This window comes from Cervus elaphus, chromosome 23 (assembly GCF_910594005.1).
Source record: "Cervus elaphus chromosome 23, mCerEla1.1, whole genome shotgun sequence".
Taxonomy (NCBI): Eukaryota; Metazoa; Chordata; class Mammalia; order Artiodactyla; family Cervidae; genus Cervus; species Cervus elaphus.
Window position 1 is genome coordinate 20,077,859 of NC_057837.1, and position 288,358 is coordinate 20,366,216.

Consider the following 288,358-nt stretch of genomic DNA (forward strand, 5'->3'; position numbering starts at 1 on the left):
AATCAACCATACTTCAATAAAAATTAATCTCAGTAGATGGATATTTTTTTTAGTACATGATTTTAAAAAGCATTTTGAGAGTGACATTAGCCAGATGGCTGACTAGGAGAACACCCACTTTTAACACCACATAGCAACAGTAATTTGGCAGCTACCCATGGACAATAGTGCCTTTGTGGGGTCCAGGAAGGAACTTGTGAACCTTAGTGGAGCTCAAGACCAAGAAAGGCCCTTTTGTTGTGTGTACTCAGGTGGCAAGCCTGCCAACTGTGGTCCTTGCTACAGACCTGGACTTGTTCTGCAAACAGTACATCCACCAAGGGCCTGGGAGGAGTCACACCTATCTGCTCTGGGTAGCAGGCCCTCCAATCTTGGTCTGGCTATGGACACTGTGTCAGCCTGTTATTTGGCTCCAGTCCCTTTCACCTGAAGAGCAAGTCTGATCCTGCCAGCCCAGGAATCTGCTGGGAGTCATGCCTGCCTATATCTGCAGCAGCAGCCATATGATCTGGCTCCTGTCACATGCAACTACAGTACCAGAGCAATCCCATCATCTCAATACCCAACCAGAGAAGGTCTTCACTAGCCAAACCACACCCACTTCTGTGAGAACTTAGCACACCACAGATGTGGCTTCATAAATCAGTCAGGAAAAGGATGGTTCTTTTAGTAGATGGAACTGGAAAAAAAAAAGACTCATAATATGGAGAAAAACAATATGGGATCCCTATAGCATGTCACATACCAAAATGACTTCTCATGGAGTAAAGTTCAAAACATGAAAAACAAAAGTATAAAATTAATAGAAATCAATGTAAAAGATACTTTCATATCTTTTCTAAGGCCCCTAAACCTAAATCATAATAGAATAATTAATGTATTTCACTGTATCAAAAACAAAGATTTCTGATCAACTGGACAATACAGATGTAGTTAATGGCATAGGTGGCTGAAAATATTGGCAATATTTAAAATTAGTAAGACAAATATCTAGACTATGTAAGGAATCTCTGGCACATCAACACAAATAGATAATATATCAAACCCCTCCTTAGAATGGAATGTCTATATTACAAAAAAGGTACATGGATAAATATATATATGAAAGGAAATTGTTTAAAGATGATGACAATTAGAAAAATACAGTTTGGAATAAAGAAATGCCACTTTATGCTCAACTGATTCAGACAGATTAGGAAGCCTGGTAACATCAAGCGTTAGTGAGTGGTTGACTGATGGGCACCTTCATGTACTGCCACTGAAAGTGCAAACTAGTACCGTTGCTTTGGGACAGTTGAGTAGAACGTCAGGAAAATAAATTATACCCTAGCCCAGCAACCTCACTCTTGTGGGTATTCACCCTGCAGACATGGAAAAGGCATGTGGTTACAAATAATTGGATACTATTGTGCAAGGGAACTGGATGATTAGAGCATTAGAATGAGACGCATCGGTGAGAAGCCTCAGACATACTTCCAACTTCAGAATAGTGCTTGAAAAACTATGGCTGTTGAAAAGAAAAAAGCAAGAGATTTACAGTAGCACATTACGCAAACTTAAACTACTTCCATAAAAAAAGACATGACTTTTTTTCAAACTTCAAATTTATCTAAAGACACATTAAATCCATTACAGTGAATGCCTGTAGCTGAGTAGCAAAGAAGGGGGAAAAGGATAGGGACAAATGTAATAATGTAGAAATAAGAGAGGGAACTTGAATAAACTAGTGATGATAACACCACAGTGGTGGTAGTATGATTAGTTCAACTCTATCTCCCTTTGTTTTACCCACAAAAAAGAAAAAACAAGGTCAGAAGTATACACATTCACAACTCATTCAAGGAAAAGTCACTCAGTATTGAATTTTTATCTTTCTATTTGAGTACAGAACAACACTGACCATTTAAGGTTACTGTTTTATGTAAAATTTTAATATTAAAATTAACAAAATCTAGTGATAGGTAGAAAATTCAGTGATATCTCTGAATTCACATCAGTTTATTATGCTGCTATTTAAACTTTTTTAAATTAAAATTTAAGAAAATAAGTTGCTAAAATTAAGTGAGCCAGAAAAGAAATTTTGTAATACTCTTACCTGAATGTGACTCTGCTCTATATTTCCTTTGGAAAACAAATTTATAAATTCTTCTACAAGTTTAGAGTCTTTGTTCCTCGAGAATATTTTAATGCTTGTTAGATTTTCATTTGTTTCTAAACAAATTAGCAAATTACCTTGAAAAATTATAATTAGAAAACAACGTAAATCTTTTTCATGGGTAAAATATGCACAACATAAAAGTCAATAATTTTAACTATTTTTAAGTGTACAGTCTGTTTTCTATGAGTCTGTTTTGTAAATAATTTAATTTGTATCATTTTTTTAAAATTTTAATTTGTATCATTTTTTAATATTCCAAATATATCTGATATCATGTGGTATTTATCTTTGTCTGTTTGACTTACTTCACTCCATATAGATAATCTCTCACTTTAGAGAAATCAGTTGATAGACTTGTCGGGGTTCTTTTGTAACTAACTCTTTGTTTGTCTCATGCTGTCTTTAGTATCCTCTCCTTAACTTTTGCCATTTTAATTATAATGTCTTAGTGTGGACCCATTTGGGTTCATCTTGTTTGAGACCCTCTGTGCTTCCTATAAATGGATATCTGATCTGTTTCCATCTTTAGGTTTGGGAAGTTTTTAGGCAGAGTTTCTTCAAACACATTTTTAATCCCCTTTTCCCTTTCTTCTGGGGTTCTATTGGTCTGAACAAACTTATCGTTATCAAAGGGGAAAGTTTGGGATGGGCTTGTGGGGAGTGATAAATTAAGAGTTTGGGATTAGATACAAACTACTATATATAAAATAGATAAATAACAATGCTCTACTGTATAGCACAGGGAACTATATTCAGTATCTTAAACTAAAATGGAAAAGAGTATGGACAAGCATATATACACACACACCTACATATAACTGAATCACTTTGCTATACACCAGAAACTAACCATTGTAAATCAACAATGATTAAATATTTTAAATCAAATTTTAAAGTGTTATACATAGATATGTATACTATACAAACTTATGTATTCATAAATTCTACATGTAATTTACCTTTCTATACACATAGTCAGTTAACATTTGCTTCCCTCTCTAGATTTTGAGTTGATGAAATGACAATTAGTTTACCCTTGTAAACCTAACAACACTGTGCCTGGACATAATAAATACTAAAGTTTTAATTGAAGGAATAAGTAAACGGAAAACAACATAGCCTGTTTTTCTGTCCGAATTCTTAAATACAGAATTTACTGTTCATACAAATACTCTTTGGGTGATTACTGAAAAAGTGATTTTACATACATACATGTTGCAAAAATAGTATGATTTCCTAACATACCCATTACCCTGGGGTTTATTCTAGATTTTCCATCTTGCTTATCTATAACTTCTTTCTCCAACAGAGAAACTTGGCTTTCACTCTCCATCAATGTTAATAACTATTTCTGACACTGATAGACTTCTTAGAATTAAGACAGTGAGGCCACTGTAACTGGATATACTTAAGAAGAGGCCAAATGATCATCTTTCAAATATTAAGTTGTGAAAGTAATTCTACATGGAGAACAATTATATGTTGTTTATGATTTGTTACAAGTCATGCTCTAAAATCTAGGGTTATTTAAAGGGATATATTCTACAAAATGAAGGCGGATGAAGTAGGATAAAATGTTATCCTCCCCCTACATCTCACATTCAGGTTTCACATTTATCAAATTAGTGATATTTGATATCAACAAATTAGTGTTGATGGAGTGTGTATGTGTCAATACACATAAATGTTTATATAAAGACTTAATATTTATACATATAAATATATATCTGTGTATAAAATATGTAAATCTGTGTATCACTGAGAAAGACAAGAATATGACAATGAAAATACTTTGCCTCTATCTTGGGTCCACAATGACTATATACTGAGATCCTATAGGTTAAAGATTAAATTCTTAAATGCAAAAATTTAAATACCTATTCACATTTTTTCACTAAATCAGTAGCCTATCAATATAAGCATGTTTTGAAATGGTATTCTAATTCTAGATTTTGGAAGAAAATCTAAATATATGAGTATTATTTCATTTAGTTTTATTTCATTTCTGTTTTGAAATGAAATTGAAAGATAAGGAACCAAAATTTTATTAATAATATTTAGAAATATTAGAAGCTGATAAAAATATTCAAAAAACAAATAAAAGAAACCTTCACATAAAAAGAGACACTTGATTAGATAATAAACAGTCCTGAAAATTCATCCATCTCAGGGCCAAAAGAGAGAGCATGGCAACAATAAAGATATTGGACTACTAACTCAATCAATACTTACAAGGTTTTTTCTTCTTATTCTTTTCAATGTTCCTTTAAAAATTAATACCAATTAAACTTGATATTAATAACGTTCCTACACAGAATGAATTCTTTGAATTTACAAATAATATCTTTTTTAGTTCAGTTAAAAAGCTAACAGTATGATTTGTAGCCTTACTAGGTTTAATAAATATTATATAAAGACTTTGCCTGATATCTTCAATGAATTTTCAGTTTAATATAAAAAAACTACAAGATTTTTTTCTAAATTCATTTCCTCTATCTTGAAGTGTAACAAAGGTATGGAGGTGACTTTTTTCTACATAGTATCATAAAGAAAAGATTTGCAAATAGTTGACACAAATAATTAAGACGTTATCAAAGCATGCGGAGGAAAGATTTCATTTAATTGCTTTTATACCACACCAGAAGGCATTACAGGGACATGAATGAATTGAAGCAAGGTAGAATTTCGACAGACAGCTCCTTTCTTAACATCAGCAACAGTGGCTATGATCTTAAAGAGTTTCAAATGTGTTCCAGATGGTAAAGAAGAGTTCTGAAAATAAACCAGGTTACTATATTTTTCATTTAATTGAACCTCTAATATATACATAAGCATTTCTTTCAGTTTTGTATATTTCTCATCACTAGAGTAAATTTTACACTAATTGCATAGCATTTTTCAAAATATTATCTGGAGCTTTTGGTTTTCAAAATCAATTATCTTTGTCTCAATGCTAGAAAGTTTATTCTAGCTGAACATTGACAAAAACTTCCTTCTTAAGCAAAATTTAGTTTGGTTCCTCTAAGACTTCTTTTCAACTAGGCTTCATGCTTGGCCCTGTCCTTGGTCTGCCTTCGGCAAGAAGACTGTTAGGCTTGTTTAGCAGGAACCCCCCACACTTGATGCTGCCTCTTAGTAATGTCACATCTGCTCACTCACTCACTCACTCTGCTCATTGGCTATAAATCCCAGCTGTTTCTGCTATATTTGGAGTTGAGTTCAGCCTTCCTCCGCTATCACAATAGTTTCAAATAGTTTTCATTACCATTTTAAATAAATGTCAGAATAATTCTTTTAAACAACATTGTAAAGCTGGGTATTATGGACTACGACCTTGTAATGGGATATATGTGCTCAGTCACTCATTTGTGTCTGACTCTCTGTGGGCCTGTGGATCGTAGCCCACCAGGCTACTCTGTCCATGGAATTTTCCAGGCAAGTATACTGGAGTGCATTGCCATTTCGTTCTCCTAAATGGGATATATACTAGAGATTAAAATCATGGACTTTATATACAGTACAGTTTTATGGGTTCCCCTCTCTTTGCTTCTAATGTGCTCTACGATCTTGAACAATTTAAATGAGCTTCTGTCCTTGATCCTTGATGAATACATGCTCTGAACTGATAGACTTAACCTATGAGACCATATGAACACAAGAGTCATTCATACATAGTTCTACCACTCTGACCCATGCCCAAACTGAAAGGTCTTGGAATTTTGTCCTCCTAAGATATGAATTATGCTTGTGCTTTGCAGAACTGAACATGTTGACTGCGGGCACATAGCCCGTAGCTTTCCATCTGCTACTCAGTCACCTGACTGGCTGTCAGGAAAGTGATAGGAGGGTAGGAAAGATATGGGAGAGAGAACAGTCACAATGCTTTTTCTCTTCCCAGTCTGCGGGTTCAGAGAGAGCAGTCTATTTCTCAGTGAAACTCTTGGTTGTGGGTTTCTGCCATTCAGTTAAGCAATGATAGACTTCAAAGTGTTGGGCAGTTGCATGCACCAGGATTTCACTCAAGAAGCTATCAATACCCTTATTCACTGGCCCAGTGATTCAGCCATTTTTGTTGAAAATACAAATCCTATAAATTACAGTTACCACCATACCCTCTTCCTTTTTCTTTTTCAATGATCCTTCAGATGTTGGGAGTTTGATCTCTGGTTCCTCTGCCTTTTCTAAATCCAGCTTGAACATCTGGAAGTTCACAGTTCATGTACTGTTGAAGCCTGTCTTGGAGAATTTTGAGCATTACTTTACTAGCGTGTGAGATGAGTGCAATTGTGAGGTAGTTTGAGCATTCTTTGGCATTGCCTTTCTTTGGGACTGGAATGAAAATGACCTTTCCAGTCCTGTGGCCACTGCTGAGTTTTCCAAATTTACTGGCATACTGAGTGCAGCACTTTCACAGCATCACCTTTTAGGATTTGAAATAGCTCTACTGGAATTCCATCACCTCCACTAGATTTGTTCATAGTGATGCTTCCTAAGGCCCTCTTGACTTCATATTCCAGGATGTCTGGCTCTAGGTGAGTGATCATACCATCGTGGTTATCTGGGTTGTGAAGATCTTTTTTGTATAGTTCTTCTGTGTATTCTTGCTACCTCTTCTTAATATCTTCTGCTTCTGTTAGGTCCATACCATTTCTGTCCTTTATTTTGCCCATCTTTGCATGAAACGTTCCCTTGGTATCTCTAATTTTGTTAAAGAGATCTCTAGTCTTTCCCATTCTATTGTTTTCCTCTATTTCTTTGCACTGATCACTGAGGAAGGCTTTCTTACCTCTCCTTGCTATTCTTTGGAACTCTGCATTCAAATGGGTATATCTTTTCTTTTCTCCTTTGCCTTTTGCTTCTATCCTTTTCATAGCTGTTTATAAGACCTCCTCAGACAACCATTTGCCTTTCTTTTTATTGGGGACAGTCTTGATCCCTGCCTCCTGTACAATGTCACAAACCTCCGTGCATAGTTCTTCAGGCACTCTGTCGATCAGATCTAATCCCTTGAATCTATTTGTCACTTCCACTGTATAGTCGTAAGGGATTTGATTTAGGTCATACCTGAATGATCTAGTGGTTTTCCCTACTTTCTTTAATTTAAGTCTGAATTTGGCAATAAGGAGTTCATGATCTGAGTCACAGTCAGCTCTCGGTCTTGTTTTTGCTGACTGTATAGAGCTTCTCCATCTTTCGCTGCAAAGAATATAATCAATCTGATTTTGGTATTGACCATCTGGTGATGTCCATGTGTGGAGCCTTTTCTTGTGTTGTTAGAAGATCAAATTGCCAACATCTGTTGGATCATCATAAAAGCAAGAGAGTTCCAGAAAAACATCTATTTCTGCTTTATTGACTATGCCAAAGCCTTTGACTGTGTGGATCACAATAAACTGTGGAAAATTCTGAAGGAGATGGGAATACCAGACCACCTGACCTGCCTCCTGAGAAATCTGTATGGAGGTCAAGAAGCAACAGTTAGAATTGGACATGGAACAACAGACTGGTTCCAATAGGAAAAGAAGTACATCAAGGCTGTATATTGTCACCCTGCTTATTTAACTTATATGCAGAGTACATCATGAGAAATGCTGGGCTGGATGAAGCATAGGCTGGAATCAAGATTGCTGGGAGAAATATCAATAACCTCAGACAGGCAGATGACACCACCCTTATGGCAGAAAGTGAAGAAGAACTAAAGAGTCTCTTGATGAAAGTGAAAGAGGAGAGTGAAAAAGTTGTCTTAAAACTCAACATTCAGAAAACTAAGATCATGGCATCTGGTCCCATAACTTCATGGGCAATAGATGGGGAAACAGTGGCTGACTTTTTTTTTTCCCCCTCCAAAATCACTGCAGATGGTGACTGCAGCCATGAAATTAAAAGATGCTTACTCCTTGGAAGGAAAGTTATGACCAACCTAGACAGCATATTAAAAATCAGAGACATCACTTTTGCAACAAAGGTCTGTCTAGTCAAGTCTATGGTTTTTCCAGTGATCATGTATGGATGTGAGTGTGGGACTATAAAGAAAGCTGAGCACTGAAGAATTGATGCTTTTGAGCTGTGGTGTTGGAGAAGACTCTTGAGAGTCCCTTGGACTGAAAGGAGATCCAACCAGTCCATCCTAAAGGAAATCAGTCCTGAATATTCATTGGAAAGACTGATGTTGAAGCTGAAACTCCAATACTTTGGCCACCAGATGCAAAGAGTTGATTCATTGGGAAAGACCCTGATGCTGGGAAAGATTGAAGGAGGGAGGAGAAGGGGATGACAGAGGATGAGATGGTTGGATGGCATCACTGACTCAACAGACATGAGTTTGAGTAAACTCCGGGAGTTGGTGATGGACAGAGAGGCCTGGCATGTTGCAGTCCATGGGGTCGCAAAGAGTCAGATACAACTGAGTGAATGAACCGATTGAACTGAATGCCCATACCCTATTTTAAAAGTCTATTTTATTTGCCACTGTGGTGTTCATTGACCTACAGAAGAACAAAATATATTGAGAACTGTTTTCTAAATCAGAAAACAAAATCACATGATTTCCTTGCCTTGGGAATCTAATTGTGTAATCAACTAGTGTCTAGGAACCTTCAAGTGAATATACTCTTTCTGTACCTGAAATCATTGCCCTGTGCAAAAAGTTAGCCACCAATATACAGAGGGGGAAATATATTCCTCAAACCATGCCCCCCAAAAGTAAAGTAATCTCATGTTCTTCTTGAAAAGAAAAATAAAGATTTTTGCCTTTCATTAAATACTAAGTTATCAAGTGGTTACATTTAGATTACTATGTGCTCTTGTTGATCTCTAATCTCCTGGACCAGCTAGCTCTATGATACATTTTGGAACTAAATGTTTAGGACATTAACAATTTGACTTAGAGATTGTGACAAACAGAAAATGAAATGCTGGAGATACTCTTACCAACTGAATAAGCTTCAACAGCATGTTTTTTTAAACAGCATTTTTATGAACAAAAAATTACTCTTCTACTACCTTATGGGCAGAGCATGTTTACAAAGTTGATATTCTAATATACATAGGAAAACAGGCCTCACATCAACCTTTGGTTTAGGCAGTCCAGATCTGTCTTTAGAAGCATCATTCTTAGACTGACCATAGCAAAAAATGTATTCAAAAGACCAGAGAAATAGTCTCTTGAGTCTCTTTCAGCTTACTTACAGCATTAATATAATCTTTAGTAAGTTTTTAAGTTTTGAGTGAATCACAATAAAAATCAAAGGAATTATTGGATTTCTGGAGGTTGCTAGATATTCATTCTCATAAGGGCACCCTGACTACTCGTTATCTGACTCTAAGAAGGGATGCTGCTGCTGCTGCTGCTAAGTCACTTCAGTCGTGTCCGACTCTGCGCGACCCCATGGACGGCAGCCCACCAGGCTCCCCCATCCCTGGGATTCTCCAGGCAAGAACACTGGAGTGGGTTGCCATTTCCTTCTCCAATGCATGAAAGTGAAAAGTGAAAGTGAAGTCGCTCAGTCATGTCCGACTCTTAGCAATGCCATGGACTGCAGCCTACCAGGCTCCTCCATCCATGGGATTTTCCAGGCAAGAGTACTGGAGTGGGTTGCCATTGCCTTCTCAGCTAAGAAGGGATGAGACTTGCCTTAATTTTGAAGGCAACCAAAGCCTTCCAACAGCTGTAGATCCTTTGCTTTTGCTCACTAATCCTGGCCTAATTTGAGCTAATCAGAGTCTGTAGTTGAAACTGACATTGCTGCCCAATGTTAAGGGTCATCCTGCCATTCTAAGAAGCATCACATCTTATCCAACAGCTCTGCTGAAATACTATTCCTGCTCCTACTTCTCCCAGGAGATATGTTTAGTTGTACCTGTCATTAATCAGCAAAAAGATTTCTTATATGTCACCTTATGGAGAGCTCACTGCCTTTCCAAGTCCTGATTGGTTGTTGGATCATTCGTGAGTTGAGCTGTCCAATATAGAAGCCACAAACCACATATGGCTATTTAGATTTAAACTAATTAAAAGTAAATAAAATTAAAAGTCTAGATTCTCAGATATACTAACCACAGTTCAAGAGCTCAACAGCTGCATATGGCTCATAGCTCACATACTGGAGAGCACAGACACAGAACACTTTCATTATCACAGGAAATTCTGTTGGGGAGTGCTGTGGAGGTCAAGTCATAATCACCATGAACAATGGCCATGAACAACAAGGTTTGGGAGAAGGAAAATTTACATGGATCCGATACAGACTGAATCTATTCATTGGGCACCCCTTTGCCGTAGCTACAAGATCCAGATTAAAAACAAAACAGCTACAACCATTCGTGTATGGACTGAGGTATTCTTTGATTTCCCTTTTATCATCAAATAATAAGCATCACAGTTCTCAGCTCTGGCTACACAGTATAATCACCTATGAAGAATCTGGTTTAATTAGTCTGTGCCTGAGGCAGAGAATTAGTAGCTTTTAAAAGCACCTTAGGTGAATCCTATTTTGTAGACAAGCTTGAAAAGCACTGATTTAGCACATATATCAGATCATCTAATCAAATGATCACATAATTAATGAATAAATTATATTCACTGTTATCTGGATAGTCCACAGAAGCAAACTGAGAGGCTAGACTGGGGCCAGCAATCACCACTCATGGGGCAGGATGCTATCCTGAACTTATGTTGGAAAAATAATTTTGCATTGCTCACACCCCAATTTTTGGCAGCTTGCAACAATTCTCCTATTCATTTCTGCATGTATTCTCTCCAAAACCTTCACAAAAGTTATTAATACACATAATTTCTATGTTACCTCTTGGATCTTTCTCAGTTTCAGAGAATAATCAGTAATTAGTGAAGAATTACTCCATTTATCTTCTCTTGATTGACATTCTATGCTCAGTTCATGATTTCTTCTTGCCATATAAGTTGTACATTTTCTACTACAGTATAAAATATAAATAATATCTTTATAGTGAGGAGTTATAGAAGATAGCCACTATTTCATTAATTTTATTCTACTTTATATTGTTTTTGTAGAAATCCAATTTTCCTTATTAAATACTGATACAAAACAGAACTCCAAAATACTTAAGTCAATACTACTCATTGTTCAAATTCTTGCTGGAGAAATACAGTAACATTTAAGGTACAAAAGAATTATATAGAAGTTTAAATACCTATGTCAGTAATAATCCAGATTGGATTTAAGGCTACTTCATCCAATAATATTTATGCTTTCCAGGGTACAGTAAAAAAGTGGTTAAACATACTATCTTAATTATTATTTGAGTTGCTAATAACATTGATTATTACTTGTAATATTATATGTAATATGTATAATATTACAATTATGGTAAGATTGCTATTAACAATGTTATTAACTTTTGTTGGCAAGAAGCACGTTTTTAAAATTCTATCACTTGTATTTTGTGCCATTACAAACTCCACAGAATATACTACAACACATATCAATTAGGCTATTACCATGAAAGTCAAAGTTGCTCAGTCATGTCTGACTCTTTGTGACCCCATGGACTATACAGTCCATGGAATTCTCCAGGCCAGGACACTGGAGTGGGTAGCCTTTCCCCTCTCTAGGGGATCTTCCCAATCCAGGAATCAAACCCTGGTCTCCTGCATTGCAGGTGGATTCTTTACAAGCTGAGGCACAAGGCATTTACTTTTACTTCCTCTTTTTTGAAGTTTGTTGTGCAGTGTTCAAACATGACTATTTCAAATTAGGGGAATGTTTTCATCATTTGATATGTAAAGGATAACTGTAACTTTTCCAAAATTAGAAAAAAGAAAATTCACTAAAACTCACCTGCTGCCGATCAAGGTCCTCCATGATCTGGGCCTACCCTGTTAATTCAGGGTCTTTCTCAGTATTGTTCAATAAACACCATTCACTCAAGGCAATGTTATTTTCATAAGGCTTCCACTCCTGCAATTTCATTGCTGTCTCCATGAGTTTGCTCATGTTATTTATTTTGCCCAGAGTTAATTTATTTTCAAAAGTATGGGTGGGGTGGAGATTTTCAGGCAGTAGTATATGGCACTTTAAAGGAAAATTGTTGTGTGATTAAAAAAATAGTTCTATTTAATTTCATTGTATTTGATATAATTTTTATTTATATGTGACATCATTAAAAATAGAATACTGTATGTGAAATTAACAATGGAAATGGAAAAGGAGTACATAAATCTACCTATGTTTCTATAGAAATGGTTCTCCAATTTTACCCTGCATCAGAACACCCAGAGAACTTGTTAAACAAATTAAGGGACTTGAACCTCACAGCTTTTATTTCAGTAGGTCTAGAGTGAGGTCCAAGGATTTGCATTTCTAAATAAGTTCCTAGTTAATGCCCAGGTTGCTAGTCCAGGGACCACACTGAGAAGCGTTTATACAGGAATCAAAAAGTTTAAATTCACTAGAATATTGTTTTTTGGAATACATAAAATGTATATACTTAATATACCTATGGTTCTTCAAAAAATCAGTCAGTTTTAAATAAGAAGTCAATGTCTGAGCTGCAAAAGAAAGGAACCAAAATAAATCAGCATCAGGAAAGAAATAGTGACAATTCCTTTTAGGTGAAAGATTTAACTCTCAGCTGATGGAGGCAAGACAGGGTTATGAAATATCTATTATGTCCAATGATGTTTGTTGCAAAACTGTTATAAACAGTGTTTGAAAACAACCAAAGTCCCCATTTAACAGAGGCCCACTTAAGTAACACACCATTACGTTTACCTTTATAGATAGGCTTTCTAGTTGTAGCAACCACAGTGGGCAGAGTCTCTTCATGTTCAATTTTCTTTTTTTGTAAGGCTGATTTTTTTTGATGCCCTAAAAAAATGAGGATGGTGTTATAACCTAGAAATAACCTCATTTAAACTTTGAAAAAATTAAAATAAATCTTACTAATTTACTTCTAAAGTACAGCTTCTGTATATTTTTTTCAATATTTTAGATAAAGCAGCTTTACTAACACAAATATTGCCTAATTTTTCCTTGGTGGGTATTTGACCACCTCCCAATGCAGGAGACATTAAGAGATGAAAGTTCAACCCCTGGGTCAGAAAGATCTCTTGAAGAAGGGCACGGCAACCCACTCCAGCATTCTTGCCTGGAGAATCCCGAGGACAGAGGAGGCTGGTGGGCTACATTCCATAGGGTCGCATAGAGTCAGGCACAACTGAAGCAACTTAGCATGCAAGCATAAACAATTGTGCTCATTTTGCATGCTAGTAAGGTTACATTCAAAATCCTTCAAGCTAGGCTTCAGCAGTATGTGAACTGGGAACTTCCAGATGTACAAGCCAGGTTTAGAAGAGGCAGAGGAATCAGAGATCAAATTGACAACATTCATTGGATCATAGAGAAAGCAAAGGAATTATAGAAAAACATCCACTTCTGCTTCCTTGACTGTGCCAAAGACCTTGACTATGTGGATCGCAACAAACTGTGGAAAATTCTTAAAGAGATGGGAATACCAGACCACCTTACCTGTCTCCTGAGAAACCTATATGTGGGTAAAGAAGCAACAGTTAGAACCTTACATGGAACAATGAGTTGGTTCCAAATTGGGAAAGGAGTAATGTCAAGGCTGTATATTGTCACTCTGCTTATTTAACTTATATGCAGAGTACATCATGTGAAATGCTGGGATAGATGACTCATAAGCTAGAATCGAGACTGCCAGTAGAAATATCAACAACCTCAGATATGCATATGATAATCACTTCAATGGCTAAAAGTGGAGAGGAACTAAATAGTTTCTTGATGAAGGTGAAAGAGGAGAGTAAAAAAAAAAAAAAAAAAAACTGGCTCAAAATACAACATTCAAAAGACTAAGGTCATGGCATCCAGTCCTATCATTTCCACTTTTTCAAGGGGAAAAAGTGGAAGCAGTGACAAATTTTATTTTCTTGGGCTCCAAAATCACTGCAGACAGTGACTGCAGCCACGAAATTAAAACATGCTTGTTCCTTGGAAGGAAAGCTATGACAAATCTAGACAGCATATTAAAAAGCAGAGAGATATGACTTTGTTGACAAAGTTAAAGCTATGGTTTTTCTAGTAGTCATATAAAGTTAAAGCTATGGTTTTTCTAGTAGTCATGTATGTATGTGAGAGTTGGACCATAAAGAAGGTTGAGTGCCAAAGAAATGATGCTTTTGAACTGTGGTATTGGAGAAGACTCTTGAGAGTTCCTTGGACTGCAAGGAGATCAAACCAGTCAATCCTAAAGGAAATAAACCCTGAATATTCTTGGAAGGACTGATGGTGAAGCTCCAATACTTTGGCTACCTGATGTGATGAGTTGACTCATTGGCAAAGATCCTGATGCTGGGAAAGATTGAAGGCAAAAGAAGAGGGCAGCAGAGGATGAGATAGTTAGATAGCATCACCAACTTAATGATATGAATTTGAGCAAACTCTGGGAGATAGCAAAGGACAGGGAAGCCTAGTGTGCTGCAATCCACGGGGTTGCAGTGTCAGACATGACTTAGCGACTGAATAACAACAATAACAACAAACATAAACAGTAAGAGTGTGAATCAAGAAAAAAATAATAAAAAACTGTAAAAATGTTAAAGAAGTTTTTTCTAATAGTAGGTCAGTAAAAAAATTTAAGCAATTAAATAAATAAATTCTCAAGTAAAGTTTTTCTCTATGAAACAGCATATCTTCATTTTCTAAAAAAGACGTTTGTATTCCTACAGTGAAAAATCTAGTGCTAGAACAGAAGGAAAGTTAAAGCGAAAGTTGCCCAGTAGCGTCCAACTCTTTGTGACCCCATGAAGTGTACAGTCCATGGACTTCTCCAGACCAGAATACTGGAGTGAGTACTTTCCCTTCTCCAGGGGATCTTCCCAACCCAGGGAACAAACCCAGGTTTCCTGCATTGCAGGCAGATTCTTTACCAGCTGAACCACAAGGGAAGCCCAAGAATACTAGAATGGCTAGCCTATCCCTTCTCCAGGGGATTTCCTAACCCAGGATTCAAGCCAGGGTCTCCTGCATTGCAGGCAGATTCTTTACCAACTGAGCTATGAGGAAGCCCACAATGGAAGGAGAGATACTTAAAAAACACTATTTCAAAGATACATATTTTGAGCACTGTTTAAAAACAAAACTATGTAATAATGAAAATAGTTTCAAAATGGTCACTTGGAGAAAAATAAAAAGCAGAATGTGGGACATTTAGATGCTACTCTCAAAGTTAGTAGAAAAAAAATTGCATTAATGTGCTTAGTTTCTACAATATATATCTTAAATGATTATAAATACCACTGAAGTAATGGATAAGAAATAGGGTCTGTAAATTAGATCTTAGACATGAATGGATTAGACAGTTGGAAGATGGTAATGGAGGAAGAAAAATGAACATATTATTTATTGTCCTTCACACTTACCCTCACTTTGACTCCTTCTATTGCCCCTGCTTAGTGAAACAAAGTGAAGTTGCTCAGTCATGTCTGACTCTTGGTGACCGCATGGACTGTAGCCTACCAGGCTTCTCCGTCCATGGGATTTTCCAGGCAAGAGGTACTGGAGTGGGGTGCCATTTCCTTCTCCAGGGGATCTTTCCTGAGACCCAGGGATCAAAGCCGAGTCTCCCACATTGCAGGCAGATGCTCTACCATCTGAGCCACCAGGGAAGCCACTGACCCTGCTTGGGACTGATAAAAAGAGGAATATTTAAACATAAGGAAGAGGGTCATGAGATGCATCTATCTCAGTCATCTGCAGGATCTATAATAGTGAGCAAGAGGGGACTGTTGAAAAAAATAATGGAGTTCCAATTTAGTAGTGGTGGGCAAGGGAGCCATGCCAGAGACACCACTTACCCGCTAAGAATGCATATATGTCAGACGACCTTACTTTAGCATTTATTTTCACTTATTTTTGTTAAACTGGTTATATGACTAAGGCTAGTACAATCTGGTAATTTCCATATAATCAAACCTTTATTCATTAAAAACATCACATTGTACAATAAAAATATTATGAATTACCTGAATGTTCTTTATTCAGTGAAGGAAACTTGATGGCTTTATAAACACCTGGCCCAGTCTTAGATGCCCCATGAAGTACTTTTGGACGTTCAGTCATGTAAGATGAAAAGTCCTCAAAAGATGCATCTAGAAATATTTAGAAAATATGTTAGCTGTGAGATGGATTGTATTCATAACCATTTTTATTTTTAATACTCACACAGTAAGTTGTCAACAGAAATAAAGAAGTTTATATAATGAAAATTAATTTTTTGAGAACATTAACTCAATTAGAATAATAAAGATATATATTTAGAAGATTAGTTTGGAGATCAGAGCTAAATGAAAGAAGCAAGTCACAAAAAGCCTCAATTATAATAGAGACAGGAATTAGATAAGTTGATGCTTAGGGCTGGGGGAATATGAGGATTAGACCACACAAGTAGTGGAATTATATTTTCAAAGTTCTGAAAGCAAGAATTCACAATCATGAATTTTATACCTACAAAAACTATCATTCAAATATAAAGATGAAACAAACTATTCCCAGATTAAAACAAACAAACAAATCAACCCAAGAGATTTTGTTTTTATACTATCAGCCATGTCTTAACAGAAATACTAAAAGGAATCAGTTCAATTCAGTTCAGTCACTCGGTCGTGTCCAACAATTTGGGACCCCATGGACTGTAGCAGGTCAGGCCTCCCTGTCCATCACCAACTCCCGGAGTTTACTCAAACTCATGTCTGTTGAGTCAGTGATGCCATCCAACCATCTCATCCTCTGTTGTCCCCTTCTCCTCCTGCCTTCAAACTTTCCCAGCATCAGGGTCTTTTCCAATGAGTCACTTCTTCCCACCAGGAGGCTGAAGTATTGGAGTTTCAGCTTCAACATCAGTCCTTCCAATGAATATATAGGACTGATTTCCTTTAGGACAGACTGGTTGGATCTCCTTTCAGTCCAAGGGACTCTCAAGAGTCTTCTCCAGCATGACAGTTCAAAAGCATCAATTCTTCTGCACTCAGCTTTCTTTATAGTCCAACTCTCACATCCATAATGGAAAAACCATAGCTTTGACTAGACAGACCTTTGTTGGTAAAGTAATGTATCCAATTTTTGATACACTGTCTAGGTTTGTCATAACTTTTCATCCAAGGAGCAAGTGTCTTTTAATTTCATGGCTGCAGTCACCATCTGCAGTGATTTTGGAGCCCCCCCAAAATAAAGTCTGTCACTGTTTCCATTGTTTCCCCATTTATTTGCCATGAAGTGATGGGACCAGATGCCATGATCTTAGTTTTCTGAATGTTGCGCTTTAAGACAACTTCTTCACTCTCCTCATTCATTAAGAGGCTCTAGTTCGTCTTAGCTTTCTGCTATAAGGGTGGTGTCATCTGTGTATCTGAGGTTATTGATATTTCACCCAGCAATCTTGATTCCAGCCTGTGCTTAATCCAGCCCAGCGTTTCTCATGATGTACTCTGCATATAAGTTAAATAAGCAGGGTGACAATATACAGCCTTGATGTACTCCTTTTCCTATTCGGAACCAGTCTGTTGTTCCATGTCCAGTTCTAACTGTTGCTTCCTGACCTGCATACAGGTTTTTCAAGAAGCAGGTTAGGTAGTCTGGTATTCTCATCTCTTTCAGAATTTCCCACAGTTTCTTGTGATCCACACAGTCAAAGGCCATTGCATAGCCAATAAAGAGAAGTAGATATTTTTTTTTTTTAATATATATTTATTTATTTATTTGACTGCATGAGGTCTTAGTTACAGAGACTTAGTTACAGCACATGGGATCTTGTTCCCTGACCAGGGTATGAACCCGGGCCCCCTGCATTGGAAGCAGAGAGTCTTAGCCACTGAACCACCAGGGAAGTCCCCGAGAAGTAGATATTTTTCTGGAACTCTCTTGCTTTTTCGATGATCCAACAGATGTTGGCAATTTGATCTCTGGCTCCTCTGCCAGCTTGAACATCTGGAAGTTCACGGTTCATGTACTGTTGAAGCCTGTCTTGGAGAATTTTGAGCATTACTTTACTAGCGTGTGGGATGAGTGCAATTGTGCGGTAGTCTGAGCACTATTTTCACTGCCTTTCTTTGTGACTGGAATGAAAACTGAACTTTTCCAGTTCTGTGGCCACTGCTGTGTTTTCCAAATTTACTGGCATACTGAGTGCAGCACTTTCATAGCATCATCTTTTAGGATTTGAATAGCTCAACTGGAATTCCACCACCTCTACTAGTTTTGTTTGGAGTGATTCTTTCTAAGGCCCTCGTGACTTCACATTCCAGGATGTCTCGCTCTAGGTGAGTGATAGTGGTCATCTGGGTTATGAAGATCTTTTTTGTATAGTTCTTCTGTGTATTCTTGCTACCTCTTCTTAATATCTTCTGTTTCTGTTAGGTCCATACCATTTCTGTCCTTTATTGAGCCCATCTTTGCATGAAACGTTCCCTTGGTATCTCTAATTTTGTTGAAGAGATCTCTAGTCTTCCCCATTCTATTGTTTTCCTCTATTTCTTTGCACTGATCACTGAGGAAGGCTTTCTTATCTCTCCTTGCTATTCTTCAGAACTCTGCCTTCAAATGGGTATGTTTTTCCTTTTCTCCTTTGCCTCTTGCTTCTCTTCTTTGCTCAGCTGCTTGTAAGTCCTCCTCAGGCAACCACTTTGCCTTTTTTCTTTTTTTTTTTTTTTTACCGTGGGGATGGTCTTGATCCCTGCCTCCTGTACAATGTCACGAACCTCTGTGCGTAGTTCTTCAGGCACTCTGTCGATCAGATCTAGTCCCTTGAATCTATTTCTCACTTTCACTGTATAGTCATAAGGGATTTGATTTAGGTCATACCTGAATGGGCTAGTGGTTTTCCCTAGTTTCTTTAAGTCTGAATTTGGCAATAAGAAGTTCATGATCTGAGCCACAGTCAGCTCCCAGTCTTTTTTTGCTGACTGTATAGAGCTTCTCAATCTTTGGCTGCAAAGAATATAATCAATCTGATTTTGGTATTGACCATCTGGTGATGTCCATGTGTAGAATCTTTTTTTGTGTTGGTGGGAGAGGACGTTTGCTCTGACCAGTGGGTTCTCTTGGCAAAACTCTATTAGCCTTTGCCCTGCTACATCTGTACTCCAAGGCCAAATCTGCCTGTTACTCCAGGTATTTCCTACAAAAGTAGGAAGTCCCTTATAATGAAAAGGATATCTTTTTTGGGTGTTAGTTCTAGAACGTCTTTAGGTCATCACAGAACCATTCAGCTTCTTCAGCATTACTGGTCGGGGCATAGAAGCTGGTTGGATTACTATGATATTGAATGGTCGCCTTGGAAACAAACAGAGATCATTCTGCAGTTTTTGAGATACATCCAAGTACTGCATTTCAGACTCTTTTGTGGACTATGATGGCTACTCCATTTCTTCTAAGGGATTCTTTCCCACAGCAGTAGATATAATGGTCATCTGAATTAAATTCACCCATTCCAGTCCATTTTAGCTCACCGATTCCTAAAATGTCGACATTTACTCTTGCCATCTCCTGTTTGACCACTTCCAATTTGCCTTGATTCATGGACCTAACATTCCAGGTTCCTAGGCAATATTGCTCTTTACAGCATTGAACTTTACTTCTATCACCAGTCACATCCACAACTGCATGTTGTTTTCGCTTTGGCTCTATCTCTTCATTCTTTCTGGAGTTATTTCTCCACTGATCTCCAGTAGCATATTGGGCACCTACCGACCTGGGGAGTTCATCTTTCAGTGTCCTATCTTTTTGCCTTTCATACTGTTCATGGGGTTCTCAAGGCAAGAATACTTAAATGGTTTGCCATTCCCTTCTCCAGTGGACCACGTTTTGTCAGACCTCTCCACCATGACCCGTCCGTCTTGGGTAGCCCTACACGGCATGGCTCATAGTTTCATTGAGTTAGACAAGGCTGTGGTCCATGTGATCAGATTGGTTAGTTTTCTGTGATTGTGGTTTTCAGTCTGTCTGCCCTCTGATGGAGAATGATAAGAGGCTTATGAAAACTTCCTCATGGGAGAGACTGACTGAGGGGGACACTAAAGGGAATACATCAGGCTGAGACAAAATGACAACAGAAGGTAACTCGAATCCACATGAAGAAATAAAAAAGTACCTTAAAGGTAATTATATAGGTAAATATAAATGACAATATACATTTCTACCTCTTTTTCAATTAACTGATTAAAAAGACTACGTCATAAAACTGTATTGCTGGACATATAAAATAAAACTTAATTTTATTTCTATATAAGAGCACAGAGTAATCCAAAAACTTAATTAAGGGAACAATTTTATTTGTGAAAGCATCAAAATAATAAAATAGCAATAAATTCAGTGAAGGGGAATAGCTTATAGTAAATGTTAAAAAACATTGCTGAAGGAAATTAAAGAACTCTAAATAAATAAACTCAGTGTCGATAGATTAACTAAATAGTATTCCATTGTGTGTTTATGTGTATATATATATATATGAACATTGTAAAACTGAAAAAGGGGTACGTCAAGGCTGTATATTGTCACCCTGCTTGTTTAACTTACATGCAGAGTACATCATGTGACATGCTGGGCTAGATGACTCATAAGCTAGAACCAAGACTGCCAGTAGAAATATCAACAACCTCAGATATGCATATGATAATCACTTCAATTGCTAAAAGTGAAAAGAAACTAAATAGCCTCTTGATGAAGGTGAAAGAGGAGAGTAAAAAAAACTGAGCAAGGCAATACTCTAAATCCTTCAAGCTAGGCTTCAACAGTACATGAATTGAGAACTTCCAGATATACAAGCTGGATTAGAAAAGGCAGAGGAACCAGTGATCAAATTACCAACATCTGCTGGATCATAGAAAAAGCAAGAGAATTCCAGAAAAACATCTACTTCTGCTTCCTTGACTATGCTAAAGCCTTTGACTGTGTGGATCAGAACAAACTGTGAAAAATTCTTCAAGAGGTGGGAATACCAGACCACCTTACCTGCCTCCTGAGAAACCCGTATGCAGGTCAAGAAGCAACAGAACAGGACATAGAACAACAGACTGGTTCAAAATTGGGAAAAGAGTATGTCAAGACTGTAGGTTGCCATCCTGTTTATTTAACTTATATGCAGAGTACATCATGTGACATGCATGGCTGGATGAATCACAAGCTGGAATCAAGATTGGCGGGAGAAACATCAATAACCTCAGATATGCAGATGACACCACCCAAATGGCAGAAAGCAAAGAGGAACTAAAAAGCCTCTTGATGGGGGTGAAAGCCAGTGAAAAAGCTAACTTAAAACTCAACATTCAAAAAACGAAGATCATAGCATCTGGTCCTATGACTTCATGGCAAATAGATGGGGAAACAATGGATACAGTGACAGACTTTCTTTTCTTGGGCTCCAAAATCATTGCAGATGGTGACTGCAGGTATGAAATTAAAAGTCACTTGCTCCTTGGAAGAAAACCTATGACAAACCTAGACAGTATATTAAAAAGCAGACACATCACTTAGGCTACAATGGTCCATATAGTCAAACTATGGGTTTTCCAGCAGTCATGTACAGATGTGAGAGATGAACCATAAAAAGGCTGAGAGCTGAAGAATTGATGCTTTTGAACTGTGGTGCTGGAGAAGACTCCTGAGAGTTCCTTGGATTGCAAGGAGATCAACCCAGTCAATCTTAAAGGAAATCAACCCTGAACATTCATTGGAAGGACTAACGCTGAAGCTGAAGCGCCAATACTTTGGCTACCTGATATGAAGAGTTGACTCATTGGAAAAGACCCTGATGCTGGGAAAGATTGAGGGCAGGAGAAGAAGGGGACAATAGAGGATGACATGGTTGGATGGCATCACTGAGTCAATGGATATGAGTCTGAGCAAACTTAGGGAGATAGTGAAGGACTGAGAAGCCTGGTAGGGTGCAGTTCATAGCATCGCAAAGAGTCAGACTTAGTGACTGATCAACATATATACAATATATATATATTATACAATACAATATATAATATATATATACAATATATACAATTTAATTCTTTATTGGGTAAATTACAGATCTCCACGTCTTTGGGGTTGGTTTCTGGAAGATTATTGTGATGTTTTGGTAGTATCATGTTGCCTTGATTCTTTGTGTTCCTTGGGCTTTAGATGCTTCACATCCAAAGCAGCAGTCCCCTCCTTCAGACTTACTACTGCCTTCAGGGGAGAAGTGCTTTCCATCAGCCCTGTTAGAGACCTGGAGGTTTTCTCAGACCTTGAGTGAATACATCTGCTCACATTTCTTGCTCCCGCTTGTGGCAGAATTCTTAAGCTTGTATATCATCTCTGGATTCTGCAATGCACCAGGTCCAAGGCTGATAACCTCCCTTTTGTTTCTCTAAAGTGGTGCTACATCTCAAGTTTCTGGTTTCTCTCTGGTCCACAGACACTGGCCTGCTTTCAGAAAGTGCTCCATAGCTGTCCAACAAAGAATGCTCTGGCTGCCACACTCAGGAGCATCCACAGGGAGTTGGCTGTAGAATGAGGGCATGTGGATGAGGCATGCCTGACCCTGGGGGAGCTACAGGCCAGCTGGGGGTATCTGCAAGTGAGGCTCTCCCAGAAAGTTCATAGGTGGGCTTTCTGATGGAGTTCACAGCATAGTCAGAAGGAACCCAATTCCTTTAATGTTCTCCAAAAATCTTATCTGCTTCTCCTGACCTCATATTGTCCTGTAATTTAGTGCTCTGAATGCTACAGGAGAGAAGAAATGAGTCTTTTTGGCTGCACCCCAAACAGCTGCAGAAGCCTGATGCTCATTCACTTGCTCTTCCTCTGACCTACCTCTCACCTCCTCACAGGATGGCTTTTGCTTGGCCCTACCTGTTCCATCTTAGGGAAGGTCAGCAAAGTCAAACTGTCCCTCTTATTCACTCTAATGTGTCCAAACTCATCTTTTGTTCCAATGGAGTGCTGGAACTTTTCCTTGAGAAATCCAGACTTCCATTAAGCCTCTCCTGTCAGTGATGACTGCCCCAGTCAGGGTTATCCTGGACCATGGCCAAGAGGAGCTGGAATCAGTTTATAAGCTACTGAAGGTCCACAATCAGGATGGAGGTCTGTCTTCCTATTACCTGATGCACAGGCATATGGAACTCCTCCAAGTCCCTTGGTGGATGATGATGGACCCCAGACTCCCACAATATCACTTTTGTTCATGGATACATGACAAATTTTTATTGTTGATAAGAGGCAGATTAGGAGCAGTATCCTGTGCCATCATGATGCTGATGTCACCTGTCATACATCTGCAGTACAGTCAGTTCTGCCTTCCCTCCTGGGTTTATTTGTTGTATTATTTTTGGCCATGCAAATTGGCATGCAGGATCTTAGTTCCTGATCATGGATTGAACTGACACCCCCTCAGTGGAAGCATGGAGTCTTAACCACAGGACTACCAGTGAAGTTCCTGGTTTGTTTCTGAATGCATATTTTACAGAGAAAATTATAATTAAAATATAATCAAATGATGGAAAAGATGACCTAAATGTATGGTTCATTGCTATATGCCTGTTTTTTCCCCCACATTTTATAGGGGAGTGTCTACTATGGTGTTGCTCAGTCATGTCTGACTCTTTGTGATCCCAAGGACTGGAGCCTGCCAGGCTCCTCTGTACATGGAATTCTCCAAGCAAGAATACTAGAGTGGGTAGCTTTTCCCTTCTCCAGGGGATCTTCCTGACTTAGAGACCTGCATTACAGGAGAATTCTTTACCGTCTGAACCACCAGGAAACTTTGGAATTTCCTGTCTGTGCTACTACTGTATTGTGTGTGTGTGTTTTATGGGAAGTCACAGCACAGGAGCTGCCTCTGAAAGAGATTATAGATCCTAAGACAGTGGTCTTTGGCACTGATATCAAATTTTAATGAGAATTTGTGGAATTCTTGGAAGAGCACATGTATTTTGCATGGGAGGGGAGTAGGAATCATGGGTATTTGCAACCAGAAGCAGCACTGGTGGACTGGATTCAATAACAGGCTCAACATGTTCTTGACTACCTGTATTCATGTGCTCCCACACAACTCTGATCTTGGTAATATGACTTCAATGAATGCAAGAAAAGCAGACAAATGCAGGCAGAGACTTGAAAATTGCTTGTGCATTGATTGAGATTTGCCCCCATGCTGTGCTAAGGATCCGAGGTTACAATGTGAAGACCCCTAAGCCAACCAGATGAAAGATGAGAGACATGTAGGGAGGTTACCTCCAGTAACACTTGAGAAGCTTATTTTCTATTAGGTTCCAAACCACTCTTATATTCTGCTTTGTGGTACTGGATCTGGAATCCTACAAACAACATTTATGCTTTGCCAGGCAGCACCGAGTTAGGCTGTGCAGACAGGGTCTGCTAGAGGGAGACTTCTGGAAAATAACCAAGGAATCTGTTTCTCCCACCTGGTTACCAAGGGGCTTCCCAAGAGCTCATGTCCCTTTTCAGCTCTGGTGAACATCATGCCAGCAATGTATCTTTCCCCAGGAGCAGAAATTCTTTCCATGGCACAAATTGTTGGTATTTGTTGGGGTCCTTTAATGGACCAGAACCTGGTGGTACCGAGTCGATGATAAGAAAGTAAAAGAGAGAAAGAGGCTGATATTCCCTGGTTTACGCAGAGGACCAATAAAGCCCTTGACACAGGACTTGCATCGTTCATGAAGGCACCAGGCGCCCCCTCGAGGGGGTGAAGGCACAAAGTGCCTTCTCGAGAGGGTTTTAGAAGCCCGGGCAGGAAAGTGAGCATGACGGGTCTCCACGCTCCAGACAATCAGCCAGAAAAAAAGAGGGAGAGAGACAGAGAGAGAAACAAAAAAGACACGGGGACCTAAGCTCTGATGAGGCAAAGGTGCTTTAATGATTTTTCTATGAGTATACATAGGCTGTGGTACAAGAAACTTCTTCCGGGAATGATAGAGATCAGAAAACCAAACGTACAGCAACCGTTACCAAGGGAACAAGGGGTAACGTTAGTCACAAGGTCAGGAGACAATCCATATCTCAAGAAAGGGGAGCAAGACTAAGCAGTTTTGTCCTAAAGAGAATGTTTACTAAAGGAGACCCAAGCCTGCCTCACAAAATGACCTCAGTCCCTGGGAGCAGTGTGCTGTTCCTCTTGAAGAGGGACAAAGGACTCATGAGAGACAGCACGTAGGAATCCTCCCATCAAACATTCCCTGACAGGTATTCTTTCCAACGTTAGAAGAACAAGTTTTATTAAACTTTCACCACCCGAGACACTAGCAGTGCTTTGTCTTCAGAAGTACATAGGAGACTTCCTGAAAAATCAGAGACACCAGCACCAGCCAAGTAACATCCTATACTGAAGTCTCTTTCAGCCCTAATAGTGGAAACTTCTGAAACTGCTTTCTCCATGTTATTTTAGAATTCTTCTTACATTTTCAGTTATGTAGCTAATAATTTTATACTTAGATTTATTATTTTTGCTCTCTTTTCAAACAACTAGCATAATCTCTGTCTTCTGATGAAACCAAACCATATACCTCTATTGTCTGAAATAACAGAAAGCCAGTTGCTAGACATGCAGTGAAGCCACTGGCCACAAGCTGACCAAAGACATATAAATTATCCCAGCTCAAACCAGTCTACACTGCTAACTCCAAATCATGAACTATATAAATAGTTATGCTTTAGGCTAAATAGTTTTCTTTGTAGTTATCCAGTAAAATAACACTAACAAATGTGGGAAAAATTAAAATTAGATTGAGATATGAGAGATAAGATTTAGTAACTTTGGGCATAAATGGAAAAAAGCAAATAAAAACCCACTAATCTATATGGCTGAAGGTTATGCAGAGAAAAGTATATTTTTCCTCAATTGCTGGTAAAAATGTTAACACCCTTTAGGTAAACAATCTGAAAGTATTTTTCAATATTAAAAGCTTATAAATACTTTAACAATATCAATCCTAAGATACTACCCCAAAGAGATAAAAATATTCATATACAAGAATAGATATTCATGGACACATTTAGTAGGGTGAAAAGTGTAAAAAGTCAATGAACTTCAATAGAAGAATGATTAAATAAAGAATTCTATATTATGAAATATACTGCTGGTAAAAAGGAGAAACTAAAGTTATTTCATTTTCAGGCTTGTAAGGGTTTATCTAAGATATTTCTGAAGAAAAAGTAAGATATAAAAAGAATAAAAAAATACCACAAGAACTATTCTAGGTAGTTATAAAGTATTTTAATATCTTTATATATAAATTTTTACCTTCATCATCAAAGGGTGATAAAGTAATTACTTTTGTTTTATATTTACTTGGTGCAACGTGCCTGGCATAGACATTTTCTTGCTGTAAAAATGTATTTTTGCCTTTAAGAAAATCTATAATAAAATTTAAAAAGAAAAATTATATGAAGTCTGAACATTCATACACTACTCTCCAAACCCCACGTATTAGTCTTTATGCATTTGTAATGTTTCCTTCCCATAGTTTAGCCACTTGCCAATGACTATTAGTCTAGCTTCTATAAATATTTCATCATTTTCTCTTCCTTGTCTTTATTCTGTGTTTCTTGGTAGCATCCTGCTTTTTCTTTTCCAACTTCACTGAGGTATACTTAGTATATAAAAACACTGCCCAGATGTAATGTGTACACTTTGATGAATTTTAAAATAGCCATTCAACCTGCGATGCCATCATCACAGTCAGGGTAATAAACATGTCTATCACCTATAAGAGACTTCTCCTTTCTCCTTGCTTTTTATGTGTATGTCATAAAAACACTTAGCACAAAGCACTCCTGTCTTAACAATTTTTACATGCACAATACTTCATTGTTAACTGTAGACGTAATGTTTTACAGAAGATCTCTAGAATTTACTCAACTAATATAAATGTGACTTTATATCCATTGAGCAACTACCCACTTCTCTCTACCCCTACCCCTGGAAACAACCATTTTATTCTCTGGTTCTGTGAGTTTGACTACTGATAAAATGCTAGATTAAAAATGTCTTTTAAAAAGTATTGCTGAGATGGCATAAAAACATTCTCTAGAGACTAAAAAGGAATTAAAGCATTTAACTTGAGAATTTCTGCTAAAAAGGGGTATATATATTTGTATGCATGTACATTTTTAATAAATTTGACTGACCTACAGTAATGTGGGTAGTGGGGAGGAAGACAGGTGGGAAGTTTCACAATAAAGAATCATCAAAAAATAAAGAGGGCACAATAAAATATTTTAGAATATATTTGTACAGATCATCATTATATATTCTTTATGACTGTGTATAAAAAAAGCTGAGAAAGGAGGGATTGGGATTGTAAAATCACACAAAGTGAACCATTAGAATGTTGTGTGTTTTCTGTTAATTTTCTTATTTTCTGGATGTTTAAAATATTTTACAGAATAAAATTTTAAAAACATACTACAAAACTAATCTAAATAATTAGACATCTATTATATACTGTTATATCTTTTACCTTGATTGCCAAGTTGTGAAAAACTGATCACGTTCATTGGGAATTTACTTCCTGTGATGTGCCCAGTAAAAAACTCTTCTTGATGTTGTGTGGACATATCTTTGTTTTTAAATACATTCACTCCTAATGTAAAATTTAAAAAGAAAAATTTCACAAAGACACTATAACTATTTCACTATAACTATTTGCACACTACTCCCCATCCTTCACATATTAGTCTTCATTTTGGCAACTGTAAAAAGTCTTCTTTCCACATATAAGTGGCCACTTTTCTATCATTCCAATTTCTATAAACAATTTCTTCATTTTCTCTTCCTTTTTGCTGTTCTGTTTTCTTAGGTAGCATCTCACTTAATTTCAAAATTTAATCCAATCACCTTTTATATTCATTTCTATATTTGCATATTCATTTCTATATTTGATCTGTATTCTCCTTTCAGTACTTTTTCCCTTAACAATTTATATTGCTCAAATTTTATTCAGGGCATTTAATTATAAACTCCTCATTAATAAGTATAAAATAATTAACTAAATTAATTTCATTCTTAAGGTGCATGACATTTCAAATCGGATGGAAATGAGAGCAAATTCTTGGTGTGCCTAAGGTTGTTATTCAAAATTGAGAAGGATTAATAAGCAACACTGAAGCCAAAGTAATTGAAAGAACCTACATAAAAATACTCTGAAAATTAAAGACATGGAAAAATGTCTTATCATAATATACCAAATTTATCACAGCAAAACAGAAAACAAATTTAACTGCTTAGTTCCTACAATTTCAGTTTTACACTTCTGGCTTTTTCTCAGTTAAAAATTGTCAGTAAATAATTTTTATTTGGTTATTTTTAATAATTTTTTTTCAGGAATAGAAATGAGATTGTAACAAAATAAGGCATTCAAAAGGAAGGTTTCATAAATCTCGCTTTAAATGTTAAATTTCAGTGAAAACACATATTTTGGTGCTTTAATCTGAGGATTCAGCTACTTTCAAATTCTGGCTTTCAGCATCACTTTTGCAAAAAGTTCATTCTTTCACCAAAGAGAAATGTATCTAACCCTGTTACTCCAGGACTAAAGCTGTGTCTGTGAATTGTAAACTCAGCTAGAGAACCTCACTTTAGTAGAGAGAAATCTACACACAAGACTAATCATGTAGAGAAAATTGAATAAAATAGCTGCTACATTCCTATTCTTATACCACTTATCAACTAGCCTTTTTGCTTTTTCAATTTCAAAGCAACACTCTTCTAAGCCAGCAAGAAAGTGAGTAGATTAGCAGTTTGAAATACTTAAACCAAGCATATTCTAAGGTCATTAGAGCATTGGATTATATGAATTACTTTCCAAATGTATGAGCTTACAACTAAACAAAATCTAGGTAAATTTCCATTGATAGAAAATACAAGACTTTAATGTTAATTATAAGATGAAATTCATGAAGATTACTCCCCATTAATATTAACATACAGTTATTGCTATCATTAGTTAAATCACAGAGAAGACATAAACCATAAATATTAGACTTGACAAATTCTTGTTCTTACCAGGGTGACTTTTATGATATGTCTTGATTTTACTAGTTTCTTTTTCACTTTCAACAGTATCTGTCATATATTCCTTATCAGTTGCCATAGATATAAAACAAATTTCAAAACACTTTCAAAGGTAACCATTAACACACATGTATGTGTGCCTGTGTATGTAGTACTAAGCTACTTAGTACTTGTTATTATGGAAGACAATATAATATCTGCACTGCACAGTCATAAAACATTAGAATTTGAAGGGTTATTAGCAATCATATAAGCCTCATGATATAGAAGCTTAGAGATGTTTTGAGATTTGATTGAGAACACACACCAAGAAAATACAAAATTGAGCACAAGCTGAGGCCCCATAATTCCTTAACCAGTGCTTTTTCTACATGATGCCATGTCTCACACAAACCTTAATCATCTTGGGGAGTTCACATTAATGATATAACTGCCAAGTTTACACTAAGAGGACACTCATCCTTTAAGAATATACCTGTGAGTGGAACATACCATTTTTCCCCTGCCCACTGGTCAAGTTACAAACCATGGTCACAGAAAGTTACTACCAGGCAGAAATCCTTTGACTCTCTTAAGAGGGCTTTATGCCATTTTTAAGGTTATGTAAGTCAGTAGACATTAATGATGCAGAAGAACAACAAGATACTCTGTGGTCTACGAAAAACTGCCTATAGGTCGTCTTACAATGTATACCTTTCCGCTGGGGAGGGGGAAATGGGTAAATCTGCTGTAGTACCAGCACCAGGACTGCATCCCACTCCCTTTGAGTTTTTATGTGATCTGTAGATTTGGCAGGATTTAGTAACTACAAACTAGGTCAGAGGAGAGGAAACTGCATGAAAGTTATTAAACAAAAATTCATATTGAAAAAGTGGTAAGTAGAACTGGTGACTTGGGTCAAATAATGTGTCCAATGTTTTGTGAATGGAAGGTGGTTCCAAAGAACACATACCAAAAGTTGGAAACCTATCCTGAACCTGACGCCATAAGGGGGATCTTGCTATTAATACTTTGTTGTAATGGCTGAGAGCAGGAGAAAGTATTAAAGATCCTGTAGAGGAGACACAACTGAGGCTTTCTGGTTTTCTGCCTCCCTTAATATCACATCAAAGATCAAGGAGCAGTGTGTCAAACACCATTACACCAAGACAAGGGGAAACAAGTGTAAACTATGAACTATGTAACAAGACTACAGATCTCTACTTCACCTGAGATACTGAAAATACACTTGGTATTTTAATTATATACAGGGAATTAGTAAGCAATGAAATAATTATCCAGTAAGTCTTTTAATCTCATTCATAAACTAGACTTTCTGCTTTTCCAAATACAAAGCAACTAGCCTGAAAAAAAAAAAAAAAAAGAGTAGCACTTGAAATGCTTTCATTAAGTATATTCCAAGCTCACTATACCACTAAAATTTTGAGGATCACTTTTTAAAAGAAGGAGTTCTGAAAGTTAAAATATGTAACTAATTTTCCATTGATAATAACTGTTGGAGTTTCAGTAGTTCTAACTTTAGAAGGGAATTTATGAAGATACTGTATCCTGTAATAACAGCATATAGGTACTAATCAGATTCAAATTCAAACTCTGGAGAAGATAAATAAGCCAGAATAGACTTGGCAATATTCTTACTCTTACCAGGATGACTCTTGAATTGTGTCTTGATACCACTCTTTAGCATACTTCTTCCAACAGCATCTGGGAAGTGCTCTGTAACAGTGTCTATAGAAATAAACAGTTTCAAAACACTTTCATAAGGTAAATATCAACATGTAGTTGTGTAAGTTTGTGTGTAATAATCCTTTAATTAGCATTTTATTGTAGAAGAAGAATTATAGTGAAATGTCTTACTTACAGAATCAAAACACCTTAGAACTGGGAAAGCCACTGGCAACCATATAAGCCTCATTATATTGTACCTTAGAAATGTTTATTAGTTTGATGAAGACCACATAGCCAAGTAGTGATAAAAGTGATCCATAGACTTATGCCTCATAATTCTTTAATTAGGACTTTTTCCATAAAACAGTCTTTTTGCAAATTTAATTCATCCTAGAGAGTTTTTATCTTAATTAATATAACTTTTCTTGTGTATATTAAAACTACATTCATATGGTAAGGATTATACCTGGTGGCTCAGGGGTTAAAGCGTCTGCCTCCCTTGTGGGAGACCCGGGTTAGATCCCTGAGTTGGGAAGATCTCCTGGAGAAGGAAATGGTAACCCACTCCAGTATTCTTTCCTGGAGAATCCCATGGACGGAGGAGCCTGGTAGGCTACAGTCCACGGGGTCGCAAAGAGTCAGACACGACTGAGCAACTTCACTTTCACTTTCACACCTTTTGAGGCCAGACATGACATTTTTTTCCTGGGCCAAGTTGCCTCGAAAAAACAATGGACATCACAGTCACAGAATGTTACTGTGAGGCAGAAATTCTTTGACTTTGTCTAGGAATATTTTAATTCCTTTTTTAAAGGTTATATAAGTCATGGACATAAATTTGAGCAAACTGTGGGAGACAGTGAGGGAAAGGAGAGCAGGGCATGCTGCAGTCCACGGGTAGCAAAGAGTTGGACACAACTTAGCGACCAAATAACAACAGCTATAAATCAAAAGACAACAGTGATGGAAAAGTTAACAAGAATCTGTCGACTGGCACTTTATCCCAGATCTTTTACTTGGGGAAGAGGAAATGGGTAATTTGCATGAATATGAGCATTGGTACTGTACTCTTTCCATTTGAATCTTTGTGTGATTTTCATTTTTTGATGGATTCAGAAGCAATGATATAGGCTCAATGTCAGAAAAAAATTTTTTTTAAATAATTTTATATTGCAAAATAAATAACTAGAATTGGTGACTTTGGGTGACCTATTAGGTAAAGATTTTGATGGGCAAAATTTGGTTCTAATATAGCATATAAGTGAAGCTGGAAACTGTCATATCCAGAATTTATAAACCAGAAGTCCTGCTATGGAGAAATGACTGAGCCCATGAATATTTCAAGTGTGTGCTATCACTGAGGCAGCACAAATTTATCACCACTGCAATCTAAACAGAGGTGAAGACCATGGGACATCATAATTAAAACCAAAGACACATTAGATTGAGTATTTGTGAAAGTCATATGTGCTATGGCAACACATAACACATAAAACATTAGCAGACTCTAGCTGCTGATGTTTTTCCAACAGAAAAAATATTAGAAGAACTGATTCATTTGATTTGAAAAAGCAAAGGCTTCTTAGGTAAGCAGGGAGGCAATGGGAATAGCCTTTGAGGACAGATTGGGTTAAACACTGGAAGCATAAATGATATGTGGTAAAGAAGCCTCATTTATTCAGAGCCACAATTTTCCTTCTTCACAACATCTTCCCATTGCTTTTAAGTATTTAAAGGAAAATCCTATCCTGCTTGGAGTTTACTAAACTATTTTTTTTAAAGTTTAACATACAATATGCCCATTTTAAACATGTAATCAATGGTTATTAATATATTTATAGAATGTATAACAATCGCCATAGTCAATTTTAGAATCAACTTCAGAGTCATACTAATTAAAGTGTAGGAAAATGCAGAAGCATGACTGATATATAGTTTTATTCCCTTATCCCCATTTTTGTGCTACTGAATTACATGTTACATGTATAAAATTAAAGACATTGTTAGAATTGTTCTTACAATTATTTCTTTATGAACCTATACAATTTTTAAAGAATCTGAGAGACAAAATTAGAGCAAGTTTAGTATGTATATGTAGTGTTTGTTATATTAGTTACCATTTAGTGTTATTTACCTAATTTTCAGCCATCTTTTCAAATATTTTTACTGCACTCTCTCTCTTCTAGTATTTCCCATTACCTTAAGTTCACTGTTTCTTTCTTCAGACTAATTCAATCTCTTCCCTTAGGCAGTATTTTCATTTCATTTGTTGTATATTTCAACCACATTTGGTTCTTCTACATTTTTATTTTTAGATGATAATATCTAGTTGATGAATTATTTTCATCATATCTTTGTTTTCTTCTTAAAACAAAGTTTTCTTTAATTTTTCTATTTATAATAACTATTAGGTCATCACTGTCTGCTAAATCCAACATCCAAGACTCTCACAAGCATATTTTGTTTCCTGCTTTTTCCTGTGCATGGATCACAATTTACTATTTCCTTGCATGTCTTAATTTTTTTTTGTTAATAACGACATTTTAGGGACTTCCAGGGTGGCACTAGTGGTAAAGAATCTGCCTGCCAGTGCAGGAAACATAAGAGACGTGGGTTCGATCCCTGGGTCAGGAAGATCCCCTGGAGAAGGGCATGGCAACCCACTCCAGTCTTCTTGCCTGGAGAGTCCCATGGACAGAGGAACCTGGCGGGCTACAGTCCATGCAGTCGCAAAGAGTTGGACATGACTGAAGTGATTTAGCATGGATATTTTAGATAATATATCACAGTATTTCTGGATTCTGATTTGTTTCCCCATATAAGGCTTGTTGTTTAGTGTGTTCACTTGCTTGTTTGCTTGTTTGTTTACAGTGATTTCTCAGAAGTGTCTTACTAACATCTCTTTTCTCCTGAGGTGTGACGCCTTACCCATTGCTCCTCAGAGGGCACGTCCTCAGGCATGCACACAGCAGCTTCTTTGTGTCTGTAGTAACAGGGCTCTGAGTGTCTGTTTTCCTTTTATCTCTATTTAGGCATCTTCTTTCAATATCACAGAAAACACCATAAAGAAATGTGTGTAATGCTGTTACTACAGGTCTAATAAAGAGGGAACTGATAACCACTGAGATGTTATATTCTTCTTATCACATTCCTTAGCTAGCCTTTCTGCACTTGCAAATTCAAGAGAAATGTCTACCTAAGCTGAAAACAGAAAGTGAACAGAATATAATTGGGGATATTTTTACCAAGCATATGCTAAGTTTATTAAGGACTGGTTTTTATGGATTACATCCTAAATGAATGAGTTCTACCATTAATAATATGCAGATAGTTTTACATTGATATTTAATATAAAACTAATTTAAGGAAAAAATTCTTGAAAATTTCAGCCCATGTAATAATAAAACATAGATACTGATGTTATTCATGACTCTTATTTAAATATCGCTAGAGAAGACAGGTAAACCTAAAAACTTAGATTTGTAAAGTTCCTATTCTTACCAGGGAGATTCGTTGATTGTGTCTTGAATTGTCCCTTTATTACACCTCTTCCAGTTTTACTTCTCAAGCCTTGTATATTAGTCCCTGTAGAAAAGAACAAATTTCAAAACACTTTACAAGGTAACTATTTCCATACAAACATGTGTGTGTGTTTGCATGTGTGTGTTTGTGCACATGTGTGTGTGTATGATTGACCTAATTAGTATTTGCTGTTATGAAAGATGAGTTATATTGAAATGTCTGGTTTGGAGAATCACAAAACCTTAAATTAGAACAGAGGAAGCAATTATTAATATGTAAGTTACATTATATTGAAGTTTAGATATATTTAGGATATGACCCAAATCAAACATTCAGGGGATGACAAATGGATGTACCACTTTGTACCTAACCAATATCTTTTCTATATTCCTTTTACCAGTATCTTTTCTTTAACCAGTGTTTAATTCCTTAACCAGTGATTTTTCCATATAATGCTCTCTCTTACACAAGCTGAAATCATTCCAGAGAATTTATGACAGTAATATAATTTCCAAGTTCATATCAAAAGTACAGTTACTCTGTAAGGATGTTCCCAATGAGGAACAACTTCACATTTTCTTCCCCATCAAGACAAGATATAAACAAGAGTCTTCTTAGTCATAGAAACTTACATGAATCAGAAATTCTTTGACTTGCCCAGGAAAATTTTAATTCCTTTTTAGGCTACATAACTGTAAATCATGTGGGTATCACTGACTTAAAGAAAAAGTGCCTTGGGGATTCCTTGGGCATATATATTTCATGTCTTGCAAGGAGGAAATGGCAATATTTGTACCAGAACCAGGACTCTGATAGGATCCATTTTCATTTGACTTTTTATGTGGTCTAAAGTTTTTGCTATAATTGATAGCAAATATAACTAAGATTAAATGACATAAAAAATACATGAAAGTTAAAGATATTCACACTGAGAAAGGGATAATGAGGACTGGGGACCTAAAGGGCATGCACGCAGTTGCATTTTTATGCTAGTGGTTTTAACAGAGCTCTGTTTGCATGCCTGTTTTCCTGGATCAAAAGTTTAGCACGTGAAAGTTGGTTCCAGTTGAGCATGTAAATGTAGTTGGAAACCTGTCATGATCCTGACACTACTGAGTAGAAGACCACTTTGAAAAAAGGGCTGAGCCCAGGCATAAATGCAAAAGGTGGCACGATGATTTTGGCAGCCCAAGTGTACTACATTACATTCTTGACAGAGAAGCTACCACCTGGAACATCAATAACAAAATGAACAAAAATGAATCAGACTGGCCAGGCAAGTCTTCAATAAATAATACTTGGAGTAATAAAATTTATAGCCACACAAAATTAGGGATTAGCATATATATTTTAGCCACTTTTGTCTTCCTCCAATTAGTTAATAAGGAGAATGGAATCATTTGACTCAAGAAAGCAGAGGATCCTCAGATAAGCAGGGAGGCAATCAGAACAGCATTTGGTCCCATTGTTGTTCAGTCATTAAGTCGTGTCTGATTCTTTGTGACCCCATGGACTGCAGCATGTCAGGCCTCCCTGTCCCTCACTGTCTCCCAGAGTTTGCCCAAGTTCATGTCCATTGAGTTGGTGATGCTATCCAACCATCTCATCCTCTGCTGCCCTCTTATTTTGCCTTCAATCTTTTCCAGCATCAGGATCTTTTTCAATGAGTTGGTTCTTCACATCAGGTGGCCAGAGAATTGGAGCTTCAGCATCAGTCCTTCCAGTGAGTATTCAGGGTTGATTTCCTTCAGGATTTGACATGGTATATTAACGCATATATATGGAATCTAGAAAAATGGTACCGATGAACCTATTTCCAGGGCAGGCATAGGGATGCAGACATAGAGAACAGACTTGTGGACACAGTGGGGGAAGGAGAGGGTGGGGCAAATTGACAGAGCAGCACTGTATGCTGCTATAACACTACTATGTGGAAAATAGATAGCTAGTGGAAAACTGCTGTCTAAAGAGGGAGCTCAGATTGGTACTCTATGACAACCTAGAGGGGTGGGATGGGGATGAAGGCTCAACAGGGAGGGAATATATGTATACTTATGGCTGATTCACAGTGCTATACAGGAGAAACCAACAAAACATTGCAAAGCAATTATCCCCCAATTAAAAAAAAGAATAGCAGTTGAGGGAAGATTGAGTTTAAGCACTATGAATTAAAAGGTTTGCACTAGAAAAATCTTCGAAATATCCCAAAGAAAAAGAAATTTAAGAAGGCAAAATTTTTGTCTGAGGAGGCTGTCTTACAAATAGCTGAGAAGAGAAGAGAAGCAAAAAGCAAAGGAGAAAGGGAGAGATATACCCAACTGAATGCAGAGTTCCAAAGAAGAGCAAGGAGAGATAAGAAAGTCTTACATGAACAATGCAAAGAAACAGAGGAAAACAACAGAATGGGAAAGACTAGAGATCTCTTCAAGAAAATTAGAGATGCCCAGGGAACATTTCATTCAAAGATGGGCACAATAAAGGACAGAAATGGTAAGGACCTAAGAAATAGAAGAGATTAAGAAGAGGTGGCAAGAATACACAGATACTCTACAAAAAAGGTCTGAATGACCCAGATAACCATGATGGTGTGGTCACTCAGCTACAGCCAGACACCCTAGAGTGTGAAGTCAAGTGGGCCTTAGGAAGCATTACTACAAAGAAAGCTATATGAAGTGATGGAATTTTAGCTGAGCTATTGAAAATCTTAAAATGATGTCGTTAAAGTGCTGTACTCAATATGCAAGCAAATTTGGAAAACTCAGCAGTGGCCACAGGACTGGAAAAGGTCAGTTTTCATTCCAATTCCAAGGAAGGGCAATGCCAAAGAATGTTCAAACTACCATACAACTGCACTCATTTTACATGCTGGCAAGATAATGCTCAAAATCCTTCAAGCTAGGCTTCAATAGTACGTGAACCAAGAAATTCCAGATGTACAAGCTGGATTTAAAAAGGGCAGAGGAACCAGAGATCAAATTGCCATCCTTGATCATAGAAAAACCAAGACAATTCCAGAAAACCATTTATTTCTGTTTCCTTGACTATGCGGATCAGAACAAACTGTGGAAAATTCTTAAAGAGGTGGGAATACCAGACCATCTTATCTGTCTCTTGAGAAACCTGTATGCAGGTCAAGAAGCAACAGTTAGAACCGGACATGGAACAACAGACTGGTTCAAAGTTGGGAAAGGGGTGTGTAAAGGCTGTATATTGTCACCCTGTTAATTTAACTTATATGCAGAGTACATCATTCAAAATGTCAGGCTGGAAGAATCACAAGCTGGAATCAAGACTGCTGTGAGAAATATCAACAACCTGAGATATGCAGATGATAGCACCCTTATGGAAGAAAGTGAAGAAGAACTAAAAAGTCTCTTGATGAAAGTGAAAGAGGAGAAAAGCTGGCTTAAAACTCAACATTCAAAAACTAAGATCATGACATCTGGTCCTATCATTTCATGGCAAATAGATGGGGAAACAGTGGAAACAGTGACAGATTTTATTTTCCTGGGCTTCAAAAGCATTGCAGATAGTGACTGCAGCCATGAAATTAAAAGATACTTGCTCCTTGCAAGAAAAGCTATGACAAACCTAGACAGTGTATTAAAAAGCTGAGGTATCATTTTTCTGTCAAAGGTCCATATAGTCAAAGCTGTGGTTTTTCCAGTAGTCATGCATGGATGTGAGAGTTGGACCATAAAGAAGGCTGAGCACTGAAGAATTGATGCTTTCAAACTGTGGTGCTGGAGAAGACTCTTGAGAGTCCCTTGGACAGTAAGGAGATCAAACCAGTCAATACTAAAAGAAGCCTGTCCTGAATATTCACTGGAAGAACTGATGCTGAAGCCAATACTTTGGTCACCTGATGCAAAGAGAAGACTCACTGGAAAAGACCCTGATGCTGGGAAAGACTGAAGGCAGGAGGAGAAGGGGCCAACAAAGGATGAGATGGTTTAATTCCATCACTGACTCAATGTGCAAACTCAGTGAGTTTGAGCAAACTTCAGGAGATGGTGAAGTTTAGGGAAGCCTGGCATGCTACAGCTCATGTGGTTGCAAAGAGTCAGACATGACTTAGTGACTGAACAACAACAGCATATATAACTTTTCCATATTTTTTATACTGTTCTATACAACTGTCTATTAAGTCAATTAATAGAAGGACAGAAAATACGCTTTCATATTGTCTTTTGAAGCACAGAATTCTTTTTTTTAAACTTTAACCCATTTCCCTTCTTTTTTTTTTGACATGAATTATTCATGTAGTAGCTATAAAGTACATTGGAAACATGTATTTTGTTTCACAAAAAAGGAGAAAAAACTGAAAAAAATATGGTTATTTATGGAAAGCTGCACAGGAAGAGAAAGATGATGGAAGAAAAGAGGATGCCACCCAAGAGTCTTGCTCTTCAGACTACAGTCTAGGTTACTAAGTAAATACAGTTTATACTTTGTCCATCAGGGCCACTCTAATTACTTGAGTGTTTAGAACTTCAGAGCACTATTTTTGTTTCAAGTTTGTTTTCTGTTTCCCAAGTGAGACAACTTATTGTTTCTTACTATTAAAGTAACATATGGTTAACTTTTAAAATGCCACACATTAGTGAAATCATATGGTATTTGTCTTTCTCTGTTTGGTTTATTTCACTGTATCACTGAATTTTTTATGGATCACTTTTGAATTGAATAAATTCTAAAATTAACAAAATGTAGCTAATTCCCCACTGACAGTAACTGCTAGAATTCTAGTAATTATAGGAGGGAATTGATGACAGTTTTTAATCCTGTAATAATAGCATATAGGCGCTGTAGTCACTAAAGATGCAAAGTTAAATAAACTTCAGAGAAGCTATTAATGAAAAAAACAGGAAACAGAGTCAAAATATTGTTCTTACCAAGATAGTTCTCGGGTTGTGTCTTGAATTCACTCTTCAAAAAACGTCTTCCAATAATATCTGGGAATAGCTCTGTATCAGACACTACATAAATAAACAGTTTCAAGATACATTTGTAAGCTAAACATTAACATGTGTATGTTTATTTGTGTGCGTGGAATATGTGTGTATTCTTATTAGATATTTTTATTATAGGAGAAGAATTATAAATGAAATGCCTGGACTGCACACGTAATAACTTAAGAATTAGAAGTCTTATAAACCTCATTATATTGAGGCTCAGAAATGTTTAATGATTTCACCAAGGCCATATATCTAGTAACAACAAACAAAATTGATCCATAGACTGATGCCTCATAGTTTCTTAACTAGGAACTTTTCCATAAAATACAAAGTCTTTCACAAATTGAAGTCACCCTAGAGACTTCATTTTTCACTTTTACTTAATAAATATAACCTTCTTGTGTATATTAGAAAACATTCATATGGCAGGGATGTACCTGGTGAGATGGGATATAACAATTTTTCATTTTCACATTTGGCAGTACATTCAACTTCTTTCCTCTTAGTTTCTGACTTTCAAATTTCATTTAGAGCATTTAGTTATAAATTTATCATTAATAAATAAGTATGAAATAACTAACAATTTTGTTATTAAATAGCAGGACATTTTTAAATGAATGGATATAAAAGAAAGCACTTTTTGCTTTGTCTAGGTTTATCATTCAAAACTGACAAGGACCTCTATTAATAAGCAACACTGAAGCAAAAATTAATTGAAAGAACATAATCAAAAATACTCTGAAGTAAAACATAAAACACATTTAACTGCTTGGTTCAAACAATTTCACTTTTACACCACCAGCTTTTCCCCACTTAAAATTTATTGTAGTAAATAAGTTTTATTTGATACATTTTTAACATTACTTTTTTTAGAAATAAAAATGAGAATGTAATAAAATAAAGGAATCAAAAGCAAATAAATTTCAGAAAACTTGCTTAAATATTAAACTTCAGTGAAAACACAATTCTATGCTTTTATCTGAAGGTTCAGTTACTTTGCAAGTCTAGTTTTCAGCATTAGTTCTGTAGAAAGTTCATGACCATAGGAGTTCCTGCACCAAAGAGAAATGATCTAACTCTGTTATTCCAGGACTAAAGCAGTGTTAGTGAACTGTAAACTCTGCTAGAGAACTCTACTTAGTAGAGATACGAATTTACATGCCACCTTAATTATGTAGAGGAAATTGGTAACCAATGAAATAACTGTTATATTCCTTATCTCATCAACTGGCTTTTTTTTTGCTTTTTCCATTTTAAGCTAGCAATGAAAGTGGATAGAAGAGCAGTTGGAAACACTGAAACCAAGCATTTTCTAAAGTCATTAGGGCACAGGATTATATGTATTACTTTAAAACACTTAAAAGTTAATAACATGCAGCTAATTTTCCACTGATAGTAAATACTAGAGTTTAATTATTAGAGGGAATTCATCTTTTTCCCTGTTAATAACAAAATATAGTTACTGTTGTCATTAATGGTTCATAGTTAATTAAATCCCAGAAAAGACATAAACCGTAAGTATTACTTGAAAAACTCTTGTTCTTATCAGTGTGATTCTTTGTGTCTTTGACCAATTACTTTTTCTCTTCTAACTGTATCTGTCATGCATTCTATATCAGTCTCTATAGATATAAAACAAATTTCAAAACACTTTCGAAGGTAACCATTAACACACATGTATGTCTATTATTGTATCTATGTGTAGTACCAAGTTAATTAGTATTTGTTATCACAGAAGAGAAAGCATACATCTGCACTGCACGGTCATAAAACATTAGAATTTGAAGGGTTATTAGCAATCATATAAGCCTCATGATATAGAAGCTTAGAGATGTTTTGAGATTTGATTGAGAACACACACCAAGAAAATACAAAATTGAGCACAAGCTGAGGCCCCATAATTCCTTAACCAGTGCTTTTTCTACATGATGCCATGTCTCACACAAACCTTAATCATCTTGGGGAGTTCACATTAATGATATAACTGCCAAGTTTACACTAAGAGGACACTCATCCTTTAAGAATATACCTGTGAGTGGAACATACCATTTTTCCCCTGCCCACTGGTCAAGTTACAAACCATGGTCACAGAAAGTTACTACCAGGCAGAAATCCTTTGACTCTCTTAAGAGGGCTTTATGCCATTTTTAAGGTTATGTAAGTCAGTAGACATTAATGATGCAGAAGAACAACAAGATACTCTGTGGTCTACGAAAAACTGCCTATAGGTCGTCTTACAATGTATACCTTTCCGCTGGGGAGGGGGAAATGGGTAAATCTGCTGTAGTACCAGCACCAGGACTGCATCCCACTCCCTTTGAGTTTTTATGTGATCTGTAGATTTGGCAGGATTTAGTAACTACAAACTAGGTCAGAGGAGAGGAAACTGCATGAAAGTTATTAAACAAAAATTCATATTGAAAAAGTGGTAAGTAGAACTGGTGACTTGGGTCAAATAATGTGTCCAATGTTTTGTGAATGGAAGGTGGTTCCAAAGAACACATACCAAAAGTTGGAAACCTATCCTGAACCTGACGCCATAAGGGGGATCTTACTATTAATACTTTGTTGTAATGGCTGAGAGCAGGATAAAGTATTAAAGATCCTACAGAGGAGATATAACTAAAGCTCTCTGATTTTTCTCCACCTGGTATAGGTAAGAATGACAAGTACAGTTGATGCCTATATAAGCAAGGAAGCATTAAGAAGAGCATCTAATAGCAGAATTAAGGATGAGGGAAAAAAGTGTATGTGCTAGAGGAATCTGTAACCTAGTAAGAATCACAATTTTCCTCCTTCACAATACTTTCTCACTGCTTAATTTATTTTTTACACTGACTTTTCCTGAAGTTCCTAGTATGTGATTCAAACTTTGTTTCTTTGCCTGTCTCAAATTTTGGGGGATAAATACTGGGCATTCTAGATAATATAAGAAATCTAGATACTGAGTTCCCCTCCTCTTTGGAGGCTTGCTGTTGCTGTTTTCCTCATTATTTGTTTAGTGACTTGGCTGGAATGTGTGAAAGTGTGAAAGTGTTAGTCACTCAGTCGTATCTGACTCTTTGTGACCCCACGGACTTTAGCCCACCAGGCTCCTGTGTCCATAGGATTTCCTAGACAAGAATACTGGTGGGTAGCCATTCCCTTCTCCAGGGGATCTTTCCAACCCAGGGATCAAGCCTGGGTTTTCTGCATTGCAGGCAGATTATTTACCATCTGAGTTACCAGGGAAGCATATATTCTGTTATTGAGAAGTCTCCTTCTCTACAGCATGAAGCTTCTAATGTTGCTCCTCTGGAAGCACAGACTTGGGCAAAGAGTTACCTTTGATGACAGCTGCTCTTCCTTTTGAGTATCTTTTCCTTTACTTTTCTGTCAAGCTCTCTGCCTCCCTTAATATCACACCAAAGATCAAGGAGCAGTGTGTCAAATACCATTACACCAAGACAAGGGGCAGCAGTGTAAACTACGAGCTACACAACAAGATTAAAGATCTCTATTTCACCAGAGTTACTGAAACTGTGCCTGGTATTTTAATTACTAGAGGGAATCAGTAAGCAGTGAAATCTCCATTTTAATTCCATTGATAAAACTAGCTTTTCTGCTTATGCAAATACAAAGCAGCTATCTTTCTAGCCTCAAAAAGAAAGTGAATAGAATAACATTTCAAATGCTTCTGGCAAGTATATTCCAAACTTACCATAGCATTGAATTTCTAAGGATAAGTTTTAAGTGAATGAGTTCTAAAACTTATACTGTGTAGCTAATTTTCTACTGTTAGTAACTGCTGGAATTCCACTAATAATAGGAGTGTCAGGTAGTTAGAATAGAAAACAGGAGTCCAAATTGGCGGTAGCTAAAAGGACAACCCACTTCAGTATTCTTGCCTGGAGAATCCCACAGACAAAGGAGCCTGGTGGGCTACAGTCCATGGGGTCGCAAAGAGTCGGACACGACTGAGTGGCTAATGCACAGAAAAGACAAGGAAGGAAAAAGCCTGCAAAAAAAGAACAAAGAAAGGTCAAAGCAAGGTCCAAGGACCTGTGTGAGGACTTCAGGTAGAACAGCACTCCTGGCTAAGCCCAATTTGCATAGGGCAGGCCCAGGGGGAAGAAAAAAACATATAAAAAGAGGAGCCAAAGGGCTCTCTCTCTCTCTCTCCCCCGCACGCTGGGGTGCTCTTCTCTTCGCGTCTTTGGGTCGACATGCCCTCATGCCTGGAAGATGGATTTTCCTGCTATTATCTAAATAAAGTAGAGCTGTAACACTGATTTGTCTAAGAGCTGTAACACGGTCTGTTCGAGACCTGAGAGTTAGAACAGGGTCTGTCCAAGACCCGAGAGCTGGGACACGCCGAGGGCTTTAATGTCTGTCACCCCAAAACTTTGTGATGAGACAGAACCGAGCAGCATACACTCGCCTGATGAATTGATGAAAACATTGCGGCCTGTAATAATAGAATATAGGTACTATACTCATTTAGACACAAATTTAAACTCCAGAGAAGATAAATAAAGCAGAAATAGACTTGAAATACTCTTCTTACCAAGATGGCTCTTGGATTTTGTCTTGATTTTGCCCTTTAGAATACTTCTTCCAGTAGCTTCTGCATACTGCTCTGTATGAGTCTCTATAAACAGTTTCAAAACACTTTTGTAAGGTATATATTAACATGTGTTTCTCTATGTGTGTAGTACTTCTTTAATTATTGTTTTAATATTATAGAACAGAATTAAAATGAAATGTCTGGATTGTAGTATCACAGGACCTTAGAATTGGAAGGGCTGTAAGCAATCACATAAGCCTCGTTATATTGAGGCTTTCTGCCTGCAATGCAGGAGATCCAGGTTTGATCCCTGGGTTGGGAAGATACCCTGGAGAAGGGAATGGCAACCCATTCCAGTATTCTTGCCTGGAGAATTCCATGGATGGAGAAGCCTACTGGGCTACAGTCCATGGGGATCGCAAACAATCGGACACGACCAAGTGACTAACACACAGAGAAATAATTTTGACCAAGGCCACATATCTAGGGAACAACAAAGCTGACCCATAAATTGATACTTCATAGTTCTTTAACCAGAGCTTTTTCCATAAAATACAACCTTTTTGCAAACAAAAGTCATCCTAGAGAGTTAATCTTAATAAATAGTGTGCACATTAAGAACACATTCACATGGTAAGGATATACCTGGTGATGTAGAACATAATATTTTTCCCCAGGGTCAAGATGCAAATGATAGGCATCATAGTCACAGGAAGTTACTGTGAGGCAGAAATTCTGTCCAGGAATATTTTCTTTTTTAAAAGGTTATATAGCTAAGTCAAGTAAGCATCAGTGATGGGAAAGAAAAACAAGTAATTTGTGGACAGAGATAAAATACTCTCCCAGGTTTTCTTAGCACATAGACCTTCTCCCCTGAGGAGGAGGAAATGGGTCATTTGCAGGAATGTGAGCGCTGGTACTGCATCCCTTTCCATTTGAGTCTTTACATGGTTTTTACTTTTTGCTGGATTCAGAAATGATGATCTATGTTCGGTATCAGAAAAAAAAGTTATTTAAAAGATTTTATATTGCAAAAGGAATAATCAGAATTGGTGACTCTTGGTCAACCTGTTAGGTAAAGTATTGTGTGGGCAAAATTTGGTTCTAACATAGCAAGTAAGTGAAGCTTGAACTTGTTACATCCAGACTTATACATTATAAGTCTTGCTTTGGAGAACTGGCTGAGCCCATGAATATTTCAAGTGTGCACTATTACTGAGGCAGCACAAATTTATCACCATTGCAATCTAAACAGAGGTGAAGGCCATGGGACATCATTACTAAAACTGAAGACATGCTGGATTGGGCAGAACAAGTTTTAGTAACTAAGTTACAGCATTTGTGAAAGTAATGTGTACTATAGCAACACAGAACTGGAGAACATTAGCAGACATACTTTAGCTCTCTTTTCTGGTCTTTCTCCAAAGATAAAAGTAGAAGAACTGATTCACTTGATTTGAGAAAACAAAGGATCCTTAGGTGAGCAGGGAGGCAATAAATGATATAGAGCAGAGAAACCTAATCTATTAAGAGCCACAATTTTCTTCCTTCACAATGTTCTCCCACTGCTTTTAAGTTTTCTGTTTTTGTTTTTTAAATCCTACTCTGCTTGGAAGTTTGTTGAGCTGTTTTTTTTTTTTTAATGTAACATCATCTATTTTAAATATTCATGCTATGCTTATTAGTATATTCATAGAGCTGTGTAACAATCACAGTCAATTTTATAGTCTACTTTAGATTTATACTAAACAGATGAAATTCCAGGAAGATGTAGAAATTTTTTTCATATTCTACATATATAGTTCTTTTTATAATGTAATCCTTACTATCTTTTCCCAGTTTTATATATGAAGCATGTAAAAATGAATTTATTAAAATTGCTTTTAAATTATTTACATAATTTTGTGCTATACCAGGAGAAGACAAAGGATGTATGTATAGCGTTTATTATTTTAACCATTTTATTTATAATATTTTTTTGTCATTATTTAAAATGACATTTTCTGCTCTTTAATCCCTCTGCTGCCCATGCTATATTTCCATACTTTAAATTTGCTCATTCTTTTGATAGTGTAAAAATACTAAACATCTCTATTGATTTTTTAAAATTTCAGTTATACTTTCAACCCCAATTTCTATGTGTTCCTTTTCAAAATGATATATTTCTCTTCATATATATTCCCTATTTGATAAAGAACTGTCATGAGATCTTCCTTCCCTTCTTAATAATGTTTACACTTAGTTCTTTGAACATATATATAATAATTTCTTTTTAGTTTCGTTATTTAAGTACAATAGCTTGGATCCTCACAAGCAGTTTTTGTTGTATGCATTTTTCCTTGTTATATGTCACATTTTACTGATTTTTTTTTGCATGACCCATAATTTTATGCTGAAAACTGAGTATTTCAGATATGCAATATAGCATCTCTGAATACTGACTTCCTTTTTCAAGGCATGTTATTATTATTTTCTTGCTTATATTCTTAGCTATCTAGCTGAAACATTTTACCCAAGTATTCCTTTGCAGTTTGAAGGCACAACTACTGCTCCTCAAGGGAAAAATTATTGGATATAGTGGTTTTAGCAGTGCTGTCTTTTTTATATCTGTTATATGGTCTATCTCTTTTGATGTTATCAGTCAGTTCATTCAGTCACTCAGTTGTGTCCGACTCTTTGTGACCCCATGGACTGCGGCATGCTAGGTCTCTCTGTCCATCACCAACTCCTGGAGCTGCTCAAACTCACGTCCATCAAGTCGGTGATGCCCTCCAACCATCTCATCCTCTGTCGTCCCCTTCTCCCCCTGCCTTCAATCTTTCCCAGCATCAGGGTCTTTTCCAATGAGTCAATTCTTTCTTTGCATCAGGTGGCCCAAGTATTGGAGTTTCAGTTTCAGTATCAGTTCTTCCCCCAAAATCAAAGGGCAGTGTGTCTATCACTTTTATAAGAATAAAGGCTGTAGGATAATCTCTGAACTACATAACACAACTAATGACTCTATCACAGATGAGAAGGCTAATATGCCTGATAGTTCCATCAAATAGAGAGAAATGGTAACCAAATGAATTAACTCTGTGTTAAATTCACCTTGTTATTATCATATTCATCAGGAAGACTTGCTCCTTTTCTATCTAAACTAGAAAAAGAGATTAGAATAGAATTAAATACACTTGAAGTGAAGTGGCTCAGTCGTGTCTGACTCTGCAATCCCATGGACTGTAGCCTACCAGGCTCCTCCGTCCATGGAATCTTCCAGGCAGGAATACTGGAGTGGGTTGCCATTTTCTTCTCCAGGGAATATTCCCAACTGAGGGATTGAACCTGGGTCTCCTGCGTTGCAGGCAGATGCTTTACTATCTGAGCTACCAGGGAAGCCAAGATGCATCAAGTATATTCCAAGTTCATTATAGCATTTCATTTTATGGTTTAATTTTTAAATGGATCCTTTTGAAAAATCATATCTAGCTTTTAGATTTCTAGTAAATACCATAGTAAAACTAATTATGAGGATATTCATGAAGATTTTACCTATATAATAACAACATACAAGTACTCTTATCATTAAAAATTCATACTCAAACTCCAAAAAAGGTAAAGAAACTATAAAGATCAGACTTGGAAAGATTAGACTTACCAGGGGGAAACTTGGCTAGGGTCTTATTTTCCACTATCTGTATATGTCTCCCGACAGTATCTTTCAAGTGTTCTAGATCAATTTCTGTGGAAATAAACATACCAAAACACTTTGTAAAGTAACCCTAACATATGAATGTTTCTCTTTGTATGTGTGGGTGTTCATGTGTGGTATTATCTTAATTAGCCTAGTTATTAATATGCATTATAATGGAATATTTTGGTTGCAGAATCATTAAACCTTAGAATTAGAATGGCTGTTAGCAATCATTAAGTCTCCATATATTGAGACTTAGAGACATTAACAATTTGACCTAGACTGTTTATCCAGATAATGAAAAACCTGATGCACAGCCTTATGCCTTTAACCAGTGCTTTTTCCATACAGTCTACCTCTTGAACTAAATTAAAATATCCTGGAGAGGTTATGATGATAATCAACTGTTAAGTTTAAATTAAAATCAAAATCATACTATAGGGATATATACTAGTGATATGGAACACAACATTTTTTTCCTCAGGCTATGTTACAAACTAGGGTCTCCATGGAAATTTACTATGGGGCAGAAATTCTTGGATTTTCCAGGAATATTTTAATGCCCCTTTTATGTTACTTAAGTGTAAGCAAAGTAGGCATCAGTGATGTAAAAGAATATCAGAGTATGTTGTAGACTGAAAAAACGTGCTCTCCTAGGTCCCTTTAGCATGTAGACCTGGTAGCCTGGAGGAAGAAATGGTTAAACTTGTAGAAGTACCTGGATTGAGACTGGGTCTCTTTTGAGTTTTATGTCATTTGAAATTTTTGCTTGATTTAAACTGCAACTAGGTCCAATTATGAGAAAAATACGTTAACATTATTAAAGGAGAGTTTATATTGAAAGGAATAATTACAAATAATGAACTACTGGATTTAAAATATTGTGGCTAATTGGTTTCTAGCAGAGTGTGTACCTGAAGTTAGAAACCTGTTATGACTAAGATGCCCAGATGCAAGTCTTTCTTTGGAGAAATGTATGAGCCAGTAAGTATTAAAAAGGTTGTGCTATTTGTGGAGAGGTGGTTACCTGCTGCAGTACCACCGCCAAAATGCAAAAACAGTGTGCCTGGTTAGGCAGAACAAGTTTTCCATAATTAACAACATTTTGTGAAAGTAATAAGATGTATAGCAAAATGAAACTGGGGAGTATTAGCAAATACATTTTAGTTTCTCTGGTTCTCTCTCCAAATGGTATACGTAACAAGGACTTGCTCATTTGCATTAAGGAAGCAAAAATTCCTTAGATAAGTAAGAGGCAATGAGGATAGCATTTGAGGGAAGGTTAGGTTAAGTACTATCAATTAAAAGACATATGCTACAGAAATGTATAATCTAGAAAAGTCAGAGTTTTCTCTTTTATCATATCCTCCCACTTTTCAAATCCTTTTTTATTCTATTCTTCTTGACATTCATTGAATGTCAAGTTTTAAAAAATACATATTATACAATTTGCCCATTTAAAGTGTTCATTTCAATGTTTTAAAAAATATATTCAGAGTTATATGACCATCACCACAATTAATTTTATAAGAGACTAGACAGTGTTCTTACCAAAAAATGAAAATTATATGACATGATGGAAGTGTTAGCTAACACTGGGGTGGTCATCATATTGTAATGTACAAATGTATCAACATATCATAAATGTTAAACACACTATAGTCTACATTTTTGCAAGGGCCCTTATTATATTAGTCATAGTTAATTTAAATTCCCAGTTTGATAATTCCAAAATTTCTGCTATATCTGCATCTGGTCTTGATGATTGCTTTGTGTCCAGCTTGCATGTTTTGCTCTTTTAGCATGCCATATACTATTTTAAAGCTAGACATGATGTATCAGGTAAAATAACTGAAGTATATAGGTTTTTACTATGATGTTTTACATTCATCTGGAGAGGAGTTCAGCTATATTTCTGTTTTAATGTAGCAGGTGTCACAGGTTAAAATTTCTTTTATTTTCCTTTTGTGGTCTCCCCTGTGATCTTTGGTTTTCCCTAAGGAATACTTTAACCGGCCCTGAGCACTGCGGTATTTCCATTGGTAACTCTGTTATTATCCAGGGGTCTTAGTAAAGTAGCTGTAAGGTATGAGAGAGAGGGAAAGCATTCTATAAACCTATGATTAGTTCTCAGTCTTTTATTTACACTTTCTTCTGGGCTGTGACTTTCACAATTGCTTTTCAGCATGTTTACTGAATTAGATAAAATGGAAAGGCTAAAGAGGACTAGACTTGAATATCTCCCTTCCTTGATGCTGAAAGTTCAAGAGGTTAGATTCTGGCTTTTTTTTTTTTTTTTCCTGAACATCTGTCAGGTTCCAGTAAAGTAGTTTTTCTTAAAGGTAGGCCTGTGTTAAGAAGAATGCAATTTTAGATGTTCACTTTTCTCCCCTTTGCTGAATGAATGAGTAGATTTTATTTCTGATATTTACCCAAGGTACCTGAAAGTGCATGGTATATCCAAGGTTGTATTGAGAACTTTTTTATTGCTCAACCTAGTTCATGTCCAGTTTCCAACAATTATTGAATTACTTTTTAAGTTTTCCTACTAGTTGCTGGCTCCAGTGTTAGTTTGTTTCTAAAAATATGTAATTTCCAGTATCCATCTATCTCCTCAGTTTGAGAGGGGAAATTTGCTCTTTAACCTCAATTCTTTGAAGGAACTGAGAAGGGTTGTTGACTTTAAGATTCTTTAGCTTTTTTTTGGTTTGGAGTCTGGGAATGAGGACTTCCAAGTTTTTTACATGTTAAACTGGTAAGAAGTTTTGCAAATCTTTAAAAAATAATTATTCCTAGATATTGTATTTGTTTAGTACTAAAACAAATTTCATCATCCCTAAAAAATGTTCATTTTCAATTTTTTGTTCTTGGTATATAGAAATAGTATTGAGTTTTCTACAGTTTTATTCTATAGTCAGTAATTTTAATAAATACAGTTGATACAAGAGTTTATCTGTAAACTACAGATTCTTTTAGATTACATACCTCCTTACATTGCCTGAAATTTATGAGATTTCTTTAAATCCTTACAACTTGCATTATTAATTTTTTGTAATATCTGTGGTTGCCAGTACAAAAATGAGTAGAAATAGTGATAACAAACATATATGTCTCATTCCTAATATTGAGGGAAATATGTTACTAGTAAATTGCTGAAATTTATTTGTATTTTCTAAAAGATAAGTGTCAAAAGATATATTATGAGCAAAATTTTATTGAAGTTTAATGATTTTTTTCTTAATTCAATAATGTGGCAATGTTTTCCTATAATGCTTTTTATTCCTGTAAAGTTGGTAGTAATATTCCCAATTTCTATTCTGATTTAATAGCTTGAGTCTTCTTTCTTTATTATTCATCAGTCTAGTTAAAGTTTTGTTAATTTTGTTGGTATAATGTGAGTCTCTTATGGACTGCATATAGTTGGATAATTCTTTTCCATTTTGTCAATCTTGTCTTTTGTTTAGAAAGCTTAATCATTTACATTTATGGTAATTAATGAAAAGGAAAGAACTTACTTCTGCCATGTTTCTATTTGTTCTCTGTATTTCTTACATTTTTTTATTCCTCATTTCCTCTAATACTGCCTTCTTTCACGTTCAACTGATAGTTTAAGGGACTAGTTTTGTTTTTTTTCTCATTTCCTTTGTGCATATTCTATACATATTTTCTTTTTGGTTACTAAGAGAATTATGCATAACATCTTAAAGTTATAAAAATCTAATTTAAATTGATGCCAACTTAACTTCAAAAACATCCAAAAGCTGTACTCCTTCCTATATGGCTCAATCCTTTTTGATACTGATGTTATGAAGCATATCTTTATACACTGTGTGCCCAATAATACAGATATATCATTACTTTTATATATTTTTCCTAAAACTATTATATGAAATTAAAAGTAGAGCTACAAACTAAAACTACAATAATACTGGCTTTTATATTTGAGATGTACTTATCATATAAAGCATATATAGCATATTAAAAAACAGAGACATTGCCAACAAAGGTCCATCTAGTCAAGGCTATGGTTTTTCCAGTAGTCATGTATCGATGTGAGAGTTGGACTGTGAAGAAAGCTGAGTGCTGAAAAATTGATGCTTTTGAACTATGGTGTTGGAGAAGATTCTTGAGAGTCCCTTGGACTGCAAGGAGATCCAACCAGTCCATCCTAAAGGAGATTAGTCCTGGGTGTTCATTGGAAGGATATGCTGAAGCTGAAACTCCAGTACTTTGGCCACTTCATGCGAAGAGTTGACTCATCTGAAAAGACCCTGATGCTGGGAGGGATTGGGGGCAGGAGGAGAAGGCGACGACAGAAGATGAGATGGCTGGATGGCATCACTGACTCGATGGACATGAGTTTGAGTAAACTCCGGGAGTTGGTGATGGACAGGGAGGCCTGCTGTGCTGTGATTCATGGGGTCACAAAGGGTCGGACACGACTGAGCAACTGAACTGAACTGAACTATTTACACTGCAAATCTTCATTTCTTCATATAGCTTCAAGTTACTGTATAACATTGTTTCACATCAACCTCAAGGATTCCCCTTAGCATTTTCTATTCAGTTCAGTTCAGTCGCTCAGTCTCAGTCGTGTCTGACTCTTTGCGACCCCATGAATCGCAGCACGCCAGGCCTCCCTGTCCATCACAAACTCCCAGAGTTTACTCAAACTCATGCCCATCGAGTCGGTGATGCCCTCCAGCCATCTCATCCTCTGTCGTCCTCTTCTCCTCCTGCCCCCAATCCCTCCCAGCATCAGAGTCTTTTCCAATGAGTCAACTCTTTGCATGAGGTGGCCAAAGTATTGGAGTTTCAGCTTCAGCGTCAGTCCTTCCAATGAACACCCAGGACTGATCTCCTTTAGGGTGGACTGGTTAGATCTCCTTGCAGTCCAAGGGACTCTCAAGAGTCTTCTCCAACACCACAGTTCAAAAGCATCACTTTTTCGGCGCTCAGCTTTCTTCACAGTCCAGCTCTCACATCGATACATAACCACTGGAAAAACCATAGCCTTGACTAGATGGACCTTTGCTGGCAAAGTAATGTCTCTGCTTTTTAATATGCTATCTAGGTTGGTCATAACTTTCCTTCCAAGGAGTAAGCGTCTTTTAATTTCATGGCTGCAATCACCATCTGCAGTGATTTTGGAGCCCCCAAAAATAAAGGCTGACACTGTTTCCACTGTCTCCCCATCTATTTCCCATGAGGTGATGGGACCAGATGCCATGATCTTAGTTTTCTGAATGTTATAGAGCAGGTCTAATGGTAATCTTGCTAACCCTAGAAGCTCTCCTATTCTTTTGGTTGGTTTTGTGCTGGGCACTCCTTCATATTTCTACAAAATTTTCTGACCATTTTGAAGATGACTTTTTCTTAACTGGGGAATCCTCTTGGTTGCTGTAAATATTTTATTGTTTCCTAAAGTTCTGACAAAGTTAGTTCTAATGGTTTTCTGCCTTTCGCTCTCCTCACCCTTTTTCATTGTTTCAGAGATTAAAAGCTTGGGGCCTCCTAGTCTATCATTTTTCTGACATCTGCCTTAAAATGGCTGCTTGGAAGCTGCCAATGTTACACTTAAAATTATCTTATTAGAAATTAGTTAAGTACTTAGTCACTTGGTCACACGAGCTTTAGCATAGGTTTTGTTTTTGGCTGTGCCACAGAACTTGTGGGATCTCAGTTCTCTGACCAGGGACTGAACCTGCCCCGTGACAGTTAAAGTCCAGAATCCTAAGCACTAGGTCACCAGGGCTTTTCCTAGCATAGGTTTTTTAACTATTAGACTTTTGTCAACTTTGTGATACAAAGGTCACAAAGTAGACATATTGCCTATCTGGTGATAGTTCTATTTTTCATTGCCTTGTTATCACAACAGATGATAAGTAACAAAAACTGTGTTTTCTAAAGAACTGATCATATAGCGTCTAGTTTATATCACGAAAATTCACAATGTAGAGAAAAACCTTTTTTTTTTTTCATAAGCAGGTAAACTCTTAAGCATTACCTAATTAATGTTTGTTTGGTGAAGTAATAAGCAGATGATGAATTCTTTTAAAGATACATATTAAATTGATATATAGACTGTTTAATAAAACAATAAAATTATTACAGCTTTCCCTTGGTATTCACAGGGGAGGGTTCTCAGAATCCCCTGTGGATACCAAATCCTGAAGATGCTCAAGTCTCTTGAATAAAATGCTGCAATATTTTCCTGTAACCTATGAACACTCTTCTATATACTTTAAATCATTTCTAGATTACTTATAATACATAATACAATGAAAATGCTATATAAATAGTTGTAAACGCTATCTAAACCACTGCCATGCATTAACCATTGTTTTTTGGAACTTTCTGAAAAATTTTCTTCTGAATATTTCTGGTCTGTGGTCAGCTGAATCTGTAGATGTGAAACCCATGGATACAGAAGCCCGACTGTTTATTAAACTGAGAAAGGTTACCTTATGTTTGAATTTCTTATTTTAGTAACTGTACAATACAGTGGAAATGCTTTAACTCTTAGAGTGTGTTCTCTATTGTACCCAAACATTATAAATCTCTACTTACCTATTACTTTGTTTAAATCTAATTGAAATATTAAGTCATCAATTGATGGATTGATTTCTGGAAGATTCTCTGTTATATCTGCATGTTCTGTGGTTGTTTCCCTTTTAACTGTAAGAATAAGAGATTGCCAGATTAGCTGATGCATAACTAATATTTTGTGAGGGTAAAATTATACTACATAAAGTTAATTAGAGAGATGTTACCTTACAGTTCCCCTTCACGGCTCACACCCTTGTGGCAAAGAGGCTCGCATAACTCAGTGAAGCTATGAGCTAGGCTATGCAGGGCCACTCAAGATGGACAAGTCACAGTGAAGAGTTCTGACAAAATGTGTGGTCTACTGGAGGAGGGAATGGCAAACCACACTAGTATTCTTGCTGCGAGAAAGCCATGAACAATATGAAAAGGCAAAAATATATGACATAGAAGATGAGTCCCCCAGGTTGGAAGGTGTCCAATACGATACTAGGGAAGAACTTAAGGCAATTACTAATAGTTCCAGAAAGAATGAAGTGTCTGGGCCAAAGTGGAAATGATGCCCAGTTGTGGATATGTTGGGTGGTAAAATAAAGTCCAGTGCTGTAAAGGACAATACTGCATAGCAATCTGGAATGTTAGGTCCATGAATCAAAGTAAATTGGACCTGGTCAAGCAGGAGATGGCAGGAGTGCACATCAACAGCTTAGGAATCAAAGATGTTGTTTGATTTAGTGAGCTAAAATGGAAGGGAATAGGAGAATTATATCTACTACTGTGGGCAAGAATCCCTTAGAAGAAATGGAGTAGTCCTCATCGTTAACAAGAGAATCTTAAATGCAGTACTTGGGTGCAAACTCAAAAATGACAGAATGATCTCAGTTCGTTTCCAAGGAAGATATTCAACATCACAGTAATCCAAGATTATGTCCCAACCACTAATGCTGAAGAAGCTAAAGTTGACCAGTTCAAGACCTACAAGACCTTCTACAGCTAATACCAAAACAAGATATCCTTTTCATTAGCGGGGATTGAAATGCAAAAGGAGGAAGTCAAGAGATACCTGGAATAAAGGGCAAGTTTGGCCTTGGAGTACAAAATGAAGCAGGGCAAAGGCTAACAGAATTTTGCCAAGAGAACACACTGATTATACCAAACACTCCTTTCCAACAACACAAGAGATGACTCTATATATAGACATCACTAAATGGTCAATACCCAAATCAGACTGATTATATTCTTTGCAGCCAAATATGGAGAAGCTCTATACAGTCAGCAAAAACAAGACCAGGAGCTGACTAAGGCTCAGATTATCAGCTCCTTATTGCAAAATTCAGGCTTAAATTGAAGAAAGTAGGGAAAATCACTAGGCTATTCAGGTATGGCCTAAATCAAATCCCTTATGACTATACAGTGGAAGTGTCAAATAGATTCAAGGGATTAGATCTGGTAGACAGAGAGAACAACTATGGATGGAGAATTGTGACACTGTACAAGAGACAATCCTGTACAAATGACTAAAACCATCCCAAAGAAAAAGAAATGCAAGAAGGCAAAATGCTTGTTTTAAGAGGATATACAAATGGCTGAGGAAAGAAGATAAGTGAAAGGTAAGGGAGAAAGGGAAAGATATACCCAACTGAATGAAGAATTCCAGAGAATAGTGAGGAGGGATAAGAAGTTTTTTAAATGAACAATGCAGACAAATAGAGGGAAAACAACAGAATGGGAAAGACTAGAGATCTCAAGAAAGCTGAACGTATAAAGGGAACATTTCATGCAAGGATGGACATCATAAAGGACTGAAACAGTAAGGACCTAACAAAAGTAAATAAAAATGAAACTGTGGAAAATTCTTAGAGATGGAATTGTTAGAAATTCTTCTAATAAAAGTAGAAGAGATTAAGAAGAGGTGGCAAGAATACACAGAATAACTTTACAAAAAAGGTCTTAATGACCTTGACAACCATGATGGTGTGGTCACTCAATTAGAGCCAGACATCCTGGAGTGTGAAGTCAAGTGGGCCTTAGGAAGCATTATTATGAGATAATAATGCTGAGCTATTGAAGTCCTAAAAGATGATGCTGATCAAGTGTTGCACTCAATATGCCAGGAAATTTGGAAAACTCAGCAGTGGCCACAGGACTGGAAAAGGTCAGCTTTCATTCCAATCCCAAAGAAGGGCAATGCCAAGAAATGTTCAAACTACTGTACAATTGCCCTCATTTCAGATGGTAGTAAGGTTATGCTCAAAATCCTTCAGGCTAGGCTTCAGCAATACATGAACCAACAACTTCCATCAAATAAATTGTGGACCTAGGTTTTATTTGATTCTTAAGAAGCACAAATATAAATCAAATTTTCTGTTATACTAAGTCAAAAATCCAAATAAAAAATTTCCAGTCTTTCTAATGGACATGAGTTTGAGCAAACTCAGGGAGATAGTGAAGGACAGAGGAGCCTGGTGTGCTGCAGTTCATGGGGTCGCATATGGTTGGACACAACTTGCTGACTGAACAACAATCTTTCTAATAATGTCCATTTTTTTAGAAATCCATTTTTGAAGTGAACATAAAAAAATAGATAAATTGACTTAAAACATACACCAAAAAATACACTACTAAAGAATTATAGTAGAAAATATAAAATATCAAGAGTAATGTCCAATAGATAAAAAACAAATGTTTCTCTTCCCTTCTTGAAACTATGTAACAATATTAAGAATAGCTCTACTGGATAACAACAAATATGTTTTAGCAGATAATAATCGCAAAGAGTCAGACACGACTGAGCGACTGAACTGAACTGAACTGAATGCTTGATAAGAACTGAAATGTAAATGCTGGGTAAATGTCATGCTGTTAAAAATGAAATAACTGCAACAATTCCATAAGTTTCCTAGAAAAATGTCTCCTAAATTTGTTCTCTATGAAACACTATTCCAAAGAAAGAGAAAGACAGTGTTTCTTGCTCAACAAATTAAAGAAATAAAGTATAATAATTAGAATATTAAACACTCCAAGAAAAGAGGGGTGCTAGTAGCATTACAGCATTTACTAGTTCTGTAGAACTTCAATTTCTGGTAAATTATGTTTTAAAATATCAAAGTTCAACTAACATAAAGTTGGTGCACATTAAAATGTAATTTTAAACTGTCAAGTATTTTATTATAACTTTTAAAATATGTATATCAATGTAATTCATACTTCTCCATATCTGAGGCTGGTAAACTCCACTTAGTTGAGTTTTATCCTTGTATTCTTTAGTTCTTACTAGATCTTCAAGTGAAAATTTCTCATCTGAGAGTTCATCCATGTCTTGATCTACCAATATGAAGAAAACTTTCAATTAAATACAGAAACACTATTGAAACCTACACATTATGGCTTAATTCCAAGGAGATTATAATGTCTGGAGTTTAGGAAAATATTCTTACATCAATAAGAAGAGAAAAATGATTACTCAATAAATGTTTGAAGTTCATTTAATAGATTTCAATTTATTCTCTTGATAAAACTCTGAAAAATCAGAATTACAGATTTATTCTAGACATTATTGTCTTAATATAGAATATATTTCTGTGTCAGTCCAACAGCTAAGACCTTGATTTATGTTGAAGCACCAAAATATATCCCCATTAAAATGATAAACAAAATCAGAATGTGAATCATTATCATTTTAACAATTACCTAGTTCTGGTAAAGTTGGTATGATAAATATATGGATCAGCAATTATGATGATTTTCAGCTAATATTTCTTATACGATTAAACATACAGATTTGTCATAAAAGTTTTTTTTTTTTTATTAGTTGGAGGCTAATTACTTCACAACATTTCAGTGGGTTTTGTCATACATTGATATGAATCAGCCATAGATTTACACGTATTCCCCATCCCGATCCCCCCTCCCAACTCCTTCTCCACCCGATTCCTCTGGGTCTTCCCAGTGCACCAGGCCCGAGCACTTGTCTCATGCATCCCACCTGGGCTGGTGATCTGTTTCACCATAGATAGTATACATGCTGTTCTTTTGAAATATCCCACCCTCACATTCTCCCACAGAGTTCAAAAGTCTGTTCTGTATTTCTGTGTCTCTTTTTCTGTTTTGTGTATAGGGTTATCGTTACCATCTTTCTAAATTCCATATATATGTGTTAGTATGCTGTAATGTTCTTTATCTTTCTGGCTTACTTCACTCTGTATAAGGGGCTCCAGTTTCATCCATCTCATTAGGAGTGGTTCAAATGAATTCTTTTTAACAGCTGAGTAATATACACCATGGAATATTACTCAGCCATAAAAGTTTTTATATGGCAAAAAATCAAAATTGTAATCTTAACCTCAGTGAGTTACAAGAGAACACAAATAGACAACTAAATAAAATCAGCAAAAGAATACATATACAAACTGAGAAGGTCAACAAGAGAGAAAATATAAAAGAACCAAATAGAAATTTTGGAGCTGAAGAGCACAATGACTGAAGAATTTAACAGAGAGCTCTTTAGTAGCACACATGATCAAGCAGAGGAAAAATAATCAGTGATCTCAAAGGCAGGTAACTTGAAACTACCATGTAGAACAACAAAAAGAAAAGAAGAATGAAAAAGAGTGAAAAAAAGTCTACAGGACATATGGGATGCCATCAGGCAAATATATGCCAGATAGTTATTTCAGAAGAAGAGAATAAGAAAAGGACAGAAAGCATTTTTAAAGAAATAATGGCTGTAAAATTCCCAAAATTGAGGAAGGAAGTGGACATACAAACTTATGGATCCCAAAGAAGTCCAAATAGATTGAACTCAAAAAGATCTACACTGAGACATACACTTAAATTGTCAAAGGTCAAAGACAAAGAAACAATTTTGAAAGCAGCAAAAGTAACTTATTTCACACAAAAGAACTTCAGTAAGACTACAATGGATTTCTAAGCAGAAAACTTAGGACTACAAAAGCGACAAAAACAATAAAATGGCAATACAAAGTCATTAACAATCAAGAACTACTTTAAATATAAATAAATTACACTCAAAAAACATAGGTTGGAGAATGAATGAAAAAATAAGATGTAATTACATGCTAACAATATGCAATTACATGCTATTAATAAAAGATCAACTTTAGATACAAGGACACACACAGGCTGAAAGTGAAGGGAGAGAAAAAGATATTTCAAGAAAATGGTAACCAAAAGAGATCAGAGGTGGCTATATTAGACAAAAAAGACTAATAGAAAGCTGCCCCAAGACACAAAGAAGGTCATTACAAAATGATGAAAGAATCAATTCAATAGGCTATAACACTTACAAATACATATATGCATCCAATAATGGCTCACTTGAATATATAAACCAAACACTGAAAGATCTGAAGGGAGAAATAGATGGCAAACAAGAATAGAAGGAGACGTTAATATTCCATTTACAATAATGGATAGATCATTCAGACAAAAAATATGTAACGAAGACTCAGTAAAGATAAGTAAACTCAGTAAAGAAACAGAGGGCTTGGATTATTTGAATGCAAATGGACTTGAGATATCTATGGAGCATTCCACTCAAGAGCAGTAAAATAAGACATTCTTCAAAAGCATTCTTCTTCAGGACAGATCACATTCTAGGTCACAAAACAAATCTTAATGTGTTTAAAATTAAAATCATTTCAAGTATCTTTTCTAACCACAGTGGGGAAAAAAACTATGAATAAATAATGGAATAAAAATGAAAAATTCACAAACACATGGAAATTAAACAACACAATCTTGAACAACCACTGGATCAAAGAAGAAATCAAAAGAGAAATTAGAAAACATCTCCAGAGATTAAAAATGGAAACACAATATACCCAAACATATAGGATGTACAAAAACAGTATCCAAGAGGGTAGTTTATAGTAATACACACCTAGATTAAAAGAGAAGAAATATCTCTAGGACCATAAGATTACACCCAAAGGAACTAAAAGAATAGTAACAAATTAATGTCAGTGTTATCAGAAGTAGGAAATAATAAAGATGAGAGCAGAAATAAATGAAATAGGGAACAGAAAAACAGTAAGAAAAAAATGATAAAACTAAGAGGTGATTTTTGGAAAAGACACACAGAAATTGACAAACTTTTTAGCTAGACTGTCTAAGAAATAAAGACTCAAAGAAAATGAGAAGTGGAGGAGAAAACATTATAACTAACACCACAGAAATAAATATGCTATAAGGGACCATTATGAACAAGTATACACCAACATATTGAACAACTAGGAGCAAAGGAATAAATTCCTAGAAGCATACAGCCTACCAAGATTGAATCATGAGGAAACAGAAAGACTAAACAGACTGGTAACAAAGAAGGAGACTGGGCAGTAATAAAAAACCTACCAAGAACAACAAAAAAAGCCCAGGACCAGATGACTTCATTGATGAATTTTACCAAACATTTAAAGAAGAATTAACAGGAATTATTCTTAAACTCTCCCCCAAAATACAAAAGGAAACACGTTTTTTTAAAAATATAAATTTATAAAAAAAAATATATATATATATATATAAATTTATTTATTTTAATCGGAGGCTAATTACTTTACAATATTGTAGTGGTTTTGCCATACATTGACATGAATCTGCCATGGGTGTACATGTGTTCCCCAACCTGACCCCCCTCCCACTTTCCTCCCCATCCCATCCCTCTGGGTCTTCCCAGTGCACCAGCCCCAAGCACCCTGTCTCATGCATCGAACCTGAACTGGTGATTCATTTCACATACGATAACATACATGTTTCAGTGCCATTCTCCCAAATCATCCCACCCTCGCCCTCTCCCACAGGGTCCAAAAGACTGTTCTATACATCTGTGTCTCTTTTGCTGTCTCATAAACCAAAGAAAAATGATTATCTGATGAGTTTAAAATAATTTAAAGTTACCATAATTATTATACTTACTCTGACTCCTTTCCCTTCTGTAATTTATTTGGTTCTCTACTTGCGTTTGGAGTTTTGACACTGGATATTGATTAAAAACCATAAGATTTTTATCTGGTACTCCAATATGAGCTACAAAAAGAGATATATTTAGTTCATTAAATGGAAAAACAGATCAATCATGAAATCTCTAGATTTCAAATTTATAGCACGTGTACAGTAGCATTGGAGAAGGCAATGGCACCCCACTCCAGTACTCTTGCCTGGAAAATCCCATGGATGGAGGAGCCTGGTAGGCTGCAGTCCATGGGGTCGCAAAGAGTCGGACACAACTGAGCAACTTCACTTTCACTTTTCACTTTAATGCATTGGAGAAGGAAATGGTAACCCACTCCAGTGTTATGGCCAGGAGAACCCCAGGGACAGGAGCCTGGTGGGCTGCCGTCTATGGGGTCGCACAGAGTCGGACACGACTGACGTGATTTAGAAGAGGGACGGTAAACTGGTCCACCCACTTTGGAAATGGAGTTTCCTCAAAAAATTAAAAGTAGATTGAACTTCTGATCCCTCGATCCTACTTATAAGTACCTACTTGAAGGAAATAAATACAGGATTTTGAGGAGCTTTATGCACCTGTATTTTTTCTCAGTATTATTTACAACAGGAAGATATGAACATATCCTAACAGTCCATCAATGGATGAATGGATAAAGAAGATGTGGTGTATGTATTTGTGTGTGTGTATATATATATATATATATATATATATATATATATATATATGTGGAGTATTAATCAGCCATTTGAAAGAAGGACATCCTACCATTTGAGACAACATGGGTAAGTCCTGAATACATTTTTCTAAGAAAAATGAGTCATAAAGAAAAAGAAAAATACACTATGGTATGATGCTGTTAAACTACTGCACTTAATATGCCAGGAAATTTGGAAAATTTAGCAGTGGCCACAGGACTGGCAAAGGTCAGTTTTCATTCCAACCCTGAAGAAGGGCAATGCCAAAGAATGTTCAAACTATTATACAATTGCACTCATTTCACATGCTAGGAAGGTAATGCTCAAAATTTTTCAAGCTAGTCTTCAACAATACATGAACTGAGAACTTCCAGATGTACAAGCTGGATTTAGAAAAGGCAGAGGAACCAGAGATCAAGTTGCCAACCTGCACTGGCTCATAGAAAAAGCAAGAGAATTCCAGAAAAACATCTACTTATCCTTAATTGACTACACTAAAGCCTCTGACTGTGTGGGCCACAAAAAATTGTGGAAAATTCTTAAAGAGATGGGAATACCAGACCACCTTACTTGCCTCTTGAGAGACCTGTATGCAGGTCAATAAGCAGCAGTTAGAACTGGACAAGGAACAGTGAACTGATTCAAAATTGGGACAGGAGTTTGTCAAGGCTGTATATTGTTATGTATATGCAGAGTATAGGATGCAAAATGCCGAACTGGAAGAAGTACAAGGTGGAATCAAGATTTCCAGGAGAAATATCAACAACCTCAAATATGCAGATGACATCACTCTTATGGCAGAAAGCAAAGAGGAACTAAAGAGTCTCTTGATGAAAGTGAAAGAGGAGAGTGAAAAAGCTGGCTTAAAACTCAAAATTCAAAAAAAGAAGATCATGGCATCTGGTCCCATTACTGCATGGCAGATAGATGGGGAAACAATGGAAACAGTGACAGACTTTATTTGCTTGGGCTCACAGATCATTGTAGATTGTGACTGCAGCCATGAAATTAAAAGACGCATGCTTCTTGGAAGAAAAGCTATGACAGACCTAGACAGCATATTAAAAAGCAGAGACATCACTTTGCCAATAAAGGTCCATCTAGTCAAAGCTATGGTTTTTCCAGTAGTCATGTATGGATGTGAGAGCTGGACCATAAAGAAGGCTGATCATTGAAGAATTGATGCTTTTGAACTGTGGTGTTGGAGAAGACTCTTAAGAGTCCCTTGGACAGAAAGGAGAACAAACTGGTCAATCCTAAAGGAAATCAATACTGACTATTCATTGGAAGCACTGATGCTGAAGCTGAAGCTCCAATACTTCTGTCACCTGGTGCAAAGAGTTGACTGACTGGAAAAGACCATAATGCTGGGAAACTAACACTAGGAGGAGAAGGGGAGACAGGATGAGATGGTTGGATGCATCACCAAATCCATGGACATGAATTTGAGCAAACTCCGGGAGATGGTAAAGGACAGGGAAGCTTGGCTTGCAGTAGTTCATGGGGTTGCAAAGAGATGGACGTGACTGAGCAACTGAACAACAAAAAATCATCTACATGTGGAATCTAAAAATGCAAAATTTGTAAAAACAGAGTAAGAAATTGTGGTTAACCAGAGGATAAGGGGTGAGGTAATGCAAAAGATTTTGTACAAACCTGAGTAATAAATAGAGATCTTAAGCACAGCGTAATGAATATAGACAATACTGCACTATAATCACCAAATGAAAATAGACTAGAATTTAACTATCACAACCAATAAAATGAAAAAATAATTATATAATGTGATATAGGTGCTAATTACCACTACAATGGCAATCACAATACAATACATAAATGTATCAAATTAGTATGTTGTACACCTTAAATTTACAGGTTTTATGTCAAATGTACAATAAATCTTAAAAGAATGTGTACATGAAAAGAAAAAATCATGTACATGAAAGGCTGCTAAATGATAAATAATAAGGATTAAGTCATACAGGATGTTGAAACACTAAAATAATAATAGTGAGAGCACTTCTGGCATTTCCAGGTGGCTCAGTGGAGACACAGGAAATGCCAGTTCGATTCCTGGGCTGGGAAGGTCTCCTGGGGGAGGAAATGGCAACCCCCTTCAGTATTCTTGCTGGGAAAATCCCATGGACAGAGGAGCCTGGCAGGCTACAGTCTGTGGGGTCACAAAGAGCTGGACACGACTGGGCATATACACATGAGAGGATGTCTACTTCTTGTCATACATGTAAAGAGCTTGGAAGTCATTACTTCCATTCTCACAATAAGAAAAAACTCAGCAAATGTTTTAAATGAAACATCTTATTTGGGCTTCCTTGATAGCTCAGTTGGTAAAGAATCTGCCTGCAATGCCAGAGATCCCAGTTCAATTCCTGGGCTGGGAAGATCCCGTGGAGAAGGGATAGGCTACCCACTCCAGTATTCTTGGGCTTCCCTTGTGGCTCAGCTGGTAAAGAATTCACCTGCAATGTGGGAGACCTGGGTTTGAATCTTGGCTTGGGAAGATCCCCTGGAGAAGGAAAAGGCTACCCACTCCAGTATTCTGGCCTGAAGAATACTGCAGAGGGTACAGTCCTGGAGAATACATGGCTATAATCCATGGGGTCGCAAAGGGTCGGAAGCAACTGAGCGACTTTCACTTTTTCTTATTTAAATCAAGGCAAAATGCTGCCCCGAAAACTGGAGACAGAGGTGCATAAAAGCAGGTTATTGGCAGCTGAAGCATAGGAGCAGAAGCTCACTGCTGGAGTCAGTACTAGTGAGAATGAGAGTGTCAGTTGCTCAGTTGTGTCTGACTCTTTGTGACTCCGTGGACTGTAGCCTGCCAGGCTCTTCTCTCCATGAGATTTTCCAGACAAGAATACTAGAGTGGGTTGCTATTTCCTTCTCCAGGGGATCTTCCCAATCCAGGGATCAAACCTGGGTCTCCTGCATTGCATGCAGATTCTTTACCATCTAAGCCAACAGGGAAACCTACAAACTGCCGAAAGTTCAGTGTAAACTAACTTGAATCTTACTGGTATTCCCACATTATTATGACTTTTATGTCTAGGAAACTCAACCAATTTCTCAGGATGAAGATCAGAGAAAAACCTTCATATGCTTCCAACAGGGGGAGGGAAAAGGAACTGCTTTTCAAAATGCTGTTCTCCTTAACAAAAGACTGCCTTCAAGGGAAACTAATTTACTAGAGCTTAACCAAAACAGAGTTTATGAGAAGCCAACAGATCTTAGGAAAAGGAAGTATTCAACATAGGGGTGAGTAGATAAATGATCTCACCCCTTTCCAGCATTCCTTGTCTTACCAAACACATAGGAGAGACATGAGAAACACTTTGAAGGTTGGAGCCCAGAGACACAGGCTTATTCAGACACAGGCGGAAACCTAATCAGAGGATTACAGAATCCTTTCCCTTCCCTGACATCTTACCACCATATTAATAGGGCTCCTATATAATAGCAAATTACAGCTAAAAGAACACCAAGGCACAGGCCCTATTTAAGGAATCTAAAGGGAAACCCACAGATACCAGGGGAGACAAAAAAGAGACAATAAAGGAACTTTTAGCTTATGACACCTACAGCTACAGTAAACAAAAAGTACAGACTAATACCTAGCCAGAGAAACATGAAGCCTCACACTAAAGGTCTATATACTTCAGTTCCTTTTACCCAGTGTATCGTGTCTGGATTTGAACAACAAAACGTAAGACATGCTAAAAATAAAAACCCAAACTGCAGAGTACGAGTACCAGACTCACACGAGAGAAATTTGAGCATAATCATAGGAGTATCTGAAGTAATTATGACTAATATGCTAAGAGTTTTGTAGAAAAAGAGACAACATATAAGAACAGAAGAGTAATGTAAGAAGAAATATGCAATCTCTAAGAAAAAAATCACAAGGAAATGTTAAATATCTAAAATACTGCAACAGAAGTGTAGAATGTCTTTGATGTGTTCATTAGTAGACTGGAACACAGTCAAGGAGATTCAGTGAGCTTAACGGTATGACATTAGAAACTTTCCAAGTTGAAAACAGAAGATAAATGGAAAAAAAGGAACAGGATATCAGAGACTTTTTGGATAATTACAGAAGGCATAACACACACATAATGAGGATACCAGAAGGAGAAGAAACAGTGCAACAGAAGAGATATTTAAACAATGGCAGAGAATTTTCCAACATTAATGACATTCAAATCTGTGAGCACAGGAATTCAGAGAACACCAAAAAAGATAAATGCAAAAAAATTGGCACCTATTCATATCATATTCAAAATGCAGAAAATCAAAGACAAAGAGAAACTCTTAAAAGATTTCAGGGCAAAACAAAAACAAAATAGAAATATAACTTACATGTAGAGGGATAAGGATAAAAATATCTTTTACTTCTCATGAAACTATGCTAGCAAGGAGAGAATGGAGAGAAATTTAAAGTGTCTAAAGAAAAAAAAAATCAACCAACCTAGAATTTTATTAATTTGAGACAAGGCAGACTTCAGAGCAAGGAAAATTATCAGAAATAAAGAGAGCCCTACATGATAATAAAGGGGGTCAATATCTAAGAAAACACAACAATCCTTAATGAGTATGCACATAACAACAGAGCAACAAAACACATGAGGCAAAAATAGAACTGCAAGGAGAAACTGACAAATGTATTACATTTACTGTTTTCAATACCATCTTATCAGTAACTGACAGATACAACAGGCTGAAGATCCATACCTTAACAAATTTAAAAGAACAAAAGTCATGTGAAATATACTTTCAGATCACAATAGATTTAAGCTCTATTATTCCAATGCAAAAACTAGATAAATATCTCTCACAAATAAGATGTAAAAATTCTCCATAAAATAATAACCAATGATGTGAAACAATGTATAAAAATGATTCTAAAAAAAAATTCTATATCATGACCAAGGAGGATTTATTCCAGGTATAAAATGTTGACTCAATAATTAAAATCAATTAATGTAGCTCATCACATCCACAGACAAAAGAAAAAAATCATTTGATCAATCAGAGATGCAGAAAAATTATTTTAAAAAATCTAAACCCTGTTCATGATAAAAACTCTAAGAAACCAAGAATAGTGGGAACTTCTTCAATTTGATAAATGACATCTACCAAAAACCAACAGATAACATCACACTTAACAGTGGAAAACTAAATGCTATCATTATCGTATCAGGATAAATCAAGGATGTCTCTTCTCACAACTCTTACCCAGTATCATAGTGAAGTGAAAGTGAAAGTCACTCAGTTGAGTCCAACTCTTTGCAATCCCATGGACTATAGAGTCCATTGAATTCTCCAAGCCAGAATACTGGAGTGGGTAGCCTTTCTCTTTTCCAGGGGATCTTCCCAACCTAAGGATCAAACCCAGGTCTTCCATATTGCAGGCAGATTCTTTACCAGCTGAGCCACAAATGAAGCCCAAAAATATTGGAGTGAGTAGCCTATCCCTTCTCCAGGGGATCTTCCTGACCCAGGATTCTTTACCAACTGAACTATCAGTGAAGCCCTATCATAGTGAAAGTCCCAGCTAATGTAATAAATCAAGAAAAGGACATAAAAAGTATATAAATTGAGAAAAATAAACAAAACTCCAGCAGCAGCAAAACTCCTGGAACTATAAGCTGGCTATAGCAAGGTTTACAGATACACATTAATATACACAAGTCAACTGATTTCCCATACATCAGCAGTAAACAAGTGAAATTTGAAATTGACCACAATACCATTCATATTAGCATCAGTAATGAAATCTAACAGATATAAAGGAGTCATCAAAGATTTAGAGTAGAGATTTTTCCATTTTCATGGATAGGAAGTTTCAATATTGTTAAACTGTCAGCTCCTTCCAAACTGATTCAGTGCAATCCCAATCAAAATCCCAACAAATTATTTTGTGGATATTGATAAACTGATTCTAAACTTTATATGGAAAGGCAAAATACCTACGGTAGCTGACACAATATTGAAGAAAAACAAGGTGAGAGGACCCAACTTCAAGACTTACTAAGAGCTACAGAAATCAAGACAACTGGTGAAAGAACAGTCACATATGTCAAGATGACAGAACAAAGAGATATAGACCTATACAAATACAGTCAATAATTTCTGACAGAAAAGCAAAAGCTCTTCAATGGAGAAAGGATTGTTTTTTCAACAAATAGCACTGACACAATGGGACAGCCAAATGTGAAAAAAAAAAAAAAAAAAGGGAAAGGGTATCTAGACACAGACATCACACCTTACCAAGAATTAACACAGAATGGATCACAGACCTAAATGTAAAATGCAAACCTATAAATGTCCTATAAGGTAACACAGATGAACATTTTGGGGATCTCAAGTTTGGTGTTGACTTTTCAGGTAGAACACCCCAAAAGCACAATCCAAAAAAAAAATTGATAAGTTGGACTTTATTAAGAAAAATACACATATGACTTATGTTCTGTGAAAGACACTGTTAAGAGAGAGATAATACAAGTCACAGGCTGGGAAAAAATATTCCCAGAACATATATCTGAAAAAAATTTGTTATCTGAAATATACAAAACTCTTAAAACTCCACCATTAGAAAAGAACACAATTGTAACATGGGCAAAAATGTGAACAGATATTTTATCAAAGAAGTCATTTAGATGGCAAATATGAAAAGATGTTCTATATATATATATATCATAAAGGAATTGAAAATTAAAAGAACAGTGAGATATCACTACATAACTATAGCTAAAATCCAAATGCTGAAAACAACAAATGATCTCAGAAATCTGGAGCAATGGGAAACTTGATTTGTAGCTGGGAGGAAAGCAAAACATTACAGCCACTTTGAGGACGGTTTGGCAGTTTCTCACAAAGTTAACAGTTTTACTATATGATTTAGCAACCGTGCGAAAATTTATGTTGCCACAATAGTTATGTAGTATCCACCAGGTGTTAAGTTGTTTATACACAATTAATAAAGAAGCTGTTTGGCTTTTCTTGCGGTTTAGGATCATTATGACAAAAACTACTGACGTCATACAAAACACTATGAACTTCTGTCTGAACTGTTTACAGAAGACAGAAGACTGTATACAGACGACTGTATAAATACTTATCATAAGAAAGCAAATATTGCTATACTATTATCAGATAAAATAAATATTAAGGCAAAAAATGTATTCTTAGACATAAAGAATATACTTTTATAGAGATGAAGGCTCAAGCTTACCAGGTAAATATAACAAGTACAAATTCATACACATTTAATAACATCATTTCCAAATACATAAACCAATCCGGCAAAAAACTACCAGGAAACACAAAGAAATCCATTTTCATAGATGGGAAATGTAACATATATCTCTTAGTAACACAGAATAAACAGAACTTCAATTAAAGAAGAACTGAACAACACAGTAAATATATTTGATGTAACACATGTATATAAAAGATATGATTAAACATTCACAAACCTAAGACAGAGGACTTTTTGCTTTTTACTTTAATTAAAAATAAATTAATATTGAAATTTATCATACTTACTATTCAGGGTTTCCATTCTGCCAGCTCTAAGTTTCTCAGTTTGAGACTGGCTTTTTGATCCAACTTCATCCTTAGATGATACGTCTCTTGCTTTCTGAGCTACAAGAAATATGTTTTTAATCCATTAAGTAGAGAACTGGATTTATTGAAAATCCTCTGTAACTCAAACACACTTCAATTATCCAGGAATATTTCTTCTCATAGTTTGAAACAATAAGTCAAATACCACATTATTGAGACAGTGACTTATAGAGTAAGTATGTGAAGTGTAGAGAGATGTGAAAGGTAGAGAGACTTTTCAAAAGAATAGTTTTATGAGGTATTTACATTTTAGGATTAAATGTGATATTTTCTTAACAGATATGGGTGAGAAAAAAAAAACAAATGATAAATAGTATATTTAAACATTTAGAAGATTTATACTGGATTAAAAAATAACTAATTAGGACTTCCCTGGTGGCACAGTGCATAAGAATCTGCCTGTCAATGTGGGGGACATGGGTTCAAACCCTGGTCTGGGAAGATTTCACAAACAGTGGAGCAATTAAGCCCACGCACCACAACTACTGAAGCCTGCATGCCCTAAAGCCAGCAAGTTGCAACTACTGAAGCCTATGTGCCTAGAGCCTGTGCTCAGCAATGAGACGCTATCACAAAGAGAAGCCTATGCACCACAACTAGAGAGTAGCTCCTGCTCTCTGCAACTAGAAAAATCCCAAGTGCAACAATGAAGATCTAATATAAATAAATACAGCAGTGTGTACATGTAAAATAAAAAAAATAAAACATTGCTAAAAAAAATTAGGGAAGGTTTAAATATATTTAAAAACAAAAAAATCCAAAAACGAAACAAAAATAAGCAATCATATCCAACTAAATCATAATATGAAAAGGTTAATAATAAAGGGATAAAAAATCATTCCATGCAAATACTTACATAAAGATACTATGCCAACATCAGATAAAATAAAGGTACAAAAAATTACTATAAAATGTCCATCATAAAGACAGAATTTCAGTTCAATAAGAACATATAACAAATTAAAATCTGCATATTTATTATACATACTTGTATGTATACCTATTATATGACATAGATCATGCATCTGTATTTTTATATAATAAAGCTTTAGAAACGTAAAACTGAAATTGACAGAACAAAGAGTAATGGAAAAATAAACACAGTAGTTGATTTCAACATACCTTTCTCACAAATGATAAAATAAACATAAAACTTCAATGAAATTAAGAAGGTAAAAACATCATAGTTAATCAACTTCACCTAATGGAGAACATACATACACAGACACGTATATGTTATGTATATGTGTGCATATAAGTATATATGATACATATATAGCATATATTCCTGTGATCAACTGAATAAATATTAAAGAACTAGAGAAAGTTAATTAAAAATCATTATATGATATTCTTACTACAAGGCCTCACTTCTCTGGTAGTTTCAAGTGTCTTAATTCAAGATGAGTTTTATAAGATTTAAACTTTTTCTTTAGGTATAAGATTTCATCTGACAACTCATCCATTTTCTCAGCTACAAGTATAGAGGCTCTTAATCCAGTAAAAAGTAAAATAGCTGGACTGTGAAATCTTTGGATTATTAATGTATACCAAGAACTTAAAGTTTCCATCCAATTTTACAGCAAGTAAATACACACAATTTAAACAAATGATCAAACCATCCTCCCTTTGCCCACCCCATCCCCTAAGCTGATAGCACATTTTCACAATGGACTATAAAATTAAGTATAAAATCATCAGACTGGTTTCCTCAAAGTATGTGGAAGACTTGCTACTGCATACAAACACTTAAAAAGTTGTAATTAGAGTTTATTGTACTAAGGCTATTCATATTTAAAAATACTTCAAAACTTTTAACAACATATACAATGGGTTTAAAAGTTACACTGATTAAAAAGTAATAATTCCAAAATAAGGAAAGAAATAGAAAGACACCTGGATCAGGTACAAAAATCAGAAAGCACCCAAAAAAGGAAATACTTAAATATATTAGTAAGTACAATAATTATAAGTGGATTACATGTTATTGGGCTAGACAAAGACAGTCACACTGGATTTATAAGCAATTTAACTATAATCTATAAGGGGTGTCACTGGTTTATAAGAATATAGAAACTGGAAAATAAAGAGGTGAAAAAAGATATGCAAATATGAACCGAAAGAAATCTGCAGTAGTTATATCAACACCGTACAAACTAGGATTTTAATCAAAGACTTTACTGGAGACAGACTAAGATGCTGTTTATAAAAAGAAAATGTTGAGTACATAAGGACTATCAAACATTTTTAGTTGTATGCTCCTAACAACACAGACAGTATAAGGAAAAAGGACAATGCTACAAAAATAGGTAAATCCACAATCATATTGGTAGAATTCAGTACAGATATTGAGCCATAATGGATAGAAGAAACAAAATTTGAAGAAATCAAGAAATAGGAATTTAAATAACACAGTGAAAACTTGAATTTGATGCCTGTAAGCTCACACATTCATGAACATAATTCTGCTTAAAACAATTAAAATGCAAATTAATTTAATAACATTCATAATAATATTTACCACCGAGTCTTTTCCTTCTAGAAGTTCCAAGTGTCAGGCAAAAGATTTTCATTTGATACCTCATTAATTTTCTGGGCTTTAGGAAGAATGGCTCATTAAAAAACTAAATAGAGAATCAGAAATCTGCAGTGGAAACTCTAGATTTATAATTTATGTCAGTTATCCAACAATACTGTACCTTATCTTTAAATGATATAAACAAATCATTGTCTATTTGAAGTTCAAACATCACGTGAATATGTTTTTCACATGCATATATGAAGCAGTCATTACTTTCCAGATATACAGACACATCAAATATATTTAAAGCAACAGTTAGAACTGAACATGGAACAACAGACTGGTTCCAAATAGGAAAAGGAGTATGTCAAGGCTGTATATTGTCACCCTGGTTATATAACTTATATGCAGAGCACATCATGAGAAATGCTTGGCTGGATGAAGCACAAGCTGGAATCAAGATTGCCGGGAGAAATATCAATAACCTCAGATATGCAGATTACACTATCCTTATGGCAGAAAGTGAAGAAGAACTAAAGAGCCTCTTGATGAAAGTGAGAGAGGAGAGTGAAAAAGTTGGCTTAAAGCTCAACATTCATAAAACTAAGGTCATGGCATCTGGTCCGATCACTTCATGGTAAACAGATGGGGAAACAGTGACAGACTTGATGTTTTTGGGCTCCAAAATCACTGCAGATGGTGACTGCAGCCAAGAAATTAAAAGACGCTTACTTCTTGGAAGGAAAGTTATGACCAACCTAGATAGCATATTAAAAAGCAGAGACATTACTTTGCTGACAAAGGTCCATCTAGTCAAAGCTATGGTCTTTCCAGTAGTCATGTATGGATGTGAGAGTTGGACCATAAAGAAAGCTGAGTGCCAAAGAATTGATGCTTTTGAACTGTGGTGTTGGAGAAGACTCTTGAGAGTCCCTTGGACTTCAAGGAGATCCACCAGTCCATCCCAAAAGAGAGTAGTCCTGAGTGTTCATCCGAAGGACTGATATTGAAGCTGAAACTCCAATACTTTGGTCACCTGATGTGAAGAGCTGACTAATTGGAAAAGACCCTGATGCTGGGAAAGATTGAGGGCAGGAGGAGAAGGGGATGACAGAGGATGAGATGGTTGGATGGCATCACCGACTCAATGCACATGAGTTTGGATAAACTCCGGGAGTTGGTGATGGACAGGGAGGCCTGGTGTGCTGCACTTCATGGGGTCGCAAAGAGTCAGACACAACTGAGCAACTGAACTGAACTGAACAAATATATTTAATTTGGAAATACTATTACTATAAACATTATTATAAATACTTACATTTTAAATTATTATTTAGTTTTCTTATAGCATTTGTAGTTTTGAATAAAGCTTAAAATTTTTGGTATTAAATATGGCCAAGGAAAACACATATCATGATAAAAAACATAGTGAAAGACTGAAAGAAATATATCAGATAGAAAAAGAGTGGAATAACACTTAAATATATCAATAATCAGATTATATATGATTATGAAAGGTAATTAAAAGACCAGGCTGAATTCTATAAGTTTCTTACCAGAAATTCAGCAATATCACAAAGATACAGGAAAATTAAAGTAACAGGAGAGAAAAAAATGTATCATGCAAATACCAACCAAAAGAAAGTTTGTGGAACTACACTGATAGCAGACAAGGTAGTTTTAAAGGAAAATAAATAAAAACTATAAAAATAATGAAGTATCTCCCTTAGGATAAAATGCTCTGTCCCCAAGAATAATATCACTTTAAAATTTATATGCAAAAAAAAAAAAATAGGCTATCACAAGATATAAACCAAAGCCTGTCACAACTACAAGAATAGAGAAATCCACAAAGTGTAAGATATAACACATTTAATTCAGTGATTACAAAAGAAAGAGATAAATCATCAATAATGATCTGAAGTACAATGAGAATGTACAGTGGGCATTGGCAAAGTGCAAAGTACAATGGGCTTCCTGGGTAGCTCAGTCAGTAAAGAGTCTGACTGCAATACAGGAGACCTGGGTTCAATCCCTGGGTTGGGAAGATCCCCTGGAGAAGGAAATGGCAACCCATTCCGGTATTCTTGCCTGGAGAATCCCTTGGACAAAGGAGCCTGGCAGGCTGCAGTCTATAGGGTCGCAAGAGCGGACATGACTGAGTGACTAAGCGCACGGCACGCATATTCAGCACCGTGCACAATGAGAGTAATTACTAAATTAGCAAATGGTTGAAGTTATATTCATAAACAAAAAACAGCATTCTGAAATTAATTACATGCAGTTTATAAGATTTATGTTTAATTACTTACCATCAAGATTCTCCTTTTTGATAGCTCTAGGTTTCTGAGTTTGGGATTGCTTAATTGAAAACAAATCCTTCTTCTCAGGATGTAGATTTTCAACTGTTATCACATCGTTTTTCTGGGTTTGAAAAGGATACGCTAGGTAGAAAAAAATACATGTATAATGGAACTTCTGGATATGCCAAATAATCAAATTTTCTTTGCATAGAGCTGAACTAAGAAAGAAACACCATGTGAATAATTTTCATGAGTGTGTGTGAAAGCAGTTTTTTTGCTGAGTAATTATTAACTGTGCAAATACCAACAAAAAGGTATTATTAGTTTTGCCATTGTTTTCTAATTATCTTAGGTCATTCATTTTCACATCTATAAAATATATGCTCAAATACATATTCATGAACCAAAGGAAAAAAAATCGTCTGATGAGTTTAAAATAATATAACATTTTCTTTAATTATTATACTTACTATAGCGTCTTTCCTCTGGGGAACCTATATGCTTCTTCACTTGCGTTTGGGGTTTTGAAACTAAATCTTGATCCACAAGCAGAGGATGTTGACCTGACGCTCCATAAAAACCTATATAAAAAGATGCATTTAGTCTACTACATGGAAAAATAGAACGATTGGGCAATATCTATATTTCAAATTTATAACCAGTGTACAGTAACATTTTCTCTCGTTTTTATGAAGTCATAAGTCATTTACTAATATTATAATGCTAGATCTGTCATAAAACTATATGATGTTGAAGCTATCTCATTATATAAATTTTCATAAGCAGCAAGTATATTTTATTTTATTTTTTGGAGGGCAAATTGGCTATTTATTTTTATTTTTTTAATAAATTTATTTATTTTTGTTGGAGGCTAATTACTTTACAACATTGTAGTGGTTTTGCCATACATTGACATAAATCTGCCACGGGTGTACATGTGTTCCCCATCCTGAACATCCCTCTCACCTTCCTCCCCATCCCATTCCTCTGGGTCATTCCAGTGCACCAGTACAAGCACCCTGTCTCATGCATTGAACCTGGACTGGCAATCCATTTCACATATGATAATATACATGTTTCAATGCCATTCTCCCAAACCATCCCACCCTCGACCTTTCCCACAGAGTCCTACATCTGTGTCTCTTCTGCTGTCTCACATATAGGGTTATCGTTACCATCTTTCTAAATTCCATATATATGTGTTAGTATACTGTATTGGTGTTTTCCTTTCTGGCTTACTTCACTCTGTATAGTATGTTCCAGTTTCACCCCCCTCATTAGAACTGATTCAAATGTATTCTTTTTAATGGCTATTATTCCATTGTGTATATCTACCAAAACTTTCTTATCCATTCATCTGCTGATGGATGTTGAGGCTGCTTCCATGTCCTGGCTATTATAAACAATGTTTCAATGAACATTGGGGTACATGTGTCTCTTTCAATTCTGGTTTCCTTGGTGTGTATGCACAGGAGTGGGATTGCTGGGTCATATGGAAGTTTTATTTCCAGGTTTTTAAGGAATCTTCACACTGTTCTCCATAGCGGCTGTACTAGTTTGCATTCCCACCAACAGTGTAAGAGGGTTGCTTTTTCTCCACACCCTCTCCAGAATTTACTGCCTGTAGACTTTTGGATAGCAGCCACTCTGACTGGTGTGAAATGGTACCTCATTATGGTTTTGATTTGCATTTCTCTGATAATGAGTGATGTTGAGCATCTCTTCATGTGTTTGTTAGCCATCTGTATGTCTTCTTTGGAGAAATGTCTGTTTAGTTCTTTGGCCCATTTTTTGATTGGGTCATTTATTTTTCTGGAATTGAGCTGCAGGAGTTGCTTGTATATTTTTGAGATTAATCCTTTGTCTGTTTCTTCATTTGCTATTATTTTCTCCCATTCTGAAGGCTGTCTTTTCACCTTGTGTATAGTTTCCTTTGTTGTGCAAAAGCTTTTAAGTTTCATTAGGCCCCATTTTTTTATTTTTGCTTTTATGTTCATTACTCTGAGAGGTGGGTCATAGAGGATCCTCTTGTGATTTATGTTGGAGAGTATTTTACCTATGTTTTCCTCTAGGAGTTTTATAGTTTCTGGTCCTAAGTTTATATCTTTAATCCATTTTGAGTTTACTTTCGTTTATGGTGTTAGAAAGTGTTCTAGTTTCATTCTTTTACAAGTGGTTGACCAGGTTTCCCAGCACCACTTGTTAAAGAGATTGTCTTTTCTCCATTGTATATTCTTGTCTCCTTTGTCAAAGATAAGGTGTCCATAGGTGTGTGGATTTATCTCTGGGCTTTCTATTTTGTTCCATTGATCTATATTTCTGTCTTTGTGCCAATACCATACTGTCTTGATGACTGTAGCTTTGTAGTATTGCCTGAAGTCAGGCAGGGTGATTCCTCCAGTTTCATTCTTTCTCAAAATTGCTTTGGGTATTCAAGGTTTCTTTGTATTTCCATACATTGTGAAATTATTTGTTCTAATTCTGTGAAAAATACTGTTGGTAGCTTGATAGGGATTGCATTAAATCTAACATTGTTTTGGGTAGTATACTCGTTTTCACTACATTGATTCTTTCAATCCATGAACATGGTATATTTCTCCAACTATTTGAGTCCTGTTTGATTTCTTTCACCAGTGTTTTATAGTTTTCTATATATAGGCCTTTTGTTTCTTTAGGTAGATATATTCCTAAGTATTTTATTCTGTTCATTGCAATGGTGAATGGAATTCTTTCTTTAATTTCTCTGTTTTCTCATTGTTAGTGTATAGGAATGCAAGGGATTTCTGTGTGTTAATTTTATATCCTGCAACTTTACTATATTCATTGATTAGCTCTAGTAATTTTCTGGTGCAGTCTTTAGGCTTTTCTATGTAGAGGATCATGTCATCTGCAAACAGTGAGAGTTTTACTTCTTCTTTTCTATCTGGATTCCTTTTATTTCTTTTTCTGCTCTGATTGCTGTGGCCAAAACTTCCAAAACTATGTTGAATAGTAGTGGAGAGAGTGGGCACTCTTGTCTTGTTCCTGACTTTAGGGGAAATGCTTTCAATTTTTCACCATTGAGGGTAATGTTTTCTGTGGATTTGTCATATATAGCTTTTATTATGTTGAGGTATATTCCTTCTATTCCTGCTTTCTGGAGGGTTTTTATCATAAATGGATATTGAATTTTTTAAAAGGCTTTTTCTGCATCTATTGAGATAATCATATGGTTTTTATATTTCAATTTCTTAATGTGGTGGATTACACTGATTGATTTGCGGATATTAAAGAATCCTTGCATCCCTGGGATAAAGCCCACTTAGTTATGATGTATGATCTTTTTAATATGTTGTTGGAGTCTGTTTGCTAGAATTTTGTTAAGGATTTTTTCATCTATGTTCATCAGTGATATTGGCCTGTAGTTTTCTTTTTTTGTGGCATCTTTGTCTGGTTTTGGTATTAGGGTGATGCTGGCCTCATAGAATGAGTGTGGAAGTTTACCTTCCTCTGCAATTTTCCAGAAGAGTTTATCTAGGATAGGTGTTAGATCATCTCTAAATTTTTGGTAACATTCAGCTGTGAAGCTGTCTGGTCCTGGGGTTTTGTTTGCTGGAAGATTTCTGATTACAGTTTCGATTTCCGTACTTGTGATGGGTCTGTTAAGATCTTCTATTTCTTTCTGGTTCAGTTTTGGAAAGTTGTACTTTACTAACAATTCGTCCATTTCTTCCAAGTTGTCCATTTTATTGGCATAGAGCTGCTGGTAGTCTCTTATGATCCTTTGCATTTGTGTGTTGTCTATTGTGATTTCTCCATTTTCATTTCTAATTTTGTTGATTTGATTCTTCTCCCTTTGTTTCTTGATGAGTCTGGCTAGTGGTTTTTCAATTTTATTTATCTTTTCAAAAAACCAGCTTTTAGCTTTGTTGATTTTTGCTATGGCCTCTTTTGCTTCTTTTGCATTTATTTCTGCCCTAATTTTTAAGATTTCTTTCCTTCTACTAACCCTGGGGTTCTTCATTTCTTCCTTTTCTAGTTACTTTAGGTGTAGTTACATTATTTATTTGACTTTTTTCTTGTTTCTTGAGGTAAGCCTGTATTGCTATGAACCTTTCCCTTAGCACTGCTTTTACAGTGTTCCATAGGTTTTGGATTGTTGTGTTTTCATTTTCATTCGTTTCTATGCATATTTTGATTTCTTTTTTGATTTCTTCTATGATTTGTTGGTTATTCAGTAGCGTGTTGTTCAGCCTCCAAATGTGGAATTTTTAATAGTTTTTCTCCTGTATTTGACATCTGATCTTACTGCATTGTGGTTAGAAAAGATTCTTGGAATGATTTCAATTTTTTTGAATTTACCAAGGCTAGATTTATAGCCCAGGATGTGATCTATCCTGGAGAACGTTCCATGTGCACTTGAGAAAAAGATGAAATTCATTGTTTGGGGGTGAAATGTCCTATAGATATCAGTTAGGTCTAACTGGTCCATTGTCTCATTAAAAGTTTGTGTTTCCTTGTTAATTTTCTGTTTAGTTGATCTATCTATAGGTGTGAGTGGGGTATTAAAGTCTGCCACTATTATTGTGTTATTGTTAATTTCCCCTTTCATACTCGTTAGCATTTGCCTTACATATTGTGGTGCTCCTATGTTGGGTGCATATATAATCGTTATATCTTCTTCTTGGATTGATCCTTTGATTATTATGCAGTGTCCTTCCTTGTCTCTTTTCACAGCATTTATTTCAAAGTCTATTTTATCTGATATGAGTATTGTTACTCCTGCTTTCCTTTGGTCTCTATTTGCATGGAATATTTTTTTCCAGCCCTTCACTTTCAGTCTATATGTGTCTCTCAGTTTGAGGTGCTTCTCTTGTAGACAACATATATAGGGGTTTTGTTTTTGTATCCATTCAGCCAGTCTTTGTCTTTTGGTTGGAGCATTCAACCCATTTACATTTAAGGTAATTATTGATAAGGATGATCCCGTTGCCATTTGCTTTGTTGTTTTGGGTTTGTGTTCATACAGCCTTTCTGTGTTTCCTGTCTAGAGAAGATTCTTTGGCATTTGTTGAAGAGCTGGTTTGGTGGTGCTGAATTCTCTCAGCTTTTACTTGTCTGTAAAGCTTTTGATTTCTCTTTCATATTTGAATGAGATCCTTGCTGGGTACAGTAATCTAGGTTGTAGGTTTTCCTTTTTCATCACTTTAAGTATGTCCTGCCATTCCCTTCTGGTCTGAAGAGTTTCTATGGAAAGATCAGTTGTTATCCTTATGGGGATCCCCTTGTGTGTTATTTGTTGTTTCTCCCTTGCTGCTTTTAATATTTGTTCTTTGTGTTTGATCTTTGTTAATTTGATTAATATGTGTCTTGGGGTGTTTCACCTTGGGTTTATCCTGTGTGGGACTCTCTGGGTTTCTTGGACTTTGGTGACTATTTCCTTCCCCATTTAAGGGAAGTTTTCAACTATTATCTCCCTCAAGTATTTTCTGATGGTCTTTGTCTTCTTCTCCTGGGACTCCTATGATTCAAATGTCGGGGCATTTAACATTGTCCCAGAGGTCTCTGAGGTTGTCCTCATTTAATTCTTTTTTCCTCTCTGATTCATTTATTTTGACCCTTCTATCTTATGCCTCACTTATCCTATCTTCTGCCTCTGTTATTCTTCTGTTGATTCCCTCCAGAGTGTTTTTTATCTCATTTACTGCATTATTCGTTATATATTTACTCTTTTTTACTTCTTCTAGGTCCTTGTTAAACATTTCTTGCATCTTCTCGATCTTTGTCCCCAGGCTATTTATCTGTAACTCCATTTTGTTTTCAAGATTTTGGTTCATTTTCACTATCATTATCTGAATTCTTTTTCAGGTAGATTCCCTGTCACTTCCTCTTTTGTTTGGTTTGGTGGGCATTTATTCTGTTCCTTTACCTGCTGAGTATTTCTCTGCCTTTTCATCATGTTTATATTGCTGTGTTTGGGGGGCCTTACTGTCTCTTGACAGTTTGTTGTTCTGCTTTATTGTGGAGGTTCCTCGCTGTGGGTGGCGTTGGACGGGTCGCTTGTCATGGTTTCCTGATTAGGGAAGCTTGTTTCGGTGTTCTGGTGGGTGGAGCTGGATTTCTTCTCTCTGGAGTGCAATGAAGTGTCCAGTAGTGAGTTTTGAGATGTCAGTGGGTTTGGTGTGACTTTGGGTGGCCTGTATATTGAAGCTCAGGGCTATGTTCCTGTGTTGATGGAGAATTTGTGTGGTATGTCTTGCTCTGGAACTTGTTGGGTCTTGGGTGATGCTTGGTTTCAGTGTTGGAATGGAGGCTTTTGGATGAGCTCTTATCGATTAATGTTCCCTGGAGTCAGGAGTTCTCTGGTGTTTTCAGGTTTTGGACTTAAGCCTCTTGCCTCTGGTTTTCAGGCGTATTCTTACAGTAGCCTCAAGACTGCTCCATCTATACAGCACTGATGATAAAACATCTAGGTTAATGATGAAAAGTTTCTCCACAGTGAGGGCCACCTGGAGAGGGTCACAGAGTTGCATGGAGAAGAGAAGACGGAGGAGGGAGATAGAGGTGACCAGGAGGAGAAAAGGGGGAATCAAAAGGAGAGAGACAGATCCAGCCAGTAATCAATTCCATAAGTGTTCTCCACAGCCCGGAACACACAAAGAGATTCACAGAGTTGGGTAGAGAAGACAAGGGGGAGGGAGGAGAGAGAGGCGGCCTGGTGGAGAAAATGGAGAGTCAAAAGGGGGAGAGAGCAATCAAGCCAGTAATCACACTCCCAAGTAAAAATGGGTACTGAAGATTGGGTTCTTAAAGATATAAAATTGATAACAAATACCAAAAAGCAAAGATTAAAAATCTAGCATAGAGGTTAGACTGTCAAAAATATAATGTTAAAAAAACAAAACAAAGTCACAAAAATTAGAAAATATATATATGAAGTTTCTTTTAAGAATAGGGTCTTTTTTTTTTTTGCAAGGTAATAGTATGTTATAAAAATGAAAATTAAAGGAATAATAGAGGACTTAAAAATTAAAAAAAAAGTTTAAAAAATTTAAAAAATGGTAATAGCAAAAATATGTCTAGGGGTTTCTCTGGAGCTGTTGTGGACAGTGTGGGGTCAGTTCAGTTTCACATAGTTCCTTGATCTGGCTTATACTTCTCAAGATCTATAAGCCCCTTCCATATAGTCAGTGCTAACTACAGGGTTTTAATCTGTTGCACCTGCTACTTCCAAAGTGGTTCCCTCTGTTTATTTTGGCTTCTTCTGTTTGCTGGTCTCTTCAGTGTCTACTTTCCGCCCTGACACAAGGGGGCGGTGGTGGTCACTTGTTTAGGCTCACTTGTTCAGCTGTGCTGTGGGGAGGGAGGAACACTGCAAGCAAATATCACTGGCCTGTGTGGGGAACGCTCGCAGTGTCTCAGCCACACTGGGTTTGCCCCCGATCATAGCGTGTGTGCTCTCACGGTCTACGATCTACGGCCTATGGTGTTCAGGCTCCAGGTTGCTCTGCTGGGAACTGTCTTGAGGCGGCCCTGGGTTGCCTGCACTTCCCAGGTCTAAGCTGCTCAGGTTCAGGTTCTCGGGTACTCCCCAAAGGCGCAGACTCAGTTGGGCCTGCGTTTTGTGCCCTTCCCAGGTCTGAGCAGCTCAGATGACCAGGTGCTTGGTGAGCACAGTCACCCCCAGGTGTGGGGTGCGTCTTATTGCCTCCCCCATCCCAGTGGCTTGGTTTTCTGGGTGTACAATGGGCGTGCCTTCTAAGGTGTGCCATGAGTCTCTTCTGGGGAGCTGATCTCTGGCTGCAACCCTCCTGGCGGATGTCAACCCTCCAGAATCCCAAGAAGTCTTGGTTAGCAACGAAGCCTGCTTACAGTTTGGTAGAGAATGCCTCTCTGGGGCGGCGATTGCCCGTTTCCGGTTCTGGCTGCCTGCCCTCCCCACCCCAACCTGCTTGTCTCCAGTGGGGGATGGGCCGGTCCGCAGTCTGCTAGCTCTCCTCTGGGATTCGCTCAGTCCTTTGTTCTGTGAGCGGGCCTGGCAGTATCTTAGGTTAGGGCTTTTCATGGGACAGTTCTCTCTTTTTTTCTGTCTCTGGCTATTCCACAGTTTGGGTTGCTATCTCACGTTCGTTCCCTCAGATTGCCCTCAGGGCATTCCGGCCCAGTCCTTACCCTAGGTAATGCAGCCCGCGCCTCCCAGTTCAGCCCCCACCTGCTGGTGGCAGATGCGAGCACTGCGAGTTGATCTTAGGCACGTAATCTGTGGGTTTTAATTATTGATTTATTTATTTTTCCTCCCTGCTATGTTGCCCTCTGAGATTCCAAGACTCCCTACAGACCTGCCTATGAGAGTGTTTCCTGGTGTTTGGAGACTTCTCTTTTAGGACTCCCTTCCCAGGATGGATCTCCGTTCCTACCTCTTTTGTCTTTTTATCTTTTATATCTTGTCCTACCTCCTTTCAAAGACAACAGGCTGCCATTCTGGGTGCCTGATGTCCTCTGCCAGCATTCAGAAGTTGTTTTGTGGTATTTGCTCAGCGTTCAAATATTCTTTTGATGAATTTATGGGGGGAAAGTGGTCTCCCTGTCCTATTCCTCTGCCATCTTAGGACCACCCCCCAGCAAGTATATTTTATTCTGGTCTTCAGATTTCATGGGCTATTTATACTTTAGGTTAATACATAATAATAGACCAAACAATGAAAATGCCTGTGTAGAAAGTCATTCATTAATTATAAAACACAGCCATCTAAATGTTCAAGCATAGAAGATCGGTTGAATAAAGTGACTATATATACCACAAGTATGGTATTGGTATAATGTAAATATGCTACAATGGTAGATAATTGTGTGTGTATATACATATAGACATACATACATACTATATATAGTATATAAATATCTGAACATAGAGAGGGACATTCACTTCCCCTATTATCAATACATCAGATGCTTGCCAGATGTCATGTCATGGGAAAATGAAAGTAGTGGGAACACTGGTAGAGCTCCTGCCCTTTCATGTTTAGACTCTTGTTAATACTATTGCAGTAAGTGAATAAAGACTTTTTACTTTCAATTTGGTTCACTGTCTTTATAGACTACCTTCACAACTGATAGCTGTCTTTTCAGTGACAAATGGTGGCAAGCAGGGTGGCCCAATTAAGTACAATGTCTTTCTGGAAAAGTGAAAAGCATGAAGATCCACCTGGGTATTTTGGGGAAATGCTAGACAAGACTACAAGGCTTGTTGGCAAGTACTAGCCGGTCAACTGCAAGAGTCTGAGGGTCCCAACAATGCACTGTGCTAGCCACAGCAATGAGCCTCAGGAAGTGCTACATCAAGAATACCCGGGAGCACTCTTGGAGAGGATTTCTTCAGTTGTTCAGTAGTGTCCAACTATTTGTGACCCCATGGACTGCAGCACGCCAGGCTTTCTTGTCCTTCACCATCTCCCAGAGGTTGCTCAAACTCATGTTCATTGAGTCGTTGGTGCCATCCAACCATCTCATCCTCTGTCGTGCCCTTCTCTTCCCACCTTCAATCTTTCCCAGCATCAGATCTTTTCTAAGGAATCAGCTTTTCACATCAGGTGGCCAAAGCACTGGAGCTTTAGCTTCAGCATCAGTTCTTCCAATGAACATTCAGGATTGATTTCCTTTTTAAGATTGATTGGTTTGATCTCCTTGTAGTCCAAAGGACTCACAAGAATCTTCTCCAACACCACAGCTTGAAAGCACCAAGTCTTTGTTGCTCAGCCTTCTTTATGGTCCAACTCTCACATCCACACATTACTACTGGAGAAAGCATAGCTTTGATTAGATGGACCTTTGTCAGCAAAGTAATGTCTCTGCTTCTTAATATGCTATCTAGGTTGGTCATAGCTTCTCTTCCAAGGAGCAAGCGTCTTTTAATTTCATGACTGCAGTCACCATCTGCAGTGATTTTGGAGCCCAAGAAAATAAAGTCTGTCACTGTTTCCATTGTTTCCCCATCTATCGGCCATGAAGTGATGGGACCAGATGCCATGATCTTCATTTTTTGAATATTGAGTTTTAAGCCATATTTTTCACTCTCCTCTTTCACCTTCATCAAGAGGCACTTTAGTTCCTCTTTGCTTTCTTTCATAAGGGTGGTGTCACCTGCATGTCTGAGGTTATTTGTATTTCTCCCAGCAATCTTGATTCCAGCTTGTGCTTCATCCAGTGTGGAATTTTGCATGATGCACTCTGCATGTAAGTTTAATAAGCAGGGTGACAATACATTGCCTTGATGTACTCCTTTCCCAATTTGGAACCAGTCTGTTGTTCAACGTCCAGTTCCAACTGTTACTTCTTGACCTACATACAGGTTTCTCAGGAGCAGGTAAGGTGGTCTGGTATTCCCATCTCTTTAAGAATTTTCCACAGTTTGTTGTGATCCACACAGTCAAAGGCTTTGGTGCAGTCAATGAAGCAGATGTTTTTCTGGAATTCTCTTGCTTTTTCCATGATCCAGAAGATGTTGGCAATTTGATCTGGTTCCTCTGCCTTTTCTAAACCCACATTGTATATCTGGAAGTTCTCAGTTCACATACTGCTGAAGCCTAACTCGGATATTTTGAGCATTGCTTTGCTAGAATGTAAAATCAGGGCAACTGTGTGGTAGCTTGAAAATTCTTTGGCATTGCCTTTGTTATTGGAATGAAAACTGACCTTTTCTAGTCCTGTGGCCACTGCTGAGTTTCCCAGTTTGCTGGCATATTGAATGCAGCACTTTAACAGCATTATTTTAGGATTTTCAATAGGTCAGCTGGAATTCCATCACCTCCACTAGCTTTATTCATAGTGATGCTTCCTAAGGCCCACTTGACTTCACATTCCAGGGTGTCTGGCTCTAGGTGAGTGATCACACCATTGTGATTATCTGGGTCATGAAGATCTTTTTTGTATATCCTGTATTCTTGCCACCTCTTCTTAATATCTTCTGCTTCTGTTAGGTGTGTACTGTTTGTGTCCTTTATTCTGTCCATCTTTGCATGAAATTTTCCCTTGGTATCTCTAATTTTCTTGAAGAGATCTCCAGTCTTTCCTATTCAATTGTCTTCCTCTATTTCTTTGCATTGTTCACTGAGGAATGCTTTATCTCTCCTTGCTGTTCTCTGGAACTCTGTGTTCAGATGGGTATATCTTTCCTTTTACTCTTCGCCTTTTACTTCTCTTCTTTTCTTAGCTATTTGTAAGACCTACTCAGACAACCATTTTGCTATTTTGCATTTCTTTTTCTTTGGGACAGTTTTGATCACCACCTCCTGTACAATGTTATGAATCTCAGTCCATAGTTCTTCAGGCACTCTGTCTATCAGATCTAATCCCTTGAATCTATTTCTCACTTCCATTGTATAATCATAAGGGATTTGATTTTGTTCATACCTCAATGGCCTAGTGGTTTTCCCTTCAATTTAAGTCTGTAATTTGCATTAAGGAGTTCATGATCTGAGCCACAGCCAGCTCCAGTTCTTGTTTCTGCTGACTGTATAGAGCTTCTGCATCTTCGGCTGCAAAGAATGTAATCAACCAAATTTTGGTTTTTGACCATCTGGTGATGTCCATGTGTAGAGCAGTCTCTTGTGCTGTTGGAAGAGGGTGTTTTCTATGACTAGTGTGTTCTCTTGGGAATAGTCTGTTAGCCTTTGCCCTGCTTCATTTTGTACTCCAAGGCTAAACTGGCTCTTTATTTTAGGTATCACTTGATTTCCTACTTTTGCATTCTAGTCCCTTATGATGAAAAGGACATCTTTTTTTTTGGTGTTAGTTCTAGAAGGTCTTGTAGTTCTTCATAGAACCATTCAACTTCAGATTCTTCAGCATTAGTGGTTGCATTACTGTGATATTGAATGGTTTGCCTTGGAAATGAACAGAGATCATTCTGTCGTTTTTCAGATTTCATTCAAGTACTGCATTTCAGACTCTCTTGTTGACTATGAGGGCTATTCCATTTCTTCTAAGGGATTCTTGCCCACAGTAGTAGATATAATGGTCATCTGAATTAAATTAACCCATTCCCATCTATTTTAGTTCACTGATTCCTAAAATGTAGATGTTTACTCTTGCCATCTCCTGTTTGACCACTTCCAATTTACCTTGATTCATGGACGTAACATTCTAGGTTCTTATGCAATACTGTTGTCAGTTTTAATGAGGTTCCAGACAATGATGGACAGCCTAAAACTGAGACTCATCATTGAATTAAATGAATATAGAACTCTTTGGGATTGCTTTGTCTGTGATGTAAAGAGGCCTTAGAGACTTGAGTTGTTCACTTGCATGATGAAAGAAGTAACCAAACTGAGTGAGGCACTTTGGTACTTTGTGGGCTGCATCACTATAAAGCCCCTTCTTAAGTGTGACCCAACAGCAGGAAGTTTGCTCAAGGTGGAGGGAGAAAGGGAAGAGGATAGGCGAACACTGAGACCCTCTCCTTCCTCAGCTGGGTACTATTTATGCTCTGGCAACTTTCAGCCTGGACCTGTCACTAAAATCATGTTTGGACCACCACTGCAGAGTCTATAGCAGCCCTGTTAACCATGCTATAGTAATGAATAAGAACAGTAGATAAGCTTGTTAACCAGGCCAGGTTTCTAGATTTATTTCTGCTATTCCTGCTGGTTATTGAGCTAAACCAAACTTCCTTATAAGGTCAGGTGATAATGTTCTGCAACAAAATCCAGAACTTAACTGACCTACTTTTAGACACAGAGAAATGGTGTCTACCTTCTGCTCAAATGGTAAAGACTAGCTAAGACAGCAATATAAAATGGTAACCATGTGCTTTCTCCTGGATGATGCTTCTAGAGAAACTCTCTGAGTCTGGATACTCAAAGAGGAGGTAGATGACCAGGTATTAGGCCATAAGGGCCACAAAATACAGCCTTATTAGAGTCTGCATGTTTAACAACTGCTATGATGAATTGAAATTATTCCCTCTGGCTCTCCCTGTGAATATGGAGATGAATAGGTGAGCCCCTCTAACATTTAGCAACAAACAAGACAAAACTGCAGATCAGATCTCAGGATCTCCAGTAGGGACCAGAGGTTGTATCCCAAGGTCAGAGTTGAATGTGGAGGTAGGAAAGAGTTACATTTCTGGGACTTTCGAATACCAGTACAGAGGTGGCTGTGACCCTCAAACCCCAGCACCAGAATGAGGGGAAAAAACAATGTCTCTGATTTTGGATCTGAGGTCATTACCAGTGGGACCCTCACCTAGATCCAGCTATGGATGGGTCTCTTTGGACAACTCCAAACTCCAACAAAAACTTCTTAGGGCATTCACTATTGAATTTATCAGTGATATAGATGTGCTGCCTAAGTGAACACCTGCTCACATTTGCCCATAAGCCCGAAGAAGACTGCTCCAGCTGGCACCATTTTAGTGGGCATATGGAAGACCATAAACCTCCCTGACTAGCAGCCCCTAGTGCTGTTGTTTCTCAGAAACAGCAGCAACTGCCTAGAATAAAAAAGCAAAAAGCAACGCCTTCACTGCTGAGTTCAAGAATAATAAGGCCCTTCATGAGACTAATTCTCACTCAATAGCCTCATCTAACCTGTGTACATGGCCTTAGGAGCATGGAGTCTCGAGGACTATTGGCAGCTCAACGCTGTAGTAAAACTCTAAGCACTGGCAGTACGTGACTTTGACACTGTCACAGGGGCTACTGCCCAAGAGAAAGAAACTTGGTATACAAAAACTGACATTTCAAACTCCCTTTTCAGCATCACTGTCCATGTGGATAATCAGAATCAGTTTAATTTTATGTGTAATGGCTTGCAATATACCACTAATGTCCATCCAAAAGTCTACCTAAATTCCCCTACTATCTGTCATCAGATATGATGAGGCCAAGAAAAATTCAAGCTACTGGAAGGAACACTAGCCTTCCATTATGTTGAAGATGTCTTCCTGGTGGCCCCAGAAAAGGACACTACCCAATGATGACTGGTCATTCTGAGGACTCACATGAGGCAACATGATGAGCCATTAATACAGATGAGGCACCATGACCCATCACCCAAGTGAAATTCCTAGGAACGATCTGGAAAAAGCAACAACATCCTATCCAGAGGAAACGACTGACAATATCTGGTCCTCTTAACTTCCCCAAATAAAAAGAGTTCCAACAATTGGTGGTACTTTTCTGGTATTGGCACTTTCCAAACAGGGAACTTGATGGCACCTACCTATGAGGTCACCAAGAACACCTCACCTTTGTGTGGCCCAACTAACAGAATACCCTGTTGGGGGTCTCCATCAAGCCTCCAGGCTGCCCTTCCCCTAAGCCTCTCTGATTTCTATTTGCTGTTTTAGTTACAGATCTCAAAAACTTACCAGTCTGTCATTTGGAGCCTAGGTAGAATGACACTGCTACTGGTCAGAAGTGCCCACTGGGCAGAATTTCCTGGAACCTGTAATCTCCCAGAGTCAGCTAAAAGGTATACACAATTGGAGATATGACTGGACAGTTACTGAGCTTAGTGGATACTGAGTGCATGCTTTATGACTGTGAAATAATCTTATGGCAAAGAAATTACAGTCCAAAGGTATTAACACTTTGGATCTTGTTCTCTAGTTATCTTTGGGTATTCACAGTTTAGGTCATTTATTTTTACTTCTATAAAATATACACTCAAATACATATTCATAAACCAAGGAAAAATGATTATCTGATGAGTTTAAAATAATTTAAAGTTACCATAATTATTATACTTACTCTGACTCCTTTCCCTTCTGTAATTTATTTGGTTCTCTACTTGCGTTTGGAATTTTGACACTGGATATTGATTAAAAACCATAAGATTTTTATCTGGTACTCCAATATGAGCTACAAAAAGAGATATATTTATTTATTTATTTATTTATTTTTTTACCTTGCTGTCTTTTTTTTTTTTTTGGTTTTTAATTAATTAATTTATTTTTTCAGTAGGTTTTGTCATACATTGACATGAATCAGCAATAGATTTACACGTATTCCCCATCCCGATCCCCCCTCCCACCTCCCTCTCCACCCGATTCCTCTGGGTCTTCCCAGTGCACCAGGTTCGAGCACTTGTCTCATGCATCCCACCTGGGCTGGTGACCTGTTTCACCATAGATAACATACATACTGTTCTTTCACAACATCCCACCCTCACCTTCTCCCACAGAGTTCAAAAGTCTGTTCTGTACTTCTGTGTCTCTTTTTCTGTTTTGCATATAGGGTTGTCGTTACCATCTTTCTAAATTCCATATATATGTGTTAGTATGCTGTAATGTTCTTTATCTTTCTGGCTTACTTCACTCTGTATAATGGGCTCCAGTTTCATCCATCTCATTAGAACTGGTTCAAAAAAATATGGAATGCTTCACGAATTTGCGTGTCATCCTTGCACAGGGGCCATGCTAATCTTCTCTGTATCGTTCCAATTTTAGTATATGTGCTGCCGAAGCGAGCACAAAGAGATATATTTAGTTCATTAAATGGAAAAACAGATCAATCATGAAATCTCTAGATTTCAAATTTACAGCACGTGTACAGTAGCATCAGAGAAGGCAATGGCACCCCACTCCAGTACTCTTGCCTGGAAAATCCCATGGATGGAGGAGCCTGGTAGGCTGCAGTCCATGGGGTCGTGAAGAGTCGGACACGACTGAGCAACTTCACTTTCACTTTTCACTTTAATGCATTGGAGAAGGAAATGGCAACCCACTCCAGTGTTCCTGCCTGGAGAATCCCAGGCATGGCAAAGCCTGGTGGGCTGCCATCTATGGAGTAGCACAGAGTTGGACATGACTGAAGAGACTTAGCAGCAGCAGCAGCAGTACAGTAGTATTTTTTCTCATTTTTAAAGTTATCAGTAAATTATCATAATGATCTTATATGCAAATAAGAAAGGTTTTAATGGATGCTACTGAAAATGTCTCATTATTTCAAAGATATTATGAGGCATCAAATATATTTCATATTAATCTCTACTTTGGGGGCATGTATATACTAGGTAAATATATAATAGTAGATAAAACAATAAAAATACATATGCACAAGGTTATTCATTATAGTATTATCTGTAATTGCAAGGTATTTTATTTCCTGAACAGCTAAATGTTCAAGAATAGGATATTGGTTAAATGCTGTACTAAGTCACTTGTGTCCAATTCTTTGCAACCCTATGGACTGTAGCCCACCAGGCTCCTCTGTCCATGGGGATTCTCCAGGCAAGAATACTGGAGGGGGTTGCCATGTCCTCTTCCAGAGGATCTTCCCAACCCAGGGATCGAACCTGCAGCTCTTATGTCTCCTGCACTGGCAGGCAGGTTCTTTACTACTAGTGCCACCTGGGAAGCCCCTTATTGGTTGAATAAACCAAGGCATATACAATTAATTATGGTATAGTATAAACTGTGGTATATAATGTGGTACTATTTTATATATTTATGTAAAAATAATAAAATATTTTTATAAACTACATGGAGGGATTTCTAGGAGATAATGTCAAGCGGAAAATAATTTTAAAGTGTGTGTAGTATGCTAACTTTTGGTTCAGAAAGAAGTAATCAGAAAAATGAAAAATATATATTAACTTTACAAGATGAAGCACAGAAAATATAAGCATAAGAATAAAGGGAGGAGGAGGAGCTAAGATGGTGGAGGAATAGGACGGGGAGACCACTTTCTCCCCTACAAATTCATCAAAGGAACATTTGAACGCTGAGCAAACTCCACAAAACAACTTCTGATCGCTAGCATAGGACATCAGGTGCCCAGAAAAGCAGCCCATTGTCTTTGAAAGGAGATAGAACAAAATATAAAAAAGAGACAAAAGAGTTAGGGACGGAAACCCATCCCAGGAAGGGAGTCCTAATAGAGGAAGTTTCCAAACACCAGGAAACCCTCTCACTGGCGGGTCTAGGGGAAGTTCTTGAATTTCGGAGGGCAACCTAACCGGGAGGAAAAATAAATAAAACCCACAGATTACATGCCTAAAAGCAACTCCCAGCAGAAAAGTACCCCAGATGCTCACATCCGCCACCAGCAAGTGGGGGCTGAACGGAGAGGAGGGGGCAGCATTGCTTAGGGTAAGGAACGGGCCTGAATGCCCTGAGGGCAATCGGAGGGAGCTGACGTGAGATAGCAACTTAAACTGTAGGATAGCAAGAAAGAGAGAGGGAAAAACCTGCGAAAAGCCCTAACCGAAGACACTGCCAGCCCGTTCGCAGAACAAAGGAAGGACTGAGCAATTCCAGAGAAGAGCTAGCTGGCTTCAGACTGGCCCATCCCCCACTGGAGGCAGGAGGCAGGGGGGAGGGGAAAGGGACAAACTCGCCCGAGAGACAGCATCCCCTACCAAACTGCAAACAAGCTTCCAGTTTCTAACCAAAGATTAGATTTGGTTAGAATGAGATTCTGGATGGTTGACATCCACAGGGAGGGTCGCACTAGAGACCAGCTCCCCAGAAGAGACACAAGACGCACAGAACCGGCGAGCGCAGAAACTGAGGCTGGGACCACGGAGGGGATAAGGCACGCTGCACCCGGGGAGAGTGCGCTCATCAAGCTCCTGGCTGCCTGAGCTCCTCGGGCCGGGGAAGGTACAAAATGCAGGCCCAACCGAGTCTGAGTCTTTGTAGAGTACCCGAAAACCTGAACCTGAGTGGCTTAACCTGGGAAGTGCATGCAACTCAGGGCCTGCTCCCTGTAGAGCAACCTGGAGCCTGAGCAGTGTAGATGGGGAAAGCACACATACCGCAAGCGGGGGCAAACCCAGTGTGGCTGGAACACTGCGAGTTCTCCCCACACACACCAGTGATACTTGTCTACAGTGCCCCACCCTCCCCACAGCATGACTGAACAAGCGAACCTAAACAAGAGACCACCTCCGACTACTTGTGTCAGGGTGGAAATTAGACACTGAAGAGACCTGCAAACAGAAGCCAAATAAACAAAGGGAACCGCTTTAGAAGTGACAGGTGCAACAGATTAAAATCCCTGTAGTTAACACCGACTACACCAGAAGGGGCCTATAGATATCGAGAAGTGTAAGCTGGAACAAGGAGCTATCTGAAACTGAACCGAACCCACACTGCCCACAACAGCTCCAGAGAAATTCCTAGATATATTTTTACTGTTATTATTATTTTTTTATTAAAATTTTTTTCTTTTATTTTTTTTAAAGTCCTCTATTACTCCATTACACCTTAATTTTCATTTTAATAACCCACTATAACCTTGCAAAAAAAAAGACCCTATTTTTAAAGTGAACTTCATATATATTTCTTAAATTTTTTGTTTTTGTTTTTGTTTGTAATATTGTATTTTTAAGAGTCTAACCTCTACTCTAGATTTTTAATCTTTGTTTTTCAGTATTTGATATCAATTTTGGACATTTAAGAATCCAATAATCAATACCCATTTTTACTCAGGAGTGTGATGATTACTCTCTCCCCTTTTGACTCTCCTTTTTTTCCCCCAGATCACCTCTATTTCCTCCCTCCCCCTTCTCTTCCCAATCCAATTCTGTGAATCTCTGTGGGTATTCTGGGCCACGGAGACCACTTAGGGAACAGAGTACTGCGTAGATCTGTCTCTCTCCTCTTGAGTCCCCCTTTTTCTCTTCCTGCTCATCTCTATCTCCTTCCTCCCTCTCCTCTTCTTCATGTAACTCTGTGAAACTCTCTGGGCGTCCCTCACAGTGGAGAATCTTTTCACCATTAACCTAGAAGTTTTATTATCAGTGCTGTATAGTTGGAGAAGTCTTGAGGCTACTGGAAGAATAAGACTGAAATCCAGAGGCAGGAGACTTAATGCCCTAAACTTGAGAACACCAGAGAACTCCTGACTACAGGGAACATTAAGTAATAAGAGATCATCCAAAAGCCTCCATACCTACACTGAAACCAACCACCACCCAAGAACCAATAAGTTCCAGAGCAAGACATACCAAACAAATTTGCCAGCACCACAGGAACACAGCCCTGAGCGTCAACATACAGGCTTCCCAAAGTCACACCAAACACATAGACCCATCTCAAAACTCACTACTGGACACTCCATTGCACTCCAGAGAGAAAAAATCAAGCTCTGTGCACTAGAACACTGACTAGAACACCGACGCAAGCTTCCCTAACCAGGAAACCTTGACAAGTCAATCATCCAACCCCACCCACTGGGAGAAACCTCCACATTAAAAAGGAACCACAGACCACCAGAATACAGACAGAAAGGCCACCCCAAACACAGCAATCTAAATAAGATGAAAAGGCAGAGAAATACCCAGCAGGTAAAGGAACATGAAAAATGCCCACCAAGCCAAACAAAAGAGGAGGAGATAGGGAATCTACCTGAAAAAGAATTTAGAATAATGATGATAAAAATGATCCAAAATCTTGAAAACAAAATGGAGTTACAGATAAATAGCCTGGAGACAAGGATTGAGAAGATGCAAGAAATGTTTAACAAGGACCTAGAAGAAATAAAAAAGAGTCAATTAAAAATGAATAATGCAGTAAATGAGATTAAAAACACTCTGGAGGGAACCAACAGTAGAATAAAGGAGGCAGAAGATAAGTGAGGTAGAAGATAAAATGGTGGAAATAAATGAAGCAGAGAGGAAAAAAGAAAAAAGAATCAAAAGAAATGAGGACAACCTCAGGGACCTCTGGGACAATGTGAAACACCCCAACATTCGAATCATAGGAGTCCCAGAAGAAGAAGACAAAAAGAAAGGCCATGTGAAAATACTCGAGGAGATAATAGCTGAAAACTTCCCTAAAATGGGGAAGAAAGTCACACAGGTCCAAGAAACCCAGAGAGTCCCACACAGGATAAACCCAAGGTGAAACACCCCAAGACACATGTTAATAAAATTAACAAAGATCAAACACAAAGAACAAATATTAAAAGCAGCAAGGGAGAAACAACAAATAACACACAAAGGGATTCCCATAAGGATAACAGCTGATCTATCAATAGAAACCCTCCAGGCCAGAAGGGAATGGCAGGACATACTTAAAGTAATGAAAGAGAAACCTACAACCTAGATTACTGTACCCAGCAAGGATCTCATTCAGATATGAAGGAGAATTCAAAAGCTTTACAGACAAGTAAAAGCTGAGAGAATTCAGCACCACCAAACCAGCTCTTCAACAAATGCTAAAGGATCGCCTCTAGACAGGAAACATAGAAAGGTTGTATAAATGCGAACCCAAAACAACAAAGTAAATGGCAACGGGACCACACCTATCAATAATTACCTTAAATGTAAATGGGTTGAATGCCCCCACCAAAAGACAAAGACTGGCTGAATGGATACAAAAACAAGACCTGTCTACAAGAGACCCACCTCAAAACAAGGGACACATACAGGCTGAAAGTGAAGGGCTGGAAAAAAATATTTCATGCAAATGGAGACCAAAAGAAAGCAGGAGTCGCAATACTCATATTAGATAAAATAAACTTTAAGATAAAGGCTGTGAAAAGAGACAAAGAAGGACACTACATAATGATCTTAGGATCAATCCAAGAAGAAGATATAACAATTATAAATATATATGCACCCAACATAGGAGCACCACAATATGTAAGGCAAATGCTAACGAGTATGAAAGGGGAAATTAACAATGAAACAATAATAGTGGAAGACTTTAATACCCACTCACATGTATGGATAGATCAACTAAATCGAAAATTAACAAGGAAACACAAACTTTAAATGACACAATGGACCAGCTAGACCTAACTGATATCTATAGGGCATTTCACCCCAAAACAATCAACTTCACCTTTTTCTCAAGTGCACACGGAACCTTCTCCAAAATAGATCATATCCTGGGCCATAAATCTAGCCTTCGTAAATTCAAAAAATTGAAATCATTCCAGTCATCTTTTCTGACCACAATGCAGTAAGAGTAGATCTCAATTACAGGAGAAAAACTATTAAAAATTCCAACATATGGAGGCTAAATAACACGCTTCTGAATAACCAACAAATCATAGAAGAAATCAAAAAAGAAAGCAAAATATGCATAGAAACGAATGAAAATGAAAACACAACAACCCAAAACCTATAGGACTGTAAAAGCAGTGCTAAAGGGAAGGTTCATAGCAATACAAGCTTACCTCAAGAGACAAGAAAAAAGTCAAATAAATAACCTAACTCTACACCTAAAGCAACTAGAGAAGGAAGAAATGAAGAACCCCAGGGTTAGTAGAAGGAAAGAAATCTTAAAAATTAGGGCAGAAATAAATGCAAAAGAAACTAAAGAGACCATAGCAAAAATCAACAAAGCTAAAAGCTGGTTTTTTGAAAAGATAAACAAAATTGACAAACCATTAGCCAGAATCATTAAGAAACAAAGGGAGAAGAACCAAATCAATAAAATTAGAAATGAAAATAGAGAGATCACAACAGACAACACTGAAATACAAAGGATCATAAGAGACTACTACCAGCAGCTCTATGCCAATAAAATGGACAACTTGGAAGAAATGGACAAATTCTTAGAAAAGTATAACTTTCCAAAACTGAACCAGGAAGAAATAGAAGATCTTAACAGACCCATCACAAGCACGGAAATCGAAACTATAATCAGAAATCTTCCAGCAAACAAAAGCCCAGGACCAGATGGCTTCACAGCTGAATTCTACCAAAAATTTAGAGAAGAGCTAACACTATCTTACTCAAACTCTTCCAGAAAATTGCAAAAGAAGGTAAACTTCCAAACACATTCTATGAGGCCACCATCACCCTAATTCCAAAACCAGACAAAGATGCCACAAAAAAAGAAGACTGCAGGCCAATATCACTGATGAACATAGATGCAAAAATCCTTAACAAAATCCTAGCAAACAGAATCCAACAATGTATTAAAAAGATCATACATCATGACCAAGTGGGCTTTATCCCAGGAATGCAAGGATTCTTTAATATCCACAGATCAATCAATGTAATACACCACATTAACAAAACCATATGATTATCTCAATAGATGCAGAAAAAGCCTTTTAAAAAATTCAACATCCTTTTATGATTAAAACTCTCCAGAAAGCAGGAATAGAAGAAACATACCTCAACATAATAAAAGCTATATATGACAAACCACAGCAAGCATTATCCTCAACGGTGAAAAATTGAAAGCATTTCCCCTAAAATCAGGAACAAGACAAGAGTGCCCACTCTCTCCACTACTATTCAACATAGTTTTGGAAGTTTTGGCCACAGCAATCAGAGCAGAAAAAGAAATAAAAGGAATCCAGATAGGAAAAGAAGAATCAAAACTCTCACTGTTTTCAGATGACATGATCCTCTGCATAGAAAATCCTAAAGACTCCACCAGAAAATTACTAGAGCTAATCAATGAATATAGTAAAGTTGCAGGATATAAAATTAACACACAGAAATCCCTTGCATCCCTATACACTAACAATGAAGAAAACAGAAAGAGAAATTAAGGAAACAATTCCATTCACCACTGCAACAAAAAGAATAAAATACTTAGGAGTATATCTACCTAAAGAAACAAAATACCTATACATAGAAAACTATAAAACACTGATGAAAGAAATCAAAGACGACACAAATAGATGGAGAAATATACTGTGTTCATGGATTGGAAGAACCAATATTGTGAAAATGAGTATACTACCCAAAGCAATCTATAGATTCAATGCAATCCCTATCAAGCTACCAACAGTATTCTTCACAGAACTAGAACAAATAATTTCACAGTTTGTATGGAAACACAAAAAACCTCAAATAGCCAAAGCAATCTTGAAACAGAAGAATGGAACTGGAGGAATCAACCTGCCTGACTTCAGACTATACTACAAAGCCACAGTCATCAAGACAGTATGGTATTGGCACAAAGACAGAAATATAGATCAATTGAACAAAATAGAAAGCCCAGAGATAAATCCATGTACCTATGGACACCTTATCTTCGACAAAGGACTCGAGAATATACAATGGAGAAAAGACAATCTCTTTAACAAGTGGTGCTGGGAAAACTGGTCAACCACTTGTAAAAGAATGAAACTAGAACACTTTCTAACACCATACACAAAAATAAACTCAAAATGGATTAAAGATCTAAATGTAAGACCAGAAACTATAAAACTCCTAGAGGAGAACATAGGCAAAACACTCTTCGACATAAATCACAGCAGGATCCTCTATGATCTACCTCCCAGAATATTGGAAATAAAAGCAACAATAAACAAATGGGACATAATTAAACTTAAGAGCTTTTGCACAACAAAGGAAACTACAAGCAAGGTGAAAAGACAGCTTTCAGAATGGGATAAAATAATAGCAAATGAAGAAACAAAGGATTCATCTCAAAAGTATAGAAGGAACTCCTGCAGCTCAATTCCAGAAAAATAAATGACCCAATCAAAAAATGGGCCAAAGAACTAAACAGACATTTCTCCAAAGAAGACATACAGATGGCTAACAAACACATGAAGAGATGCTCAACATTACTCATTATCAGACAAATGCAAATCAAAACCATAATGAGGTACCATTACACGCCAGTCAGGATGGCTGCTATCCAAAAGTCTATAAGCAATAAATGCTGGAGAGGGTGTGGAGAAAAGGGAACCCTCTTACACTGTTAGTGGGAATGCACACTCGTACAGCCGCTATGGAGAACAGTGTGGAGATTCCTTAAAAACCTGGAAATAGAACTGCCATATGACCTAGCAATCCCACTCCAGAGCATACACACCAAGGAAACCAGAACTGAAAGAGACACGTGTACCCCAATGTTCATCGAAACATTGTTTATAATAGCCAGGACATGGAAGCAACCTAGATGCCCCTCCACAGATGAATGGATAAGAAAGCTGTGGTACATATATACAATGGAATATGACTCAGCCCTTAAAAAGAATACATTTGAATCAGTTCTAATGAGATGGATGAAACTGGAGCCCATTATCAGAGTGAAGTAAGCCAGAAAGACAAACACCAATACAGCATACTAATGCATATATATGGAATTTAGAAAGATGGTAAGGATAAATTTATATGCAAGACAGAAAAAAGAGACACAGATGTATAGAACAGACTTTCGGACTCTATGGGAGAAGGCAAGGGTGGGATGATCTGAGAGAACAGCATCAAAACATGTATATTATCAAGTGTGAAACAGATTGCCAGTCCAGGTTGGATGCATGAGACAAGTGCTCAGGGCTGGTGCACTGGGATGACCCAGAGGGATGGGATGGGGAGGGAGGTGGGAGGGGGGGTTCAGGATGGGGAACACATGTAAATCCATGGCTGATTCATGTCAATGTATGGCAAAAACCACTACAATATTGTAAAGTAACTAGCCTCCAACTAATAAAAATAAATGGAAAAAAAAAAGAGTAAAGGGAGAGAGTGAGGACTAGGGAATGCACAGGGATACACTGGAAAGAAATGATGCTCTTAAGTATACCTTTGGCAAGTAGGTCAATGAGTTGCATACATTCCAAAAATAGAACTAAATCAACAAGGATAAGAAGAGGAAATGAAAACTGAAAGCAAATGAAATGAACCTACTGAAGGGTTAAAAAAAACAAGAGTGATCCCAATTAGTCATAAACACAGTGTTCGAAACATACCCTCAATCTTGGGCAAGAGTATGGGGGACAGACAGAAACCAAATCACTAAATATTTTTAATAGGCTTTTCTCTTGGTACATGGTAAGTAATTCTGTAACAGGGGTGGAAGCACTGCAGGATTGGAGCAAATATATAAATTTGTTGATGTTTTAAGAGTCAGGTTTAACACCATGGAAGAAACACACATGAAATGAAGGAAGGCAAGCAGACCTGAGAGACTAAAACTAAAGGTGTCTGAGAGTCCTCATGATTTCTTGAATATAGGTATGCATGAACATATGCATATTTATGTGCACATGCACACATATGTATGTGTGTATGAATATATGTACATGTGTATAAAAACTAAGGCTTATGGATCCAAGTTAAAATACTATGTGTATTGTGTGGTTTGATTCATTGATGGAGGAGGTAATTTTGTTTAACTTAGTAACAATGGCACCTGTAAGATCCATCAATACAGATCCTTCCTACTTTTACTCAGGCCTCTAGGCTTTCATAAATAAATATAACTAGACATTAGACAAGGTCTCTATGTCTCCAGCGGGGACCTGAGGACATACCCTTACAGAGTTCCAAGTAAGGAGGGGAAAAATTGCATTTCTTGGGCCTTTTGGATACTGGTGAACAAATTTCTGTGATTCCCATGCCCATTATAGAAGGATGAGGAGGAAACAGATAATTCTGTATAGTTTTATTTCACCACCACAACTCTTTTCAAGACACAACTATGAGTAAATACACTTTGGACCTCTACAAACCCCAATTATTGAGGTTTCTACTACTGAATACATTATTGTTAGAAATGTACTTTTTATATCAACCAGCACAACCCCCACCCCACCCTCGCCATGAGATTTACTGAGGTTAGGGTATTTTAATGGAGTATGTTAAAGATTATGACCTACCAAACTATTGTCAACTAGCACCTCAGTATACCAAAAACAAAGTTACCAGCCTTGGGGAAAAAAAGGAGCAACCACCCTCACTGTTGAGCTTTCATAGGCCAACACTATCTGTAAATTATTTCTCCGTTCAGTAACTCCACATGGCCTGTGTACAAGAACTTTGATGCCCAGACTCTAAATTGATTAGGGCTACACAAAGCATTAGAGCTGTCTCTGGCACCAGTGGTACCTGACATTGTGACACTTAGAGAGGATATCATTCAAGATAAAGAATCTTGGTACACTGCAGCTGACATCACAGATGCCCTTCTCAGCATCACTCTCCACGTGGATGATCAGGATTAGTCTGATATACACAGTATGGGTTATAGTGCACCACCAAGATCTTCCCATGAGACTCCCTAAATTCTCTATCTGTAATCAATGCATAGGTTAAGACTTGGGAAAAGTCCTGCTCCCGGAGGGAGCGCTGCCTTCCACTCTTTCAGTGAAATCACCCTAGTAGGCTCAGACAAGGGCACTACCGAAAAAGAACAGGATGTTCTATTTGCTTACAAGTAGGATGCAACTAGGCCATTATTAACAAGGTATAAGGACTCAAAACTGAAGTAAAATTCCTGAGCATGATCTGTAAGGGGCATAGTCCAGAGAAAATGACTGTCATGCTTTTGATTGACCCTCTCTGCCTCCAAAATAAAAATCACCAGAGTAACTGGTGGGACTACACAGACACAGCCTCACTCTCACAGGATCACCTAGCACTCATCAGGTTCCCACAAAGACCCCTGTTTGCTTGGGGCCTTGATGGGCAGGACCTGCTGGAAGCCCTTCAGCTGACTGCCCTATGTACCCTTTTCATGGAGCCCTCTGATTTCTAAGCACTGTTTCAGTTAGAAACCTCAGTAACATCTCTCTCTGCATATGGCAATCTATGGCCACTACTACACATCAAAGTCATTCACTGGGCTTTGAGTCCATAATCTGCCAGAGTTGGCTAAAAAGTACATATTCTTTATGAGGTCTGTTATTGACGTTGGTGAATAATAAGAGCATGACTGTGGTCATATAATAATCCTAGGATAAGAAATTGCAACCAAAACATATAATACATTTGCTTTTGTTCTATAGTTTTGTCAGGGTTATCACATTTTATGTCAAAGTTTTAAATTTCTACAAAATATTTGTTCAAACCATATTTATGAACCAAATAAAGCTCTTCTGACATATTTAACTTAAAACTATATAAAATTATTGCTAATTATCATACTTACTCTTGAGTCTTTCTCCTATGGAAGTTCTTTGTTTCTTTACTTGTGCTTCTTTTTTTAACTCTGAATCTTCATGTTCAAGTACAAGATTTCCACTTGGCACTTTATCAGGAGCTATATAAACAGATAAATTAAGTCTCTTAATAGGAAAAATTTCGACTGTAAAAATTCTAGATTTTAAACTCAGAAACATTTTCTCTCATTTTTATAAAGTCCTAAGCAAATTATCATAACACTAGATCTGATATGAAAATTTACAGAGTATTTTTAATGGGTATTTATTGAAGCTGTCTCTGCTTTATAAATATTCTCAGGTATCAATATGTTTATATTAGATTCTAATGTTCATAAATTAGTTATGTTTTAGGATAATATATATGTACAGACCAACCAATGAAAATACTTGTGCATAAGGTTGGTCATTATAGCATTATTTGTAACCACAAGATATTCAAAATCATCTAAGTGTTCAAACAATAGTATAGTACCTTCCACAATATATGTAAATCAAATCATTATGCTGTATATCTTAAACTTACACAATGGTACATGTCAAATATATCTCAGTAACACTGGAAAAAGTAACATAGTACCAATTATAGTATATGATGATATATGTATATAAATTGTAGTATACATGGTGTACAGGTGATGTGATGTGGTGCAAATATCTGTACCCAGAATGAGACATTCCCCTCCCCTATTATCAATACATCAGATGCTTGCCAGATGTCATGGGAAAAAGACTGGTGGGAACACCGGTAGAACTCGTGCCCTTTCATGTTTAGACTCCCACTTAATTATTGCAGTAAGTGAATAAAGGCTTTTTACTTTCAATTTGGTTCATTGTCTTTACAGCTCACCTTCACAACTGATAGCTCTCTTCTAGTGACAAATGGTGGCAAGCAGGGTGGCCCAATTAAGCATAATGTCTTTCTGGAAAAGTAAAAAACATGAAGATCCCCCAGGGCATTTTGGAGAGATACTAGAGAGGACTACAAGGCCTATTGGGGAGTACTAGCTGGTCAATTGCAAGAGTCTGAGGTCCAACGATGCACTTTGCTAGCCACAGCTATGAGTCTCAAGAAGTGCTGCAACAGGAATGCCCGGGGGCACTCTTGGAGAGGGCTAGCAGAGTGTTTATGCAAGCTTCCTGGGCTAGAGGGGTAATGATGGTCCTCTTTAGCCCCAGAATCCCTGCCAAAATGCTTGGTGGGTCAAATTAGTGATTTAACAGAGGTACTCTGGGAAATTTATGGAAGCAATCCCTAGGTACTCCTTGTCCTCTGATGACAGTATTAAAAATTGTCACATCCTCTGCAAGCTAAGTTGCACCCAACAATTGTTGTCAATTTTAATGAGGTCCCCATTCTGGCGGGCTACAGTCCATGGGGTTGCAAAGAGTCAGACACAACTGAGCGACTAGGCATAGCACACAGCACCAACAACAATGGAGAACCTACCATATAGCAAGTTACTGAGACTCATGATTGAATTAATGAATATAAAATGCTTTGAGATTACATTGTCCATGATATAAAGAGACCTTAGAGACTTGGGTTGTTCACTTGCATGATGAAGTAGGAATCTTTTTTACCCTACTTTTTTTTTCTTCAACACTTTCTACTTCTAGTCTGATAATTTTACTAACTCATGAAATTTTAAAGCAAGCAAAGTATGGAATAACCATCAATTTCAGGGAGGTAATTTTCTTAAAGTTAGCAAGAGCAGTGTTACTGTGTGGGTGGACCTGTTTAAGAGTGTCCTGAGAGCAGAAAATTTGATCAAGGAGGCTAAGAGGAAAATCTACATCCTTCTCCCTCATCTGGGAACTATTTGGACTCTGACAGCTTTGGCCCAACAGTGATGGGCTCCCTATGACCAAAACACATGTTTAGACCAAGCTTTGAGAGGACAGCATTTCTGTAAGCTACACTGGTGGTCCCCAGATTCTATAAGGAGAGAGTGACAGTGATAGATAATGAGGTTGTTATTAATAACAAGACTGTAGGTTAATCAGTGCCATTCCTGCTGGTTATCTAGCTCAAATAAACCTCCTTGAAAAGTTAGATCCATTTGTCAGTGACATAATCCAGATGTTAACTGACAAATTCCTGGGCAGGTTAAATGTAACTACGGTCAAAATAACAAAGAGAGATCATCACAGAAAGTGACATTAAAATGGTAACTGGGCACATGTAACTGGAGGATCTGGTAGGTTTCCAAATAAACCTCTGGGTCTTGTTAAACAATGGGAGTGCAAAAGGAGAGATCAATGGGTTCTCCACTTAGAAACTAGTAACTCATGTCCTTTCAAGCTCTGGGAGATGGTGAAGGACAGGGAAGCCTGGCATGCTACAGTCCATGGGGTCCTTTAGAGGCCAAATGGCAACCCTTCCTAAGGTCTGCCTGGTAATGATTCCTACAACTAATAGAAGCTCTGTTCCTTCTCCTTCTCCCAGGATATTCTAAAATGAATCATAGAGTCCTACCAATTTTTACATAAACTTTTTAGATTTAAAAAAAAAACAAGACTATGAAATGTCCTATGCACAAAGTGAGGAAATGAGGTCCTGTGAAAGGATCAAAGTTCAAAGTACACATGGGGAAGAATTGCATATCTTGGACTTTTGGGATAATGATGCACAGCTGACTATGACCCCCAAAATCCATGGGATGAGAATGAGGAGAAATGGATAAGGCTCTGATTTCCTGTCAGAAGCCACAACCACCAAGACCCCTACCAAGCTTGACTACAGATATAACATATCATTATTGTGGCACTACTACTGAATGGATTATTATTAGAGATATATTGTTGATATGCATACATGACAGCGTCTAATTCAAGCCATAAAAAAATTATTGTAGTTAAGACAAATTTAGTGGGACATATGGAAGATAGCAAACCTACCAAACTACCAGCTAGAAGTTTTGTCCCTCAAAAAGAGCATTAACAGACTCATCAATTAAAAACAAACAAAAACAACAAGAAAACTGCCACTATTGCTGTGCTTAGGAAGCCCAGGTTCATTATCTGAGCTTCCCAAAAGGCCTTGGGTACTTGGAAACTCAATCCTCAGTCACTCAACAGTGTAGTACAATGTTTGGAATCACCATTACCTGATGACACTGTGACTGTCATAGAGGCTCTTGCCCAAGTTCAGAAAGATAGGTGTGAATCAATTCTTATTGCAAATGCCCTTTTCAGCATCCCTGTCCACACAGATGTTCAGGATCTGTTTGCCTTTTCTGTAATACTTATCAATACTCCTTTAATGTCCTTCCACAAGGCCATGACCAGGAAATCTCACTCCCAGATGGAGGACTAGCCTTCCGCAGAGTAAGGAATGTCTCCTAGTTGGTCCAGGCAGGGTATACCCAACCAACACTGGATGCCATTTTGACCCATATGTAGCAACATGTCTAGGACATTACTAGGACAAGAAACAAGGACCCACGACTCATGGGAAATTCCTGACTCGGAAGGGAGAGTAGGTCTCTCGGGAGGCAAAAATTGCCTGAGTTTTAGTCACTCTCAGGCTCTCAGCCCCTACAAATAAAAAGGATGCCTGATGAGTGGCGGGACTGTTCAGACACTGGTACTCACACATCCCCCTACATGGCCATCTTGATGACAGCACCCAGCAACCAGGTTATCAAAAAGACCTGTATGCTGACTAGGGCCTGGAGACCCTTTAAATGGCCACACAGGAAACCTTTTCCTTGACCCCTTGAATCCACTGCCTTTTAAGTTACAGGTCTCTCTGATGCCTACTGGAGCCTGTGGCAAAAGAACACAGCCACACATCTGAGGCACCCACCCAGCTTATGGACCCCTAATCTCTTACTGATGGCTGCAGGTACAGAATCTTTTTGAAAGACTAGTGAGCAGTTACTGGACCTTGGTGGTCACTAAGCAAGAAGTGTTTCTACAATGGAGCCTTATAACAAGAAATATCAGGCAAATGTTAAATGGTCCCTGTTCTCTAATTTTTTATATTATTCACATTTGAAGTGCAAAATTGCTATATGTGCTCAAACACATATTCATGAACTAAAGAAAAAAGATCAGGTCAGATTAATTTTTTAAAAAATTAAAGGCATCTATAACTGTTGTACTTACTACCTTGTCCTCCTCCTCTGGAAGTTATCTGTTTCTGTACTTGCACTGGGAGTTTTGACACTGAATCTTGATGCTGAAGCACAGGAGCACTGTCAGGCACATCATCAGGAGCTACATAAAATAGATTCATTAAATTCCTTCATAGATACGTCAGTTTGGTTTAGTCACTCATTTGTGTCCGACTCTTTGCTACCCCATGGACTGCAGCATGCCAGGCCTCCCTGTCCATCACCAACTCCTGGAGTTTACCCAAACTCATCTCCATTGAGTCGGTGATGCCATCCAACCATCTCATCCTCTGTTATCCCCTTCTCCTCCCACCTTCAATCTTTCCCAGGATCAGGATCTTTTCCAATGAATAAGCTCTTTGCATCAGGTGGCCAAAGTATTGGAGTTTCAGCTTCAACATCAGTCCTTCCAATGAACAATCAGGACTGATCTCCTTTAGGATGGACTGGTTGGATCTCCTTGCAGTCCAAGGGACCTCAAGAGTCTTCTCCAACACCACAGTTCAAAAGCATCAATTCTTCAGCACTCAGCTTTCTTCACAGTCCAACTCTCACATCCATACATGACCACTGGAAAAACGATAGCCTTAACTAGATGGACCTTTGTTGACAAAGTGATGTCTCTGGCTTTTTGATATGCTGTCTAGATTGGTCATAGCTTTTCTTCCAAGGAGCAAGCGTCTTTTAATTTCATGGCTGCAGTTACCATCTGCAGTGATTTTGGAGCCCCCCAAAAATAAAGCCTGCCACTGTTTCCACATCTATTTGCCATGAAGTGGTGGTACTGGATGCCACGATCTTAGTTTTCTGAATGTTGAGCCAACTTTTTCACTCTCCTCTTTCACTTTCATCAAGAGGCTCTTTAGTTCTCCTTCACTTTCTGCCATAAGGGTGGTGTCATCTGCATATCTGAGGTTATTGATATTCCTCCCGGCAATCTTGATTCCAGCTTGTGCTTCAACCAGCCCAGCATTTCTCATGATGTACTCTGCATATAAGTTAAATAAGCAGGGTGACAATATACATCCTTGTTCAGTTCAGTCGCTCAGTCGTGTCTGACTCTTTGCAACCCCATGAACCACAGCATGCCAGGCCTCCCTGTCCATCACCAACTCCCAGAGTCAACCCAAAGCCATGTCCATCAAGTCGGTGATGCCATCCAACCATCTCATCCTCTGTCGTCCCCTTCACCTCCTGCCCTCAATCTTTCCCAGGATCAGGGTCTTTTCAAATGAGTCAGCTCTTTGAATCAGGTGGCCAAAATATTGGAGTTTCAGCTTCAACATCAGTCCTTCCGATGAACAATCAGGACTGATCTTTAGGATGGACTGGTTGGATCTTCTCACAGTCCAAGGGACTCTCAAGAGTCTTCTCCAACACTACAGTTCAAAAGCATCAATTCTTCGGCACTCAGCTTTTTTATAGTCCAACTCTCACATCCATACATGACCACTGGAAAAACCATAGCCTTGACTAGATGGACTTTTGTTGGCAAAATAATGTCTCTGCTTTTTAATATGCTGTCTAGGCTGGTAATAACTTTCCCTCCAAGGAGTAACTGATGTACTTCTTTCCCTATTTGGAACCAGTCTGTTGTTCCATATCCAGTTCTAACTGTTGCTTCCTGACCTGCATACAGGTTTCTCAAGAGGCAGGTCAGGTGGTCTGGTATGCCCATCTCTTGAAGTACTTTTCACAGTCTGTTCTGATCTACACAGTCAATGGCTTTGGCATAGTCAATAAAGCAGAAATATATGTTTTTCTGAAACTTTCTTGCTTTTTCAATGATCCAGTGGATGTTGGCAATTTGATCTCTGGTTCCTCTGCCTTTACTAAAACCAACTTGAATATCTGGAATTTCACAGTTCATATATTGTTGAAGCCTGGCTTGGAGGATTTTGAGCATTACTTTACTAGTGTGTGAGAAGTGTACAATTGTGCAGTAGTTTGAACATTCTTTGGCATTGCTTTTCTTTGGGATTGGAATGAAAACTGACCTTTTCCAGTCCTGTGGCCACTGCTGTGTTTTCCAACTTTGCTAGCATATTGAGTGCAGCACTTTCACAGCATCATCTTTTAGGATTTGAAATAACTCAACTGGAATTCCATCACCTCCACTAGCTTTGTTTGCAGTGATGCTTCCTAAGGCCCACCTGACTTCTCATTCCAGGATGTTTGGCTCTAGGTGAGTGATCACACCATTGTGATTATCTGAGTAATGAAGATCTTTTTTGTGTAGTTCTTCTGTGTATTCTTGCCCCCTCTTCTTAATATCTTCTGCTTTTGTTAGGTCCTTATCGTTTCTGTCCTTTACTGAGCCCATCTTTGCATGAAATGTTCCCTTGGTATCTCTAATTTTCTTGAAGAGATCTCTAGTCTTTCCCATTCTATTGTTTTCCTCTATTTCTTTGCATTGATCACTGAGGAAGGCTTTCTTATCTCTCCTAGCTATTCTTTGGAACTCTGTATCCAAATGGATATATCTTTCCTTTTCTTCTTTGCTTTTGGCTTCTCTTCTTTTCACAGCTATTTGTAAGGCCTCCTCAGACAGCCATTTTGCTATTTTGCATTTCTTTTTCTTGGGGATGGTCTTGATCCCTGTCTGCTGTACAATATTACGAACCTCTGTCCATAGTTCATCAGGCACTCTGTCTATCAGATCTCATCCCTTCAATCTACTTCTTACTTCTACTGTATAATTGTAAGAGATTTGATTTAGGTCATACCTGAATGGTCTAGTGGTTTTCCCTACTTTCTTCAATTTAAGTCTGAATTTGGCAATAAACTGTTCATGATCTGAGCCACGGTCAGCTCCCAGTCTTGTTTTTGCTGACTGTATATAGTTTCTCCATCTTTGGCTGCAAAGAATATAATCAATCTGATTTTGGTGTTGACCATCTGGTGATGTCCATGTGTAGAGTCCTCTTGTGTTGTTAGAAGAGGGTGTTTTCTATGACCAGATCTACAATAAAATCTCTCGGTTTCATACTTACAGTAAGTATACAGTGAATTTTTCTCTCATATAAATAAAATTAAGTAAATCAGGCTTCCCTGGCAGCTCAGCTGATAAAGAATCCTCCTGCAGTGCAGAAGACCCAGTTTGATTCCTGGGTTGGCAAGATTCCCTGGAGAAGGGATAGGCTACCCACTCCAGTAATCTTGGGCTTCCCTGGTGGCTCAGCTGGTAAAGAATCTGCCTGCAATGTGGGAGACCTGGGTTCGATCCCTAGGTTGGGATGATCTCCTGGAGAAGGGAACGGCTACCCACTGCAGTATTCTGACCTGGAGACCATGGGGTCACAAAGAGCTGGACATGACTGAGTGACTTTTACTTTCACTTTGGAACTTCCCCAGTGGCTCAGTGGAAAAGAATCTGCCTGAGATGCAGGAGATGCCGGTTTGATCCCTGGGTGAGGAAGATCCCCTCAAGAAGGAAATGGCACCGTACACCAGTATTCTTGCCTGGAAAATTCCATGGGCGGAGGAATCTGCCAGGCTATAGTCCACAGGATCGCAGAGTCTGACACAACTGAAGCAACTGAGCACACATAAGTAAATTACCATAAATAACATGTGACTAGAAATTGTGAGAACATTTTTAATGAATATACTTTAAAGAAGCTGTAACAAACAATGTAATATACATGCATACATAGAAACATCCATATACAAAGTCTCTATTTTTCCTAGGTTATTTATACTTAGTGTGTATATCCAGTTGGTTAGTCGTGTTCAACTCTTTGGGACCCCATGGACTGTAGCCTGCCAGGCTCCTCTGTCCATGGAATTTTCAGGCAAGGATACTGGAGTAGGTAGCCATTTCCAGTTCCAGGAGATATGCTTGACTCAGAGCTTGAACCCATGTCTCTTACGTCTCCTGCACTGGCAGGTGGATTCTTTACCCCTGCACCTCCTAGGAAGTCCTGTTTATACTTCAGACTTATACAAATTCATAGAACTAAATGAGTATGTACATGGTTACTGAATACAACATATTTGTAAGTGCAAAATATTCAAAACCATATACATTTTAAAGCAAAGAACATTAGTTCAATAAACCAGGGTACATGCTATCCACTATGGAGTAATACAAATGATGGTAGATACTGTGGTACAGCTGTATGCAGTGCTATAATCTGAGTGAAATGAATCTCTATATACTGATTTAAAGGGATTCCTTAAAGGGATCATCAGGAACAATGTTAAGTTTAAAAAAACTAAAAAAAGGAAAACTAGTATGGATAAGAAAAAAGAAATGAGAAAAAACAAGGATGGAGAGAAAAAACACAGGGAACACAGGAAACCTATCACAAAACACTGTGCATGGTTACCTATAAGATGAGAGGGAAAACTGAGGAAGGAATAATAAGCTTCTAAGCATAGCTCTTTATATACTTTTTAACTTTTGGAAGTAGGTTCATGCTCTATGTATTTCAAAACATAATTAAACCAGTAAGGGTAAGAAGATCAAATATAAAGAGAAAGCAAACTTATGAAATGAAACAACTGAAGGCAAAATAGAAGTGGTAACTTCTCAATATAGTATTTAACATAAACCCTCACTCTTGGACATGGGATTGAGATGGGAATGGGAAGGAGAATAACAGCAAGTCATGAAATCTTTTTAAAATTTGGTTTGTGTATCAAGTGGTGTGCAAATCTATTCTGAAGCCATTTGAGAATCATTACAGGATTGAGCAAATGAGTAATTGTGGTAAAACTGTTCCATAACTCTAGTTACATGAGCACTTATGTCCTTCATATAGCCATCAAATTGCCAGGTATCAGTAATCAGTGCACAGGTCATGACTTTGAAGCACCTGCTCCCACAGAGAGGACTAGTGGGCCAAGACAAGGACCAGATGCCCTGTGGAACCGCCAGTGGCTCTTGGCTGGGCCATTAGTATACCCAGTTAATGACCTGGTAACCTAGTGAAGCTCCTGGGCATGATCTCTAAGGGGTATGACTTCTCATTCCAGAGCATAGGAATGCCAACTATTCAACTCCAACAAATAAAACAGGCCCAGCAAACAGTGGGACTCTTTGACCACCTGCATTCTCATTTCCCCATGTGGAGCTCTTAATGACTCTGATCTCTGGGGTTACCAGAAAAGCTGCTTCCTTTTAGTGAGGACACAGCTAAGGCCCTAAAGGCCCTCCAACAGGGCCTCCAGAACCCACCAGATGCTTGATTTACAGATCTCAGAAATACTGCTTTGGCAAAGGTATCTATGGCAAAATGCCTCTGCCATGCATAGAAGCATCTGTTGGGCTTCTGTATCCATAATTACCTGGAGCTGGCTGAAAGGCACTATACTTTGGAGAGACAGTTATTCACTTGCTATTGGGCCTTGGGGCATTCATCTTCTAATCACAAAATAATCTTAAGAACAGAAATTCCAATCAAAGTTTAACAATATTTCTGCTTTTTTTCTCTAGATATCTCATGGTAGTCACACTTTAGTCGAAGTATAACATTTCTATAAAATACACGTTCAAAAATATATAATATGAACCAAAATGAAAACATCTAGTCAATTTAATATAAAATAATGTACGGTTTTCCATAGTTTTTTTACTTACCAGTAAGTCTTTCCCCTTTGTGCAAGCTTGGTTTCCTCACTTGAATCTCTGATTTTGACACTGAGTCTTCATGATCAAGAATACGGTTTCTATCCGGTACTTCATCCTTAGCTGCATAAAGAGAAGAATTTGGCCCACTAAATAAAACTTCATTTTTATGAAATTATAAGAACATCACCAAATGCCAGGTTGTACAAGAAAACTGGGAAGAATGTTATCAAGGGTGCATGGAAGGCATTTTAGCACATCATTAATATTCTTAGACTTCTAATATGTTTTATATTAGTCTCTCATTTTCTGAGTTTTCCAAATATTTTCAGGTAATACATATTGAAACACCAAACAATGAAAATACACACGTACAAATTATTCATTAACAGCGAAATAGTCAAAACCACTTAAATATATAAGCATAGGAGATTGGTAGGCTAAAGTAATGCATGTAGACTAAGAAAATACAGACTATGGGATATAATGTGGCATACACAGCTGTACAAACAGGTATAAAAGGAATGAAGAAGACCCAACAAGCTGACTTGGAAGCATTTCTAGGATTTAACTCTTAACAGGCAACAAACAACCTGACACAGAACACGTGGTATGCTACAGGCAGGCAAGCAGGAAGGCAGGAGGAAGGAAGAAATGAAGAAAAGGGACTTGAAAAAAGTGGTAAAGGTATTAGTCTTTTAAAAAGGAAATATAGGAAATAAAAATAAAAAACTAATATAGTGGGTCAATTAGTCACTGCAGACATGGCTGACTGAGTTGTACCCAGTGACTGCTATTTGCTCTCAGCTTATCTCTGATACTGATGGATACTCCAAGATATACTGAGGTTTTGAGGATCATGTCTAAAGAAAAAGAATCCAGGTTTCTCAGTTCCACTTGACCAGCAACCAGAGGAAACCATATAGACTCCACTGTAGAGGAGCTACTCTTGTTAACTCAGTGTGGGACACTGGCACCTTGCTGGCTATGTCTTAACAGAACCCCTGGTTCTGAGTTTCCTGACAGGGGCCACTGTGTCCAAGGAGGACAAGGGAAGGGATGAGGAAGAAAAGACACAAACACCTGAGACAATCTCCCTCCTCTCCTGACTGACACTTACTTTCTGAAAACTTCTGTCCAGTCATGGTGAGCTCCCTGCCACTGGAGACACTGTCTAGTTACCCAGCAATAGAGGCTCAAGGAAGGGATGGATGGACTCTCCACCACTCATCTTGTGCCAGAAAGTGAACCATGGAGGCCAAAACAGCCTCATGAGAATCAAAACAGTAATGATGCTTAGTACTAATAATGCGATACTCCCTCTGCTCCCCTACACTGGCAGTGATGTTAAGATGAATTCCACAACTCTGCCTATTTTTAGATAGAATACTTGACTTTTCAAAATAAACATGATTAGGGATTAGACCATTATCCTTAAATCCCCAGTGGCATCTGATGATGTATGCCAACTCAGAGTTCAAAGTGGCAGTGGGGGAAGATTGCATACCTTAGGCCATTTGGCTTCTACTTTACCAATGACTGTTATCTCCACAACTCTGACACCAGGATGAGAGGAACACAGTAATGCTTTTTGACCCTTACTTACACCTGACCATAGTGCAGGAGCCTTTGGGCATTATAAACCTCTATTTCATAGCTCCCACTACTGAATACATCATTAGTGCAGATGCATTTTCTATGTGAACTTCAACTCACATCAACCCCAAGCCGTGATGAGCTCTGCTGCACTCCGGGTCATTTCAGTGAGGCATATGGAAGACTGCAAACCTACCAGATTGCCAGTGCCTACAGACTTCTATTAAGAAGAACTATTAGGAAGAGAAAAAGGAATGCTTCCCTGTTTGATGAGTTTAAGTGAACCAAACATCTCTGTGAAATTATTTCTCCATTCAGTAACTAAGTAAACCTATACAATCGGCCTTGCGTGCCGGGACAGGACTTCAGGACTACTTACTACAGCTTAATGCTATGGTACAGATCAGGACAGTGGCCTTAACTGACACTGTGACTGCCATAGAGGCTCTTGCCCAAGCTAAGGGAAACAGGTATGAAGGAGTTCATATTGTAAATGCCCATTTGGGCATCCCTGTCCACACAGATGATCAGGATCTGTCTGCCTTTTCTGTAATACATTTCAATACTCCTTTAATGTCCTTCAACAAGGCCATGGGCTGCAAGTCTAATTCCCACATGGAGCATTAGCCTCCCGCCTATAAAGAATGTCTCCTACTTGGTCCAGGCAAGGATACTACCCAACCAGGACTGGATGCCATTTTGATCCACATGTAGCAACGTGTCTAGGACATTACTATGGACAAGGCAAAAGGACCCATGACTTAGGAAATTCCTGGGAATAAACTGGGAAGCGACAGTGGGTATCTCTTCAGAGGCAATAATTGCTAAGTTTTAGTCATGCTCAGGCTCTCAGCCCCAACAATACAAAAGATGCCCAGTGACTGGTGGGACTGTTCAGACACTGGTACTCCCACATCCCCCTACATGGCCATCCTGATGACAGCACCCACCAATCAGATTACCAAAAAGACCTGTATGCTGAGTGGGGTCTGATTATAGGAGGCCCTGGAGGTCCTCCAACTAGCCACACAGGAAACCTTCTTACTTGCCCTCCTGAATCCACTGCCTTTTAAGTTATAGGTCTCATCAACCTCTCTGATGCCTATTGGAGCCTGTGGCAAAATAACACAGCCACACATCAGAGATGCCCCCCTGGCTTTTGGACCCCAATCTCCTATTGCTGAGTAAAAGTGTAGAATCCATTGGAAAAACTACTAAGTAGTTACCGGGCCTTGGTGGACACTGAGTGCAAAGTCTCTCTACAATGGAGTCTTATAACAATAAATGACAACCAAATGTTAAATGGTTCCTGTTCTCCAGTTGTTTTATATTATTCACGTGCATGCATGTTAAGTCGCTTTAGTCATGTCCGATTCTTTGTGAACCCACGGACTGTAGTCCACCAGACTCCTTTGTCCATGGGATTTCCCAGGTCAGAATACTGGAGTGGGTTTCCATTTCTTACTCTAGGGGATCTTTCCGATCCAGGGATTGAACCCAGGTCTCTCCTGCATTGGCAGGTGGATTCTTCTTCGCTAGTGCCACATGGTTATTATTCACATTTAGATCACTATCCTTGTAGCTCACCTGGTAATCAGTCTGCCCGCATTGCAGGAGACCTGGGTTCAATCCCTGGATTGGGAAGATTCCCTGGAGAAGGGAAAGGCTACCCACTCCAGTATTCTGGCCTGGAGAATTCCTTGAACTGTATAGTCCCTGGGGTTGTGAAGAGTCGGACATGACTGAGCAACTTTCACAGTCACATTTACATCAAAGTGACACTATGAATTTTATGCTCAAACCAGGTGGCACAGTGGTAAAGAATCTGCCTGCCAGTGAAGGAGGAATAAGAGATGTGGCCTTAATCCTTGGGCTGGAAAGATCCCCTGGAGTAGGAAATGGCTACCCATTCCAGTATTCCTGCCTGGAGAATTCCATGTGCAGATGAGCCTGGCAGTTGGGCTATAGTCCGTGAGGACTGAGCACACACAGAACACAAGCAAGCATATGCTCAAACACACATTTTTGAACTAAATAGAAAAATCTAATGAGATTAATTTTTTTTTAAATTTAAAGGCATCTATAACTGTTGTTATAGGTGGCTCAGAGGTTAAAGCGTCTGCCTGTAATGCGGGAGACCTGGGTTCGATCCCCAGCTTGGGAAGATCCCCTGGAGAAGGAAATGGCAACCCATTCCAGTATTCTTGCCTGGAGAATCCCATGGATGGAAGAGCCTGGTGGGCTACAGTCCACGGGGTCGCAAAGAGTTAGACACGACTGAGCGACTTCACTTCACATAACTGCTGTACTTACTACTGTGCTTTTCTCCTTTGGGAGTTATCTGTTTCTGTACTTGCACTGGGAGTTTTGACACTGAATCTTGATGTTGAAGCACAGGAGTATGGTCAGGCACATCCTTATCAGAAGCCACACAAAAGAGATTCCCTAAGCTCCTTCCTGGATACACAGATCATATTTGTGAGTGTGAAATATTCAAAAGTGTATAAAATTTAAAGCAAAGAAGATTAAATAAACCATAATTACACACAATAGTATATATAATGTATGGTAAACAGTGTGTACAAACAGCTGTACCATGCTATAATCTGAGTGAAACCCATCACTAGATATTGACATGGAGGGATTTCTGGATATAATGTTAACTTAGGAAAAAAACTGAAAAGGGGAAAGCTAGTATGGGAATTTTGGGTAAAGAATAAGAAGAAATGAGAAAAAACATGGAGAGAGAGGGAAAAAAAATAGAGAAAACACAGGAAAGCTATCACCAAATAATGTACATGGGTATCTACAAAAGGAGAGGAAGACTGAGGAAAGAACGATAAACCTCTAAAAGCACTGTTTTATGTACTATTTAACTCTTGACGAAGACTCAACTCTATGTATTTCTAAATATAATTAAACCAATAAAGACAAGAATATGGAATGGAAAGAGAAAGTAAACGTAATAAAACAAAATTGCTGAAGGAAAAATAAAAGGAGTAACACTTGGTTACAGTAATTAATACAAACCCTCACAGCTGGACACGAGAATGAGGTGGGTGGGGGAAAACTGACCATAGTCAAGTCATGAAATCAGTTTCAAACTTGGCTGTTGTCCTAGCAGTATGTGCAAAGTTATTCTGAAACCATGTGTGAAGCATTACAGGATGGAGCAAATGAGTAATCATGCTGATGCTCTTTAGAACTCTAGCTACCTGAACCCTGGGATCCATGAAATGGCAGGAGCCTTTTGTTTGGGGTCCTTTCAGCTAGGAGACCACCCCTAATCTCAGTCTGCACTGATGTGTTGGCCCCTTGGCAGGGGCTCCCCCACGGTGTGAAAGGGAACACAGCGGAGCTGGTTCTGATCTACAGCCTACACTCTGAGGGTAAGTGAATAATGGTTCATTGTAACCTTGAGTTCAGTTGCTATGTTAATACACCTATTCAGAAACTGGCATTTCCTTTTTCTCATCACGAAGTTAGCATGAGGAGCAGTGTGGTCAATGAAGCCCAGGGCTTTTGTGGAGGGAACATGGTGGGAAGTACCAATGAGCATGCACAGCATCATGGGGAGGGAGCTACTACCAGATTACTTGCAAGATACAGAAAGGGGACTTGGCCAATGAGGCTCATGAGCTTCCTAAACTAGGGGATACCATGTGGCTCTCAAGAGTACCTACTGCACTGTTTACAAAAGGTCTGATTAAACTGGAGTTGATTTCAGTTCAGCTCAGTTGCTCAGTCGTGTTCGACTCTTTGCGACCACATGGACTGCAGCACACCAGGCCTCCCTGTCCATCACCAACTCCCAGAGTTGTCCTTTGAGTCAGTGATGCCATCCAACCATCTCATCCTCTGTCATCCCCTTCTCCTCCCACCTTCAATCTTTTCCAGGATCAGGGTCTTTTCAAATGAGGCAGCTCTTCGCATCAGGTGGCCAAAGTATTGGAGTTTCAGCTTCAACATCAGTTCTTTCAATGAATATTCAGGACAGATTTCCTTTAGGATGGACTGCTAGGATCTCCTTGCAGTCCAAGGGACTCTCAAGAGTCTTCTCCAACACCACAGTTCAAAAGCATCAATTCTTCGGCGCTCAGCTTTCTTTATAGTCCAACTCTCACATCCATACATGACTACTGGAAAAACCATAGCTTTGACTAGATGGACCTTTGTCAGCAAAGTAATGTCTCTGCTTTTTAATATGCTAAGTTGGTCATAATTTTTCCTTCCAAGGAGCAAGTGTCTTTTAATTTCATGGCTGCAGTGATTTTGGAGCCCCAAAAAACAAAGTCTGTCACTGTTTCCACTGTTTCCCCATCTATTTGCCATGAAGTGATGGGACCAGATGCCATGATCTTAGTTTTCTGAGTGTTGAGCTTGAAGCCAACTTTTTCACTCTCCTCTTTCACTTCCAGCAAGAGGCTCTTTAGTTCTTCACTTTCTGCCATAAGGATGGTGTCATCTGCATATCTGAGGTTATTGATATTTCTCCCGGCAATCTTGATTCCAGCTTGTGCTTCATCCAGCCCAGTGTTTCTCATGATGTACTCTGCATATAAGTTAAATAAGCAGGGTGACAATATACAGCCTTGACAAACTCCTTTTCTTGTTTGGAACCAGTCTGTTGTTTCATGTTCATTTGCTTCCTGACCTGCATATAAATTTCTCAAGAGTTGATTTAGTACCATAATACTATGTTGTGATAGTCACTCAGCCCCGTCTGACTCTTTGTGACCCCACAGAGTATAGTTCATGGAATTCTCCAGGTCAGAATACTGGAGTGGGTAAGCAGTTCCCTTCTCCAGGGGATCTTCCCAACCCAGGGATCTAACCCAGGTATCCTGCATTGCAGGTGGATTCTTTACCAGCTGAGCCACCAAGGAAGCCCAAGAATACTGCAGTGGTTAGCCTACCCCTTCGCCAGTGGATCTTCCCAACCCAAGGATCGAACTGGGGTCTCCTGCATTGCAGGTGGATTCTTTACCAGCTGAGCTAGTTCTAGGTACACAGCATAGTGATTTACTATTTTTTCAGACTATAATCCATTATAATTTATTACAAGATAATGGGTGTAATTCTTTGTGCTCTATAACATATCCTTGCTGCTTACCTATTTTATACACAGTAGTTTGTATTGGTTCATCCCACCACAGCTGTCCTTCCCATCTTTCGTCTCCCTTTTGATAGCCATAAGTTAGTGTTCTATATCTGTGAGTTTTGTTTCTACTTTTTTTTTTCATTTATTTTTATTAGTTGGAGGCTAATTACTTTACAATATTGTAGTGGTTTTTGTCATACATTCACATGAATCAGCCATGAATCTACAAGTATTCCCCATCCCAAACTCCCCCTCCCACCTCCCTCTCCACCCAATTCCTCTGGGTCTTCCCAGTGCACCAGGCCCGAGCACTTGTCTCATGCATCCAGCCTGGGCTGGTGATCTGTTTCATCCTTGATAATATACATGTTTCAATGCTGTTCTCTCGAAACATCCCACCCTCGCCTTCTCCCACAGAGTCCAAAATTCTGTTCTGTACATCTGTGTCTCTTTTTCTGTTTTGCATATAGGGTTATTGTTACCATCTTTCTAGATTCCATATATATGTGTTAGTATACTGTATTGGTCTTTATCTTTCTGGCTTACTTCACTCTATATAATGGGCTCTAGTTTCATCCATCTCATTAGAACTGATTCAAATGAATTCTTTTTAATGGCTGAATAATATTCCATGGTATATATGTACCACAGCTTCCTTATCCATTCGTCTGCTGATGGGCATCTAGGTTGCCTCTATGTCCTGGCTATTATAAACAGTGCTGCGATGAACATTGGGGTGCATGTGTCTCTTTCAGATCTGGTTTCCTTGGTGTGTATGCCCAGAAGTGGTATTGCTGGGTCATATGGCAGTTCTATTTCCAGTTTTTTGGTAAAATTGAAAGCATTTCCCCTGAAATCAGGAACAAGACAAGGGTGCCCACTCTCACCACTACTATTCAACATAGTTTTGGAAGTTTTGGCCACAGCAATCAGAGCAGAAAAAGAAGTAAAAGGAATCCAGATAGGAAAAGAAGAAGTGAAACTCTCACTGTTCGCAGATGACATGATCCTCTACATAGAAAACCCTAAAGACTCTACCAGAAAATTACTAGAGGTAATCAACAAATATAGTAAACTTGCAGGATATAAAATTAACACACAGAAATCCCTTGTTTCTACATTGTAAACACATTCATTTTTATTATTTTTGAGATTAGAGATATAAGTGATATTATACAGTATATGTCCTTCTCTAATTTGTCTCACTATAAAATACTCTCTGGAATACATCCATGTAACTGCAAATGTCAGTGCTGCATTCCTTTTCATGGCTAAGTAACATTCCACTGTATACCTCATCTTAATCCCGTCACCTGTGCCTAATTCCTTGCATAAGTTTTTCAGTTCTGAAGGAGAACAACTGTCTTTGTCCTTAGCCTTTGAGTCACCTAACAAGATGCTGAATGACTCAGATGAGAGACTCAAAACACAGGCTCTGAAAAACTAGAGAAGGAATTTTACAACTACTGATGGGTCCAAAAACTTTGGAGGCCCTGCATGCTGAATTGCACCCCAGAATTGCACTGACTACTCTAGCATGCCCTGGAACTAACAGATAGCCTATGAGGCAGTGAGTTGTTGAGATTCACACTTTAATGAAAAAAGAAAGCAGAGTCCTAAGGATTGTTTTCCCTAGCTACTCAGAGAGACTTTGCTAAGGTAGTTTGCCTCTGTGAAAAATAAGTCATTTTGTTAAACTAGGTGAAGGAGAGGATACATTGAGGGCCTGTCACTGTAGAATGCGCTGTGTGATGTGCTAGTCCCTTCTTGCCCAATGAGGTAGAGGAAAAGGGGGATCAGAGACATGAACACCTGAGACTTTCCCCTCCTTGGGTGAGTGCACATCTGGCTCCAACAGAAAAGCCCTTACATTGGAATTTCCATTGCCTTGAAAAACACACTTGGATCATCACTTACAGAGGTTCTTAAAGGCTCTATGAGCCCACACTGCTGATCTCTAAAGTCATGGGTGGAGAAAGGACAGTAAAAATATTTCTGATCCAACTCAGATTTCTATTTAGTTTTCGTCAGGTCAACTTTACTGGTTTTTAAGCTCAATTAAACCTGCTTATAAGATGATGTCTATTAGTTCATAGCACAATGCAGATCCTGACTGACAAATTTTAAGACTAAGGAAAAGTAGCTACCAACAAAACAGTACTAATTGACCACTGAATACACCTAAAAATGCTAATGGGCACCCACCCCTGGATGATCTGGTTAAAGAGTTTCCAAAGAAATCTCTAGGCCTAGTTCCTAACCAGTGAGGCCTGAAGGAGAACATTAACAGGCGTTTTACCAAAGAGCTCCTAGCCAAGTGGTGGGCCATGGGTCCCAGCACACACTAAAGTCCAAGTTGTGATGACACCTGTAACTAATATGGATACAAATGCTCCTCCCTCTGCTTCAAGTGACACTGATGTGAGTCAGAGAAGCCTCCATTACTTTCATTCAAACCTCCCAGCTTTAAACCATAAGCAACATTAGGGGTTAGGTCAATATTCTAACATCATCAGTGGTTATCTGAGCATGTGTGCCAAAGTCAGAACTCAAAGTAGGGAGCAGGGATATTGTATTTCTAGAGTCATTCGGTGACTGGTGCAGAGGTGACCATGATCTCCATGACCTTCCATGGCACAAGGGCCCTGTCATAGGTAGAGGCATCCATTGGGCTTCTGTTCCCATAATTACCTGAAGCTGGCTGAAAGGCACACAAATTCCAGAGAGACAGCTATTCACCTGCTATTGTCCTTGGGGCATTCATCTGCTGGTCATCACCAAATAATCTTTAAGAATAGAATTTTCAACCTAAGGTATCAATATTTCTGCCTTTTTCTCTAAATAGCTCATGGTATTTACAGTTTAGTCAAAGTGTATTATTTCTATAAAGTATACCTCAAAGATACATAATCATGAAATAAAAGAAAAACATCTTCTAATGAGCTTAATTTATAATAATTAAGACTTTTCTGTAGTTTTTATTGTTCTTCAGTTCCTAAGTCGTGCCCAACTCTTAGCAATCCCATGGACTGCAGCACACCAAGGTCCTCTGTCCTCTAATATTACCCAGAGTTGATCATACTCGTGCCCATTGAGTCGGTGATGCTATCTAACTATACTTACCAGTAAGTGTTTCCGCTTGGTGAAAACTTGGTTTCTTCACTTGAATCTCTGATTTTGACCTGGAGTCTTGACGCTCAAACATAGGATTTCCATCTAGTACTTCATCCTGAGCTGCATAGAGAGAAGAATTAAGCCCACTAAATTAAAAAAAGAGAGATCTACTGAGAAATCCCTAGATTTCAAATTTATAACAAGTGAACAGCAGCAGATTCTCCTATTGTCATGAAGTTACAAGAAAATCACTATAATGTGCTTATGTGAAAACTATGAGAAGAGTCTTAATGAATGTGAGGAAAGTATTTTACCACATCATTAATACTTCTAGACTTCAAATATGCTTTATAGTAGACTCTCATCTTCAGATATTTCTTAATGTTTTCGCCTAATATATATTGATAGACCAAACAAGGAAGATGCATATGTGCAAGGTAATGCATAGCAGCATATTTATAATTACAAAAAACTCAAAATCACTTAAACATATAAGCATAGGAGATTGGTAGCTAAAGTAACAAATATAAACTATGAAAATACAGACTATGGGATATAAAGGGGCACACAGTTGTACAAATACCTGTACAAACAGGTATAAAAGGAATGAAGATCCCAACAAACTGACTTGGAAGTATTTCTAGGAATTAACTCTTAACGGACCAAAAAAAAAAAACCCTTAAAGAGAGAATACCTAGTGTGCCATCTTTTAAGAAAAAATGGAAGGTAATTTTAAAAAATGACAAAAGATGCTAATCTATAGAAAAGGAAATAAAGGAGGGGGCTTCCCTGGTGGCTCAGTGGTAAAGAATCTGCCTGCAGATGTAGGAGATATGGTTCAAACCCTGATCTGGGAGCATCCCACATGCCTTGGAGCAACCAAGCCCACACACTACAACTATTAATCCTGTGTTCTAGAGCCCGTGTGCCGCAACTACTGATACCTGTGTGCCCAGGCCTATGCTCCTATGCTCCTATGCAGTCTGTTCTCCTCAACAAGAGAAGCCACCACAATGAGAAGGCCTCACACTACAACCACAGGGTAGCCCTCACTTGTCACAACTACAGAAAAGCCCCCACAGCAGTAAAGACCCAAAACATCCAAAAATAAAGTAAAATTACAAAAAAACAAATACAGGAAATATAAACCAAAAAACAACATACACCGTGTGTGTGCTTAGCTGTATCTGACTCTGAGACTCCATGGACCGTAGGCTTTTCTGTCCATGGAATTTTCTAAGCAAGGTTAATGGAGTGGGTTGCCATTTCTTACTACAAAGGATCTTCCTGACCCATGGATGCAATGCATGTCTCCTGAGTTTCCTGTGCTGGGAGGTGGATTCTTTACCACTGTGCCAGTAGCTCACAAAAGTCACTGCAAACATGGCTGGCTAAGCCATACCTAGTGACTGCTATTTGCTCTCAGCCTATCTATGACACTGATGGATACTCCAAGATGTGGTGAATTTCTGACACTCATGTCTAATGAAAGAGAATTCAGGTTTCTCAGCTTCACTTGACCAGCAACAAGAGGAGACTATACAAACTCCACCGTAGAGGAGCTACCCTTGTTAATTTAGTGCGGGACACTGACATCTTGTTGGCTATGTCTCAACAGAACCCCTGGTTCTGAGTTCCCTGACAGGGGACACTGTCCAAGGAGGACAAGGGAGGAGATGCAGAAAAAAAGACACAAACACCTGAGAAAATCTCCTTCTTCTTCTGGCTGATATTTATTTTCTGAAAATTGTCCAGGCATGGTGAGCTCCCTGAAACTGGAAACACTGTCTAGTTACCCAGCAATGGAGGTTCAAGGAAGGGATGGATGGACTCTCTACCACTCACCTTGTGCCAGAAAGTCAACCATGGAGGCCAACACAGCCCCATGAGACTCAAAACATTGATGACATTTACTACTAATAACCAGCTAGCCCCTCTGCTACCCACACTGACCTTAAGATGAATCTGACAACTCTATTTTTACCTAGAACACTTGGCTTTTCAAAATAAACAAGATGAGGGATTAGACTAACATCCTTTTGTCCCCAGTGGCATCTGATGATATAAGCCAACTCAGAATTCAAAGTGGCAACGAGGGAGCCCATCCACTGGGCCATTTGGCTTCTACTTCTACTTACTTCTAACTAGATAACCGTTATCTCCACAACCCTGATACCATGATGAGAGGAACACAAGTAATGCTTTTTGACCCTTAATTAAACCTGACCATGGTGTGGGTGCCTTTGGGCATTATAAACCTCTATTTCATAGCCTCCACAACTAAATACATCATTAGTGCAGACGTATTTTCTGTGTGAACTCCAATTCACATCAGTCCCAGCTGTGATGAGCACTGCTGCATTCAGAGTCATTTCAGTGGGGCACATGGAAGACTGGAAACCTACCAGACTATCACTGCATAGAGACTTATCTCAGAAACAACTACTAATAAGAGAAAAAGTAATGCCTGCCCTGTTTGATGAGTTTAAGCAAACCAAACATCTCTGTGAGATTCCTTCTTCATTCAACAACTAAGACAACCTGTGCATACAGCCTTACCTGCCTACATACTTAACTACAGGCAGCTTAATGCTGTGGTACAGATCAGGACACTGGCCTGATGTAATGACACTGTAACTGCCCCAGAGGTTCTTGACCCAGCTGAAGGAAATAGGTATGAAGCAATTCATATTACAAATGCTCTTTTCAGCATCCCTGTCTACAAGATGATCAGGTTCACTTTGGGTTTTCTGTAACAGGTTTTACTACACCTTTAATGTTCTTGTCTGAAATGCAGTACTTAGGTATAATCTCAAAAATGACAGAATGATCTTGATTTGTTTCCAAGGCAAATCATTCAACATCACAGTAAACCAAGTCTATGCCCCCAACCCCTAATGCCAAAAAGCTGAATGGTTCTATGAAGACCTACAAGACCGTTTACAGCTAACACCAAAAAAAAAAAAAAAAGATGTCCTTTTCATCATAGGGAATTGGAATGAAAAAGAAGGAAGTCAAAAGCATGACAAAACCCACTGAAATGCTGTGAAGTAATTAGCCTCCAACTAATAAAAAAAAATAAAATTAAAAAAAAAAAAAAAGAAACCTGGAGTAACAGCCAAGTTTGACCTTGGAGTACAAAATGAAGCAGGGCAAAGGCAAACAGAGTTTTGCCAAGAGAACGCATTGGTCATAGCAAACACCCTCTTCCAACAACACAGGAGACGATTCTACATATGGATTTGTCTAGATGGTCAATTCCAAGATCAGAATGATTATATTCTCTGCAGCCAAAGATGGAGAGGCTCTATACAGTCAGCAAAAACAAGACCTGGAGCTGACTAACTGTGGCTCAGATCATGAAGTCCTTATGGCAAAATTCAGACTTAAATTGAAGAAAGTAGGGGAAACCACTGGGCCATTCAGATATGATCTAAATCAAATCCCTTATGATTTTACAGTGGAAGACAATAATAGATATAAGGGATTAGATCTGATAGAAAGACTGCCTGAAGAACTATGGACAGAGGTTTGTAACACTGTACAGGAGGCGGTGATCAAAACTATCCAAAAAGAAAAAGAAATCAAGAAGGCAAAATGGTTGTCTGAGGAGGAATTATAAAGAGCTGAGAAAAAAAGAGATATAAAAGGCAAAGGAGAAAGGGAAAGATATATTCAAATGAATGCAGAGTTCCAGTGAATAGCAAGGAGAAATAAGAAAACTTTCTTAAATAAACAGTGCAAAGAAATAGAGGAAAATGACAGAAGAGGAAAGACTAGAGATCTCAAGAAAATTGGAGATATCAAGGGAATATCTCATGCAAACATGGGCACAATAAAGGAGAGAAATGGCAAGGACCTAATAGAAGCAGAAGAGATTAAGAAGAGGTGGCAAGAATACACAGAAATGTATAAAAAAGGTCTCAATGACCCAAATAAGCACGATGGTTAGTCACTTACCTATAGTCAGACATCCTGAAATGTGAAGTCAAGTGGGCCTTAGGAAGCATTACTATGAGCAAAGCTAGTGGAGTGATGAAATTCTAGCTGAGCTATTGAAAATACTAAAAGATAATGTTGTTAAGTATGCCAACTCAATATGCCAACAAATTTGGAAAACTCAGCAATGGCCACAGGACTGAAAAAGGTGCTTTCACTGCAATTCCAAAGAAGGGCAATACCAAGGAATGTTCAAACTATCACACAATGGCAGTCATTTCACATGCTAGCAAGGTTATACTCAAAATCCTTCAAGATAGGCTTCAACAGTATGTGAACCAAAAACTTCCAGATGTACAAGCAGGATTTAGAAAAGGCAGTGGAAACAGAGATCGAACTGCCAACATCCACTGGATCATAAAAGAAGCAAGGGATTTCCAGAAAAAAACATCTACTTCTGCTTCATTGACTATGCTAAAGCCTTTGACTATGTGGATCACAAAAAAATGTGGAAAATTCTTAAAAAGATGAGAATACCAGACCACCTTACCTGCCTCCTGAGAAACCTTTATGCAGGACAAGCAGCAACAATTAGAACTGGACATGGAACAATGGACTGGTTCCAAATTGGCAAAGGAGTACATCAAGCCTGTATATTGTCACTCTGCTTATTTAACTTATATGCAGAGTACATCATGCAAAATGCCAGAATGGATAATCACAAGCTGGAGTCAAGATTGCCATGAGAAATATCAATAACCTCAGACATGCAGATGACACCCCCCTAATGGCAGAAAGTGAAGAGGAACTAAAGAGTCTCTTGATGGAGGTGAAAGAGGAGAGTGAAAAAGCTGGCTTAAAACTCAAAATTCAAAAAATTAAGATCATGGCATCTGCTCCCATCACTTTATGGCAAATAGACGGGGGAAACAATGGGAACAGTGACAGACTTTCTTTTCTTGGGCTACAAAGTCACTGAGAATGGGTGATTGCAGTCATGAAATTAACAGATGCCTGCTTCCTGGAAGAAAAGCTAGGAAAAACCTAGACAGCATATTAAAAAGCAGAGACATCATGACTCTTTCAACAAAGGTCCATCTAGTCAAAACTATGGTTTTCCCACTAGTCATGGATGGGTGTGAGAATTTGGACCATAAAGAAGGCTGAACTACAAAAAAATTATGCTTTTGAAATGTGGTGCTGGAGAAGACTCTTGAGAGTCCCTTGGACAACAAGGAGATCAAACCAGTCAATCCTAAAGGAAATCAACCCTGAATATCATTGGAAGGACTGATATTGAAGCTGAAACTCCAATACTCTGGCTACCTGATGTGAAGAGCTGACTCATTGGAAAAGACCCTGATGCTGGGAAAGATTGTGTCAGGAAGAGAAGGGGATGTCTAAGAATGTGTTTAATGTGTTGATTGGATGACATCACTGACTCAATGCACATGAGTTTCAGCAAACTCTGGGAGACAGTGAAGGACAGGGAAGCCTGGTATGCTGCAGTTTATGGGGTTGCAAAGAGTCAGACACAACTAAGAGACTGAACAAATGTCCTTCCAGAAGGTTGAGCAGGAAGTCCAACTCCCAGATGGAGCACTAACCTCCACATATAATCAATACCTCCTACTTGGTACAGGCAAGGGTACTACCCAACCAGATCTGGATGCTATTTTGACCCACATGTGGCACTATGTCTAGGACATTATCATGGACAAGGCACAAGGACCTGTGATTCATGGGAAATTCCTGGGAATAAACTGGGAAGGGAGAGTAGGTCTCTCTCAGGAGGCAATAATTGCCAAGTTTTAGTCATGCTCAGACTCTTAGTCCCAACAATACAAAGGATGCCCAATGACTGGTGGGACTCATAACAGTAGCAGACACTGGTACTCAAATATCCTCCTACAGGGTCACCTTGACAGCACCCAGAGACCAGGTTACCAAGAAGACCTGCATGCTGAGTGGGGCCTGACAACAGAATGCCCTGGAGGCCCTCCAGATGCCTACACAGGCAACACTTTTCCTTTCATCAAATCCTCAGCCTTTTATTTTGTTTTATTTTATTAGTTGGAGGCTAATTACTTCAAAACATTTCAGTGGGTTTTGTCATACATTGATATGAATCAGCCATAGATTTACACGTATTCCCCATCCCGATCTCCCCTCCCACCTCCCTCTCCACCCGATTCCTCTGGGTCTTCCCAGTGCACCAGGCCGGAGCACTTGTCTCATGCATCCCACCTGGGCTGGTGATCTGTTTCACCATAGATAATATACATGCTGTTCTTTCGAAACATCCCACCCTCACCTTCTCCCACAGAGTTCAAAAGTCTGTTCTGTACTTCTGTGTCTCTTTTTCTGTTTTGTATATAGGGTTATTGTTACCATCTTTCTAAATTCCATATATATGTGTTAGTATGCTGTAATGTTCTTTATCTTTCTGGCTTACTTCACTCTGTATAATGGGCTCCAGTTTCATCCATCTCATTAGAACTGATTAAAATGAATTCTTTTTAATGGCTGAGTAATATTCCATGGTGTATATGTACCACAGCTTCCTTATCCATTCGTCTGCTGATGGGCATCTCGGTTGCTTCCATGTCCTGGCTATTATAAACAGTGCTGCGATGAACATTGGGGTGCACGTGTCTCTTTCAGATCTGGTTTCCTCAGTGTGTATGCCCAGGAGTGGGATTGCTGGGTCATATGGCAGTTCTATTTCCAGTTTTTTAAGAAATCTCCACACTGTTCTCCATAACGGCTGTGCTAGTTTGCATTCCCACCAGCAGTGTAAGAGGGTTCCCTTTTCTCCACACCCTCTCCAGCATTTATTGCTTGTAGACTTTTGGATAGCAGCCATCCTGACTGGAGTGTAATGGTACCTCATTGTGGTTTTGATTTGCATTTCTCTGATAATGAGTGATGTGGAGCATCTTTTCATGTGTTTGTTAGCCATCTGTATGTCTTCTTTGGAGAAATGTCTGTTTAGTTCTTTGGCCCATTTTTTGATTGGGTCATTTATTTTTCTGGAATTGAGCTGCAGGAGTTGCTTGTATATTTTTGAGATTAATCCTTTGTCTGTTTCTTCATTTGCTATTATTTTCTCCCAATCTGAGGGCTGTCTTTTCACCTTACTTATAGTTTCCTTTGTAGTGCAAAAGCTTTTAAGTTTCATTAGGTCCCATTTGTTTAGTTTTGCTTTCATTTCCAATATTCTGGGAGGTGGGTCATAGAGGATCTTGCTGTGATTTATGTCGGAGAGTGTTTTGCCTATGTTCTCCTCTAGGAGTTTTATAGTTTCTGGTCTTAAATTTAGATCTTTAATCCATTTTGAGTTTATTTTTGTGTATTGTGTTAGAAAGTGTTCTAGTTTCATGCTTTTACAAGTGGTTGACCAGTTTTCCCAGCACCACTTGTTAAAGAGGTTGTCTTTTTTCCAATGGATATCCTTGCCTCCTTTGTCAAAGATAAGGTGTCCATAGGTGTGTGGATTTATCTCTGGGTTTTCTATTCTGTTCCATTGATCTCTATTTCTGTCTTTGTGCCAGTACCATACTGTCTTGATGACTGTGGCTTTGTAGTATAGTCTGAAGTCAGGCAGGTTGATTCCTCCAGTTCCATTCTTCTTTCTCAAGATTACTTTGGCTATTCTAGGTTTTTTGTATTTCCATACAAATTGTGAAATTATTTGTTCTAGTTCTGTGAAGAATACCGTTGGTAGCTTGATAGGGATTGCATTGAATCTATAGATTGCTTTGGGTAGAATAGCCATTTTGACAATATTGATTCTTCCAATCCATGAACACGGTATGTTTCTCCATCTGTTTGTGTCCTCTTTGATTTCTTTCATCAGTGTTTTATAGTTTTCTATGTATAGGTCTTTTGTTTCTTTAGGTAGATATACTCCTAAGTATTTTATTATTTTTGTTGAATTCTCAGCCTTTTAAGTTACAGGTCTCAGTAACCTTTCTGATGACTATTAGAGTCTGTGGCAAAAGAACATGGCCACATATCAGAGGTGCCCATCTGGCTCTCAGATCCCTAATCTTGTATTTGCTGGCTGAAAGCAGACACCCTTTCAAAGACTGCATACCAGTTTTGGGCCTTGGTGAACAATGAATGCAGAAGTCTCTCCATGAAATAGTCTATTCAGAAGAAATTCCAACCAAATGCTAAATGGTTCTTGCTCTGTAGTTGTTTAATATTATTCAGAGTTAGATCAAAGTGTAAAATTTCTATAAATTAAATGCTCAAACATATATTCCTGAACTAAAGAAAAAAGATCTGATGAGACTTTTTTTTTTTTTTAATTTAAAGGCATCTATAATTTTATGGGCTTCCCAGGTGGCTCAGCAGTAAAGAATCCATTTGCCAATGCAGGAGACACAGGTTCAATCACTGGGTTGGGAAGATCCCCTGGAGAAGGAAATGGTAACCCACTCTAGTATTCTTGCCTGGGAAATCCCATGGACAGAGGAGCCTGGTGGGCTACAGCCCATGGGCTTACAAAAAAGTCAGACATGACTTAGGGACTAAAATAGCAATAATAGTAATTGTTACACTTACTGCTGTGTTTTCTTCCTTTGGAGGTTTTCTGTTCCTGTACTGGGAGTTTTGACACTGATTCTTGATGCTGAAGCCCAGGAGTTTTGTCTGCAGCATCACCATGAGCTACATAAAAGAAATATACTGAGTTCCTTTACAGAAAAACAGATCTACTAAGAATTCTCTATATTTCAAATTTGTAACAATATACAGCGTATTTTCTCATATTTTGACAAAAGTTTTTATAAGTAAATTACCATAATGTCAGACGTGAAATAAACTTTATGAGAACATTTTTTAAGTGGTATACCATAAAGAAGCTGTTTCAGTAATATTTCTGGACATTTTACATATATGTGTGTGTGTGTATTTAGATATGCACATACACACACACATATATATATAAGGTCTCAAGTTTTCCTAGGTTATTTATACTATAGGCCAGTACAAGCTTATTGAACTAAAAATACAAATGAATATGTCCATGGTTCTTCATTACAGCAAGTTTGTAAATGTAAAACATTCTAAACCATATAAATTTTAAGGATAAAAATTTAGTTAAATAAACTAAGGTATATATTACACACTGATTTATAATATAAATTATGGTAAACACTGTTGGACAAACAGCTGTACCTAGACCTATAATCTGAATGAAATTAATCTCTATATACTGACTTACGGGGATTTCTAGAAGGGATTTCTAGGAATAAAGTTAAGTTAAAAAAAAAACTGAAAAGGGAAAATTTAGCATGTAAACTTTGGGTAAGGAAGAAAAAGAAATGAGAAAAAACAAGGAAAGATAAATAAATAGATAAAACCCAGAAAAAGTATCATAAATCAATGTACTTGGTTGGGTACAAGATGAAAGAGAAGATTGAAAAAAGAAGGATAAGCCTATAAAAATATCTGTTTGTACATTTTTTAACTTTTGGAAGTAGATTTATGCCCTATATATTTGAAAATATAATTCAGCCATAAGGGTAAGAAGATGGAATAGAAAGAAAAAGTAAACTATATGAATCTGCTGAAAGCAAAATAAAAGCAGTAATTCAATGATATGGTATTTAATACAAACCCTCATAGTTGGATATGGAAGTGGGGTGGGTAGGGGAAAGTCGACGACAGTCAAGTCATGAGATAACTTTCAAACTTGGCTATTGTCCTAGTGGTATGTGCAAAGTTATTCTAAAACCATATATGAAGTATTACAGGATGGAGCAAATGAGTAATCATGCTGATGCTCTTTAGAACTCTAGCTACCTGAACCCTGGGATCCATGAAATGGCAGGAGCCTTTTGTTTGGGGTCCCTTCAGCTAGGAGACCACCCCTCACCTCAGTCTGCACTGATGTGTCGGCGCCTTGGCAGGGACTCCTCCATGGTGTGAAAGGGAACACAGTGGAGCTGGTTCTGATCTACAGCCTACACTCTGAGGGTAAGTGAATAATGGTTCACTGTAACCTTGAGTTCGGTTGCTATGTTAATAGACCTATTCAGAAACTGGCATTTCTTTTCTCTCATTACCAAGTTAGCATGAGGAGCAGTGTGGTCAGTGAAGTCCAGTGCTTGTGTGGAGGGAACACTTTGGGAAGCACCAACCAGCATGCAGGACATGGTGGGGAGGGAGCTACCAGAGACTCACAAGGCACTCTGCCAGCAGGGAAATGACTTTCCTAAAGTTGATGCCATGGGGATCTGGAGAGTGTTACTGTGTTATTTACAAAAGTTTTCATTAAATTGAAGTTGACTTAAAATATTGTGTTAGTTTCAGGTGTACTGCATAGTGATTCACTATTTTTGCAGACTATAATTCATTATAGGTTATTACAAGATAATGAATATAGTATATCATTGTTGCTTACCTATTTTATACACAGTAGTTTGTATCTGTTCATCCCAAACCCCTGATGGTGCTTCCCATCCTTCATCTCCCTTCTGGATAACCACAAGTTTGTGTTCTATATATGTGAGTCTGTTCCTATTTTGTACACACATTTACTTTTTAGAATCTAAATATAAGTGGTATCATACAGTATTTGCCCGTCTCTGTTGATTTGTCTCTCTATATAATACTTTCTGGGTCTGCACATGTTGCTGCAAATAGCAGTATTTCATGCTTTTCATGGCTGAGTAATATTTCACTGTATGCCTGATCTTAATCCGTCATCTGGATTATTTGCATAAGTTTTTCAGTTCTGAAGTAAAACAACTGTCTTTCCCCTTAGCCTCTGATTCACCTAACATGATGCTCAATGAGTAAAGGAGAGATTCAACACATAGGCTTTCAGAATATTAGAGGAGCAACTTTACAGCTACTAATGGGGCCAGAGTCTTTGGAGGCCCTGCATGCTGAATTGCACCCTGGAACCACTGTCAGCTTTAGCATGTCTTGGAACTAACAGACAGTCTATGAGCAGTGAGTTGTTGAGATTCATACTTTAATTAAAAACATACAAGGTCCTGAGGATTGCTCTGCCTAGCAACTTAGAGAAACATCAGTGACTAAGGTAGTCTGCCTCCATGAAAAGGAAGTCATTTTGTTAAACTAGGTGAGGGAGAGGGTACACTGTAGGGCCTGTCACTGTAGAACGCACTGTATGATGTGCCAGTCTCTCACTGCCCAGTGAGGTAGAGGAAAAGAGGGATCAGAGATGTGAACACCTAAGGCCTTTTCCCCTCCTTGGTTGAGTGCATGTTTGGCTCCAACAGAAGAGCCCTTACACTGGAATTCCCTTGCCTTGAAAAACACACTTGGATCATCACTTACAGAGGTTCTTAAAGGCTCCATGAGCCACACTGGTGGTCTCTAAAGTTGCAGGTGGAGTGCGGACATTAAAAATATTTCTGATAAGACTCATATTTCCATTTAGTTTCCTTCAGGCCAACTTCACTGCTTTTTGAGCTCAGTTAAACTTACTTTTAAGGTGATGTCTGTTGGTTCACAGCACAATGACTGGCAAATTTCAAGACATGGGGAAAGTAGCTACCAACAAAACAGTACTAATTGACCACTGAATACACCTAAAAATGCTAATGGGTACCCACCCCTAGATGATCTGGTTAAAGATTTTCCAAAGAAATCTCTAGGTCTAGTTCCTAACCAGTGGGGCCTCAAGGAGAACATTAACAGGCGTTTTACCAAAGAGCTCCTAGCCAAGTGGTGGGCCATGGGTCCCAGCACACTTCCTCACTAAAGTCCAAATTGTGATGGCACCTGTAACTAACGTTGATTACAAATGCTCCTCCCTCTGCTCCAAGTGACACTAACGTGAATCAGAGAAGCCTCCATTACTTTCATTCAAACCTCCCAGCTTTAAACCATAAGCAACATTAGGGGTTAGGTCAATATTCTAACATCATCAGTGCTTATCTGAGCATGTGTGCCAAAGTCAGAACTCAAAGTAGGGAGCAGGGATATTGTGTTTCTAAAGTCATTCGGTGACTGGTGCAGAGGTGACCATGACCTCCATGACCTCCAACACCAGATACTGAGGGAAAGAGATAACTCTTTCTGGTTGTTCATTGGAGGCCATCACCAAGGACACCCTAGGTCAAAGCCTACATTGAGTGTATCCTGTCAGGCAACCACAGAACTCCATCTGCATGGCTTCCACTACTGAATGTTTATTGACACAGATGTAGTTCCTATGTAAGTGCACCTGCACTTACATTCAGCCCAAGCCCTGATGGGACCCGTTGCATTTAGGGGCAGTTTTCAAGGCACAGATAAGGCTGAGAACCTCCAACTGACTTATCCTCCAATCTGACTTATCCAACAGATTCATGGGAAGAAAAGATGTAACTGTTTTCATTGATAAGCTTAATGAAAAGAAATGTCTCCATGAGACTTTTCTCATTGGAATAACTAACTTGATAGCTGCACACAGCCTCACACACATGTTACTCACTGATTCTGGTAGGTCAATGCTATAGTACAGCCCTAAGCCCTGATGGTACCTGCCACTGTAACTGACATACAGGTGATTCTCCAGACTAAGGTTACTGGAAGTTCTGATAAATCCAATATACTTTGTATGTACTTTGTATGCATTCATCTGCATACAAGTGATCCCAGTTAGTTTAAGATTATATAGAAGGACTGCAATATCTTACTAATGTCCTGCACATGGTCACCAAACAGCTCCAGTGTTTATAATCAGTGCACAGGTCACAATTTCTAAGTGGCCTTGCTGTTACAGGGAGGAATAGTTTTCGCTTAAGTGGACCCAGACAAGGACACACCCAACAAGCACTAGACGCCCTCTGGACCCACCAGTAGCTCTTTGCTGGGCCATTAGTACACACACTTATTTACCTGGTACCCTATTGAAACTACTGAGTGTGATCTCTAAGAGGCATACCATAACCTTGGGCTATTCAGTTCCAACAAGTGAAAAGAGACCCAGCAGTTAGTGGGACTCTGCGACCACTTGAACTAGAAGTTACCTAGGAGCAGTCTTTGATGAAACTGATCTATGATGTTACCAAAAAGGCTGTTTCATTTCAGTGAGGATACAACAAAGAGGGTACCCTAAAAGCCCTCCAGCATGCCTCTTATATCAGAAACATCCCTTTCCCACTGGAATCTATGGCAAAAGACCCCTGCCACATGTTTAGAAATTCACTGAGCTTCTGTTCCCATAATTACCTGGAGTTGGCTGAAAGGCACACAACTCTGGAGAGACAATTATTCACCTGCTCTTGTCCTTGGGGCATTCATGTTCTAGTCACAAAATAATATTAAGGACAGAAATTCCAACAAAGGCATCAATATATTTGCCTTTTTTTCACTAATTATCTCATGGTATTCATACCTTAGTGAAAGTATAGAATTTCTATAAAATTTATGCTCAAAAATATAATATGAACCAAAATAAAAATATCTTCTAATGAGCTTAATTAAAGCAATATAAAGCTTTTGCAGCTTTTGTACTTACTACTAAGCTTTTCCCCTTTGTGAAAGCTTTGTTTCTTCACTTGAGTCTCTGATTTTGACACTGAGCCTTGATGTACAGGCATACCATTTCCATCTGGTACTTCATCCTGAGCTACATAAAGAATTCAGTCCATTAGATAAAAAAAAAAGATCTACTGGGAAATCCCTACATGGCAAATCTGTACATGTGAACTGTGGCAGTTTCTCCCAGTTTATGCAGTTATCATTAAATAACCATAATATGTGATGTTATGAAAACTATGAGAGGAGTCTAAATGAGAGTGTGTGGAAAATATTTTATTGTTATTAATATTCCTAGATTTCAAACACTAGTTGCTCTTTTTCTGAGTTTTCTTAATATTTTCTGTTAATATCCAGTTCAGTTCAGTTCAGTTCAGACACTCAGCCGTGTCCGACTCTTTGCAACCCCATGAACCACAGCACTCCAGGCCTCCCTGTCCATTACCAACTCCCCGAGTCCACCTAAACCCATGTCCATTGAGTCGGTGATGCCATCCAACCATCTCATCCTCTGTTATCCCCTTCTCCTCCTGCCCTCAATCTTTCTCAGCATCAGGGTCTTTTCAAATGAGTCAGCTCTTCGAATCAGATGGCCAAAGTATTGGAGTTTCAGCTTCAGCATCACTCCTTCCAATGAACACCCAGGACTGATCTCCTTTAGGATGGACTTCTAGGATCTCCTTGCAGTCCAAGGGACTCTCAAAAGTCTTCTCCAACACCACAGTTCAAAAGCATCAATTCTTCAGCACTCAGCTTTCTTCACAGTTCAACTCTCACATCCATACATGACCACTGGAAAAACCATAGCCTTGACTAGATGGACCTTTGTTGGCAAAGTAATGTCTCTGCTTTTTAATATGCTATCTAGGTTGGTCATAACTTTCCTTCCAAGGAGTAAGCGTCTTTTAATTTCATGGCTGCAGTCACAATCTGCAGTGATTTTGGAGCCCCCAAAAATAAAGTCTGACACTGCTTCCACTGTTTCCCCATCTATTTCCCATGAAGTGGTGGAACCAGATGCCATGATCTTAGTTTTCTGAGTGTTGAGCTTGAAGCCAACTTTTTCACTCTCCTCTTTCACTTTCATCAAGAGGCTTTTTAGTTCCTCTTCACTTTCTGCCATAAGGGTGGTGTCATCTGTACACCTGAGGTTATTGATATTTCTCCCAGCAATCTTGATTCCAGCTTGTGCTTCATCCAGCCCAGCATTTCTCATGATGCATATAAGTTAAATAAGCAGGGTGACAATATACAGACTTGGAGTGCTCCTTTTCCTATTTGGAACCAGTCTGTTGTTCCATGTCCAGTTCTAACTGTTGCTTCCTGACCTGCATATAGGTTTCTCAAGAGGCAGGTCAGATGGTCTGGTATTCCCATCTCTTTCAGAATTTTCCACAGTTTATTGTGATCCACACAGTCCATCAAACAAAACAAACACATCTAATGAAGCCTAACTGCCATTACTCAAACATATACATTCTTTAACACACTGGGCTTTTAAGAAAATGATTTTATGGGAAAAATAATTTTGGAAATTTGCACCCATGATGGTTCAAAGGAAATATATGACATTATTAATGGGGTTTTATTGAGACACTTAAAAAAATACTAAGTACTTTTATATCAAGCTCCCAGGAGATGAAAAGGATAATGAATTACAATCTAGAGATTTTATTAGAAAGGACATCAAATAAAAGATTATTTACAGACACAATGAAAAAAATCTTATCAAGTATTATTAACTAATCCATATGAAGCCAAACTGAAAGACATTAATTCATAGATTGACATCTCTCATTTTGAAAAGGCCGTCCACCTGAATGGACTTTGACCCCTGTTCCTAGCACCTGCCTTCAACTAAGCCAAGCATCACTAAGCTAGGAGAAGATAACAGTAACATACAGCTGACCCATGAGTCTGGACCAAGCTTGTAAGACCCATTCTACCAATTCAATTGTACTGCTGACCAAAGGTCTGTCTCTCTATCAAAATTAAAAGTTGTTTAATTTCTAGCTATTTTCCCCCAATGTTTAGGATGGAAATAAAACTCTTTGGTAACACTTAGTATAGCTACCAGGGGCAAATTAACTGACTTCTGGATTTTTATCAAATTCTTTGGTCAATACAAGGCCACCATAAGCCTCTCATAATCCTTGTCACTGACTCTTCAGATGTTCCTATAATCTATAAAACGATTTCTCATAAGCATATCTCTCCATGTTTTTGTTGTTCAGTTGCTGTGTCCAACTCTTTGTAATCCCATGGACTGCAGCATTCAGGCTTCCCTGTCTTTCACTATCTCCCAGAGTTTGCTCAAACTCATGTCCATTGAGTCAGTAATGCCATCTAACCACCTCATTCTCTGTTGTCTCCTTCTCCTCCTGCCTACAATTTTTCCAAGCATCAGGGTCTTTTCAAATGAGTCAGCTCTTCCCATCAGGTGGCCAAAGTACTGGAGCTTCAGTTTCAGCATCAGTAATTCCAATGAATATTCAGGATTGATTTCCTTTAGGATTGACTGGTTTGATCACCCTTGCTGTCTAATGGAGTCTCAAGAGTCTTCAGCACCACAATCTGAAAGCATCAATTCTTTGGTGCTCAGCCTTCTTTATGGTCCAACTCTCACATCTGTACGTACATGACTACCGGAAAAACCATAGCTTCGACTATATGGACCTTTGCGGCAAAGTAATATCTGCTTTTTAAAACACTGTCTAGGTTTGTCATAGCTTTTCTTCTAAGGAGCAAGCATCTTTTAATTTTGTGGCTGCAGTCACTGTCTGCATTGATTTTGGAGCCCAAGAAAATGGAATCTGACACTTTTCACTTTTTCCCCATTTATTTGCCATGAAGTGATAGGACTGGATGCCATGATCTTAGTTTTTTGAATGCTGAGTTTTAAGCCAGCTTTTTCACTCTTTTCACTTTCATCAAGAGGCTCTTTAGTTCCTCTTTGCTTTCTGCCGTTAGACTGGTATCATCTGCATAACTGAGGTTGTTGATACTTTTCCCAGCAATCTTGATTCCAGCTTTCAGTCATCCAGCCTGGCATTTTGCATGATGCACTCTGCATATAAGTTAAATAAGCAGGATGACAATGTACAGCCTCGATGTATTCCTTTCCCAATTGTGAACCAGTCTCCTGTTCCATGTCTGGTTTTATGGCCAATGTATTCATGTACTACAACCTTTTTTATCCATTCATGTATCAGTGGACATCTAGGTGGCTACCATGTTCTGTGCTGTGCTTAGTCGCTCTGTTGTATCTGACTCTTTGTGACACCATGGACTGTAGCCCACCAGGCTCCTCTGTTCATGCGGATTCTCCAGGCAAGAAGCTATTACAAATAGTGTTGCAATGAACATTGGGGTACATATGTCTTTTTCAATTATGGTTTCCTCAGGGTATATGCCCAGTAATGGGATTGCTGGGTAATATGGTAGCTGTATTCCTAGTTTTTTAAGGAACCTCTATACTGTTCTCCACAGTGGCTGTATGAATTTACATTCCCACCAAGAGTGCGAGATGGTTCCCTTTTTCCACACCCTCTTCAGCATTTATTGTTTGTAGATATTTTGATGACAGCCATTCTGACCCGCGTGAGGTGATCCTTCACTGCGGTTTTTATGAGAACATTTTTAATTAGTATACTTCAAAGAAGGTGTTTCAATAATATTTCTAGACATTATATAATAAAACACACAGATATATATATATATATATATGTCTCTTGATTTCATAAGTTATTTATACCTTATGCCGACACATGTTCATAAAATAAAAAAATACAAATGAATGTGTACACAGTTATTCATGTACAATGTATTGGGTTTGCTAGAAAGTTCAGTCTGGTCTTTATGTAAGATGTTATGGAAAAACTTGAATAGATTTTCCGGCCAACTCAGTATTTAGAAGTGCAAAATATTCAAAACCATAAAAATATTAAAGGAGAGAATTAGTTAAATTAAGGTATGCATTGCACACTGTGGTATAATATAAATTATGGTAAATACTGTGGTACAAACAGCTATATGTAGTAGTATACTCTGAGTGAAACTGAACTCTATATAATGACTTGGAGGGATTTCTAGAAATAATATTAAGTAAAAAACACTGGAGGGGAAAACTAATATGCAAACACTGGGTAATAAAACAGAAATGAGAAAAAATAAAGGCGAGACAAAAAATAGAGAAAAGACAGGAAAACTATCACAAAATGATGCACATAGATACCTACAAGAGGAGAGGGAAGACTGAGAAACCTCTAAGCATACTGCTTTGTATATTGTTAAATTTGGAAGTAGTTTCATGCTCTATGTATTTAAAAATAAAAATTAGGCCAAAGCAAATAAGAAGATGGAATGGAAAGAAAAAGCAAACTTAAAGGATTAAAACTACTGCAGGGAGAATAAAAGCAGTAATTCCTCAAACCAGTAATTACTAAAAACCCTGTCTTGGACATGGAAGTGGGGTGATTTGGGGGAAGGTGAACAACTGACAAGTCATGCAATCATTTTATAACAAGTTATAAAACAAGTTTGTTTTTGTAATGGTGTATTCAGAGCTATTCTGAAACCATTTGAGAAGCATTACAGGATTAAGTAAATAAGTAATTGTGCCAATGCTGTTTCAGAACTCTAGCTACCTGAGCTGTCATGTCCTACACATGGCCACACACTGCTCAAATACGTTATTAGTGACTGTGTCTGTGTGTAGGACTGTGTTAGTCACTCAGTCATGTCTGGCTCTTTGCGACCCCACGGACTGTAGCCTACCAGGCTTCTCTGTCCATGGAATTCTCCAAGCAAGAATACTGCAGTGGATTGCCATTCCCTTCTTCAGAGGAACTTCCCAACCCAGGGATTGAACCCTGGTCTCCTGCCTTGCAGGCAGATTCTTTACCATTTGAGCTACAGGGAAGAGGTCACCAATTCTAAGTGGCCTGCTCCTACAGGGAGGATTAATTTTCACTCAACTAGCCCTCCCACCACAAAGGACACCACCCAACAAGGACTAGACACTGTGTGGATCTACCAGTGGCTCCTGGCTGAACCACTTAGATACCTGATACCATAGTGAAATTCCCAGGCATGATCTCTAAGGGGCATGAATTCTCATTCCAGAGGACAAGACCGCCAAACTTGGATGATTCAACTCTGACAAATAATTGGGCCCAGCAAATAGTGCAACCCTTTCGACCACCTGCATTCTCATTTGCCCATAGAGAGTCCTTGATGAAACCAATTTATGTGGTTACCAGAGAGGCTGCCTCATTTTAGTGAGGATACAACCAAAAGAGTGCCCAAAAGGCCCTCCAACAGGCCTCCTGACCCTCATCAGATGTTTGATTTACAGATCTCCAAAACATCTCTTTCCTAATGGAGACTATGGCACAAGGGCCCTATCATGGGTAGAGGCATCCATTGGGCTTCTGTAGTTATAACTACTGGGAGCTGGCTGAAAAGCACACTACTGTGGAGACATAGGTATTCACCTGCTACTGGGTTTTGGGCCATTCATCTTCTGGTCACAAAATGCTCTTAAGGACAAAAATTTCTATCAAATGGTATCAGTATTTCTGCTTTTCTCTCTAGGTATCTCATGGTATCTGATTTTAGTCAAAGTGAAATATTTCAATATGAATATATGCTCAACAAATACATTTTCATAAACCAAAATAAAAACATCTCCTAATGAGTTTAATTTAAAACAATATAAAATTTTCTGTAGTTTTTGCACTTACTAGTAAATCTTTCCCCTGTGTGAAAGCTTTCTTTCTTCACTTGAATCTCTGATTCTGACATTGCCTCTTGATGGTCAAGCATATGATTTCCATCTGGTACTTCATCTTGAGCTACAAAAAGAGAAGAATTTAGTCAACTAAATAAAAATAAAGATCTACTGTGAAATGTTTAGCTTACAATTTATAAAATGAAAACAGCAGCAGTTATCTCATTTTATGAAGTTAAGAAGAAAATCACCATATTGTGAAGTCTGCTATGAAATCTATGAGAAGAGTCTTAATGAGTGTGTGTGAAAGTTACTTTACCATAAAAATAATACTCATGGAATTCAAATGTGTTTTATGTTTGTTAAGTTTCTCATTTTCTGAGTTGCCTCAATATTTTGTTAATATAATTCAATAGACCAAACAAAGAAAATACATATGTACAAGGTTTTTCATAGCATAGTATTTGTAATTGTAAAATATTAAAACCACTTAAACATAAAGCATAGGAAACTGGTAGACTGAAGTATCATATGTAAAGTATAAAAATATAGACTGTAGGGTGCAATGTGCACATGGAGCTGTACAAACAAGTATAAAAGGAATGATAAAGATCCTGATGAAATGATTGGGAAGCATCTCCAGGATACAGTGTGTAATGGGGGGGAAAAACCTAAAAGAGAGAATACCAAGTATGGTTTAAGAAAGAAGAAAGGAAAGAAAGAATAAAGGAAATTTGAAAAAAAAAAGATGATGAAAGATCCTTATTTTTAGAACAAGAAATACAGGAAATGTAAATCAAAACCAATATACTGGGTCACAAGAGTCCCTGCAGACATGGCTGACTGAGCCATACCCAGTAACTACTATTTGCTCTCATGCTGTTCTGACAATGATGGATACTCCGTGATATAGCCAGTTTCTGAAATTCAAGCCTAATGAAAAAGAATCCAGGTTTCTCAGTTTCATTTGACCAGCAACCCTGAGAGACTATACAGACACCACTGTGAAGGAGCTACGCTTGTGAACTTAGTGAGTGAAACAGACACCTTGCTGGCTGTGTCTCAACAGAACCCCTGGTTCTGAGTTTCCTGACAGGGGCCACTGTGTCCAAGGAGGACAAGGGAGGGGATGAGGAAGAAAAGACACAAACACCTGAGACAATCTCCTTCCTCTTTTGGCTGACATTTGGTTTCTGAAAACTTCTGCCCACACATGGTGAGCTCCTTGCCACTGGAAACACTGTCTAGCTACCCAGCAATGGAGGCTCAAGGAAGGGATGGATGGACTCTCTAGAACACATCTTGTGCCAAGAAGCGAGCCATGGTGGCCAACACAGCCCCATGAGACTCAAAACGGTGATGAACTTATTACTAATAATGTGCTCCCCCCAGTGACCTTAAGATGAATCTGACAACTTTACTTTTACCCAGAACACTTGGCTTTTCAAAATAAGCAAGATTAGGGATTCTAGTCCCCAAGGTTGGCTTCTAGTTTACCAAGGACTGTTATCTCCACAACTCTGACACCAGGATGAGAGGAACACAAGAAATGCATTTTGACCCTTACTTAAACCTGACCATGGTACGGGTGACTTTAGGCATCATGAACTTCTTTCATTGCTCCCACTGCTGAACACATAATTGCATGCATGCTAAATTGCTTCAGTCATATCTGACTCTTTGCAACCGCATGGACTGTAGCCTGCCAGGCTCCTTTATCTGTGGCATTCTCCAGGCAAGAATACTGGAGTGGGTTCCCATGCCCTCCTCCAGGGGATCTTCCCAATCCAGGAAATGAATCTGCAAATCTTGCATCTCCTGCATTGTCAGACTGCTTATTTACCACTTGTGCCACCTGGGAAACCCTGAATATATCATTAGTACAGATGTATTTTCTGTGTGAACTCGAACTCACATAAGCCCCAAGCCATGATGAGCACTGCTGCCCTCAGGATCATTTCCGTGGCACACATGGAAGACTGCAAACCTACCAGACTACCAGTGCCTAGGGACATGTCTTCAGATCAACTACTAAGCAAAGGAAAAGCAACTGCTAGCCATCTTTGCAGACTTTCAGTAAGGCAAATGTCTCTGTGAGATTATTTCTCCATTCAGTTTAACTAAGTAAACCTATGTGAAGAGCCTTGCGTGCCTAGACTGGACTACAGAACTACTGTACTAGAGCTCAGTTCTGTGGTACAGATCAGGACACTGGCCTTACCTGACACTGTGACCGTCCTAGAGGCTCTTGCCCCAGCTGAGGAAAATAGGTATGAAGGAATTCATGTTGCAAATGGTCCTTCAATGTCTCTGTCCACACAGATGATATGATCGGTTTGCTTTTTGCTTAAAAGGTTGCAATACACCTTTTATGCAATGTCCCTGCATAATGCCATGAGCAGGAAGAAGTCCCATTCCCAGAGGGAGCACTGGGCTTCCACACTATTGTTGACATCCTCATCCTCCTGGTGCATCCTGGCATATGTACTATCCCACCAGGCCAGATGCTATGTTGACCATGCTTAGCAGCATAGCAGGGTCATTAACAGAAGCATGGACAAGGACCTTGTGGCAAAGGGCAATACACATCATTCTAGAGAAGGTATCTTCCAAAATTTGTCCTGTCAGTCACAACAAATGAGAGCCCACCAGAACTCTGTGGAACTATTCTGTTACTGGCACTCTTACATTCCCCTCATGGGCCCTGACTGCAACCATCTACTAAGTTTCAGAAAAAACACCTGCATATGAAAGGATTTCAACTAATAGGATGGTCTGGAGGCAAACAAAAAATGTTCCCAGTCACATTTTCCCTTGAAACTTCTGATCTGATTTTGAGATAAAATTCTCAGCACTTCTCTTTTCATCAGTTAGTCTTTGGAAGATGGCAATTCCACAGGACAGGGGATTAATCTGGGACTCTCTATGTCTAACTTCCTGGAGTAGGGTGAAAGGTACATACCTCTTGAAGACAACTATGTCCCTTTTATTGGTTTGGTGGATACTGAGTGCATGACCCATGACTAAGAAAAATATGACAATCAGAAATGTTGACCAAGTATTTTACAACTTTAGTTTTTATCCTCTAGTTATCTTAGGGTATTTATACATTAGGTCAAAGTATAAAATATCTACTATATATATGTATACACACACAATTTATGAAACAAAGAACAAGATCTTTGGCTGTAATTAATTTTAAATAAGTTAAAGTTATCTTCAATTAGTATGCTTACTGTGTTTTTTCTCTTCTTGCTGCTTTACCATCATTTGGCTTTTTGACATTGATTCTTGATGATCATACATAAGATTTGCATCTGATATTTTTTCATGAGCTACAAGAGAGATATAGTTAGCCCATTGAATAGAAAAATACAACTACTATGAAATCTCTACATATAAAATTCATAATAAGCAAACAGAAATATTCTAATTTTTCTGAAGTTATAGTGAAGTTACCATAATGCTAGATCTGATAACACTGTGAGAAGTTTTAATAGATGTGTTTTGAATCTAATTATTTCATAAATATTTCCAGACATTATATATAATTTGTATTTGTCTCTGTTTTTCTTAGATTATTTATATTTTATAGATTACACAGACTTCAGAGACCAACCAACAAAACACATGTGTACTATTTGCTAATTACAGTACTATTTGTAATTGAATATAAATGTTCGTGCATGGGAAATAGGATAAACAAGCTAATATATGTACTATAAACTTTGTGAAGTGAAGTGAAAGTCATTCAGTCATGTCTGACTCTTTATGACCCCATGGCCTGTACAGTTCATGGAATTCTCCAGGTCAGAATACTGGAGTGGGTAGCCTTTCCCTTCTCCAAGGGATCTTCCGACCCAGGAATTGAACCAGGGTCTCCTGAATTGCAGGCGGATTCTTTACCAACTGAGCTATCAGGGAAATCCCATAAACTTTGTAAATTATGCTAAATAATATGGTACCATCAGATGTATGTAAAGATGTAAAAGGAATCAAATGAATCTCTATAAACTGACTTGGAGGGATTTCAAGGAGATAATATTAAGAAAAAACAAAAAACAAAAGGAGAAATGTATGGTACTGTTGAGGTAAAGAAGATGGGGAAAAAAGGAAATAAATAAGAAAGAGGAAGGGAGAGAATTAGAGAGATAGTTACCTTTACAAAATGACACACAAGTGAGATAGAAAAAAATGTAACTGGTTACCTACAGGATGCAAGGGAGCAAACTAAGGAAAAAATGGTACTCCTTTAAGTATAGCTTTTTGCATAGTATTTACTTTTGGAAGCAAGTTCAGGTTCCACATGTTTCAAAAATAAAATTAAAATGAAAAAGAGAAACTAAAACTGAAAGCAAACTTAGAGAAATTAACCTACTAAAAAAAAGTACTAATTCAAGTAACTCATCAATACAATATTTGACACATACCCTCATTCATGGGCAGAAGCATGGAGATTGTCAACACATGACAAAATATTTCTAGTAGGCTTTTTTCCCCCATACAAATAGGCAAAACAATTTCAAAATAATTTTCAAAGTCTAACAAATGAGTAAATGTGTTATTTAGAAAGAACAGTCACAAAGAGTGTGCATGCATGCTAAATCATTCAGTCGTGTTTGACTCTTTGTGACTCTTTGGACTGTAGCCCATCAGGCTCCTCTGTCCAAAGGATTTTTCAGGCAAGAATACTGGAGTGGTTTGTCACTTCCTTCTCCAGGGGATCTTCCTGACCCAGGGATGAAACGTGCATTTCCCCTGTCTCCTGCACTGGAGGAGGATTCTTTACCCACTGAGCTATCAGGGAAGCCCCTTAGAAAGCCCCCTGCCAGGCTCCTCTGTCCAGGGAATTCCCCAGGAAAAAATCCTGGAGTGGGTTGTCATTTTAATAGGGCATCTGGAAAACTATTTTGGGGCAAGAGGAGAAGGGGGCGGCAGAGAATGAGATGGTTGAATGGCATCACTGACTCAATGGACATGAGTTTGAGCAAACTCCGGGAAATGGTGAAGGACAGGGAAGGCTGCTATGCTGCAGTCCATGGGGTCCCAAAGAGTGGGACACAACTTAGCAAATGAAAAACCACCACCAGACTACCAGTGTCTAGCACCTTTACCATCCAAAACAGTTCACTGTGCTTATTGCTGAGCTTAATGAAACTAAAGTTCTCCACAAAGTTATTTCTCCATTTATACACACTTTCAGTCTGTGTGTAAGGCCCTGGGATGCCTAGAGACTTGACTGATTATTGTTCGCTCAGTGCCACACTATAGCTCTGGAACCTGGTGTTTCATGCTCCTGTGACCTTCATAGAGATTTACTGCCCAAGTACAGTGAAGTAAGTATGCAGCAACTGATACCACAAATGCCCCCCTTTTTAACATTCCTGTTCACACTAATGACCAGAATGGTTTGCCTTATGTGGAATGGGTTGTGATATACCTTTAATGTCCTTCCACAAGCGCATGACCTAGAAAAAGCCCTGCTCCAAGATCAAGTACTAACCTTCCACTATACTGGACTTACCTGGTGGCTCAGATGGTAAACCCTCTGCCTACAATGCAGGAGACCCGGATTTAATCCCTGGGTTTGGAATTTCCCCTAGAGAAGGGATAGGCTACCCACTCCAGTATTCTTTGCCTGGAAAATCCCATGGATGGAGGAGCCTGGTAGGCTACAGTCTGTGGGGTCACAGAGAGTTGGACACGACTGAGCGACTTCACTTTTACTTTTTCACTTTCCACTCTATGGATGGCATCCTCCACTGGACCCAAACAAGTGTACTACCCAGCAAGGACTGGATTCCATGATGACCCACATGTGGCCACATTTGAGTCATTAATGTAAAGATGGTACAAGGACCTAGTATCCAACTGAAATCCCGAGGGGCGAAGTGGAAAGGGGTACATTGTCTCATTCCAAGCTTCAAGGAACAGAGGTTTTCCCTTCTCTATCCCCCCAAAATACAAAGCTGGCCAAGCTTTTCTCGAAGCACTCCAAAGTGTCAATCTTATTTCAGTCTCTACCACAACAAACACAAAGGACACTCAGTGTAGGTGTATGAATGTATGTTTATGTGCATGTATATGTACAGATATGTATATACACGAGTTCAACTCCAGGCCAAAAGCCTATGTTTGACTTTGCAGGTCCAACCACAGATAATTACAAAGTATCCACCTGACAGTTCTCATGGGGAATGCTTCTCACCCCACACCAAATTTGATACATATCCAGTGAACTTTAAACACTGATAGTAGTTGCAGTGGAGGACCAAGGCCCATCCACGCCATGTTCTTATGCATTCTGGATTCCTATACCAGCTGCCTCTATTAGAGGCCTCCCTATGAAAGGGAGAGGGGTCAGCTGATATTTGTACTTTTCAGGTGCCTCTTACAGACCACTTTACTAGGGGAATCTGAAGCTAGTTTTCTTGGTTACTACTCAGTATTCAGGACTTTTACACTCCTAGCCATCCTACATACTGATGTATGTAAGGTTATTGGGGCCATAGTAAGGAAGAGCCTTTTGTTTGGGGCTCCCTCAGATATGACATCATCTTCCCTCAGCCCTTACTCCCATCAGTATTGATACATCTCACCCTTGCCTGTTTTCTTTCTGTGCGGAAAATTAAACAGTGGTGGAGCTGGGGCCCATTCCATTTAGACTTGCTTATACTATTAAAGGAAGTGAATAAAAGCTTATTACTTTCAGTTTGGCTTCCTCTATTAATTGACCAAGGCAAAACAGGCAGCTTTCTCTGCCAGATTAGTGCAGAGAACAAAGTAGTCGATAAAGTAAAATTCTTTTCTGGAAGGAGCACTTTGAGAGGTGCTAGGGAGACTGTGTCAGGGCTCAGGGCTGGATCATTTGCAGGAGTTGAAGGGTCCCACAGGGCACATTGTCCATCAGGCTAATGTGTCTCCAGAAGAGCCAGTGGACACCATGGGGCTCTCCAGCAGAGTACCACTGTATTGTCTATGTGCCACTCTACTCACATTCCTCTAAGCCCTGCTTCAGTTCAGTTCAGTTCAGTCGCTCAGTCGTGTCCGACTCTTTGTGACCCCATGAATCGCAGCATGCCAGGCCTCCCTGTCCGTCACCAACTCCCAGAGTTTACTCTAACTCATGTCCATTGAGTCGGTGATGCCATCCAGCCATCTCATCCTCTGTCATCCCCTTCTCCTCCTGCCCCCAATCCCTCCCAGCATCAGGGTCTTTTCCAATGAGTCAACTCTTCGCATGAGGTGGCCAAAGTACTGGAGTTGCAGCTTCAGCATCAGTCCTCCCAGTGAACACCCAGGACTGCTCTCCTTTAGAATGGACTGGCTGGATCTCCTTGCAGTCCAAGGGACTCTCAAAAGTCTTCTCCAACACCACAGTTCAAAAGCATCAATTCTTTGGCACTCGGCTTTCTTCACAGTCCAACTCTCACATCCATACATGACCACTGGAAAAACCACAGCGTTGACTAGACGGACCTTTGTTGGCAAAGTAATGTCTCTGCTTTTTACTATGCTATCTAGGTTAGTCATAACTTTCCTTCCAAGGAGTAAGCGTTTTTTAATTTCATGGCTGCAATCACCATCTGCAGTGATTTTGGAGCCCCCCAAAATAAAGTCTGACACTGTTTCCATTGTTTCCCCATCTATTTACCATGGGGCTCTCCAGCAGAGTACCACTGTATTGTCTATGAGCAATTTACTTAGATTCTTCTAAGCCCTGCTTAACTGCAGTTAAGGTCATGTTAGAGGAGCATAGGAAGATTGTGAATCTATCCAATTTAAGCACCAGTCTCTCAAAAATTTGCCTGGGAGAGAAACAGAAATAACTGCCCTCTTTTCTAAGCTTAATGCAGAAAAAGTCCCCTTGAGATTATATCCCTATTCAGTAACTCAGCTGATTTGTATACCAGATCAAGAGTTCACAGTTACTCAACTGATTCTGGTTGTTCAATCAACAGAATAGCCTTGGCAACAGTAGTATCTGACATCATGACTATTGCAAAAACTTGTCCAGAGTGTGGGAACTTGTTAGGCAGCAACTGATGCCACAAAGGCCCTTTTCCATATTCCTCCAAACAGGGATGATTCAGATCAGTTCATCTTTGTGTGGAATAATGACAATTCACCATTCACACCCTTTCACAATGCTACTTGAATTTCCTGTCAGCAATATATTACCTGGAAAATCTTCCACTACTAGAGGAGGGGCTTGTCTTTCTACTCTGCTGATAATATCATTCTATTAAGTTCAGAGAAGACAGCTACCCAGCAAGGGCTGAACATCCTGCTGACACACAGGTGGCAACTTGCTGGGCTGTTTTTTACAGAAAGCATACAAGCACCCAAGTGAAATTTCTGGGCATGATCAGGATATGGTGTCTCATTGTCTCATTCCATGGGAGAAGACTGCTTCTGACCCTCACCACTCTAACAACTAAAAAGGAGGTCCATTGACTGATGGAACTTGTCACCTGCCTGCATTCTTAATGCCAACCAATTACAGGGTTACATGAAAGGTCATTTCCTTTCAATGGGGCCACAGCCAAGAGGATGACCTGGAAGCCCTTCAACGAGCCCCAGGCTACCCCCCCTTTTTTTTGGCCCCTCTGATCCATTTTGCCTTTTGAGTTAACAGATATCAGCAACCTCTCTATTCACCAATTGGAGTTTAAGGCAGAAGGACATTGCCAGAGGCATCAGTTGGGAGTTTTTAATTCATCATCTCTAGGAATAGCTGGCTGAAAGGTACACAGTCTTTAAGAGAAAATTATTAGTCCATTACTGGGCTTTAGTGTGTACTGAGCACATGACCCATGACTGCGAAATAGTCTCAAGAGAAGAAATTCCAACCAAGAGTTATCAATAGTTTTGCTTTTGCTCTCTAATTATTTAAGGGCATTCCCACTTTAGGTCAGTGTAAAATTTTTATAAAAATATGACCAGATAGGATTCCTGGAGTAGAGATGGCCACGCCTGCTCTGCTGCTCCTACAGTTTAGGAGCATACAGCATCATCTGAGGATGGCTCATAAGCTGGACAAGCAAGACTCTGTGGTTTGTTACTGTCTTTTCTATGTGACACAAACTGGAATGAAGATTGAGAGTAAAAACTAAATGTAAATTTTTATCAAAGCTAATGGATCAGTTAAAAGTTCTTAAACAGTTGGGTGATAATGAATGTTACTCAAGAAATTGTAGTTCACTCAGTCGTGTCTGACTCTTTGCAACCCCATGGACTGCAGCATGCCAGGCTTCCCTGTCCTTCACTATCTCCCGGAGTATGTTCAAACTGATGTCCATCGAATTGGTGGTACCATGCAACCATCTCATCCTCTGTCATCCCCTTCTCCTCCTGCCTTCAATCTTTCCCAGCATCAAGATCTTTTCCAATAAGTCGGCTTTTTGCAGCAGGTAGCCAAAGTATTGGAGCTTCAGCTTCAGCACCAGTCCTTGCAATGAATATTTAGGGTTAATTTCCTTTAGGATTGACTGGCTTAAACTCCTTGCTGTCCAAGGGACTCTCAAACATCTTCTCCAGCACCACAGTTTGACAGCATCAATTCTTCATTGCTCAGCCTTCTTTACAGTCCAATTCACATCCACATATGATTATTGGAAAAACCATAGCTTTGACTATATGAATCTTTGTCAGCAAAGTGATGTCTGTGCTTTTTAATATGCTGTCTAGGTTTGTCATGGCTTTTTTTCCAAGGAGCAAGTGTCTTTTAATTTCATGGCTGCAGTCTCTGTCTGTCTGGAGAACTATGCTTTGAAAATGTTTTGTATGCAGATAATGAAATGCTGGGTGATTTCACAAAAACATGATCAAGCCCTGCTACACTGCTAGTCTTTTAACAGACGTCAAAACAGTGTTGGAGAACTATGCTTTGAAAATGTTTTGTATGCAGATAATGAAATGCTGGGTGATTTCACAAAAACATGATCAAGCCCCGCTATACTGCTAGTCTTTTAACAGATGTCAAAACAGTGTTGGAGAACTCACTGATGAAAATGTATGGAAAGTGAAAGACAACATATAATTGTTTAAAGAATGGAGAGACTTGGGACTGGTGGGACTGAAGAATATACTGATGTTGAAGAAAAATGAAAATATAGGAGCAACCCCTCTGCCCACTCAGCCACCTCAGCCATGATCTTCAACTTAGAACCCAAGCAACATGACATCAGGCAGCTATACTGGAATACAAATTCCTCTTGGTGCCCACAATCCAGCATTCCAGCTAATATCCCAGCAGAAGTTCTTCACAGTACAGGTCTAACAAATAACACTACCCAGCCTACTCCACAGACTACTCCAGGCATTGATTCTGCACTGTACTGCAGTTTCCCAGAGAGATATTCAACTGACATCAGAGGATTCTGCTAGAGCTCAGAAATATAGCAAATATGCTGGCAGAGCTTTGCACTATGAAGATGTCACCAATGCAGTGCAAAATCTAGAGAAGGGCCTCAAGTTACTGACTATAGGTAGAGAATGCAGTCTTTGTACAAAAGATCCATGCTTAAAGAACTAACAGACTAACATGCTTAAAGAACTAACTCAGTCTTCAGCTTATCATGAGCACAGTTTTAAAGACTTCATTTCCACTATCTGTAAGAATGAAATCTGTGTCTGTGTATCAGATTCCTGCTGATACTTTCAGCAGACTTAACCAATTTTCTTTGTCCGTGAGAGGATCCAGAAGTCTCTGGATATATAGGAATGATGTGAGCAAGATCCTAAAAGTGCCCACTGAACCCTGCTTGTTCTAAAAATGAAAACATACATCTATAAAATACTTTGGGAATTAGCTTAGTATCTTAGTCTACATAAATTAAGGAATCTTTAAATCTATAACTTGGACCAACAGTCCATATTACTTTGCTATAAAATGCCAAATTGAACTCTTAAATAAACACTACCAGAATACTCTACACTAGAGACCATGTTTTTGTTTTCCGCAGAAAAATGGATATGAATGTCCCAAACTGTTAGATGAATCTGAAAGAGATTTTTTAAATTTCAACTTATATTCATATTAAACATAAATACATTTAAAGTTAAAATGTTCATGGAAGGAAATATATTAAGGTAAAGAGGCAGAATCAGTTTTAGATGTAAGGATGACATTGGCTTCCTAACTGTTTTCCCTTATCCATTGAAGGTGAAGATGAATTGGGATTTGCTTCATAGGAATTTAACCATGTATTAGAGAATGAAAATAACATGTTTGCAGTAATGCCTGGAAACTTGGTGCTTTGAGATAAGGTTCTTTGCTACTATGGAATGAAGCAAAGAGTGTACAGCTATGAGTGATGGAAATCATAAGAACATAGATTCTCAGTTGCTAATTGTATAAGTTTTGTGGGGAATTGTGGATTTACAATATCTCCTGCATTTATGGTGTGCAAAAAATAAATACAAGGACTCTTTGAACTAGTTTTTTTTTTTTTAATCCCAAATACATCTTCATGAACCAAAGAAAAGATCTTCTGATGAGTACAATTAAAGTTTTTTTTCATGTATTCAAAAACCATTTATTGGATGCCCGTTTTGGGTCAGGCACTGTGCTTTTTGCTGGGGATATACTAGCAGCAGGATAGCCCAGAGTCCATCCTTGTGGTGCTTACAGCTTATTCAGAGATACAGCAAGGAAACATAATACAGTGTGACAACTGGAACAGGTAAAAAACAAGGTTATCCACAATTATTTTACTTACTCATGACACTTTCAGGTCCAGAAGATTTTGGTTTCTCTACATGAATTTCTGTTTCTAACTTTAAGTCTTGCTGCATAAACATGGGACTTTCATCTGATACATCATCATGAGCTACATAAAGAGACACATTTAGTGCATTAAGCAGAAAAATGGATCTTGAAATCCCTATATATCAAGTTTATACATGTGTTTACAGTACTTTTTCCTTTTTATAAATATATAAATAAGCTACCATCATGCTACACCTGATATGAAAATGGCGAGAAAAAGTTCAATGTGCATTGTCTCATTATTTCACAAATGTTTGCTGGTGTCAAATATATTTTATATTAGTCCCTACTTGGTTTACATTATTATAGTTTAGGTTAATATATACTCATAGACAAAATGATGGAAATGTAAATCCAAAAGGTCCACACCATATTTTTTAATCACAAAATACTCAGAAGCACCTAAATATACTAGCATATGAGATTAATTGAATAACAAGGTACATACTATAAATTAGGGTAATATAAATTATTATTTATACAAAGAATTACACAAAAAGCTATAAAAAAAAAGACACTGATAACCCAACTTGGAAGGATTGCTAGATGAGAGGTTAGGTATAAACAAAAAAATGGAAAGAGAAGATATCAAATATTCTATTTTTTAGGAAAGAAGAGAGTAAGAAATAAAGAGAAAATATAAGAAATTTACCCTTAGAAAAAGAAATTCAGGAAAGAGAAAGAGAAAACAATGTATTTGGTCACCAAAAGTTGCATGAAGAATTGGTCACAAGGACTACTATTAAATCTAAACATGTTGCTGGCAGTGATGACATCCTCAATACAACAACTGTTTCTCACATTTAATGAGAAAGCAGGTAGAGCCCCAGGGATTGCCTTGTCCAGCGACACAAACAAATGATAGAGATTCGGATAGTTTGACTCCACTATAAGGAAAGTAATATTGTTAAAGTTAACTAGGGACACAAGCACCTTTTCTGGTGTGTCACTGCAGACCCTCTCTTTCAGAACATCTTCCATGGCTACTATGCCCAAGGAGGATGAAGAATGTGGTAAGTGGGAGAAAAGTCATGTACACCTGAGCCTCTCCTTCCTTTACTTGCTATTATTTGCTCTTGACTGGTCCAATGGTGGTTAGTTCTCAAACAATTCTCAAAAAACTTTTGAGTTCTCAAACAATTTTTGAGTTCTCAAACAATTCTCAAAAAACTTGTTTCTCAAAAAAATTTTTTGGCTCATGCTTACAGCCACCCAGTAAGGTGCTCTGCAAGCCACTTGATAGTCTGTTGATTCAATTTAAAAAAGTGAGAAAAGTAAATGATGAGACTGTTTACCAGACTCAGATCTAAGTTCATTCTTGCCACTCTACCTGGTTACCTGGCTCAATTAAACCTCCTCATAAAAAAAAACAACCTCCTCATAAAGTGATACCAACTGGTTCATGGCACAATCTATATGTGAACTGAAAACTTTCCAAGCAAAGGAAAAGAAGCTACTGGCAAGACACTAACTTTTCACTAGTAGTCAGAGTGATGTAAAAACGGCAATAGGGTACTTACTCCTGGATCACAGGGTCAAGATCTTTCCCGCAAAGACATCTATGGGTTTTCTTACCCAACAGTAGTAGGTCTCAAGGAGGAGAGTGACAGGCTCTCCATCAGATATCTGTGACTAGATAATGACCTTTGGGCACAATGGGGTCCACATACTGATAACTCCAATGACTAATGAAAGTAACATTCTCTCCAAACCTTACAGTGAATCCTGACATGAATCAGAGTGCATCCCCTTACTTGTATCCAGGTCTCTTAACTTTAAATTTAAACACTATGAGTTAGGCCAAGGTCCTTGTGTCCCCAACTGGGAACATAAGGATGTTCTACAAATCTCCCCTCTCCCTAGCATGAGGATGGGGAGGTGAGGAAGAATTTCATTCTTTGGTCTTTTTGGAGCAAGATGAAGGAAAAGAGTGTGTGTGTGTGTGTGTGTGTGTGTACGTGTGTGTGTGTGTGTGTACGTGTGTGTGTACGCATTTATCCCCAATCCATGCTCAGAAATCCTACAACTGAGGCCATTTCAGTGGCCCTTCATAAAAAACTGAACCTAACAAACTACCAGTACCTAGTGCCTTCGATGGACAAAGCAACTACCCAGAGGATTAAAAGCTCATTATTGAGCTTAATGAAGCAAAAGTTCTCCACAAGACTATTTCTCATTTCAGTAACCCCATCTGGCCTGTGGATGAGGCCTCAGGTATATGGAGAGTCAATTGATTATTAGAGGCTTAACGCTGAGTGCAGAAGAATTGATGCTTTTGAACTGTGGTGTTGGAGAAGACTCTTGAGAGTCCTTTGGACTGCAAGGAGATCCTAGCAGTCCATCCTAAAGGAGATCAGTCCTGGTGTTCATTGAAAGGACTGATGTTGAAGCTGAAACTTCAATATTTTGGCCACCTGATACGAATAGCTGACTCATTTGAAAAGACCCTGATGTTGGGAAAGATTGAAGGCAGGAGGAGAAGGGGACGAACAGAGGATGAGATGGTTAGATGGCATCACCAACTCAATGGACATGAGTTTGGGTAAACTTCAGGAGTTGGCGATGGACAGGGAGGCCTGGCGTGCTGCAGTTCATGGGGTTGCAAAGAGTCAGACATGACTGAGTGATTGGACTGAACTGAACTGAATGCAGTCATGTAGCATGGATACTGGTGTTACCTGAAATTACAACAGTCATAGAGGTTGTTGCCTAAACTGTGGTTGTAGCGGTGGTGGTTTAGTCACTAAATCATGTCCGCCTTTTGTGACACCATGGATTATAGCCCACCAGGCTCCTCTTTCCATGGTATTTCCAAGGCAAGAATACTGGAGTGGGTTGCCATTTCCTCTAAGGGATCTTCCTGACCCAGGGATCAAACTCGCGTCTTTTGAGTCTCCTACGCCCAGGGAGATTCTGTAAGGCGGTCCCTGTTTAAGCTGAGTAAAGTACAAAGCAGTTGACATTGCAAATGTCTCTTTTAGCATCCCTGTCCATAGAAAGGGCTTCCCTGTTGGCTCAGCTGGTAAAGAATTTGCCTGCAATGCAGGAGACCCCAGTCCAATTCCTGGGTTGGGAAGATCCCCTGGAGAAGGGATAGGCTAACCAGTCCAGTGTTCTTGGGCTTCTCTTGTGGCCCAGCTAGTAAAGAATCCGCCTGCAATTCAGGAGGCCTGGGTTCGATCCCTGGGTTGGGAAAATCGCCTGGAGAAGGGAAAGGCTACCCACTTCAGTATTCTGGCCTGGAGAATTCCATGGACAGTCCATGGGGTTGCAAAGAGTCAGACACGACTGAGCAACTTTCACTTCACTTGTCCATAGAGAAGATCAAGATCAGTCCGCCATACATATAATGAGTTGCAGTACAACTTTAAAGTCTTTCCACAAGGCCATGACCTGCAAAAAGTCCCACTCCCACATGGAGAGTCCTAGCCACCCCTATGTTAACAATATCCTCCACTAGGCCTAGGCAATAGCATTATCCAACAAAGACAGAAAGCATGTGGACTTACACGTGACAAGAAAGCTGGGCTATTAATACAGAAAAAGCACCAGGACCTGATATCCAAGTGAAATCTCTGGGGGTAAACTGAGAAGGGTAAGTATGACTCATTCCATAGGAGGCAGCTGCCAAGCTTTAGTTCCTTTAAACCCCAGCAAATACAAAGGAGACCCAATGACTGGTGGAACTTTTTGGCTATTGGTACTTTGACATTCCCCATGTGGTCATCTTGATGGCATTTGTCTATTAAGATATAATTTTTAGTCTCTACTTTGAGTAGGACATGACAATATGATGCCCTGGAGGCCCCCCCAACAGGTCTCCAGCTCTGTCCATCCCCTTGGCCCCTCTGATTCACATTTGTGTTTGGGTTATAGATCTTAGCAACCTCTCAGACTGCTTATTAGAGCCTATGGCAGAAATACACTGCCAGAGGCATCCATGGGGCTTTTGGTACCATAGTCTCCTGAACTCAGATAAATGGTACAATCCCTTTAAGAGACTATTAATAGCACATTACAAGGCCTTCATGAATATTTAGTATATGATCCATGGCCATTAACTAGTCTTATGACTAGAGATATCAACCAAAAGTTATGAGTAGTTTGCTTTTATTCTCTATCTTGTGTTATTCACACTTTAAGTCAATGGGCAAAGCTGATATAAAATACATGCTTAAATAGTGATTCATGAACCCAAGAAAAATATATTCTACTGAGTTTTATTAAAAAAAATTAAAGTGAGACTTTCTTGATGATTCAGTGGTTAAGAATCCACCTGCCAATGCAGGGGACATAGGTTTGATGCCTGGTCTGGGAAAATCCCACATCTCATGGAGCAACTAAGCCTGTGTGCCACAGCTATAAAACTCTTAGGATCTTTTTTTGACTCATCTCCTAGAGTAATGAAAATAAAAACAAGAATAAATGCAACCTAATTAAGCTTAAAAGCTTTTGCACAGCAAAGAAAACCATAAATGAGATGAAAAGACAATTCTCAGAATGGGAGAAAATGTTTGCAAACAAAGCAACTGAAAAGGGATTAATCTCCAAAATATACGAATGGCTCATTCAGCTCAATAACAAAAAGACAAACAACTCAATCAAAAATGGGCAGAAGACCTAAATAAGACATTTCTCCAAAGAAGACAACAGATGGCCAACAAACATGACTCATGAATCAACACGGCTCAACATGACTAAATATTGGAGAAATGCAGATCAAAACCACAGTCAGGTAACACCTCACACTGGTCAGAATGGCCGTCATCAAAAGATCTACAAACAATAAATGCTGAAGAAGGTATGGAGAAAAGGGAACCCTCTTGCACTGTTGGTGGGAATGTAAATTGATACAGTCACTATGGAGAACAGTATGAGGGTTCCTTAAAAAACTAAAAATAGAACTACCATATGACCCAGCAATCCCACTACTGGGCATGTACCCTGAGAAAATCATAATTCAAAAATACACATGCACTTCAATGTTCATTGCAGCACTATTTACAATATTTAGCCAGGACTTGGAAGCAACCTAGATATTCATCGACAGATGAATGGATAAAGAAGATATAGTATGTATATTCAATGGAATATTACTCAGTCACACAAAAGAAAGAAATTGGGTCATTTGTAGTCACATGGTTGAACCTAGAATCTGTCATACAAAGTGAAGTCAGTCAAAAAAAAGAAAAACAAACATCAAATATTAATAAAAATATATGGAATCTATAAAAATGGTACTGATAAACCTATATGCAGAGAAAGACAAGACATGCAGGCATAGAGAATGGACTTATGGACAAAGAAAGGGAAGGAGAAGTCAGGACAAACAGAGATTGGGACTGATATGAATACAATACCATGTATAAAACAGATAGCTGGTGAGAATCTGAGTACAACACAGGGAGCTCAACTCATTGCTCTGTGGTGACGTAGATGGGTGGCAGGGGGTACAGAGGGTGAGAAAGATCCAAGAGGGAAGGAATACATGTATACTTACAGCTGATTCATGTTGTTGTATAGCAGAAACTAACACAACGTAACATTGTAAAGCAATTACACTCCAACTGAAAAAAAAATCCTATGATAAACCATAATGGAAAAGAAGGAAATGGCAACCCAGTCCAGAATTCTTGCCTGGGAAATCCCATGGACAGAGGAGCGGGGTTGGCTATCATGCATGGAGTCACAAAAGAGTTGAACATGACTTAGTAACTGAACAGCAACAATGATAAACCACAATGGAAAAGAATATTTAAAAAAAGAGTATGTGGGGAGGAGCCAAGATGGTGGAGGAATAGGATGGGGAGACCACTTTCTCTCCTACAAATTCATCGAAAGAACAATTGAACACAGAACAAACTTCACAAAAAAACTTCTGATCGCCGGCTGAGGTCATCAGGCGCCCAGAAAAGCAACCCATTGTCTTCGAAAGGAGGTAGGACAAAATAGAAAACATAAAAAGAGAGAAAAAAGAGCTAGGGACGGAGATCCGTCCCAGGAAGAGGGTCTTAATAGAGAAAGTTTCCAAACACCAGGAAACCCTCACACTGGCAGGTCTGGGGGAAGTTTTTGAATCTCGGAGGGCAACCTAACTGGGAGGGGGAAAAATAAATAAACCCCACAGATTACGTACCTAAAAGCAACTCCCAGCAGGAAAGTACCCCAGACGCCCTCATCCGCCACCAGCAAGTGGGGGCGGAACAGAGAGGAGCAGGCGGCATTGCTTAGGGTAAGGACCAGGCCTGAGTGCCCTGAGGACAATCAGAGGGAGCTTTTGTGAGTTACCAACTTAAACTGTGGGACAGCAAAGGAGAGAGAGAAAATTAACTGGCCCAAACACACTGCCAGCCGTTCACAGAACAAAGGGACCAAGCAAGTCCAGAGGAGCTAGCCGGCTGCGGACCAGCCCAGCCCAGCCCTGCCAGAGGCAGGAGGCAGGGGGTAGGGGAAAGGGGCAGGCTCGGCCCCAAGGACTGCATCCCCTACCACACTGTAAGCAGGCCTCCAGTTTCTAACCAAAGACCTCCTGAGATTCTAGATGGTCGACATCCGCCGGGAGGGTCGCGGCTAGACACAAGGCGCATGCACCCGACCGGTGCAGGCGGGGACTGGGCTGGGGACGCGGAGGGGAGAAGGCGCACGCACCCACCTGCCGCGGGCGGAAACTGAGGCTGGGACCGCAGAGGGGAGAAGACACGCTGCACCCGGGGAGAGTGCGCCCGTCAAGCTCCTGGCTGCCTGAGCTGCTTGGGCCACGCTTTTGTGGAACACCCAAGGGCTGGAACCACGTGCAGCGCAGGGCACGCTCCACATAGAGCAGCCGGGAGCCTGAGCAGCATAGACGGGAAAGCAGTGCCAGTCCCTCCCCTCAGCGCGAGGGTACTAGCAACCTGAACAAGAGACCACCTCCGCCCACCTGTGTCAGGGTGGAAATTAGGCACTGAAGAGCCCAGCAAACAGAAGCCAAATAAACAAAGGGAACCGCTTCAGAAGGGACCAGTGCAACAGATTAAAATCCCTGTAGAGAACACCGACTACACCGGAAGGGGCCTGTAGATATCGAGAAGTGTAAGCTGGAACGAGGAGCTATCTGAAACTGAACCGAACCCACACTGACCGCAACAGCTCCAGAGAAATTCCTAGATATATTTTTACTTTTTTTTTTTTAATTAAAAAAAATTTTTTTTCCTTTTTCTTTTTTATTTTTTCTCTTTTATTTTCTTTTAAAATTCCCTATTACTCCCCCATTACTCCTTAACTTTCATTTTCATAGATTTTTACGATTTTCTTAATTAGGAAAAAAATTTTTTTTCTTGTTTTTTTTTCCCTTTTTCTTTTCTTTCTTTTTCTCTTATTTCCTTTTAAAGTCCTCTATTACTCCTCTACTACTCCTTAATTTTCATTTTCATTTCACTATAACTTTGCAAAAAAAAAAAAAAAAAGAAGCCCTATTTTTAAACCGAACTTCATATATATTTTTAAAATTTTTTGTGTTTTTAATATTGTATTTTTAAGAGTCTAACCTCTACTCTAGATTTTTAATCTTTGTTTTTCAGTATGTGATATAATGTTTGGACATTTAAGAATCCAATATTCAGTTCCCATTTTTATTCAGGAGTGTGTTGATTACTCTCTCCCAATTTTGACTCTCCGTTTTCTACCTCAGATCACTCTATTTCCTCCCTCCCCCTTCTCTTCTCAATCCAATTCTACGAATCTCTGTGGGTGTCTCGGCTATGGAGAACACTCTGGGAACAGACAACTGCATAGATCTGTCTCTCTCCTCTTGAGTCCCCCTTTTTCTCCTCCTGCTCATCTCTATCTCCTTCCTCCCTTTCCTCTTTTTCATGTAACTCTCTGAACCTCTCTGGGTGTCCCTCACAGTGGAGAATCTTTTCACCATTAACCTAGAGTTTTATTATCAGTGCTGTATAGGTGGAGAAGTCTTGAGACTACTGGAAGAATAAAACTGAAATCCAGGGGCAGGAGACTTAAACCCAAAACCTGAGAACACCAGAGAACTCCTGACGACAGGGAACATTAAGTAATAAGAGAGCATCCAAAAGCCTCCATACCTACACTGAAACCAACCACCACCCAAGAGCCAGTAAGTTTCAGAGCAAGACATAACATGCAAATTCTCCAGCAATGCAGGAACATAGCCCTGAGCGTCAACATACAGGCTTCCCAAAGTCACACCTAACACATAGACCCATCTCAAAACTCATTACTGGGCACTCCATTGCACTCCAGGGAGAAGAAATCTAGTTCCAAGCACCAGAACACCGACGCAAACTTCTCTAACCAGGAAACCTTGACAAGCCAATCGTCCAACCCCATCCACTGGGTAAAACCTCCACAATAAAAAGGAACCACAGACCTCCAGAATACAGAAAGCCCACTCCAGACACAGCTATCTAAACAAGATGAAAAGGCAGAGAAATACCCAACAGGTAAAGGAACATGAAAAATGCCCACCAAGTCAAACAAAAGAGGAGGAGACAGGGAACCTACCTGAAAAAGAATTTAGAATAATGATAATAAAAATGATCCAAAATCTTGAAAACAAAATGGAGTTACAGATAAATAGCCTGGAGACAAAGATTGAGAAGATGCAAGAAGTGTTTAATAAAGACCTAGAAGAAATAAAAAAGAGTCAATTAAAAATGAATAATGCAATAAATGAGATAAAAAACACTCTGGAGGGAACCAAGAGTAGAATAAAGGAGACAGAAGATAGGATAAGTGAGGTAGAAGATAAAATGGTGGAAATAAATGAAGCAGAGAGGAAAAAAGAAAAAAGAATCAAAAGAAATGAGGACAACCTCAGAGACCTCTGGGACAATGTTAAATGCCCCGACATTCGAATCATAGGAGTCCCAGAAGAAGAAGACAAAAAGAAAGACCATCAGAAAATACTCAAGGAGATAATAGCTGAAAACTCCCCTAAAATGGGGAAGGAAATAGCCACCCAAGTCCAAGAAACCCAGAGAGTCCCAAACAGGATAAACCCAAGGCGAAACACCCCAAGACACATGTTAATCAAATTAACAAAGATGAAACACAAAGAACAAATATTAAAAGCAGCAAGGGAGAAACAACAAATAACACACAAAGGGATTCCCATAAGGATAACATCTGATCTATCAATACAAACCCTCCAGGCCAGAAGGGAATGGCAGGACATACTTAAAGTAATGAAAGAGAATAACCTACAACCTAGATTACTGTACCCAGCAAGGATCTCATTCAGATATGAAGAATTCAAAAGCTTTACAGACAAGCAGAAGCTGAGAGAATTCAGCACCACCAAACCAGCTCTCCAACAAATGTTAAAGGATCCTCTCTAGACAGGAAACACAGAAAGGCTGTATAAACGTGAACCCAAAACAACAAAGTAAATGGCAATGGGACCACACCTATCAATAATTACCTTAAATGTAAATGGGTTGAATGCCCCAACCAAAAGACAAAGACTGGCTGAATGGATACAAAAACAAGACCCCTATATATGCTGTCTATAAGAGACCCACCTCAAAACAAGAGACACATACAGACTAAAAGTGAAGGGCTGGAAAAAATATTTCACGCAAACGGAGAACAAAAGAAAGCAGGAGTCGCAATACTCATATCAGATAAAATAGACTTTCAAATAAAGGATGTGAAAAGAGAGAAAGAAGGACACTACATAATGATCAAAGGATCAATCCAAGAAGAAGATATAACAATTATAAATATATATTCACCCAACATAGGAGCACCGCAATATGTAAGGCAAATGCTAACGATTATGAAAGAGGAAATTAATAGTAACACAATAATAGTGGGAGACTTTAATACCCCACTCACAACTATGGATAGATCAACTAAACAGAAAATTAACAATGAAACACAAACTTTAAATGATACAATGGACCAGCTAGACCTAATTGATATCTATAGGACATTTCACCCCAAAACAATCAATTTCACCTTTTTCTCAAGTGCACACAGAACCTTCTCCAGAATAGATCACATCCTGGGCCATAAATCTGGTCTTGGAAAATTCAAAAAAATTGAAATCATTTCAGTCATCTTTCCTGACCACAGTGCAGTAAGATTAGATCTCAATTACAGGGAAAAGATTGTTAAAAATTCAAACATATGGAGGCTAAATAACACGCTTCTGAATAACCAACAAATTATAGAAGAAATCAAAAAAGAAAGCAAAATATGCACAGAAAGGAATGAAAATGAAAACACAACAACCCAAAACCTATGGGACACTGTAAAAGCAGTGCTAAGGGGAAGGTTCATAGCATTACAGGCTTATCTCAAGACAAGAAAAAAGTCAAAAAAATAACCTAACTCTACACCTAAAGCAATTAGAGAAGGAAGAAATGAAGAACCCCAAGGTTAGTAGAATGAAAGAAATCTTAAAAATTAGGGCAGAAATAAATGCAAAAGAAACTAAAGAGACCATAGCAAAAGTCAACAAAGCTAAGAGCTGGTTTTTTGAAAAGATAAACAAAATTGACAAACCATTAGCAAGACTCATTAAGAAACAAAGAGAGAAGAACCAAATTAACAAAATTAGAAATGAAAATGGAGAGATCACAACAGACAACACTGAAATATAAAGGATCATAAGAGACTACTACCAGCAGCTCTATGCCAATAAAATGGACAACTTGGAAGAAATGGACAAATTCTTAGAAAAGTATAACTTTCCAAAACTGAACCAGGAAGAAGTAGAAGATCTTAACAGACCCATCACAAGTACGGAAATCGAAACTGTAATCAGAAATCTTCCAGCAAACAAAAGCCCAGGACCAGATGGCTTCACAGCTGAATTCTACCAAAAATTTAGAGAAGAGCTAACACCTATCTTACTCAAACTCTTCCAGAAAATTGCAGAAGGTAAACTTCCAAACTCATTCTATGAGGCTACCCAAAACCAGACAAAGATGCCACAAAAAAAGAAAACTACAGGCCAATATCACTGATGAACATAGATGCAAAAATCCTTAACAAAATTCTAGCAAACAGACTCCAACAACATATTAAAAAAATCATACACCATGACCAAGTGGGCTTTATCCCAGGAATGCAAGGATTCTTTAATATCCACAAATCAATCAATGTAATACACCACATTAACAAATTGAAAGATAAAAACCATATGATTATCTCAATAGATGCAGAAAAAGCCTTTGACAAAATTCAACACCCATTTATGATAAAAACTCTCCAGAAAGCAGGAATAGAAGGAACATACCTCAACATAATAAAAGCTATATATGACAAACCCACAGCAAGCATTACCCTCAATGGTGAAAAATTGAAAGCATTTCCCCTGAAATCAGGAATAAGACAAGGGTGCCCACTCTCTCCACTACTATTCAACATAGTTTTGGAAGTTTTGGCTACAGCAATCAGAGCAGAAAAAGACATAAAAGGAATTCATATAGGAAAAGAAGTGAAACTCTCGCTGTTTGCAGATGACATGATCCTCTACATAGAAAACCCTAAAGACTCCACCAGAAAATTACTAGAGCTAATCAATGAATATAGTAAAGTTGCAGGATATAAAATTAACACAAAGAAATCCCTTGCATTCCTATACACTAACAATGAGAAAACAGAAAGAGAAATTAAGGAAACAATACCATTCACCATTGCAACAAAAAGAACATAATACTTAGGAGTATATCTACCTAAAGAAACAAAAGACCTATACATAGAAAACTATAAAACACTGATGAAAGAAATCAAAGAGGACACAAACAGACAGACAAACATACCGTGTTCATGGACTGGAAGAATCAATACTGTCAAAATGGCTATACTACCCAAAGCAATCTACAGATTCAACGCAATCCCTATCAAGCTACCAACAGTATTCTTCACAGAACTAGAACAAATAATTTCACAATTTGTATGGAAATACAAAAAACCTAGAATAGTCAAAGTAATCTTGAGAAAGAAGAATGGAACTGGAGGAATCAACCTGCCTGACTTCAGACTATACTACAAAGCCACAGTCATCAAGACAGTATGGTACTGGCACAAAGTCAGAAGTAGAGATCAATGGAACAGAATAGAAAGCCCAGAGATAAATCCACACACCTATGGACACCTTATCTTCGACAAAGGAGGCAAGGATATACAATGGAAAAAAGACAACCTCTTTAACAAGTGGTGCTGGGAAAACTGGTTAACCACTTGTAAAAGAATGAAACTAGAACACTTTCTAACACCATACACAAAAATAAACTCAAAATGGATTAAAGATCTAAATTTAAGACCAGAAACTATAAAACTCCTAGAGGAGAACATAGACAAAGCACTCTCCGACATAAATCACAGCAGGATCCTCTATGACCCACCTCTCAGAGTAATGGACATAAAAGCAAAAATAAACAAATGGGACCTAATGAAACTTAAAAGCTTTTGCACAACAAAGGAAACTATAAGCAAGGTGAAAAGACAGCCCGCAGAATGGGAGAAAATAATAACAAATGAAGCAACAGACAAAGGATTAATCTCAAAAATATACAAGCAACTCCTGAAGCTCAATTCCAGAAAAATAAATGACCCAATCAAAAAATGGGCCAAAGAACTAAACAGACATTTCTCCAAAGAAGACATACAGATGGCTAACAAACACATGAAAAGATGCTCAACATCACTCATTATCAGAGAAATGCAAATCAAAACCACAATGAGATACCATTACACGCCAGTCAGGATGGCTGCTATCCAAAAGTCTACAAGCAACAAATGTTGGAGAGGGTGTGGAGAAAAGGGAACCCTCTTACACTGCTGGTGGGAATGCAAACTAGTACAGCCGTTATGGAGAACAGTGTGGAGATTTCTTAAAAAACTGGAAATAGAACTGCCATATGAGCCAGCAATACCACTCCTGGGCATACACACTGAGGAAACCAGATCTGAAAGAGACACGTGCACCCCAATGTTCATCGCAGCACTGTTTATAATAGCCAGGACATGGAAGCAATCTAGATGCCCATCAGCAGATGAATGGATAAGGAAGCTGTGGTACATATACACCATGGAATATTACTCAGCCATTAAAAAGAATTCATTTGAATCAGTTCTAATTCAATGGATGAATGAATGAAGATGGAGATGATGGAGAAGATGGATGAATGGAGATGGATGAAACTGGAGCCCATTATACAGAGTGAAGTAAGCCAGAAAGATAAAGATCATTACAGCATACTAACACATATATATGGAATTTAGAAAGATGGTAACGATAACCCTATAGGCAAAACAGAAAAAGAGACACAGAAGTACAGAACAGACTTTTCGACTCTGTGGGAGAAGGTGAGGGTGGGATGTTTCGAGAGAATACCATGTATATTATCTATAGTGAAACAGATCACCAGCCCAGGCTGGATGCATGAGACAAGTGCTCGGGCCTGGTGCACTGGGAAGACCCAGAAGAATTGGGTGGAGAGGGAGGTGGGAGGGGGGATCAGGATGGGGAATACATGTAACTCCATGGCTGATTCATGACAATGTATGACAAAACCCACTACAATATTGTAAAGTAATTAGCCTCCAACTAATAAAAATAAATGAAAAAAAAAAAAGTATATGTATATATATGTACAACTGAATCACTCTGGTATATAACAGCAATTAACAACAATGAAAACCAAGTATACTTCAATAAAAATAGATAAGGAAAATAATCTTTAAAATAAAACACATGCCACCTACATATTTGTGAACCAAATAAAAAAGATAATTTGATGAGTTTAATTTAAAATATTTATTAAAAAATAAAAAAATAAAATATTTATTAAAAATTATCTATACTTATTATACTTACTAGTGTGTCCTTCCCTTCTCTGACTTTTTCCTTTCTTTACATGTTGTTGGATTTTTGAATCTTGATTCTCATGCATATGCTTTTTATCTCGTACTTTATCATGAGCTATATAGAGAGATACATTTAGTCCACTAAGTGAATAAAACAGATATTATTGGGAAATCTCTAATTTCAAATTTATAATAATTGTGCAGTAACATTTTCTCTTATTTTAATAAAGTTTTAAATAAATTGCCACAGTGCTAGATCTACATGAAAATTGTCAGATCAATTCTGATAGATGTAAGTTGAAGCTGTCTGTTTCATAAACATTGCTAGGAATCAAATATTTGTATATTAGTCTCCAGTTTTCTTGTGTTATTTACACTTTAGGTAAATACATATTTATAGACCAAACAATGAAAATGTGTATGTACAACTTTTCCATTACAATATTATGTGTAATTGCAAAATAATTAAAATCAGCAAATATATAAACATAGAAGATTGGTTGATCTTTGGTTGATTGGTTATATCAAACTAAAGTATATATTATAAACTATGGTAAAGTATAAATTACAGTACTTGGTAGTATAAGCAAGTGTACCTGTTGCTGCAAAGGAAATGCAAAAAAACCTCTACAAAACAATTTGGAGGGATTTCAAGGAGGTAGTATTAAGTGAAAAGAAAAAACTGAAATGTAGTATCTTGCATGCTACCTTTTGTGAAAGAAAGGGACATAAGAAAGAAATATAAAAACAGGGAAAAAAGAGTTACTTTTTAAATCAAAGATGGAGAAGATAAACCAAAAAACAATTTAGTTGGATACCTACAAAAGGAGGGTGAGGACTAAGGAATGCAGGGAAGGTATAAGAAAGGAATGACACTTTACATATATCATTCTGCCCGTTTATTACTTTTGGAAAAAGGTTGATGTTTTACATATTCAAAACAAAACTAAATTAAAAAATAAAAAGGAAGACTAACATTGAAAGCAAACTTGAAGCTACTGAAGGAAAAAATAAGCACAAATCCAAGTAACTCATCAACTACTGAACAACCATCAGCTGCTGAACCACCATTGACAGGAGGATGTTGGAGTACACCAAGAAAAAGATACTCCATGTCCCAGGACAGAAGAGATGCTGCAACAAGGCAGTAGGAGGGAGACAATCACATTAAAATCAAATCTCATACCAGCCAGAGATGCTTGGAGGCACAAACAAAATATTATGTGCACCAGGACCCAGGGAAAGGACCAGTGACCCCTACAAGAGCCTAAGCCAGACCTGCCTGAGAGTGTTTGAGGGGCTCCTGTAGAGGCATGAGTCAGCAGTGGACTAACACGGGAACAAGAGCACTGGCAGCAGCAGTCCTGGGGGGTGTGGCATGTGGGCATTAAGTCCTCTTAGAGGAGATCACCATGGGTCCTACTAAAGAGCCTACAGTCCTGACACAGAGACTGCAGACTCTAGGACTGGGCCACCTCAGGCCAAACTACAGGGAGGGAGCACAGCCCCACCCATCAGCATAAAATTGGGTAGGAGATTTACTGAGTACGGCCCAGCCCACCAGAGTAAGGCCCAGGTTTCCCCACAGCCAGTCCCTCAAGAAGCTTCCACAAGCCTCTTATCCTCTTCCATCAGATGGCAGACAGAATGAAAACCACAATCACAGAAAATGAATCAAAATGATCAGATGGATCACAGCCTTGGGAAACTCAATAAAACTATGAGCTATGCTGTGCAGCGCCAGCCAAGACAGATGGATGATGGTGGAGAGCTCTGATGAAATGTGCTGCACTGGAGAAGGAAATGGCAAAAGACTTCAGCATTCTTGCTTTGAGAACCCCATGAACAGTATGAAAAAGGCAAGAAGATATGACACTGAAAGAGCCCTCCAGGTCGGTAGGTGTCGAATATGCTCTGGGGAGGAGTGAAGAAATAGCTCCAGAAAGACTGAAGAGGCTGTCAAAGTGGAAATGAGGCCCAGTTTTGGATGTGTCTGGTGGTGAAAGTAAAGTCCGATGCCATAAAAAGCAATATTGCATAGGAATCTGTAATATTCGGTCCATGAATCAAGGTAAATTGGCTGTGGTTAAACAGGAGATGGCAAGAGTAAACACTAACATTTTAGAAATCAGTGAACTAAAATGGACAGAATTGGGCAAATTTAATTCAGATGACCATTATATCTACTACTGTGGGCAAGAATCCCTTAGAGGAAATGGAGAAGCCCTCATAGTCAACAAGAGAGTCCGAAATGCAGTACTTGGGTACAATCTCAAAAACTACAAAATGATCTCAGTTTGCTTCCAAAGCAAACTATTCAACATCACAATAATTCAAGTCTATGCCACAACAACCGATGCCAAAGAAGCTGAAGTTAAACGGTTCTGTGAAGACCTACAAGACCTTCTAGAACTAACACCAAAACAAGGTGCCCTTTTCATCACAGGTGATTGAAATGAAAACATAGGAAGTCAAGAGATAGCTAGAGTAAAGAGCAAATTTGACCTTGGAGTACAAAATGAAGTAGGGCAAGGATAATAGAGTTTTGCCAAGGGAATGCACTGGTCATAGCTAACACAAAAGATGAGTCTATAAATGGACATTACCAGATGATCAACACTGAAATCAGAATGATTCTATTCTTTGCAGTTGAAGAAACAGAAGCTCTATACAGTCAGCAAAACAAGACCCGGAGCTGAATGTGGCTCAGGTCATGAGCTCCTTATTGCAAAATTCAGACACAAATTGAGAAAAGTAGGGAAAAACCACTAGGTCATTCAGGTAACACCTAAATCAAATCCCTTATGATTATATAGTGGAAGTAACCAATAGATTCAAAGAATTAGATCTGATAGAAAGAATGCCTAAAGAACTATGGATAGAGGTTTGTAACACTGTATAGGAGGTGGTGAACAAAACCATCCCAAAGAAAAAGAAACTTAAGAAGACAAAATACTTGTCTGAGGAGGCCTTACAAAGAGCTGAGAAAAGAAGAGAAGTGAAAGGGAAAGATATACCCATCTGAATACAGAGTTCCAAAGAATAGCAAGGAAAGATAAGAAAGCCTTCCTCCTAAGTGATCAATGCAAAGAAATAGAGGAAAATAGTAGAATGGGAAAGACTAGAGAGCTCTTCAAGAAAATTAGAGATACCATGGGAACAGTTCATGCAAAGATGGGCAGGTTAAAGGACAGAAAAATGGTAACGACCTAACAGAAGCAGAGGAGATTAAGAAGAGGTGGCAAGAATACACAGAATACAAAAAAAAAAAAAGTCTTAATGACCAGGAGAGAGTGAGACATCTTGGAGTGTGAATTCAAGTGGGTCTTAGGAAGCAATTCTACGAACAACAACAACAAAAAAAATGGAATTCCAGCTGGGCTATTGAAAATCCTAAAAGATGATGTTGTTAAAGTGCTGCACTCAATATGTCAGCAAATTTGGAAAACTCAGCAGTGGCCACAGAACTGGAAAAGGTCAGTTTTCATTCCAATCCAGAAGAAGGGCAAAGCCAAAGAATGTTCAAACTACTGCACGTTTGTGCTCATTTCACATGCTTGCAAGGTAATGCTCAAAATCCTTCAAGATGGGCTTCAACAGTACATGAAACGAGAACTTCCAGATATACAAACTGGTTTTAGAAAAAGTAGAAGAACCAGACAACAAACTGCCCACATCCATTGGATCATAAAAAAAGCAAGTGAATTTCAGAAAAACATTTACTTCTGCTTCACTGACTACACTAAGGCCTTTGACTGTGTGGATCACAAGAAACTGTGGAAAATTTTTAAAGTGATAGAAATACCAGACAACTGACCTGCCTCCTGAGAAACCTGTATGCAGGTCAAGAGGCAACAGTTAGAACTGGACATGGAACAATGGACTGGTTCCCAATTGGGAAAGGAGTATTTCAAGTCTATATGTTGTCACCCTGTTTATTTAACTTACATGAAGAGTACATCATGAGAAACGCTTGGCTGGATGAAGCTCAAACTAGAATCAAGATTGCTGGGAGACATCAAATAAACTCACACATGCATATGACACCACCCTAATGGCAGAAAGTGAAAAGGAACTAAAGAGCCTCTTGATAAAGGTCAAAGAGGAGAGTGAAAAAGCTGGCTTAAAACTCAACATTCAAAAAACTAAGATCATGGCATCTTGGTCCCATCACTTCATGGTAAATAGATGGGGGAAAAATGAATCAGTGACAGACTTTATTTTCTTGGGCTCTAAAATCACTGTGGACAGTGACTGCAGCCATGAAATTAAAAGATGCTTGCTCCTTGGAAGAAAATCTATGACAAACCTAGACAGTGTATTAAAAAGAAGAGAAATTACTTTGTTGACAAAGGTTTCTCTAGTCAAAGTTATGGTTTTTCCAGTAGTCATGTACAGATTTGATAGTTGGACCGTAAAGAAGGCTGAGCACCGAAGAATTGATGCTTTCTAACTGTGGTGCTGGAGAAGACTCTTGAGAGCCCCTTGGACTGCAAAGGAGATCAAACCAGTCAATACTAAAGGAAATCAACCCTGAATATTCATTGGAAGGACTGAGCTAAAGCACTGATGCTAAAGCTCCAATACTTGGTCCACCTGATGTGAAGGGCTGACTCATTGGAAAAGACACAGATGCTGGGAAAGATTGAGGGCAGGAGGAGAAAGGGCGATAGAGGATGAGATGGTCAGATGTCATCATCGACTCAATGAACATGAGTTTGAGCAAACTCAGGGAAATAGTGATGGACAGGGAAGCCTGACATGCTGCAGTCCATGGGGTTGCAAGGAGTTGAACATGATTGAGCGACTGAACAACAACTCCATCTTAGGTGAAAGTGGGCACAAAAACATTCACAAAAATTTCAGTAGGCTTTTTTCTTCTATTTGTATCAGTTAATTGATTGTGAAACAGTTTTACAAGTATTCTAAGATGGCTTAATATATAAATGTGTTGATGTTTCTGAAAGTCAGGATCTACACTGTGGAAGGACATACACATAAAAAATGAAGGAAGGCAAGAACAAGCCCTAAGTGTATTACCTGGAATTGAAGGGGTCTGTAAGAACTCAGTTTCCAAATATGTCTATGTATGGGTATATGCATATATATATATATATATATATATTTACTTTTATATGTATGTAGTTTAGCTACATATGAATGCACACACATGTGTGTGTACACACATTGATCCTTCAATTCTATGTTAAAACACTATATATGACCTTTTATACCATAAGAAATTACAGAACTGTCAGTCCTTATTTGGGAAAGCTTCCAACCCCACACTAACAATGTACAGCTCCAGGTACTAGAAACAGTTACAGTCAGGCTGACCCTTAACCTACACTTCCAGCTGACCATGATCTTAAACTTTTCTGCCCAGAAACCTCCATACAGATGCTTCCTTTAGACACTGTACTATTCAGATGCCCCTACCTAGACCATCTTATTAGGTATACCTGGAAAACACTGTTCTCAGTCTGACTCAGTGTAAAGAACTTATCCACTCCAAACTCTGCCTCCTTGTCCTTTCCCTGGGCCCAGGGTCCTTAAAACAGTGGGAGCCTTTTGTTGGAGGCAGTGAGATGTTGCCTCCACTCTCTCCTGTCTATAATGACACACCTTACCCTTGCCCAGTGCTGTTCTGTGGGGAAAATGGAAGACTAGTGGAGCTTCAGCCGTTTTCTGTTTAGATTATTGTTTATACTATCAGAGTAAATTAAAAAAGGCTTAATTTTACTTTGTACAGTTTGTTATCTTAATTGGCCAACTTGACAGCTCTTTCTCTGAGAAACTGGCACAGTGAGCAAAGTGACCAATGAAACATAATGCTTTTTTGAAAAAGTGAAATCTCTTTAGATCTCATAAAGCCCTTTTAGAAGGTGTTAGAGACAATTTGGGTCACTCTTGGACTATGTAAGTGGACTACTGCAAGGTTGTCCAATGGAACACTCAGCTAGTAATGCCAATGAGTCTCAGAAAGTGCTGGTGGAGGCCACAGAGCACCCTTAGAAGGTTCTAATAAATTGTTAAGACTTTTAGTTTTAGGGAAATATTGGTCCTTCACTTTAGCCTCCAAACTCGCATCAGTTTCCCCAATGAATCAAATTAGAGAGTGAACAGAGGGACTCTAAGAGAGCTAGGGAAATAATTCTTGAGCTCATGGTTATGGTTCGCCAGAGATGGACATAAAAGTCATCAGAGACCCAAAAGCTGAGTTATATACTCTATGACTATTGTTAGTTCTAAGTCCTGACAGAGACTGATGACTTTAATGAAAAAGGATGTAAAGGACTTTCCAATCACTGCCCAGCGACTTGAAGAGATCTTCAGAGACTTAGGTCTTACCAGACTCAGATTTCTAGGTTCACTTTTGTGAATCTTATTGGTTATCAAGCTCAATCAAATTTCCTCATAAGTTTGTGTCAATTAGTTGTCACATAGTCAGATCTTAACTGGTAAATTTTCAGGCATCCAAACATTGGCGACTGCCAGAAAGTGATATAATAATGTTCCCTCTACTGGATGTTATGGGCAATGACCTTACATAAAATCTGTTGCCCTGATTCCCATACAATGGGGTATCAAAGGAATAAATTAATACTCTCCACACCAAGGTACTCTTGTTATACTATGGGCCATGAGGACCTAACATGTAGCCCCACTACAGTCCACTTTGTGGTGGCCGCTATGAATAAAACAAGTGCTATTTTCTATGCTTTTATCAATGAATCTTGAGATGGATCTGAAACTAGCATATACACTTATCCCGATTCTCAGCTGTCAAAAATAAACAAAATAGGGCTATACCAAAGTACCTATTTCCCCGGTGAAGATATGAGAGCCTATTCCAGGACAAAGTTCAAAAGGCAGTTGGAGGAGAATCACATTTCTTGGGCTTTTTGGATTGTGGTATACTAATATCTGTAATCCTCATAAGCCCTGGTGCTAGAATGAGGGGGAAACAGATAATGCTGTCTGTTTTGGGGCACCACTACAAACAGAAACCTTTTCCAGGCCAGACTATGGTATGTTGCATTGTTATTGCCTTCACTGCTGAATGTATTATTGGTAGAGATGTATTATTTAATGACCCATCACTCATATTCACTCCCAAGCTGTGACAGGATTTCATAATGTTAGGATATTTTAATAGGGCAGCAGGAAGATCTTGAGCCACCCAACTACCAGAACCTAGAACCCTTATCTGTTAAATACTAAAAACAATACTGACATGCTGGGCATAAAAAATAAATAGCTGCCCTTGTTGCTGGGCTTAAAGAAGCCAACAATTTCCACAGACTATACCTGCATTCAATAACCCAATCAGGAAAAAAAAAAAATAGCCCCATCAGACCTATGCACAAAACCTCAGGTGCCTACAGACTAACATGATTAGGGCTCACAAAGTGTAACTACCAACCTCACACTGGTATTGTGACTGTCACAGAAGCTATTGCCCAAGGTAAAGGAACTCGGTATACAACAACCAACAACTTGAATACTTTTCAGCATCTCTCTTCATGCCAATGATGATGATCAATTTACCACTATGTAGAATTAATTGAAATATGCCACTAATGTCCTTCCACAGGGATCTCTCAATTCCCCATCTGCCTATCTTCAATGGGTAGAGCATGACTGAGATCAAGTCCCACTCACACACGGAATTTCCTAATTGATGATGTCTTTCTGGTGGGCCCAGACAAGCACCATCCCACAAGGACTGAACATTCTGTTGATCCATATGGGACAACACAGCTGGGCCATTAATCTAGACAAGGACCTAGTATCCAAGTGAATTTCCAGTGTGTGACCTGTAGCAGATAAAAATCTTACTCCAGAGGAGATGTTTGCAAATCTTCGGGCCCTCCCTTCCTCAAATTATTTATTTTAATTGTATTGATGGGACTTTTGATGGGATTCTTTGACTATTAACACATTTGCGTGCTGCCCAGAGGGATGTGATGGCACATTTCTAAGGAGTTACCATAAAGGCTATCCCCTTTGAGTGGAGACCCAGCCAAAAAGATGCCATGGAAGACTTCCAATAGGCCATTCAATCTCCTTCCCTGGACTCCTCTGAGTCCCCACTTTTTTTCTGAGTTACTGATCTCTTTGTAGCTTACTGACATTGTAGCCTATAGCAAAATGACACTGACAGAGGTCAGAGGCAGCCACTGGTCTTTCGGAGCAGAAATGTCCCAGGTTGGGTGAAAGGTACATACCCTTAGTGAGATAATACTGATCTATTATTGTCCTTAAAGGATACTGAGCATGAAATAGTCTTAAGGTCAGAAATTCCAACTAAACTGTATTAAGAACTTCATTTCTGTTTTCAAGTTGCCTTAAGGTATTCAAACTTTAAGTCAAAATGTAAAATTTTATTCATACAAAACATATGCTGAGATATATCTTCAGGAAACAAAAAAGATCTGATAAGTTTAATTTAAAATGATATGAAGTTATTTATGATTATGATGCTTACTAGAGAGTCTTTCCTTTTTGAGAGTTCTTTGCTTCTTTACTTGCATTTCGGTTTTTGACACAGAATCCTGATGGTTAAGCATAATCTTTTCATATGATTCTTTATCATAACCTACATAAAGAAATGCATTAAAAAAAAAAAAAGAAATGCATTTAGTCCACTGAACAGAAAAAAAACAGATCTACTGTGAAATATCTAAACTTCAAATTTATACAAGTGTACAGCAGAATTCTCTTTCATTTTGATAAAAAATAAATTATCATAATGCTAGATATGACATAAAAATTGTGAGAAAAGTTTTAGTGAGTGTTTTGAATATATTTCTATCAGTCTCTAGTTTTCTTGGGTTATTTATACTTTAGGTTACTATCAATCATAGGTAAAACAATGAAAACACATAGATAAAAGATTACTCATCATAGCATCATGTGTAATTGCATAATATTCAAACTACCTGAATATTCATAGATCATTGCTTGAATAATCTAAGATATGTACCATAAACCATGATATGTTATAAATAAATATAAATAATGTTTATAATGTGACACAGACAGCTGTACATACAGCTGTAAAATGAATGAAAAAGTTATCCAGACATGAAAGAATTTCCAAGAAAGAATGTTAAGTAAAAAAATAAAAGTGAAAAAGTATACATTTAGGATATCACCTTTGAGGTAAGAAAGAAGGGGAAGTTAAGGGGAAAATTAAGAAAAATAGACACATTTACAAATGAACTACAGAAATAATAAATCAGAGAACAATACATAGTTACTTACAACAGAAGGGGTAAACTGAGGCACACAGGGGAAGGGATTCAGGAAAACGTGATCTCTCGCAATCTCTTTTAGAAGTAGGTTGATATTCTATATATTCCAAACTTGAAAGCAACTTAAGGGGGCTGTCCTAGGATGGCAGAGGAATAGGAAGGGGAGACCACTTCCTCCCCCACAAATTCATCGAAAGAATATTTGAACGCTAAGCAAATTCCACAAAACAACTTCTGAATGTTGGCAGAGGACATCAGGCACCCAGAAAGGCAGCCCATTATCGTCAAAAGGAGGTAGGACAAAATATAAGAGATAAAAAGAGAGACAAAAGAGGTAGGGATGGAGATCTGTTCCAGGAAGGGAGTCTTAAAAGAGAAGTTTCCAAACACCAGGAAACACTCTCACCAGCGGGTCTGTGAGGAATCTTGGAATCTCAGAGGGCCACATAACCAGGAGGAAAAATGAATAAATAAATAATTAAAACCCACAGATTATGTGCCTAACGACAACTCCCAGCGATTGCAGCTGCCACCAGCAAGTGGGGGCTGAACAGGGAGGCGTGGGCTGCATTGCTTAGGGTAAGGACCAGGCCAGAATGCCCTGAGGACAATCTGAGGGAACTAATGTGAGATAGCAACCCAAACTGTGGGATAGCCAGAGAGAGAGAAAAAAAAGAAAGAGAGAGAGAGAGAACTATCCTGGGAAAGCCCTAACCTGAGGCACTGCCAGGCCAGCTCACAGAACAAAGGACTAAGCAAATACCAGAGGAGAGCTAGCAGGCTGCAGACCAGCCCATCCCCTGCCGGAGACAAGCAGGAAGCGGGCAGCCAGAGACGGAAAGGGGCAATCGCGGCCCCAGAGAGGCATCCTCCACCAACCTGCAAAAAGGCTCCGTTGCTAACCAAGACTTCTTGGGATCCTGGACGGTTGACATCCTTGAGGAGGGTTGCAGCCAGATATCAGCTCCCCAGAAGAGACTCATGGCACACCTGAGAAGGCGCGCCTGTTGTACACCGAGAAAATCGAGTCACTGGGATGGGGAAGGCGATAAGATGCACCCCCCACCTGGGGGTGACTGCGCTCGCCAAGCACCTGGTCATCTGAGCTGCTCAGACCTGGAAAGGGCACAAAACGCAGGCCCAACTGAGTCTGCGCCTTTGGGGAGTACCCGAGAACCTGAACCTGAGCAGCTTAGACCTGGGAAGTGTAGGCAACCCAGGGCCGCCTCAAGACAGTTCCCAGCAGAGCAACCTGGAGCCTGAGAAGTGTAGTCCGTGAGAGCACACACGCCATGATCGGGGGCAAACCCAGTGTGGCTGAGACACTGCGAGCGTTCCCCACACACGCCACTGATATTTGTGTGGAGTGTTCCTCCCTCTCCACAGCACAACTGAACAAGTGAGCCTAAATGAGTGACCACCACCGCCCCCTTGTGTCAGGGCGGAAAGTAGACACTGAAGAGACCAGCAAACAGAAGAAGCCAAAATAAACAGAGGGAACCACTTTGGAAGTGGCAGGTACAACAGATTAAAACCCTGTAGTTAGCACCGACTATACTGGAAAGGGCTTATAAATCTTGAGAAGTATAAGCCGGCTCTGCAACAGCTTCAGAGAAATTCCTAGAAATATTTTTACTATTATCATTTTTTAAGTCCTCTATTACTCCTTTAATTTTCATTTTTATAATCTACTATTCAGTTCACTACTATACCTTGCCAAAAAAAAAAACCCTATTTTTAAAGCAAACTTCATATATATTTTACAATGTTTGTGACTTTATTTTGTCTTTTAACACTGTATTTTCAGAATCTAACCTCTACTCTAGATTTTTAATCTTTGCTTTTTGGTATTTATTATCAATTTTGTACCTTTAAGAACCCAATCTTCAGTAGCCATTTTTACTTGGGAGTGTGATTACTGGCTTGATTGCTCTCTCCCCCTGTTGGCTCTCCTTTTTCTCCACCAGGCCGGCTCTATCTCCTCCCTCCCCCTTCTCTTCTCTACCCAATTCTGTGAATCTCTTGTGTGTCCTGGCTGTGGAGAATACATAGGGAACTGATTACTGGCTGGATCTGTCTCCTTGCTTTTGATTCCCCCTTTTCTCCTCCTGGTCACCTCTGTTTCCTTCTTCCCTCTTCTCTTCTCTGTGTAACTCCATGAACATCTCTGAGGAGTCCAGACTATGGAGAGTACATAGGTAATTGATTACTGGCTAGCTTGCTCTCTCCCCTTTTGATTCCCCCTCTTCTCCTCCTGGCCACCTCTATCTCCCTCTTCCTTCTTCTCTTCTCCATGTAACTCAGTGAAACTCTCTGGGTGTCCCTCACTGTGGAAAAACTTTTCATCATTAACCTGATGTTTCATCATTGGTGCTGTATAGTTGGAGAAGTCTTGAGGCTACTGTAAGTAGAAGACTGAAATCCAGAGACAGGAGGCTTAAGTTCAAAACCTGAGAACACCAGAGAACTCCTGACTCCAGGGAACATTAATCAATAAGAGCTCATCCAAAAGCCTCCATACCTACACTGAAACCAAGCACCACCCAAGACCCAACAAGTTCCAGAGCAAGACATACCACGCAAATTCTCCATCAACACAGGAACATAGCCCTGAGCTTCAATATACAGGCCACCCAAAGTCACATCAAACCCATTGACATCTCAAAACTCACTACTGGACACTTCATTGCACTCCAGAGAGAAGAAATCCAGCTCCACTCACCAGAACACCGACACAAGCTTCCCTAACCAGGAAACCATGACAAGCCACCCCTCCAACCCCACCCACAGCAAGGAATGTCCACAATAAAGAGGAACCACAAACTGTCAGGAGACAGAAAGGCCACTCGAAACACAACATCTAAACACGATGAAAAGGCAGAGAAATACTCAGCAGGTAAAAGAACAGGTTAAATGCCCACCAAACCAAACAAAAGAGGAGGAGATAGGGAATCTACCTGATAAAGAATTCCGAATAATGATAATGAACATGATCCAAAATCTTGAAAACAAAATGGAGTTACAGATAAACAGCCTGGAGACAAGGATTGGAAAGATGCAAGAAATGCTTAACAAGGACGTAGAAGAAATGAAAGAGTCAATATATAATGAATAATGCAATAAATGAGATAAAAAAACACTTTGGAGGGAACCAACAATAGAATCATGGAGAGAGAAGATAGGATAGGTGAGGTAGAAGATAGAATGGTAGATATAAATGAAGCAGAGAGGAAAAAAGAAAAAAGAATCAAAAGAAATGAGGACAACCTCAGAGACCTCTGGGACAATGTTAAACGCCCCAACATTAGAATCATAGGAGTCCCAGGAGAAGAAGACAAAAAGAAAGACCATCAGAAAATACTTGAGGAGATAATAGTTGAAAACTTCCCTAAAGTGGGAAAGGAAATAGTCACCCAAGTCCAATAAACCCAGAGAGTCCCAAACAGGATAAACGCAAGGCGAAACACCCCAAGACACATATTAATCAAATTAACAAAGATCAAACACAAAGAACAAATATTAAAAGCAGCAAGGGAAAAACAACAAATAACACACAAGGGGATTCCCATGAGGATAACAGCTGATCTTTCCATAGAAATTCTTCAGGCCAGAAGGGAATGGCAGGACATACTTAAGGTGAAGAAAGAGAAAAACCTACACCCCAGATTACTGTACCCAGCAAGGATCTCATTCAAATATGAAGGAGAAATCAAAAGCTTTACAGACAAGCAGAAGCTGAGAGAATTCAGCACCACCAAACCAGCTCTCCAACAAATGCTAAAGGATCTTCTCTAGACAGGAAACACAGAAAAGGTTTATAAATTCAAACCCAAAACAACAAAGTAAATAGCAATGGTATAATACTTATCAATAATTACCTTAAATGTAAACAGGTTGAATGCTCCAACCAAAAGACAAAGACTGGCTGAATGGATACAAAAACAATACCCCTATATATGTTCTCTACAAGGGACCCACCTCAAAACAAGGGACACATACAGACTGAAAGTGAAGGGCTGGGAAAAGACATTCCATGCAAATAGAGACCAAAAGAAAGCAGGAGTCGCAATACTCATATCAGATAAAACAGACTTTAAAATAAAGGCTGTGAAAAGAGACAAAGAAGGACACTACCCAATGATCAAGGGATCATCCAAGAAGATATAACAATTACAAATGTATATGCATCCAACATAGGAGCACTGCGAAATGTAAAGCAAATGCTAACAAGTATGAAAGGGGAAATTAACAATAGCACAATAATAGTGGCATACTTTAATAACCCACTCACACCTATGGATAGATACACTAAACAGAAAATTAACAAGGAAACACAAATTTAAATGATACAATGGACCAGTTAGACCTAACTGATATCTGTGGGACATTTCACCCCAAAACAATGAATTTCACCTTTTTCTCAAGTGCACACGGAACCTTCTCCAGGCTAGATCACATCCTGGGCCATAAATCTAGCCTTGGTAGATTCAAAAAATTGAAATAATTCCAAGAATCTTTCCTGACCATAATGCAGTAAAATTAGATGTCAATTACAGGAGAAAACTATTAAAAATTCCAACATATGAAGGCTGAACAACATGCTGCTGAATAACCAACAAATCACAGAAGAAATAAAAAAAGAAATCAAAATATGCATAGAAACAAATGAAAATGAAAACACAACAACCCAAACCCTATGGGACATTGTAAAAGCAGTGCTAAGGGGAAGGTTCATAGCAATACAGGCTTACCTCAAGAGACAAGAAAAAAGTCAAATAAATAACCTAACTCTACACCTAAAGTAACTTGCAAAGGAAGAAATGAAGAACCCCAGGGTTAGTAGAAGGAAAGAAATCTTAAAAATTAGGGCAGAAATAAATGCAAAAGAAAAAAAAAGTGACCAGAGCAAAATCAACAAAGCTAAAAGCTGGTTCTTTGAGAAGATAAATAAAATTGACAAACCATTAGCCAGAATCATCAAGAAACAAAGGGAGAAGAATCAAATCAACAAAATTAGAAATGAAAATGGAGAAATCACAACAGACAACACAGAAATACAAAGGATCATAAAGGACTACTATCAGCAACAATATGCCAATAAAATGGACAAATTCTTAGAAAAGTATAACTTTCCAAAACTGAACCAGGAAGAAAAAGAAGATCTTAACAGACCCATCACAAGTACGGAAATAAAAACTGTGATCAGAAATCTTCCAGCAAACAAAAGCCCAGGACCAGATGGCTTCACAGCTGAATTCTACCAAAAATTTAGAGAAGAGCTAACACCTATCTTACTCAAACTCTTCCAGAAAATTGCAGATGAAGGTAAACTTCCAAACTCATTCTATAAGGCCACTGTCACCCTAATTCCCAAACGAGACAAAGATGCCACAAAAAAAGAAAACTACAGGCCAATATCACTGATGAACATAGATGCAAAAATCCTCAACAAAATTCTAGCAAACAGAATCCAACAACATATTAAAAAAATCATACATCATGACCAAGTGGGCTTTATCCCAGAAATGCAAGGATTCTTTAATATCCACAAATCAATCAATGTAATAAACTATATTAACAAACTGAAAGACAAAAACTATATGATTATCTCAATAGATGCAGAAAAAGCCTTTGACAAAATTCAACACCCATTTATGATAAAAACTCTCCAGAAAGCAGGAATAGAAGGAACATACCTCAACATAATAAAAGCTATATATGACAAACCCACAGCAAGCATTACCCTCAATGGTGAAAAATTGAAAGCATTTCCCCTGAAATCAGGAATAAGACAAGGGTGCCCACTCTCTCCACTACTATTCAACATAGTTTTGGAAGTTTTGGCTACAGCAATCAGAGCAGAAAAAGACATAAAAGGAATTCATATAGGAAAAGAAGTGAAACTCTCGCTGTTTGCAGATGACATGATCCTCTACATAGAAAACCCTAAAGACTCCACCAGAAAATTACTAGAGCTAATCAATGAATATAGTAAAGTTGCAGGATATAAAATTAACACAAAGAAATCCCTTGCATTCCTATACACTAACAATGAGAAAACAGAAAGAGAAATTAAGGAAACAATACCATTCACCATTGCAACAAAAAGAACATAATACTTAGGAGTATATCTACCTAAAGAAACAAAAGACCTATACATAGAAAACTATAAAACACTGATGAAAGAAATCAAAGAGGACACAAACAGATGGAGAAATATACTGTGTTCATGGACTGGAAGAATCAATATTGTCAAAATGGCTATACTACCCAAAGCAATCTATAGATTCAACGCAATCCCTATCAAGCTACCAACGGTATTTTTCACAGAACTAGAACAAATAATTTCACAATTTGTACGGAAATACAAAAAACTTCGAACAGCCAAAGTAATCTTGAGAAAGAAGAATGGAACTGGAGGAATCAACCTGCCTGACTTCAGACTATATTACAAAGTCACAGTCATCAAGACAGTATGGTACTGGCACAAAGACAGAAATAGAGATCAATGGAACAGAATAGAAAGCCCAGAGATAAATCCACACACCTATGGACACCTTATCTTCGACAAAGGAGGCAAGGATATCCATTGGAAAAAAGACAACCTCTTTAACAAGTGGTGCTGGGAAACTGGGTCAAAACTTGTAAAAGAATGAAACTAGAACACTTTCTAACACCATACACAAAAATAAACTCAAAATGGATTAAAGATCTAAATGTAAGACAAGAAACTATAAAACTCCTAGAGGAGAACATAGACAAAGCACTCTCCGACATAAATCACAGCAGGATCCTCTATGACCCACCTCCCAGAATACTGGAAATAAAAGCAAAAATAAACAAATGGGACCTAATGAAACTTAAAAGCTTTTGCACAACAAAGGAAACTATAAGCAAGGTGAAAAGACAGCCCGCAGAATGGGAGAAAATAATAACAAATGAAGCAACAAAGGATTAATCTCAAAAATATACAAGCAACTCCTGAAGCTCAATTCCAGAAAAATAAATGACCCAATTAAAAAATGGGCCAAAGAACTAAACAGACATTTCTCCAAAGAAGACATACAGATGGCTAACAAACACATGAAAAGATGCTCAACATCACTCATTATCAGAGAAATGCAAATCAAAACCACAATGAGGTACCATTACACGCCAGTCAGGATGGCTGCTATCCAAAAGTCTACCAGCAATAAATTCTGGAGAGGGTGTGGAGAAAAGGGAACCCTCTTACACTGTTGGTGGGAATGCAAACTAGTACAGCTGCTATGGAAAACAGTGTGGAGATTTCTTAAGAGACTGGAAATAGAACTGCCATATGACCCAGCAATACCACTTCTGGGCATACACATCGAGGAAATCAGATCTGAAAGAGACATGTGCACCCCAATGTTCATTGCAGCACTGTTTATAATATCCAGGACATGGAAGCAATATAGATGCCCATCAGCAGACGAATGGATAAGGAAGCTGTGGTATATATACACCATGGAATATTACTCAGCCATTAAAAAGAATTCATTTGAATCAGTTCTAATGAGATGGATGAAACTGAAGCCCATTATACGAGTGAAGTAAGCCAGAAAGATAAAGACCAATACAGTATACTAATGCATATATATGGAATTTAGAAAAATGGTAACGATAACCCTATATGCAAAACAGGAAAAGAGACACAGATGTACAGAATAGACTTTTGGACTCTGTGGGAGAAGGCGAGGGTGGGATGTTTTGGGAGAACAGCATTGAAACATGTATATTATCTAGGGTGAAACAGATCCAACCAGCCAGTGTTGGATGCATATGACAAGTGCTCGGGGCTGGTGCACGGTGAAGACCCAGAGGGATGGGGTGGGGAGCAAGGTTGGAGGGGGGATTGGGATGGGGAATACATGTAACTCCATGGCTGATTCATGTCAATGTATGGCAAAAACCACTAGAATATGGTAAAGTAATTAGCCTCCAACTAATAAAAACAAATGGAAAAAAAAAAAAGACAAGGGATCCAAGGGTTTTTAAAAAGGCAAAGGGAAAGCCAAGAGTAATGGTGAAGGAAAATCCCAGGTCAGAGCTATTCAATGAACCCAGAGAAAAAGCAGTACAGGTTAGAGTTGGGAACAAAAAGCTACTGGAGGAATGTGTCAAGAAAAACATTGTAGAATCGACAGATTACTGAATGCATGCAGATCTAGTGAAAGAACTTTTAAAACTACCAGACTGTGGAGATATAAAAGAAATTAGCTACTCTAGAAAAAAAGAAAAATGGTTTTCAAGAAAGTATAATCATAGTACATTCACTGGCTCAGCCAGGAACAATAAAGAATCTAGTTACACTAAAAAAAAAAAAAAAAAAAAAAAAAAAAAAAGCTGATCAATCCTCTGGATCCAACTGCTAGAAGGCAGAGGAACATATGGAAAAATTACATCATAATTATATAACCCTATAGGGAAAATGCCCAGAGTTATGCAGCTCAAAAATTGTAAGACTAGAGACAGAGGACAAACCTATAAAAATCTAGAAGATATATAAAATTTAAATGACAAGTTATACATTATAGTGTGTACAAAGACACAGTTGGGCCATAAAAGTGTCAACATGTGCAAAGAAGTAATTTAATATAAAAATTAGAAGAGTGGTAACTGATGTGGAGATGTGAGGACTATGACAAGACAGGATATGAAGGGTATTCTGGAATGACTGGAATTTCTTGATTTGGCTAACAGTTCAAGAGTACCACCCTTAAACACTTCATTAAGTTTCACATTATTTTGTATGGTTTTCTGTATCTGCTTTAAGTTTTAAAAAGCTAACTTTTCATTTTATGGGGGTCGTCTGATTCTTTTATTATTATTATTGATGTTATACTTAATAATTTTAAAAGTAGTCATACAAAGTAATTTAATTAGAAGTTTAAAAGAAGGGAGTGTCAAGGGCACAGTCCCTCTTTTTACCAGTTAGAATTCACTATTTCCGTCTACTCCATTTTCTCAATAGTCAAGTATGGATGTGAGGGCTGGACCATAAAGAAGGCATAGCACTGAAGAATTGATGCCTTCGAACTATGGTGCTGGAGAAGATTCTTCAGAGTCTCTTGGACTGCAAGGAGATCAGACCAGTCAATCCTAAAGGAAATCAACCCTGAACATTCATTGGAAGGACTGATGCTAAAGCTCCAAAACTTTGGCCACCTGATGCAAAGAGTTGAATAACTGGAAAGGACTCTGATGCTGGGAAAGATTGAGGGCAGAGGATGAGATGGTTGGATGGCATCACCTTCTCAATGGACATGAGTTTGAGAAAACTCCGGGAGATAATGAAGGACACAGAAGCCTGGCCTGCTGCAGTCCATGAAGTCGCAAACATGACTGAGCAACTGAAGAACAACTCCAATTTTAAGAGAACGACTGCTCTGGGATTTGAAGAAGCATTAAAAGCCTGTCAATAACCAAGTGCTATTGTTTATTAGTGTTGTTATAAAAAGCTAAATTTTTTTAAATGGAAGGAGTTGCATTGGATTCCATTAGAAACTTGTGAAAATGCCTGTCTGGGACCACTTTAAAAATTATACTGTATCCCTTAATTATCAAAATGATTCCTTGAAGCACATAATATTATTCCCCACATCAGTACTTGAAAAAACTGAAGGGCAGAGAAAGTAATGTTTGACCAGTCATATGATTAATAATTGAGCTTAAATTCATACCCAAGAAGTTTACCTCCAGGGCCTGAGCTCCAAACTACTACTTTTATTTCCTCTAATGAATAAAGGAAACATTAAAAGAATACAACTGTAAAAAACAGAGGATATTTTAAAATTGTAAGACTATATTTAATAATATATATGTATCATAAGTGATAATAAAGTCTATATTAAATAAATAAAAATGAACTGAATGAAATGCAAAAAAAAAAACTTGAATAGACTAATACCTTCAGGGGAAAATATCGAAAATCTACTGCTAAAACTGTTATAAGGCTAAAGACTTTTAGGGAAAATTTCTATGAAATCATTAAAGATAACAGAATATCTATGCTATATAAACTATAAAAAATTTAGAAAAAGATATTTTTCTCCACTTCATCTTACAATGCTAATAGTACCCTGATGCCCAAACTAAAGAAGAATAGAACAACAACAAAAAAAAACTTGGCCATATCATTTACAGTTGTATCATTACAAGCTGTATAAACAGAGATAGGTTAGATTATGCTGAAGTAACAAACATTCGTGAAATTCCAGTGGCTTAAACACAAACATCTATTTTCTGCTCCTACTCCATTAAAATTTACCTACAGGTTCTGTTTAACATGATCATTTTGGAACTCGGGTTGATAGAAATCCTAGAATCTGCAACATTCTTAGCTTTAGTAGTAAAGGAAAAGAGAGAGTGAAGGGAAGCATAAACTGGCTCCTAAAGCTTCCACACATGACAGATTCATGCTTCACTGACCTTAGAAAATCACAAAGCCACATCTAGGTTAGAAAGTCAGGAGGGTGACATCAGGAAAATGGCAGAATAGGAAACCCTAACAATACAAGGACCAATTACCTTTGCGTTTTTGGGTAAATTTGTGAAACCCTCTAGCAATAATCCTTTCTCCCATCACCACTAAATAGGAGGAGAATGTCAACTTCCAACTTGCCTATGGGAAGGGAAGAAATGGACTAAACTGTGTGTTCAAAGTTGGGGCTATCTATGGGACTGATTTCTATCTGGCTTCAATCTCAACACTGGCAGGAAACGGCCCAAGGTTGGGAGCTGCTAAGAACAAAGGTGATAATATGGCCTAGTCCACACTCAGTGGTCACAGCCACTCTCCCAGCTCAGTGAAAAGCAAGCAGGCAAGCCTCCCACCCCAAATTCCCAGGTTCTTCCTGGGGAGGAAAAGAAGTGTAACATTCATCCACATTTCAGGTTTTCAGAGGAATGCTTGAGGCACTAGTTTCTGTATTGTCTGTCTTGATGTATGGATGAGACTCAGGATATTCTAGTTGTTTAGGGAGTACTGAGAACAAATATGACACTTTAGACCACTAGGCACTCAAAGTCAAAGCTCCTCTCCAGAGCTCAGGACAACACAATTGGGAAAATAGCTACCAGAGTCTCTCTGGAGAAGGAAGGAGAAGACTCAAGTGTATGTCTAGTGTTCAGACATTTCACAGAACTATGGAGGGACTGGTGTCTGACTTGTGTCTCTCAGAGCACTGACAGGCCTCCACATACATTACATTCCTGGGGACTTCTGAAGGCAAAACCAACGACCAAGAGTTGGGTGCTGTGCTGTTCAGATGTCAACACCAAGTGTCAAAGGACAAGAAGGAAGAAACATGGTCCAATAAAAGGCTTCAGAAACATATCTTTAAAAATGTATGTATATGAATAACCCGACAGATTTCAAAATGCTCATTATAAAAGCTCTCAGCTACCTGAATACAATGTTGTAAGAACAAAGTGAGCATTTCAACAAAGAGAGGAAATACTTTAAACACACACACAAATTTTGGAGCTAAAGAATAAAATAATTGAAAATTTTAAATTTATTAGAGGGGTTCAACAAGTAATTTGTTAAAACAGAAGAAAGAATCAGTAAGCTTGAAGACAGGTGACTTGATTTCATCTAATCATGAAAGCAAAACGATAAAAATAAATGTAAAGAACACAAAGGAGTAATAGGACATCATAAAACAGACCAGGATATATATATATTACTGAATCCTAGAAGGAAAAGAGAGAAAGGGACAGAAAGTTTATTAAACATGATAGCTCAAAACTCACCAAATCTGGAAAACAAAACTGATACCCAAATTGAAAAAGTCTAACTGCTTCCCAAAAGGGAACCTAAAGAAGTTAACACCAAAGCACATTATCATCAAAGTAAAAAAGTCTAAGAGAATTTTGAAATCACTAAGAGAAAAGTGATTTCTCACAAACAAGGAACGCCTACAATACTACCAACAGATCACTCAGCAGAAACTTTGCAGGCCAGAAAGTTGCGGGAAGATACAAGCACAGAAGGAAAAAACCCTGTCAACTAAGAATATTATATCCAGCAAAACAATTCTTCAAAAACAAAGCAAAGATAAAGAATTTCCCAATAGAAACTCAAGAGCTTATCAGCACTAGACATGCCCTACAAGGAATACCAAAGGGAGCCATTCAAATTGAAATTAATAGACGCTAAACATAAACACAAAAGTATACTAAACATAAACTATAAAATATATTAATAAATACAAAATATAAAAAGATATAATTTGTAACAATAAGAATGTTAAAAGGAGGGGAGTAAAATTGTGTGAAGTTGAAATTAAATTATCAGTATAAAACAGACTTATAACCATAGAATGCTTTATGTAAGCCTTATATTATAGCAACCACAAACAAAATCCCTATAAAAGATATAAGAGAAAATAAGAAAATATAATGGAAATTTTAAAAAGTCAATAAAGCAAATAGGAAAGAACAAGAGGAAAACAGAGACAAAAAGCTAAAAAGAGATTAAAAAAAACAAAATGATCACAGTAAATCTTTTCCTATCAATAAGGACTTTAAATATAAATACACTTCCCAAGCAAAAGATACCTATTTCTCTCACACACACACACCGGTTTTTTAATATCTGAATCAGTTTTTTTTTAAAGATCCATCTATATGCCATCTAGAAGAAACTAACTTCATGTTTAAATCTACACGCAGGCTTTCCTTCATATTCCTTCCCTCACATTCCTTCACATGAAAGTGAAGGAATTAAAAAGATATTCCACATAAATGTTAGCCAAATGAGAGGAAGAGTGAGAGAACTTATATGAGACAAAACAGACTTTAAGACAAAAGTTGCCAAATGATACAAAGAAGGACATCATATAATAGTAAAAAGGGCCAATTCACCAAGAAGATATAATACTTATAAATATACATGCACCCAATATTAGAACCTTCAAATATAATGAAGCAAACATTGACAGAATTGATAGAAAAAAGAAACAGTAACATAATAACAACAGTGAATTTCAATACCCATTTTCAATAACAGATAGAACATCCAAGCAAAATATCAATGAGGAGTGATGTCAAAATGGCAAAATAGGACATTTCTACCCTTTTCCCCAAAGGACACTAATTTTTACAATTATACTCAGATGAAAGTTTCTGTGAAATTCTGGGAATATAGCAGAGAATTTCCAGCACAGTGTTGGAGCAATGACAACAACAACAAAAATCCAAGATTTGATGCAATAAAGAGGGTAAAAAGATGACCTTCTCTTTATCCACATCACCCCAAGGAAGCACAGCTCAGTCCCAAGAGAGACTTTCTTGGCCTATCATTTTTCTCACGGGAGAAAGTGAGAGCATGTGACTGACTGACTGGCTTTACTAGCTATTCAGGATGAACCAAAGAACCCAACTTCTTTCTTACTCTATTCAGAAAAGTGAGGTGTCCTAAAAATTATAAAGTACAGAGGGGGTTTTGAGAACAGTATCCAGGACTCTTGGAGGTATCAAAGAAATGTTACGGGAAGAAGCACATAAAATTTTAGCATGCAACACCACTTTAGGGAAAGCAAACAAACAGGAGTCTGTCAGCATTCAGCATGACTTTGCAGGATGGAGAGAAGGCACATCTTTAAGAATTCCCCCTCCCTAAAAAACATCCCTTCCAGATATTCAAGCTGGTTTTAGAAAAGGCAGAGGAATCAGAGATCAAATTGCCAACATCCACTGGATCATCAAAAAAGCAAGAGAGTTCCAGAAAAAACATCTATTTCTGCTTTATTGACTATGCCAAAGCCTTTGACTGTGTGGATCACAACAAACTGTGGAAAATTCTTCAAGAGATGGGCATACCAGACCACCTGACCTGCCTCTTGAGAAACCTGTATGCAGGTCGGGAAGCAACAGTTAGAACTGGACATGGAACAACAGACTGGTTCCAAATAGGAAAAGGAGTACGTCAAGGCTGTATATAGTCACCCTGCTTATTTAACTTCTATGCAGAGTACATCATGAGAAACGCTAGGCTGGAAGAAGCACAAGCTGGAATCAAGATTGCCGGGAGAAATATCAATAACCTCAGATATGCAGATGACACCACCCTTATGGCAGAAAGTGAAGAAGAACTAAAGAGCCTCTTGATGAAAGTGAAAGAGGAGAGTGAAAAAGTTGGCTTAAAGCTCAACATTCACAAAACTAAGATCATGGCATCTGGTTCCATCACTTCATGGCAAATAGATGGGGAAACAGTGGCTGACTTTATTTTGGGGGGGCTCCAAAATCACTGCAGATGGTGATTGCAGCCATGAAATTCAAAGACGCTTACTCCTTGGAAGGAAAGTTATGACCAACCTAGACAGCATATTAAAAAGAAGAGACATTACTTTGTCAACAAAGGGCTGTCTATTCAAGGCTATGGTTTTTCCAGCAGTCATATATGGATGTGAGATTTGGACTAATAAGAAAGCTGAGCCCCAAAGAATTGATGCTTTTGAACTGTGGTGTTGGAGAAGACTCTTGAGAGTCCCTTGGACTGCAAGGAGATCCAGCCAGTCCATACTAAAGGAAATCAGTCCTGGGTGTTCACTGGAAGGACTGATGTTGAAGCTGAAACTCCAATACTTTGGCCATCTGATGCAAAGAGCTGACTCATTTGAAAAAATCCCTGATGCTGGGAAAGACTGAGGGCAGGAGGAGAAAGGGACAACAGAGGATGAGATGGTTGGATGGCATCACCGACTCGATGGACATGGGTTTGGGTGGACTCCAGGAGTTGGTGATGGACAGGGAGGCCTGGCGTGCTGCAGCTCATGGGGTTGCAAAGAGTTGGACACGACTGAGTGACTGAACTGAACTGAAAAATGACAAGTGTGGAGTAGGCACATCCCTAGAACAGGTCTGAGAAAGTCCCAGAATACCCAGGAGATTGGACAGATGAAGGCATTTCTGTCATCAAGCTAATAAGTAAAAACTGAAAGACGTGCCTTCAGTTCAACAAACAACAGAGCCAGGAAAGCAAGATATCAAGGTACATGAAAAATCAAGGAAACATGACATCACCAAAGAAATAAATAATTCTCTAGTAACCAAACCCAAATAAATTAATTTCTGTACTTAGATTGAAAAATAATTTTAAAAAATGTTTAAGGAATCTCTGAGAGAACACAGACAATCCAATAAAATCAGGAAATAATACATGAACAAAAAAGTTTAACGGAGATTAAAAAAACATAGTAGAGAAGCAAACTTAATTATGGAGCTGAAGAATATAATTAACAAAATGAAAAATGCAAGAAAGAACATCACTATCAGAATGCATCAAGTTAAAGAAAAAAAATCTGTGAAGTAGATGATGGATGGATTGAAATTATAAAGTAAAAGGAAAACAACAAAATAATATGAAAGAGTGAAGAAAGCCTAACTGAACTATGGGTTTACAATGAAAAGAAACAATCTCTGGATTATTGGAATTTCAGGAGAAGAGTGGGAGAAAGGGTATAAAGCTTATTTAAAAGTAATGGCTGAGAACTTCCATCTGAAGAGAGATTTGGACATCTAGGTTCATGAGCAAATAACTTACCCCAAAATTTCAACCCAAAATGAACATTTCCAAGACATTATAAAAAATGTCTAAAATCAAAGACAAAGAGAATTTTAAAACCAGCAACAGAAAAAAATTCCTCATGTACAAGGGAGATTTAAGTCTATCTGTGGATTTCTCAGCAAAAGCCCCGTGGGCCAGAAGACAGTGGGATAATATGTTAAAGGGCTGAAAGGGGAAAAAAAACTTTCAATCAAGAATATTTTAACTGGTAAAAGTATCCTTCAAAAACGAGGGAGACTTTGCAGCCAAGTAAGCCAAATGCACTCTTTTCCCAGGGGGACTCAGTGTGCAGTGGCTGCAAACAGCAGCCTCCTCAGTAGTTTATGTAGCCTGTTGCCTGTAGAGGTTGCCCTAAGGGACCCTAGCATCAGCCCTTTCCAGTGAACATTCATGAATGGCAGGCTGTCCCCAGTCCAGGCTCCAGATAGGTACATGCAGTGACTTTGGAAAGTCCCAGGGCACAGTGGCCAGGGTCTGCATTGGGCAACTCATAACGTCCATCCGCACCAAGCTACAGAACAAGAAGCATGCAATTGAGGCCCTCTACAGGGCTTCCCTTGTGTCTCAGCTGGTAAAGAATCCGCCAGCAATGTGGGAGACCTGGGTTTGATCCCTGGGTGGGGACGATCCCTTGGAGAAGGAAAAGGCTACCCACTCCAGTATTCTTGCCTGGAGAATTCCATATACTCTATAGTTCATGGGGTCGCAAAGAGTCAGACACAACTGAGCAACTTTCACTTTTTCACAGGGCCAAGTTCCCTGGCCACTAGAAGATTCTCATCTCTAAGAAGTGGGGATTTACTAGTTTAATGCAGATAAATTTGAAAACATGGTGGCAGAAAAGCAGCTCATCCCAGATGGTTGTGGGGGTCAAATACATCCCTAATCATGGCCCTCTGGATAAATGGTGGGCTTCACATTCATGAAAGTCTTGGCGCTGTCCCCTCCTTACTGATGCCCATCAGTAAATCCTACTTTCCTGTCCAAAAAAAAAAAAAAAATAGAGAGACAGACTGTCACAAACACAAGCTGAGAAAGTCATTCATCACTAGACTAATGTTATATTAGAAATGTTAAAATTACTCAATGTGAAATGAAAGAATGGTAATTAGTAACATATGAGCATATGAAAATGTAACACACACTGGTAAGGGTAGATATATAGGCAAACTCAGAAAAACCTAATACTGTAATATAGTGATGTGTTGATCACTCAGCTCTGAGTATGAAAGCTAAATGACAAAACTGTCAAAAGTAAGTTGCTACAATAATTTGATGATGGATTCACAATATAAAAAGAGGTAAACTGTTACATCAAAATATTGGGTGGTTGTAGAAGGGTAGCATTTTTATATATAATCAAAGCTAAGACATTATCAGCTTAAATAGATTGTTACATCTACAAGATGCTTCATGTAAGTCTCGTGAAGATGATAAGCAAAATCCTACAGTTGATACTTAAAAAATTAAGAAATGGGATGTAAAGGGTACCACTATGGACAATCACTAATTCACAGAGGAAGACAGAATGAGAGGAAGAAAAGAACATAGGAAATACAAAATAGTCAGAAAATAATAAGAAAGCATTACCCAGTCCTTACCTCTCAGTAAATATTTTAAATGTAAATGGAATATACTCACCAATAAAAAATTTAAAGTGAAAAAAAAATTTAAAGTGGCTGAATAAATAAAAACAAGATCCAAATACACACTGTCTCTATAAGACTCACTTCATCTTTAAGGACACATAGACTCAGGCTGAAAACATGAAGAAGACATTCTATGCACATGGAAACCAAAAGGGAGCAGGGGAGCTATACTCCTATCAGAAAAAACAGACTTTAAATCAAAAACTGTAATAAGAGACAAAGAAGGTAATTATATGATGATAAAGGGGTTAATTCGTCAAGAAAACATAACAACCTTAAGTACAAATGCTCCCAACATCAAAGCATCTAAACACGTTAACACATTATTAACTGGGGGATTTTTGCAGAAACTAACCAGAAACTAAATTCCTGTGGCCAGCAATTTGTTATGTAAGTGAAAATACTGAAACATCGAGAGTCAATGTTCAGGTAACAAAAGATGTATTAATATGTCTCTGGTCAATAAGTCGCTAAGCAATAATAACAGAACTGAAGGGGAAAAAGTGAAAATACTCCTACAGAAGTAGGGGACTTCAATATATCACTTTCAACAATGGATAGACCATCTAGACAGAAAATGGGTAAGGAAATATTGAACTTGAACTATGCATTAGACCAGGAGCTCTAACAGATATACACAGAACTTTCTACCAATAGCAGCAGAATACACATGCTTTTCAAGCACTCACAGAACATTCTCTAGAGTAGATCATATAATAGGTAACAAATCTTAGCAAACATAAGAACACAGAAATCATAGTAAGTATGTTTTCCAAACCCAGTAGTTCTAGAAAAGAATCCATAACAGAGGAAAAACTCAAATTTACAGGAAAGTGAAAATTAAACAATACACTCCCAAATAACCAGTGAGTAAAAGAACAAATGGTAATAAAATAAAAAATTATATGGAAACAAATGAAAATAACAACATACCAAAACTTATGGTATGAACAAAAGCAGTTCTAAGAAGAAAGTCTGCAGCAATAAATGTCTTTATTAAGAAAAAGATCTCAAACAACCTGACTTTATAGAAAAATACTAGAAAAAGAAAAAAATTCAAGCCCAAAATTATCAGAAGAAAGGAAATCATGATCAGAGCAGAAGTAGACCGGGAGAACAAAATAAAAAAAAAAAACAAAACTTTATTGAGTTTTGAAGTTAAAATTGACAAACTTAAAAATAAGAAATAATAAAAAGATTCAAATAAAATAAAAAATTAATGAGGAAAAATTACAATGGATACCACAGGGAAAAAAGCATAAGAGACTACAATAAAAAATTTACACCAACATTGAATAACCAAGAAGAAATTAATAAATTCCAAGAAGGATACATTCTACCAATACTCGATCATGGTAAACAGAAAATATAAATAAATCAATAATACTAAGGAAATTAAATCAGTAATAAAAAACTCTCATCAAAGAAAAATCTAGGGTCTGATGGTTTACTAGTTAATTCTACAAAACATTTAGAAAAGAATTAATACCAATCTTTCACAAAGTTTCCAAAAACTGAAGAGGAGAAAACAATCCCTAATTCAATTTATGAGGTTAGCATTACCCTGATAGCAAAGCCAGATACAAACATGATAAGAAAACTACAGGCCAGTATCTCTAATTAACATAGATGTAAGAATACTCAGAAAATTCTAGCAAACTGAACTCAACAACACACTAAAAGGATAATAATCCATGATCGACTGGGATTTATCTGTGGAATGCAAGAGTATTTCAACATACACAAATCAATCATTGTGGTATGACATATTAATGGAATAAAAGATTAAAATCATATGATCGTCTGAAAAGATGTAGAACAAGCTTTTGACAAAATTCAACATCCTTTCATAAGAGCTCTCAACAAATTGAGCATAGTAGGAACTTACTTCAGCATAATAAAGACTATATGACAAGCCTATATAATGTTATAGAAACCAAACTCATAGAAACCAAAAGTAAAATGGTGGTTACCATGGACTTGCAAGTGGGAGAAATGGGGAGATAATGGTCAAAAGGTAAACATTTCCAGCTAGAAGATTAATAAGTTCTAAGGAGCTAATGTACAGCCTGATGAGTATATTTAAGTTATTAAAAGAATAGATCTTAAAAATTCTTACCACAAAAATGATGAACGTGTTTAATTAGCCTTATTGTGGTAATTATTTTGTAGTATTGTGTATATAATTACATGTTACATTCCTTAAACTTACAAAATATTATATGTCAAGTATACTTCAATAAAACTGGGGGATCTGACGGGATGAGAAAAAAGGAAACAAAACTCATATGTCAATCATACCTGAAAAACAAATAAAGAAAGAAAATCTGTCAAGAAAATAAATAACACAGGTACTTCCCTAGTGGTTCAGTGGTTAGAATGCACCTGCCAACATAGGGGGCATGGGTTCAATCCCTGGTCTGGGAACTAAGATCCCACATGCTGCAGGGCAACTGAGCCTGCACACTGCAACTACCAAAGCCCATGCACTGAAGCCTGTGCACCACAACTATTCAGTCCATGCACGCAACTACTGAAGTCTGCACACCCTAGAGACCATGCTCTGCAACAAGAGAAGCCACTGCAATAAGAAGCCCGTGCACCACAATTAGAGAGAAGCCCTCACTCGCCACAACTAGAGAAAGCCCATGCACAGCAACAAAGACCCAATGCAGCTAAAATTTTTTTAATTAATTTTTTAAATTAATACAAGGTATTGGTGAAATAAGAAAATACAAATAAATGAAAAGACACCTTGTGTTCATGGATCAGAAGACTTAACATTGCTAAAATGTCCATTTACCCAAAGAGATCTATAGATTAAATGCAATTCCTATCAAAATTTCAATGGTATTTTTTAAACAGAAAAATGATCCTAAAATTCATGTGGAACACTAGGTATCCTGAATATCCAGAACAATCTTGATCACATATCCTGATTTCAAAACATGTTACAAAGCTATGCTAATTAAAATAGTTGATACTGGCATAACAGCAGACACACAGGCCAAAAAAAGAAAATAACTAAAAAATAAACCCATGCATATATAGTCAACTGATCAGTGACAAAGGTGCCAATAATACACAACGGGGAATGGATAATCTCTTTAAGAAATAATGTTGGAAAAACTGGATATCCACAGGAAAAAGAATGAAATGAGACTCATATCTTACCCAAACCAGAAAAAGTAAACTCAAAATGGATCAAAAACTTAAACGTAAAACCCAAAATTATAAAAATCCTAGAAGGAAACATAGGAGAAAAGCTGTATGACATTGGTCTTGGCAATTATTTCTTAGATATGACATCAAAAGTACTGGCAACAAAAGCAAAAATCAACAAGTGGAACTGCACCAAACTAACAAGCTCTGCATGGCAAAGTAAACTGAGTAAAAAGTCAGTCTTTGGCATGGGAAAAATACTTGCAAACCACATATGCAATAAGGGTTTAATTTAAATATATATATAAGAAACTCCTAACACCAAACAACAATAAAACAAACTAATTAAAAAATAGGCAAAATACCTGAATAGATATTTCTCCAGAGAAGAGATAAAAATGGCCCAGAAGTTTTTAAGAATGTGCTCAATATCACTAATCATCAGAGAAATACAAATAAACCACAATGAGACATCATCTCACACTTATTTGGATGGCCGTTTTCAAAAAGACAAAAGATAAGTTGTAGTGAGGATATACACTATTGGTAGGAATGTACAAGGGTATGGCCACTATGGAAAACAGTACAGTGGTATCTGAAAAATTAACAACTGCTATATGATCCAACAATCCAACATCTGTGTTTAATATCCAAAGGAACTGAAATCAGGATTGACAAGATATTTATCCTTTCATATTCACTGTAGCACTATTCACAATAGCCAAGATGGGGAAGCAGCCTAAATATCCATCAGTGTGAATGGATAAAGAAAATGTAGTACATATATACAATGGAATATTATTCAGTATTTAAAAAGAAGGAAATCTTGTTATAAGTGACAACACAGGTGAACCTCATGAACATTATGTGAAATAAGCCTATCACAGAACAACAAATACTGCAGGATTCCATTTATATGAGGTATTAAAGTAGTCAAACTCCTAACAAAAGAGGAGAATGGTAGATCCCATGGGTTGGAAGCAGGGAAAATGGAAAGTTGCTGTTTATTAAGTATAAAATTTCAGGTATGCAAGATAAGACAGTTCTAGATAACTTTTGTAAAACATTGTGTTTCTAGTTAACAACACTATACTATCAACTTTATATGATTTTGCATCTAAATTTCCCAGATAATTAACTATTACAATTGACAGAATCATTAAAGTAATAAGAGCTTCTCAACAGAAGGAGAGAGATTTAATTACACTTAAGAAAATCTCTGTCCAGTCATATCTAACTACTAAGCTAACTGTGCAGAGACTTCAGTGGCCACACACAAGGAAGAATGCAGCCTTTACAGGCTAGCCCAATAAACTTATTAAACAACCATATAAAACAAACCCTGTAGAAGAACAATCTAATTTCCAGAGTTGCCAATTATATTTAAAATGGTTAGTCTTCAATCAAAAAAATATGAGACATGAAAAGACACAAAAGAGTGGCTAGTATACAGGACAGAATGAAAGCAGTCAATAGAACCTCTTAATGAAGAAGCCCAGACACTGAACTTACTAGACAAAGATTTTAAACCAGGTTTCTGAAATATGTTCAAATAACTAAAGAAAACTATGTCTAAAGAATTAAATAAAAGTATAAATATTATTTCACTCCATCAGAGAATATCAATAACATGATAGAGATTTTTTAAAAGAATCAAAAAGAAATTCTGGAATCAAAAGAAAAATAACTGAAATGGAAAGAGAAGTTTAAAGGTTGGGTTAAAAAGGGAAAAACTTCGTGAGTGAAACTGAACAGAGGTAAATTGAGATTATCCAGTCTGAGGACCATGAGGAGAAATAAACAGAGCCTCAGAGATTGATGGAAACAAGCCTATCACCATAAGCATAATGGGCAACAAAGAGGAAAAGCAGAGGAAGAAGAAAGGATCTGTGAAGAAATAATGATCAGTAACTTCCCCAATATTATGAAAAACAGTAATCTTCACATAAAGTAGCTCAACAAGCCCAAAGTAAAGCATATTCAATGAGATCCACACATACACATATCATTGTCAAGCTATCAAAAACAGTTTCCTAGAACTTCCAACATTCTGAATTTGAGGTGAGATTTTTGAGATTAAAACTTCATCTTCAAGTGACATATTTTCATCTGATATCCATTTTCTCAACTATAAGAAAAGAAGATTTTAATCCACTAAAACAGGAAACTTTTATTGTGAAGCTTCTGAATTAAGATAGACCAAGTATCACCTAAAGTTTCCTTTCAATTTTGTAACAATTTAAGCAAATGACCACAATTTTTTAAAAGATCAAAATATAAGACAGGACTATGATGTTTAGTATAACCATGACAGTGTTTCTACTGAGAGAATGTGTAGGCACTCTGTTATTTCATACATATACTAAAAAGTTGAAGGTAAACATTTTTCTAAGCATATTCATTGTTTTTAAGTTTTCACATTTTAAACCATGAGATTGATTTTAAAATTGAAATAAACAAAAATAATGATTCAACATTCATATAAAAATGAAAAATGGAATAGGTGGGGAAAAACAAAGTATCTGAGGATATTTATATCCAATATATTTATAGTTTTAATAATTATAGATTATGTGTTCCTGGAATAAAGGAAAAAATATTGGATTTGTAAACAGTCTGACTATAAACTATTTATAAGATATACCACACCAAAGTTTAATAATACAGAAAGGTGAAAAGCAAATATATGAAAAAAGATATGTATGCACATATTAGTCAAAATAAATCTGCTATAGTTATGTCATCAGACAATACAGAATTTAAGTCAAAGGAACTTACCAAAGATTAAGATGGTCTCTTTAATAAAAAGTTGAGTTCACCAGAAACATGAACTTTTAAAAAACTGTACATACTAATAACAGCAGTATAAGGAGGCCAGTAATACAAAAATAAATAAATCCAAAACTATAGCAAAAGAATTCAATATGCATGTTTCAGCAAATGGTAAAATGAACCAAAAATTCAAGAAAACCAAGAAATAAAAATATTTTTTAATATAACTTTTAAAAATTTTGCAGTGATATTGTAAGTCTGAATCAGGCTACATATCCCACTTAATTAAAATCAATTAATTCAATTAAAATAATTTAATAATTTTAATAATAATATTTACTACTGAATTTTTTCTAACAACTCTAAGTACTATGTAAAATATTTTATCTGATACTTCATGCATACTCTGAGCTATAAGATGACTTTCATATGCACTAGACAACCAGATTTGTGCTGTAAGCACTATATGCAATATATGTTAATTACCCAACAATATTTTATCTCATTTATTAAAATATAAACAAATCACACTCTGTGGCAACAAAGTATTAAAAAAGATTATCAAAGAGTAAACATATGTGACTACATTTTTCACTTCTGTAAATAGAATCAGCCTTGTTTATTCAGAGATATCAATAATCTAAAGTGAATAATAATTTAATATTGGCTAACACTATTTAAAATATTATTTCACCTTCTTGGCATATTCACACTTTAGAATAAAGTTAAAATTTGCAGTGTTAGATATGTCTAAGAAAAAATATGTAATGATACAAAAATATATATCAGAAAGAGAGTAAAAGAAACTTACAAAGTAGGAAGAATTGAAGCACAAAGAAAACAGTATAACTTAAATCTCAAATCATCAAAATTTGATGAAGTGTGACTATGAGTGCTAATTAAGAGACACAGATATAGGGACTTCCCTTGTGGTCCAGTGATTGAGACTCCACCTTACAACGCAGGGGACTTGGGTTTGATCCCTGGTCAGGGAACTAAGATCCTACACGCATGGTACAACTAAGCCCATGTGCCATAACTAAGACCCAACAAAGCCAAATAAACAAATATTCAAAGAAAAAAAGACAAACATATCAAGCTGAATTTGAAAAATACTGTTCTAATCTTCACACTAAAAGAAACAGAAAAACCATAATGATACAAAATGATTAAAACAACAGGACAGAAAAAAAATGTGTCATGAGAATACCAGTCAGAAGTTAAAGCCACATTAAAAGCAGGCATGGTAGTTATTTATGGCAAAAAAAAAAAAAACTATAAAAGTGATAAAGTGGGTCCCTTATTAGAAAAGGGTCTGTCCTCTTGGGGCTTACCTGGTGGCTCAGATGGTAAAGCATCTGCCTGCAATGCAGGAGACCTGGGTTTGATCCCTGGGTTGGCAAGATCCCCTGGAGAAGGAAATCCCACTCCAGTACTCTTGCCTCAAAATTCTAGGAAAAATGTTCATTTTAACTTTATATGAATGTTAATGATAAAGTATCATAAGACAAGACTTGACATAACATAAGAACAAAACAGAGTAATTCATAATCATAGCAGGAAATTTAACCCATCCAACTCAGGAATTATAGAACACACAAATAATCAATGAACAAAATACTTATAGATACATTCATGAACCATGGATCAATGCTCTCCTGAATTTAACTGAAAATATTTTTCAAGATTTTAAATTACTTACTTACTGTTAAAACTGCCACTTCCTGAAGCTTCATGGTTAATTTGAAACTGCCTGTTTAAAACTGAAGCTATATCCTCATGCAATTGATCTTTAATAGTCATAGCTTTTGGCTCAGTTATAAGAAATGCTAAACAGAAAAATGGATCTATTATAAAACTTCTGAATATACCAAGTAATCAGCAAAATTTCTTCTAATTCATGCAACACTAAAGGAGGAGGACTGCAAAGCAGTGAATTATAATACATATTCAAACAGACTCTGGAAGGGAAGTAGGCAATTTGTGTGAGCAGTTTTCATGAGTGTGTATGGGGGCAGTCTTGTTATATACTAGTCATTAATCATGCAAATAGCAAACAAAAGTTGATCAAAGGCTTCATTTAGTTTTCTAGTTATCTTAGGGTATTCACACTTACATCAAAGCATAAAACTTCTATAAAATATATGCACAAATATTTATGATGTGTTGTTCAATTTTTTTCTCTTTCTTGATCTTTGTTGCTTTATCCATTATTTAATGAAAATTAAAGAAAAAATATCTTTTAGTGAGCTTAACTTCAAATAATTTAAAGTGAAAGATGCTCAGTCGTGTCCTACTCTTTGCGACCCCACAGACTATACAGTTCATGGAATTCTCCAGGCCAGAATACTGGAGTGGGGAAGCCTTTTCCTTCTCCAAGGGATCTTCCCAACCCAGGGATTGAACCCAGCTCTCCTGCATTGCAGGCTAATTCTTTACCAGCTAAGCCACAAGGGAAGCCCAAATAATTTAAAGATGTCTATAATTCTTACCATTGCGTCTATTTGTTCTAGTAGTTCCCTGATACAACAACCGAGTTTCAGTTTCTGATGGTGTTTCATTCTTAAGCAGAGGATTTTCATCTAATTCTTTACCAGAAGATACATAAAGAGATACATTTTAGTCTACTAGATAGATAGAACTATTGTGAAATCTCTATATTTAAAACAAATATACAGCAAATTTTCTCTCATTTTTTAAAAGTTATAACTAAATTGCTGACAAAGGTTCATATAGTCAAAGCTATGATTTTTCCAGTATTCATGTGAGGACATGAGAGTTGGACCATAAACAAAGCTGAGCACTGAAGTGTGCTTTCAAAGTGTGGTGCTGGAGAAGACTCTTTATAGAGTCCCTTGGACAGCAAGGAGACCAAACCAGTCAATCCCAAAGGAAATCAACCTTGAATATTCATTGGAAGGACTGATGCTGAAGCTGAAGCTCCAATACTTTGGCTATGGTCATGATGGGTAGAGCTGACTCACTGGGAAAGAACCTGATGCTGGGAAAGATTGAAGGCAAAAGGAGAAGGGGGCAGCAGAGGATGAAATGGCTAGATATCATCACCGACTCAATGGACATGAATTTAAGCAAACTCCAGGAGCTGGAGACAGAGAAGGACAGAAGAGCCTGGCATGCTGCAGTCCATGGGGTTGTGAATAGTCGTACCTGACTTTGTGACTGAACAGCAACAACTAAATTACCATAACGCTAGGTCTGACAGGAAAATAGTTTTAATGGGGTTGTATTTTATTATTTCTAGGACATAATGTTAAATGAAAAAAAAAGAAAAAGAAGATATCCAGTATGTTACCATTTGAGTAAGAATACATGGGAAATGAGGGGGTAAAGTGGAGAGAAACAGAGACACTAATCTACAATACAAAACACTAGAAAGTTAAACCAGAAAACAATATACTTATTTGCCTTCAAGGGGGTGACAGTAGGTCCAGGGAGTACAGGAGGAATGACAGTTCTCTAAGTACAGTTGGCCATTTGTATCTGTGGGTACTACATCTGCAATTCAATCAATTCAATTCAGGTTGCAAACATTCAGAAAAAATTCCACAAAGTTCCAAAAAGGAAAACTCTGCCATGTGCTGGCAACTACTTAGATAATATTTCCATTGTAGTTACAACTATTTACATAGTGTTCACATTGTATTAGGTACTATAAGTAAGCAAGAGATGATTTAAATTATTTGGGAAGCTATGCATAAGTTATCTGCAAATATAGCACCATTTTATATAAGGGACTTGAGCATCTCTGGATTTTGGTATCTAGGGGGGTCCTGGAACCAATCCCTTGTGGGTACCAAGGAACAACTGCACATCTTTTGCATGCTTATACTTTGGGAAGTAGGTTAATGTTGTACGTATTGCCTGCAAAATAAAATCAACAAAATACTAAAATGGAAGTAAAACGGCAAAGAATTCTCAAAGAAACTTAGCAGCATTATAGGATACATCAAATGAGTAAATGTGCTGCTGTTGTTTAGAGTCAAGTTAACACTGCAGAAGAAAGGACATACACATACAAAACAAAGGAAGGAAAAAATAAGACCTGAGAGGATAAATTAGAATCGAAGACATTCATGAGAACTCATGATTTCAAAATGTATCTATGTATATGCATTTATGTCTATGTAGGTATATATGTGTATGAATATGTGTATCTATATTTGTGTATGTATATTGAGGAGTCCACCTCCAGACTAAAATCTTATGTGTGATATTTCATGACTGACCATATGCAATTACAGACAGACATTACAACAATAATATTCAGAGAATTTAATAGTCCAAATTTAAACAATGAATAAAGCAACTAAGATCAAAAGGGTAACAGAATTGAACAAAACTATAAATTAAGAATTCTGCAGAGGTTTTTGATTTCTATAGAACATTCCATCCAACAACAGCTAAGTCTGTACCCTCCTTAAATGCATATGGAAGACACTGTAGCCAGCTTTCAGAGATAACTGGAGTTCCTGCCACTGCAACTTCTACCAGGGGCTAGAGCTGGCAGTGCAGTGAGACTAACCCCACTGGTCCCAACTGCTCTCCAGAATCAGGATTCTACAGCACCTTTACCATTTATGGGACTGGAACTGCTGCTCTACATCCCATTTCAGATGCCAAGTCACTGCTCTAACCAACCATTAATAGGTATGAGTTGCTATCAGTGAGTGAAAACCATATACTGATACTTTTGCAGAACATATGATATAAAACAATTAACTCAAAACTAAATTCATAAATCTCCTATAGGAAAACATAGGAATAAATCTCTATTAGCTTGGATTTTGCAATGGATTATCACATATAACACCAAAAACACAAGGAATTAAAAAAAAAAGATAAGTCAAGCTTCATGAAATTAAAAATTCTTATCCATTAAAGGATATTATCAAGAAAGTGAAAAGAAAACCTAGAGAATGACAGAAAATATCTGCAAACCATATATCTGATAAAGGTTTAATGGCCCAAATATATAAAGAACCTCTACAATTCATCAACAAGAAGAAATGACCCAATTAAAAAATGGGTGAAGCACTACTATTCAACATAGTTTTGGAAGTACTAGCCACAACAATCAGAGAAGAAAAAGAAATAAAAGGAATCCAGATGAGAAAAGAAGAAGTAAAACCATCACTGTTTGCAGATAACACGATCCTCTACACAGAAAACCCTGATGACACCACCAGAAAATTACCAGAGCTACCATGAATAAAGTAAATTTGCAGGATATAAAATTAATACACAGAAATCCCTTGCATTCCTATACACTAACAATGAGAAAACAGAAAGAGAATTTAAGGAAACAATCCCATTCACCACTGCAACAAAAGGAATAAAATATTTAGAAATAAATTTACCTAAAGAAACAGAAGACCTATATATAGATAACTATAAAACACTGATGAAAGAAATCAAAGAGGACACAAATAGATGGAGAAATATACCATGTTCATGGATTGGAAGAATCAATATAGTGAAAATGAATATACTACCCAAAGCAATCTATAGATTCAATGCAAGCCCTATCAAGCTACCAACAGTATTTTTCACAGAACTAGAACAAATAATTTCACAATTTGTATGGAAATACAAAAAAGCTCAAATAGCCAAAGAAATCTTGAGAAAGAAGAATGGAACTGGAGGAATCAACCTGCTTGACTTCAGATTATACTACAAAGCTACAGTCATCAAGACAGTATGGTACTGGCACAAAGACAGAAATCTGAATCAATGGAACAAAACAGAAAGCCCAGAGATAAATCCATGCACCTATGGACACCTTATCTTTGACAAAGGAGGCAAAAATAGGCAATGGAGAAAAGATAATCTCTTTAACAAGTGGTGCTGGGAAAATTAGTCAACCACCTGTAAAAGAATGAAACTAGAGCACTTTCTCACACCACACAAAAAAATAAACTCAAAATGGATTAAAGATCTAAATGAAAGACCAGAAACTATAAAACCCCTAGGGGAAAACATAGGCAAAACACTCTCCGACGTAAGTTGCAGCAGGATCCTCTATGACTTACCTCCCAGAGTAATGGAAACAAAAGCAGAAATAAACAAATGGGACCTAATTAAACTTAAAAGCTTTTGCACAACAAATGAAACTATAAGCAAGGTGAAAAGACAGCCCTCAGAATTGGAGAAAATAATAGCAAATTAAGTAACTGACAAATAATTAATCTCAAAAATATACAAGCAGCTCATGCAGCTCAATACCAGAAAAATAAAGGACCCAATCAAAAAATGGGCCAAAGAACTAAAGAGACATTTCTCCAAAGATGACATACAGATGGCTAACAAACACATGCAAATATGTTCAATATCACTTGTTATCAGAGAAATGCAAATCAAAACCCACAGTGAGGTACCATCTCATGCTGGTCAGAATGGCTGCATCAAAAAGTCTACAAACAATAAATGCTGGAGAGGGTGTGGAGAAACAGGAACCCTCTTACACTGCTGGTGGGAATGCGAACTAGTACAGCCACTATGGAGAACAGTGTGGAGATTCCTTAAACAACTGGAAATATGACCCAGCAATCCCACTGCTGGGCATACACACTGAGGAAACCAGAATTGAAAGAGACACATGTACCCCGATGTTCACTGCAGTACTGTTTGCAATAGCAAGGACATGGAAGTAACCTAGATGTCCATCAGCAGACAAAGGGATAAGAAAGTTGTGGTACATATACACAATGGAATATTACTCAGCTATTAAAAAGAATGCATTTCATTAAGTTCTAATGAGATGGATGAAACTGGAGCCTATTACACAGAGTGAAGTAAGTCAAAAAGAAAAACGCCAATACAGTATATATGGAATTTAGAAAGGTGGTAATGATGATGCTATATGCAAGACAGCAAAAGACATACATGTAAAGAACAGACTTTCGGACTCTGTGGGAGAAGGTGAGGGTGGGATGATTTGAGAGACTAGAATTGAAACATGTATATTACCATATGTGAAATAGATGATCAGTCCAACTTTGATGCATGAAGCAGGGCACTCAAAGTCAGTGCCCTGGGACAACCCAGAGAGATGCGATGGGGAGGGATTGGGGTCAGGACGTGGGGGACACATGTGCACCTGTGGCTGATTCATGTCAATGTACGCCCAAAACCACCACGATACTGTAAAGTAATTAGCCTCTAATTAAAATAAATAAATTAATAAAAAAATAAAATATAAGTATTTAAATTTTGAAATTCTTCTCTAAAAATATTTGAACAACATTTTTCACATTTGGATATATAATATTTTCCTTATTTTTAAAAGTTCTACTATTTTCTAATTCCATTTTTATATCTTATTTGATTAATGAATTATATACAATTTATAAAAATTATATAAAAATTTTGAATGACCAAATACATGATTTTAAAATATTTATTTCCAAGTTAATTTAATTTTGATAAGAGGATATCATTTATATGGTGGCACAATTTTGTTGTGTTTTATTGAGATTTGGTTTAAAGTTCAGTGGGTAATAAACACTTTAAATATTAAAAAAAATGGTGAAGGAGTTGTAAAGAAATTTTTTCCAAAGAAGCTATACAAATTAACAATAAGCACACAAAAAGATGCTTATAATCTTTAATAATTAAGTAAATGTGAATCAAAATTGTAATGAGATACACTTCATACCTACTGGAATAAACATAATTCAAACAAAACAGAAAACAAGGGTGTGTACCATTGTACACTGTTACTGGGAACAGGAAATGGTGCAGCCACTGTGGAAAACAGTTGTGCAGTTCCTCAGAAAGCTAAACTTAAAATTATTTTACGATCCAGCAAATATACTCCTACCCAAACAATTGAAGACAGAGATTTAAACAGATATCCTATACCATGTTCAGTGTTGAATTATTCACAGTAGCTAAAAGTGGAAACAATCTAAATGTCCATAAGCAGATGAATGGATAAACAAAATGTGGTATGCACATACAATAATACATTCAGTTCAGTTCAGTCACTCAGTCGTGTCCAACTGTTTGTGACCCCATGAACCGTAGCATGCCAGGCCTCCCTGTCTATCACCAACTCCCAGTTTCCCCAAACTCATGTCCATTGAGTCGGTGATGCTATCCAACCATCTTATCCTCTGTCGTCCCCTTCTCCTGCCCTCAATCTTTCCCAGCATCAGGGTCTTTTCAAATGAGTCAGCTCTTTGCATCAGGTGGCCAAAGTATTGGAGTTTCAGCTTCAACATCAGTCCTTCCAATGAACCCCCAGGACTGATCTCCTTTAGGATGGGATGGACTGGTTGGTTGGATCTCCTTGCAGTCCAAGGGACTCTCAAGAGTCTTCTCCAACACCACAGTTCATAAAAAGAAACAAAATTCTGACATATGCTAAACTGTGGGTGAACCCTGAAAATATTATGATGCTAAGTGAAACAGCATAATTCCACTTACATGAAACAGGCCAGGTGCAAACGGACAAATACATAATTCCACTTACATGAAACATAATAGCCAAACTCACAGAGACAGAAAGTAAGTGAGAGAGGTTACCAGGGGCTGGATGGAGGCAGGAACGGGAGTTACTTCCTAACAAGTGTCTTTTCAGGGTGATGAAAGTTGTGGATATAGATGTAGTGATGATTGCACAACACTGTGAATGCAGTTGACCCCATGGACTGCAGCATGCCAGGCTTCCCTGTCCATCACCAACTCCTGGAGCTTGCTCAAACTCAACTCCATCAAGTTGGTGATGCCATCCAACCATCTCATCCTCTGCTGTCCCCTTCCCCTTCTGCCTTCAATCTTTTCCAGCATCAGGGTCTTTTCCAGTGAGTCAGTTCTTCGTATCTGGTGGCCAAAGTATTGGAGTTTCAGCTTCAGCAGCAGTCCTTCCAATGAATATTCAGGGCTGATTTCCTTTAGGATTGACTGGTTTGATCTCCTTGCATCATAACTGTTTAAAAAAATTTACTTTGAAAGTTTCAGCCAATGCAATAAGATATGGATGGGTTATAATAAAAGCTATGTATGTTGGGAAAAAAGAATAAACTGATGTTTTATAAAATATACATTGAACACCCAAAAACCCAGCTAAAACATTATTTATAACACAAAGCATATTTTTTTCCTGCTATACTCTGATGAATTTGGTGTATAATATTATGTTGCCAAATACTGTTATTTGGTTGAGACAAAGCTATCACTTTCCTTTTACACAAAATTTAGTTAAGATAAACTGAGCAGTATGTTAACTCACCAAATTAATCTTTACACATTGGTCAGTATATTTAGATATTCTCTCATGACTGTCTAAGAAGTTATTTCTATACTTAGTAATGTTCTCACTTCATTTACTTTAACATGGGAACACGAAATCATTAACATCTTTTTCTTACAAAAGAAAAAATCTTTTTACCTTGAAATTCTCTTGCTTCTTTGTAAGTTTGTTTTTCAATCTTAGTTTGTAAATTCTCTTCTATAATATCAGCCTTAATCACAAAAGTTAAAACAGGTAATTACAAATTATACATCATAGAACTCTAATTACCTTCTTCTATATCTACAATGTCATTACAGAAACTTTTTATCTCTCATTATTTCTTAAATGTATCAAACTTAAAAATGAGAACAATTAATGGATCTGAGGGACATTTGGGAACACTTTTAATAGTGTGGAAGGACCTTTCCCAAGCAAAATTGTGAATCTTCTTCATAAATAATTCCAAACAGATCAAGTTAATATTTTAAAATTATGATTCTAGTTTAGATTTATATTTTCACCTAATTTAATCTCTAGGCAAACTCAAATGGCTTTAAAAATTATTTTTATAATGCCACTTAATAGCTTGTATGATAAAAAATATTGTGAATGTTAAATGTCACTTATATATATATGAATATATGTCAAATATCATTATCATTTTTCTTTTTCCCAGAATTTTAACTAAGAATTTCCTGAACAGTTTTTTAGCAAAGGCAATTCTAGTAATTTTCTAAGATATGTTTAAGGTATATAAAATTATTTCAAAACAACTATGCTCTCACAACTATCTTAATATACAAAAATTTTTATAGATGAACATGAAATAATTTCTCTGTTTCAGAAATCACATATCTTTCAATTTATCATTAAAGTTATAATTCTAGCCACAAATTCTTTGTTGGTACAGATTAGAACTTTTACATTAAAATATTGATCCCCAAATATCCCTTTAAAATTCTAAATATATAACATGTTTTATCATAGTTACGGAGTTTCGGATCAATATATACACATTGCTATATTTAAAATGGGCAACCACAAGGACCTACTGTATAGCACATAGAACTCTGCTCAATGTTATGTGGCAGCCGGGATGGGATAGGGGTTTGGAGGAGAATGGACACATGTATATGTATGGCAGAGTCCCTCTACTGTCCACCGGAAACTATCATGACATTGTTAATTGGCTGTACTCCAAAACAAAATAAATTAAAAAAATAATGAATCAAATGGCAAATTTAAAATTCCATTTAAATAAGAAAATATTGATGTTTTAAATTAACATTGATTGAAAATATTGAAGAAGTATAGCAATTAAAATAAAAAGGTTTCAATTTATTATGCTGTACATTACCACCTTTGAGATGTCAGTACCCAGCATCCTTCTTTTAACAGAGGGTGAGATAAATGATGCTGCAGACATTTCATTCCCTTGAAGCAATTTTCCAACAGACTGTGCATCTTTAATTTCTTCATGCCATAACATTGTTGTGAATGTTTTATCATAGTTCTTTGATGAAAGTATATGGGACAGATCTTCATCAGTTAAACCTTCACTTGGAGTCTTTAAAAAAGGTGATCCATCTTGAGACTTGAGGATCTGTGAAAGATCTGAAATAGCAGGGCTAGCTCTTTCCTTCTCTGAGCTTTAGAATTACAAAACATCTGGTATTAGATTATATGAACAACACTTTTTATTTTTAACTAAAGAATCACTTGCATAATCTATAAGGATATTAAGTGGGCAATTACAATTATTCACTAATTAATAGTAATACAAATGTAAAATTGATGCTAGATAACAAGCTAAGGATAATATATCTCATGGATTTTAAAATACAGACAAAGAGTCTCAAATTGGCCAAGACAGCAGAGTGGGAACAGCCTGAGCCCACCTCCTCTAATGGGCATACCAAAATTACAACCATTTGCAGAGCAACTATTGATAAGAAAAACTGGATGATTAGCAGAAAAGATCTCACAACAAGATAGGGAGAAGACGTGGAGTCACACTATAGTCAAGATCCACAGCCCCAAGTGAGTAACCCACAAAGGGAGGATGATTACAATTGCAGAGGTTATCCCCAAGGAGCAAGAGGTCCAAGTCCCACACTGGGGTCGCCAGCCCAGGAATCCTACACCAACACAAGCACCTAGAACATTTGGCTTTGAAGGTCAATGGGACTTACTTTCAGGAAAGTCAGAATGTCATGGGAAATAGAGACTCTCTTCTAAGAAAACATACACATAATCTCACACACTCTAAGAGTCATAGCAGAATCAGTCATTTAAAAGGAGACTGGATTACACCCACCTTCTGCTCTTGGAGAGCCTACCAGAGAGGCAGAAGGCAACTGGAGCTCACCATGGGGACACAGACACTGGTGGCAGGCCATTTTGAAAGTTCTTTCTAACACATGGTCACCGGCAAACCAAGCTCCACTCTGGAATACTCCCTCTAGCTTATTGGGACTCAGCCCCGCCCAGTCTGTCAGAACCAGAACTGGGACCCCTCAGGCCAAGCAACTAGCCAGGAAGGACTTACTCAGTAGCTGCCTTCAGAGGACCTGAGCCCACAGTCACCCTGTGACACAGCCCTATCTACCAGCAGTCAGACACCAGCCCCAGGACCACTGTGGCCTGCAGCCTGCCATGGTAGGACCCAGCCCACTCACCAGCAGGCCAATACCAAGTATTTAAACATTTTGGGCCTCTCAGCCAGCTGCCCAGGGATTTGGCCACACCCCTAACCAGGCTGGAACAAGCTTCAGATAACCACTGATCCCGCAGCCAGCTGTATCATGAACCAGCCCAACATCAAACCTCCTAATATTGCATTACAGAAATCTCAGAAGAAGTGAGAGAAAGGGAGAAGAGGACATATCTGAAGTTAAAATAGCTGAAAAACTCCCATAGCCTGGGAAAGGAAATGGTATCAAGGTCCAGGAAGCACTGAGAGTTTCAAATACAATCATCCCAAAGACAACCACACCAAGACACACCATAATTAAAATGAGAAAATTTTAGATAAAGAGAGAACAATAAAACAAGGGAAAGCAACAAGTTAGGTAAAAGAGAACTCCTATAGGGCCAGGCTATCAGCTAACTTTGCAGCAGAAACTCTATAGGCCAGAGGGGAGTGGCATGATGTATTTTAAATGACGAAAGGGAAAACCTACAATAAGAAATGCTCTACCCCATAATGCTTTCATTCAGATTTGATGGCAAGATAAAAAATTATACAACCAAGCAAAAGCAAAGAGTTCAGCATTACCAAGCCAGCATTACAAGAAATGTTAAGGGAACTTCCCAAGTGAAAAGAAAAGGCAAAAACTAGAAACATAAAAGGCACAAAAGTGAAAAGTTCATTGTTAAAAGCAAATATACAGTAAAGGTAGTAAATCAACCACATACAAAGTTAGTAGGAAGATTAAAAGACTAAACTAGTAAACTTTTCTATAGTCACAATAAGCAGTTAAGAGACACAAAAAGATCTAAAAGACGATGTCAAAAACCGTAATCATGGGGGGGGCGGTGGTGGAGAGAAGTGAAAACACAGGGTTGTTAAAATGTCTGAAATGCAGAAATCAGCAATTGAAAATAATCACATGTATATTGAGAGATTCCTACATATAAAACCGATGGTAACCACAAACCAAAAATCTACTCTAGATACACGCACACAAACAAAAGAATCCAAACATGACACTAAAGGCAGTCGTCAAAACACAAGAGAATGAAAGAAAGGGGAAAAAAGGCCTATAAAACCAATTCTAAAACAATTAATAAAATGGCAATTAGAACATACCAATCGAAACCACATTGAATGTAAATAGAATAAATGACCCAATCAAGACACAGAGTGACTGAATGGATACAAAACAAGATACACACACACACACACACACACACACACACACACACACACTGCCTACAAGAGACTCACTTCAGACCTAAGACATCCAACCATCTAAAAGTGAGGTGATATAAAAAGATGTCTCACGCAAATGAAAATCAAAAGAAACCTGGCATAGCAATACTTACAAAAAAGTATATAGATTTAAAACAAAGACTATTATAAGAAACAAAGAAAGGAATTAAACAACAAAAAAGGGATCAATACAAGAACATAAAACTTTATATGTGCACCCACTGTGAGTGAGTGAGTGAAGTCGCTTAGTCATGTCCGACTCTTTGCAACCTCATGGACTGTAGCCTACTAGGCTCCTCCCTCCGTGAGATTCTCCAGGCAAGAATACTACTGTAGGAACACCTAAATGCATAAAACAAATATTAATAATACATAAAGAGAAACTGGCAGTAACACAAAAATAGTAGGGGACTTTAACACCCCACTCACATCAAAAGGACAGATGACCCAGACAGAAAATCAATAAAGAAACACTAACTTAAATCACACATTAAACCACATGGATTATGTATATACATGGAACAGTCCATACAAAGTCAGCAGAATACATATTCTTTCAACTGCACATGGAATATTCTGTAGGAAAGATCTCATGTGAGGCCACAAAAGAAATCTCAGCAAATTCAAGAAAGCTGAAATTATATCAACCTTCTTTTCTGATTGCAACACTATGAACTAGATCAACTACAAGAAAAAAAACTGCAAAAAAAACACACAAACATGTGGAAGTTAAACAATATGCTACTAAACAACCAATGAATTACTGAAGAAATCAAAGAGGAAATAAATACCTAGAGACAAAAGACAACAACATGACAATCTAAAACCTGTGGGATGTAGCAAAAGCAGCTCTAAGAGGGAAGGTAACAGCAATACATACTTACCTCAGGAAAGAAGAAAAACATCAAATAAACAATCTAATCTCATACCTAAATGAGCTACAGAAAAAAACAAACAAATAAAACCCATAGTCAGAGGAAAGAAATCATAAAGATTAGAGTAGAAGTAAATAAAATAGAAATTTAAAAAAAGATCAATGAAGCTAAAGGCTGGTTATTTGAAAAGATAAGCAAAATGAATAAACCTTTAGCCAGACTCACCAAGAAAAAAAGGAAGTATCCAAATCAATAAAATCCCAAATGAAGAAGAAGTTACAACCAGCATCACAAAAATAAAAAGAATCATGAGACTACTTGCTACTGTTCTTTAGTGTTCAGTTGTGTCCAACCCTTTTGCAATCCCATGGACTGTAGCCCGCCAGGGTCCACTTTCCATGGGATTCTCCAGGCAAGAATACTGGAGAGGCTTGCCATTTCCTACAGCAGGGAATCTTCCCAACCCAGGGATCGAATCTGCCTCTCCTGCAGAGCCTGCATTGGCAGGTAGATTCTTTACCACTTCGGGAATGGACAACCTAGCTTTTCAGGACAAATTCTTGGAAAGGTACAATCTCCTAAACTTAAACCAGGAAGAAAGAGAAATATGAACAGACCAACTACCAGTACTGAAACTGAATCAATAATTTTAAAATTCACAACAAACAAAAATCCAGCTTCAGAGACTTCACAGGTGAATTCTACCAAACACTTAAAAACTTAACCTTTATGCTTTTAAAACTATTCCAAAAAATTGCAGAGGAAGGAAGACTTCCAAATTCATGGTATGAGGCAGCATCAACCTGACATCAAAACCAGACAGTTCAGTTCAGTTCAGTTGCTATGTCCGACTCTTTGCAACCCCATGAATCGCAGCACGCCAGACCTCCCTGTCCATCACCATCTCCCGGAGTTTACTCAAACTCATGCCCATTGAGTCGGTGACACCATCCAGCCATCTCATCATCTGTCATCCCCTTCTCCTCCTGCCCTCAACCCCTCCCAGCATCAGGGTCTTTTCCAATGAGTCAACTCTTCGCATGAGGTGGTCAAAGTACTGGAGTTTCAGCTTCAGCATCAGTCCTTCCCAATGAACACCCAGGACTGGTCTCCTTAGGATGGACTGGTTGGATCTCTTTGCAGTCCAACGGACTCTCAAGAGTCTTCTTGAACACCACAGTTCAAAAGCATCAATTCTTTAGCACTCAGCTTTCTTCACAGTCCAACTCTCACATCCATACATGACCACTGGAAAAACTATAGCCTTGACCAGACGGACCTTTGCTGGCAAAGTAATGTCTCTGCTTTTTAATATGCTGTCTAGGTTGGTCATCACTTTCCTTCCAAGGAGTAAGCGTCTTTGAATTTCATGGCTGCAATCACCATCTGCAATGATTTTGGAGCCCCCCAAAATAAAGTCAGCCACTGTTTCCACTGTTTCCCCATCTATTTGCCATGAAGTGATGGGACCAGATGCCATGATCTTAGTTTTGTGAATGTTGAGCTTTAAGCCAACTTTTTCACTCTCCTCTTTCACATTCATCAAGAGGCTTTTCAGTTCCTCTTCACTTTCTGCCATAAGGGTGATGTCATCTGCACATCTGAGGTTGTTAATATTTCTCCCAGCAATCTTGATTCCAGCTTGTGCTTCTTCCAGCCCAGAGTTTCTCATGAGGTACTCTGCATATAAGTTAAATAAGCAGGGTGACAATATACAGCCTTGACGTACCCCTTTTCCTATTTGGAACCAGTCTGTTGTTCCATGTCCAGTTCTAACTGGACAAAGATACCACAAAAAAGGAAAGTTACAGGCCAAAATCACTAATGAATATAGATGGAAAAATCCTCAATACTAGTGAATTATATTCAACAATACATTAATACATGATTAAGTGGGATTTATCAGAGGAATCTAGCTTAAAACTCAACATTCAAAAAACTAAGATCATGTCATCTGGTCCCATCACTTCATGGCAAATAGATGGAGAAACAATGGAAACAGTGACAGACTTTATTTTGGGGGGCTTCAAAAAATTTTGGGGCTCCAAAATCATCACAGATGGTGACTGCAGAAATTAAAAGACGCTTGCTTCTTGGAAATAAAGCTATGACCAACCTAGATAGCATATTAAAAAGCAGAGACATTAATTTGCCAACAAAGGTCTGTCTAGTCAAAGAGATGGTTTTTCCAATAGTCATGTATGGATGTGAGTGTTGGACTATAAAGAAAACTGAGTGCAGAAGAATTGATGCTTTTGAACTGTGGTGATGGAGAAGACTCTTGAGAGTCCCTTGGACTGTGAGGAGATCCAGCCAGTCCATCCTAAAGGAAATTAGTCCTGAATATTCATTGGAAGGACTGATGCTGAAGCTGAAACTCCAGTACTCTGGTCACTTGATGCGAACAACTGACTCATGTGAAGAGACCCTGATGCTGGGAACGATTGAAGGCAGGAGGAGAAGGGGATGACAGAGGACAAGATGGTTGGATGTCATCACCAACTTGGACATGAGTTTGGGTAAACTCCAGGAGTTGGTGATGGACAGGGAAGCCTGGTGTGCTGCAATCCACGGGGTCTCAAAGAGTCTGACACAACTGAGCAAACTGAACTGATACTGATCACACAAATCCAATGATTTTTCATTATCTTCAAATCAGTGTGATATGTAACACATTAAAAAATTTAAGAATAAAAACCATATGATTATCTCAATAGATGCCTTTGATGAAATTCAACATCCATTTATGATTAAGTAACTCTCCAGAAAGCGAGCTTAGAGGGAACACACCTCAACATAATAAAGGCTATATATGACAACCTTAGCTAGCATTATATTCAACAGAGAAGATGAAAGTATTTTCTCTAGTATCAGGCAAAGAATAAGGATGCCCACTCTTGCCATTTTTGTTCAACACACTCTGGGAAGTCCTGAACACAGCAATCAGAAAAGAAAAAGAAATTTAAAAAAATCCAAATTGGAGAGAACAAGATGGCGGAGGAGTAGGTGGATGTGTAGTACCTCTCTCTTCACAGATACATCAGGAATACACCTTCAGACACAGAAGTGCATGCAAAAAACCAGCTGAGAGCGGACAGGAGTACCTGACCAGAGGAAAAGAAGATACAGAACCATGCAAAACTTGGTAGGATGAAGGAACTATGGGGAAAAACAGGAGTGTTAGTAGGACTGGACCTGAACTCAGCAGGTGAGGGAACTAAAGCAGGGGTCCGATCCCCCCATCGGGGCAACTGAGTCAGAGGAGAAACATTTCAGGTTGAGAGCGAAACAGCTCATTTGTGGCAGCCTAAATGGAATGAGAATCAGACAGTCCTTGCTGCAGCCATACATATCTCAGACAAGAATGCAGGTCCCCTGGAAGGTGCAGCAGCTGGAAGCTGGAGTTTGGGGATTGTGGAGCAATCCCAGAGTGAGGGCTGCTGTTGACTGTGGAGAGATGATCGAGGGGATGTGAGGAAGGAGACTGTGGTGGGAAATGCCTGTGGAGGAAAGCTGGGCAGCCATGGAGGCAAGGAGATACTGCTGAGTCACATGTAGGGAGTGGATTCATCGCCCTAGCCTCTCTCCCCACATGCCAGCATTGGCAGCTGAACAAGAGAGAGGCTGGCCCATCAAACACCTCAGGCACTGAATTACAAAGTAGGACCCCACCCAGGGTGCTCCTTTAAGTGACTGGTGCACCGAACTACAAAGTAGGACTTCACCTAGGGTGCCCCTTTAAGTGCCTGATGCACTGATCTACAGAGTAGGACCCCAGCCGGGGCGGGGGGGGGGGGCCCTCTATGTGCCTGAAGCGCTGAAAAACAGAGAAGGACCCCAGGCAAGGAAGCCCTCTAGGTGCCTGAACAGGCAGAGCTATGGAGAAAGACTGGCCAAAGAGGCCTTCTGATGGCCAGCTCCAAGGGGCTAGAAAAAAGACTCTAATAGGGCCATAACTTCTGCAGTGGAGGCAGTCCATGTCCCTGAACACTTGGAGCCACCAGGGTCCCTGCAAGCCAAGCAGCTGCGCCACCTTCATGTTAAACTCTCATTGAGGCATAGCTGCCATAGGCAAAAAAAGTCTTACATCTATGCGCGCAGGATCACTTTCGTAGTGTCAGACTCCTTGCAACCCTGTAGACTGTGGCCTGCCAGGCTTTTCTGTCTGGGAGGGGTTTCTCCAGGCAAGAATACTGGAGCGTATTGGCCAATACTGGTTGCCATACCCTTCTAGAGCACTATATTTCCTGCTGCCCTAGCCACCAACTCCCCTGAGTACCTGGTGCTGCAAGAACCACTGCAACCCAAGCAGCTGTATCACCTCCATACCTGGGCCTCAGAGGGGCAAACCCAAGTCCTCCAAGGCAGCCTCAGGAGCAAACCCCAGTGGACAACCCACATGCAGAGGTGGAAATAAACCACAATTGAAACCCAGGGGCAGTGTGGCTAAGGAAGAAGACCCAAAACCTTCCCACCAGCTATACAAGATGAAGATTAAATCCACACAATCAACTAGGAAGACTCTGTGTCTAGGAATATATAAAAGGTCATTGAGAGCTTCCACAAAAGAAAATGCACTACTTCTGATAGCTGTGGACACTGGAGGCAAGAACACACAGGAGGAGGACCAGATTAGAACCTGAGCTGCCCCCACAGCAGGTCCAGAGACCAGCACAGTGTTGGAGGGCCTCCTAGGGTAGTGAGGTGGATGGTCACTCCCAGCGAGGGAAAGGACTCTGACAGCAGTGACTCAAGAAAAACATTTATTACTATGTTTTGACTTGTTCTGTAGATTCTTTTGGATTTTTTTCTTTTTTCTTTTTTTGTCCCCCTCTGTTGTAGTTGTCGATTTTGTAAGTACTATGAATTCTAATTAAGCTTTTGAGCATTTTTTTTTTCTCAGTCACATTTTTTATTGTTGTTATAAACCTCTGCCTCAACATTGGGCTTTTGCAATTCTGTGGAGTTTCCCTTTTTTTGCTCTCTTTTTTTAATTTTTTAAACCTATTATTTTCTACATTTATTCCTTTGTTTGCTTTTCCTACTGTTCTTTTCCCCTTGCACTTAATCACTAATGTATATAAATCTTATTCATCTACCTCTATTTAACTTTGCATATCTATTCTTTCTTTCCTTTCCTCTCAACATATTTCTTAGTTGTGTTTTCACTGTTTTATTCCCCACTTGGCACCTTGCTTTAACTTTGTTTTCCAGTTTGTGCTTTAGTTAGTTTTGTTCTTAACTGGTAAATATAATTTTTTATTTCTTTTGTTCGCAAGGTCAGTCTACTGTACATTATTTTTGTTGGACTGTTTTGACTTTGCTTATGGGTATATATGTGTATATGCCATTATTTTAATTATTATTTGCCTGATTTTGTAACTGCCATGTGTCTGGGGTTCATCTTTGGCTTCTCATTTTTGGATATTTGCTTTAATCTCACTTAATGCCATAACAAACCACTTGTGGAATCTTCGTTCCTGACCAGAGATCAAGCTCTGAGCCTTTGGAGTGGGAGCACTGACTTCAAGACCCTAGACTACCAGAGAACTAACCCTAGGGAGTATCCAATAGTGAGAACTCAAAGGAAATCACTTGAATACAAGACCTGGCATCACGCAACCACCAGTAACACCCTTTCCAGGATGCCTCATCTAAACAAGAAACAAAACAAAAATACAAACCCGATTATCAGAAGACAGGAAAACCACCTCACTCAGCCTTGCCCATCAGAGGAAAAACAAAACAAACAAACAAAAACTCAGCACAAACCTCACCCTATATGAAGCTTCCAAATCACTGGACCAACCTTAGGAAGGCAGAAACTAAAAGGAAGAAAGACTTCAACCTTGAAGCCTGGGAAAAGGAGACTTCAAACACAGTAAGTTAAAAAAAAAAAAAGAAAGAAAAGGCAGAGAAATATTACACAAATGAAAGAACAAACTAGAAACATAGAAGTCCAAATAAATGAAGCAGAAATAGGCAAACCACCTGAAAAAGAATTCAGAATAATGATAGTGAAGATGATCAAAAACCTTGAAAACAAAATGGAGAAAATGCAAGAATCAATTAACAAAGACCTAGAAGAATTAAAGAACAAACATACAGAGACATACAACACAATTATTGAAATTAAAAACACTCTAAATGGAATTAATAGCAGAATATCTGAAGCAGAAGAATGAATCAGTGAGCTGGAAGATAAAATGGTGGAAATAACTTCTGAAGAGCAGAATAAAATAAAAAGAATGAAAAGAACTGAGGAAAGTCTCAGACACCTCTGGGAAAATATGAAATGTACCAACATTCAAATTATAGGGGTCCCAGAAGAAGAAGAGAAAAAGAAAGGGTATGAGAAAATTTTTGAAGAGATTATAATTGAAAATTTCCCCCAACATGGAAAAGGAAATAGTCAATCAAGTCCAAGAGGCACAAAGAATCCCATTCAGGATAAACCCAAGAAGAAACACACCAAGACACATACTAATCAAATTAACAAAGACTAAACACAAAGAAGGAAATGGCAACCCACTCCAGTGTTCTTGCCTGGAGAATCCCAGGGTTGGGGTCACACAGAGTCGGACACGACTGAAGTGACTTAGCAGCAGCAGCAAACACAAAGAAAGTATATTAAAAGCAGCAAGGGAGAAGCAACAAATAACATACAAGGGAAATCCCATAGGCTTAACAGCTGATTTTTCAGTAGAAACTCTGCAGGCCAGCAGGGAATGGCAGGATATATTTAAAGTACCGAGAGGGAAAAATCTACTACCAAGAATACTGTACCAGCAAGGATCTAATTCAAAATTGATGGAGAAATAAAAAGCTTTTTCAGACAAGCAAAAGTTAAGAGAATTCAGTACCACCAAACCAGTTTTACAACAAATGTTACAGAGACTTAGACAGTCAAGAAATACAAAAGAAGAAAAAAGATCTACAAAATGAACACCAAACAATTAAGAAAATGGCAACAGGAACATGTATATCAATAATTACTTTAAATGTAAATGGATTAAATGCTCCAACCAAAAGACACAGACTGGCTGAAGGGATACAAAAACAAGACCCATATATGCTGTCTACAAGAAACCCACTTCAGACCTCAAGACACATATAGACTGAAAGTGAGAGGATGGAAAACTATTTTCCATGCAAATGGGAAGCAAAAGAAAGCTGGAGTAGCAATCCTCATATCAGACAAAGTAGACATGAAAATAAAGAAGACTACAAGAGTTAAGAAGGGACACTACATGATGATCAAGGGATCAATCCAAGAGGAAGACATAACATTTGTAAATATCTATACATCCAACATAGGAGCACCTCAATACATAAGACAAACACTAACAGACATAAAAGGAGAAATTGACAGTAACACAATAATAGGAGGAGACTTTAACACCCCACTCACACCGGTGGACAGATCATCTAAACACAATAAGGAAACACAGTCTCAAATGGTACATTAGATGAGCTGGATCTCATCAATATCTTCAGGACATTCCATCCAAATTTAGAAGAATACATCTTCTTCTCAAGTACACATGGAATACTCTCCAGGATAGACCACATCTTGGGTCACAAATCAAACCTCAGCAAATTTAAGAAAACTGAAATTATATCAAGCATATTCTCTGACCACAACACTATGAGACTAGATATCCATTACAAGAAAAAAACTGTAAGAAACACAAACACATGGAGATTAAACAATACATTTCTAAATAACCAACAGGTTACTGAAGAAATCAAAAGGGAAATAAAAAATTTCTAGAAACAAATGACAATGAAAACACAACAACACAAAACCTATGGGATTCAGAAAAAGCTGATAAGAGGGAAGTTTATAGCAATACAATCCTATCTCAAGAAACAAGAAAAACATCAAATTTACAACCTAACTTTACACCTAAAACAACTGGAAAAAGAACAAAAAACCCAAAAATTAGTAGAAAGAAATAAATTATAAAGATCCGAGTGGAAATAAATGAAAAAGAAATGAAAGAAACAATAGTAAAGATTAATAAAACTAAAAGTTGGTTCTTTGAGAAGATAAACAAAATTGACAAGCCTTTAATCAGATTAATCAAGAAAAAAAGAAGAATCAAATCAACAAAATTAGAAATGAAAAAGGAGAGGTTACAACAGACAATGCAGAAATACAAAGGATTATAAGAGACTATTATGAACAACTATATGGCAATAAAATAGATAACCTGGAAGAAATGGATAGGTTCTTAGAAAAGTTCAATCTTCCAAGACTGAACCAGGAAGAAATAGAATTTATGAACGACCCAATTACAAGCACTGAAATTGAAGCTGTGATCCAAAATCTCCCAAAAAACAAAATCCCAGGAACAAATGGCTTCATAGAAGAATTCTATCAAATATTTAGAGAAGAGCTAATACCTATTATTCTAAAACTCTTTCAAAAAATAACAGAGGAAGGAACACTTTCAAAACTCATTCTAGGAGGCCACTACCCAGCCTGATACCAAAACCAGAGAAACACAAAAAAAGAAAACTACAGGCCAATATCCTTGATGAACATAGATACAAAAAATCCTCAACAAAATTTTAGCAAACAGAATTCAGCAACACATCAAAAAGCTCATACACCATTATCAAGTTGGGTTTATTTCAGAAATGCAAGGATTCTTCAATATATGCAAATAAATCAATGTGATACACCATATTAACAAACTGAAAGATAAAAACCATATGATAATCTCAATAGATGTAGAAAAAGGCTTGGACAAAATTCAGCACTGATTTATGATTAAAACTTCAAAAAACGGGCATAGAAGAACTTACCTCAACATAGGAAAGGCCATATATGATAAGCCTACAGCAAACATTATTCTCAGTGGTGAAAAACTGAAAGCATTCCCCCTAAGATCATGAACAAGGCAAGGGTGTCCACTTTCACCACTTTTATTCAACATAGTTCTGGAAGTCCTAGCTACAGCAATGAGAAAAGAAAAAGAAATAATAGGAACCCAGATTGGAAAAGAAGAAGTAAAACTCTCACTGCAAATGACATGATACTGTACATAGAAAGCCCAAAAATATTATCAGAAAATTACTAGAGCTGATCAGTGAATTTAGAAAAGTTGGAGGATACAAAATCAATACACAGAAATCACTTGCATTTCTATATACTAACAATGAAAAATTAGAAAGAGAAATTAAGGAATAAATCCCATTTACCATTGTAACAAAAAGAATTAAATATCTAGGAATAAACGTACCTAAGGAGACAAAAGAACTGTACACAGAAAATTATAAGACACTAATGAAAGAAATCAAAGACGACATAAACAGATGGAGAGATTATTCCATGTTCTTGGGTCTGAAGAATCAGTATTGTGAAAATGACTATACTACCAATTGCAATCTACAGATTCAATGTGATCCCTATCAAATTATCAGTGGCATTTTTCACAGAACTAGAACAAAAAATTTCACAATTCATATGGAAACACAAGTGACCCCTGAATAGCCAAAGCAGTCTTGAGAAAGAAGAATGGAACTGGAGGAATCAACCTGCCTGACTTCAGATTATACTACAAAGCTACAGTCATCAAGACAGTATGGAACTGGCACAAAAGAAAGAAATATAGACCAATGGAACAAGACAGAAAGCCCAGAAATAAATCCATGCATCTATGGGTACCTTATTTTTGACAAAGGAGGCAGAAATGGGACAAAGACAGCCTCTTCAATAAATGGTGCTGGGAAAACTGGACAGCCACATGTAAAAGAATGAAATTAAAACACTTCCTAACACCATACATAAAGATAAACACAAAATGGATTAAACACCTAAATGTAAGACCAGAAACTAGGAAACTCTTAGAAGAAAACAGAGGCATAACACTTGATGACAAGTATTTGATAAAAAAGCAAGATCCTCTATCATCCACCTCTTAAGAGTAATGGAAATAAAAACAGAAGTAAACAAGTGGGACTTGATTAAACTTAAAAAGATTTTGCACAGCAAAGGAAACTATAAGCAAGGTGAAAAGACAACCCTCAGAATGGGAGAAAATAATAGCAAATGAAACAACTGACAAAGGATTAATTTCCAAAATATACAAGCAGCTCATACAACTCAATGCCAGAACAAACAAAAAACCCAACCAAAAACATTTTTCCAAATAAGACATTACAGATGGCTAAAATACACATGAAAAGATGCTCAACATCACTCATTATTAGAGAAATGCAAATCACAACTACAATGAGATATCACCTCACACCGTTCAGAATGGCCATCATCAGAAAGTCTACAAACAATAAATGCTGGAGAGGGTGTGGAGAAACGTGAATGCTTTTGCACTGTTGCTGGGAATGTAAACTGATACAGCCACTATGGAAGACGGTATCAAGATTCCTTAAAAACTAGGAATAAAACCAACATGTGACCCAGCAATCCCACTCCTAGGTATATACCCTGAGGAAACCAGGGTTGAAAAGACACGTGTATCCCATTGTTCATTGTGGCACTATTTACAATAGCTAGAACATAGAAGCAACCTAGATGTCCACTGACAGATAAAGAAGTTGTGGTACATACGCACAATGGAATATTACTCAGCCATAAAAAGGAACGCAATTGAGTCAGTTCTGATGAGGTGGATGAACCTAGAACCTATTCTACAAAGTGAAGTGAGTCGAAAAAGAAAGATGAATATTGTATTCTAACGCATATATATGAAATCTAGAAAAATGGTACTGAAGAATATATTTACAAGGCAGCAATGGAGAAATGACCCAGATAGTCACGATGGTGTGATCACTCACCTAGAGCCAGACATCCTGGAATGGGAACTCAAGTGGGCCTTAGGAAGCATCACTACGAACAAAGCTAGTGGAGGTGATGGAACTCCAGTTGAGCTATTTCAAATCCTAAAAGATGACGCTGTTAAAGTGTTGCCTCGATATGGCAGCAAATTTGGAAAACTCAGCAGTGGCCACAGGACTGAAAAAGGTCTGTTTTCATTCCAATCCCAAAGAAGGCAATGCCAAAGAATGCTCAAACTATTGCACAACTGTACTCATCTCACACGCTAGTAAAGTAAAGCTCAAAATTCTCCAAGCCAGGCTTCAACAGTACGCGAACCTTGAACTTCCAGATGTTCAAGCTGGTTTTAGAAAAGGCAGAGGAACCAGAGATCAAATTGCCAACATCTGATGGATCATCAAAAAAGCAAGAGAGTTCCAAAAGGACATCTATTTCTGCTTTATTGACTATGCCAAAGCCTTTGACTGTGTGGATCACAATAAACTGTGGAAAATTCTGAAAGAGATGGGCATGCCAGACCACCTGACCTGTATCTTGAGAAACCTGTATGCAGGTCAGGAAGCAACAGTTAGAACTGGACATGGAACAACAGACTGGTTCCAAATAGGAAAAGGAATACGTCAAGGCTGTATATTGTCACCCTGCTTACTTAACTTATATGCAGAGTACATCATGAGAAACGCTAGGCTGGATGAAGCACAAGCTGGAATCAAGATTGCCGGGAGAAATATCAATAACCTCAGATATGCAGATGACACCACCCTTATGGCAGAAAGTGAGAATAAACTAAAGAGTCTCTTGATGAAAGTGAAAGAGAGTGAAAAAGTTGGCTTAAAGCTCAACATTCAGAAAACTAAGATCATGGCATCTGGTCCCATCACTTCATGGCAGATAGATGGGGAAACAGTGGAAACAGTGGCTGACTTTAATTTTGGGGGCTCCAAAATCATTGCAGATGGTGATTGCAGCCATGAAATTAAAAGACACTTACTCCTTGGAAGGAAAGTTATGACCAACCTAGACAGCATATTAAAAGCAGAGACATTACTTTGTCAACAAAGGTCCGTTTAGTCAAGGCTATAGTTTTTCCAGTGGTCATGTACGGATGTGAGAGTTGGACTATAAGGAAAGCTGAGTGCAGAAGAATTGATGCTTTTGAACTGTGGTGTTGGAGAAGACTCTTGAGAGTCCCTTGGACTGCAAGGAGATCCTAGCAGTCCATCCTAAAGGAGATCAATCCCGGGTGTTCATTGGACAGATTGGTGTTGAAGCTGAAACTCCAATACTTTGGCCACCTGATGTGAAGAGCTGACTCATTTGAAAAGACCCTGATGTTGGGAAGGATTAAAGGCAGGAGGAGTAAGGGACGACAGAGGATGAGATAGTTAGATGGCATCACCGACTCAATGGACATGAGTTTGGATAAACTCCGGGAGCTGGTGATGGACAGGGAGGCCTGGCATGCTGTGGTTCATGGGATCACAAAGAGGCGGAGACAACTGAGCAACTGAACTGAAGAATGGAGATACAGACATAGAGAATAGACTAATGGATATGGGGAGAGGAGAGGAGAGGGTGAGACATAAGGAAACAGTAACATGGAAACTTAATTACCATATGTAAAGTTGATCGCCAATAAGAATTTGCTGTACGGCTTAGGAAACTCAAACAGGGGCTCTGTATCAATGTAGAGGGGTGAGATGAGGTGGGAGATGGGAAAGAGGTTCAAAAGGGAGGGGATATATGTATACCTGTGGTTGATTCATGTTGAGGTTTGACATAAAACAACAAAATTCTGTAAAGCAATTATTCTTCAATAAAAAATAAGTTTAAAAAATCCAAATTGGAAAGGAAGTAAAACTGTGATTGTTTGAAGGTGACATGGTGACACGGTACTATACACAGAAAATCCTAACCATGCCACCAGAAAACTACTAGAGCTCATTAATGAATCTCATAAAGTTGGAGGATACAAAACTAATATAGAGAAATCTGTTGCATTTCTATATGCTAACAATGAACTATCAAAAAGAGAAATTAAGTAAATAATCTAATTTACCATCATGTCAAAAAGAATAAAATACCTAGGAATAAACCTACATAAGGAGGCAAAGGAACTTCACTAGTAAAACTATAAGACACTAATGAAATAAAGAAAAAGAGATGGAAAGATATATCATGTTCTTGGATTGGAAGAATTAATATTGTTAAAATGAACATACAATACAGGACAATCTACAGATTCCATGCAATCCCTATCAAAACAGCACTGCAGCCACTGTGGAAAACAGTATGGAAAGTTCCTAAAACATAAATACGGAACTTCCATATGACTCAATAATTCCACCCCTAGGTAGAGGTGATTTATAATTTTATAGATATATATGTGTGTGTGTTGCTTTATTCAATATTTAAATTGAAGTATATAGTTTTCTACTACTGATGTATACTATTATACACCAATTTTTAAAGTGGTATACTATTTAAAATTGATGTATACTATTATACAGTATATGTTATAGGTGTACCATACAGTAATTCACAATTTTTAAAGGTTATATTCCAATTATAATTATTATACAATATTGGCTTTATTTCTCATGTTGTACAGTGCATCCAATATTTTGTAATAACTGTAAATAGAGTCTAACCTTTAAAATTGCATTAAAATTTTCTTATTTTTTAAAAAGTACCAGTGGAAACAGAAAAATGCTTAAATAAATAGATACTGCAAACTAGTAAATATAAGAAAAAAGCAGCAGACTCAGACACAGGGAACAAACTACTGGTTACCAGTGGGGAGAGGGAAGGGTGGAGGGGCAACATAAGATTAGTGGATTAATAGCTACTATTAGTCTTAATGACCTGGATAACCACAGTGGTGTGATTGCTCACTTAGAGCCAGACATCCTGGAGAGTGACATCAAGTGGGCCTGAAGAATCATTACTACGAACAAAGCTAGCGGAGGTGATGAAATTTCCAGCTGAGCTATTTTAAATCCTAAAAGATGATGCTGTTAAAGTGTTGACTCAATATGGCAGCAAATTTGGAAAACTCAGCAGTGGCCACAGGACTGAAAAAGGTTAGTTTTCATTCCAATCCCAAACAAGGGCAATGCCAAAGAATGTTCAAACTATTGCACAATTGCACTCATTTCACGTGCTAGCAAAGTAATGCTCAAAATCCTTCAAGCAAGGCTTCAATAGTATGTGAACTAAGAACTTCCAGATGTACACACTGGATTTAGAAAAGGCAGAGAAACCAAATCAAATTGCCCACATCTGTTAGATCATAGAAAATGCAAGATAATTCCAGAAAAATATCTACTTCTGCTTCACTGACTGCTAAATAAAGTCTTTGACTGTGTGGATCACAACAAACTGTGGAAAATTCTGAAAGAGATGGGAATACCAGATCACCCGATCTGCCTCCTGAGAAACTTGTATGCAGGTCAAGAGGCAACAGTTAGAACTGGACATGGAACAATGGACTGGTTCCAGATTGGGAAAGGAGTATGTCAAGGGTGTATATTGTCACCTCGCTTATTTAACTTATATGCAGAGTACATCATGAGAAATGCCAGGCTGACTGAAGCTCAAGCTGGAATCAAGATTGCGCGGAGAAATAGCCATAACCTCAGATATGCAGATGACACCACCCTTATGGCAGAAAGCAAGAGGAACTAAAGAGCCTCATGATGAAAGTGAAAGAGGAGAGTGAAAAAGCTGGCTTAAAACTCAACATTCAAAAAATGAAGATCATGGCATCTGGTCCCAACACTTCATGGCAAATAGATGGGGGCAAAATGTAACCATGACAGACTATTTTTTTGGATTCCAAAATCACTGTGGATGATGACTATGTCATGAAATTAAAAGACGGTTGCTTCTTGGAAGAAAAGCTATGACAAACCTAGACAGTGTATTCAAAAACAGAGACATCACTTTGCCAACAAGGGTCCATATTGTCAAAGCTAATGTTTTTCTAGAAGTCATGTACAGATGTGAGAGCTGGACTGTAAAGGCTGAACGCTGAAGAATTGATGCTTTGTGATACTGAAGAAGACTGTTAAAAGAGTTCCTTGGACAGCAAAAAGATCAAACCAGTCAATCTGAAAGGAAATCAACCCTGAATATTCATTGGAAAGACTAATACTGAAGCTGAAGCTCCATTACTTTGGACACCTGATATGAAAAGCCTACTCATTAGAAAAGACCCTGATGCTGGGAAAGATCGAAGGCAGGAGGTGAAGGGAATGATAGAGGATGAGATGATTGGACGGCACTACCAACTCAAAGGACATGAGTTTGAGCAAGCTCTGGGAGATGGTGAAGGACAGGGAAGCCTGGTGTGCTGCAGTCCATGGGGTCGCAGAGAGTCAGACATGACTGAGTGACTGAACAACAACAATATACCTATCAATAATCGCTTTAAATAAATTAAATTCTCCAATCAAAAAACAGAGTAACTGAATAGATTAAAATAAACACACACACACCCCTACATGCTGCCTACAAGAGACCCACTTCAAATCCAAAGACACAGACTGAAGGTGAAGGGATCCAAAAAGATAATCCATGCAAGTAGAAACCAAAAAAAAGGTAGAGTAGCTGTACTTCTACCAGACAAATAAAATTTGAAACAGAAACCATAATAAGTGACAAAGAATGGTATTACATAAAGATAAAAGGATCAATTCAACCACAGGATGGAACATTGTGCACTCAATATAGGAGCAATAAATATACAAACCAACTGTTAACTGACCTAAAGGAAGAAATATATAGCAATAAAGTAGGGGGCTTTAATACCCCCACTTACATCAACAAATAGAGCATCCAAACTGAAAATCAATTAGAAACCATTATCAGTAATTCCCTTGTGGTCCAGTGGTTAGGACTCCATGCTTTCACTGCCAAGAGTGTAGGTTCAATCCTTGGCTAGGGAACTAAGATCCCACTAACCGTGTGGTGTGGCCAAAAACAATAACAAAATCAAACAAAAAACATAAGAAAGTATCATATTTAAATGACATATTTGATCATATTAACTTGACAAATATATATAAATAGATAGAACATTCCATCCAAAATAAACAGGATACAGATTTTTCTTAAGTGCACACGGAACATTCTCCAGAATAGATTATATGTTAGGCCACAAGACAAGTTTTAACAGATTTAGGATTAGATTAAAATCATATTAACTATCTTTTCTGACCACAATATTATGAAAGTAGTAATCAATTACAAGAAGAAAACTGGAAAATTTACAAATATGTGGAGATTATACAACATGCTACTGAACAACCAATGGATCAAGAAAGAAATCAAAACCAAAATTAAAATAGTACCTTGAGACAAAAGAAAATGGATATACCACATACTGAAATTTATGGGATGCAGTGAAAGCTATTTCACAAGGAAAGTTCATAGTAATAAATGCCTACTTTACAAATAAGAAAAGTCTCAAACCAGTAACAAATTTATACTCCAAGGTATTAGAAAAAGAAGAACAAAGTCCAAGTTTAGTAGAAGAAAGGAAATCATAAAGAATTACAGCAGAAATAAGTGAAATGGAGGCTAACAAGACGTCAAACAAATAAAAAAAAAAACAATAAAACCAAGAAGTGGCTCTTTGAAAAGATAAACAAAACTGACAATTAGCTGACAAATAAATAAAAGAAGAAATATGACATCTGATATCACAGAGATACAAGGATCAGAAGTGACTAGTATGACAATTATACAGCAATAGTATTAACAATTAAGAATAAATTAATCAATAACTACAACATACAATCTTCTAAGACTGAATCATGAGGGAAACAAAAATTGAACACACTCTATTAAGGATATTGAATCTGTAATTTTAAAACTCCTTATGGACAAAAGTACAGGACCAGGACACTTCCCGCTGAGTTCCACCAAATATTCACAGAAGAATTAATACCAATTCTTCTGAAACTCTTTCAAACAATAGAACAGAAGGCAGTATTTCCAAACTCATTTTACAATACCAGCATTATTCAGATACTAAAACCAAAGACACTACAATAAAAGAAAATTACAAATATCCCTGATAACAAAGATGCAAAAATAACAAAATTTAGCAAACCGATTTTAACAATCTATTAAAAGGATCATACAACATGAGCAAGAGGAATTTCTACCAGGGGTGCAGAAATGATTCAGTATCTAGAAATTAGTCAATGAGGTATACCACATTAACAAAATGAATAATTTGGAAGATCATCTCAGTAACTGTAAAAAAAAAAAAACCTGAAAGCATTTCACAAAATCCAACATTTATGATGAAAGCTCTCAACTAAGTGGGTACAGAGGGAAAGAAAATACTCAACATAAAACTGGCCATGTATGATAAACCCATAGATAACATCCCACTCAAAAGTGAAAAGCTGAAAGCAATTTCTCTAAGATCAGGAATAAGAAAAGGATGCCCATTCTTGCTGCTTTTATCCAACATATTAATGGAATTCCTAGACAGAGCAATTTGGCAAAAAACAAACAAAAGGTGTCTCCATTGGAAAAAAGGAAATAAATCTGTCACCATATTCAGATGGCATGATAGAGAAAACCCTAAAGACTACCCCAAAACTGTTAGAGTAAATAAAGTTGCAGGATATACAACTGATGAATAGCAATCTATTCTATTTTTACATAGTAAAAATGAACTATCTAAAAGAGAAGTCAAGAAAACAATCCCATTTGCAATTGCATCAAAAAGAATAAAATAACTAGGAATAAATTTAACCAAGGAGGTGAAAGACTTATACACCAAAAACTATATGATACCGATGGAAGAAGACATAAATAAGTGGAAAGATAGTCTATGCTCATGGATTGGAAGAATTAACACTGTTAAAATGTCCATACTATACAAAACAATCTATAGAATCCAAGCAATCTATCAAAATTCCAATGACATTTTTCACAGAAATAGAAGAAATAATTCTCAAATTTGTATGGGACCACAAAAGACCCTGAATAGTCAGAGGAATTTTGAGAAAGAATAACAAAGCTGGAGGCATCATGTGCCCAATTTCATATTATAGTTGTCATATTCTATGGCAATCAAATTAGTCTGAGATGTGGGGAGGAAAACAAACATGTGGATTAATGGAACCGAGTAGAGAACCCAGAAGTAAACACACATACACATAGTCAATCAATTTATGATGAAGGAGCCTCGAATATACAACAAAGACAATCTCTTCAATAAATGGTGTTGGGAAACTGGAAAATCACATGCAAAGAATGAAACTAAACCATTTTCTTACACAATACACAAAAATTAACTTCAAATGAATTAAACACTTCAATGTAAGACATGAAACTATAAAACTTCTAAAAGAAACAGAAGACAATAAGCTAAACATAGGTCTTATTGAATTTGAGTGTTTGACATCAACAGCAAAAATAATTACATTAAACTAAAAAGCTTCTGCACATCAAAGGAAACCATCAACATAATGAAATGGCACCCTACTAAATGGGAGAAAACGTCTAAAAATCACTTATCTAATAAAGGGTTAATATCCAAAAATACATAAAGAATTCATACAACTCAATTGCAACACAAACAAAAAAACTGAATCAACCTGAGTAAAAAATGAACAGATGATCTGAATAGACATTCTATGAAAGAAAACATACAGGTGGCCAACAGATACATGAAAAGATGCTCAACGTCACTAATCATCAGAGAAATATAAATCAAAACCAAAACAAGATATTACTGCACACCTGTCAGAACTGTTATTAACTAAAAAACAAGAAATAACAAGTATTAGCAAGAATGTAGATAAAAGGGAACCCTTGCACACTGTTGATGAGAATGTAAATTGGTGAAGCCATTATGGAAGAGTATGGCGATTCCTCAAAAAATCTAAAACTAGACCTACCAGATGATCCAGGCAACACCCACTTCTAGATCTTTTTCCAAAATAAATGATAATACTAACTAGAGAAGATATATGTACCCTATGTTCTCTGCAGCATTATTTATTTACATTAGTGAAGATGTGGAAACAGTCTGTACATCCATTGATGGGTGAATGGATAAAGAAAACATCATATATGTACATAAAGTCCCTGGTGTCTCAGACAGTAAAGAATCTGCCTGCAATGTGGGAGACCTGGGTTCAACTCCTGGGTTGGAAAGATCCCCTCGAGAAGGGAATGGCAACTCACTCCAGTATTCTTGCCGGGAAAACTCCATAGACAGAGGAGCCCGGCAGGCTACAGTCCATGAGGTTGCAAAGAGTCAGACATGACTGAGCAACTAACACACACACACACACACACACACATACATACAATAGAATATTATTCAGACATGAAAAATAATGAAACTTTGCCATTTGTGACAACAAGGATGGATCTTGAGAGCACTGTGCTAAGTCAAATAAGTCAGACAGGAAAAGACAAATACCATACAATCTCACTTATATGTGGAATCTAAAACAAAATGAAAACTAAGCTCATAGATACAGAGAACAGATTGGTAGTTGCCAGAGGCATGGATTTGGGGGTGGCCAAAATGGGTGAAAAAGTTGGCTTAAAGCTTAACATTCAGAAAAGTAAGATCACAGCATCTGGTCCCATCACCTCATGGGAAATAGATGGGGAAACAGTGGAAACAGTGTCAGACTTTATTTTTTTGGGTTCCAAAATCACTGCAGATGGTGACTGCAGCCATGAAATTAAAAGACACTTACTCCTTGGAAGGAAAGTTATGACCAACCTAGGTAGCATATTAAAAAGCAGAGACATTACTTTGCCAACAAAGGTCCGTCTGGTCAGGCTATGGTTTTTCCAGTGGTCATGTACGGATGTGAGAGTTGGACTGTGAAGAAAGCTGAGTGCCGAGAAATTGATGCTTTTGAAGTGTGGTGTTGGAGAAGACTCTTGAGAGTCCGTTGGACTGCAAGGAGATCCAGCCAGTCCATCCTAAAGGAGATCAGTCCTGGGTGTTCATTGGAAGGACTGATGTTGAAGCTGAAACTCCAATACTTTGGCCACCTCATGCGAAGAGTTGACTCATTGGAAAAGACCCTGATGCTGGGAGGGATTGGGGGCAAGAGGAGAAGGGGACGACAGAGGATGAGATGGCTGGATGGCATCACCGACTCGATGGGCATGAGTTTGAGTAAACTCCGGGAGATGGTGATGGACAGGGAGGCCTGGCGTGCTGCGATTCATGGGGTCGCAAAGAGGCGGACATGACTGAGCGACTGAACTGAACTGAACATGGGTGACAGGAGTCAAAAGGTACAAACTTCTACTTTAAACAATTCTAAATGGTGTAAAGTACAGCACAGTGACCACAGCTAATAATACTGCATTGCATAGTTGAAAGTTGCTACTACAGCAAATCTTAAAAGTTCTTGTCACAAGAAAAAAATTCTGTAATTATGTACAATGTTATTAACTAGACTTATTGTGGTGAATCAGTCACAGTATATACAAAATACTAACTCATTAATTTTCAATACCTGAAAATATATCAATTATATCTCAATAAAAATTTTTAAATATAAAACATAATTTTATATCTGACAAGTCTACCGTATCAACTATCCTGATGAAAAATGCAAATATTTGGATTACCAAATACCCACAAAAATCAATACGCATTTAATTTAGATTTGAATTTAAGATGTTAATGAACTGACACATTCAAAAGGAACAATTAGAATTGTAAAAAAAAAAACCCATAGAAAAACTTAAAAAATAATATACAAATGAAGTTAATATATTAAAAGGATACATTTCTTACTGCACATATTACTGTTTCTATTTTGGTTATTTCCTTACCTGTGGATGTGTAATTTTATCATTTGTTTTTTGTCCACCTGCATCTCCCACTACTGCTTTTCTTGTTTCATTTTCCAATGGTATATATTTTGAATCTTCACCTTTAACTTTTAATTTACCAGTACCCATTTCTGTGGTTGTCTTGGTCTTTGCCTCACTTTTAAGTAACTCCTTTTCTTGATTTAGGAAATAGGCAAGTTGCTGCTTAGCTCTTTCAGCTTCCTGTTTTTAAAAGAGTAACTGTCAAGTATCATTTCTGTGACATTTTCCTGCCAATATTATAATTTTCAGAAATCTTCATATATTCATGTCCACACTAATTCTCAATTTTACTTTTACAGAGTAAAAGAAAGCTAAATTAAACCACTGGTATAATACATAGTTTAACAGATCCATAATTAAAATTAAAAACTATGAAGGAATCTCTTCTACTTAAACAGCTATTTTTATACCCAAGAGGTTCTCCTGCCCACTGTTTAAGGTTCTAGTTATAATACAGGCACAATAAAAGTTAATAAAATGCATACATTATAGGTGATAGAATGTACCCAAGATAATTAAGATCTATAATATAAAATAGTAAATATGAGAAATAATTTATTTCTTCTAGAATTAAATCTTTCTTTAAAAGTCACTTTTAATAAATTTTAGTTTCATAAAATTACTTGTATAAAAGAATATATAAATCAATAAAAAAAGTTCACAATCTCCCCACAAACAGAAAATGTACTGTTGACATATATACTTTTTATATCTAAATATGCTAGTGCATATGTATATATGAATTTTTAATTTTTATCCAGATTGGATCATACTATACACACACACATATATGCGCTTTTCATTAAATTCTGTCACAGTATGTTCTCATTGGAGAAGGCAATGGCAACCCACTCCAGTTTTCTTGCCTGGAGAATCCCATGGACAGAGGAGCCTGGCGGGCTATAGTCCACGGGGTTGCAAGAATCAGATGTGACTTAGCGGCTAAAGAGAGAGAGAGATTCCCATGATGATAAATATGCATCCAAATTAGAACAGCTAACAGAAAGAAAGTCGCTCAGTTCTGTTTTACTCTGTGACCCCATGGACTATACAGTCCATGGAATTCTTCAGGGTGGAATGCTGGAGTGGGTAGCCTTTCCCATCTCCAGGGGATCTTCCCAACCCAGGGATTGAATCCTGGTCTCCCACAGTGCAGGTGAATTCTTTACCAGCTGAACTACCAGGGAAGCCCTAGGTAATAAGTAAATTTTAATAATATATCTTAACTAATTTAGCAAATTGCTTATCAGTGGACACACTGGTAATTTAAAAACTTTTGCTATTAAAAATTTCCTATTCTACATACTTGTACAAACTTTGTACACCTTTTTATTATTTACAATAAATTTTTAGAAGTGGAATGGTTCACTGTAAAGACTCTGTTTTTCCAAGACTTTTGCTATATATTTTCTTCCAGAGAAGTATCAATCCATACTGACAACAGAAGTATATGAAAGACCTCCTCATCTCAACATAAGTCCACAAATATTAAATATTTCTGTTCCTTCAATTTTTTAAAAAAAATAGTAGGTAAAATATATCTGTATTGCTGCTATTTTAATGTTTTTTATTACTGAGTCTTAGTTGCAGCACACAGGATCTTCATTGCCCTGTGCAGGATCTTTGAAGCATGTGGGCTCTTAGTTGCAGCCTGCAGGATCTAGTTCCCTAACCAGGGATTGAACCCAGGCCCCCTGCACTGGAAGCATGGAGGCTTAACCACTGAACCACCCTCTTGCTGTTATTTTTAAATTGCATTTACTTGGTAATTCGTACAGCTGAATATATTTGTATGTTTACTGGCAATGCATGTTTCTCAATTGACTTGCCTATGTCCTTTGTCTATTGAGGAGGAAGACTATCCATATTTTCTGTAGATACATAAAAGACCTTGATATGGAACATTTTATAAAGATCTTCCATTTATCTTTATATCTTACAACATTTTAACCATAAAAAGTTTTATTTTATATATTTATAGCCAAATATATACACATATTCTTTTGGTATAATGCTTAGAAAGCCCTGCTTTAGCCAAGACATGTAATTGTTATTCAGTGCTTCTTCCAATTTATACATAGTTCACTTATTATGCCTAGATCTTAAATCAATTTTTAATTTGTTTCAGTATATTAAATCAACTAGAAATCACAAGTTTTTCATAGTAGTTTACTTTTGTGACTTTTATCCTTTTATAAAAATTTTAATAAGCAAAACAACAAAATACAAAATTATCATATTCATTCGAATCTGTTTCTGGACTTTTCATTCAGTACCAAATCTAGAACCACACTGCTTTAGTAATATATTTTTATGTCTTATATTAATTTTTGATGAGAAAATCATAATTGTTCTTCTGTAAAATAACCAGTTTCTTATCTCAATATATCTTATAATTCTGCTAAGCTCAAAAAGACTCCACCTATATCTAGAAATAAATTACTTTAAGTGTGTATATCAGTTCTCTCTCTAGCTTACTATTTTGGAGAAAATAAACATCAAATTTTATCAATATATTTCTACTACATTAAATGGAAATACTATAAGCTGGCAAAACAATACAATATATAGATTCTTGGTTTACAAATTAAAAATTATTCATTTAAAAAGTTGTTTAAGGATATTTTCTTCAATTTTTCACAATACGAAGGAACATGACATCTTTTACCTGTAAAGCTTGTTTCAGTTGTTCCCGAAGAACTTTGTTCTCAATTTCCAGAGCATGTGCTACTTTCTAGGATGTAATATGGGGTGGGGGAGAAAAGTATTCATTTGTTTTTTTTAACTAATTTATTGTCATAATTATTATCTTTCTAAAACCCATAGATAGCCAAGATGATGACTTGAGCACACACATTTACTACATACTTCTTAGGCACAATGACAGATAACTTACAGCTCAGCTGGTGAACAATCTGCCTGCAATGCAGCAGACCCCGGTTCAATTCCTAGGTTGGGAAGATCTGGAGAAGGGCTAGGCTACCCTCCAGTATTCTTGGGCTTTCTTGGTGGCTCAGCTGATAAAAGAATCCGCCTGCAATGTGGGAGACCTGGGCTCTAATCCCTGGCCCTGGGATGGGAAGATACCCTGGAGGAGGGAATGGCTACCCACTCCAGTATTCTGGCCTGGAGAATTCCATAGACTGTTTAGTCCATGGGGGTCACAAAGAGTTGGACAGCGACTTTCACTGTCACTTTCCTAAGAATATAGCAGAATCCAGAGCTCCAGCAACATGACATTCCCAACGTCCAAGGTACAATTAAGAGTAATTCGAATTTGAAGAAACAGGAAAATGAGACTTACTCTTAAAAGAAAATCTACAGGAAAGGTGATTGAAGATGGGGCATAGCAAGAACCTCCTCCCATGGATCAACAAATATACACCTGCAAAGAGATTAACTCCCTGTGAAAAGAACCTTAGAACTAGTCAAACATGCTCCACAACAAAGAATAAAAAGGACTACATCAAGACAGGTAGTAAAGGAAAAGAAACACTCTCACTAAAAACCATACCCCCAGCATGATGGCACACAACAGAGAGAGATCTCACCAGACAGGCACTTTTGCCAGGGGAGCAAAGAGCTGGTGCCCACGTCAGGAACCCTGGCTCCTGGATCTACACCAGAGAGAGGAAGCCCTGAAATGCCTGGCTTTGAAAAGCAATAGGGCTGACATCCAGTGGTCCCAAAGTGCTACAGAAAACTCAGACTCCCTCTTAAACATGGGCTTACATGTGCTCAATTAAACTATGACAAAAGAAGCAAGAATATACAATGAGGAAAAAAGAGCCTATTCAGTAACTGGTATTTGGAATACTGGAATACAGTGGAACTGGACTACCTTTTACATCATATACAAAAATAATCTCAAATAAGTTAAAGGCTTAAATATAAGACCTGAAACCATGAAACATCTTGAAGAAAACACAGGCAGTTAGCTCTCTGAAATAGGTCTTAGCCATATTTTTTGTAAATGACTCCTCAACAAAAGGAAACAAAAGTAAAAATAAATGGAACTACATCAAACTAAAAAGTTTTCATGTCAAAGTATCAGCAAAACAATACAGTTATCTAGTAAATGGGAGACGATATCTGCAAATGATATATCCAATAAGGGATAAATATCCAAAATATAAAAGGAATTATACTAGTCAATATCAAAAGATCAAACCTAGAGGGGCGGGATGGGGAGGGAGACGGGAGGGAGGTTCAATAGGGAGGGGATATATGTGTATTTATGACGATTCATGTTGAGATTTGACAGAAAACAACAAAATTCTGTAAAGCAATTATCCTTCAGTTAAAAAATAAATGAATTAAAAAAAAAAAAAAAACTGAGCAGAGTACCTAAACAGACATTCTTCCAAAGGAGACAGACAGACAACCAATACATAAAAAGATACTCAATATCACTAATAATCTGGGAAATATAAACCAAAACCACAGTGAGATACTCCCTTTTCCTGGTCAGAATCATGAGTATCAAAAAGAAAAGAAATAACAAGGGGAAGGATATGAGGAAAAGTGAATCCAAATACACTGTTGGTGGGAATGTAAATTGGTACAGCCATTGTGGAAAGTAGAATCGAGATTCCTCAAAAAATTAAAAATAGAATGGCCATATGATCCAGTAATTTCACTTCTAGGTACTTACCACCTCCCCCCAAAAGCCACTAATTCAATAATATATGCACCTCTATGTTCACTGCAATCCCTGATATTTTGTTAAAGCAGTCTGAAGGGATTAAGACATGGCCCAAATAAACTAAAATGCCAGTTTAAAGACTTAATAACATGATGGAATTATAATTTTTTTAAATACACAAAATGCTGTTCTATATAAAATCACCAGACAGATTTCTAAAATGGCCTCCAGGATCTCCATCCCTAAGGTTATGCTCTGTATAATCCACTCCTTTTGAGTGTGGATACCACCAAAGACTTGCTTTTAGCCAACAGATAATGCACAGTGATGAGATGCCACTTTATTAGACTGCACTATACAGTCTAATATACAGTTGACCTTTCAACAAGATGGGTTTGAACCACATGAGTCCACTTATACAAGATATTTTTCAATGAATATAGTACCCATATTTTCACTTTACAGATGTTTAACTAAATGTGGGGGAAGTTTATGTCTGGTTAGAGATCACAATATGTGGAATCAAAAGAACTAGGATTTGAGTCCTGATTCTATCCAAGTCATTTTACCTTTGTGCCTTTTGGTGAGTCATTTATCAATTCTTTTGTTTCTGAGGCAGAGATAGCAGTATGCAAATTTTCAACTGTGAGGGAGTGGGTGATATCCCTAACCCCCATGTTGTTCAAGGATCAATTATATAGCTACCGTGAAAAGGTATCATTCACGATCATGTTATTCATGTTATATTACATAAGACTCTCTTAGCAAAAAAAGAAGAAAGAGGGAAAGAGACTCAGCTGGGCTTTAAGAAGATATAAGATGCTATAATATAAACTGTTTGTGGAGAAGGCCACTGGCTAAGTGCCCCAGTCTGACAACTACAAAGAACTTAAGTTTGCCACTTCCACTTGAGCTTGGAAGAGGACCCCCAAGTGACCAGAAAAAAAAAAAAAAAGCCTAGCCAACACCATGATTGCAGTTTGGTGAGTCCTTCAGCACAGGATACAGCTAAGCTATGGTCAAACTTCTAAGCCATTCAAACCATGAAAACAATTTAATTATTTTAAGCTGCAAAATGTGAGGTAACTTGTTATGCAGGAATAGAAAACTAATACCATAAAGTTGTTCCTTTTATATTCAGTATCTCAAGAAGTACTCTCATTTTCTTCCCAAATTTATGTTATTTGATTCTTGAAACATGCAGGTATATACTTGTGGGACACTTAAGTCCAGTCACTCACTGGAAGAGAGTGACCAAATGGGTGACATGATGCTCTGATGGTTAAGAAGTTTTAACTTTCAGCAAAAGATAGTTTATCAAAGAGAAGATAAAATAAAGGGTTACTTGTATTCTTTTCAGAATACACATGGATCACATGAAAAAGAGTGAGCTATACTAACAATCTCCGAAATATTTTTCTATTCACCTCTTGCATCTCACACCTTTCTGAGATAGATGGGACAGCTATTATTTTACCCATTTTAGTGATGAAAGACAAAGTTCAAGTAGGTTAAAGGGACTTGTCCAATGTCACTTAACTAGTAAGTCTGTTCTGACTCATAATATGTGTTCTTTCCTCTGTGACATTGCCTATAATTGAGTGAATAACAGTCATTTTCATAACCTTGACAGTAAACATATCTGAATTCACCATTTGATTTTCTAAAACTTGCTGAAAAAAGTCAACCAACAGTAAAGAAGCATTATAAGAAGAAATTTAGTACACATGCACATACACAAACGCACATACACCTGTATTCACATACATATGTTGTCTATATAAACAGTTATCAGAGCATTATTAATCAAATTTAGATGCACAGGGAGAGATTCTGTGTTACCTGGACTTGAGGCACATTTTCTTTTACTTTAAGCTCTTTCCCTACAGACTTCTTCCTGAAAAAGAAATATTTTTAAATATATCATAATGTTTTATGATATCTGATGACTATGCTTTCTTGATGAGTACTTAAATCATTTTAAAGAAAAGAAATTTTGAGAGGTGCACTCAAGACGATGGAGTAGGAACACTGTGAACCTAACCTCCTCCCAGAGGCACATCAATTAGAACTATTTACAGAGCAACTATTGATGAGAATGACATGAAGACCAGCAGAGAAGATTTTCCACCAACAAAGATATAATGAAGTTAATTACTATAATGAGATGAATATGAAGGGCAAAGACAGTATAGTGAAGAACCACACTCCTGAGTAGATGACCCACAAATGGCAGCATAATCACAATTGCAGTGGTTCTCCCCCAAGGAATGAGGGGTCTGGGTTCCACATCAGGCTCCCTACCCCATGGGTGCTATACTGAGAAGACAACTCCCAAGAATATCTGGCTGTGAAGGACAATAGAGCTTGCATATTGGAGAGCAAGAGGGCTGAATCTATGTAGGAAATACAGAGCCTACTCTTACAAGGAGCATACAAATCTCACATGCTCTTAGTCCCCAGTACAGGGGCAGTAATTTAAAAGAAGCCATGGGGCTTCCTTGGTGGTTCAGTGGTTAAGAACCTGCCTTCCAATGCAGGGGACACAGGTTCAATCCCTGGTCAGAGAACTAAGACCCCATATGCCATGGGGCAACTAAGCCTGCGTGCCACAACTACAGAGCCCAAGCACTACAACAAAGATCCCACAAGTTGCAACTAAGATCCAATGCAGTCAAAAATTAAATAAATAAATATTTTTTAAAAAATTAAAAGAAGCCAGGGTTGGACCCGGTTGATCTTGGAGAGCCTCCTAGAGAAGCAGGAGGCAGCTGAGACTTCCTCTGAGGACACAGAGGTGGTGGCAGCCATTTCTGTGAGCTCATTCCACCATGAGGACAAAGTGCTGGCAGAACCATTTTGGAGTCTTCCCTCTAGATTATTAGTAGTTAGTCTAATAGTCTAATTGGCTTATCCACTCACCAGCCAACTGACACTAATCCAAGACATCCCTGAACCCCAGCCTGGGTACCCAGCCCTGTCCACCAGAAGGCCAGCAGCCACTACACAAGGCATAGTCTAGCACCCTACCTCAGGAAACAAAAAATCTCAAATAAACAATCTCACCTTACACCTAAAGGAACTAGAAAAAGAACAAAGTCCAAAAATTAGTAGAAGAAAAGAAAAAGAAGTTGGAGCAGAAATAAATGAAATAAAGATTAAAAAAAATTTTTTGAAGATCTATAAAACTAACAGTTGGTTTTGCAAAGTTAAACAAAATTGATAAAACTTTACCCAAACTAAAAGAAAAAAGAAAGAGGGGGCCCAAATAGAAAGTGAAAGAGAAGTTATAAAAAAATTAAAGAAGTTACAACACACACCACAGAAATACATAAGAGATTAGCATAATTATACACAATAAAATGGACAACTTAGGAAAAAATGGACAAATTCCTAGAAACAGACAATTTCCCAAGACTAAACCAGGAAGAAATAGAAAATACAAACAGCATGATTACCAGAAATGAAATTGAATCAGTAATCAAAAAACTCCCAATGAACGAAAGTCCACAATCAAATCACTTCATAGGTTAGTTTTACCAAACATTTAAGATATAATTAACACTTAGCCTTCCCAAACTATTCAAAAATTTAAAGAGAAAGGAACACTCTGAACTCATTATATGAGGCCAGCAAAACCCTGATATTAAAACTAGACAAAGATACTACAAAAAAGGAAAGTTACAGATCAACATCACTGATAAATATAGATACAAAAATCTTCAACAAAATATTAGCTAACCAAATTCAACAATACACTAAAAGGATTACAGGACTTCCCTGGTGGCCCAGTAGTTGACAGTCTGCCTGCCAGGGCAGGTGACATGGATCTGATCCCTACTCCGGGAAGATCCCATATGCTGTGCAGCTACTAAGCCCATGCACCACAACTACTGAACCCATGCTTTAGAGTCTGTGTGCCACAAGAGAAGCCACTGCAATAAGAAGCCTGTGCACCACAACTAGAGAGCAGACACTGCTCAATGCAACCAGAGAAAGCCTGCAGGCAGAAATGAAGACCCAGTGCAGCCACAGATAATTTTTTTTTTAAAAAAAGGATCATACACCATGATCAAGTGGAATCCTAACCATTGTTGCAAGGATAATCTGACATCCAAAAGTCAATCAACATGATAAAGTACATTAACAACAAAGAATAAATATTATACTATCATCTCAATAGATGAAGAAAAACTTTTGACTAAGTTCAAAATCCATTTATGAGAAGAACTCTAAACAAAGTAGATACAGAGGGAATATACCTCAACATAATAAATGTCCTATATGACAAACCCAAAGCTAACAACATACTCTATGAGAAAAAACTGAAAACATTTCCTCTAACATCAAGAACAAGACAAGGATGCCCACCACTTTTATTCAGTATTTTCTAGCCACAGCAATCAGACAAGACAAAGCATAAAAGGAATCCAAATTGGAAAAGAAGAAAAAACTGTCACTGTTTCCACATGACATGATATTTTATTTAGAAAATCCTAAATATGCTATTAAAAAAACTATTAAAGTGAACTCAGTAATGTTAAAGGATACAAAATAAACATACAGAAATCTGATGTGTCTCATACACTAACAACAGACCATTAGAGAAATTAAGGCGATTCCCTTCACTGTTCATTTGAAACTACAACCACATTGTTAATTGTTAATTATATCCCAATGCAAAATAGAAAGTTAAAAAAAAGAGAGAAATTAAGAAAACAATCCCAGTCACAATTGCATCAAAAAAGAATAAAGTACTTAGGAATAAATCTCAAGGAGGTACAAGACCTGTACCTTGATACCCATAAGAAAATGATAAAAGAATTAAAAATAACATAAGCAAGTGGAAAAATAGTTCATGTTCATGAATCAGAAGAATTAACACTGTTAAAATGACCATACTAGTCAGAGAAATCTATCCATATAAAAATACTGCAGACATTTTTCACAGAACTAGAACAAATAATCCTAAAATTTCTACAGTAACACAAAAGATCACAAATAGCCAAAACAATCTTGAGAAAAAAGAACAGAACTGGTGGTTATCATGTACCCAGATTCCAAGATTTGGTAATATAGTTTGAAATCAGAGCACAAAAACAGACACACAATTCAATGAAACAGAATAGAAAGCCCAAAAATAAATTCATATGTATGTGGTCAATGAATCTAAGACAATGAAGGCAAAAATGTACAATGGGAAAAAAACATCCTTTTCAGTAAACATTGCTGGGAAAACTAAACAGTTACATGTAAAAGAATGGACTACATTCTCACACCACATACAAAAATAAACTCAACAGTGTGGAGATTTCTTAAAAAACTGGAAATAGAACTGCCATATGACCCAGCAATCCCACTTCTGGGCATACACACTGAGGAAACCAGATCTGAAAGAGACACGTGCACCCCAATGTTCATCGCAGCACTGTTTATAATAGCCAGGACATGGAAGCAACCGAGATGCCCATCAGCAGATGAATGGATAAGGAAGCTGTGGTACATATACACCATGGAATATTACTCAGCCATTAAAAAGAATTCATTTGAACCAGTTCTAATGAGATGGATGAAACTGGAGCCCATTATACAGAGTGAAGTAAGCCAGAAAGATAAAGAACATTACAGCATACTAACACATATACATGGAATTTAGAAAGATGGTAACGACAACCCTATATGCAAAACAGAAAAAGAGACACAGAAGTACAGAACAGACTTTTGAACTCTGTGGGAGAAGGTGAGGGTGGGATGTTTCGAAAGAACAGCATGTATATTATCTATGGTGAAACAGGTCACCAGCCCAGGTGGGATGCATGAGACAAGTGCTCGGGCCTGGTGCACTGGGAAGACCCAGAGGAATCGGGTGGAGAGGGAGGTGGGAGGGGGGATCGGGATGGGGAATACGTGTAAATCTATTGCTGATTCATGTCAATGTATGACAAAACCCACTGAAAAAATAAATTAAAAAAAAAAAAAAAGACTTAAATATAAGACCTGAAACCGTAAAACTCCTAGAAGAAAACGTAAGTGGTACACTCTAACACTGATGTTAGCCATATTTTTGGCATATGTCTCCCCAGGCAAGAGAAACAAGAAAAAGTAAACAAATGGAACTACATCGAATTAAAAAGCTCTGCACAGCAATGGAAACTATGAATAGAATGAAAAGTCAGGTTACTATATGGAAAAAGAATTTCCAAATATATCTGATAAGGGTCAATATTCAAATACAAAAAACTCCCACAACTTAATATAAAAAAACCCCCAAACCTGATTTTAAAATGGCAGAGAATCTGAATAGACATTTTTCTAAACAAGGTATCTAGACAGCTGACAAAAGATGTTCAACATTACTAATCATCAGGGAAACACAAATTAAAATCTCAATGATATATCCTTACACCCATAAGAATGGCTATTACTGGCAAAAATGTAAAGAAAAGGGAACCCATAGTGCTTTGATGTGGGGAAAGTAAATTGGTGAAGTCACTATGAAAACCAGTGCAAGAGTTTTTCAAAAAATTAACACTACTACCACATGATCCAGAAAGTCTACTTCAAGTATTTTTCCAAAGAAAACAAAAATACTCTCCACAAAATGCCCCACGTTTATTGTAGCATTAATTACAATTGCCAAGTAATGAAAGCAAGTACTCAAGTACGCATCAACAGATGAATGGATACAGATATAGTGTATGTATGTGTGACATATACACACAAATACACACACACACACATATGTATATGTGCTTAGTGACTCAGTCATGTCCAACTCTTTGTGACCCCATGGATTGTAGCCTGCCAGGCTCCTCTGTCAATGGGGATTCTCCAAATAAGAATACTGCAGTAGGCTGTCCAGGGGATCTTCCCAATCCAGGGACTGAACCCAGGTCTCCCACACTGCAGGCAGATTCTTTACCATCTGAGCCACCAGGGAAGCCCCATATATATATGTGTGTGTATCCATACATACATACATACACACACACACACACACACACACACATATATGACAGAAAATAACTCATCCATAAAAAAGAATGAAATCGTGCTATCTGTGACAAAATGGATGGACCTAGAGGGTATTAGGCTAAATGAAATAACTCAGGTAAAGAAAAATACTGTATGATTTCACTTATACATGGAATCTGAAAAACAAAACAAATGAACAAACACAGCAAAACAAGCAAACTCATAGATACAGAGAACTGGTCGTTACCAGAAGGGAGGAGGACAGAGGGATAATTAAAATAGGTAAGGAAAATTAAAAAGTACAAACTTCTAGTTATAAAATCAGCAAAAGTCACGGAGATATAATGTACAGAATAGGGAATATAGTCATTAATATCATAAATAACTGTCTGACAGACAGGTGTGATTATTTTGAAACACATTAAAATATCAAATTACTATGCTGTATGGTGGTGGTGGTAGTTTAGTAGCTAAGTCATGACCGACTCTTGCAATCCCACGGACTGAAGCCCACCAGGCTCCTCTGTCCAAAGAATTCTCCAGGCAAGAGTACTGGAGTGGGTTGCCATTTCCTTCTCCAACTACACTGTATACCTGTAACTAATGTATCAATTGTACCTCTAGAACTAACACCCAAAAAAGATGTCCTTTTCATTATAGGGGACTGGAATGCAAAAGTAGGAAGTCAAGAAACACCTGGAGTAACAGGCAAATTTGGCCTTGGAGTACAGAATGAAGCAGGGCAAAGGCTAACAGAGTTCTGCCAAGAGAACACACAGGTCCTAGCAAACACCCTCTTCTAACAACACAAAAGAAGGCTCTACACATGGACATCACCAGACGGTTGACACCAAAATCAGACTGATTATATTCTTTGCAGCCAAAGATGGAGATGCTCTATACAGTCAGCAAAAACAAGACCAGGAGCTGACTGTGGCTCGGATCATGAACTCCTTATTGCCAAATTCAGACTTAAATTGAAGAAAGTGGAGAAAACCACTAGACCATTCAGATATGACCTAAATCAAATGCATTATGACTATACAGCGGAAGTGAGAAATAGATTTAAGGGACTAGATCTGATAGACAGAGTGCCTGATGAACTATGGATGGAGGTTCATGACACTGTACAGGAGACAGGAATCAAGACCATCCCCAAGAAAAAGAAATGCAAAAAAGCAAAATGGCTGTCTGAGGAAGCCTTACAAACAGCTGAAAAAGACAGAAAGTGAAAAGCAAATGAGAAAAGGAAAGATACACCCATTTGAATGCAGAGTTCCAAAGAATAGCAAGGAGAGATAAGAAAGCCTTCCTCAGTGATCAACACAAAGAAATAGAGGAAAACAATAGAATGGGAAAGACTAGAGATCTCTTCAAGAAAATTAGAGATACCAAGGGAACATTTCATGCAAAGATGTGCTCAATAAAGGACAGAAACGATAAGGACCTAACAGAAGCAGAAGATATTAAGAAGAGGTGGCAAGAATATACAGAAAAACTGTACAAAAAAGATCTTCACAACCCAGATAATCATGATGGTGTGATCACTCACCTAGAGCCAGACATCCTGGCATATGAAGTCAAGTAGGCCTTAGGAAGCATCACTATGAACAAAGCTAGTGGAGGTGATGGATTTCCAGTTGAGCTATTTCAAACCCTGCAAGATGACGCTGTGAAAGTGCTGCACTCAATATGCCAGCAAATATGGAAAACTCAGCAGTGGCCACAGGACTGGGAAATGTCAGTTTTCATTCCTGTCCCAAAGAAAGGCAATCCCAAAGAATGCTCAAACTATTGCACAACTGTACTCATCTCACACGCTAGTAAAGTAAAGCTCAAAATTCTCCAAGCCAGGCTTCAACAGTACGCGAACCTTGAACTTCCAGATGTTCAAGCTGGTTTTAGAAAAGGCAGAGGAACCAGAGATCAAATTGCCAACATCTGATGGATCATCAAAAAAGCAAGAGAGTTCCAAAAGGACATCTATTTCTGCTTTATTGACTATGCCAAAGCCTTTGACTGTGTGGATCACAATAAACTGTGGAAAATTCTGAAAGAGATGGGCATACCAGACCACCTGACCTGTATCTTGAGAAACCTGTATGCAGGTCAGGAAGCAACAGTTAGAACTGGACATGGAACAACAGACTGGTTCCAAATAGGAAAAGGAGCACGCCAAGGCTGTATATTGTCACTCTGCTTGTTTAACTTATATGCAGAGTACATCATGAGAAACACTGGGCTGGAGGAAGCACAAGCTGGAATCAAGATTGCCGGGAGAAATATCAATAACCTCAGATATGCAGATGACACCACCCTTATGGCAGAAAGTGAAGAAGAACTAAAGAGCCTCTTGATGAAAGTCAAAGAGGAAAGTGAAAAGTTGGCTTACAGCTCAACATTCAGAAAACTAAGATCATGGCATCTGGTCCCATCACTTCATGGCAGATAGATGGGGAAACAGTGGAAACAGTGGCTGACTATTTTTCTAGGCTCCAAAATCACTGCAGATGGTGATTGCAGCCATGAAATCAAAAGACTCTTACTCCTTGGAAGGAAAGTTATGACCAACCTAGACAGCATATTAAAAAGCAGAGACATTACTTTGTCAACAAAGGTCTGTTTAGTCAAGGCTATGGCTTTTCCATAGTCATGTATGGATGTGAGAGGTGGACTATAAAGAAAGCTGAGTGCAGAAGAATTGATGCTTTTGAACTGTGGTGTTGGAGAAGACTTTTGAGAGTCCCTTGGACTGCAAGGAGATCCAGCCAGTCCATCCTAAAGGAGATCAGTCCTGGTTGATCATTGGAAGGACTGATGTTGAAGGTGAAACTCCAATACTTTGGCCACTTGATGCGAAGAGCTGACTCACTGGAAAAGACCCTGATGCTGGGAAAGATTGAGGGCAGGAGAAGGGGACGACAGAGGATGAGATTGGTTGTATGGCATCATCGACTCAATGGACAAGGGTCTGGGTGAACTCTGGGAGTTGGTGATGGACAGGGAGGCCTGGCGTGCTGCGATTCATGGAGTCGCAAAGAGTCAGACATGACTGAGCAACTGAACTGAATTGATACTTCATAAAAAAGAAATAAAATTTCATAAGGAATGCATATTTTTATCAACTACACTTCAATTTAAGAAAAGAAATTCATACTTTTAAAAGTCATAAAATTCATAAAGCTTAAATATTAAATTACTGAATAACATTTGTCAATCTAACATCTCATTGGTATGATTAAAATATGCTAAGCTGAGATGGGAAAAGGATTTTCAAAGTACACTGGTCATTATTTCTTCTCTGATTTTCTCTTCCTCTCTTAAGAAAAGGCCATTAGTCTGGTAAGTTTCTTTTTAGACTTTGTGGAACTCTATAAAGATTGAATTGATAGTTTCCTTTTTACACTATATATTTATGTTAGGGTTTGATCAAGAAAATTCCAGTGGCATAAATTATTTTATATTAATAAGGAAAATATTCTCTTAATAAGGCCACTTTAAAATAACCTACATTAAAATCAGATACTTTTCTTCATAAAATAAGACAAGTAAGAAGTGCAGTAAATAGGAACAGCCCATACTGGGGAGAGGGGTTAACATACAAATCACAAATCATGAGCTAACACATCAATGAAATATTGTAAATTCGTTCATCTCTAAAATTATTTGGGTTTAATTTTGTCTACCTATATCTGAATATCTTGTAATTCTCTCTAACCCATTTTTAGTTCTTTGTTCTTCCCTTCTCAGCTTTCTCCCACCCATATCCTGGTCTGCTTATAAAACTATACGTTTGCTAATGTTGTGTTTTTAGAAATCTGTTAATAAATTATGTTTATATGACTTTAAATTGTGTAAAATGAAAATATAAATTTATAAGTAAAAAATATTAACAAGTATCTTTTTGTCTTACGCTTCTGAATCTTCAGATTTTCCTTTGTCCTTTTTCTTCTCTGTTTTCATAATTTTCTTTGTTCGCTCACTTGTAGCCTTTGTTTTCTGTATAGTTTTATATATGCCAGAAATAAATAGTTAGGAAGAAAATAAATTATAAATAAATACATTATAATATACATTATTCAGATTTCCATTTTACTCTGAGAATCACTATACTGTGTTTCAAGGGAAATTATCAAATAAAAGTGAAACAAAATTAATGATATAGCCAGAATGTTTGTTATAGTGCTATATAGAATATAATTCACCAAATAAGCTAATGCATATCAAACAAATTCCTCTGACAAATTACAGTCAGTTCTTCTATAACATTGTATATGCCATCTTGAAAATCACCTCCCTGTGAAAAATCATATGATAAAAACTGCAGGATATATGGGGGGGGGGAAGAGTCTAGGTTATGCAAAAACACTGTCAATGATACATGTCAAAAATCAAAACCTATTAGGAACATTACTTCAGTTTTACATAGTTAAATGATTAAGAAATAAGATACTATGAGAAACATAGCTCTTTATCTTGAAAAAGAAATCAAGTTTCTTTGTGGAAATGAGCATCAAACATATTTCAAGTTAAGAGCTATTAAGCAGTATTGGAAGGAAGCTTATCTGAAATTGAACAAAAATTTCTAATGCCTGGATTGGTGTGGTACACTCTATACCTGGTAAACTAAGGAAGCTTGCAGAAGCTACTTTCTACTTTTACCTAGTACTATTTGCTGATGAATTTGGGTGTAAGCAATTGTAAAATTCACATTATGCTCAAACTGTTCAGTCATGTTGGAACAAGTTTGCATTTCAAAACAAATATTATAGCAGAACTGACATGTTTTAAACTATTTTTGAACTACTATGTAGTACCAGGTTATTTTATACAAGAAAGTATAAAAAATTTGAAAATTAGATTACTAAAAATTTTAGACAAGCTTAATAATAGAGACCTATTATGATACTGAGAGGTTATTTCCTATTTCAGACCACAACTTCCAACAGATACGAAATTCACCATAGCAAAGTTCTCACAAGTTAAACACCAAGTGTGATAATTTCCATAAAACACAGAAAGTTAGTATAATAATACATTTTTAATGAAAATTGTTAAGATTGCCAAATAGTTTTCCAGCTTAAATCTGAGTTTTGGTATGTATTTCCTATTTAGAAAAATCTAATATATGGGCAATCAAAACACACTAAAATAATGAAAGGGATAAAAGAACTAAAAAATAATGAACATATCATCAGTGAGCTATGAGATAAATTCAAATGGATTAATATGCTTACAACTGGAGTTCATGATGGAGAAAACAGGTGGGAAAAGAATATTTAAATAATGGCCAATTTTTTTCAAATTTGATGAAAACTATATATCTGCAAATCTACAACAGTATAAGGAAAACCACCCCTCAAGACACATATAATCAAATTACTTTAAAGCAGTAATAAGAAGAAAATCTTAAAAGTGGACAGAGGAGAAAAGCAGACACAATAAGGAGAACACAGACTTCTTGTAACAAATAATGCAAGCCTAAAGAGAAAGGAACAACATCTTTAAAGCACTGGAAAGCGGGGGAAAGGTCAACCTAGAATTCTTTATTCAGTAAAAATATCTTTCAAAACTGAAGGCAAAATATTTTGTCCAGAAATCAAAGAGCAGCAACCCTGCACAACAAAATGACAAAGAATCCTTCAAAGAGAAGAAAAATGATATCAGATAGAAATAAAGGAAATAAACAAATAAAGAATACAATAAATGATAATTATTTGGGTAAATATAAACACTATTTTCCTGTTAATTAAACCTCTTTAAAGGGCAATATTTTACAACAAAACTAATAACAATGTGTTGTACAGTAGTAAAATGTTTAAAAACAATAGCACAAAAGCTGGAAAGGGACAAATGAAAGTATGTTTTAAGGTTCTTATACATAAAGTAATTTAATATCACATGAATAGGGACTACAATAAGTTAAAAACAAGATTGCAAACTCTAAAGCAATCAATAAAGCAACCTACTGAGCAGCAAATTAGAAAGTAATACAGACAATGCTACCTGAAAGCAGGGTGCTGTTGCAACACAATTAAAACTGTGGAAGTGGTTTTGAAATAAGGCATTGGGCAGAGGTTGGAGGAATTTTATGGAGTATAAAAGGAAATTCATGAAAAAATAATATGACAAAAGAAAAAATCCTTTAACCTGATACATTGTTTTGAGAGACAGAGAGAGAAAAAGAAAGGCAGGCTGACTGATCACAAGAATAAAAAAAATTCCCCTTGAAATCAGGAATAAAAAATGCCCACTTTCAACATGTCCATTCAGTATTATTCTAGAGATCTTTGCCAGTGTAAGAAAGAAAATTTGGGCTATCGTTTACCCATATCTTCTGAATAAAGATATGTCAATTATGCAAGTAGAAAATAAAAATCTAACCATTATGATAGTGTGACTAGGTTTGTAGATGCAAAATACAATACACAAAAATTTGATACGTTTCCCTAGCAATAGCTTTAAAATATTTTAATATACCAACTAACTTAGCATAGAAATAAAAGCTCCTAACATTAACATAACAAAGACATCTAAGACCTTTAAGAAGAAAATCATAATATTCATTTTAAGCGTTGTGAAACATTCCAAAATTGAGACATTTACTATTTGTTAATGAAAAGATGTATATTGATAGCCTATATATCTCTCAAATGTGATGCACTTCAGTGCAAGTGTAGAATTTGACAAGTTAATTCTAAAATTTACAAGAAAGTGCAAAGGCCCAAAATAAATAAATTCTCATAAGTAACAAGGTGGATTCACTTGCCCTACAAAATATCAGGACTTACTCTAAATATGAAATCATTAAAGGTCTCAAGTATTGGTATAGGAATAGACAAGGCCAACAGAAAAGAATACAGAGAGCAGAAACAGATTTTTTTATGCAGTGATACTCTCTAGCAACATCATACCAAAACATACATATCTAGGAGATCCTATTTAGGAAGCTATAGGAGAAAGCCAGGTGATAACAGGAAAGGAATAAATAAGGAGTCAGCAGACTGTTTTTCAGTCGCTCAGTGGTGTCTCTTTGTGACCCCATGGACTGCAGCATGCCAGGCTTCCCTGTCCTTCACCCTCTCCCACAGCTTACTCAAACTCATGTCCAATGAGTTCATTATGCCATACAACCATCTCGTCCTCTGTCAAGGCTGTATATTGTCACCCTGCTTGTTTAACTTATATGCAGAGTACATCATGAGAAACACTGGGCTGGATGAAACACAAACTGGAATCAAGATTGCCAGGAGAAATATCAATAACCTCAGATATGTAGATGACACCACCCTCATGGCAGAAAGCAAATAAAAACTAAAGTCTCTTGATGCAAGTGAAAGAGGAGAATGAAAAAGTTGGCTTAAAACTCAACATTCAGAAAACTAAGATCATGGCATCTGGTCCCATCACTTCATGGCAAACAGATGGAGAAACAATGGAAACAGTGACAGACTTTATGTTTTGGGGCCCCAAAATCACTGCAGATGGTGACTGCAGCCATGAAATTAAAAGACGCTTGCTTCTTGGAAGAAAAGCTATGACCAACCTAGACAGCATATTAAAAAGCAGAGACATTACTTTGTCAAAAAAGGTCCGTCTATTCAAAGGTATGGTTTTTCCAGCATTCATGTATGGATGTGAGAGTTGGACTATAAAGAAAGGTGAGCACTGAAGAATCGATGCTTTTGAACTGTGGTGTTGGAGAAGACTCTTGAGAGTCTCTTGGACTGCAAAGAAATCCAACCAGTCCATCCTAAAGGAGATCAATCCTGACTTACTGGAAGGACGATGCGGAAGCTGAAACTTTGTCCACCTGATGCGAAGAACCGACTGATTGGAAAAAACCCTGATGCTGGGAAAGATTGAAGGCGGGAGGAAAAGAGGACTATAGAGGATGAGATGGTTGGATGGCATCACCAACGCAATGGACATGAGTTTGAGTAGGCTCTGGGAGCCTGATGATGGACAGGGAAGCCTGGCATGCTGCAGTCCATTGGGTCGCAAAGAGTCAGACACGACTGAGCGACTGAACTGACTGATGGTAATTTAGAACACAGCATTCTTTTTTTTCAAAACACAGCTGCTGCCAATTAATAGGGCTTCTCAAGTGGCACTAGTAAGAAAGAATCTGTCTGCCAATGCAGGAGACATAAGAGACCCAGGTTGAATCCCCTGGGTCGAGAAGAGCCCCTCGAGTAGGGAATGGCAACCGGATCCAGTATTCTTGCTTGGAAAATTCCAGACAGAGGAGCCTAGAAGGCTACAGTTCATGGGGCTGCAGAGTCGGAGATAACTGAGCACAGGCTACCAATTATTAGTACTGGTATGTATGCCATTTTCAGACACTAAAATTAACCAACCTCTGTACTTTTCAACTTCTGTAGTTCATTTTCCAGCATTAATTTCTCCTCTGATAATACTTGGAGATTACTTTGAATCTGTGTATATTTCTAAAAACAAATATTATAACTTCATTAATAATGAAAAGCAAGCATTTAATATGGAGAGGTTATTTGGGTGCTTAATTATTAAAGTAAAAAAGTCTTTATTAACTCATAGAAATCATGAACCACTGGTATTAATCTGCATAGTGAAGTTATAAGAGGTGCTGAAAGAGGCAAAGGTACTATGGTTGACAATGGAAGTTCAGACTGTGGGATGTTATAGTTCAGTATTTCAAAAGTTAAGTGTTTCTGAGTGATAATAAAGTCTACTAAAATCAAAAGAATAGACAAAAATTTCCAGCTGTCATATGCATAAAACTCTCTTGAATAAACTAAGCATTAGATCTCTATTTAACATTACATATCCTGACAATTTCTAGAATCTATCAGCAACATCAAGGACAAAGTGCAAATTCAAACTGAGAGCACTATACTTACAGCCTCTAACATCAGTTGCTCATTCATAGCTCTGAAAAACAAACCAAAAATACCTATAATGTATTATAATTTTAAAATTTTATTTTTATGTAATATCATGTATTTTCTATGTAAAAAAATTAATATAAATAAGGTTAGAGTATACTTTGACTAGCATTCCAAAATTTCAATGTTCTTCCCAGAGACACTGTTCGATTGCTGTGTATCTTTCCAGGACTTGCTCCATGGATTTATATGATACTTTACATTCCTATTCTATACTTTTTCTTAATGAGCTGGATGTTTGTTTCCTTTTTGACATAAATGACATCACTGGATATGTTGTTCTCAACATTTTTTTCACTTAACACAACTTCTGAGATCTATTTATATAAGTAAATATAGATTCCTCTCACTCCCTTCAAATACAACTTCTGATTCCATATCAAGATTTGGCAAGCTTTTTCCATAAAGAACCAGATAGTGAGTCTTTTTACACTCTACAAACCAGTTGATCTTGTCACTACCAGTCAGCTCTGTAGTGGATGTGGCTGTGTTCTAACAAAACTTTATACACAGAAACAGGCTGCCGGCTAGATTTGACTCGTGGACTGCAGCTTGCTGACAACTGTTCCATAGTACAGATAAACTATTTTTTGGACTAATGAGCTTTTTATTAATTATAATCAGAATTTTTTTAAGTTTTATTATGATTAACACACTATAAAATTAACTCACTTAAAAGTATACAATACCTTTTAACATATTCACTGAGTAACAATTATTGTTGTTTAGTTACTAAGTTGTGTCCAACTCTTTTCCAACCCCATGGACTGTACCCAACTAGGCACCTCTGTCTATGGGATTCTCCAGGCAAGAATACTGGAGTTGGTTGCCATTTCCTTCTCCAGGACATCTTCCTGACCCAGGGATTGAACCTGTGTCTCCTGCATTGGAGGTGGATTCTTTACTGCTGAGCCACCAGTAAAGCCCAACAGTGACTATTACCACTATCTAATTTTAGCACATTTTAATTACCTCAGAAAGAAATGTGGTAGCCATTAGCACTCACTGGCCATTTTTCCCAGCACTACTTCGGTCCTGGCAGTCACAAGTCTATTTTCTGTCACTATATATTTCATATAAAAAGAATTACAAAATACGTGGTCTTTTGAGACTGTTTTCTTTACCTAGCATAATGTTTGTAACACGTATTAGTACAGCGTTCCTTTTATTGCAAATAACATTGCATTGTATGGATATAATCACTCTATTGATTCATTTGTCAGTTTTATAGGCATTTGGGTTGTTTTCACTTTGGGGCCATTATGAATAATGCTACTATGAATATACTTGCCCAAGTTTTTGTGTGGACAAATATTTTCATTTCTATTAGGTATAAACATAGAAACAGAATTTCTTAGTCATATGTCAACTGTATATTTAATATTCTGAGCAACTGGCAAACTATTCCATAGCAGATGTACCACTTAAATTCCCACCAGCAATGTATGAGGGTCCCAATTTCTCTACATCCTTACCAATACTGGTTACTGTCCATTGTTTTCATTGATATTATAGCCATCACAGTGCTAGTGGATATGAAGAGGTATATGATTTTTTTTTGATTCCCTAGTAACTAATGATGTTCAGTATCTTTTCCTGTGCTCATTGACCCTTTGTGTATACTGTGTGGCAAAATACTTATTTGGATTATTTGCCCATTGTCAAATATGATTATTTATCTTTTTTATGATTGAGGTTAAGAGTGCTTTTGTATATTCTGGGTATAAGTCCCATATCAAATACATGATTTATGAACAGTTTTCACATTCTATGATTGTCTTCTCATGTTCCTAATGGTATTATTTGCAGCACAAGTTTTTAAGTTCATTTATTTTTTCTTTAGTTGGTTGTTCTTTTGATATCTTAAGAAACCACTGGCTAACTCTAAGTAAAAATATTTACTCCTGTATTTAAAAGGTTTAGTTTTAGCTCTGAAATTTACATCTGGTAATTTTGAATTAATTTCTGTGTATGGCACAAAGAAAAGGATCTAACTTCATTCTTCTGCATATGGATATTCAGTTCTCTAAGCACAGTTATTAAAAAAAATTATTCTTTCCTTACTGAATGGTCTTGACCTCCATGTTGATAATCAGTTAACCATAAATGTAATGATTTATTTCTGGACATTATTTCCATTCATTCTAGTCCACTGATCTATATAGGTTTATCCTTACACCAGTATTACATTGTCTTGAGTACTATAGGTGTATACAGAGCTAAAACCACTGAAGTATGAGACCTCTAACTTTGTTCTTCTTAAGATTTCTTTGACTATTCTGAGTTCTCAGAGCTCTTTTCATCCTGAAAAACTGAAACTCTATACCCATAAAGAAAGAACTTCCCATTCCTCATCCCTCCTGGCAACCACCATTCTATTTTCTCTCTGGGTGAATCTGACTACTTAAAATGCCTCATAAGTGAAATCACACAATTTTGTCTTTTATGACTGGCTTATAATTACTCAGCATTAAGGTCCTCAAGATTCATCCATGTTGTACCATACGTTAGAATTTCTTTCCCTTTTAAGGTTGAATAATATTCCACTGTATGTAGACGACACATTTTCTTTATCCATTCATCCATCACTGGATACTTGGGTTGCTTCCACCTCTTTGCTATTGTGAATGATGCTACAGTGAACATGGCTGCACAAATATCTCTTCAAGACTGTAATTTCAATTTGGGGTGGGGGGTTACATTCCCAGAAATGAAATTGCTGTATCTGCACTTCATGATCCAAAAAAACTAATCATATTTTTTGAGGAATTGACATAGTATTTTCTGTTGTGGTCATACAGCTTCACAATCTGTATGATTATAATTTTAAGCTTCAAAATTAAACATATCATAAAAATTAACAAAATTAAAATGTTTAACAGTAGTTTTATTTTCTATGTTTCCAATTTATCTGAAATAAATATGCACTTGTCTTTATAATGAGGAAAAGGAGTTATTTTAGAAGCTTACCTTTCTAATTTATTTGCCTGATTTTCAAATATTCTCAACATGGTATTCAATTGATTAGTTACAGGAGAAGTTTCTATTGTTAAAAAAAAAAAGGAAAACATTTAAAGGTATTACAAATGGCAGAGGCTATATGTATATGCTGACAAAACTCACTGCTATATGTGAGAACCAAACAATGAGGAAACAGCAGAAATATGCAACACATAACAAGGGGACCAAAAAAATCAAGTATATCAAGAAGCTAAGTAAACCAGAGACCTAGCTCCCTGATTATTCAAAGAGTATATTGGGAGAAGTCAGCTTCAGAAGAATAAAATTCAGAATTTCTTATAGGTAAGAGAGTATTTAATAATGCTTGTACAGAAAGTAATATGGTGTAACAAACAACATTTTAAAATTAATCCAATAAAAGCATAGCACATAATTTTAAATTATGTCCTGTATACAGTAAAAGATTACAAAAAATGAAGTATTATTTATGCCACAATCTGAAAAACAGTTCTCAAGAGGGAGAAAGGACCCTGCTATGGACTGAATATTTGTGTTCACCCAAATTCATGTTAAAATCCTAATCTCCAATACAATAATAATTAGAGACGGGGTCTTTGAGAGACAATTAAATCATGAGAATAGAGCCATGTGAGACACAAGAGAGCTTGCTTGCTCTCTCCTCATGGTCTCTCCATTATTTAAGGACACAGCAAGATGTCCATCTGCAATACAGGAAGAAAGCTCTCACCAGAACCTGACCAGGATGGAACCCTGATTTGAACTTCTCAGCCTCCAGAACCATGAGAAATACCTTTCTATTGCTTGATCCACTCAGTCTATGGCAATTTGTTATGGCAGCCCCTATAATGGGCCCATATCTACAATTCTACTAGTTCAGGAATTTCAACTCAGTAGCATAGAACATGTAGATGGGAATATTACACATCCATTGCCAAATGGAACAGCTTGGGAAATCATTCAATTGAGCTTCCTCAAGACCTCATTATGAATGACCTTAAAACAGAACAAAAAAGATCAGAGAATCCAAGTCTCATTGAACTGTTCTATTATAGTTAAGACCCTTTTCCGAGCAGAGTGTCTCTGGTTAACAAAGTGGTTTAAAAGTTATTTTAAAGCAGCCAAATTTTTCCTTAAAAATTATGAGTAAAATTTCTACTTGTATATTTTATTATTTTAGAATGGTTTTATGATTAGAAGATGTGTTCCACTGGTCTACAAGTGGGCACAGAGACCTCTGTTTTTGTCCATGATGGTGCATCAGGGACCAGAGGTACACTTTCACTTTAAACCTATTAAAAACTGGACAAATATATGATATAGTATTCAGACACCAGAAAACAGAAGGGATAAGGCAGTAATCCCTCACAGAAGGAAAACAAGGAATTGCTCAGTGACGAGCTTACCTTACTGCCTGAAGTCCCAGACCACAGCATAAGGAAGGGAAACCCAGATAAATTACTGGTCTCCTTGAGTTCAGAGACAAGGTTTAGAGACTGGAGAGGCCAAAGCAGCCAGAATTCACAGGGCGCAGTAGTAGACAGAAGGCAGCTGCACAGATTGAGGAAGACAGAGCTCCACAGACATGCAAATGGTTCCCCCTAAAGCAGACAGAGACTTTTACTGTCTACTCCAAAGCTCTAGATATCTTTCTATCCAACCTAGTCAGTCAGGGCTGCCTCACATCAGAAGTCTCTATAGATCTTGGGAGTACCGTAGAATTTATAGCAGGCCTTCATTTAAACATGACACTGTTAGAGTTTATAGCTGAAGCTGAAAGAGAACAGGATTACCATCAACTTTTTCTAACCAAGTCTTATTTCCCACTTTCAAAACAGTATTCCACAGCACACATGATTGTTTAAAAATTCTCCCCAGTATTAAGACATAAAAAAAGGCAGTTTCTCCTTTCTGTTGATAAGTAGTCGGAAGTTTGAGTTCTAGCAGCTCTTTATATTCATGAATTAATAGGTACTCAGCTACAGTCAAAGTATAAGTATATATGGGATGATCTGTAATTCACAGTAACATAGTCTACAAATGACCTCTTAAATTTATCACTGCTCCTTCCTCAAAGGTCTACCACCTCTGCAACACTTTTGTAGCATAGTCTAATCATAATTAAAAATCCTCCATTCCAAGTAATAACATGGAACGCCTTAAAAATGAGTCTGTTAAAAAAAAAAAACAGTATTTTTGGTAGGTAGCTAACTAGGAATTTCAATATTTACTTGATAGTCAGCTCAACTGTACGACTCCAAACTCCAGGGAATTTATGTTTTAAATTAACAAGTATTATTTTGAATTATAGAAAATTATAGAAATTAATATACATAAAGAGGTTATTAATACAATGATGTTCAATGAGTAGAAACTTACGTGGCTCAGTCACAGAAACATCTGTAATTTCTTCAGTTGACTGTGTTTTTATGAATTCTGAAATAATTAATAGTTGTAAGTTTCAATATCAATCATATATATCAATTGAATTTAGATTTCATAGTTTTTTAATAACTCATTCAAGAGAAAATTCTTGGGCTTCCCTGGTGGCTCACTGGGAAAGAATCCGCCTGCCAGTGCAGGAGACACAGGTGCAATCTTGTTGGGGAAGATGCTGCATGGAGCAGAGCAACTGAGTCTGCATCACAACTGAGTCTGAACTCAGGAGCCTGTGAGTCACAACTACTGAAGCCCAAGCACGCTCTGCAACAGAGAGAAGCCTGTGCACTGCACCTAGAGAGCAGCCCCAGCTCTCTCCAACTAGAGAAAATACCTGCACAGCAACAAAGACCCAGCACAACCAAATTTAAGTAAATATTTTTTAAAAAAGAGAACACAAAAAGCCTAAGAAAAGCAACAAAGCTGCCAATATTGTAGAGGCTCTAAATCAGGCAACAAATTGTAACATCTAAAAAAATGTGCATTAACAACTGAGTGATGTGAACTCACCATTTTCTCAGCAAAACCTGTTTTTCCTCTAATATCTCCCAGTTACGGTTACCATCATCTAATCTCCCTTCCTTTCATATCCAAATCTGCCCCCTTTTTCTAATACAGGCAGTTATCACACATTTAAGACACAGCAGTTAACTTCCCTTTCTTACTCCCACCCCCCAAATCTAGCTTCTCAATGTGGCCAGAATAATCTAAAATTCAACATGTCACTTCCCTATTAAAAAAAGTCTTCAATGATTCCCTAATTAAATATGGGGGTGGGGGGGAGAAAGTGTTCCTTAGCACAGCATTTAATCCCTTGGCACTGGCTTTCTCCTATCTTATCCCTTCCTATTACTCCATACTTGAATACCATACCAGTAGTAAGGTGGTGCTAGTGATAAAGAACCCACCTGCCAATGGAGGAGACAGAGAAGACGTGGGTTTGATCCTTGGGTTAGGAAGATACTCTGGAGGAGCGCATGGCAACCCACTCCAGTATTCTTGCCTGGAGAATCCCCTGGACAGAGGAGCCTGGAGGGCTATGGTCCGTGGGGTCGCAAAGAGTTGGACACAACTGAAGCAAATGAGCATGCACAGGCAGTAATTCCCTATTCATGCTGTTTCTCATGCTATACCCTCTTCTTAAAATACCAAATATCTCCCTTCTCAACTTGACAAAATCTCACCGATCTATTATCGTTGTTTAGTCACAACGTTGTGTTTGACTCTGCAACCCCATGGATTGTAGCCCTTCAGGCGCCTTTGTCATGGGATTTCCCAGGCAAGAAAACTGGAGTGGGTTGCCATTTCCTTCTCCAAGGGATGTTGCAGACCCAGGGATGAAATCCACATCTCCTGCACTGGTATGCAGATTCTTTACCACTGAGGCCACCAGGGAAGCCCTTTAAGGTTGCATAAAACCTTAAGTCTCTCAGGCTGAACAAGTTGGCTCTTTTCTGTGGAATCACTGCAAATAACACATATCTTTTTCATGCATTACACTATATTAAGATAATACACAATGTGCTTGTATCAAGAACATGTTGTGGATGTTGAGGGTAAAAACCAAGTTTTATTATTTTTGTATACTCCCAGAATCTGAAACATAAACTTTTACTGAAAAGGTCAACTACTATTGAACATCTTTAAATTTATCATTGTATAATTTATATGGCTATAAATTTTTACACTTGAAATCTCAAAATGTTAGTGTATTTAGGAAACCCTATAAAGGCTCGACTTGTGCAAAATATTATCACCTTCAATTTTCTGCTTCACAGTTTCATAAGTTTGCACATCTTCTGGTGGCATTTCCCTATCCCTGTTAAAATTTAAATAAATAAAACATATTATCAAACAATTTAAATTACACTTAAGAACCAGAATACATGCTTTAGACATATGCAGTTAGTAAAATAAAATTTAATGTTTTAACCTTTATTCAGACATTAAGGTAAATTACCTAGTAAATAAGTAAAAAGTATCAAACTATGTAATTCTTTGAACTCTATATATTCACAGAATGTATTCCATGAATTGGGCATATTCCATGAATATAATTAGGCATACCATGTATATGATGTATTCCATGAATATAATTAGGTATACCAACAACCACATAAATGAAACCAGTAAAAATATATTTGGTATAAGCATGAGATTTCTTTGTAACAGTGTATTATTAATATGTAATCAATTGTTAAGAGCACAAGTGTCAGACTTCTAGAGTCAGACAGCTTGGCTCAAAACCTGTTTTATCCATTTACTAACTATGTGATCTTGGGTAAGTCATTTAACCTGAGCCTCAGTTTCTTAATCTATCAAAATTGGGTATTAGTGTACGTATTTCATAAAGTAGTTGTAGGACCAAAAGACACACATAAAGTTACTAGGAAAATACCTAGCACACATCTGATGCTTAAATTTCAAGTACTAATAGTAACATATGAAATTAATCCCATGCTTCACAATAGATAGCACAGGTGAATTTATAACTGAACCTCAGAACCAAGGCTCTGTTATGCAGCTCCCATTGAAGTCAACCAACACAAGTATCATTCCCTTCATTCCTTTAAGTCTAGTCATTGACAGATGGAGATATCAATGAAGTTACTGCATAATAAATAGTAGCCTCTCCCAATTATGGATATTTTCTATTTTAACATTGTAAAGTGAAAGGGTTTTGTTAATGTTTAATGTAAAAAAAAATGGTTGTTGATAAACGGAAAGTTTTACTAGGATAAGTTACTATACCAGATACGGTTAGGGATGGGGAACAAATGAGTTGAATTCAGGTATCCATAAAAACTTTTATTTCTTTACTGTTTATTACATGTGATAGGAAATATGTAGACAAGCATGACTGGTTCTGATCTTAAGAAAGTTAACAATCTTGACAGGAAAACTTACATATGAATAATCAATAACTTATGAAGTTAACTTGGTAGCTAATCATTGATTAATTCACAATAAAACTATTAGGTATATTATTTGTTGTCAAACAATAGGGGACAAGAAAAAAGTAAAAAAAGAAGAGATCACTACAGGATGGATTTCTCAACCCCATTACTATCAACATTTTAGACTGGATAATTCTTTGTTGTAGGGGCCTGTCTTGTGTATTTTAGAATGCAGCATCTCTGACCTGTACCTAGTAAGTGCCAGGAGCATTCTCCCACTCCCTAGTTGTGACAATCAAAGTGTCTACATACAAGTGTCTCCTGGGGCACAAAACAGCCCCCATGTGAGAATCAGTGCTATAAAGAAGCTCTACCAGGGCACTCTATCAACATTACACAGGTCTATAAAATCTACATAAATAAGACTTGACAGCAGCCAGATCCAAATCTTAGTAGAATGCCCTAAAATTTCTGTGAGAGAAAGAGAAGATAAGCCTGGTGAAGAGTTTCTCATTCCTGTCTCATGGAAGACTGACACAAACTCATTTTTCATCTATCCCCTATTTTCAGTTGAACACCGGGCTTTCTATCCCTCTCTTCCTTACAGCCCACCTGAAGGCTTCCGTTAAGACTATAAAGATGCAAACAGCAGAAACTAACACAACACTGCAAATCAACCATACTCCAATAAAAAATAATCAAAAATAAAAACATTATAAAGATGCATGGCTCTAGCTTAGACTTTGCTCCTTCATTTCAGCAACAAATTGCTTCTCTAGCCTGTCATCTGGTCCCTTCTGCTCTGTGTCGTCCTGTGGAACAAGGAACACAGGGAGCTGACACCGTGCTGATCTTGCTCTTGCTGTTGGCCTAAGTAATTCAAGACAATTTGTGCCCACTGTCTCCGTACTACCCTAATATTCCAAAGTATGATAAGCCAATCTCATAGTTACCACTGTGCTGCTACTTCAGGGCTGCCTGCTTGCCAATAATGTAAACAAAAGTATGTTTGAAAAATAGTTTTAAGCTACAATGAAAGGGGATAGAAAGTACTGAGGAAGTTTAGCAGAATGAATTGGAAATAATTGGGCAAATTATGAAGTTTTTGAAGATTATAAATCAGATATACTAGTGAAATATCTCAAAACTGGAACTTTGTTCAAGCTAACTTCTCACTAAGGGAGAAAAGGTCTGATATTCATACAGTGGTATTATGTAACAGTAACACTGGAATTCCACTGACCCAATTGGAAAACAGCTCTGCCCTGAGCCATTCAAGTTTCTGCCAACTGCCCTGGCCCCTCCACCTTCCCAGGATCCAGCACCTAAAGGAGTAATCCTTAGCACATACAGGATATCTATTACAATCAGTTGGTGCCCATATTATCCTGGTTCTTCACATATTTGGCACTACCACCAAGAACAAAACAGTACGTGCCTAAAGAATATAAATTACACATGCACACTTTTTTCTAGTACCAAAAAAATTTTAAAAAGGAAAATTATAGTTTGGGTTGGAAATAAAAGCAGAGTAAAAATATTTTATGTCAAATATAGGAGGAAATGCTGCCATTTGTGACAATATGGATGAACCTGGATGATGTTACACCCAGTGACGTAAGTCAGAGAAAGATGATTAATGTGTTATTTCACTTACATGTAGAGGCTAAAAACTCAAATTCTTAGAAACAGAAAGTAAAATGGTGGCTGCCAGGGGCTGAAGGGGGTTAGGAAGATGGGGTAGTGTTGGTCAAAAAGTACAAACTTTCAGTTATAAGTTGAAAAAGTCCTAAAGATCTAATGTACAGCATGGTGTTCACTGTTCATAATACTACTGCTATCATATACCTGACGTTGCTGAAAGAGTAGATCCGAAGTGTTCTCAAGGAAAAATAATAACCACAGAGGTACAAAATATTCTATGAAGATACCCTATGAAGATATTATATGATGATTTACTCATCTATGTCATTTCCAGAGAGCTAAACCTCAGACAACAGAAATATTCTTGTAATCATTCATTTTAATCTTCCTCCCACCTACTGAAAAAAAGGATTTTTCTCAACAAAAAAGTAGTAATTCATTCTTTGGAACATATCCCTGTTCGTATGCAACACCAGTGATGGCGTTCTTGAACAATGAAATATTTCACTATGCCTTAAATATATTATGGAAGCTACCAAATCAAACTGAGAAGAGAGTTTATAAACCAGATATTTTAAAGCCAGCAGCATTCAACAGAACTGTCAACAATAGCTATATGTGGCTACTAAGCACTTGAAATGTGCAAGCATGACTGAAAAATTGTTTTTTTAATTAAACTGAATTTTAATAGGCACAGGTGCCTAGAACCATTTCAAACTACTAAAAATTTCAAGTAGGAGCAAGCTAATTATACCTTCTAATGTGATTTAGAAGCTCTATGTACAGTATAGTACCTGAACCATTATCTTATATGTGTCACTAATTATATACCTACTCTTACTGTTTTCAATTCTTTTTAACGCTTTTAACATTTTACTTACTTGGGTTTAGACAACAGTTCTCTGAAGGTGTATTTAGACCCTTCTTTAAGGCGATTTTTCAGTTCTTCAAGTTTGTGTACCTGCTTTACTATTTGTGCAATGCTTAAACTGACTGTTTTATCAGGAGTTGGAAATTCTGCTTCTGAAAAAGTTTGATCTTTGCTTATCTAAAAATAATAAAATTATCCAGTTACTTGGGAAATACACATTTTGCTCCCATACTCAAAAAAACTTCATATTACTTATCATATCTAAGTAAATTTTATATTATCAATCTATAGCTATAATCAAATACTAATTTTACAAATAAATGAGCAACTGCCTAGCAACAGAACTACAGTAAGTGTTGGTTTTAATATGTCAAAACTCAAATCCAATCTTCTATTTTTTTAATATATAGGGATTTTAAGTACGTTAAATAACAATTTTAGCAGGATCAGTTAAAGGCAACTCAAAATATTTTAAAAAGAATGCTAATCCTTGTGATGAGAGGATAAGTTGGGAAAAAAGCAGTTTAGCCATAGTTTTGCGGGCATAACAAAGAGAAATTCTAACACTGGGAACTTAAAACAGATACTTCACCTTAGTAACAGCTACCTGGAATGGGATTAAAGATGTAACAGCACGAAGTAAGTACCAGGCAATGTACTGGAAGTCTGAGATTGTGGGATGAAGAATAAATGGAAGGGAAGCAGGAGATAAATACCTTATGGACAAAGGCAAGATCCCAAATAAGAGGACACCAATTATAAACTAACCTAAAAAGTGACAAAGCAATCAGCTACAATTATCCATATACTGCCTGTCATCAAAAATCCACTCTCCATTGTCCCTGTTTATAGCAGTGGAACATCTCTACTTGACAGGCAGCATGATATTAACCTTTGTCAGCAGAGGGTCCTGAAAACTTCAGAGGAGGAAGAAGCTTTTCTTCCAAGTTCTGTCATCTCTCTCTGCTTAATCCTAGGGCAGTACACAGGGTAACTAGTAGTACTCACCTACAGCAAGTTTTAACAGCACCCACCCCCACGGATGGCTTTCTGGCAGGTCCCTGGTATGACACATTCCCCACAGGCATCTTCTCTCAGAACTTTAATTGGACTAAACAATAAACACAGCCAAGGTAGAACTAGTATAATTCTCTAACTCCCTAAAGCTACCCAGGAGATCATTCTGCTGTATTAATAACATATATAAAATCTTTTTCAAAGTAGAATTTAAAGCCCATAAGGATAGGGACCAGTATTCTTCAAACTGGTGGCAAAAATGTGAAAATGAAAGTATTAAAAAATCATTAAAGTAACATTAAATTCAAAGAAAAACAAATATAAAATTTTATGAATAAGCATACATCATACTATGAATTAATTTTTACACAGGAGAAATCTTTAAGTTGATAAGGCCTCTTGTCACTTATTTACTATTTTAAGTAAATTATGGAAAAAATAATAAGTCAAATTCAGAGGAGGCCAGACAATGCAAGAATATTGTGTATAAATCACTAAAATACATTGTATTCTACCTATTTATTCCTCCTCTTTCTAAATCAAAAGATTATAACCAATGGTTATTAAAATTCTTAAATTTATACTTCACACTGGTTTTCAAATGAGACAAAATATTAATTTAATTAATAAGAAATGCTATGCTTACCTCTTCCATCTGATTGACCTGTCGCTGAAACCACTTTAAAAAAAAGAAAACAAAAAGAAATATTGACAACTTAATTTCTGCAGTGAAATAAATGAGTCCATATGTCTGTGTATGTGTGTGTCTGTGTATCAAATATTAGCCCTACATCAAATATCATTTTATCCTAGTGTTCAGAATGGCGCTGATGCCACATAAAACTGAAACATAAAATTTTTAAATATATATAGCAGCAAGTTTGCAAGCTTTTATGTTTTATTTCTTCAAAACTTAGAAAACTCATTTTATGCATTTCTGTATTAAATTATAGTAAGCAATATATTGAACATACCTTAAACAGAGATTCCAAAATCTGGAAAATAAAGTTTTAATTAAAACACTTAAAAATAAAATTCTCACAACATAAAATATCTAATTCAAGTCTCTTGACATTTTTAATCACCAAAGTACACTAGTTACTAAAATAAATCTATAATCTATAAATCTATAATCCAATCACAAACAAATCTATAATCCAATCACAAACAAATCCAAATCACAACAATTTTATATTTACAGATGGTTTTTAGCATATCTTGCCAAGACAATTTAGTTCTAAGAAAAGAAAGAATTTTCCATCCTTATAGATCTATATTTAAAAAACTCAATTCACATTTATGATTTCATGTATTTTCTTAATATAGGTAAGAAATAAAATTTAAATTCCTCTCAGAAAAGCATTTTTTTTCCCCAGAGCAGATAGTACAACAATGAAAAGCATATCTTATCATCACTATTTCTTAAATATAACTTTGCTATACTAAAAAGTCTAAGAATCAAGATATAAAATACTACACTACTACTTGCTTTTTCTTTAGTGGAAAATGCAAAGAACTAGTTTGGGAGATTGAGAGAAAATGAATACACAAAACCCGTCACACAGTCTAAAATACCAATATTTACCACTTTCAAAATGTAATGCTAAACTGATAACCTTTGCCACAAAAAACAACCAAACTCAATCACAACCAAGTAAAACTTCTGAATTACACTATTAAAGAAAAATTTTATTACATACATTCAGGCAGAAGAAAAGTTGCTTCACTGAAAGAAATCAGAATAAGCATAGGGACTTTCCTGGCAGTCCATACTTACTTTAAAAACAATAAAATGTAAATACTACATATGAAAATACTAATGACCCAGTCAATGCTGTTCATAAAGGAAAAGTCACAGAAATAAATGCCTATGATAACAAATAATGCTTTCCAATGCCTTTTATAACAGCTTAAGGCTTTATGACCAACCTAGAAAGCATATTAAAAAGCAGAGACATTACTTTGCCAGCAAAGGTCCGTCTGGTCAAGGCTATGGTTTTTCCAGTGGTCATGTATGGATGTGAGAGTTGGACTGTGAAGAAAGCTGAGTGTTGAAGAATTGATGCTTTTGAACTGTGGTGTTGGAGAAGACTCTCGAGAGCCCCTTGGACCACAAGGAGATTCAACCAGTCCATCCTAAAGGAGATCAGTCCTGGGTGTTCACTGGAAGGACTGATGCTGAAGCTGAAACTCCAGTACTTTGGCCACCTCATGCAAAGAGTTGACTCACTGGAAAAGACCCTGATGATGGGAGGGATTGGGGGCAGGAAGAGGAGGGGACGGCAGAGGATAAGATGGCTGGACTGCATCACCGACTTGATGGATATGAGTTTGAGTAAACTCTGGGAGTTGGTGATGGACAGGGGAGGCCTGGTGTGCTGAGATTCATGGGGTCGCAAAGGGTTGGACGTGACTGAGCGACTGAACTGAACTAAAGGCACTATATCTAAACTAATATTGCTGACTGGATTGTCATATTTAAGATCAAACAGCAAATATAACTAAGTATTTTTTTACTAAAATGTTACTAATAACTAATAATTTAATTAGTAATTATCAGTTTATATTGTTTTATTATTAATACTGTTTTTAACTTATGATTAAAATATTAAGTAATATCTTATACTTGGCAGTTTACACAGAATACATACATTATGTTCTTCCTTAGCTGCTGCTTCTAACTGAGTTGCAAATTGTGAACAACATATTAAGAATGAAGTCAGATCATCCCCAACCTTATGAAAAAAGCAGCAAAACAGTCATTTTTATTTCGAAGTTCATAGGCATATCCATCCATATTTCAGTATATTTAACTATTTTTGAAAATAGTTTGTATATGTAAGTTATGTCCCTTGAAATGCATCAAGATAGGAAACCATGTTCACTACACTAGCAAATTCTCCCGCAAAGAAAGTACATTCTGAGAAGTGGTTCAATAATGACATAAACCCAACTATGCCTCTCCTTACATTTTCCTCTACACAGATGCAGAAAATCAGGCATTCCAGCCTCAGACTCCTAAAATTTAGGGGTAGTAAAAAATATATATAGACTTAAATATGCATTATAATAATGCTTTGTGTTAAAAACGAATGCTGACTATGACTTCTGATTATAAGTATACTTGCCAAGAGGCATAGTTTTTCATCCTCTCTTAATGAGCAATAGAAATTTTTGAAGAAAAAGTTATATATTAAAATGTCACAATGACTGAATCTCTTTTAGTAGAGCACTGATTTGTAAATCAGACAATTGACCAAAGATTTTTAAAAAATCTCAGATGCTTATACACAGTTACAACATTTTCAACAGAATGTTCTCCAGGAGGAATAAGTTCCCTCAACATTACATTTTAAACACACTCAAGTTCATACTTTTTTTATCATGGTAAAAACCTATAGTCATATAGGAGACAGAGGGGGAAACTAGTCATTCAGGAGAGTGGTAAAATGAATTAACCAGAATTACTATTCACCAATAGAAAATGAGACCATTTGAATACTTGGGGATTTCCTCCCACCTACATTAAGGTCACAAATAGAAGGTGAAGATAAATTTGATCAAGATACACATTCTTTTTCAAGTATATATGGAAATTATCCAGGACACATGCTGGGCCACAAAGTAAGCCTCACCAAATATAAGAAAACTGAAATAGTATCAAGCAAACTGTCTGACACTATGATGCCAGAAATCAATTACAAGGAAAAAAAAACTGCAGAAAACACAAGTACATGGAGGCCAAACAATATGCTACTAAACAACCAATGGTTCACTGAAGAAATCAAAGATGAAATAAAAAAATACCCAGAAACAAATGAAAATGAGAACATTATGACCCAAAACCTATGGAATGCAGCTAAAGCAGTTCTACAGAGGGAAGTTTATAGCAATACAAGCTTATCTCTGGCAAGGAGAAAGATCTCAAACGACCTAACCTTATACCTAAAACAACTACAAAGAACAAATAAAACTCCAAGTTAGTAGAATAAAAGAAATCATAAAGAATCAGAGCTGAAATAAATTATAGACTAAAAGAAAAAAAAAAGAGAAAAGACCAATGAAACTAAAAGCTAGTTCTTTGAAAAATTAAACAAAATTGATAAACTTTTAGCTAGAGTCATCAAGAAAAGGGAGAGGACACAAATCAATAAGATCAGAAATGAAAAAGCAAAAGTTACAACCAAACCATAGAAATACAAAAGATTATGAGACTACCATGAGCAACTATATGCCAATAAAACGGACAACCTCAAAGAAATAAAAAACAAATAGAAAATATGAACAATTATCAGAAATGAAATTGAAAGAGCAATTTTAAAACTCCCAACAAAAGGATTAGATGACTTCACAGGTGAAGTCTACCAAATATTTAGAGAAGAATTAACACCTATCCTTCTGAAAATATTCCAAAAAACTGTAGAGGAAACAACACTTCCAAACTCATGCTACTAGGCCATCATCACCCTGATACAAAAATCAGACACACCATGAAAAAGAAAATTATAGGACAGTATCACTGATAAACATAGATAAAAAAATCCCCCCCAAAAAAATATCCTCAAAATACTAGCAAACCTACTCCAACAATACAAGGACCATAAAATAAGATCAAGTGGGATTTATCCCAGGGATGCAAGGGTTTTTCAATATCTGCAATCAATGTGATACACCATATTAACAAATTGAAGAATAAAAACCATATGATAATCTCAACAGATGCAGAAAATGTTTCTGATAAAATTCAACATCTACTTATGATAAAAAACTCTTTAGAAAGTGGGAATAGGGGCTTTCCCGGTGGTTAAGAATCTGCCTTGCAATAAAAGGGATGTGGGGTAAGATCCCTGGTGGGGGAACTAAGAGCCTGCATGCCATATAGCATGGCCAAAAAGAGAGAGAGAAAGGAGGAAATAAAAACATTCAGATTGGACAAGAAGTAAAATTGTCCTTATTTGAAGATGACATAATTGCTTATGTACAAAACCCCAAAGTATCTATAGAAAAATCCTAGAATGAAAAAAGTACATTGAGCAAGTTTGCAAGATATAAGATCAGCACACGAAAAATCAATCATATTTATATACACTAATAACAAACAAGGAAAAAATTAAAAACACAATGCCATTAAAAATCATTCCAAGTAGCATGATATTAATGTGTAGATCTCAAGAAAAAGATACCAGATCTGTATGATGAAAATACAGAATGCTGAAAAAATAAATCAAACAAGAAATCAAATAAACCAAGAAACATACTGTGTTTGAAAGACCCAACACAGTGGTTGGGTTTAAAAGATCCAACATAGTTGTTTTATTACATGAAGCCAAACCCAATCCCTAACTAACAGAATTAATTATAAAATGGAATCACCTTAATAGTTACATCACTTCAATATATACAACAAAGATATTTGTTAAAATTCAATAACCTCTTCAATATTCGGGACTCTTTTATTTAGCAAACCAAAAAATAGAAAAATAATTTCTTAACCCAATAAAGACTATACATTTGCAAATCAACTCCAACCAAAGCTTAAATATTAAGCAGGAGATACATTAGCATCAAAAGTAAGCTCAAGATACAGATATGCTTTAATTAAACTTTAAGATAAGTATTTGGCAGAGGATGGAAAAAATCAGTACAGTACTTTCAGGTTTCCGAAGACGATCATTTTCCTGGATGGCAAATTCATTCTGAGAACATACACAGATTCTAAAAGAAACTCTCAGCCCTTTACAGCATTAATGTCTCTACATTAGCATTACATACACTTACAGAAGAGGTTAATCCTTCAAGTTCAGGCTTCACAACTGCTTTTTCTCCATTTTGAGTGCCATATCCATAGGCTTCTTCCAAACTAGAAACCACCTATGAGAAAAATCAAAGCAAATTATGTACTTATGGTGTAAAAATTTTATTAATACATTAAACATAAAAATGTACTTAATCAACCATGTCAGAATCATTTTAGCAGTAAGACTTATTTCTGCCAGTGCCATACACTTAAATTTTCCATCTCATGCCCCACCTCATATCATCCTGAAGAAGCAGTATAAGCCATAGTCCTTGATTCCTCTCAATGAAGACAGGCCCTATGACTCTTCCATTTCTGCACTGAAGGGAGTCTATGAACAGCTGAAGCATCAACTTTGCTTACCACCAATGTATTCCTCAAAATCTGACTTGACTTTCCTTTCTTCCTTGGAGTAGGGAAAATAGAGAGATGGAGACCACAAGGCAATACGTTTTTAAAGGAAATTCTCTGAGCTAACCCTTTGAACTTGGAGCAAACTTGTACTTTGGAAGTTTGATGATCTATACTTTTTGCATATTTGTGCTATCCCTCACTGTTCTCACTTGGTATTGGGTACATGTACAACTCAATTCTGGATCAATGTGCAAAAAAGAAACTCAGAGAAAGGGAGGTTACCTCCCTCCCCATCACTGAGAGCTAGAGTTTCTAAAGTGCAGAGAAGAGCTAACAGAGCAAGCATGAAACTTAGAAAGACCTATTCTTAGAAAGACCTGCTTATGTCTCAGAACCTGTATTTCAGGAGGGTTCCCACTGTTTACTGACTGATGATAATGGCTCACTGTCCCTAAATTCACTGTACAAACTGTATGATTTATGCTGAACACCTGCTTTCCTTCAGGGAGTATAGAATTTTGGTACATGCGGTCACGAAATTAAAAGATGCTTGCTCTTTGTCTATGACAAACCTAGACAGTTTATTAAAAAGCAGAGACATCACTTTGCCCACAAAGGTCTGTAGAGTCAAAACTCTGCCTTTTCCAGTAGTCAGGTACAGATGTAAGAGTTGGACCATAAAGAAGGCTGAGCACTGAAGAATTGATGCCTTTGAATCATGGTGCTGGAGAAGATTCTTGAGAGTCCCTTGGACAACAAGGAGTTCAAACTAGTCAATCCTAAAGGAAATCAACCCTGAATAATCATTAGAAGGACATATGCTGAAGCTCCAAACTTTGGCCACGTGATGGGAAGCGCCAACTCACTGGAAAAGACTCTTCATGCTAGGAAAGATTGAGGGAAGGAGGAGAAGGGGGCGACAGAAGATGAGATGGTTGGATGGCATATTGATTCAATGGACATGAGTTTGAGCAAACTTTGGGAAACAGTGAAGGACAAGGCAGTCTGGTGTGCAGCAGTCCATGGACTCACAAAGAATCTGATACAACTGAGCTAGTTAACAACAAAAAGCAGAGAGTACCAAGGTGACCAACCTCCAGTGAAACCCTGGGCACTGAGTCTCTAATAAACTCTTCTGGTATACATTTCACATGTGTGGCCACAATTTGCTGTTGGGGGAATTAAGCATGTCCTGTGTGACTCCAAACGTAAAGAAACCTAGGAAGCCTGGACCTGGTTTCCTGCAGACTTCATCCCATGTGCCTTTTCCTTTTGCTGATTTTCCTTTTCTTTCACGATATCTTAGCTATCAATATGACCATATGCTGAGTCCAGTGAGTCTTCTCAGAAAATCACTAAACCTGGAAATGGTTATGGGGATCAAGCATCAACAAGTATCTTACCATCTTCAGATGTTTGGTAATTTTCCTGATCAATTCATCTTCTGCTATTAACTCCTTTGTCTTACTTGATGGAATGGGCAAAGCATACCTTACAATGGATTCTCCTGTTGGTGGAGATTTTAAGACCATCGGTTCAAGTTTCTCACGTGCTAATTTTGCACTATGTTTTTCCTTTGGTTTAGGTGACAATGGTGAATTAAATAGTCCTTTTTTAAATGTTAATTCTGGAACGTTTACCAATTTACTACTAGAGGTCAACAGATGCTTTACTGGCTTCATTTTGTTATTTACTTAGCTTCTGAATTATGGATGAAAAATTTCTATTCCTCCCTGTGAATAAAACATTAAGATTTCAGATTAAAAATAATGGCAGATTAAAAAGAATGAAAAAATACCATTTGCAACATGAATGGACATGGTGATTATCATACTAACTGAAGTAAGTCAGACAGACAAGTACCATATGATATCACTTATCTGCAGAATCTTTAAAAAAAAAAAAAAAAACATACAAATGAACTTATTTACAAGACAGAAGCAAAATCACCAGAAAACAAACTTATGGTTACCAAAAGGTAAAGGTGGGGGGAACAGATAAATCTGGAGCTTAGGATTGGCACGTATACACTACTATATTTAAAATAAATAACAAGGACCTACTGTATAGCACAGGGACTTCTACTCAATACTCTGTAATAACCTAAATGGGAAAAGAACTTGAAAAAGAATAGATATATATGTACACACTAACTCAATAAATTTGCTAAGTGCTAACTTTCTGAAACACATTATAAATTAATTATACTTCAATACAAAACAAAAAAATTTTTAAAGAAACAAAAAGGGTAGCAGGATTATCAACTGATATGAAGATGGTGAATCCTAAAATCATCTCTGGAGAAACTACAAAATGGAGAGGGAAACATTCCTAACAGCAACAACTAAAACCCCTGTGAAAAACCCCTAGACGTGTGATTTATGAGTGGGCATTTAGGACAGGTGCTGAAAGGCAGGAAGAAGACAGTGGCAACAGTGAAAGAATGTATTTAGAAAACTTAAAAATTTTATTTTTACCTTTTTCCCATTCTTAAGCTAACACATGCCTTTTATGCATATTATTATTTCCACAGAAAGTAATAGCCTTTCAGCAGAGCAATATCAGGGCAGCACCAAAGTCATGCTGGAATAAGTAAGGAAGTAAGACAAGGCAGGCCTTAAATTTTCATCTGCCTACTTTTCTCTGTCCAAAGGTGATTAACATTCAGGACAATGCCTCCTCCCCAACATTTAAAAGCATGTGCTTGACCCTGGGAGTTGTCTGATAGACTGGCATAATTAAGATGAAATAGCATTGGTTCCCTGTTGTCTGAAGCACTCTACACCTAGATTAGTCCCAGAGTTGTGATCTGAAGTATGTCCTCTAAAAACACATGTTCAAGTCCTAACCCTTGATACCTGGGAATATGATCATATTTGAAAAGTCTTTGTAGATATGATCGAGTTAAAATTAAATCATATTGGATTAGGGTGGGCCCTAAACCCATTGACTGGTGTTACTATAAGAAAGGAGGCTTCGCTGGTGGCTCAGAGGTTAAAGCGTCTGCCTGCAATGCAGGAGATCTGGGTTCGATCCCTGGGTTGGGAAGATCCCCTGGAGAAGGAAATGGCAATCCACGCCAGTATTCTTGCCTGGAGAATACTCCATGGATGGAGGAGCCTGGTAGGCTTCAGTCCACGGGGACGCAAAGAGTCAACACAACTGAGCGACTTCACTTTCACTGTAAGAAAGGAATACCCGAAGACACTTGCACATAGACATACAAGGAAGAAAGCCATGAAATGACAAGGGCAGAGATTGGAGGGGTGCAGCCACAAGCCATGGAATATTAAGGATTGCCATCATCTACCAGAAGCTGGGAAGAAGCAAGAGGATTCTTTCCTAGAACTTTTAAGCGGAGCATAGCCCTGCCAACATCTTGATTTCAGACTCAGGCTCCAGAATGGTGAAAGAATAAATTTCTCTCACAATAAATTGTTTCAGGGACTTCCCAGGTGGCCCAAGCAGTTAAGCCTCTGTGCTCCCCAATCCCTGGTCAGAGAACTAGATCTCACAAGCTGAAACTCAGAGTTTGCATGATGAAATGAAAGATTCTTCCTGCAGCAACTAAAGATTCCACGTGCCACAACTAAGACCCCACGCAACCAAATAAATTTTAAAATAATTTTAATAAATTGTTTTAAGTCACCTTATTTGTGGCACTTTGGTACCACAGTCCTAGAAAGTAATTTGCTGACTGAAATGATTCAATAGAAAGAAAAAAGTATGACTGAGAGGGAACTGCTGTGAAGAAGTCCTTACGTAAACAAAAAGAAAAGAGTTTTAAGGCACAATGGGCCAACACACTTTAGAGGAGGGAACAGAGTAAGTTTACCTAAAATAGAAGACGGGAACGCAGAGATAATGGGCTACTTTAAGAAACCAACAGAAAAGGATGGGAAATTCAGCAGGTGCTAGTAATTAACCTAACCACTCCATCAAGCTCACCATAATTTTTTAAAAGTTACATATGGCGAATAATTACAAGAAAATACTTAATAATTTTACACTTCTGTTCCATTTAACCCTCCTAAACTCCAATACTTTGGCTACCTCACGCGAAGAGCTGACTCATTGGAAAAGACCCTGATGCTGGAAGGGATTGGGGGCAGGAGGAGGAGACGACAGAGGATGAGATGGTTGGATGGCATCACCAACTCGATGGACATGAGTCTGAGTAAACTCCGGGAGTTGGTGGTGGACAGGGAGGCCTGGCGTGCTGCGATTCATGGGGTCGCAAAGAGTCGGACACGACTGAGCGACTGAACTGAACTGAACAGTGCCAGGAGGTTGATTCTGTCTCACCAGAAATTTACCCAAGGCTACCAGTCATGCTGATTCAGTGGTAAAGAAACCAACTGCCAATGAAGGAGATGCGGGTCTGATCCCTAGGTCTGGAAGATCCCCTGGAGGAGGACAAAGAAACCAACTCCAGTATTCTTGCCTGGAGAATCCCATGGACAAGAGGAGCCTGGCAGGCTACAGCCCACGGGGTCACACAGAGTCAGACTGAGCAACAACCACCACCAGTCACTTTTCATCACGAAGACAAATGTACGGTGTTCCTTCAAGGATTCCCTTGATACTTTAAAGCGACATTATAGAAAAGGGGGAGCGAGGGGAGGCGGGATGTGGGTACAGCCCATGGACGACTGGCCTTAAAGTGTGCATCAAGATAAGAAAACGGAGAGAAAAACAAGGATGCTTCTGCCAGAGAAAATAGTGGAAACGCTTGGAGAGGACGAGGGAGGTAGCTCACCCCTCGGTGTAGCTGCTGACGCTGCGGGCACTCAGGTTACTGGGTAGGCTGGCGCTGCCCTGGCTGGCTCTAAGGTGAACTCGTTGGAAATTCTGAGCCTCCCGCACTTACTGCAGGACTGAAGCCCGCAAATCCTGCAGACGCCAGCCCTGCTGTTTTACAAACGGACATTTGTGCTGAAAGGAAAGGGCGGGCTCCCACTACCCGCGGCAGCAGCTACCAGCGCCGAACGCCAGCCGTCGCCCGACGGCCGTTGACGCTACGTCACGACGCTGTCGCCCCAGTAGCAGCGCCGGCGGCGCGAGCCGAGAATCACCTGCGGGAGAGGGAGAGGCGAGGGCGTCCGCGCCCCCTACTCGCACGCCCGGCCCGCTCTCCTAGCTGATTCCTTCCAGATGATTCCCGTGCTCAGGTGCTTCTAGGCTTTCGGCCTGGAGAGCTAAAACACCATCCTATGTGGTGCTTTGGCAGCTTGGGCTTAACTGGCAAAATCTGAGTCCCAGGCCCTCCTCTGGCACCAGCTAAAGTTTTCACTGGGAAGTGTTGCGGAGTCAGTTGCCACACTTTTATCTATTTTAGACCACTAAATGTTTTGTTGCGAAATAATTGATTTGCCTGCCAAGTCACTTCAGTCATGTCCAACTCTTTGTGACCCCTCACGGACTGTAGCCAGCCAGGCTCCTCTATCCATGGGGATTCTCCAGGCAAGACTACTGGAGTGGGTTGCCATGCCCTCCTCCAGGGGATTTTCCTCACCCAGGAATTGAACCCACGTCTCTTCTATCTCCTGCATTGGCAGGCGGGTTCTTTACCACTAGGGAAGCCTGAGAAGCGTATAATTTATGGGTACTCATTAAGTACAAGAATTTTGCCTCAGGAGGTGGTCAAAACTAGTCTTACACTAAACAGTTCCCTCGACCTGGCAAAAATGAATCTTCAAAGTAATACCTGAGTGAGATATTTTAAATAATTTGACTAAGAGCTCAAGAATATTTACAGGCATATTAAAACATCCAGTACCCAACAAGGTAAAAATCAGTTAAGTATGCAATCAAAAGTTGCCCGGATGGAGGAGAGTGGTGTCTGTCTCCCAGAATTTGCTCAAACTCACGTCCTTTGAGTCTATGATGCCATCCAACCATCTCATCCTCTGTCACCCCCCTGCTCCTCTTGCCCTCAATCTTTCCCAGCATGAGGAGTCTTCTCCAATGAGTCGGCGCTTCCCATCAGGTGGCCAAAGTATTGGAGCTTCAGCATCAGTCCTTCCAATGATACTCAGGGTGATTTCCTTTAGGATTGGCTGATTTGATCTCCTTGGTGTCCAAGGAATAAGAGTCTTCTCCAGCATCACAATTCAAAAGCACCAGTTCTTTGGCACTCAGCCTTCTTTATGATCCAACTCTCACATCCGTACATGATGACTGTACATGTACATGAGGAGATTATCTGGGATAATCTGGTGTCAGCAAGTGAGAAAGAGGCAAAGGGGGATGTCCCTAGTGGTCCGTGGTTAAGACTCTATTCTTCCACTGCAAGGGGCACGGCGGGTTCCATCCCTGTTCAGGGAACTAAGATTCCCACATGACGCCAGGCATGGCCAAGGGGGAAATAAAAGGCAGAGGGAGACTTGACGTAGAAAAAAAAGAATGCAATGTTACCAGTGAGGCAAAGATTGGAGCAATGTGTTCATAAGTCAAGGATTGTCACCAGTTACCAGGAACTGGAAGAGGAAAGAGGCAAATTCCCTTCTAGAGCTTCTAGAGGTAGTGTAATCCTGCCAACACAATGACTTTAGCCCAGTTAAATATTTCACATTTCATGAGAGATTATTTTGTTTTAATCCACCAAGTAATAATTTGGAACAGAAGCTATAAGAAACTAATACATGTAGTAAGTTAAAGACAGATACTCTAAAACCTAAGTGTTAGTTGTTCAGTTATGTCCAACTCTTTGCAACCCCATGAACTGTAGCCCGCCAGGATCCTCTGTCCATGGGATTCTCCAGGCAAGAATACTGGAGTGGGTTGCCATTCCCTTCTCCAGGAGATCTTTACAACCCAGGGATTGAACCTGGGTCTGCTGTATTGCAGGCAGGGTCTTTACTATCCGATCCTAAAGTGAACCATAAAATAACACAGAAAAGAGTTGTAACCAGTGACTCAAAAGTAAAAAGGAGCTAAAATGGAATTTTAAAGATACCACGGGAGGTGAAGAAACGGGCCATTTGCTGCTATTTCCAATACCGAGAAGTAAGATTAAGAGAACGGCGGTCAAGCTGAAATCAAAGCTGTCTAACAGACAGCAACCTAGGAGTCAGTTAAATTCAAGGAACTTGCAGTAGTTTGGGAGAGAGGCACTAAGGCATTTTCCTTTGTGGGGAAGAGTCCTAGAGTTGTTCTAAAAGACAAAAAAATATTAATGTCCCTTCATTTCCCTCTACTTCTCAGTGCTTAAGTTGCTCCCTCCCCAGATGCTTATTTTTTTTCCCCCTGTCTTTCCATTGCCACAAAATTCATGTGTCCCATTCCAGGAACTATAACTACGTCTTTCCAATAATCCTTTACTGTTACCCAAGTTTTTATCTGGAAGAATCAGTCAGGAGCAAGAGCGACAAGAGGATTTTTATAAAACTTATAAAGATCCATTATGTCTCTGTCTTTCAGCCCATGAGGGCCAGTATAGGGGAGCATAAAGGCAAAAGACAGGACAATATGTGCCCAAATACTATGCAGTGCTTCATCTGTGACTTCTCATGGATTTTTCTATCTCAGGGAACTTTTACTAAGAGGACCAGAGTGCCCTTATGACCAAAACCCACTTCAAACAACAACAACAACAACAACTTTGAGGCTTTTTAGTGTCATCTTTGAAAGGATCTGATACTGGCTTGATAGAATTCAGGAGAAGTTGAGCTGTTAAGAGGGCCAAGCTATTCCCATCAAATAGCTTGTGAAAAGAAATAGTTCTGCCTAGAGTGCTGAACCAAACTGTCTCTTACAGCACCCTAGGAAGAGCTATTCCTTCCTTTTCACACATCTGACTCCTTAACGAATAGTATGTGTGCCATCCTTTTATCTCCCAAGCTAATCAGTCAAAGTTCTGTAAATTTGCAAGATTTCTACTCAGAGCAGACACAAATTTCCCTCTTTTTGCATTTGGCATAGGTGAGTGTAATTATTGTCTGAAAAGGATCAGAACTTTCCTCTAAGCCAGGGTGAATCTTAGCATTGGTTAGGATGGGTGTGAGGCTGATCATATGATCATATGGACCCTCTAGCCCTCATCCCAAGGATAACAACAATCAAGTCACTGTTCAGGCAGCTGTCTTTGAACCTGCTTCCCAGTGCTCAGTTCACAGCCTTATCCCTAGTTCCTCCTCAGTGAGAGTAGAGATTATTTATTGCTGGATTGAATAATATAGCTGTTACTAAATCCAAGGACTTTTTTCAAATCATGCTGGTGCTGTTCAGTCACTAAGCTGTGTCCGACTCCCTGAGACCCCATGGACTGCAGCACACCAGGCTTCCCTGTCCTACACCATCTCCCAGAGTTTGCTCAAACTCATGTTCATTGAGTTGATGATGCCATCCAACCATCTCATCCTGTGTCACCCCCTTCTCTTCTTGCCCTCAATCTTTCCCACTATTAGAATCCTTTCCAGTGAGTCAGTTCTTTGCATCAGGTGGCCAAAGTTTTGGAGCTTCAGCCTCAGCATCAATCCTTCCAATGAATACTCAGGGTTGATTTCCTTTAGGATTGACTGGTTTGATCTCCAGTTATATGGACTAAATGGACTGTGGAGAGGTTCTTATATTTCCTGTTCCAGGAAGTCATGTCTTGTTCCTTCTTTGTCACTGAAACTGCCAACAACTGGGAAGGGTCTACAGTTTTGCTTATTCATTAGAAAACAAGTCAGCATACCACAGTATCATAGATCTTCGCAGAAGCTATGAGACTCTCATGCCAGAGTCAAAGGAAAGTTTATTAATCATTGCAATAGCAGCAGCCAGAATAGTAACACTTGTGCTTGTTCCCAAAGCCCTGACTCCTACAAAGCAATGGTGGCCAGCTGATGCTTGTAGAATAGAGCTGAGCTTGTAGAGCTTGGGAGGAATCCTGTTTAGGAAAGCCCTATCTTTTCTCCCCCTCTGGGACCTCACCTCCCCTGAACCTGAAGGAGGGTCCTTGTCTCGCACCTTCCCAAAGACTGTGGGGTAGAATGACTAAACCTGTTCAGCTCGTAGCCCCACCCATGAGCTTCCCTCCAACCTATCCCTCATCTTTTCTGAAAACCTCATCTTTTTTCAGTGGGAGACTTTGTTTCTACTGTCATGATGAGTCAACAAATCTGCCCTCTGCCCCAAAGAGGGATGTTAAATTTCTAAAAAAATATTTGCTATACAAATATCCTTGAAAAGATAGTCCAAATCAAAAAGGTATGAGAAGATATGCAGAAACATGAAAGACTGATGGAGAATTCTAAGGTAACAGTGAATATAATTTTTTAAGATTCAGAAGTTTTTTTGTTTTTTTTTTTAAGTTTCATTCCTAGTCAACAGAACATGCTGTCCCTGGATCCTTAGTTAAAGCTATGCATGCAATATATCTTAGTTAACTGAGTAATAAATTGTATTCAATTCCAGCTGTGGCCAGTTCAGCTTTATCTAGAGTTAGTTTATAATAGTTCCCTCTGCTGCTGCTGCTAAGTCACTTCAGTCGTGTCCCACTCTGTGTGACCCCATAGACGTCAGCCCACCAGGCTTCCCTGTCCCTGGGATTCTCCAGGCAAGAACACTGGAGTGGGTTGCCATTTCCTTCCCCAATGCATGAAAGTGAAAAGTGAAAGTGAAGTCACTCAGCCGTGTCTGACTTTTAGCAACCCCATGGACCGCAGCCTACCAGGCTCCTCGGTTCACGGGATTTTCCAGGCAAGAGTACTGGAGTGGGGTGCCATTGCCTTCTCCGAATAGTTCCCTGTAGGGAATATTAAATATAGGTAGTTGTACAGCCAGGACATGAAAGCAACCTAGATGTCCATCAACAGATGAATGGATAAAGAAGCAATGGTACATTTATACAACAGAATATTACTCAGCCATTAAATGGAACAAATTTGAGTTAACTGTAATGAGGTGAATGAACCTGAAGCCTCTTATACAGCGTAAAGTAAGTCAGAAAAACAAGTATCGTATATTAGCACATATATATGGAATCTAGAAAAATGGTACTGATTAATCTAGTAGAGAACGGACTTGTGGACATAGCAGAGGAAGAGGAAGGTGAAGGTCGGACAAACTGAGAAAGTATCATTGACATATATACACTATCGTGTATAAAATAGGTAGGTAGTGGGACATCACTGAGTAACACAAGGAGCCCAGCCTGGAGCTCTGTGATAACCTAGAGGGGTTGGATGGGGGGGAGGCTCAGGAGGGAAGGGATATATATTAAAATAATCATGACTGATTCATGTTGTTGTATGGCAGGAAATAACACAAAACTGGAAGGCATTTTTCCACCAATTAAAAGATAATTTAAAAAAATATGTAGTTTAAAAATATTTTTAATTCCCTAATTGTTTTGACTTTATCTTGAAACTAGGACTAGAAATGTCCCTTTAAGACTTTATGTTCAAACACAAAAACAGTGAATATAGATTTATATATATGGGGCTTCACAGGTGGCACAGTGTTGAAAGAATCAGCCTGCCAATGCAGGAGCCTCAAGAGATTCGGTTTTGATCCCTGGATTGGGAAGATCCTCTGGAGAATGAGATGGCAACCCACTTCAGTATTCTTGCTTGGAAAATTCCCTGGACAGAGGAGCCTGGTGGGCTATAGTCCATGGGGTTGCTGTATATACACATACATACAATGGGCCAATTCAGAGTCATGAAATTAAACTGATTTTCATAGACTTAGTACATACCTTTTCGTATGAGAGATTTAAACTTACTTTTAAAATCAGAATGTTGAAACACACTATTTTACATATAACTCTTAAAGGGTCTTTGAACATAACACTGGAATCACATAATAAGAAATACACTTGTACAAGTAATAAAATAGTTTGTTTCAAAAGGCCCCTACTGCTGAGGTTAAAATCTACCACTTAAGTCTATAGTCTTTTATTTCTCTCCTTCAGTTTCATGGGTATTTGTTACATTTCATCCCAATCTGTGAAGCGATCATATTTGTTAAAACCTAACGACCGTGGGGGGCGGCGGGGGGGGAAGGCGAGGAAATGAAACTAGTATGTAGAAAATTGGCTTATATATATGCGGACTTCTTGGTTAACTGAGTAATAAATTGAATTCAATTCCAGGTGCAGCCAATTCTTCCAAGCCTTTTCTTAAGTCAGTTTACAATGAGTGAGTGAGTGAAGTCGCTCAGTCGTGTCCGACTCTTTGCGACCCCATGTACTGTAGCCTACCAGGCTCCTCCGTCCATGGGATTTTCCAGGCAAGCACACTGGAGTGGGTTGCCATTTCCTCTCCAGGAGATCTTCCCGACCCAGGGACTGAACCCAGGTCTCCCACATTGAAAGTAGATGCTTTACCATCTGAGCCACCAGGAAAGTCCATAGTTCTTATTCAAGAACATTAGATAATAGATAATAATAAACATTTTTATAATTCCTAGTTGTCCAACTTTTCCCCTTGAAATTTCAGTTTGTTTTGCACTTTGTAGCTATTCCTTGTTTTGTTAAACTGGAAAGATCGATTCCTAGAATTCATTTTAACTAAAGGAACTCATTTCCAATCAACACTTCACAAAAAACGTTTTTTTATTTTTGTGGGCTGGAGATTCTCGAAAACACCGAATACTTTGGAAAATAGGGGAACCTTAAACTAATCGCATGGGATTCCCAGGTAAAGCATGCCAGTGGTAAAGAATCGGTCTGCCAAAGCAGGAGACGCAGGAGAGGAGAGCTGGATCCCTAGGTCGGGAAGATCCCCTGGAGAAGGAATTGGCAATCCACTGCAGTATTCTTGCCGGGAAGGGAAAATCCCGTGGACAGAGGAGTCTGGCGGGATTCTGTGCGGTAGCAAAGACTCGGATAGGACTGAGACCACACAGAGCACAAATTAATCACACAGTCGAGCTCTGCGGCTACAGGCATTCCATGTATCCTCTCGTAATCAATTCTATTCAGAATTAAGAATCACTGCAGAATCGAAGCTTGCCCGCCAGCCTGAACTTGACAGTTGAAACATTCCTCCCTTTTGTGCAGCAAACGGCAGCTGCTCAGAGTAACTGTAGTCTGTACCCAGGTTTAAGGACCAGGAAGGCTCCTGCTAGTCAACAGAAACTCAAGAAACGTAACTCAGCAACAGCTTCTAAACAGGAAGACGCCGGAAGAAGCGTTCTTCCCGGGAAACTCCGCGACTTCCACGCACACCCCCGCTTTCCACCCCTCCGGTAGCTCGGAGCCCGCCCACCGGAAGTGAAACTGAGGAAACGCCACATCGAAGGCGTGGGCTGACGTAAGCGCGCCGACGTCCGGCGCCGTTCTTCCGGCGATGGGTGGTCCACGGATCGGGAAGGGAGGCGGGGCGGAGGCGGGGCTTGGGGCTGGTTGAAGCTCTGGTGGGTAGGTGGGTTCAGACCGAGGGGACTACGGGTCGGCGTTGGGCTCAGTGGGCTCGAACAAAGGACTCTCGGCCAGGGACTCGGCGCAGTGCCTTCTGACGGTAGCTGAGCGGCAGATCGCGGCTTCTCCGCCAACCAGTGCCCTCGCCGCGCGGTCCCAGTCGGCTTTACCTCGGTGCCCCACGGCCAGTCCCGCGGTGGGGGGCCCGGCGCAGCGGCACCTGCTGCTGAGGGACCCCGCGGCCCGCCCAGGTGCTCATGATGGGGCTGATCTTCGCGAAACTATGGAGCCTCTTCTGTAACCAAGGTGAGAAGGATGGAGCTGCGCAACGGCTCGAATCCGAGACAGAGGGTCTAACCGCTGGAGGGGACAGCTGTGTGGGGGTTAGGGGAAGGTAAGGCAGGGCCCTCGGTGGACACAAACGTTCTGAGACGCAGAGAAGTGACTTAGTCAAGGGGGTGGGTAGAAACTCACTGTTTTAGGTTGGAAGAAGGTGCAAGTGATGGTTGCGAGAAACGGAATGATAGTTGCGAGAAATGGAAAGTCAGAAGAGGGGGCATTTGGTCTCCTGGGATCCAAACCAAGAATTTGGAAATGTTGCCAAAGGAAAGCGGAAAGCAACCTAATGATACCCGGAGGCATTTGGAGGGCCTTTTCCTTTTCTAATTAAGTATCCTAAGTTTTTCCCCAGGATGTGTTCGCCCAGAAACCTATCAACTTAAAAACAAACAAACAAACAACGTTACTAGTGCTGCTTTGTTTTCCGCCTTGCTGTTTTATCCATTTCGCCGTCACGTTCTGATTTCGCCTGCTTTCCCGGACTTGGGAATGAATTGAGACACACGGGTTTCTGGAAATCTTCGTCCTAAACCCTTTATTCCTTTCTTCGATATTGAAAGGCTCAATGCTTTTGGTTCTGTGGAGGATATTGCGTGTCGGTGATTCGTTTAGAAACTGGTTCTGAGATGTCTAAAAGTTGCAAGTCCAAACGGCCAAGAAGTTGTAAAACCTGTTCTCAGTCAGAGTAAATAAGACGTGATGGCTTCTGAAGAGAATATACCCAGACAAAAGGGCCGGCTATAGGTAAAGTTTTAGGCATTCTTTTAACTGTTATCTCAGTAATTAAAACCAGTTCTAAAACAAATAGTTTTATTTTGCTTTTACCATCCGGGCATAATAAAAGCCAGTGTTTTATGATAGTAGCAATCAGTTATTGCTAATGTGATTTATTTTTTCTGGATTTAAGAAGTTAGAAGAATGAAATGACTTTAGTCACTTGTTCTGTAGATCGATAAGAAAACTAAAATAGTCTTTTTCAAGGTTACAAGTTAATAAAGATGGATATATCCATACACATATGCGTATGTGTATAAACGAAATTACTGCAGGTTTCAAAGTGGCCAGAGTTTTAATTCCATATGGATATTATCCGTAACTTTAATACAGTATTTTTTCAGCAGTGTATGTTTTCTAATCCTCATTACATGAATTTACCATGTAAAGCAACATTTTAAGACATGTTTCAAAGTATAGAGATTAATAATTACCTGCTTATCTTTTCTCATAGTTTGAGTTCTCTGTAATTTGTCCCATCCCCTTTTCTCTCCTTTCTGTTTTATTACTGTGTTTATCATTTTTTACAGGTTTTTTTTTTTGGATGTAGACTATTTTTAAAGTCTTGATTGAAGTTTTTACAGTATTGCTTCCATTTTATGTTTGGTCCTGGGGCATGTGGGACCGTCGCTCCCTGACCAGGGCTTAAACCCACAGCCTCTGCATTGGAAGATGAAGTCTTAACTACTGAACCGCCACGGAAGACCCTGTTTATCTTTTTTTTTTGAGGCTTCTTAATCAGACTAGAAGGGAATGAAGGATGAAGAGGGAAAATTCAGATGATGAAAGACATTCAATGGGCTACTTCTATAAATCATATACTTGTTTCATCCTTTTAAATTCCCATTACTATTTAGGAATTTTTCTTTTCCTTTAACTTCCTTGTTTAGAAAATTTAGAACTACGTAATGGTTATTCTGTCATTGTATTCATTCATACGACTAACATTTAGTCATAGGCCATAAAGCCAGACATGAGATTTAGGCATAGGAGAGGCAAAGGTTAAAAATAAACAGAAAAGTTGAAGTTAACGTAGTTACTTGCTCTCAAAGTACCCAAAAAAGATGCAGCATGGTAAATTATTTCACAGATAATGTAATAAAAGCGTGGTGATGGTCACCGAGAAGGAGGCAATAAATTTTTTCTCAGGTCGTTCCTAGAATACATTACAGGAAAAGATATACTTGGACTTTAGTGATAAATAGGTGTTTACCAGGCATGCTAAGCAGTCTGAGTAGAAGTACTGATATGCAAATAGGAGAGGAATGAAATAGTTGGGTACATAATTTTGTTTGGCTGTATCCTAGTTTGCCTGGATGAAGTTGGAGAGGTAATGGGGAGAACCAGATCACAGAAGGCCTTGTGTGTAGACCAGCTAGCCATAGAGCCCTTCAAGAGTTTGGTCCTTGTATGTTATTTTTAGAGCAGGGGAATAATATGATCAGATTGATACTTTAGTTCTGTATTTTTGCTTTCTATTTGTATCATCTGACAATCTCAGCATTTTCCATTTTCACCGCTATGACACATCCAGTGATACTCAAATCACTCAGTCTTGGTTGCATATTAGAATGATATGCCCAAGGCTCCACCTCAGACCAGTTGAATCAGAAGGGGAAGGAGTGGCTCTGGGTGTCAGTGCCAAGATGACTGGAATATAAAGATGGACTTGACTGTTTATCTTGCCTTTAATAGTTCTTTCCCTTATCTTTCTTCCAACGTTTGTTTCCAAGCATCTTCTCATAAATGTAATATCTTTCTGGGAATAAGTAAAATAACAGCATGTGTTGGCTAAATAAAGCTATGACAAAGTGCATGCTTAATCTCTGTGATTTTTGTGTTCCCTTATTTTAAGCGAGGAGACTAATTACTTCAATGCACTTATCAACGAAGGAAGTAATTTTAAATCTGATTATCTTTGCAAACTATTGTGTATATCTTTGTGGTTGTTTATGTGTTTTGTACAAGCATATGTCAGAGGTAGTCTGAGTTCGGTTCCAGACTACCAGAATAAGGCGAATATTGCAAAAAAGCCAGTTACACAGTTTTTTTTTTTGCTTTACCAATGCACATAAAAGTTATGTTTAGGCCATACTGTAGTCTATTAAATGTGCAATAGCATTATGTCTAAAAAACAATGTACATATCCTAATTTAATTATTGCTGAAAATTGTTAGCCATCATCTGATAATGCAGGATTGCCACAAACCTTCAATTTGTAAAAAATGAAATACCTGTGAAGTGCAATAAAATGAGGTTATGCCTGTGTAAAATGCATATGTAGATATCTGTCTTTAGAGTCACCTCAGAAATTGAGCACTCTTCTTTTTTTAAAACTTCCCAACTCTCTTAGGAATGAGTGGAATATGATGTTAATTGTAGTTCATTTTCAGAATCAAAGAACAATGACATTTTAATTTCATTAACTCATCATTTCCTTCTCATTGGTTAATTTCATGCTATCATTTTGAGCAATGATAGCCAATTTGTATAGCATTGTTACTGTTCTTCACTTCTGATGGCTTACATCTGATGTCTCCTGTTAGTATTTTGCTCTTAATTCTGGATTTTTTGCTAGTTTCAAACACACCAGACTTAAATTTATCACTGTCTGCCCCGTTTTCTAAAACCTGCTTTATCCATACCTTCAAATGGTTCAGATTTCTGATCAAATGTCATTCCTCAGAGAGCCCTTCCCTTCCCTGACCACTTTTACCCCAACATTCAGTCTTTACCCCCCTTGTTTTTCTGAGTAACGCTTATCACTCCTTGTAATAATATAAGTTTAGTTGTTTACAGTACTTGTCTGTTTGTTTCAGTAGAAATGAATTCCTCAAGGCATAAACTTTGTCTAATTTGTAATTGTATCCCCAATATTAAAAAAACTTTGTTCAATTTTTTTTGTTTTGTTTTTCAAACAAAAATTTTATATCAAAGTAACACACTTTTTAAAAAGTTATATAGTTCTAAAGTTTGTAAATGATGTGTATTAGTCAAATCACACGTTTCTGGATAATATGCATATTCTAGATAATATGGAAATTTTCATCATAATTGGGGTTTTTAAAAGAATTGAGGTATAATCAACACATAATGTTATATTTGTTACAGCTATTCTAATTATTTGTCTTATTGTGGTAGAAGAGAAATTAGTATTTTTGTACCCTTTTCCCTCATTATCCCAGGATAGTATTTTGGGTTAATCCACACCCTGTCTTTTCATTTTTGTGACTGTAAAGGTTTGTTACTGCTGAGCTGCAATATGCTATAGTTATGTTTCCCTTTTTTCTGCAGCTTTCTCCCCCCTTGAATAATCACATCCATTGCGTTAGTTTTCTTTGTGCATGCTGTGTGCTAAGTCGCTTCAGTAGTGTCTAACTCTTTGTGACCCCATGCACTGTAGCCCCCCAGGCTCCTTGGTCCATGAAATTTTCCAGGCAAGAACAGAAGAGTTTCTACATCACACCTGTCATGATCTAACCTTCCTACTTGCCCCGTCAGTATTCCATCCTGCTCTTAGTTGGACCTGTTTCTCATCTTTGACTGCTATCCTGCTATTCTGGACTTGTCTTTGCTACCATTCTAGGAATTTCCTTTGCTTTTCCATTTTATTAGAAATTTCTTTTTTTTCTTATTTCCTGGCCGTACTCCTTGATGAAGTACATCCTTCAGAAATTTCCTGCAAAGGTGTCCAAAGTGATAATTTTGTGTGTGTGATTCCAGATACCTGAAAACACCTTGGCCTGTCCTCATTTTTGATTTATACTTGGGCTGGATATAGAATTCCAAGTTGGAAAGCATTTC

General features: G+C 37.8%; 3 protein-coding genes, 3 non-coding genes and 1 pseudogene across 6 annotated transcripts in view; 4 read left to right on the forward strand and 3 right to left on the reverse strand.

Annotated features, from left to right (window-relative positions):
- Positions 1-4,787: 4,787 nt before the first annotated feature.
- LOC122681830 (coiled-coil domain-containing protein 7-like) lies at positions 4,788-141,755 on the reverse strand. The gene is made up of 25 exons (XM_043884334.1): positions 141,656-141,755; positions 139,754-139,864; positions 133,990-134,100; positions 129,072-129,176; positions 120,570-120,680; positions 110,762-110,872; positions 105,173-105,280; positions 101,047-101,157; positions 88,997-89,107; positions 74,738-74,848; positions 74,277-74,408; positions 69,363-69,461; positions 61,068-61,178; positions 57,342-57,458; positions 54,159-54,266; positions 47,553-47,636; positions 43,916-43,999; positions 39,307-39,390; positions 34,391-34,474; positions 30,866-30,949; positions 16,182-16,307; positions 12,910-13,005; positions 11,977-12,210; positions 10,963-11,092; positions 4,788-4,930 (listed from the first exon to the last, which is right to left on the reverse strand). Exons 1-23 carry the CDS (start codon positions 141,753-141,755, stop codon positions 12,191-12,193), a joined length of 2,319 nt encoding a protein of 772 aa, XP_043740269.1. The 3' UTR covers positions 4,788-4,930; positions 10,963-11,092; positions 11,977-12,190.
- On the reverse strand, positions 89,612-89,718 carry LOC122682372. Its single transcript, XR_006337375.1, has one exon. It is a non-coding gene; the product is annotated as a U6 spliceosomal RNA (small nuclear RNA).
- TRNAY-GUA lies at positions 114,438-114,509 on the forward strand. Its single transcript has one exon. It is a non-coding gene; the product is annotated as a tRNA-Tyr (tRNA).
- A 6,951-nt stretch (positions 141,756-148,706) lies between the features above and the next one.
- LOC122681831 lies at positions 148,707-150,277 on the forward strand (annotated as a pseudogene).
- A 40,169-nt stretch (positions 150,278-190,446) lies between these two features.
- Positions 190,447-190,580, forward strand: LOC122682310. Its single transcript, XR_006337326.1, has one exon. It is a non-coding gene; the product is annotated as a small nucleolar RNA SNORA70 (small nucleolar RNA).
- An 8,613-nt stretch (positions 190,581-199,193) lies between these two features.
- CCDC7 (coiled-coil domain containing 7) lies at positions 199,194-276,044 on the reverse strand. Its single transcript, XM_043883984.1, has 20 exons — positions 275,849-276,044; positions 272,493-272,822; positions 270,717-270,809; positions 267,590-267,673; positions 265,913-265,933; positions 265,585-265,617; positions 263,932-264,098; positions 260,267-260,328; positions 258,450-258,506; positions 256,062-256,134; positions 253,047-253,077; positions 252,525-252,614; positions 248,078-248,163; positions 239,032-239,086; positions 235,213-235,278; positions 232,503-232,724; positions 208,407-208,695; positions 207,203-207,275; positions 200,283-200,378; positions 199,194-199,241 (listed from the first exon to the last, which is right to left on the reverse strand). The coding sequence occupies exons 2-17, from the start codon at positions 272,769-272,771 to the stop codon at positions 208,675-208,677; spliced, it is 1,440 nt and encodes a 479-aa protein (XP_043739919.1). The 5' UTR covers positions 272,772-272,822; positions 275,849-276,044; the 3' UTR covers positions 199,194-199,241; positions 200,283-200,378; positions 207,203-207,275; positions 208,407-208,674.
- Positions 276,045-283,409: 7,365 nt separating this feature from the next.
- The window catches only part of ARL5B (ADP ribosylation factor like GTPase 5B), a 24,041-nt gene continuing 19,092 nt past the window's right edge, over positions 283,410-288,358 (forward strand). The window contains exon 1 of the mRNA XM_043883802.1: positions 283,410-283,747. Coding sequence (XP_043739737.1) covers positions 283,699-283,747 — 49 coding nt within the window. The 5' untranslated portion in view covers positions 283,410-283,698. The remainder of the gene's footprint in view (positions 283,748-288,358) is intronic.

What these genes read in the sequence shown, in the direction of transcription:
- LOC122681830 (XM_043884334.1), bottom strand. Translation starts at nt 141,755, where the DNA reads ATGTCCCTAGGCACTGGTAGTCTGGTAGGTTTGCAGTCTTCCATGTGT. An exon ending in CCAAGCGGAAACACTTACTG is followed by an intron (nt 110,873 to 120,569) that starts GTAAGTATAGTT and finishes CTCTTTATGCAG; the next exon opens with CTAAGGATGAAGTACCGGAT. An exon ending in CAAAGGGGAAAGACTTACTG is followed by an intron (nt 105,281 to 110,761) that starts GTAAGTAAAAAA and finishes TATTTTATGTAG; the next exon opens with CTCCTGATGATGTGCCTGAC.
- CCDC7 (XM_043883984.1), bottom strand. Translation starts at nt 272,771, where the DNA reads ATGAAGCCAGTAAAGCATCTGTTGACCTCTAGTAGTAAATTGGTAAAC. An exon ending in TGTGAAGCAGAAAATTGAAG is followed by an intron (nt 258,507 to 260,266) that starts GTGATAATATTT and finishes TAATTATTTCAG; the next exon opens with AATTCATAAAAACACAGTCA. An exon ending in AAATCTGAAGATTCAGAAGC is followed by an intron (nt 239,087 to 248,077) that starts GTAAGACAAAAA and finishes TTTCTTTTTCAG; the next exon opens with GAAGAAGTCTGTAGGGAAAG.